This window comes from Schistocerca gregaria, chromosome X (genome assembly GCF_023897955.1).
Source record: "Schistocerca gregaria isolate iqSchGreg1 chromosome X, iqSchGreg1.2, whole genome shotgun sequence".
Taxonomy (NCBI): Eukaryota; Metazoa; Arthropoda; class Insecta; order Orthoptera; family Acrididae; genus Schistocerca; species Schistocerca gregaria.
Window position 1 is genome coordinate 797,350,115 of NC_064931.1, and position 288,358 is coordinate 797,638,472.

Sequence of the window (288,358 nt, forward strand, 5' to 3'; positions counted from 1 at the left end):
CACAGTACATCGATGTTGTCGCCAGTGGTCGGCGGAAGGTGCACGTGCCCGTCGACCTGGGACCGGACCGCAGCGAAGCACGGATGCAGGCCAAGACCGCAGGATCCTACGCAGTGCCGTAGGGGACCGCACCGCCACTTCCCAGCAAATTAGGGACACTGTTGCTCCTGGGGTATCGGCGAGGACCATTCGCAACCGTCTCCATGAAGCTGGGCAACGGTCCCGCACACCGTTAGGCCGTCTTCCGCTCACGCCCCAACATCGTGCAGCCCGTCTCCAGTGGTGTCGCGACAGGAGTGAATGGAGGGACGAATGGAGACGTGTCGTGTTCAGCGATGAGAGTCGCTTCTGCCTTGGTGCCAATGATGGTCGTATGCATGTTTGGCGCCGTGCAGGTGAGCGCCACAATCAGGACTGCATACGACCGAGGCACACAGGGCCAACACCCGGCATCATGGTGTGGGGAGCGATCTCCTACACTGGCCGTACACCTCTGGTGATCGTCGAGGGGACACTGAATAGTGCACCTTACATCCAAACCGTCATCGAACCCATCGTTCTACCATTCCTAGAGCGGCAAGGGAACTTGCTGTTCCAACAGGACAATGCACGTCCGCATGTATCCCGTGCCACCCAACGTGCTGTAGAAGGTGTGAGTCAACTACCCTGGCCAGCAAGATCTCCGGATCTGTCCCCCATTGAGCATGTTTGGGACTGGATGAAGCGTCGTCTCACGCGGTCTGCACGTCCAGCACGAACGCTGGTCCAACTAAGGCACCAGGTGGAAATGGCATGGCAAGCCGTTCCACAGGACTACATCCAGCATCTCTACGATCGTCTCCATGGGAGAATAGCAGCCTGCATTGCTGCGAAAGGTGGATATACACTGTACTAGTTCCGACATTGTGCATGCTCTGTTGCCTGTGTTTATGTGCCTGTGGTTCTGTCAGTGTGATCACGTGATGTATCTGACCCCAGGAATGTGTCAATAAAGTTTCCCCTTCCTGGGACAATGAATTCCCGGTGTTCTTATTTCAATTCCAGGAGTGTATATACTGTGAAAAGCAATGGTCCCATAACACTCCCCTGTGGCACGCCAGAGGTTACTTCAACGTCTGTAGACGTCTCTCCATCGATAACAACATGCTGTGTTCTGTTTGCTAAAAACTCTTTAACCCAGCCAAGCAGCTGGTCTGATATTCCGTAGGCTCTTACTTTGTTTATCAGGCGACAGTGCGGAACTGTATCGAACGCCTTCCGGAAGTCAACAAAAATAAAATCTACCTGGGAACCTGTATCTAATATTTTATGGGTCTCATGAACAAGTAAAGTGAGTTGGGTCTCACACGATCGCTGTTTCCGGAATCCATGTTGATTCCTACAGAGTATATTCTGCGTTTCCAAAAACGACATGATACTCGAGCAAAAAACATGTTCTAAAATTCTACAACAGATCGACGTCAGAGATATAGGTCTATAGTTTTTGCACATCTGCCCGACGACCCTTCTTTAAGACTGGGACTACCTGTGCTCTTTTCCAATCCTTTGGAACCTTCCGTTCCTCTAGAGGCTTGCGGTACACGGCATACTCTGTGTAGAATCGAATTGGTATTCCGTCAGGTCCAGTGGACTTTCCTCTTTTGAGTGATTCCAGTTGCTTTTCTAATCCTTGGACACTTATTTCGATGTCAGCCATTTTTTCGTTTGTGCGAGGATCCAGAGAAGGAACTGCAGTGCGGTCTTCCTCTGCGAAACAGCTTTGGAAAAAGGTGTTTAGTGTTTCAGCTTTACGCTTCTCATCCTCTGTTTCAATGCGATCATCATCCCGGAGTGTCTGGATATGCTGTTTTGAGCCACTTACTGATTTAACATAAGACCAGAACTTCCTAGGATTTTCTGTCAAGTCGGTACATAGAACTTTACTTTCGAATTCACTGAACGCTTCACGCATAGTCCTCCTTACGCTAACTTTGACATCGTTTAGGTTCTGTTTGAGAGGTTTTGGCTGCGTTTAAACTTGGAGTGAAGCTCTCTTTGCTTTGGCAGTAGTTTTCTAACTTGGTTGTTGAACCACGGTGTGTTTTTGCCGTCCCTCACAGTTTTACTCGGCACGTACCTGTCTAAAATGCATTTTACAATTGCCTTGTACTTTTTCCATAAACACTCAACATTGTCAGTGCCGGAACAGAAATTTTCGTTTTGATCTGTTAGGTAGTCTGAAATCTGCCTTCTATTACTCTTGCTAAACAGATAAACTTTCCTCCCTTTTTTATATTCCTATTAACTTTCATAATCAGGGATGCTGCAACGGCCTTATGATCACTGATTCCCTGTTCTGTACTTACAGAATCGAAAAGTTCGGGTCTGTTTGTTATCAGTAGGTCCAAGATGTTATCTCCACAAGTAGGTTCTCTGTTTAATTGCTCAAGGTAATTTTCGGATAGTGCACTCAGCATAATGTCACTCGATGCTCTGTCCCTACCACCTGTCCTAAACATCTGAGTGTCCCAGTCTATACCTGGTAAATTGAAATCTCCACCTAAGACTATAATATGCTGAGAAAATTTATGTGAAATGTATTCCAAATTTTCTCTCAGTTGTTCTGCCACTAATGCTGCTCAGTCGGGAGGTCGGTAAAAGGAGTCAATTATCAATCTAGCTCGGTTGTTGAGTTAACCTCCACCCATAATATTTCACAGGAACTATCCACTTCTACTTCACTACAGGATAAACTACTACTAACAGCGTCAAACACGCCACCACCGGTTGCATGCAATCTATCCTTTCTAAACACCGTCTGTGCCTTTGTAAAAATTTCGGCTGAATTTATCTCTGGCTTCAGCCAGCTTTCTGTTCCCATAACGATTTCAGCTTCGGTGCTTTTTATCAGCTCTTGAAGTTCCAGTACTTTACCAATGCAGCTTCGACAGTTTACAATTACAATACCGATTGCTGCTTGGTCCCCGCGTTTACTGACTTTGTCCCGCACCCTTTGAGGCTGTTGCCCTTCCTGTACTTGCCCGAGGCCATCTAACCTAAAAAACCGCCCAGCCAACCTCACACAACCCCTGCTACCCATGTAGCCGCTTTCTGCGTGTAGTGGACTCCTTACCTATCCAACGGAACCCGAAACCCCACCACACTATGGCCCAAGTCGAGGAATCTGCAGCCCACACGGTCGCAGAACCGTCTCAGCCTCTGATTCAGACCCTCCACTTGGCTCTGTACCAAAGGTCCGCAGTCAGTCCTGTCGACGATGCTGCAGATCGTGAGCTCTGTTTTCATCCCGCTAGCGAGACTGGCAGTCTTCACCAAATCAGATAGCCGCCGGAAGCCAGAGAGGATTTCCTCCGATCCATAGCGACACACATCATTGGTGCCGACATGAGCGGCCACCTGCAGATGGGTGCACCCTGTACCCTTCATGGCATTGGGAAGGACCCTTTCCACATCTGGAATGACTCCCCCAGGTATGCACACGGAGTGCACATTGGTTTTCTTCCCCTCTCTTGCTGCCATATCCCTAAGGGGCCCCATTACGCGCCGGACGTTAGAGCTCCCAACTACCAGTAAGCCCAACCTCTGCGACTGCCCGGATCTTGCAGACTGAAGGGCAACCTCTGGAACAGGACAAGCAGCCATCTCTGGCTGAAGATCAGTATCAGCCGGAGACAGAGCCTGAAACAGGTTCGTCAGACAAACTGGAGAGGCCTTCCGTTCAGCCCTCCGGAATGTCTTTCGCGTCCTGCCACACCTAGAGACAACCTCCCACTCTACCACAGGTGACGGATCAGCCTCAATGTGGGCATTATCCAGGGCAGCCACAGTCGTAGTGGACGTCGTTATCAGGAGAAAGAAAAGTGGCGTTCTACGGATCGGAGCGTGGAATGTCAGATCCCTTAATCGGGCAGGTAAGTTATAAAATTTAAAAACGGAAATGGATAGGTTAAAGATAGATAGAGTGGGAATTAGTGAAGTTCGGTGGCAGGAGGAACAAGACTTCTGGTTAGGTGACTACAGGGTTATAAATACAAAATCAAATAGGGGTAATGCAGGAGTACGTTTAATAATGAATAGGAAAATAGGAATGCAGGTAAGCTACTACAAACAGCATAGTGAACGCATTACTGTGGCCAAGACAGATACGAAGCCCACACCTACTACAGTAGTACAAGTCTATACGCCAACTAGCTGTGCAGTAGACGAAGAAATTGAAGAAATGTATGATGAAATAAAAGAAATTATTCAGATAGCGGAGGGAGACGAAAATTTTATAGTCACGGGTGACTGGAATTCGAGTGTAGGAAAAGGGAGAGGAGGAAACGGAGTAGGTGAATATGGATTGGGGCTAAGAAATGAAAGAGGAAGCCGCCTGGTAGAATTTTGCACAGAGCACAACTTAATCATAGCTAACACTTGGTTTAAGAATCATGAAAGAGGGTTGTATACATGGAAGAACCCTGGATATACTAAAAGGTATCAGATAGATTATATAATGGTAAGACAGAGATTTAGGAACCAGGTTTTAAATTGTAAGGCATTTTCAGGGGCAGATGTGGACTCTGACCACAATCTATTGGTTATGACCTGTAGATTAAAACTGAAGAAACTGCAAAAAGGTGGGAATTTAAGGAGATGGGACCTGGATAAACTGAGTAAACCAGAGGTTGTACAGAGTTTCTGGGAGAGCATAAGGGAAGAATTGACAGGAATGGGGAAAGAAACACAGTAGAAGAAGAATGGGTAGCTTTGAGGGATGAAATAGTGAAGGCAGCAGAGGATCAAGTAGGTAAAAAGACGAGGGCTAGTAGACCTTGGGTAACAGAATAAATATTGAATTTAATTGATGAAAGGAGAAAATATAAAAATGCAGTAAATGAAGCACGCAAAAAGGAATACAAACGTCTCAAAAATGAGATCGACAGGAAGTGCAAAATGGCTAAGCAGGGATGGCTAGAGGACAAATGTAAGGATGTACAGGCTTATCTCACTAGGGGTAAGACAGATACTGCCTACAGGAGAATTAAAGAGACCTTTGGAGACAAGAGAACCACTTGTATGAACATCAAGAGCTCAGATGGAAAACCAGTTGTAAGCAAAGAAGGGATGGCGGAAAGGTGGAAGGAGTATATAGAAAGTTTGAACGGAATGGACAGTGTCTTGAAAGGAGGATATAAGATGAACATCAACAAAAGCAAAACGAGGATAATGGAATGTAGTCGAATTAAGTCAGGTGATGCTGAGGGAATTAGATTAGGAAATGAGACACTTAAAGTAGTAAAGGAGTTTTGCTATTTGGGGAGAAAAATAACTGATGATGGTCGAAGTAGAGAGGGCATCAAATGTAGACTGGCAACGGCACGAAAAGCGTTTCTGAAGAAGAGGAATTTGTTAATATCGAGTACAGATTGAAGTGTCAGGAAGTCGTTTCTGAAAATATTTGTCTGGAGTGTAGCCATGTATGGAAGTGAAACATGGACGATAAATAGTTTGGACAAGAAGAGAATAGAAGCTTTCGAAATGTGGTACTACAGGAGAATGCTGAAGATTAGATAGGTAGATCAGATAACTAATGAAGTATTGAATAGGATTGGGGAGAAGAGAAGTTTGTGGCACAACTTAACCAGAAGAATGGATCGGTTGGTAGGACATGTTCTGAGGCATCAAGGGATCACCAATTAAGTATTGGAGGGCAGCGTGGAGGGTAAAAATCGTAGAGGGAGACCAAGAGATGAATACACTAAGCAGATTCAGAAGGATGTAGGTTACAGTAGGTACTGGGAGATGAAGAAGCTTGCACAGGATAGAGAAGTATGGAGAGCTGCATCAAACCAGTCTCAGGACTGAAGACCACAACAAACAACAGACACTTCTTGTAGAAAACAATGAAAATATCACAACCTGTCTCTGACTGTATTCAAAACAAACACGAAATCTGTGGAACACTATTACTAAGCACTCGACAACTAAAGCTTCCTAAAAGCAAAAACACACGGAAGAAGAAGTGACAAGTAAGAAAAATACAGTTAACACTTAAATTAACGTAGCTCGCTGCACAGCAGACGTGATGCAAACGGCAGTTACGACGATTCCAGATACATGTCTGATGTCGGTACGGAACTATCAATAAACATTATATGGTTATCGTGGTGCGGCGAACATTATGTTGTTATTCTGTCTGAATGCATATGTCAACGGCTTAAGATCAGTGAAGACAGTGGATTCTCTCACTTCCAGTTGAGGTTGAAAATATTTTATTGCCTCGTATATCGCGAGGAGTTTACCATCGCATGCACTCCATAACGTTGGGATTCTGACAGCTTGTCTGAGTAAAATGTCAAAGGTTGCCGCTTGCCTTGGTGGAACTGTTGTAGCGCAGCTCCGATTGCTTTCTGGCTCGCGTTCACTACTAATGCAAGCGGAGCGTGTAATGCAAGCTGAGCGAGAAGCGCTGCGTCTGCTATGTTGCGCTTCGCCACTGCAAAGGCGGAAATCATAAGGTCGGTCATTTGGTTCTTGAACTTCGGACCAGCCACTGCTGCAGTGAATGGTTCTTGTTCTGCAACAGAGTCTGGCAGATGTTCGCACTAGGAATTGAACATACCAATAAATTGACATAGCTCACGATGTGTGCCCGAGCGTGCGATCTCCTAATATACTTTCCACTTCTTCTGGTAGGGGAAGTGAGCCTTTAGAAGAGATTCTCTATCCTAAAAATCGATTTGCGACTGCCCAAACACACATTTGCCAGTATTAATACTACGGCGTATTTGTTGAGCTGCTCTAAAACTTGTAACAGATGTTGTCCGTGTTGTTCTCTGGTCGCTGAAGAAATTAAAACGTCATCTAGATACGCGAAACAGCATGACAGTCCTTGCAGTACTGAGTCAATAAAACGTTGCCAAGTTTACTCGGCGCTCCTCAAGCGAATTTCATGTACTTGATTTCAAATAAGCCAAAAGGGGAGACGACTGTTGTTTTCGAAATGTCATCCTGTGGAACTGGTATCTGTGTATATGCCTTAGCGCAATCCAATACAGTAAAAATCGTTGCGCCTTTTAGCGCACCATTGTAGTCGCGTAGTAGAGGCACGGGGTATCGATCTGGTACTTTCAGGGCCCCAGGCGCCTCTTTTCTTAGACACGAAGTGTAGGGGACCAAGGACTACTAGATGATTGTATGATCCCTTCTTTCAGTACAACATCGAATTCTACTTTCACAATAGCTAAATGGTCGGTCACTTGACGGCAGGGATGTAAGAGAATGATGGGCCGTCTGTGGTAGTGATACAACGTAAGTTGTGACATACCAGTTTGCGTGCTCTCGGGGGACCAGGTCACGGCCCAAAACTGTTTGAGTACGCTGCTTGTATGACTTGGGCAGAGAGCTCGTCTGCGTAGCGGCGAAACCCAGAAGTCAATAGACCGCTGACGCCATCAACCAATGGCGCGCTCCTTCCGTCGGGTGGTAAATTGTAGTGCGCCAACAGATCGGTGCCGATGATAGGCTCGGTAATGTCTGTGGCGGTAAAGTCTCACATGAATGCTCGGAATATTCCCAGGTCCAGTTCCATGCACAGGGTGCCATAGGTTTTGACGGACAGATTGTTGACAGCAGACAGATGGAACAATGTTTGGGTCTGCAACAGCGTAGTAGTCTCCGGCGAAGAATACATAAATCTATTTGATTGTCGCTGGCGAAGAGGCACTAGGATGACAATTCACAATCAGAGACAACATCTGACATGTGACGTCCGTTGGCGTTGGTGTATGTAGAAGGAGATGTACACTTTTGTGTCTGGTTTCCGCATTTCTTAGGGTACCAACAGATGAGAGTTGTTACTGTCCTGTGGTGGAAGAGGTAGTTGAGGAACGGCTTCTGGACCTCCTGCAGTAGCGGTGTACTTCGCTACTGTCGTCTTGTCGAGAGAGTAACTCCTCAGTTTGTTTGCCAGATTATCATGATACACACACGTGGCTATTGCCGGTGGTAGGCTCAGAATGTCACAGCCAGTGTATTGGTCGGAGCTGTAGATAGCATGGCTTATGTTAGGCTGTTCGACACCACCGACGCATGCTGTTACAGACGTACTACAGCAGCCTGGCCTGTAGCATCCACTTTAAGGTCGGCCAAGACGGTCACTGCATCCAAGGGCCTGTCAGCTTGGGATGCTATGATGGCTTGCATGTGTGGCGGCAAACGGCGACTCCACAATCTATGCAGCAGGCTATCAGGCACAGTACAAATGTCTACCATGCCGTGCAAATGCCGTAAAAACTTCAATGGTTTGTGGTATCCCATGTCTTCTTGAGGTAACACCTGTCGTATACGCTCCTCTACCGATGTGGAAACTCGTCGTATCACCTCTGCCTTCAATCTCTCATATGTGTTGACTGCCAGCTGTATGGTGACTATATCTTACATTTCTGCGGCGTAACGATGTTCTAATTGACTGGCGATCAGCGCAAAATTTGAGGAATCCATAGTAATACCGCTGCAGAGGAAGCTGGATTGAACTTGCGCAAAGCAAAGTGCCGGATTGTGTAGCCAGAAGGAGAGTAAATGCACAGCGAGTCTCGCGACTATCGGAATTATTTCTTCAGACGTTTCTATCATGTTTTATCCAGTGTAATTGCTCCTCTTGGCGTTTTTCAGGGTTCGATCAAGTTGCGGTCACCACTTTGGACGTTACTGATGCATCGATAATGACCGATTTCTTCATAGACTGAGGGCACAAGAAATTATCATTGTGGACTTGCAGAACTGAACTTTATTTGCGTCCGGGAAGGAATGTGGAAGCACACAAGAATTACCGAATACAGATTGGATAAATTCACAGTCTTACATACTCTGAGAAGAATGTTGCTGTTTGCTAGGCGTAACTACAAGAGAATAATAATTGACTAGAAATAACAGCAGAAATATTGTATCTCAAAACATTACGTACACTCCATGGAGGCTGTGGTGTATTCAGTGCCAATTGCAGCACTCCTGGTGGCTGGTACGGAAAACCAAATGACAGCTGAAATGTAAATAATACCACACTTGCACACAATACACTTCACTTCACTGACGGAAAGTAGATTTCGTTGCTACAACGGCATCCTATGCCCTTTAATAGTGTACACTTTCTGTGCAGGAACCTTCCTCTACCAAACTTTACTTTGTTGCCACTAACATTCCTTATAACAACTTAGCATCTGTAAGGTGACAAATAAACAACTCACCTTACACTGAATCCATAAAACAATGCCGGTTAAATCGATATGTCACACGACATGGTTCCATGAAATTGTACGAATTTTATTGATATGCAGATCAAATAACCAATCCAGCATTTTGTGAATATAAACCACTAACACTCACACTAGTAATTGCGTGAAAGTAATTTCCCAGACGCGAGCTACGAGACTCAGTTCTGCGGAAAGTAGAATTTTATGACGGAACGCCTATACTGCATTCCGCCTAAAAACTTCACAGCGGGACATGAGATACCGGAGCCACTGCGTAAGCCAATGGCAAAAGCGACCCTTGTCCTAGATTTTAACGACTACCCCGCAGAAAACCTTCCTGCGGGATCACGGGGGGAAATGGCAGATAAATGTTCAGAAAAACCCATCTCAAAATATTGGTGACTCATAGTAGCCACCTGTGTTCAAACCCACATGACAGAGAAATCTGTTATCTCCGTATTACGTAGCAGAAGTTAAAATCTGCCCTACAAAGGAAAGATGCCTGTGATAGGCTACAAAAATTTTAGTGGGTAGAGCTATAACAAGTATGAAAGCTCTGGTTGGCCAGAAAGAAAACGCATGGCCACCAGCTTTGACACACACAAATGTAGAGACAAGAATTCGCTCTTTCTCTTGAAGCAAATCGTTGAGTATTTGAGCAAGGTCACTCATGCTATGCTGAGACGATTGCGAGAGCCATTATGTGAACACTTGTTCACAGTGTCATCTTAACTCGTAAACAGTTAAACTGCAAAGTCCCCTTATACAGAGAATCACACCAAGCACGGACAGGCACCGCCTGCAGGCGATTTGAGGGCAACGGCTTACGCACAGTTCCAACCAAATCGCGTGTACCATGCCAAATAACTTAGCCAGGGAAAAACTAGGAGCCTCAGCTTCACCAAAAGACGTAAGAAATGTATCAGACTGGGGTTTAACAGACGAGAGAGAGATTTAGAATAAATTCTCAAGTTCACAGCTCGCACCGACGGCCACCACTGCCGCCGCTGACGAAAGGTAAACATGTACGCTCACGCTACGCCAGCAAGTGATATTCAATTGACATTCAGAATTGCAGTCGTCTCCATCTCTCCCATTTTTCTGTACATTGAACCATGCCTGTCTTGCTTAATTGAAGCAGAAACGTGAAATATCCGATTTAAAGAAAAGAATCGATCAGCATCTATAGAGTTCCTTATACTCTTAAGTCATGGTATTATGTTTTTGTGTACTTTTTACTGAGTGCTCTTTACCCATCCCCACCATTTAATTGGTTATTTTAATTGTCAATTTTTAACTTAATTGATATCTCTGGTCCCAATTTTATTTAATGTGTTTGTGTTTTATCGACCTCCAGAAATGATCATCAACCATTTTACCAATAGGAAATTTAGAATAGTTAGGTATTGTGAACACCCCATATCAATATTTTACCATCCTGTATGTATTAAAATATCTCATGAAGTCATACTTAGAGTAAAAATAAACCTTAACAATGAAAATCTAAAATTTTCATTTTTGCTAACATATACTTACACCTGAACCTCTACACTTATTTCAGTTAGTGATAACGTTTCTGTAGAGTGAGTGTAGTGGAACCAACACTGAGATCATTGTCTGATTACATCACTGTCCATACTACTGCACTCTTCTGAACTCTGCATGCATGAGATGTTATCTTCCTACCTTGCAGGCTGTAGGCTCAACACCAAATCCCTGAAACACTCACACAGCGTCCTTGCACAACTGTGGTAGGAAGATAGATCAGAACCAATCTCACACATATTTGACATTCTCGAAGCAAAATTGATCCACGCTGACAAGTATCACCCTGCCTCCGTCCTTTTCCTGAATGTGTACAATAGTTTGTCTTAGTAAACAACAAGCTACATCTAATACATCACTACCCTACAGTGGCTCTGCCATACAAAACATAACAATTGGTAAGTCAGGCTCCCCAGTCACTCACAGCGACTTCCCGGTACCACTCGACATACAATCATGTGATTTAATCCTTAACGCAATTGCTCACAGTTTAACTACATTGCTTTGTACAACAGACGCTCTTCACGAAAGATCAACATTGACGATAACTTCGTCTAGCCAAAATATGTTACCACTAAGCTGCACTGCACGTCGTCGAATATCATTTATGACATGATACTGATGCCGAAAGTCCTACCCTAGGATTATGCTGTAACTCTTGAATACATTAGACTCCACTTCTACACACTGTGGCCATATTCCATTATCTCCTACCCCATACAAATCATACACTACTGGCCATTAAAATTGCCACACCAAGAAGAAATGCAGATGATAAACGGGTATTCATTGGACAAACATATTATGCTACAACTGTCATGACATTGCATTTTCACGCAACTTGGGTGCATAGATCCTTAGAAATCACTACCCAGAACAACCACCTCTGGCCGTAATAAGGGCCTTGATACGCCTGGATATTGAGTCAAACAGAGCTTGGATGGCGTGTACAGGTACAGCTGCCCATGCAGCTTCAACACGATACTGCAGTTCATCAAGACTAGTGACTGGCGTATTGTGACGAGCCAGTTGCTCGGCCGCCATTGACCAGACGTTTTCATTTGGTGAGAGATCTGGAGAATGTGCTGGCCAGGGCAGCAGTCGAACATTTTCTGTATCCACAAAGGCCCGTACAGGACCTGCAACATGCGGTCGTGCATTATCCTGCTGAAATGTAGGGTTTCGAAGGGATCAAATGAAGGATAGAGCGTCCGTAGCTCGTGGTCGTGCGGTAGCGTTCTCGCTTCCCACTTCCGGCTTCCCGGGATCGATTCCCGGCGGGGTCAAGGATTTTCTCTGCCTCGTGATAACTGGGTGTTGTGTGCTGTCCTTAGGTTAGTTACGTTTAAGTAGTTCTACGTTCTAGGGGACTGATGACCATAGATGTTGAGTACCATAGTGCTCAGAGCCATTTGAACCATTTTGAAGGATAGAGCCACGGGTCGTAACACATATGAAACGTGACGTCCACTGTTCAATGTGCCGTCAATGCGAACTAGAGGTGACCGAGGCAATGGCACTCCATACCATTACGACGGGTGATACGCCAGTATGGCGATGATGAATACATGCTTCCAATGTGCGTTCTCCGCGATGTCGCCAACCACGGATGCGACTATCATGATGCTGTAAACATAACCTGGATTAAGCCGAAAAAAATGACGTTTTACCTTTTGTACATCCAGGTTCGTCGTTGAGTACACCATCGCAGGCGCTCATGTCTGTGATGCAGCGTCAAGGGTAACTGCAGCCATAGTCTCCGAGCTGATAGTCCATGCTGCTGCAAACTTCGTCGAACTGTTCGTGCAGATGGTTGTTGCCTTGCAAACGTCCCCATCTGCTGACTCAGGGATCGAGACGTGGCTGCACGATCCGTTACAGCCATGCGGACAAGATTCCTGTCATCTCGACTGTTAGTGACGCAAGGCCGTTGGGATCCAGCACGGCGTTCCGCATTACCCTCCTGAACCCACCGATTCCATATTCTGCTAACAGTCATTGGATCTCGACCAACGCGAGCAGCAACGTCGCGATACGATAAACCGATGTCGCAATAGGCTACAATCCGTCCTTTATCATAGTCGGAAACGTGATTGTACGCATTTCTCCTCCTTACACGAGCCGTCACAACAACGTTTCACCAGGCAACGCCGGTCAAGTGCAGCTTGTGTATGAGAAATCAGTTGGAAACTTTCCTCATGTCAGCACGTTGTAGGTGTCGCCACCGGTGCCAGTCTTGTGTGAATGCTCTGAAAAGCTAATCATTTGCATATGACAGCATCATCTTCCTGTCGGTTAAATTTCGCGTCGGTAGCAAAAAAGTTCAAATGTGTGTGAAATCCCATGAGACTCAACTGCTAAGGTCATCAGTCCCTAAGCTTACACACTACTTAACCTAAATTATCCTAAGGACAAACACATACGCCCATGCCCGAGGGTGGACTCGAACCTCCGCCGGGAGCAGCCACACTGTCCATTACTGCAGCTCCGAAGACTGTTCGGCTAATACCGCACGGCGTCTGTAGCACCTCATCTTCGTGGTGTAGCAATTTTAATGGCCAGTAGTGTAATTTGATGGGTCCAGTGGCATCTTGTCCAGTAAACCGCTCAAAGCCACAGACACAAGAACCCCCGTGTCCAACAAAAAAATTATACTTCTTACAAACTATTACACCCAGTAAGTACTTTCCGCCTCTACATTCGTATTTACTGCATTTGATTTTACTGAGAGCGCCTTTCGGTAGTTCAGGCGTTTCCTTTCGATTTTAATGGGTGTTTATCACCATCTAAACAACCCTTTCCATAATTCCCATAACACTACTGCCGGTTATTTCACCCCTATTGTTACTCCAACGAAGCTCCTTGTAGTTCATACCACCCGTATTACTCCCTGGCTGGCGGCAGTGACTCTGCCCATGCCCGCTAAGCCCACAATTAAAGCAAGTTATATTTGCTGCAAACACATTTCGCCGGTCTCTTATCCCTGTCGAAATATTAGTCTAATTAAATTCCACTGGTAGCCTAAGGGAAGGGTAGATTACTAGATTACAAACACGCTACATCACGTGAAGATATGTGTGTCTGCTTAACTGAAGGATTAGCTTGTGCATTTTGGTTATTCTGTTCATAGACGGCCCAGCTGTCATCTGGAGGACATCCGTAATTGTAATACTGAATATCTTAGAAGAAAAAAAAAAGTAACTCCCATCGACGTAACGATTTGCTGAAGAGTATTCTAATTTAAAAATAGAGGTAAGGTGCCGTCACAGATTCAGTAACGGAAAGCAGACTATGTGAAAACATTGGTGACGTTATGAGTACGATAACAGAGAGTTCCATGTTGTCTTGTATTGTCAGCCATGTGTTATGATTGTGTGTGTTTCAGAATAGTCATCCGGTAGATAAAATGACCGGTGTTCTTTTTTTTCAGATTCCAGAAGTGTAAGGAGAGGAAAGTATTCGTGGGAGCGAGAAAAACCCATCCTCAAAATAAGGATCTACAAGTGCGCTTACTGCTAGAGCGGTAATTAGCTGTAGCTTGCACCGATTATTAGAGTAATGTCCATCATCTACAATGAGGAGGGGATTCCGAGAAGCATCGGAGGATACCTCAGAAACTAAAAACATTTGAATGTGATGAACATAACTGCTTGGTCACTAACTACTAACGAGATACTTAATTACAATTTGTCATTATATAATTAAAGTAAATATCGTTATGTAATTAAAGTAATGATAAGCCCGATCATATCAAAATCGTATATTTCTATCGATCGTTTATAAACACATTGTTGTTTACACACTGAAGAGCCAAAGAAACTGTTATACCCGCCTAATATCGCGTAGGGCCCCCACGAGCACGCAAAAGCGCCACGCCACAACACAACGTGGCACGGACTCGACTAATGTTTAAAGTAGTGTTGGAGGGAATTGACACCATGAATCCTGCGGGGCTGACCGTAAATCTGAGAACGACGGGCTGAAGATCTCTTCTGAACAGCACCTTGCAAGGCATCCCAGATATGCTCAAGATTGTTCATGCCTGGGGAGTCTGGTAGCAATCAGAAGTGTTTAAACTCAGAATAGCTTTTCTGGAGTCACTCTGTAGCAATTTTGAACTTGCGGGGTGTCGCATTGTCCTGGTGGAATTGCTCAAGTCTGTCGGAATGCACAATGGACACGAATGGATGCAGGTGATCAGATAGGATGCTTACTACATGACACCAGTCAGAGGTGTAACTAGACGTATCGGCTGTCCCATATCACTCGAACTACACACGTCCCACACCATTACAAAGCCTCCTGCAGTTTCATCTGTCCCCTACCTACATGCAGGGTCCATGGATCCATGAAGTTTTCTCCATGCCTGTACACGTACGTCCACTCGATGCAATTTGAAACGAGACTCGTCTAACCAGGCAACATGTTTCCAGCCATCAGCAGTTGAAAGTTGGTGTTGACGAGCCCAGGCGAGGCGTAAGACTCTGTGTCGTGCAGTCATCAAGAGTACACGAGCAGGCCTTCGGCAATGATCTTTCGTTGAATGGTTCGCACGCTGACACTTGCTGATGGCCCAACATTGAAATCTGCAGCAATTTGAGGAAGGGTTGGTCTTTTGTCACGTTGAAAGATTCTCTTCAGTCGTCATTTGTCCCGTTCTTGCAAGATATTTTTCCGTCTGCAGAGAGTCTGAGATTTGATGTTCTACTCACTTAAATCTCAATAACGTGGAATTGTAGCAGCAGTCATCGATGTAACAACTCCAAACACTTGTGTCTTATATAGGCACTGCCGACCACAGCAGCGTATTCTGCCTGTTTACATATCTCTGTATTTGAATATGCATGCCTATACCAGTTCTTTGGCGCTTCAGTGTATATATACATACACTATATGATAAAACTATCCGGACACCCCCAAAAACATACGTTTCTCATATTAGGTTCCTTGTGGCATCTACTGCCAGGGACTCTATATCAGCGACCTCAGTAGTCATTAGACATCGTGAGAGAGCAGAATGGGGCACTCTGCGGAACTCACGGACTTCGAACGTGGTCAGGTGATTGGATATCACTTGCGTCACACATCTGCACGCAAGGTTTACACACTCCTAAATATCCGAGATCTACTATTTCCGATGTGATAGTGAAGTGGAAACGTGAAGGGACACGTACAGCACAAAATCGTACAGGTCGACCTCGTTTGTTGACTGGCAGAGACCGCTGACGGTAGAAGAGGGTCGTAATGTGTAATACGCAGAGATCTATCCAGACCATCACATAGGAATTCCAAACTGCATGAGAATCCACTGCAAGTACTATGACAGTTAGACGGGAGGTGAGAAAACTTGCCAGGAATCTTCGTTCTGGACGCGCCGGAACGGTAAACACAAACTGCGGCGACACTCAGACATCTCGCAGGTCGTTTCGCCCTGCATACAATAGGCGAAACTCGACCGACGTCAGTCGTTCCGTCAGGCGCTTAAGCCTACTGTACGAAACCCTCAGAATTCAGGGGGGGTGTGGCACCCAGCCGGAAATGCCGTGTGCCACGTCCTCCGATGCTTGCCTCAGACAGGCTACCCAGGGAAGCAACCCAACATGTATAGGCATCAAGTGAAAAGTACTTTTTGAGCTCTCAGTACATATATTCATTACAATAACCTTATTCGGTCTGTTAATACCAGGCAATGACATAGAACATTGATAAAATTGATGAAAATGAGGAGACATGCAAAATAGAGCATGGAACCTATCATTAGCCCCCAGTCACTTTAGATTCTTTTCTATAGTGGTTGACTCACCTGACAAAGGTAGTGTGTCAATCACTCAAAAAGAATCGGTCTAAACAGTTTCCAAAATGTCACAACTAATTGGCAGATTATACTGGAAATTGATGATAAAATAAAGAGTGGAATTTTTCTAATGAGTTTGCCAACATCTTACGTTGACGATTAAGTCACACGGAACACAGATTCACCCTCAGGGAGCCCACAGTCATTCATGGACATACTCGCACAGTCATACAAATGTTGAACACATGTTAGAAGGCCAAGTTCGAAACTGCAATAAAATGTTGACCTTTTGGATCTACAAGCTTCTCATTAAGGTACATTTAAGAATTAGCTACTGGTGCCCAACTTAAACACATACATACTTCTGCATGAAGGCAAATAGACAAACAAATCTATGCTACATGGTTGAAACACTTAACCACACTCACGCCGTTTCCCTGAACAGAAAGGATGATAATCTTTCACAGTGATTGACTGACTAATGGTCCATTCATCACTAACCAGAATTCTAACTGCAGACATACCACTCACATAAAAAAACAAAAATACTCTCGTGGGACTGTAGCACATTATTGTGTATAACATTTTGTAACTATTGACATACAAACAAGAAATTTGTACACATTGTGACAATTGACGGCCATCAACATAAAAGAGAGAGAGATATAGTGTACTCAACAAAGACAGAAATTTTGTGAATATACATGTGTGATCGAAGATCATGTAACACACAGTGCATTACAAAGAAAAAAAAAAGGTTCCAAACTGACATGATGATAAAGAACCAGGATATCTTGAACATGTACATATAAAAAAGAAGATTGAAATGTATAAAGCAAAACAATATACTTGTAGTTGATATTGTATTTCCAGTTTCTAGTGTCTGAAATAAGGTTTGGATGGCAAAAGAAAGAATGTTTTCACAAAAGGCACGAATTTCACTGTGTTCACTCAGTTGTCTGAGCAAAAGAAGAAAAAGGCAGTTGACCACAACATCCTTCACATGCTAACATCACACAACGAATCACTCAACACACGAACATTACTGCACTCGTCTGTGGAGCGGGATGGTGGTTCCTGGCGTAGAGGAAGGGGGCGCCAGCTGGGAGGAGTGAGACTGGTGGTGTGGGCCACCAATCTAATGTTTCTTGGAACCAGGCGCGGCATCCGGAAGTAGCTCCAGTCATCTTTCACTCTCTGTAGTAGCGTTGTCCATCGACCAGAAGCTCTTGTGGTACGACAACCTATTGTTGATGTGCAGTACAGTACGGTACGATGGCAAGCACATGTACAGGCTCTGATTGTATGGAGGACCGCAAGTTTCGGGACAGAGCCATAGGACAAGTAGTTGGCTGTCAGAAGACAGTGACTCTTGGTCTTATCTAGACCAAAAAATTGCAATACAGGATACTACTTTTAGAATGACTCCAAGACTAGTGGAGTCATCTGATGCAGGTTGAAACAAGGATAGCAGATCGATCAACGTGGCCGATTGCTCGGCACTGCTCGCTGTAGGAGATGAGATAATCACTACAGACTGCAGTACAGCAATATCCAGCACACAACTGCTTTAAGCGTTCAGTCCAGCCTATTGTAGTGAGTTATGCGAACTCGTGCAGGAACTGTAAACGGCGTCCGTCATAAGTACTCAAGAGATCACTCCGACGCTTCGTGCCGCCATTGTTAGAGTACGCCCTCGTCGTCCGGCACCTCTTCTGCAGTGGAATGCCCATTTCGGCTTCACTACTGAGCGGCGCCGTGCTGTCTCCTAGGCCAGCTGCCAACGGGGTCGCCTGTCCCTGTGGGAATCCGGGGTTGTGTCCGCCCTCAGCTGACCCAGAGCCGTCCGCCACATGAGCCGCCGCCTTACTTTCAGTGCGCTGAGCAGGTAGGCGGCACGCGCCTCTGAGCGGTTGGGGAGAAATGGGATGTGTCGTGACTGACAGCCGCCTCCCTCAAGCGTTTCCCTGCGGCTCGACCCTCATTTGCTCCACCTTAACCACCTTGTAGCGTCAATTCTCGTCCAGCAGTCAGTCGTTGTTCCCAGTACCTGCACAATACTTAAGTCCTTTTGTAAAGTGTGCTATTTACAAAAACAGCATTCAGAGTTTGTAAAGATCGTATTTTGTAGATTCAATAAAATTTTTATAGAAATGAATATTTACATGAATACAACTGTTACACTAATACATTACAAAATCCTTATACTCTGCTGAGAGACTTTATAACTAAAGTGCGTGTCATTTAAGGCGGCCAAGTTTAGGTTCGTTCTGCGCATCTGACGTCACGAAACACAGTCAGCCAATGAACAGAGAACAACGTTGCCAGAGCTTGACTGCAGTGCAGAGCATGGACGAGTGTCTTCAGTTTTAGAAACGTTCGGTCATAAATAAAGTAACTGAACAAAAACAATGTCTTGATAGCAGACTTTCTTTTATAGAAAGTTTGGAAAAAGCATTCTTTATACCAATTGCTTCATATTCTATTAATTAATTAAACCAAACAAGCAATAAACATAACTCAGGAGATAACAAGGAAAGGTGTTTGTATCATTCTCACTAACCACTTTTTCGCAATAAAGAACAGCGGCAATTGTTTACTTCCTATTGTACTTCGACGAAACGTGAGTAATTCATAATCATACCAACAGTGTTTGTCGGTATTTTGGGTGACATTTTAAAGTCCTCCGGGAAATAAATACAACGACGAGCTGTGTTAGCGTAATGGTTAAAGTGTACGGCTCCTAAGCAAGAGTTTCTGAGTTCAATCCTTGATCGGTGCTTAATATCTTTATTTTAGGACAATATCCAAGTGTCTTACTTGACAAATTTTATTCGTTTCAATGTCATCTTTTGAAATGTTTAGTGGCAACTAAAATCCACCACACGGAAAGTATACGCTATGAACTTTTACCTCTGCAAACTCTTCAAAATTTTGTGCAATGACTTACTACATCTAATGCTGCACAATAACTGCGTTGAACATAGAAACAAAATTAAGTCATCTATGGGGGGATGGTATCAGTCAAGAAGATGTGTAAAAATCAAATTTTTGAGCGAAATAGTTTTTGTAAAATTGAATGATAAAGTGTGTCAAAGCATTCGAAACCCCATGTGTCTGCACAGGCGAGCAGTGCAATGATGACAAAATCGCGCACAGCGCGGAATGCGGGGAGCACGTCTCTGTAGCCGTGCGTCTCTGCGGCCGTGGTGGCTTTTCTTCGTAAACTGCGCGCTCCCCCATAAACGTAAGTTTAGGAACTATACTATGGCGCTGCGTCTCTTGGCGCGTACAACTGGCAACGCAGCAATCTCCCGCGTCTGGGCGGGCATCCGCGAACCGCCAAGATAAAAGAATTGAATTATAATACTTATTGTAAAGAATAGCGACTTCACCTATGGGCCGATTGTTAATACCAGGGTATGTGTAATTATTGATTTAATCAGACAAAGAAAAGCTGAAGTACGCTACCCATAACCCCAAACTACCATATGTAATCCCAACTATAGCGTACGTGTCACTGGAGCATGCTCACAACTACGGATGACAATTTAAATTTGTTAACTACATTATCTACAGGTGCCACTGCACTACCCTCGCCGTCTCTGATCCCAGAGGCCTCGATGGATCCCTGAAACTGCTCAGATACACAATGAACACATATGAGACGAGATAAAATTAGCTGCAATGGCCTTAGTAATGGAAATTAACAAAAATACTATATGTAACTTATCGACTGCACTCGTTTACCATACATACACCCCCCCTCCTCCGCTGAGGCAACTCAATTGATGTTGCTGTCTCTGGCGTGGCCGATACTCTGAGTTGGTCGCTACGCATCCGAGATGGAACTGGATGTACTGAAACTTACGGTGGAGCATTTACACAAAAAACATGGCAGAATTCGCAAGTTACAATGCAAAGACTCCGCCTCTGTAAACAAGTTCTTACAAATATACATTTAGACTTCTCTTGTGTGCTAGGTCTCACACCAAGACACCAATTACCGGACTTCTTGAGGAATTCTATACCTTCTGCAGTACACCGCTCATACGATAAATCCCGACGACCGCACACGTTCAGAGACGTGACATACCATCGTGCGAGAAACTCGCCACACTCCAGGAAGGTTGCGAGCAGCAGCAGTGGCATGGGTGGGCACAATGGCCACCTTTGTATATCCGCCTCCAAATCCTGAGAGTATGGTGCAACGCGCTGTGGCGTACCCAACAAGCCACCGGAAAAATAGGTGCAACACTGCAAATGTGTGCCCATGACACCAGTGACAAATACTGCGAAAATAAACAGATGGTTCAACGCTGTAAGGCGTGCCCAGAACACTGTCGATATGCATCCAGTTGCTCTTCCTCAACAAAGACACAATAACAGGTATGGTGTAAAGACAAAACACACATGAAGATCGAGTCTGTGTTACCAATGACTCGGAAGAGTGGTGGATCCTCCATGTAACGGAAAGTCTGGAAAAGTGAGTTAGACCGACACTTTGGTTTCTTAGTTAACCAATATCACGCAAGGTCATATGTCTCTTCGTTGCCCCTCCAGGTTATACATATACATGTTAAAGAAAATAAAATAAAAGTAATTATCATAATTCATCTCTAATAGGTACACAACAGAAAGATGTTTTCTAATCCAGTCTATTTTACAGATGTTTCCCTTTGTTTCACACACAGGCAACACTTTTTTTTTTATATACGAAAACTACGTTCTCGCGCTCCTTTCATTTCAACATATATAAACGGCTCCTTTCAAGTATTTGTGAGGGTTTTCCACGAGCCGAATCGGCATGGTCCTGGCTTCAATCTAGCCCTCCATTTCTGCTTCGGTGATTGGATCTCGGGTTAGGACCAGGTATTTCGATTGACTCATACCGTTGTTCTTGTGAATCTATGCACCTCCAGCTAGAGTCGTACTGGCGGGTATCGTTTTGTCTCTGCAAGTTACTCTGCCGTCCTGCATTTTGCCTCCCATAGTCCTGCCACCCGAATGTTCCATCACCCCCATTCCTCCCGTCATTGTGGTTGTTACTGCGCGGTGCTTCACCAAAGTCGCCCCTGTGATGGTTATATTGCCCTTTCCTTCGACAATGTGCTGTTTCTTTTTCAAAAACTAGCGCCAACTCACGCAGAAGGGATATTAATGTTTCAATTTTACGTACTTCACGTCTCAACACAAAAGTTTTGTCTCAAGTACAGATAGTGTTGTGGATCAGTGGACAAAGTTCAGAACCATCGTACAATATGCATTAGATGAGTATGTTCCTAGCAAGATTGCAAGAGTTGGAAAAGAGCCACCGTGGTACAACAACAGAGTTACATAAATACAGCAAAAGCCTTGCAGACAAACAAAAATTACGCGAAACGAAATGTAGTGTGAGCAGGGCTATGCAGGAGGAGTTCAATGAATTCGAAAGTTAAGTTCTGTGTACTGACTTGGCAGAAAATCCTAAGAAATTTTGGTCCGATGTCAAAGCGGTAGGTGGATCAAAACAAACTGCCCAGACACTCTGTGACCACAATGGTACTGAAACAGAGGATGACAGGCTAAAGGCCGAAATACTAAATGTCTTTTCCATAGTTGTTTCACAGAAGAACACTGCACTGTAGTTCCTTCTCTAGATTGTCGCACGGATGACAGAATAGTAGATATCGAATTAGACGACAGAGGGATAGAGAAACAATTAAAATCGCTCTAAAGAGGAAAGGCCGCGGGACCTTATAGGATACCAGTTCGATTTTACACAGAGTAAGCGAAGGAACTTGCCCCCTTCTTGCAGCGGTGTACCGTAGGTATCAAGAAAAGCGTAGCGTTCCAAAGGATTAGGAAGGGGCACAGGTCATCCCCGCTTTCAAGAAGGGACGTCGAACAGATGTGCAGAACTATAGACGTCTATCTCTACCGTCGATTAGTTGCAGAATTTTGGAACACGTATTATGTTCTAGTATAATGACTTTTCTAGAGACTAGAAATCTACTCTGTAGGAATCAGCATGGGTTTCGAAACAGACGATCGTGTGAAACCAAGCTCGCGCTATTCGTCCAGGAGACTCAGAGGGCCATAGACACGTAGGTAGATGCCGTGCTTCTTGACTTCCGTAAGGCGTTCGATACAGTTCCCCACAAAGTAAGAACATATGGACTACAAGACCAATTGTGTGACTGGATTGAAGAGCTCCTAGATAACAGAACGCAGCATGTCATTCTCAATGGAGATAAGTCTTCCGAAGTAAGAGTGATATCAGGTTTGCCGCAGGGGAGTGTCGTAGGACCGTTGCTATTCACAATATACATAAATGACCTTGTGGATGACGTCGGAAGTCCACTGATGCTTTTTGCGGATGATGCTGTGGTATATCGAGAGGTTGTAACGATGGAAAATTGTACTGAAATGCAGGTGAATCTGCAGCGAATTGACGCATGGTGCAGGGAATGGCCATTGAATCTCAATGTAGACAAGAGTAATGTGCTGCGAATACACAGAAAGGAAGATCCCTTATCATTTAGCTACAATATAGCAGGTCAGCAACTGGAAGCGGTTAATTCCATAAATTATCTGGGAGTAGGCATTAGGAGTGATTTAAAATGGAATGCTCATATAAAGTTAATCGTCGTTAAATTAGATACCAGACAGATTCATTGGAAGAATCCTAAGGAAATGCAGTCCGCAAACAAAGGAAGTAGGTTACAGTACAGTTTTTCGCCCACTGCTTGAATGCTGCTCACCAGTGTGGGATCCGTACCAGGTAGGGTTGATAGAAGAGATAGGGAAGATCCAACGGAGAGCAGCGCGCTTCGTTACAAGATCATTTAGTAGTCTCGACAGAGTCGTTACAGAGATGACAAACTGCAGAGGAAGAGTGGAAGACTCTGCCGGAGAGACGCTCAGTAGCTTGGTACGGGCTTTTGTTAAAGTTTCGAGAACATACCTTCACCGAAGAGTGAAGGAGTATTTTGCTCCCTCCTACGTATATCTCGCGAAGAGACCATGAGGATAAAATCAGAGAGATTAGAGCCCACACAGGGGCATACCGACAATCTTTCTTTCCACGATCAATACGAGACTGGAATAGAAGGTGGAACCGATAGAGGTACTCAAGGTACCCTCCGCCACACACCGTCAGGTGGCTTGCGGAATATAGATGTAGAAACAAAGGGGAAACATTTCCGTACTTTCCTACAAGCGCTTGCTGGTAGCTGCTTGGCAGTTTCGCGAAACAGAACTTAATTATTTCGCCATCACTGTGTGACACATCAAGAAACATCCTTTTTAATTAGAACCTCAAAGAGCTTGGTGGGGCTCTTTTATCCTGGCCCCTCCAGATCTGGACACAAAATTATTTCCTGTTTTATACGGTCTTGCATTTCGCGGGACCAATGCGTACCGAGAAACGCGTCGGTGAATTCTTGGTACGTTCGGCATGTACCCGCAACGCTGCGCATTTTCTCAGCTCCCGTGCCCTCGATGTGCCCGCAGATAAACTAATTTTGCTGTCAGTGGCCAAGATATTGGTAGCGTTTTAGAAAATTGTGACAGCCAAATTTTTTGGGTGAAGTGAGCCTCCATTTTCCCGGAAGTTTTGGAATTTGAGGACCGATAAGAAGTGTTTGTAATTAAACTGTGGTCCGTCTTGCACATTTATATTGGTTTAGTATCAAACTCGCCCATCTGTCTGACGCGAGCTGACATCTCCTGGTGCGTGCTTTGACCACATAGTTCTGCCCCATAATGATACTGGAACTGAGCGTTAGTTGTTGTGGTCGGGCTGTAATTTTTCATCCATGCGCTCTGTGGGGTGCTGTGCGCTCTTGGAAGTACAGTACCTTGAGCCGAGCCGGTGCGCGGTGGGCCGCCGTGCCACACTTCCATGTTCGCCGGTCGTTGCCTCTGGATGCAATTTACCAATTTGTAAATTAACATTCCAGGCGTGCTACACATTCTTCTAAGGTTTTACACCTTTGGGTGGGACCCGCAACGCGTTCTTCAACGCTTTCCATTCCTTACGTTGTGCTCTCAAGTGCTTCGTCCCCCTGGGCTTTTATTGCATGAATTCCTACCGCACTGACGTGTCCAGTCGCCTAGCGATTCTTGCACGGTTATTTGCGACTTCTGCCATTTTTTTGGCGCCATCTGCTTCAACCCTTGCTAGCTCTGCTTTCTTCTTGGTTTCATCGGAACTTTTCTTCGCCTTGACACTCGTCTTACCGACCTCCGCTATTTCACTCTTCACTTCGTTCACAACCGCAAGTAGCTTATTCTCTACTTCATCCATTCTCTTTACTAGGCTCAGCTTTGTGCCCTTTACCATCCCCAAAATCTTTAATAATGAATCCTTCTGCTGACTAGTCCCCTCTCCACCAATTGGTGTTATTACTCTAGCGAAAAAACCGATGTAACACTTGACACAAAGATTGCACTAATCGACACCTACTCGAAAAAAGAAAAAAAAATAACCATTAAGTACAGATGTCGATAAAACAACCCCTCCAAAATAATTTCAACGCTGAAGCTACGCTGTCAATTTGAAAGTAATGTGGTGTGGTACAGAACCCGCACCTACTAACCAACACACACAAAATAAAACAACATGAAATGAAATGTCGTGTGACGAGGGCCTCCCGTCGGGTAGACTGCTCGTCTGGTGCAAGTCTTTCGATTTGACGCCACGTCGGCGACTTGTGCGTCGATGGGGATGAAATGATAATGATTAGGACAACAGAACAACCAGTGCCTGAGCGGAGAAAATCTGCGACCCAGCTGAGAATCGAACCCGGGCTCTCAGGATTGACAGTCTGTCGCGCTGACCACTCAGCTACCGGGGGCGGACATAGAACAACATGAAATTAGTAAATAAATGATCAAAATCAATGGGTATTATATGCGCGCCGCAAAATATTTCTATCGCGAAATCTAATTACTACAAAGAAAATTAATTATGGTGTTTTCCTTTAATCGGGAAATGTCATCGATCAAGTCCTGATAGCGTCTCAGCAGTCACTGGAAAGAACCGAGGCAAGGGTCGCCATATCATGCGAGGAGGAGAAAAGTTTGTACCTCTAATTCAGACGAATTTTGCATGAGAACGAGACATGCACTCGATCCCCTCCTTATCTACCACCTAATTAAATATGGGCACAACGGTAAAGGAAGGAAATGATGGTCGACCCTGCTGGTTTCTAAAATATGGAGTGCACACTCACAATATTTTAATAAAAATCGTAATCTACGCAGAACAAAAGAGAACTTTATCATAATAAACAACAGGAAATGGAATTCTGCATATATCTACGAAATGATATGCGGATTAAATATTACAATGAGATTTACTATACATCAGAACATAAATGCACACCTTTATCGACCAGTTGACCAAGTCACTAGACTGACTCAGAAGAAGATCAGATCCCGAATTCAACTCTCCGTCCGTGCAACGCAAGAGCGAAGCCAGAGTTGCTCAACTCCCTACTCTCCTCGAAAACCTCGAATCAGCATTCAGTTGCGATTCCAAAATTCCCCCACACTGTCTCAGAACATCATTCGCGCCAATAACCACCGTTCCCGCCAATGTCGAGCAGGGCTCTATGACGTCAACTAGTCTTAGTTTAAATTGACCAATCATGCCTCTGCTGTTCAGCTGAGGGCACTGAACTTGCCGTTGGACCGGCTATGAAAACAACTTGCCTAGACCACCTGCCATCCGGCGCCAGACAGTCACACCCAGCAGGGCAAGGGCCTCAAGTATTCTCAGAATGAAGAGGACAATGCGGCCAGTCAGAGCCAGTTTCCCAATCAAAAGGTTCCTACTGCATACGCTGCAGTTCCAGGAGAGAGCCTCTTCTGTTCTCCCAACATACTCCCCACTGCTTCCCCCCACCCTCCAGTGAAAATATTTCCTACAAGAATGGCAACAAACCCCTCTACTCACTACCCTATAACAGCTCCCACATTTCTCACTCATTCTGTTTCGAAAGAATAGTTAAGTTTAAAGAATGTTTTAAATACGTCAAAGACGCAAGATTGACTATGCATAAACAAAACACGACACAAAAGTCTTACGTGCGCTTGTTGTTTTTGTACTGATCTATAGACACAATGAGATACGAATGAAGTAGTAATTACTTTGCTTTTAGAGAATTTACATATCAATTGTCTTTGGTGAGGTTTTTACATGTTTATAACTTGGAAAATTTAGGCCTAGATCGCATCTATCTAACAAGTAAACAATACGAAATGTGTTACTTAAATACGGTTTAGAAACGTTTAATTACACTTTTATTGCGACAATAGACACTGATGAAACTAGTAGCAGTCTTTTTTTTTAACGAATTTTCCGCTATCAAGAAAACTTGGATAGTTTCCTTTGCACAATTTTAATAAACATTTTCGGAACAGAGATAAGATTTTTTTAATTTTTTTGTTTTTAAAATTCAGTCTTAATCACACCACGTATGTTACAAGAACACAGCTGATCGGTTTCAGTCATATCACATGTCCATCATCAGAGCTGTCATTTAATTTAGAAAGTCATAGAAACCTTACTACATTTACAATACAACAACATGCGTATAACGATAAAATAGAATAAAACGTGTTAAACCCATGGCATCCTTCGAAGATGGTAGGTGAAGCACTCCTCTCAGCTGCTGTGATGTCAACTGATGCCAGCAAGTGGCGAGCATACGCTTAAGTACGAAAATGCCCCGCCTACCTCTTCTCCCTCCACCTTACATCAACCAATCAGTATAAAACTGGGTTCACATAATCGTCAAAAGGTAAAAAAAAGTATGATAATACTATATAAATAGTTATGAAATTTTCATAAAAGACAGATAGACTGAATCCAGCATAGATGTATACTTGCAGTCGAGTCACAACTCAAATATCGATATTATGCCGCATTGCCTAAAACCTCCACAAATATCGGTGACTTTGAAACCATTGTGGTAGTACCACCTTAGCCCATAGAGGGCACGCTGACTATACATCGTCTGTATAACTATTTTAAAGCTTTTAATTGGTATTATATACAAAATTTAAGTAATTCCATGATTGTGATAGAGATATTATACATAAATATTTTTATGTTATTATTGTACTTCGTTTTTTTACGTTTTTACGACTATGTGAACCCAGTTTTATACTGATTTGTTGATGTGAGGTGGAGGGAGAAGAGATAGGCGGAGCATCTTCGTACTTAAGCGTATGCTCGTCACTTGAAGGCACCAGCTGACATCACAGCAGCTGAGAAGAGTGCTCCACCTACCATCTTCGAAGGATGCCATGGGTATAACACGTCTTATTGTGTTGTACCCTCATAAGCATTTTGTCTTATTTTATTGTAAAGCTAGTAAGGACTCTATTACCTTTTTAAATTAAATTACAGGTCTGATGATGGTCATGTGATATGACCGAAACCGGTCACCTATGTTCTTGTAACATACGTGGTGTGATTAAGACAGAATTTTAAAAACAAAAAAAAATTTAAGATTTTTTGTGTTTACGTCACGCAAAATTTCTGGTTATGTCGCGATGATCGGAACTTCAGACAACACGAAGGTTCTTCAAGAACGAGCTCTGCTGGGACGCTAATACCCAGTTGTGCGTCAAGAACGGACACTACAGCAAATATATGAAACAAAGAAAATTTGAATTTGACACTATTTCCTCTGAAATTAACTCTTTTAGCAGACGAAGAAAATACCTGTGATCTCACTCGGCGGATGAATGTGTGAAGGGCCGGATTGTTTTCTGAATATTTCGTCCTGCATAGTTATCCTCCTGCCCGTTACTTAAAAATAAGCAGTATATATAGCAAAATTGAATCTGCCATGTTGTAGTTTGGTTTTATTCGAAAACTTACGAGCTGTAACGTGAACCAGGCTGACATTATAATAAATGTAAGAAAATAAAACATAGAATTATCATATAGCTCTAGAAAAGGAATTTCCTCAAAAATAGGTAAAATTTAAGACAATGCAAAAAGAAAACGTATCAGACATCGTTTCAATACTTCGCCGAGCTTAAATAAAATGTTTTTCTGTTATTGCTAAACAACTACCACTCGTCAGTTGTAACAGGAAACTCTTAAGAAACTATTAACTTTCGTCATTATGAAGAACGCTCTATTAAGTACAAAATAAAAATTATTATATAGAATTTATTTGATTGCGAATGTAAACTTAGCTGTATCCTCATGATGAAGAACTTTCTCTTGAATGCGAAATCACAACAATTATTACATAGATTTATTGTGATTGTGCACGTGAACTGTATATGCAATAAAAGTAACTATTATGGTTACACAAAAGGGCAGAAATTAGGCGAGCAGCTACTTTTTGTTTATAAAATACAATTTATATTTTGTAAGGATATAAAATACACAATGGACTAACACTGAATGTGTGCGGTTCTCATTATGTGAAAAACAAAGAAGCAAAGAAACAAACAAATAAAATCAAAGAGAAGTCCTCAGCTCCCAGTTCCTCTCTCACACATTCATTTACGTTTATTTCCCTGTCAGTGCTACTGGTACTATTAGTAATCCTACAATTTACTACGTCATTTGTATTCTATACCAAAGCTTTCGAAGCGTAGTTTTTGTAGAGCACAGCTCTAGTCCGAAGTAGTCTAAAGTTTCCGAATCCGGGCCGGAATCCGACAAAAACCGTGAAAATAGCTAGTAAAGCTGCTTGACAACTTGCTCCAAAAGCCAAATCGCTCTGCAGAGAGATTATAACACTCATTCTAAAAACAGGTTGAGTATTACCTCTCATTCCAATATTTGCTGTAATATCAGCACTTGGGGGATTAGCTGGTGGAGTGGCCGGTATTGTTACGGTAGATAATGATGCAAAGGCTACTCGCAAACCATAGACTGAGATGCAAAGACATAATCATACCACGGAAACCACAGTACGTAGTAAACGGCATGGCTTGCACTCAGAACCAAGTTCGAAAAGTTTCCTTGGTTTATATTTCATCAAAAAAAAGTCTTCGAAAAAGAGCGCTTACTAATACTGAGAGAATACTGTGCTGAAAACTGGAAATAAAGCATTTTCGATGCGTGTTTATGAGACATTCTTTACCAAAAACCTCTGAAACGTGTGAGCATGCGATTGTTAACTTCCAGATGCAAAGTGAAACAGCACATTGGGTCTCTTACATGAAGAATGGTAATGTTGCGTACTATTTTGATAGCTTCGGTAATTTATCAACTACTACAGAACAAAAGGTATTTCAAAAAATATACAATAAATTATAACTAAAATTCCTTTCAATCACCTAAAAGTCTGAGCTGTGGTTAACTTTGTTTAAAGTTTCTGAACTGTACATATATTAAAAAGTCTCTTAGCACATGCTGACAGTATCACAGTAGACGTCATCGGTCATGGTCTAACGCTTTGCCTGTCTGGTAAAAACTTGATTATAACTGGCGGTTTTAACCCTGCACTACATTTATTTCAACATGGATACAACATTGCGTTTCTCAACTCATTTACGTACAATTCCATACCAGACGTTACATCGAGAAACAATTACATGAATTCTCATATTCAGAGAGGCAGTGTGGAAATTCTGTGCAGAATTACTTTAAAACATGGAACTTACGAACTCGACGACATTGTTTTTCCGCCCTTTTGAGACACACAGTTATACAGTATCAAGAATGAGCGAAAAGATGATGAGAAGACAAAGAAAAAAAATCAGTGTGAAACTGAACATTAGTTACAATAAAACTCACAAATGATGCGAGATGTTGAGTAATGTACATTGTTGATTTTAAGCTGGATGGTAGTTTAGACTCAGGCTTAGATTTTGAGAGAAACGTATTTGAAAAAGAAACCTTAAAGACAACATAATATCCAGTACATATTCGGAACATTAACGTCCTCTACATTGACTGTAACATTTCTGGGGCTTCATTCCACAATGCAGATCCCACACACGTTTCATCAGTTCTGGCCTGCAGTACCGCCTGGATATAATATTGTGGACTCATCAGATCCAATTATTTGCTTACCAGTCATAGTCACATACGTTTCGGATTTTAGTATCTCAGTTAGAGATCAGTACGAATATCTCGGTTCGATTACACATTAGGAAATGTTACGGACATCGCATTCAGGCAACGTGTCGTGTCTGAGAAGAAAGAAATAGTTACGAAGAAGGGGAAGACGACGACGAAGGAGATACAGAAAGTGGAATATATCCTGACTTCTGGTCGACAGATATTGCCAGCACTACACAGTACTATAAATACGATTATCATCCTCTGCGAGTCCTCATTCGATATTATGCTGGGTGAGAGAGAAGGCGAAGATAAAGAAGCATAAGAAGATGAGTTACATACCATATACACTCCTGGAAATTGAAATAAGAACACCGTGAATTCATTGTCCCAGGAAGGGGAAACTTTATTGACACATTCCTGGGGTCAGATACATCAACTGATCACACTGACAGAACCACAGGCACATAGACACAGGCAACAGAGCATGCACAATGTCGGCACTAGTACAGTGCATATCCACCTTTCACAGCAATGCAGGCTGCTATTCTCCCATGGAGACGATCGTAGAGATGCTGGATGTAGTCCTGTGGAACGGCTTGCCATGCCATTTCCACCTGGCGTCTCAGTTGGACCAGCGTTCGTGCTGGACGTGCAGACCGCGTGAGACGACACTTCGTCCAGTCCCAAACATGCTCAATGGGGGACAGATTCGGAGATCTTGCTGGCCAGGGTAGTTGACTTACACCTTCTAGAGCACGTTGGGTGGTACGGAATGCATGCGGACGTGCATTGTCCTGTTGGAACAGCAAGTTCCCTTGCCGGTCTGGGAATGGTAGAACGATGGTTTCGATGACGGTTGGGATGTACCGTGCACTATTCAGTGTCCCCTCGACGATCACCAGAGGTGTACGGCCAGTGTAGGAGATCGCTCCCCACACCAGGATGCCGGGTGTTGGTCCTGTGTGCCTCGGTCGTATGCAGTCCTGATTGTGGCGCTCACCTGCACGGCGCCAAACACGTATACGACCATCATTGGCACCAAGGCAGAAGCGACTCTCATCGCTGAAGACGACACGTCTCCATTCGTCCCTCCATTCACGCCTGTCGCGACACCACTGGAGGCGGGCTGCACGATGTTGGGGCGTGAGCGGAAGACGGCCTAACGGTGTGCGGGACCGTAGCCCAGCTTCATGGAGACGGTTGCGAATGGTCCTCGTCGATACCCCAGGAGCAACAGTGTCCCTAATTTGCTGGGAAGTGGCGGTGCGGTCCCCTACGGCACTGCGTAGGATCCTACGGTCTTGGCGTGCATCCGTGCGTCGCTGCGGTCCGGTCCCAGGTCGACGGGCACGTGCACCTTCCGCCGACCACTGGCGACAACATCGATGTACTGTGGAGACCTCACGCCCCACGTGTTGAGCAATTCGGCGGTACGTCCACCCGGCCTCCCGCACGCCCACTATATGCCCTCGCTCAAAGTCCGTCAACTGCACATACGGTTCACGTCCACGCTGTCGCGGCATGCTACCACTGCGATGGAGCTCCGTATGCCACGGCAAACTGGCTGACACTGACGGCGGCGGTGCACAAATGCTGCGCAGCTAGCGCCATTCGACGGCCAACACCGCGGTTCCTGGTGTGTCCGCTGTGCCGTGCGTGTGATCATTGCTTGTACAGCCCTCTCGCAGTGTCCGGAGCAAGTATGGTGGGTCTGACACACCGGTGTCAATGTGTTCTTTTTTCCATTTCCAGGAGTGTATTATGGACTATGACACACTTAAAAAAAAAATTGTCACCAAATTTCAGCTGCATCTTATGCTCGAAATTAATATTAAAATGTCCAGCGTTTGATTTAAAATTCTCACCAGTCGTAAAACTGGCCATATATTCGATGCCGCGGAAACCCATCTCTTTCTGGCAACATTGGATTCAACTGGCAAGCGGCAGTGCAGCGATGCGAAGAACAAGAGCTGCGGGGATTCACAAGCTTGCTAACAGTGTCTCCCTCCCACGCCGCTATCACAAACCCAGAACACTGTCTAGCCTATGATGCGTCATTGGAGTCTATGGTGCCAGTGAATTTGAATCCTAAGTCATTTGCATTATTGGCTGTTGTTGTTGAGGTCTTCAGTCCAGAGACTGGTTTGATGTAGCTTTCCACGCTACTCTACCCTGTGCAAGCTTCTTCATCTCCGAGTAACTACTGCAACCTACATCCTTCTGAATCTGCTTAGTGTATACATTTCTTTGTCTCCCTCTACAATTTTTACCCTCCACGCTTCCCTCCATAATTAAATTGGTCATCCCTTGATGCCGCGGAACGTGTCCTACTACCGACTCCGTCTTCTAGTCAAGTTGTGCCACAAATCCCTCTTCTCCCTGATTCTATTTTGTACCTCCTCATTAGTTACGTGACCTACGCATCTAATCTTCAGCATTCTTCTGTAGCACCACATTTCGAAAGCTTCTATTCTCTTCTTGTCTAAACCATTTATCGTCCATGTTTCACATCCATACATGGCTACACTCGATACAAATACTTTTAGAAAAGACTACCTGACACTTAAATCTATACTAGATGTTAACAAATTTCTCTTCTTCAGAAACTCTTTCCCTGTCATTGCCAGTCTACATTTTATATCCCTTCTACTTCGACCATCATCAGTTATTTTGCTCCCCAAATAGCAAAACTGATTTACTACTTTAAGTGTCTCATTTCCTAATCTAATTCCCGCAGCATCGCCCGACTTAATTCGACTACATTCCGTTATCCTCGTTTTGCTTTTGTTGATGTTCATCTTATACCCTCCTTTCAAGACACTGTCCATTCTGTTCAACTGCTCTTCCGAGTTCTTTGCTGTCTCTGACAGAATTACAATGTCATCGCCGAACCTCAAAGATTTTAAATCCTACTCCAATTTTTTTCTTTTGTTTCCTTTACTGCTTGCTCAGTATATAAATTGAATAACATCGAGGATAGGCTACAACCCTGTCTCACTCCCTTCCCAGTCGCTTATTCCCTTTCTTGTCCCTCGATTCTTATATCTGGCATCTGGTTCTTGTGCATATTGTAAATAGCTTTTCGCTTCATGTATTTTACCCCTCTCACCTTCAGAATTTGAAAGAGGGTATTCCAGTCAACGTTGTTAAAAGCTTTCTCTAAATCTACAAATGCTAGAAATGTAGGTTTACCTTTCCGTAACCTACCTTCTATGGTTAGTCGTAGGGTCAGTATTGCCTCACGTGTTCCAACATTTCTACGGAATCCGAACTGATCTTCCCCAAGGTCGGCTTTTACCAGTTTTTTCCATTCGTCCGTAAAGAATTTGTGTAAGTATTTTGAAGCCGTGACTTAATTAAACTAAGAGTTCGATAATTTTCACACCTGTCGACATCTGCTTTCTTGGGGATTGGAATTAGTATATTCTTTTTGAAGTCTCAGGGTATTTCACCTGTCTCATACATCTTGCTCATCAGATGGTGGAGTTTTGTCATAGCAGTTTCTCCCAAGGCTATCAGTAGTTCTAGCGGAATGTTGTCTATTCCCTGGGCCTTGTTTCGGCTTAGGGTATTCAGTGCTCTGTCAAATTCTTCACGCAGTCTCACATCTCCCATTTCACTTTCACGTACGTCCTCTTCCATTTCCATAACGTTGCCCTCAAGTACATCGCCCTTGTAGAGACCCTCTATATACTCCTTCCATTTTTCTGCTCTCCCTTCTTTGCTTAGAACTGGTTTTCCATCTTAGCTCTTGATATTCATACAAGTGGTTCTCTTTTCTCCGAATGACTCTTTAATTTTCCTATAGGCAGTATCGATCTTACCCCTAGCGATATATGATTCTACATCTTTACATTTGTTCTCTTGCCATCCCTGCTTAGCCATTTTGAACTTCCCATCGATCTCCTTTCATCATTTAAATTCAGTATCTCTTCTGTTACCCAAGGATTTCTACTAGCCATCGGCTTTTTACCAACTCGATCCTCTGCTGCCTTTACTATTTCATCTCTCAAAGCTACCCACTCTTCTTCCACCGTATTTCTTTCCCCTGTTCCTGTCAATCGTTCCCTAATGCTCTCTTTGAAACTCTCTACAGCCTCTGGTTCTTTCAGTTTACCCAGGTCCCATCTCCTTAAATTCCCACCTTTTTCAGTTTTAACCTATAGTTCATAATCAGTAAATTGTGGTCAGAGTCCACATCTGCCCCTCGTAATGTCTTACAATTTAAAACCTGGTTCCTAAATCTCTGTCTTACCATTATATAATTTATCTGAAACCTTCCAGAGTTTCCAGGCCTCTTTCATGTATACAACCTTCTTTCATGATTCGTAAACCAAGGGTTAGGTATGACCAAGTTATGCTCTGTGCAAAATTCTACCAGGCGCCTTCCTCTTTCATTCCTTATCCCCATTCCATATTAACCTACTACTTTTCCTTCTCTTCCTTTCCCTACTATCGCATTCCATGGTTTCACTACCTAAATAATTTCTTTTATCTCATCATACATTTCTTTAGTCTCTTCATCACATGCGGAGCTAGTTGGCATATAAACATGTACTTCTGTGGTAAATGTGGCTTTCGCGTCTATCTCGGCTACAATAATGCGTTCACTATGCTGTTCGTAATAGCTGACACTTGCTCCTATTTTTTATTCATTATTAAACCTACTCCTGCATTACTCTTATTTGATTTTGTATTTATAGCCCTGTATTCACCTGACCAGGAGCCTCGCTCCTCCTTCCACAGAACTTCACTAATTCCCACTGTATCAACTTTAACGTATCCATTTTCCTTTTTAAATTTTCTAACCAACCTTCCCGATTAAGAGCTCTGACATTTCACGCTCCGATCCGTAGAACGCCAGCCTCCTTTCTCCTGATAGCATCTTCCTGAGTAGTCTTCGCCCGGAGATCCGACGGGAGGACGACGGTTCAATCCAGTCTCCAGCCATCCTGATTTAGGTTTTCCGTGATTTCCCTAAATCGCTTCAGGCAAATGCCGGGATGGTTCCTTTGATAGGGCACGGCCGATTTCCTTCCCCATCCTTCCCTCACCCGAGCTTGCGCTCCGTCTCTAATGACCTCGTTGTCGACGGGATGTTAAACACTAATCTCCTCCTCCTCCGGAGATCCGAAAGGGGGGACTATTTTACCTCCGGAATATTTTACCCAAGAGGACGCCATCATCATTTAACCATACAGTAAAACTGCATGCCCTCGAGAAAAATTACGGCTACAGTTTCTCCTTGCTTTTAGCTGTTCGCAGTAACAGCACAGCAAGGGCGTTTTGGTTAATGTTACAAGGCCAGGTCAGGCAATCATCAAGACTGTTGCCCCTGCAACTACTTATTTATTTATTTATTGCTCCGTGGGACCAAATTAAGGGGAAGTCTCCACGGTCATGGAACGAGTCATTACATGAAATTATAACACGATATTAGAAACAGATAAAGTGTAATATACGAAACGTATTCAGGCGACAATTCGTAAGTTTAAATAAAGAAAATCAACAATGTAACATTGGAATTTAATTTTTCAGTCCTTCCAATAGCTCCTCGACAGAGTGGAAGGAGTGAGCCATGAGGAAATTCTTCAGTTTAGACTTAAAAGTGTTTTTGGGCTACTGCTAACATTTTTGAGTTATTGTGGTAGCTTATTGAAAATGGATGCAGCAGAATACTGCACTCCTTTCTCCACAAGAGTCAAGGAAGTGCATTCCACATGCAGATTTGATTTCTGCCTAGTATTAACTGAGTGAAAGCTGCTAATTCTTGGGAATAAGCTAACGTTGCTAACAACAAACGACATTAAAGAAAATATATACTGCGAGGACAATGTCAAAATTCCCAAACTATTGAATACGGGTCGACAAGAGGTTCTTCAGCTTACACCACATATAGATCGAACAGCCCGTTTTTGAGCCAAAAATACCCTTTTTGAATTATAAGAATTACCCCAAAAAATAATACCAAGTGACATAAGCGTATGAAAACATGCGAAGTAGACTAGGTTTCGTGTTGAACTGTCACTTATTTCAGATACTGTTCTGATGGTAAATAAACCAGCATTTAGTTTCTGAACAAGATCCTGAACATGGGCTTTCCACAACAGCTTAATATATATCCGAATACCTAGACCCTTGAACTGTTCTGTCTCGCTTATAATATGCCCATTCTGTCTGATCAAAATATCGGTTCTTGTTGAACTGTGAGTTAGAAACTGTAAAAACTGAGTCTTACTGTGATTTAGAATCAAATTATTTTCCACAAGCCACGAACTTATTTCATGAACTACATTATTTGATAATGTTTGAATATTACACACAAGATACTTCACTACCAAGCTGGTGTCCTCAGCAAACAGAAATATTTTTTAATCACCTGTAATACTAGAAGGCATGTCATTTATATAAATAAGAAACAACAGTGGCCCCAGTACCGATCCTTGGGGAACGCCCCAATTAATATTGTCCCATTGCAACTGAACATCACTATCACTCTCAATATTTCGGAGAATTACCTCCTGCTTTCTTTTCTTAAAGTAAGAGACTAACCAATTGTAAGCTACTCCCCTTACTCCATAATGGTCCAATTTCTTTGATTGAACGAAGGCTTTTGACTGTGTTGACCAACACAGTCAAAAGCCTTCGTTAAATCAAGGAAAACGCCTAGGGATCGCAACATTTTATTTAATCCGTCCAAAACCTCACAGAGAAAAGAGAATATAGCATTTTCAGTTGTTAAACCATTTCTAAAACCAAATTGTACATTTGACAGCAAACTATGTGAATTTAAATGCTCCAGTAACCTTGTATATACAGCCTTCGCGATACCTTTAGCAGACACCGATGGTATAGAAATAGGTCTATAATTGTCAACATTATCCCTGTCTCCCTTTTTATAAAGTGGCTTCACTACCGAGTACTTTACTCGGTCAGGAAACTGACTACTTCGAAAGGAAAAGTTACAGATATGGCTAAGTACTGGGCTAACATACATAGAACAATACTTCAGTATTCTGCTAGATACCCCGTCATATCCATGATAGTTCTTGGTCTTTAGTGATTTAATTACTAACTCGATCTCCCTCTTGTCAGTATCTTGGAGGAGCATTTCAGGTAACAGCCTCGGAACACTTTTTTTTACAAGCGCTATATGATTCCCTCTTGGGACTAGGTTTCTATTTAGTTCACCTGCTATATTCAGAAAGTGATTATTAAATACTGTACATAAATGCGACTTATCAGTAACACGGACATTCCCACTACGCACTGATTCTATGTCCTCGACCTGTCTCTGCAGACCAGCCACTTCCTTTACGACTGACCATATGGTTTTAATTTTATCCTGAGACAGCTATTCTATCTGCATACCACATACTTTTTGCCTTCCTAATAACTTTTTTAAGCCCCCTTACAATACTGTCTGTAATGGGCTGCTGCATTTAGATTTTGACTGTTTCTAACGTTTTGATATAATTGCCACTTTGTTCTATGGGATATTCTTATCCCTCTAGTCAGCCACCCAGGCTGCCTGTTTTTGCTAGTACCCTGTTTTGAAAGTTCTAATGGGAAGCAACTTTCAAAGAGCACGAGAAAAGTCTTGAGGAAAGCATTATATTTATCGTCTATTGTATCAGCACTATAAGCATGTTGCCACTCTTGTTCCTTGATAAGGTTTGCAAAGGTCTCTGCAGCAACTGGATCAGTTTTCAAAAAATTGATAACTATATTTAACATGTGTTGCAGCACAGAAATCTTTTAGAATTAAAACTTGTGCATCATGATCTGAAAGGCCATTCACCTTCTTGCTAACAGAATGCCCTTCTAGTAATGAGGAATTAACAAAAATGTTGTCTATGGTTGTTCTACTGTTCCCTTGCACTCTCGTTGAAACGAATACTGTTTGCATAAGATTATATGAATTAATGAGGTCTACCGGCATCCTTTTCCTTGCACAATCACTTATACAATAATACTGAAGTCACCACATTTAACTAACTTTTTGTATTTCCTATAAAGTGAACCAAGAACCTACTCTAGCTTCAGCAAAAATGTTGTGAAATCGGAGTCTGGGGATCTATAACTAACAACTGTTAGAAGATTAACTCCACTAAATTTAACCACACCTGCACAACATTCAAACCCCTACTCAGTGCAGTACTTTGAAACATCAATTGTCTGAAATGGGATACCGTTTTTCACATACATGGCTACTCCCACACACCGCAAAGAGCTCCTAGAAAAACTACCAGCCAACCTGTATCCTGGTAAAGGAAGACTCCGAAATATCTCCTTATTTAAGAAGTGTTCAGATATACCAATAATTTCAGAGTCAACATCTATAGGCAGTTCACTAACTTTATCTCTAATACCTTGTATATTTTGATGAAATATAATAATTCCCTCAGTACTCGGATACCTAAGCTTTGTCGAAAGTGGTTTCTTTGTTAGAGAGACTTCCCTTAAGCAGAATTACCTATCAGCAGACTTCAATCTAAAAAAGGTGCAGCTCTAACACGCACTAGTACAGGAATTTTCCCATGAGTGATCCCACCACCCCACCTACGCTGTCACCTTTATGCTTTGCCAACCTCCCCTTTCCAATTCTGTTGAGGTGGAGGCCATGTCTCCTGAAACCCGTCCTGCTGATAGACTCCACCGACACCACTGAAATGTGACTCATGGCTTCTGTCATCAGCGCACCCCCAAGTCTCATATTATTACGCCTGACTGCTGTATTAAGATGAGGCCTATCGTGACGCTGAAATAGTCCCACGAAATGCAGATTCGTGTTGCCAGTCTGAGTGGCTATCTCTTCCAGGTCACTATGTGTGTCATACTCCCCATCCCTATCAATACTATTACCAGCTCCACCCACAATCACTACCTGATCCTCTTTAGTAAAATCCCTATACAACCCCGGTATGTTAACAGTCACCTGAGCCAATCCTGAATTAGGCTTCACAACGCTGGTGACCTGGTTGCTCACTCCCCACCAGTTCCTGCAACTGCTGGCGTACACCTCTACCATGAGAACTACCTAACAGCAGAACCTTCTTCTTTCTCTTAGACTTTGCAACTGTCCTAGCCACCGTAACTGCTGAGGACTGCTGCATACTTCCTACATCTGCAGCTACTAGAGATTCCTCTCTCCACTAGACTTTGACAGTTGGTCAAATCTATTGCAAACACCAATAGTAAAACTGTCTGAATATCTCCTTCTCCTAGCGGATCTCTTGCCAACAGCCAGCTCCCATTCCCCAACCCCCTTCTCCCTCCTCATCCTATCTATCTCCTCCTGCCATGAAAGGTGCTACAACTGTAACTATAAAAAGAAGTTGACATTAAAAAATGCACTGCACTGCCGTCCTTTGATGTTGTGCTGAAGGTGCTAAACTTAATCCAGTGATCGTTTTCAATTGCAAAACAAAGCCAAAATCTTCTGAAATACCACCATGTGCTGTTGTTCATGTACATGACAAAGGTTGGATGGAAGAGGCTGGTATGAAATTATGGATTAACAGAGTGTGGGAGAGAAGGAAGTTGCTTTATTGAAGAAGTGTTCTCCTCCTGTGGTAGATGAGTTAAGTAGTCATTTGAAAATTCTGTCAAAGAGAAATTGAGACAGAGGAACACAGAGCTTGCTAGTATACCAGGAGGACTTACTTCACAATTTCAACCTTTTGATGTCTCGTTAAATAAACCATTTTAAATGTATACGAGAGATGAATGCAAAAATGGACGATCGATGGGACCCAACATGAATTCACGCCAAATGGGGCTTTAAAACGACCTACAATCAAACAAGTGAGTTGGGGATAGAACAGTCGTGGTCTAGAGTGAGAGAAGACATTACTGTCAAATCTTTCAAGAACTAACGCTCTCGATGGCAGTGCATACCATCCTATATACGTAAAGGACAACGATGACAATGAAGAGGAGAAAGAAGACTAAGAAGAAGAAGAAGAAGAAGAAGAAGAAGAATGCTCAGACGAAGATTTCAGGGATATTTAAAGTTATTCCGGTTTTATAAACAAAGAAACTTTTTTAGTCTGTCTTTGCAGTCTATTAATAAAAATGTTAAAAATGTTATTTTTTTTAATTTTAAAAATTAACTTGAGTTATAGTCCACAGATCTTATAGTTCGAAAAATACGGTATTGCATGTGAGAAAAAAAATTCTTTGTCTACTCCACTACTCACTCGAATATCATCAGAGTCAACCGGTTTTTGGTCACAGCGACTCCATATCGTTTATGATATAAAATGAAAACACTTTCTCAATACCATCCGAGAGTCGTCTTCGTATTGAAGGATGACTAGTTGATGAGTCATTACTGCAGAAAGCTAGCGACATCGACTTAAATAAAATTGCGTCCTTCACTTCTCGGAAATACAGCAACCTTTGAATAACCAAATCAACGTGTGCTATCCGGGAACTGCAACGCTAATGAAAGGATATGCATGTTTTACTTCAAATAACACAATAACATTGCAGAATGCGAAATGATCTAAAGAAATTTATTGCTGATGATAAAATTTTGGTATCTGTATCCTCTCAGTGTGGTAGTTGGGTTCGCACGGGGTTACAGGAAGATTACTTTAAATGTTCGCCATTAATTTGCCATGACACGCAGCAGACACTAAACGTATTATCACAGATAAAAAAGACACCAAGTAGAAAATTGTGATCGAAAAAGTTTACTGGGAATAACTGGAAATGCGGGTGACTGAGAATTAGCAAATACAATTACGGAAAATCTTAAAACATGGTCTAAGCCCGAATGTTGCAGTCCAGCATTGGGATTGAATTGCATATCTTGCACCAGAAGCTATTACATGGTCGTAGTGAGTTAAACAGCTCTAAACAGAAAAATATGAATTTCATCTTTTCAGACGAACGAGAATTCGATTTCCAGTGATTGTGGAATATTCGATGCGACAGACATAACCGATTTGAAGGTATTTCTGAATTCATCTAAATATGCCGAAGAGATCTATTCTGCCGATTTTAGCACAAAGATTATACTGCGCGAGCGTGTGAAATGAACTGCAGTTTTCAGTCGCTGTATTATGTGCAGGGAGGACTAAGGGGAAATCCCTTCACGAGTCGTACAGAGTTCTAGAAGTGCCTTATACATTCCATCTATTGTTCGCAACAAGGAAAAACAACAGGAATCGTCAGTCGCTGATATGAGAACTGAAATGGAAACAAAAACGCCTTTCCCAAAAAATACGATACCATATTGCCTGGTTATTCACGAATATGTTATAGATACGACACCTCCAACCAGCTGGTTAACAATGTGTACCTATATATCAGAGACTCAATGATGTACATGTGATAGAAGTCCAGTAATTATTTGAACACAAGTGACGGCGTGGTCACGAGATCAGAAGTGCTGCCATTGTGGATCATTAGAATATATAAGGAGTCTTTACAGTCAAAATTGATGAATAATCTGTTGAGCATCGCAGTGTGCAGACATCTCACTCATGGATTGGGAGGAAGGAGGGTCTTGGGAGGGTGGGGGAGCGGGGGGGGGGGGGGGGGGGGGGAGATCGCAGAGCGAATTTCTTTCATGCTTAAGAAGAGAGTTTGTATTACATGATATTGCTCACTGTTATTATTCATCTGTTACACGTTTTCTTTTTTGTCAACACATTGCGGAACTGTTCCGGACGCCTTACGGAAGTCCAGAAACAGGACACCTACCTGGACTCCGGTGTGTACTACTTTCTAGATCTCGTGGAAGAACGAAGCGAGCTCGGTTTCACACGATCAATGTTTTCGGAACCCATGTTGATTCCTATAGAGTGGATTTTGTGTCTCCATTAATGTTATAATACGATAGCATAGAACATTTACAAAATTCTACAACAGAGATACGTGAATATAGTTTTGTGCGTCTGTCCGACGACCCTCCTTGAGGAGAGGAAGGGACTGTGCGCTTCTCCAATCACCAGTAACACTTGCGTTGTCCAGAGACCTACGGTACACTACTGCTGGAAGAGGGCAAGTTCTTTCGTGTTGTTGATGTAGAATCGCATTGGTATCCCGTCAGCTCTAGTAGTCTCTTCTTTGTTTCAGAAATTTCAGTGGCTTGTCTCATTTGTTTTGATATCAGCCATTTGGCCGTTCGTATAAGGATTTAAAGGAGATACTACAGAGCGACTTGGTCCTGAGAAACAGTTTTGGAAAGGGGCGTTCATTGTTTCAGCCTTTCCTGTATCATCCTCCGTTACAATGCTGTTATGGGCACAGAGTGTCTGGACAGATTATTTTCAATACTTTACTGATTTTACATAAGACAAAATCTTCTTAAGATTTTCTGTCAAGACAGAAGACAGAATTTTATTTTTGAATCCGTTAAACACTTCACGCATGACTTCTTAAGATTTTTGTTTGTTTGTGTGGCTTTGGTTACGTTTAAATTTTCAGTGGAACTCTCTTTTCGTCGGTAGTAGCTTTCTGACATGGCTGTTGAACTGCGGCGTGTCTTTTCAGTTCTTCACAATTTTGGTCGGTTCATACCCATCTAAAGCGTAAATCACAATGCTCTCGAACATCATCCAGTGATACTCAGCATTGTTAGTGCTGACCGCTGAGGTAATCTGAAATCTCTTTCTTGTTTTTCTTGCTAAGCACAAAAGTTTTCCTACCCTTTCCTGGATTCCTATTTGCAGCCGCACTCAGTGATTCTGAAACAGTCTTATGGTCACTTACTTCCATTCTAAGGTACCTGAGTCGAAAAGTTCAGGTCTGTTTGTCAACAACAGGTGTAAAATGTTACCGTTACAAATCGGTTCTCTGATTAACAACGTAACGTAACTTTCGAATAGGTCATATACATTGAAGCGCCATGCATGCGTATTTAAATATAGAGATATGTGAACAGGCAGAATACGGCGCTGCGGTCGGCAACGCGTATATAAGATAACAAATGTCTGGTGCAGTTGTTAGATAGGTTACTGCTGCTACAGTGGCAGGTTATCAAGATTTAAGTGATTATAACCGTGGTGTTAAAGTCGGCGCACGAACGATGGGACACAGCATCTCTGAGGCTAGATGAAGTGGAGATTTTCCCTCACGAGCATTTCACGAGTGTACCATGAATATCAGGAGTCCGGTAAAACATCTTATCTTCGACACTGCTGCGGTCGGAAAAAATCGTGCAAGAACGTCACAAAGCGACGACTGAAGAGAATCGTTCAACGTGACAGAAGTGCAACCATTCCTCACATTGCTGCAAATTTCAGTGCTGAGTATCAGCAAGTGTCCCCGTCCGAACCATTCAACGAAACATCATTGATATGCGCTTTCCGAGCCTAAGGCCCATTCGTGTACCTTTCATGAGTGCACAACACAAGGCTTTACCCCTCGCCTGTGTTCGTCAGCACCGAAATTGGACTGCTGATGACTGGAAACATGTTTCCTGATCGATTGAGTCTCGTTTCAATGGACGTGTAAGGGTATGGAGACAGCCTCATGGATCCATGGACGTTTCATGTCAGCAGGGGACTGGTGAAACTGGTGGAGGCTTTGTTATGGTGTGGGGCGTGTGTAGTTGGAGTGATATGGGATACCGATACATCTAGATACGACTCAAACAGGTGAAACGTACGTAAGCATCCTGTCTGATCATCTGCATCCATTCATGTTCATGGTGCATTCCGATGGACTTGAGCAATTCTAGCAGGACAATTCGACGCCGTGCACGTACAGAATTGCTAAAGAGCGGCTCCAGAGAAGCTATACTGAATTTAAACACTTTCGCTGGTCACGAGACTCCCCAGACATGAACATTATTGAGCATATGTGGGATGCCTTGCAAGGTGCCGTTCAGAAGAGATCTCCACCCCCTCGTACTCTTACCCGATTTATGGACAGCCCTGCAGGATTCATGGCGTCAGTTCCCTTCAGCACTACTTCAGACGTTAGTCAAGTCCATACCACGTCGTGTTGCGGCACTTCTGCGTGCTCACGGGGGTCCTACACGACATTAGGCAGGTATAGCAGTTTTTTTTGGCTCTTCGGTATGGAACAATTTCACAGAATTCCTGTCTGTAATACCCGCCTTAATCACTTGAGTCTCCGATTCTATTGCTGGTAATTTAAAATGAATACCTAATATTATTACATGAAAAGAGAATTTACGCGAAATATTCTCCAAGTTTCCCCCTCACCTATTCTGCCACTATTTCTCCCGATGCATGGTGTCTGAATCTGTTCTACTCTCATTAGAGATACTTTCAGTAGTAGGAAATACCTCAAACCTGTTTTTAATACGTAAAGAGATAGCCGTGTAGCTTCTACGCACTTTTGCCTTCCGCTCCGAGGTTCACGACCCCGTCACTGTTAGTCATCTTCAGTAAGTGCCGACCACCCTATGCGTCAACGATTCCAAGCGATACTATAGACTACTGATGTGCCAAACATTCGTCTCAGGTGTCCTAAAGCCACCGCAAACCAGGGGAGCAGCCGGACTCCTGTCGACCGTGGCCAACGTATTTTCCAGCGATTTACGGACAGGAACCACACGCTGCATTAGTACACATCAGATGTGTGTGTGTGTGTGTGTGTGTGTGTGTGTGTGTGTGTGTGTGAGCGAGCTTACGTGATTTGTTGACGAAATAATTTTGAATATGAAGTTAAATGAGTCTTCCATCGCTTTTTGGTAGAACAACATAATAATGAATGAAAAGCACAATTTTATGTATATCTTCTAGTAAACCTCCCGGGATGTAAGGTCGTGGTCCATGAAACTCTGCAGCTCCTAACGTTTCGTCCAGAGCTGTTCTGCAGGATCCATTTATTGATGCAACCAGTTTTGGCCTACAAGGTCATAATCATTCTCTAACAGTCTATTGTCGTCGAAGAAGTTACAATATTCGTAAACAACAATGGAGAAAACGTTACTCATCTAGGCTGAGGCAGATGAGTGTCATCTTTCCCAATGTTATTTACAATTATTGTAACTTCTTCGACGGCAATAGTCAGTTAAAGTGCCAGAAAATCAGTTAACTAAATAAATTAATCGTGTAGAACAGGTCTGGCAAAGCGTGACTCGCGAGCCAGTCACATCAAGCAAGTGATTCTCCTCTAACTCTACTGATCTGGTGACGTGACGGGCCCACCACAACCAAGCCTGCCAATAGCATGCATGTCTATCAGTAATAATGGATAAAGTGGATGTCATAAGACATAAACTATTAAAACTTCGATTTTTATGAAGTTATTTGCCTGAAGCTGCTGTATTTACACTACGAGGTAATTCAACTGTCGAATTTACAAAAAATCACTTTTATTGGCTTAAAAGATACTCTGAACCTTGTAAAATATGAGGCAAGAAGTCTAATTTTTCGAGTGAGAATGAGTGTTAAGAATGTGTACCCTGGCAGAAAAGATACGAAAACATCATATCCAACGCGGCTTCGAAGGAATATGTCATGAAAGCATCCAAAGAATAAATATGAGGCTGAGAGCATTGCGGAAGGAGTCAGTGCCTCTGCTAAGAAACTGAAAGATCGGTCCACGATTGTTATGTGAATTACGGATTGAGCTATAGGATCAGAAATTTTCTTGTCGTTTTCTCTGTCATTTCTCAACACGTGAAATGTAAAACGTGCAGCGCAGACATCAAACTGCAAGAACGAAGTCCTTGATGCTTGGACTTCACAATAACTATTGTTTGTCCAAACTGCCCAGAAGTTGTTATACCAAGTAGTAAGTTTATACTGAACGCATATGAAGTCAATCGTTCAATCTTCCTAACGATACGTCTGCTTGTAGAAGGACTAAACGAAATTATAAAGTTCTGTGCGCTCATGGAAGTGCAACAGCCGATATTTCAATCGTTAAATGGTAAATAGTGGATATGATTTCGATAGCAACGGCAATAATACTACAGGCCAGTCCTGGGATAACAGATTGATATTAACAGGTTTCTAAAACTAGAATTTTTTCATTTCTTCTCGTCTATGACACATTACAAAACTTCAAACGCGTTTTTCACCTAACATGGTTTTTCAAAACGGCACGCACCGTAACTCCAACAGTTTTCAATCTTCTTATTTGAAAAATTACCATGAACTTTGAAATAGCATTTCAAAGTGAATCACGTAAGGAATTTACGAATAGTTAATTTAAACTATATTTATTCATAATTTATTAATAATAAATTAATTTTAAGTATTGTATTTGTCTCTTGATAACTGTTATGACAGTGGATCAGCAACAATGCATGTTTACATAGTTACTATTATAAATAAGTGATGTGTGGAAATTCGCTTCTTTATTCTTTTTATAGGTTTGGTTCTAATTATGTTTCGGCCTGGAATTTGTTTTAGTTTTATGTGATTATTAAATAAAACTAAAACAAATTCCAGACAAAAACATAATTACAACCAAACCTTTAAAAATAATAAAAAACAACCAAATTTCCACACATCACTTATTTATAGTGGTAATTATGTAAACATGTAATATCGCTGATCCACTGTCATACGAGCTCTCAAAAGAAAAAAAGCATACATAAAGACCGACTAAAGTTAGATGTATGTCTCCAGCATACATTTAAGGGGAAACTAATAATTCTACGAAATGACAGGACATGGCAGCAACGATATTACATGTAAGGTAAAAGCACCAAACGAATATATTATAACTTTCCTGATCATAGTTACAAATCATTATAGTAAGACCATCACTTAGAAAGCACATGATGATGGTAATACGCCGAAATGGGCCCATCGTGAATGATTTATAAGATAAAAACCATTTGAAGAGCAGTGTAGCTGGCTGACATTAATAATAAAAAAGGAAAGTGCTGAACATTTCCTTACAGTCAGCCAACGACTTTGAGAGTGAAGAAGTATGTCTCCATATTACGTGTCAACTTCTCCTAGAATTGTTTAAATTTTTACTGAGATAGTGATCGATTTTCTCTGCGTGTTATACTCGTAATTTTCGTGATAGTTTTCATTGTGGACAGCATTCAGACAATTTACCCACATAATGGTTCTTGATGAATGATGCAATGAAAATTTGAATAATTTATTCTGTTTTCCCTTAACTGCCCAACGAAATCATTTTCGGTAGCGACCATGGCTGGTTCATCATTGTTACAAATTGCACAATATTATTTAAAACTACCAATTTTGTCAAAGCACATTTTATGTGCATGTAGGCTCTCCCGACGTACACTGCTGATGAAAGGCTCTGGGGTTTCCATCTGGGCGGCTGCGTTAAAATACCGCGACGTTTCGAACTCCTGATGAAGTGTCGAGATAGTCGTTCGTTCGTGGAATGAGGAGCCATTCCTTCGCTCGTAGTGTTTGCAGTTCAGGCTCATTACCAGCGACTCCTGCTGGTTCTTCCGTTGGTCGGAGTTTGGTGGCTGCTCACTGATGAATTGGTGTGATGTTTACCTGAAACTAGGGGTGGCCATGGCGTGCCAAACTTCACGTGTGCAACGTGTGTGACCTGCAGGCGGGCCGAGGTATAGCCCGTCACACGGCTTCGCTCGACCCTTCTCGGAAGTGCCCGTAGTAAGGCGACATATTTATGAGTATTGCGGTGAGGCATTTTTCGATCGGCAACACTCTTTGAGTTTGGCAGAGCACTGCTGTCTAATGTAGCCGCGTGGTCTACGCGCCTTGTCATGGTCCGAACGGCTATCCCTGTCGGAGGTTCGAGCCCTCCAAGAGGCATCGGTGTGTGTGTTGTCCTTAGCATAAGTTAGTTTAAGTTAGATTAAGTAGTATGTAAGCTTAGGGACCGATGACGTCACCCATTTGGCCCCATAAGACTTTACCACAAATTCCCAAAACTTTTTGCTGTTTAATTTTCCCTCTTTGTTCCTGTTGTGATTGACGTTCATAAGTCCAATGGCTGTTTGCACAAAAAAAGGGCAGTCTAGTGCTCTCTCGTTGCAAGCCTTCAAAATGATTTGGAATGACAGAAGAGATGGACGAGACTTCTCAATTCGCATAACGACAGGTAGTGCGTATTTGCTATGAAACAACAACCGACAGACGGAACTCATTGTTCTGTACAGAAAAAAAGCGCTTTGTGCTTAATTTCCATGCCTGGGACACGTGAAGAAATTGGTCGTACGAAGAGTAAAATTTCTGGTGTAGCATGCATTATTGCCTTGTGAGTTGCCACCTTTCTCAATGGAACTGAACGAAGAGCATGGAGACTTCATACAGTACTGCAAAGTACAATCGTAAGGTCAAGGTGCATGTCTAGAACGATTTTTGATGTGAAACTCACTGTTGTTGAATTTATGATGGGAAATGGAGTGCAGGAAGGAAAATTAAAACATCCAGAATGTATTTCAGATATCGCATTTTAAGTAGACTTGACTGTAACCTGCCCATAGTAAGACACTGCAGAGTACCTTATTTCTGAATTGATGGGGGTGCATTTAAAAAGAAAACCGCTTTGTGGAACGGATACATCATAACAAAGACAATCCGTTTCTATAAGCTCACTGTCATTCAAGAAACCTAAAGCATTGTGGCCTTGAAAGAATTACAACCATAGTTTTATGAAGAATTTGAGAACAGTGTCAATCTTACTTCTGTTTCTGTGCTGTTCTCGAGACCATTAGCCGTTTCTGTTGAAAGATATCCTGTGCATTTGCCGATATAACTGATTGACCTGCAATGTAATACCAGTTTTAATAAAAAATCTATTTACGGCAAAACTATCCAGTTCGTCCACATTGCTTACCTCATGTAGAGTTTCCAAGTCTCCATAATGAGGCTACAAAAGTGCTACGATGTTTCAATCGACATATTGATGAGTAGAAACGTTTTTCGGTTATGAATATAAATAAGTCACGATTACGTGACAACTTGAGTGTAAAACTTTGTGAAATTTTCTGCTTCTGTCCATCTGCTGACAGTTTGTACCAGATGAAAATTATAGTTTGTCTCCAGTGAGGCAAAAATAGTTAAATAAAACTGTTATGTTTGAGACCTATGTTGTTCAGAAATGCGAGATATAAAACTACGTCGTATGGAGTCCGACTACACTGGCATTTAAATGCGGCGCGTTCACAGTTTTTCCCTCTTCCACGTCCTTGCACTCAGACAGTATGGCATGCCGGTGGGGGAAACATGACGGGTGACTGAGTGTTTACTCACTCGGACCCAGGCACGCCCGCGAACGATAATCTTGGCTGCCCCTGCATGAAAGGAAAATGGCATTCTATTCGACTTAACGGTGGTGATGACTATGTGATGAATGTGATGAGGGATGAGGGTGTCTGTTGTTTATGACTACTGGAGGGAAAATAGTTCTCGCAGTAGATCAGGCCAGCATGTGGTCAGACTACAGCGTCGTTGGTGGACCTGGCGCTGGATGAGCTCATTTCGGAATTGCCCCTACTTGTCGTTGAAAGCAAGTTCCATTTCCCGGAACCTGTCCTGCAAACGCCGGATGCCAGTGTCTTCGTGCAGCAGACGATTTGGGTGCAGCCTTGAGAGGCGCAGAGCGAGTTGGAGAGCTCAGTTCAGCACTCTCTGCAGTGTTCCGATATACGAGTCAGCTGCATATCCCCACACGATGGCCACACACTCTAGCACTGGTCGAACGAGCGTCAGGTATATTGTTATGCCATGTTTTTGGAGCGGTGTTGACTGTGGGTGTTAATTTCCATTTTCATGCGGTTTAGACAGCTGATGTGCCATACACGGAACAGCCGATTTTTATCAGTGATTATCTCCATTATATGAGGCGGGAGTTGGCGGTGTAGCTGCTTCTGCTACCCGAAATATTCTTTGATTGAGGAAGACCAGTGCTGCGTCGGCTTCCACCCCGTCATGACCAAGGGTGCCCTCGAGCAGGTCGAGCACCTCTCCTTGGTAGTGCTCGATGTCCACGTGGTAGTGCTGCTCCTGTGAAATCCATGTCAAAGATCACAGGTACATGATCTAATGACAGAACATATCGTGCCGTGGCGAACGTGTGTTGACTTACTCCCTTCAGAAATGCAAGGTCAAGCACATCCAGCCAGGCTCTCTTATCCGGGGGAAGTGCATGGAGTCGAAGAGCCCCAACATGATAGTTCCGTTTCTAGGAACGGAGGGAGAGAGGCGGCACACACTGGTGCTGGCGAGGCGAGAATTTCACTTTGTGTCAGTTGCTGACGTGCTATTTTGTAGCTAAATGATAAGGGAACCATCATTCTATGTATTCGCAGCACATTACACTTGTCTGCAAGAAGGGGGCAAGTTCCTTCGCGTACTCTGTGGAAAATCGAACTGGTATCCCATAAGGTCCAGCGGCCTTTCCTCTTTTGAGCGATTTTAATTCTTTCTCTATCCCTCTGTCGTCTATTTCGATATCTACCATTTCGTCATCTGTGCGACAATCTAGAGAAGGAACTACAGTGCAGTCTTCCTCTGTGAAAGAGCTTTGGAAAAAGCCATTTAGTATTTCGGCCTTTAGTCTGTCATCCTCTGTTTCAGTACTATTTTGGTCACAGAGTGGCTGAACATTTTGTTTTGATCCACCTACCGCTTTGACATAAGACCAAAATTTTTTAGGATTTTCTACCAACTCATTACATAGACCTTTACTTTCGAATTCATTGAACGCCTCTCGCATAGCCTTCCTCACACCACGTTTCGCTTCGCGGAATTTTTGTTTGTCTGCAAGGCTTTGGCTATGTTTATGTTTGCTGTGAAGTTCCCTTTGCTTCCGCAGCAGTTTCCTAACTCGGTTGTTGTACCACGGTGGCTCTTTTCCATCTCTTACGATCTTGCTTGGCACATACTCATCTATCGCATATTGTACGATGATTTTGAACTTTGTCCACTGATTCTCAACACTATCTGCACTGGAGACAATACTTTTGTATTGAGCCTTCCTTCAGGTACTCTGTAATCTGCTTTTTGTCACTTTTGTTAAACAGAAATATCTTCCTACCTTTTTTAATATTTCTATTTACGGCTGAAATCAGTACTTTTTTTTACATTGTTACAACCGCTCGTTATACTACAGTAAAAGTCTCAGTGAACTCCGAAATTATCCACAGGGTTATTTATGTATATTGTGAATAGCAACGGTCCTACGACACTCCCCTGAGGCACACCTGAAATCACTCTTACATCGGAAGACTTCTCTCCATTGAGAATGACATGCTGCGTTCTATTATCTAGGAACTCTTCAATCCAATCACACAGTTGGCCTGGTAGTCCATAGGCTCTTACTTTGTTCATTAAACGACCGTGGGGAACTATATCAAACGCCTAGCAGTTGTAGTTGGCTGCTCATACATTGAACATGGGTTTAAGCCTCATCTTTGTCATGAGGCACATATCAATTGTGTCGTCCGAGACGAACTGTCAAAATTCACCCTGTAGGGGCCACAGACTCCCAGCATTAAACGTGCATATGGTTAGTCCACATATATTATACGGCTGTTATTCATGATGTGTGTAGTTGCCGATGTCGGCGGCATGGGCACCGTCATGACTGCGTCGATGAGAGCTGAAAGGTGGCGCATAACATCGCTCAGGGACTGCAAAGGCAGTCATAGTTTGACACCTTCCTCTCTGGTAGCATCTCTGGTGCTAGGGGCAGCGGGCTGAATTTGGTCAGGGACTGCTGGGAGCAGGCCATCACGATCAGGTTGGTGCAGCCACGTGGAGAGTTTAGGATGATCTCCATGACTTCTGCGCCTGTCTTGTGGTGTGGTTGGCACTGACTGGTGCTTCATCTGGGGATGGGAGGTAGCTTCCTCTTGGTGACGCGTCTTTGAAAGGCGTTGCAGCCCCTGTAGCTTACTACATGAGGTTCTCTACAATTACACAAAAGAGATGGGTCATCGTTGCTTTTAGAGCAGTCTTTGCTTTGGTGAGACTTTAGACATTTCACACAACAGGCAGGCATGAAGCAGTGGCGAGCGATGTGATCCATGTCCTGGCATGAGTAGCACTAGGCTCTCTTGCATTTTACATTACCTAAATATCCGCGACCTTGTCTATCCAGAAATTTTCCCAGTCTTGGACGTTGTCGACTAGGACAACCAGAAACAGAGGAATGGCTCTGTGTGTCCTGGGTGACTTCATCATTCCTACGGATCGAGGAGCGAAGCTCGTGGCCTCGAGTTCACTTTTTAGATAGTCTGACTCCATCTTCATACGAAGATGGCGGAATACTACCTTCAGCTGCTTCAAAGGCTCGGGATTGTGGGTGAAACAATGGAGCTTGTCAGCTTTCACCAGCTCCATGACCTTCGGATAGTCATCAGACGTCGTCATCTGGACCCATTAGAGATCGAGGTTAGCTGTGTGGATGAATTTAAGACTGACGATCAATGCTACTCATCTTCTCCCGGAGGATTCTGTAGGTCCCCGTTCACTAGATGATGATCAGGAGCGGTGGCTTCTTCGCTGGTGGTGGTGAGATGCTTTCCTCAGTCGGTGGTTCCCATATGCTGCCATATGAGTCTGCAGTCTCGACTGGTTGCAGTGGCACGTGCTTGATCACATTATCTCAGGCACTTAAGACTACGGACGACAAAGTCGTCATCCAGGTGATACTGAGACTACGGCGCTGTCCCCTTACACTGCATCTTCCTCTTCAACTTCCCGAGACAGCATGGGGGGAGGGGGGGGGGGGGTAGGGGGAGGAATTTTTCGTCGTCAGTAGTGGCAGGGCTCCACCGAGATATTTGGATGATCTCTATGCCACGCCATGTTGTGGAGGGTTTGTTCCAGTGCATGCAGGATTTTCCGCCGTATTTACGTGGGATACGGTGGCAGTTGTCATGGCTACTGGAATGGTCTTGTCAGCCTCTTGACCTCTTTGACGGTGTGTTGTAGCCGCACAAAGACAGGGTTTCGTCGCTTGTACGTTTCCAAGTCGCCGCCGCGTCTTCCAACCTGTCAACCGTCACGTCTTGCCACCCGACCGGGGGGCTCGCGCTTTGCCTCGCGATTCGCCTGGCGTGGCGATGCCGGGCACGGCGTCAGCAGCTGACGTGTCAACGATCCTGCCTACAGTGGGGACAACTTTCATAAAAGTCGCAACCACCGCATCGTCGCCATTCTGTCAGAAAAGCTGCCCACCTGAGCAGAGACGATCTACTGCAGCTTAACTCTCGCACTCGACAGGGTGCGATCATGGTGCCGAGCTGCCGAGCTTCTGCAGTCCGACCCATTGAAACACTTGAGGCGTCCGTCGTAGGTAGGGGCGGCAGTGCGGGCGTGGGCAGAAACATTCTTGTCAATCGCCATTCCTCCACGCCCATTGCCTCATAAGATTGACGACAACCGGAGTTCGGTAACCACGACATGGCTTGTTACCCGAACACAAAAATTTTAGTTTCTTAAGAGCTAACACGACACAGATTTTTTTAAAGTGGGATCCTCCAACAACGTTTTACCAGTCCGAAATACGTAGGTGTACGGTGGCTCGAGGTACAGCTGGATTGTCTCCTGCCAGAGAAGAGGAAAAGTAGTCGTCATATGGAAAGAAAGATGCAAAAGACGAGGGCTAAGCGTCTCTGAGCGTGGGTTTTACGACCGTGAATGGGGCGCTAGTTCACAAAATTCCCTACCGGTCCCAAGGGACATGTACCCTAAATTTCGGAGACCGTCAGCGAAGATAGCAGCACTCGCTGGAACAGCTGGATCTGTATGTACGCGGCTAGGCGAGCAGAAGATCTCACTCACTTCCGGGAGCCCGCGTCCAGGTGTCCCCCCTTCCGTGGCACAGGCTGGAATGCGGCATAATGTCGAGATAAGCGGATGCTGTGATATTTATACTAGTGTAGTGTTCCCCTTCTCCTGGTTACGGGCGGCCTCGTAGTATCCGGCCATCAGCTGGTATGGGGTTGAGGCTGCACTGGTGGGAGTAGCGGATGCTCCGTTAGCATGTCTGTGTGGGTACTGTGGACATTTTCACAATAATCTTGTCAACAGAGGCGAAGAGTACTAAGTGCGGCATGGAAACCGGTGTTAACGGCAGTACGACAAGAGCGCCATCAGCACCGTCCAACTCACAAGAGACGGCCAGAATGCTCACGGAGACACTCAAACGGAGCATCCGCTACCCTCGCCAATGCAGCCTCATCCCCCTCCCCGCCAGCCAACCAGACAGTGCACGGCCGCCAGTTCGCAGGTAGAGAAGATCATTCCACTAGCATAAATATCACAGCACCCGCATATCTCAAAACTTCACTAGAAGATGATGAGCATGACACTCATCGAAACATCACCATGTTTTAACACTGCCACCTGGCAGGAAATCCGAGACCATTTCACCACTGCCCTTTTAACTACATTATACAGGGTGTCCAGAAAAGGGCTCCCTGATTTCAAAATTAAATATGTCGAAAACAAAGATCGATAGAGGAATGCAGTAAACGGTATGTTTATTGTGAAAGCTGTAAGAAGTTTATACAGCAGTTTGAAATAATAGTTACAAAAGCTGCTAACAGATGGCGCTGTACGCTGTACAGCTCATATCAGAATACATAAGTGAAATAATCGTATGAAAACAATCTTTGCAAACCATCACATCACAATGTTTCCAAAATGTTAACCATTGGCACTACAGAGGTGGCGCAAACGAAGAATGAAATTCGTCATCACGTTTCGTAGTGTCTCAACCGAAATGGATTCACATGCCACAGAGAACGACGATTCAAGTTCGTCCAGCGTGGTGGGATGCTTCGGATAGACCATGTCTTTCACTGTGCCCCACAAAAAAAGTCACAGGGAGTCAAATCCGACGAATATGGAGGCCAATCCATGCCTGCACCAATAAATTTGGGATACTCCAAAGCAATGACTCAATTCCCGAAGCATTCCTCAAGAAAGCGAAACACTTGTTCGGTCAGATGTGGTCGGGCTCCATCTTGCATAAACCTGGTTGATCCTCTAACGCCTGCTGTGTGACCGTTTCTAGAATGAAAAAAGGGCCAATAATGCCTCTGCTGCATACTGCAGCCCACACAGTAACTTTAGGAGAATACAGGGGTTTCGCTTCACACCAATATGGCTTTTCGGAATCCCAAAATCGCCAGTTCTGCTTATTCACGTATCCATTCAGGTAGAAGTGTGCTTCATCTGTAAATCAGATGCAGCCAACATCAAATCCTTCACTATCAATCATTGTGAGCATCTGATTAGCAAAGGCAGCCCTTTGTTGCACAGCTCGTACGGGTATGGCCTGGTGCGTTTGAATTTTGAATGGAAACATGTGTAGGCTCTTTCTCAGTATTTCCTGCGTGCTGGAACGCTTCAAATCAGTCTCAGATGCAATTCTACGGACGGATGACATTGGATTTCGCTGAATAATTCAAGAAACTGTGGCGATATTTTCAGTCGTAACTGCGGTTTGCTTGCGGCCAAAATGCCCCACTAGATCATCAGTAACGCTGCCTGTTCGTTGAAATTTTGCGAAGAGCTTACGAATAGTTTTCGCATCGGGTCCTTTTGGAACACTGATTCGTGCTTGAAAACTTCGCCTTGTTGCCATAGGACTCTCTTCTAACCTGTGGTACTCTAGCGCCAGAAAAACGCGTTTTTCGATGGAGTACATGGATTTAATCTCTTCCTTCGGTACGCTAACCTCCTTTCACGTTTGAATAGTGGAACTGATCGCTCTGGGCTTCGGATCACTATTTATACTAGGCATTACGTATGGCGATTACCTCGCCATCTGTTAGCAGCTTTTGTAACTATTATTTCAAACTGCTGTATAAACTTCTTACAGCTTTCGCAATAAACATACCGTTTACTGCATTCATCTATCGATCTTTGTTTTCGAGATATTTAATTTTAAAAGCAGGGAGTCCTTTCTGGACACCCTGTATACATTAAGTTCTGTGTAATGAAGCTAAGACGAGTAAGACTTCATTCACTCTGGAGCGCAGAGCAATGTCAAGAAAGATACTACCTTTGTTTTGTCTTGTTTTTCATTATAATTATTTACAGAAAAGCACTTAATCTCCCACTCTTAATAGGGAACGTGTACTTCACTATTCTTTTCTTTTGCGTTTTTAAGAAACAGGATCAAAACCTGAATAGCCATAGAAATAATAAAATTACAACCTGAGCAATAGTGCAATATTTAGGAGAGTAAATGTGAGAAAAAACGAGAATAAGTTGAGCAACGAATACAGTTCTGCCTTTACGAAGTTTGACAGCGAGTGAAGGTGCGACGGCCTATTTATTATTTGAGGACCTAAGACTCTAAGACTCTAATTGTGTGTGTGTGTGTGTGTGTGTGTGTGTGTGTGTGTGTGTGTGTGCGCGCGCGTGCGCAGTGTGCGTGGGTGTGTGCGATGAACGAGGGGTCACGTACGTGCCATTAGTGTCATTGGTTGAGAGAGTGCAATTTTTTAAATTTTGCGACAATTTTCTGATTTCCCTGGAATTTTATAATTTCCCACATTAGCGCTTGATGACGTCATACGTGCGCTTCTGAAAATCAAAATCACTGATCCTGCCCCTGCATGTAGGCAAATGTACTAATGCTTGCCCTTTTCAAGGTGAAGTGGACGCCATCTTGGATTGTGATGGCATTGCTATTGCATACTTCGCTTTCACATTTACGTGTAAAGTGATACAGGTCACTGTAACATAACTATTATTGTCTATAAGGGTACTACTGTCTTAAGACAGTTGGGAAGGGAAATTTAAGAGTCATACCAAATTATAAGTGGTTTCAAGCACCTCTAGATCACCTTTTATGGAAGATTTATTCACGAAATTTACATTAAAATTAACCAAAAATTAATAATCGTTTCTTTCAGTCTGACAGAGAGTTCTAGACTTCATTCAAATTCCTCAAATACCTATTGGAACCTTGTACGGTGAAACAATCACAGATATGTGTCCCAATAGCAACTCATAAACACATGCTTGTATAAAATGACCTACACAGAATTATTTTTATGTATTTGTACTTATATCAGTTTTCTTATGAATGTAGAAACTACACCTTTATACATAATGAATTTACATCTACACGCAACTAACTTACAAGCACTAACATAAAGGTTTTTTATCCTTGTTGTTACATAGTGTTCAGGCAGACTAACGACATCAATTTCTTTGCAGCTACTAATATCTTGTAAACAATTTAACGAACTCATATGCTTTATTTCTTTTCCCAGTAATACTCCGATGAAACAAGTTGATTTCACCCGTTGTGGGTTATAAGATTAACTGGGAGCTTCCGTCAGTTTAGTTTCCATTAGTACAATCTATCTTAATTGGAGCTTATTTCGGTGCCTGAGCTCACTCTAACAACCATAATTGTTCGCTTTTGTGCGTTGTTGGCCTTCCTAATGTTTATGCTATCTTATATATATATATATATATATATATATATATATATATATATATATATATATATATATGTGTGTGTGTGTGTGTGTGTGTGTGTGTGTGTGTGTTTATATGTTCAATTGCCCCTACACCACTTATTGAGGTGTAAGCCATGAGAAGTACGTGTCTGTTGTGTAAGACTTCATACAAAATGGTAAGGATAGAGGTGGCTACAGAGTGGTGGGGCAACTCTCATCGTAGGAAAGCTGGACAGGAGCAGAAATTATTAGTGAACGAGTAACAAAGCAAGCATAAGATTTACTTAACTTGCATTTCTTCAAATGTACGAAGATTCATTACAATAATGCAACTAGAAGCAGAATCGAGCTTGTACAATAGCAAATAGGATTGTATTCACTGTCCTAAGCGTGTTATAGTGGCTCCAAGTGGAAATGGCTTGACTGGCTGTCACTAGCCATCGTATTTTGAGACGGCAGAGGGCTCTCATGGTACTGAATCACTAAGCTCTGTGTAGGGGAAGTGTGGCCAACTTGCCAATGGCCGCCATTTAGACACATGTATCACCAGCGGCTCAGTGGGCCCAAAATGGCGGCCACTGGCAAGTTGGCCGTACTTTCCCTTTACAGAGCTTTACGAGCCACCAGTGGTGTGGCTTAGCGGGTGTGCAGGTATGCATCACTGGGTCTGCCAGATCCCATATGAATGCTATCAGCATCTAACAAAAACTTGCTTCTCTGTTACCAACTGTGTGGCGCCTGGTGGTGGTATCGATATGAGATACTGCATTGTCCATCTTCGTATAGCAATTATTGGGACATCATCAATATGAGATTTTATATCTATCTAAAGAAGCCCTCTCAGGTGCATGTGTACTCGCTTTACACTAGAGTTAACGCAAGGCTGGACTTGGCGCCATGAAATACCCCCCTCCCCCCCCAAAAAAAACTCTTCTGTGCTCAGTAGCTCCTTTGAATTTTCCCAGGTAACCCTAATACTATATCTTTCGTTTTAGCACGGCTATCTCTGGCTCTCCAAACTATCCTAAACTGAAATTGTTTGTTAAAATTATTATACATTTGTCATAAATTTTCTCTTACGTGACTAAGAATAGCACTTGGTTTCATAAAACTAGTGATCTGGTATTCTGCACCAAATTTTTCGTGTAGTTGTTGGTCCACACTCCTCCCATGACTCCTACCCAGCAGCAGAACTGTTCTTTTATTGTTTTCATTTTCACCAGTGGTAGTTCGTGGCTGGAAAGTTACGTGAATAGCTAGCAGGGAAGAAAAATGTGCCTACATTTACACCAACTTATCCTAATCATTGTACGTCCTATTTCTTGTACCCCAAGTCAAACCTTCATTCCTTTAAGGCAGCAAATTTGTTGGTGATGTCTCCAAAAGATGGCTGTGTTTTTACTGATTGCACTAGAAGTTCCTTCTGAATAGAAAAACTCACTAAAACGAAAGTCTCTCTTCTGAAATTGCACTCCTCAGGTACGTTTTTACACGTTTCAGCCAAGAAGAGCTTCGCTCCACAGATGCTGTAGTAGAAGAAATTGGGAGAATAAAGAAGAACAGTTCATAAGTATGTGTAAATATGTTCTTATCCTCATTAAGAATTTCTGACATGCTTGTGGTGGAAATCTTTCTGTACTTCTCATCGGCATACAAAACAGGGATTTAGTATCGTATGCGTTGTGTCTTGGAGCATATAGGCACATAGAAATTTAGAAGTCTTCATGTGCACTATGAGGAAAACATGTGTGGTACCTTCAAATTTTGTGGTATCGGCATGGCAAACAATCTAAATTTTCTTCACAATCGCGAAATCTCTCATGCGTTTCCATCGAAACGTGATCCAGAATTTCATAATACAAGACCCTATACTGCGTAAACATAGTGTTTCTAATTAAAAAAACACACTATATCATATGCGGGATCCATATTTAAAACATACAGCACTAAATTCACTATACAGTGATACCAAAAACTATTCATCTGACCGTAGCGGATAGAATGTAACAAGCACAGTCATAAAAATATAGCTAAGGAGCGAACAATAACTGCTTCCTTTTATCGGTTAATACCTACATGTGGAAATAAATCGTTGTTTAGGTTCCTTTGTTGCTTACTTTGGAATAAATCCATGTTATTTAAAATCATGCAACAGTTGATGTCAAACAAGTATTCGTTTAGTAAACATGGTCCCAAGTATGGTGCCGCAGAATCCCCTCTCCCTTTCCTCATGCAATTATGTTTCATCCACTGCAGTAGATAGTTCGCTCTCTGTTTCCGAAGTAATATGAATGGGAAACGTCTCGAAATTTCAAAGAAACAGAGAGGACTCTGCATTAGTTTGTCTCTAAAAGTAAAATCTTTTCAAGAAAACGGTGAAACCATTGGCAGTCCTACGAGTACAATGAAGACGGTTAACACAGGTTCAATCAGAACAAGAGGTACAATAACCAATCGGGAAGCGGTCGCCCTGCAGTTCTATCTGAGATGAAAAAGCCACACGTTCTTAGAGAAGTCAAGAAAAATCCGAAGCTAAGCGCTCCCATACTTGCTACTGCACTTTATATGCATACACGGAAGTTTGTTTCAGAACAGATTTAAGAAACGTGCTTTATGAAGCTGGGTATGGAGGCGGAACAGCCTGTATAAATCTATACAACAGTAAATTTAACAGAACTTCATTGGCGAGAGAACATAAATCCGACGTTATTGCTTCCTTGAAGAAGTTTGTATCTTCCGACGAAAGTCGATATGAGCCGCCTAAGTCAAATGAGTGAGTAACAATCTGGAGAAAAAGAACTGTGAACTAGGAGACAGAAATACAGCAGTCTCAGTTAAACATGGAGAAAGTTCAGTACTTACATGGGGCTGTATAAGTGCAAATGTTGTGGGTGATTTATGTTTTATTGATGGAATTATTGAGCACAGGGCTTACATAAATAACCTAATGACACATTTATCCAGAAGTGGGACGTCTCAGTTAAACATGGAGAAAGTTCAGTACTTACATGGGGCTGTATAAGTGCAAATGTTGTGGGTGATTTATGTTTTATTGATGGAATTATTGAGCACAGGGCTTACATAAATAACCTAATGACACATTTATCCAGAAGTGGGACTAGTGTGGTTCTGTTGGGGAATTATATTTTCACACACGATACTGATCCAAAATATATAGCCCTAGATGCAAGGCTGTGTCTTTTATATAACACTGCTCGCTGGATACCGACACCATCGCAATTCCCAGACAGTAATACAACAGAGCAGTGTTTTTCAACCTTTCGGTCACGATCCGATACAATAACATGTTTCGTGTTGATCAGCTGCTATGGTAGTAACGTCATAAGGAAGTGGCAATGTTTCTTGAAAGCACATATTAAAGTTACGTTAAGATGTGATACTTATTCGCAGTAACGAATATGAATTTAATTTCAACCTGTTCAACAGTTGAAATACACAGAGACTTGCAGCTGTGAGAAGTGACACGATGCCTACTGAACTCTTCAGACATCTGCGGAAAGAAAATCGGCGGCGACGATCATTAATTCCTGTACGGAATGTATTCACAAGATGCGCTTTGTGGGGTGAGGGGAAGGCCCACATTGTCTTCAGGGTAGAATCGGGGGTGCGGGGGCAGCGTCTTGTGCAGCACTAAGTACTGAGAGCTTTGTTTTAGTGTCGATCGTCTGCTGTGCTAAAATAACACGCGGAACCAGAAAAAATTGTGAAAGCGCATCGTAAAGATGCTCGCGTTGAAATGTGACAGAAAATTGTCACAAAAATACACACACACAACTTAAGTGCAAAACTTAACACCACGGTTACTAAGACTGCATCTCAGAAACCGTGCTTCAAACCAAACAACCGATTGCGAGGGCTGCAGCAGCGAGAGAAGACATGATGAACAGCAATTTCTACTGAATGAATCTAGTACGCTTGAACTCAACACATATTTTAATTGACACGTTGTATGTTGACGTTGTTTCTATTTTAGTAGCTAAGTGATTTGGTCGGGGTTCCCACAAGGCAGTAGTTGCTTGTCGTTAGGTTCATTTCTAATCTCTTTCGTGTTTTTAATTGTGATATCCGTGAAGTGAATCATTGTTATTTTGATGTTGGATTATAAAAGAGTTGAAAAAAGTCTTCTACAAACCTAGTGTCATAATCTGTAATAAAATATACCAAATATTCCGTCACTTAATTAAAAGGAAATGTTGTCTTCTTTTGTAAATGGATGAAAGTATGGTAAATGAAACAACCAGCCCTGAAATGTCTGAATATAGGTTTTCCGTAAGATAAGAACATGGGCCTAAGAAAAGTGACACTATTTTTCATTAAAATCTCATAATTCGTTGATCAACATTAATTCTGAACTGAATTGAGTGTAGACTGTGTTACAATAACTACACTGTGTCAACGATGAATAAACGCCAAGCCTAAAAACTATTTTCTGAAAGTGATCGATATTTGAATGAACCAGATATAAGAAACAGATTGGCTACAGGGTGGGAACTCGCTTAACGAGCACAATTCACTTATGAGTTTTATCCGACTTGCGAAACACTCATTATGCGACATACGTTTTTCTGTAGAATTCAGGTAAAAATAAAATAATGCATTCAATTCCGAAAAAAGATTAAAACAGCATATGTAATGGTAATGTAATGTATGATTGTGAATCCTTCTTTACAAGAAAGTTGTCTAAAGACGTTTGCTTTTACCTACTGTTCAAAATTAATGCTAAACACAGAAGATTTCTAGATGAGAAGAACTTATCTTTATGTTTTTGTTTATGGGCAGTTTTATGAAATTCGTGTTGGTCAACGACGACAAAAATATCGCTCTGAGCACTATGAGACTTAACTTCTGAGGTCATCAGTCCCCTAGAACTTAGAACTACTTAAACCTAACTAACCTAAGGACACCACACACATCCATGCCTGAGGCAGTATTCGAACCTGCGACCGTAGCGGTCGCGCGGTTCCAGACTGAAGCGCCTAGGACCGCTCGGCCACAACGGCCAGCTCAACGACGACAAATCTAAAACCTAATTCATAAATAGGTATTTGAAGACCACGAGTTAACATGAGTCTTCGAAGTTAGGAGAGATTGCAACATCGTTACAGAGATTTTGCAACATCGTCAAAGAAACCAGAACGGAGTGACTGAAGATAACAATTGCAGCGCGAGGAGTGTCGCTAACAGTATAGTTAAATATTGCGCTGTCGGCGGCATTGTCATTTGTCAGAGCTTCTACTGCACAGAGCGAAGGAAAGTCATAGAACAGCGAGTGATTTTTTGCCCAACTGTAGCATCTGAATAGGTCTATGTAGGTCAGAAGGTTGTTTTCGAGATGGTTACTAAAGAATAAAAAAAAGCAGCTGAACACACTCATTATGCGAAACTTTGCTCGTTAAGCGAGTCAACCTATTTCAAAATTACATCGTATATTGGTCGTTATGCGAATCACACGCTATAAAAGGTGCTCGTTAGACGAGTTTTGACTGTTCATCGTAATAATAATACTAATGTAAACAATACACTATTTATTCTCCCGAACTCATTATCATTTATTTACCGCCGAGCATAAACCATACCAGCAAGAGTAAAGTCAGTGACAATAGTGGTACGGTTCAGTGATTGTGCGCAAATGCACATCGCTTTATAGGCACAACTTAAATTTGTCAAGTAATGATTAATGTTTCTCATTTGAACTATTTTAAATCATACATGATACTTGTTTTTAACAGTTTTTATTCACAGGGTGACACCAACGACATCTATCATAGATGTCACATAGATAAAAGTAAGCAAGAGTTACAGGTCCTAAACTAGCATAAAAATACAACACTTTCTGTGAGAAGGCTGTGTCTGTTTATTTATTAATAAGTTGTCAAATCGTGGTTCTAACTGAAGTCTGATTTTTTCGTAGTTTCTATGTTTCCCATCAAAGAGGAAACCAATTCACGTAAGTAGGAAGTGACGAATGATCCTAAGAATTTCATAACTTCCCTTTCCAGCAGTGGATATTCTTCTTTTCTCTTCATCCAGAAGGCGTCAATCTTATGTAAATTAAATTCCGCTTATAGCATGCCGTGGGCAGCTTAATCTATTATTGTTTCTTTCATCCTTATGCTCACATCAGCCAGTTGTACTGAAACACCTAAAAAGGATTTTTGAATACTTTCGCAGAGAGCATACTTTTATTGCCAGTCATAGCTTTAGCACCATCACTTTTAGTGGCGATACACATTGTCCAGGTAATCTCGTAGTTGCAAGAACGTCCCAAATCCATGTCGTAAAAACACTGGCCAGTAGTGTTCGCAGGAAGTGATTTGCAAAATAAACGTATCAGGTGACAGCTTTACAGTTCAGTTATGGAAAGTAACTTAATACATTACTTTTGCTTCAAGATTATGCAAGCTCTGTACGATGTAAAAAATGTGAAAACTTGCTACCACCGACTGGTCGATTGCAACTTCGTCGACGATCTTCTGAACTCAAGAGAAAATTTCAACATTATCTTTTCTAAAGACATTGACCACAAACGAAGTTTTGCGAGAAATGGCTTGGTTTTATTCTTGGCTGTTAAATGTTTTCTTCTTTTCCTTGGAGGCTTTCGTTTGAAACATTTAGGTGGTTAAAAAGATCAGCGACAAATGACAATTTTACTAGCCAAACAAGGTCATAGAAGTAATTCGCAGATTTACAATCTTATAAGAACATTAACAATTCAGCTTTTAGTTCCAGAATTTGTGGCAATACCTTTCCTTTGGAAAGCCACTTGAACTTTTGTGATAAAGGATGGAACGAACCCATGTCTTCAAATGATTCTAAACGGTCGAGTGTGCAACGCTTTACCTTTAATGAAGTTCACAAATTTGATCATCTCTTTACGCACATCATTTAAATCAGAAGGTAAATTCGTGGCTGCCAGAGCTTTAGATTAGCTTAGATTAGATTTTTTTCTCGTTCCACAGACCCCAAAATGACTTGATTCTCGTGGGTGTGGAACATGTCGGAAAGTATAACATAAAAACATGGAACATTTGAATATAATACTCACTTCCCTGATCATTTGTCAGGAGATTGTCAACATGTGTGAATGCATTACAGTAAACTGAAACTGCTACTATTTAACAGAATTAGTACACTGTCAGAATGATACATATCTATGCACTTTTAATAAATTTAACATACACAGAACCTAATGTTGACTGCTGTGATCAAATGCTGTCAAAACTGAAATCCAACAGACGTTTTTACTTAAGCCGGACCAACAAGCCCTGTTAAGATATTCATCTATAGAGTAGGAGGAGTTGCCTACCGAAAAGTCTTCCAAACTCGGTTTAAATTGTGCTTTATTTGAAATCAAGTCTTTAATGGTTGCTGGCAGTTTATTGAAAATGTGTGTTCCTCAATATTAGACCTCTTTTTGGACCAATGTGAGTAATTTTAGATCTTTATGTAAATTGTTCTTATTCGTAGTATTGATACTATGTATTGAGCCATTGGTTGGAAACAGATACATAGTATTTGCAACAAATTGATTTAGGAATAAATATACCGAGAAGCAGTGGCTCACATAGCCAGTTCCTCAGACACGTTTATACATAATGTCCTTGAATTTACGCCACACATGAGTCTTATTACATGCTTTTGCATTCAAAAATTTTGCTCTGTTTGACGAGTTACCCCAAAATATGATCCCATATGACACAACAGAATGAAAGTAAGCAATGTATGCAAGTTTTTTTATACTTAGATCTCCCACATCAGGCATTACTCTCACTGCGAATACAGACTTGTTTAGGTGCTTCATGAGTTCTGTTGTACGCCCTTCTCAACTGAATTTATTATAGAGGTGTAATCGCAGAAATTTAACAAAACGGTTTAAATGACTCTGAGCACTATGGGACTTAACTTCTGAGGTCACAGTCCCCTATAACTTAGAACTACTTAAACTTAACTAACCTAAGGACATCACACACATCCATGCCCGAGGCCGGATTCGAACCTGCGACCGAACCGCTCGGCTACACCGGCCGTCAGAAATTTAACAGTGCTAACTTCTTCTATCTGCATGTCTTCAGATGTTACACACATGCTGGAAGTAAATCTCTTACAGGTTCTGAAGTGCATGAAATGGGTCGTTTGGAAGCTTAATTATACTGAATTAACTTTAAGCCATTTATTAATGTCAGTGAAAATTTGATTAGGAGCCATTTCTAACTGTCTACTTGACTTGCTACTTATTGCTAACTTAACCATCTGGTAATGTAACAGACGGGAGGTTATTAACGTACACAAGAAAAAGAAACGGAACCAAGATGAAATCCTGAAGACTGATTGCTTACTTCACAGGTATTTCGCAACGACACCCTTTGATTCCTGTTAGTTAGGTAAGAGCAGCCAGCGACACCATAGTATTCTAATGTACTTAAAAGAATGCTGTGATTCACACAGTCAAAGGCTTTCGAGAGGTAACATAAAATGCCAGTAGCCTCTAATTTGTTATGTAATGAATTAAGTACAGTCTCACAGTACGTGTAAATAGCCGTTTCTATCTATATCGGAACACTTAAGGAACCCAAACTGCGTCTTGGACAATATATTATTTGCAGTAAGTTGCTTAAGAAGGCGCTTGAAAAAGCCAACAGAAGTGTAATTGGTCGATAGTTTGGCGGTATAGATGAAGAAAGCAGTGTGACCATCAAACATTTGCCGTTCCTGTTTTAATTTCGCAACGACTCCATTTTCCATGGAGGTATGTTTCGTCTATGCAACTAATTGAAGGCAGTTTGTTTATTGCCATACGCGTTTCGCTTTTAGTATTTGTGAAGCATCATGAGTGGCCTGTAATACATGTTTCATTTTATACATATAATAAATGTATTATATAGTTGTTACAATATGTTACAGTTTGCATTTTTTCCTCATGTTTTTCAGGCTAGGATCAACTTTTGTAGCACAAATTTCGTGATGTTAAATTTTCGTTCGGTGTTGCTTACGATTTCCAGCACTGTTAGCCCATGTGTGCGGAGATGTATTCTTTAGTCTCCGTGCTCCATTTGGTCGATTTCCGGCATTCTTTCACACACATTTGTTTCAACACATCGCTTACATTACTTGCACTTTACATTTTGTGTTCAACATGTGTGTCTTTACCGTGCGTAGTGTTGCCAAGTGCCACTGTGTGTTTATCTTTCGTCTTTTATTTGTGGTGTGTGTGTGTGTGTGTGTGTGTGTGTGTGTGTGGTTTGGTATTTTTCATTTGTTTGTTTGTGTGTGTGTGTGTGTGTGTGTGTGTGTGTGTGTGTGTGTGAGAGAGAGAGAGAGAGAGAGAAAGAGAAAGAGATATGTGGGGGAGAGGAATTATTTACTTTGGTTGTTCTTCAGAACTCTGTTATGTTTTTAGTGGCTGACATGATCAGAGAGTTTTGTGGACAGTGATTTGGTCATTAAGTAATATCTTCTTCATTTTAAGGGCTCTTTGCATGTGTAAGTTTTCTTGCAATATCAGGGGCTTTTTGTTGTGATTATTCACTCTAGTAACTGTCATGTCTCTTTCCACTTCTATGATTTATCAGTTGCTCAGCGAAGGTAAAATGGATATTTTCATATTTCGAACTTCTTATATGTTCTTTAAATCTATGTTTAAGGTTTCTACCTGTCATCCCCAGAAATACTGATTCATATTATTGCCTCTCTAACTGGTGTACACCTGCTCCTTGGTATTTATCCGGTTTGTCTGTTGCTTGCAAATGTGACTGGAGTGTGTTTCCTGTTCTGTAAACAATGGGCAATCCCTGTTTCTTCAATATATTTGCTATGTTGTGCCTTGCTCTGTGTTTGTATGTTAAAGTCTCCCATTTTTTCTGTTAGTCGTGTCATGAGAATTACTGTTTCATGTTTCCCTGTGTGCTGTAATGTCTGCAGCGTTCTTTGTTGTTAGCGTTCTCTGCTTGTTTTCATTTTCCTTTACGTGTGGTTTAATTTTTTGGTCGATTTTTTGTACTATATGAGTGTTGTAACCACTGTCTGTGGCTATGAGCTCTATTGTTTTTAATTCTTTTTCGTAGTTTTCTTTACTGAGTGGGATTTATTTAGTCTGTGTATATATAGGATGACAGGTAGGAACTTCAAAACTAGGTATAACGAACAAATAAGAAGTTTGAAATATAAAAATAGTCATTCTACCATCGCCGAGCATCTGGTAAAACATGGACATGAACCATCCAACATAGAACAAGAAATGACAGTTATTAGAGTGAATTATCACAACAAGAAACTTCTGACATTGCAAGAGAATTGTAACATACCAAGAGCTCTTGCAGTAAGAAAGAAGGTACTTAATGATCAAATCCATATAATGAATAACTCTCTGATCATATTAGCCAGTAAAACAATAACAAACAGAGATAAATAATTAATGTATCTCCCTCTCCCCCTTCTGTCTCTCTCTCTCTCTCTCTCTCTCTCTCTCACACACACACACACACACACACACACAGTGTACACACACAAAAATATCAATTGAAAAACATTCATGCTCTCACATAGAACGACACACACACCCAAACACACCCAAACACACACACACACACACACACACACACACACACACACACACACACACACACACACACACATGAAAGAAATTAAAAATATCAAACCACACACATCACATAAACGATAGCACAAAGATAAGCACACATGTTGAACGCAGAATGTAAAGTGAAGAACGTAGAAGAACGACGGAAATCGACCAATTGGAGCATGCAGACTAGTGAACACATCTCCAAGACCGCACGCAGTGGTGGAAGTCGTAAGCAACATCGACCGATAATTTTATAACACGGAATTTGTGCTAGAAAAGTTGATTCTAACCTGAAATCAAGAAAAAAACATGCCAAAACTATAATATATTTTAACTACCATACAGTACCTTTATTATTTGTATAAAAAGAAACATGTAATACAGGCCACTGAAGATGATTCACAAAAAAGGGAGCGAAAAGCGCATGGAAATAAACTGATTTCAATTAGTTGCATAGACGGAACATACCTCCACGAATTTTGAAGCAACTAAGAAAGACGGAAAACAGAAAAATGACGATCTCACTTTTATTACCGCACCGTGCGAGTCATAGCTTTAGCACCATTTCTGTTAGCGGCGATTCATTTTGTCCAAGCAATCTCGTAGTTGTGAGTACTTTCCAAAAAGCACGTTGTACAAACACTGGCCAGCAGTGTTCGCAGGAAGTGATTTGCAAAATAAAATGTCATATATGATACTTTTATCTGCTTCAAAGAGCACAAATACCACAAATCGCACACAATTTGAAACATTAGTACACTCCTGGAAACTGAAATAAGAACACCGTGAATTCATTGTCCCATGAAGGGGAAACTTTATTGACACATTCCTGGGGTCAGATACATCACATGATCACACTGACAGAACCACAGGCACACAGACACAGGCTACAGAACATGCACAATGTCGGCACTAGTACAGTGTATATCCACCTTTCGCAGCAATGCAGGCTGCTATTCTCCCATGGAGACGATCGTAGAGGTGCTGGATGTAGTCCTGTGGAACGGCTTGCCATGCCATTTCCACCTGGCGCCTCAGTTGGACCAGCGTTCGTGCTGGACGTGCATACCGCGTGAGACGACGCTTCATCCAGTCCCAAACATGCTCAATGGGGGACAGATCCGGAGATCTTGCTGGCCAGGGTAGTTGACTTACACCTTCTAGAGCACGTTGGCTGGCACGGGATACATGCGAACGTGCATTGTCCTGTTGGAACAGCAAGTTCCCTTGCCGGTGTAGGAATGGAAGAACGATGGGTTCGATGACGGTTTGGATGTACCGTGCAGTATTCAGTGTCCCCTCGACGATCACCAGATGTGTACGGCCAGTGTAGGAGATCGCTCCCCACACCATGATGCCGGGTGTTGGCCCTGTGTGCCTCGGTCGTATGCAGTCCTGATTGTGGCGCTCACCTCACCTGCACGGCGCCAAACACGCATACGACCATCATTGGCACCAAGGCAGAAGCGACTCTCATCGCTGAAGACGACACGTCTCCATTCGTCTCTCCATTGACGCCTGTCGCGACACCACTGGAGGCGGGCTGCACGATGTTGGGGCGTGAGCGGAAGACGGCCTAACGGTGTGCGGGACCGTAGCCCAGCTTCATGGAGACGGTTGCGAATGGTCCTCGCCGATACCCCAGGAGAAACAGTGTCCCTAATTTGCTGGGAAGTGGCGGTGCGGTCCCCTACGGCACTGCGTAGGATCCTACGGTCTTGGCGTGCATCCGTGCATCGCTGCGGTCCGGTCCCAGATCGACGGGCACGTGCACCTTCCGCCGACCACTGGTGACAACATCGATGTACTGTGGAGACCTCACGCCCCACGTGTTGAGCAATTCGGCGGTACGTCCACCCGGCCTCCCGCATGCCCACTATACGCCCTCGCTCAAAGTCCGTCAACTGCACATACGGTTCACGTCCACGCTGTCGCGGCATGCTACCAGTGTTAAAGACTGCGATGGAGCTCCGTATGCCACGGCAAACTGGCTGACACTGACGGCGGCGGTGCACAAATGCCGCGCAGCTAGCGCCATTCGACGGCCAACACCGCGGTTCGTGGTGTGTCCGCTGTGCCGTGCGTGTGATCATTGCTTGTACAGCCCTCTCGCAGTGTCCGGAGCAAGTATGGTGGGTCTGACACACCGGTGTCAATGTGTTCTTTTTTCCATTTCCAGGAGTGTAGATTCATCAGACTGCGAAGCAACATTTTGATTGTATTCGAATCTCAGTGGCGTTTCGTTCATTCTGCATTCAGTGGTATTATTAGAAAGCGGCATACATTTTGGCTTGTTTGGCTCCTGCTTACATACATAATTTCAACAACTTCCAGCGCTGCTGAAAACATAAGATTTTTGCATCTGCATACGGCTTCCTGACTTAGCAACATGGCAACGGGCTTAACGCTTTCTCGTTGACACTGGATACCTAAACTCAAATGCAAATATTATTCAATCAGAAGAAACGGCATAATATTATTTGTAACCAACAAATAACAATATTATTTTATTACCTGAATCATAGTAGTCTGCTGTTGGTTAAGGATTTTCAGTTACCTATCGAAGAAATCCAACGATATATCAACTTCATCTACATCTACATCTATATGTTTACTCTGCAGTTCACAGTTAAGTGTCTGGCAGAACTTTCATGCAAACGCCTTTAAGCTGCTTCTCTAACGTTCCACTCGCGAACAGAGTGCGGGAAAAATGAACGCTTAAACCTTTCCTTGCGAGCTTTAATTTCTCTTATTCTGTTTTGATAATCATTTCTCCTTGTGTAGGTGGGGCCAGAAAAATATTTTCACACTCTGAGGAGAAAGTTGGTGGCTCAAATTTCATGAGAAGGTATTGCCGCAGCGGAAAACGCCTTCGTCTTTTTGACTGCCACCCCAATTCGCATATTACACCAGTAGCGCTCTTTCCCATAACTCGCGATAATACAAGAAGAACTGAATTTCTTTGGACTTCTTCGATGTCCTCGGTCTATTAGATTTGCAGCGCGTTCCCCACTGTGCGACAATACTCGAGAAGAGGGCGGATAAGCCTTTCCCCCACAACATTATCTCTGTGGTCGCTCCATTTTAAGTTGTTCGTAACTGGAATCCTTAAGTATTTAGTTGAGTTTACTACCTTTAGATTTGTCTGATTTATCGTGTAAGTAAAATTTAGGGAATTACTTTCAGTACTCATGTGAATCACTTTTCACTTCTCATTATTTAGAGTCGATTGCCACTTGCAGATATCTGGTCTAAGTCATTCTACAATTCGTTTTGATCATTTGATGACTTTACAAGGCGGTAAATAACAATCATCACCTGAAAACAATCTACGAGGGCTGCTCAGATTGTCTCCTAAATCGTTTAAGCACATCAGGAACAACAGAGTGCATGCAACGCTTTGTTCGAGAACGCCAGATATTACCTCTGTTATACTCGACGGCTTTCCTTCAGTTATTACGAATTGTGGCCTTTCTGGCAGGAAATCACGAATCCAGTCACACAACTGAGACGATACTACACAGGCATGCAATTTAATTGGAAGTCGCTTGTGAGAAAGGTGTCAAAAGGCCTCTGTAAACGTAAAAACATGGAAATAATTTGACGTCGCCTTTCGATAGCCCCTGTTATTTTGTAAGAGTAAAGAGCTAATTGTGTTTCACAAGAATTAAATTTTCTGAATCCATCTTGGCTGTTTGTCAAAAAGTTGTTCTCTTCGAGGTGACTCTAAATGTTCGAACACAGCGCATTTTCTAAAATACTACAGCAAATCGACGTTAGTGATATGAGTCTGTAATTCAGAGGATTACTTCTGTCTCCTTTTTTGGGTATTGGAGTGACTCGTGCAACTTTCCAGTCTTTGGGTACGGACCCTTCTACGAGCGAGCGGTTGAATGGCTCAGAGGGTTCAAATGCCTCTGAGCACTATGAGACTTAACTTCTGAGGTCATCAGTCCCCTAGAACTTAGAACTACTTAAACCTAACTGGCCTAAGGGCATCACACACGTCCATGCCCGAGGCAGGATTCGAACCTTCGACCATAGCGGTCTCGCGGTTCCAGAGTGTACCGCCTAGAACCGCTCGGCAGGCGGTTGTATGTAATTACTAAGTATGGAGCTATGGTATCAGCATACTGTTAAAGGCACCTCACTGGTATAAAATCTGGGCCGGAGACCTTGCCTTTCTCAAGTGTTTTTCAGCTCCTTCTCTGTATCATGGATATCTTCTTCTTAGTTACTGATGTTGGCAGTTGTTCTTGATTCGAATCTTGGAATATTTACTTGCCTTCTTTCTGAAGGACTTTAGGAAAACTGTGTTTAATAATTCTGCTTTAGTCGCTCCAGTAACATCAACATTGTTTTCGCCCAATGCGTCTTGCCACTGGTGTACTTTACATACAATCAGAATCGCTTAGGGTTTTCCGCCAGATTTAGAGACAGAGTTTCGTTGTGGAAACTGTTAAAAGCATCTCACATTGAAGTTTGAACTAAATTTCCAGATTCTGCAGAACTTAGCTTCCCTTGGGGATTTTGAGTTGTTTTAAATTTTGAATGATTTTTTTCGTTGCTTCTGAACAGTGTTCTGACCTGTTTTGTGTACCACGTAAGATGAGTAACATATTTTTTTGTTTAGTATATTAAGCTTCCTTGGAATTTTTTGCGTAAGAAAATGTTCAAATGTGTGTGAATTCTTAAAGGACCAAACTGCTGAGGCAATCGGTCCCTAGACTTACACACTACTTAAACTAACTTGTGCTAAGAACAACACACACACCCATGCCCGAGAGAGGACTCGAACCTCCGGCGGGAGGAGCCGCGCAGTCAGTGACAAGGCGCCTCAATCCGTGCCGCCACTCCGGGCGGAAAATTTTGCGTTAAGAGGTAACGCGTAAGCTTTGGTGGTTTCCTTCTCTCACGTGACAATACTTAGCAGCAAATTACACATTGACGTTTATTATTCGTGACAGTAAAGACGTTCTTCAAATAATGGACGTAATACAGTATATTTATTATCTTGATTCGCTTTCGCCTCTAACACATCTACCAGACGTGGAGGGCTGCTTAGATCTTTAGAGAAACTTCTCCATTTTATGCTCTCTCGGACCGACTCGCAAAGACACAATAATCACGCCTATACTTGCTACCGTGCTCGGACAATTGATTCAAGCGAGCGAAAACACGCGCATCTGCGACCGCTGACTCGTTTTCTCCGTCGCGGCATAGAATAGATCACCGCCCGCAAGTACGTTGCTTTTGAAATTACTGACATAGTTTTCTTATGGTACTTGGGAGAGGGGGGGGGGAAGTTCGCCAGAATTTTTTTTTTTGCTAGGAAAGCGGTCGCGTATTCAAACAGGATGAAAAACACTGCAATAGAGACTCTGTGGAAGGCACTCGACAAAACCTTAAGGATTCGTTACATATACGATAGATACGATTTAACGAACTCTCTACTAGAGTAATGGATGTTAATTACAATGCAAACGACAGAAACGTAGCAAGGCGCCTCAGTCCGCGCGGCTAGCAGGGAATAAAATCTCCATCTATTTCACCGCATGCCCCCTCAACAGATGAACTAGAGCAGTTGACGTCACGGTTGCTATAGCAACCATACGCTATGCTCGGACGGTGGCTCTGCCCGTGAGTTGGAGCTACGACAAAGGGAAAGTCCTCTTAATTGCGTCTGGTCAGAATAGCGAGCTTCCTGACGCAAGAGAGTTCCACGCAGTATAAAGCAGGGAAATAAATCTTACGTCTGTAGTAAAAAGCAACATATATGGTCAGAAAAGAAAATTTTTTAAAAATGTGGCGAGATAAAAATATTCCATTTCACATGCTACCCCTGAATAACCTCCCCTGATTTTCACCCGACTTATCAGTAATTTCGAATTTCCTAACAAAATTGTCTTTTGTGTTCGCTCATTGCTTCCCACGTTTTACCAGTACTCTTTCCCTTTTCCCCCCTTCAGCTGTCGTAATTCAAATTTCACGTTTCCTGGCACTGACTGAAGGGCACAAGTCTTCGATTCGTGTTGTCTGGCTTTAAAGTATTCCTTGCATTATCTAAATTTCTATGGAAGAGCCGCACCCATCATCCCATTCCTTCCCCCACTGCAATCGTTCCAATGAATTCATAATTTTAAGAAAACAATCCCTGTTTAACTAATTTGCAGTAACATCCACACTTATCAGCTATTACACGTGGCTGATTGATTTTAACTTTATATACAATGAAATAAATGAAAAATAAATGTGTAGTATTCTGTTAGTAAGAATTTCGTGCATAAAATAAGGCCTAAATTTGCGACATTGGATGCAATAAGAAAAATACACCTTTCACTCCTTTTTTATCTTATTTCACACGACACAAACGCTAACACTAGTGTGATTGCACTTATATTAATAATATCAAGAAACTTTTAAAATTAGTTTCCAATCTCACGTTTATATTATTACTTACGGCAGCAGAATTCACAGTTCTGGAGTGACGTCTGAAACAGATTTCACTATAACTGAAAATGTAGCTTTGGAGCTGGAAACAGGCACCACTACTTTACCACAACAGGATATTGCTGCCAAAGCCATTGGATTCCAGTCAAATGGCCGCTAAGTAGACGTTGTTTTTGTAATTGTCTACGCCCCATCTGACAATGAAATGGCACGAAGACCAGTTTATAGCCAAGAACTTTGACAACTGCTGCATCAAAACGACAATACAAGAGATAGCAGTCGAGCGTGGTCCCCTGAACCTAAAGAGCACTGGAATATACCTGCAAACTTACATATCAGCACTTATTATTATTAACAGATTAGAGTTCTACGTCAAGATTATTTGTACATGGCGGATGCTGGCATCGCAGTCCTACAAGAAGTAGTAACGGCGACCGTTAACACGGTGACTCAGAAATATTGTGTAAAGAGGGCATCCCCTGGAAGGGTATAAGTCTTTCGGAAACCTGCAGAGGGATTTGAGTCCAGGTAAATAGTTTGCACCTGAAAAATATACACTCCTGGAAATGGAAAAAAGAACACATTGACACCGGTGTGTCAGACCCACCATACTTGCTCCGGACACTGCGAGAGGGCTGTACAAGCAATGATCACACGCACGGCACAGCGGACACACCACGAACCGCGGTGTTGGCCGTCGAATGGCGCTAGCTGCGCAGCATTTGTGCACCGCCGCCGTCAGTGTCAGCCAGTTTGCCGTGGCATACGGAGCTCCATCGCAGTCTTTAACACTGGTAGCATGCCGCGACAGCGTGGACGTGAACCGTATGTGCAGTTGACGGACTTTGAGCGAGGGCGTATAGTGGGCATGCGGGAGGCCGGGTGGACGTACCGCCGAATTGCTCAACACGTGGGGCGTGAGGTCTCCACAGTACATCGATGTTGTCGCCAGTGGTCGGCGGAAGGTGCACGTGCCCGTCGACCTGGGACCGCAGCGACGTACGGATGCACGCCAAGACCGTAGGATCCTACGCAGTGCCGTAGGGGACCGCACCGCCACTTCCCAGCAAATTAGGGACACTGTTGCTCCTGGGGTATCGGCGAGGACCATTCGCAACCGTCTCCATGAAGCTGGGCTATGGTCCCGCACACCGTTAGGCCGTCTTCCGCTCACGCCCCAACATCGTGCAGCCCGCCTCCAGTGGTGTCGCGAGAGGCGTGAATGGAGGAACGAATGGAGACGTGTCGTCTTCAGCGATGAGAGTCGCTTCTGCCTTGGTGCCAATGATAGTCGTATGCGTGTTTGGCGCCGTGCAGGTGAGCGCCACAATCAGGACTGCATACGACCGAGGCACACAGGGCCAACACCCGGCATCATGGTGTGGGGAGCGATCTCCTACACTGGCCGTACACCTCTGGTGATCGTCGAGGGGACACTGAATAGTGCACGGTACATCCAAACCGTCATCGAACCCATCGTTCTACCATTCCTAGACCGGCAAGGGAACTTGCTGTTCCAACAGGACAATGCACGTCCACATGTATCCCATGCCACCCAACGTGCTCTAGAAGGTGTAAGTCAACTACCTTGGCCAGCAAGATCTCCGGATCTGTCCCCCATTGAGCATGTTTGGGACTGGATGAAGTGTCGTCTCACGCGGTCTGCACGTCCAGCACGAACGATGGTCCAACTGAGGCGCCAGGTGGAAATGGCATGGCAAGCCGTTCCACAGGACTACATCCAGCATCTCTACGATCGTCTCCATGGGAGAATAACAGCCTGCATTGCTGCGAAAGGTGGATATACACTGTACTAGTGCCGACATTGTGCATGCTCTGTTGCCTGTGTCTATGTGCCTGTGGTTCTGTCAGTGTGATCATGTGATGTATCTGACCCCAGGAATGTGTCAATAAAGTTTCCCCTTCCTGGGACAATGAATTCACGGTGTTCTTATTTCAATTTCCAGGAGTGTATATGCAGCAATTGGCTCAACAGGGAAACGGAGTGATTTGCTTAAAGATGCAATTTTGGACATGTTTCTTATTTAGTCTCACATAATAATTGGTGGGCCCTTTAATTGCGTGCAGCGGAAAGAAAATCAAACATTAAATTTCAGTGCATACTTTGAGATGGAAGTTTTAATCGATGAACTGCATGTGGTAGACACTTGGGATTACTTCGAGCGGCAAAGTCATGAGTTATGCACGGTAACAGAGATTCCGCAAGCAGACTAGATCGACAATACATCTCTACATCAGTACAGGGTTCATGTCTTATTTAATGTAATAGCTTGTGAGTTTTGTCCCGTGAATTTCTCGGATCACATCACCTGTAATATAACCTTCAGACATACGAAGCAAACAATCTTTCTCGGAAGCAGCACTTGACAATTAAACACCTCACTATTGCGCAGCTAAGGAATAAAACAGTAGATCAAAGAAACGTGGGCTAAATGTCTCCGATTTCAGCCAAACTACAAGAAAGGTATTAGTTATAGGTTCAGTACTCAACAACTTAGGAAATAAAACAATTCATACTCCAGGAAAAAAGCATATCTGCGGAAACACATGACCTAATAATACTTCTTTTGATTGCGCGATCTGTGGGGCAACCCTTCAGACCTCTCTAATCATATCTTATATATAAAATGCATAAAGTCGAAAATAACTGCTTTGGCTGGGGGCTTCTTAAACAGAAAGCGAATAAATTCACGAAACATACATGACATTTTCGCAGGAACACAATTCCCTATTTAACGAAGGATGGGAACACCAATCAGTCACAACCTCCCTGATTCTTTATTATTACTGATTTATGCTATACTGGCTGAAATTTGGATATGCAAGATAAATAAAAAACCAGTAGGATTGCATTTGATCGCCGTGATAATATCCTTCATTAACTGATCGACAATCGCTGCGCAGATCGCTTCCTTGTGGAATCAAATTTGGTTAATTCCCAAATTCAGACCAGGTAAACAGAAAGTAATTAACTATCTGAAAGACGAAGAGGGGCAACGGCCTTGCAGCAGTGGATACACTGGTTCCCGTGAGATCACCGACATTAAGCGCTGTTGGGCGTGGCCGGCACTTGGATGGGTGACCGTCCAGCCGCCATGTGTTGTTGCCATTTTTCGGGGTTCACTCAGCCTCGTGATGCCAATTCAGGAGCTACTCGACCGAATAATAGCGGCTTCGGTGAAGAATACCATCATAACGACCGGGAGAGCGGTGTAATGACACCACGCCCCTCCTATCCGCATCCTCTCTGAGGATGACACGGCGGTCGTATGGTCCCGGTAGGCCACTCGTGGCCTGAAACGGAGTAAAAGACGAAGAACGCATGGTATATAACGAGCAACCTGCTACCAAACGTTACTCAGGAAAGTACTTCAACGAACAGTATGCGGAACAAAATGTGTACTTGGAGGCCAATGAGGAACTTCTATTGAATAGCCCCAGCATACTAAATCTGACAGAGAATGCAGAACTCTTAGACAACATTCGCCATCATGAAACACAAGTATTGCGAGCTAACATCCCAAAGATGTTCGGACTCACATGCGGTTCCTCTTCGTCGTAATGTGTTGACTCAAACACGTCTAAAGGTTGAACTGCACGTGTCGCATTACACGCCCTAAATTAAATACTTGTGACCTTTTGGTTAAATTGTCTGGCTGATGGAAAGTTTTCGAAATGGTATAACCATACAATGTTAATAGAATATATAACAACAGTAATAATAATAATAATATCGGTGGTCTTGCGGTTCTAGGCGCTCAGTTCGGAACCGCGCGACTGCTACGGTTGCCGGTTCGAATCCTGCCTCGGGCAGTGATGTGTGTGATGTCCTTAGGTTAGTTAGGTTTAATTAGTTCTAAGTTCTAGGGGACTGATGACCACAGATGTTAAGTCGCATAGCACTCAGAGCCATTTGAGCCATATCGGGAGCTAAATTAACGATCCATAAATGGTGTAGGCCACATAGTTGCCAGAATGATGTTTATTCGGAAAGCAAACTAACAGTAAAAGTGGTCTTGTCTAGTATTACTATTGTAATCGAGGGCATATTTCATCGCGAATTACCAGTCCAGAAATTTTCTAAGTTGTTTCACTTCCTAGCTACCTAAAGACGGACAGCCCGCTTTCGCGTCTCCACCAGGTCTGTACCCTTTGGTGTCTAGACCAGAACTGTCTCTTTGCCCGTCTCCAGCCGCGTCTCCCGCGTGCCGAACATCGTCACTCAACTGACTAGGGCAATTCCCTTTCTGGAAGCCGCCCATCTTATTGGCTATAGCTTATTATATATTATTTTACATTTTAACATACTTAAATTGTCAAATTTTGACCACTTTCACGTTCTAAATAAAGTAACGATGATTTCCAGTACATAAAAAACATTACATAAAACCAATACAATTTCCTTCTTAACTTTGAATATCACGGTCAGTAGCCTTGCACCAGTGTACCCTCTGACAAATAAATAAAGAACAAAAGTAACTATTATGCACTAAACTTAACAGCAAATTTTCTTTTACCTAATGGTTCAATAAGGCGTCGTGCTGTCATCATTCAATGTCTTTTCTGTGGAGGAATTGATGATCTGATGGTCAACTGAAAATACTGATAATTTAAATTTCCTATATCTTTTCAACAAATAAAGTTACAGAGTTGATCTTTATAACATTTTATAAAACTACCACGAATTAATAATTACCAAATTTTGTTTAAACTTGCAGTAAATGTTAACCTCTGGGTGGAAGTTCTAAAAGTTTGACCGTGTGTTACTTAACAGACAGAGGGGAGCGAACATGAAATTCGTAATAGTAGCAGTTGGTAGAAACAGAAAGACTAATATTTTGTAAGAAATTACAGTGTTAAATTTCCTGTAAATGAAGTATGCCTAATTAGGCATAATAATGGGGAAACATTATTTGTAATGAATCTATTTTTACTCTTGCAAAAGTGACTTTTATAGATACTTCTTCAGTCTTCAGAAAAGTGCAATGAACGCCTACAATAACCAGACGATCAACACAGTCGGTAGCAGTAGTTATCAGCAACATAGATAAGCAACCACAGAAATGGTAAAGAGACTTCATCCCTGTTAACCCCAATCTTCACTTCTACCTTTCACTAATTTGGCTCACGAAATGTTCACTAGGGCATACACAAGACTAAGTGGCATCTGGTAAGAATTAAAGTTTGACTAACACACAAATACACGTCACAAATGCAATAAGGTAACACTGTACACATACCTTTTATATGCGGGGTGATCAAAAAGTCAGTATAAATTTGAAAACTGAATAAATCACGGAATAATGTAGATAGAGAGGTACACATGCTTGGAATGACATGGGGTTTTATTAGAACCAAAAAAATACAAAAGTTCAAAAAATGTCCGACAGATGTCGCTTCATATGATCATAATTGCAATATTTAGCATAACATAGTAAGACAAAGCAAAGATGATGTTCTTTACAGGAACAAAACCAGAATCACGCATTTCCTCGATGAAAAAAGGCCCGTTAACGGTAGATGTGGTAAATCCAGCCCATACCGTGGCTTCTCATCGTGCAATGGAGTTTCCACGACAGTTCTAGGATTTTCGGTATCCCAAATTCTGCAGTTATGGGCGTTGACTGACCACTGGAGCGTGAAATGAGCTTCGTCGGTCCACAACATGCTACTCAACGAATCGTCATCTTCCGCCATCTTTTGAAACGATGTCGATGGATTTTGTACGGATAGCATCGGTGGGTACGCCTAAGTGCCAACCAAACAGTGGTGTATGGAATGCCGGTGCGACGTGCGACTGCACGTACGCTGACTTCCCCGTGCATAGACGAACCCACTACAGTCTCCATTTTTTCCTGAACTGTCTCAGCACCATTACGCCTTGTGCTCGGTCGTTCACTACGGGGTCTATCGTCTAAACAACCCGTGGCTTCGAACTTCGTAATCATTCTCACCACAGCTGCATTTGTCAACGGACCTTTACCCGTTCGAATCCCATTCCTATGGCAATAGGATCGTAACGCTGAAGTAGCACATTCCCCGCTCTGATAATACAGCTTCACTAAAAGCGCCTTTTCAAGTAACGTCAACATGCTGCGACTGCTGGCGCATCTGATTCTCTCTCTCATAACAGCTCCTTTTATACACGATTGTCATGGGCAGTCACTGACGTTTTGCTGTCCAGCGCCATCTGCCGGACATTTTGTGAACTTCGTTTTTTTCTTGGTTCTAATAAACCCCATGTCATTCCATGCATGTGTGTCAATTTTTACCTCTCTATCTACATTATTCCGTGTTTTTTTTAAGTTTTCTAATTTATACTGACTTTTTGATCACCCGGTATACATATACTCTTTTAAATAATCACTTTTGGTTTCTTTAGCTGGAAAATAACTATTCAGTTTGGTTTTTTCGTGATATAAGAGATCGAAAAAGGGGGGGGGGCACAAACTATCCCTTCTTTTATATATGCAAACAATACATACTTTTCATAAATATTTTGGATTATGATGAAAGCTTCATTACTTCCCCACTTCAGAAGATTTATCTTCTATTATTTTAATACCATTTACACTGACAGTACTCTCTACAGACTTATGAAAAGACTTCAATTAAAAGTTGATTTCAAACAGCATATAAACCAAATGCTTTATAACACCACTTGTGAAGCAATTGATTTTCACTGACAACTTTTATACTGCTGAACATTAAAACACTGATATTTGTAACATAGAAGTGAAGCAAAACACATTGGAGATTTTTATAAATTCATCAGTAAGAGTCTCCCTTGACTTCAATGAAACCATTAATCTGACTATCCACATTTATATATAAATTTGCATTCTGAAATTAGGCTTAATTATATAACACAGATTATTATCAGTTTTCACACACAGTATACCCTGTGTTTAATAATTTTGAGGAGAGGACCCTGTTAGGTACCATGAAAGGAGTACATTCATGGTACACAAAGTTCAGTAATATTTGAATTATTATTGCAAATTAAATCCCACAAACACTATGTTTCATACTTTTATACAGTTATAACATCTTGGATATGATGGCGCCATAGTGGTGGCAAGCACGATGCGGATATCTGGTCTCTCCTTAGAAAGTAATATGCTCTATTTAGTTCTTCTTGGGGACGTGAATATCATTTTTAGAGCCATTTCCAATGCGAGAGCGCCATTCTACAGCCACAATTACACCCGACGCCACTCCATCTCAAATTAGATATTGGATGCCTCGCTCGGCACCTGCGCTGTTGACTGGTCGGCTGCTGGCTGCTAACTCCTACCATGTTCTCTCGCTTTCGCCCAGATTGAGCGCCAATTCCACCTTTCAGCTCACGCCACACCACTTCTGTAGCGGAGGGGAATCAGTACATATTTTATATTATACAACACAAAATGCCTACATATGAACCAGTTTTTGCACTGCAGTTTTTAATACGTAAACAAACATAATTCATAAAATTCCATTATTTAATCACAATATTACGTTAAACAATTTACATATCAGAAAGTATCGCCTCCCTCCAGTGATCCAAAGAACTTAAGTAGTAACGAGTAAACACTCCTTAAATAAAATTGCACTGTACCGTTTGCTGACAGTCGATTGTGGTGCTACAATTTGTCAGATTAATGATGCGCTTCTGTATGAAATGTCGATCATAAAGATCGACCAAAGCGTTCAGATTTTAGCATTCAGGTCTTTGTTACAAAACTTATTAATTTCACTTTAACAGTAAATCCTAAACTATTATAGATATGTTCAATATTCATGTTTTATTGGGATCACAATGAAAATTTACGAAGGGTGGTAGATTAATATTACTGTGGCTTCTTTCCCTGAATTACTACAGAATTAAATAGTTTTCATAAATGTTTACCTTTATGGCCGATCTCAGGTCGGCCATATTTAACACTGCTACATCTCCCTGGCCACAAACAGCTTCTGTGCGGTTTCTTTATGACGTAGGTTCTCGTCTGTCTCACTTGCACGCTACAGCGCTTAGGCCTCATTCAGCTTTATAGACCCCTGTGAATTTCCCCATCGCGCGGTGAATCTGCGTTCTTTGTGGCACACGGTCCTGGACGACAGAATTCGTTTCTCAATTCCTGAAGGCTGATTCTTTTGTCCATATATTTACGTGAGAGCGAAATGCTCGTTAACTCACACAACTCCACTTTATAACATGTTGGCGTGCCATACATGATATGAAGTAGCACCCAAATTTACTATTCAAAAATTCATAATACAATAACATAAACATCCTAAGCGCCAGATCAATAGCGTAATTACTTGTAGTGGGGTTGATCCAGCATGCGTTAAATTTAAAGCAACTTATATCTGACATAAATTATGAATTGCGGCATATTAATTAAATGCCAAATAAAACTATACATTTATCAAAATCGACTGTCTATTGAAACATCAGCGCCACTGTCCTCATTTTCACAGAACGTTTTCGTCACAACGAAGTCTCCAGCGGCGCTCCACAGATTCGGATCCGAGAACCTCGCCAAAATTCTTTATGACTCTGCGTTGCATCGCCATCGTTTTGTGGGAGAAAATCTGTTGAAATTGGGTGTAGATACTAGAAAAAAAGCTTTCCGAAACCACCCAGGATCTGCACTGAACACTTCCCCCAGTGGAATCGATAAAAAATTATCGAAACTACACAGTAAACAACTGATTTACAGCGTTTGCAAGATGCTCATTCTACAATTATTCGTTAGTCATGTCCCACTAGAGACCTGAATATCGTGACAGTTTCCAGTCGACTTCATCGGCAAATTAATATTTACTTTTCATTTAAATAACTCCCCTAGACTCGAAACTAACAACAAATATGAACAAATCTCACTCCTTATTTAATTCCGTGAAATGAAGCTCCGTATACAAACCGATACTCATACAACAAATTATTCCCACAAATATTCTCAGATATTTAGATAAATATACATCTGTTTTCCCAGGTAAGCATTATTAATTTTCTTTTTCAAAATTTCTCTGACCTCCATGCACCCAAATTGGCGTGACCATAACTTATAATTTGGATAGTACAACTGACATAAAACCATCCAAAGACTTAAGTCTAAAACAGGCATACACATCAATAAATCCCTTATGTACAGCCAAAAACCTACTTTATATGCATACTGTGGATTGATTTTTGACTTGACACCGTTCACCAAATAACTGATTTCTCCGAGCCCCTCGCACCGAAATGTGCGTCGGAACTATCTCTTTATAATTGCACAGACCTCGTGCCAAAAAAATCCTTATGCGACGAAACAAAAAAAAAAAATCTACAATAAATACTGAAATAAAACATTGCAAATTACCCCTCCAATTAATCTTATAATCTAAACAGAGATACACTTATTTCTTAACCTACTTTCCCCTTCTCAATGTACCATCTCAATTCTGTCACATTTCTTAATCCAAGAAGTTTTCCTGAAACATGGTATTTGAGTCGGTAGGCGATAGGGTGCGGACATTCTGCCACTGCAAATGGCCCATAGTACAGCTCTAACAACTTTTTTATTTCTCCATCCACTTCGCTGGACTTTACGTACTAGGACTCCTTCTCCTATTTTGTATTTAATTGGTTTGTACCACCCACCATGCCGATTCTTCCTTTCTGCTGCCAACTTCTCCATAAGGGATTTTAGCGCCTGCTCCCTCCCAGTGGCCGACTCAGTTAGGCGCTGCGGAACTCCACAATTTCCGTTAATAGAAATTTCGGTTTGACTCTCGTCATCACTTCCAAGGGCGAATATCTAGTTGCGTTACTTTTCACACTGTTTAGAACGTCATCAAATGAAAGTACGTATTCCACCCGCTTTGAGTGTTTATCACTCGCGCAAGTCCGACACAGTCGTCCAACTTCTCTCATATACCGCTCACAAGAGTTACTAGCCGGATGGTACACGGATATTTTAATGTGTTTTATTTCGTGTTAGCAGAAAAGCCAACCCCGTGTTACGAATGGGGGCCGAAATGCACGCGCTTTAGCTCATGCAGGCTGGCGTGAGGAGAGAAGAATTATACTGCCGTGAGGCCTGGAACATGACAAGGAATGAGAATTCAGAAAGCGGACGTAATTAGTTTGATATTTAACTTTAATCCATTAATGATGAACGTCGTTCTTGACGGTACATGATTCACAATATTATCAGTTCAAAATACACTCCTGGAAATTGAAATAAGAACACCGTGAATTCATTGTCCCAGGAAGGGGAAAATTAAATGACACATTCCTGGGGTCAGATACATCACATGAGCACACTGACAGAACCACGGGCACATAGACACCGGCAACAGAGCATGCACAATGTCGGCACTAGTACAGTGTATATCCACCTTTCGAAGCAATGCAGGCTGATATTCTCCCATGGAGACGATCGTAGAAATGCTGGATGTAGTCCTGTGGAACGGCTTGCCATGCCATTTCCACCTGGTGCCTCAGTTGGACCAGCGTTCGTGCTGGACGTGCAGACCGCGTGAGACGACGCTTCATCCAGTCCCAAACATGCTCAATGGGGGACAGATCCGGAGATCTTGCTGGCCAGGGTAGTTGACTTACACCTTCTAGAGCACCTTGGGTGGCACGGGATACATGCGGACGTGCATTGTCCTGTTGGAACAGCAAGTTCCCTTGCCGGTCTAGGAATGGTAGAACGATGGGTTCGATGACGGTTTGGATGTACCGTGCACTATTCAGTGTCCTCTCGACGATCACCAGAGGTGTACGGCCAGTGTAGGAGATCGCTCCCCACACCATGATGCCGGGTGTTGGCCCTGTGTGCCTCGGTCGTATGCAGTCCTGATTGTGGCGCTCACCTGCATGGCGCCAAAAACGCATACGACCATCATTGGCACTAAGGCAGAAGCGACTCTCATCGCTGAAGACGACACGTCTCCATTCGTCCCTCCATTCACGCCTGTCGCGACACCACTGGAGGCGGGCTGCACGATGTTGGGGCGTGAGCGGAAGACGGCCTAACGGTGTGCGGGACCGTAGCCCAGCTTCATGGAGACGGTTGCGAATGGTCCTCGCCGATACCGCAGGAGCAACAGTGTCCCTGATTTGCTGGGAAGTGGCGGTGCAGTCCCCTACGGCACTGCGTAGGATCCTACGGTCTTGGCGTGCATCCGTGCGTCGCTGCGGTCCGGTCCCATGTCGACGGACACGTGCACCTTCCGCCGACCACTGGCGACAACATCGATGTACTGTGGAGACCTCACGCCCCACGTGTTGAGCAATTCGGCGGTACGTCCACCCGGCCTCCTGCATGCCCACTATACGCCCTCGCTCAAAGTCCGTCAACTGCACATACGGTTCACGTCCACGCTGTCGCGGCATGCTACCAGTGTTAAAGACTGCGATGGAGCTCCGTATGCCACGGCAAACTGGCTGACACTGACGGCGGCGGTGCACAAATGCTGCGCAGCTAGCGCCATTCGACGGTCAACACCGCGGTTCCTGGTGTGTCCGCTGTGCCGTGTGTGTGATCATTGCTTGTACAGCCCTCTCGCAGTGTCCGGAGCAAGTATGATGGGTCTGACACACCGGTGTCAATGTGTTCTTTATTCCATTTCCAGGAGTGTATTTAAATGAGAGCGAAATGCTCGGTAACTCACAGGATGTTGAGCGAGGAAAACAGTATGACGCAGATGGTCTCCCAATAGAATTTTATTCATGTGTGTGAGGCATGGTTGGCAATGAGACGACCTAAATAATAGTGATCTGTTAACAGGTAAGTCTTCCCTCCCACGTTTACTGGACGGATGGCGCTAATTGTCCCAAAAATATCGAAAAGAGATAGGTTACCACCATTTATACGAATAACACTTTTTAATGACCATTCTAAAATATTCACGCTCATAATGAAAGTCAGACAGATAACAGGACCGTATCATACGATCAGTGCTTGATACCTTGTGTGAATTTAGAGATGTTACTAATTTAACATGGGTATGTAAGGACCAACTAGCATTAGTATTGTTGGATTTTAACAAATCGTTTCGCAGAATCAGTTTCGCCATTGTGATGAGAACTGTGTGATAACTTACTCTGATGAGAAGTTGTTACAAACTTTTCAAAGATGCATAAGTGTAACGTTTTCAAGGATAAAGATTAATGCTTAAGTACATGATCTCGTGCAAATAAATCAGCCAGTCCGGCACAAATGTCCTCTTTCAATGACATTGTATGTCTTTCCAATGGAAACGCTACTTTGGAATCTACATTTGGTACTAAAGGGACAACAACCACTTAATGTCATAGCTGTACGTCATACTGATGTAGACGAAGAATCCTTCGTTATAAATACTGATGATAAGATGGACGAACTTAGAAACATTCTGCCAAACTGTGTAAGCTCTTCCGGTGCAAAGATTAATCTTAAAAAATGTAAAATACCGCATCTGGGATCATATGGTATCAAAGCAGACACGACCTGGCTCGACCTGCGGCAGGGAGTTTTTAACTTGGAAAGTACGAGGGGCGTTCAGTAAGTAACGCAACACATGTTTTTTTTCTAGAATCACGTTGGCTTTATTCAGGATTCCAATACTCCATATTATTCCCCACTCTTTTAGCTAAAACCACTATTTTCCAACATAAATTGCGTTCAATGCGGTGGCCTTGCTTGACCTGATTTTTTTTTTTTTTTTGTGGAGAGGGGGGGGGGGGGCGACTGTATTCCCCATGGAACCATTCTACTGGTCGATGCTCGAGCCAATGTTTTGTTGCATCAATAACCTCCCGCTCATCCTCATGGATTCCGGAAACAGCGATCGTATGAGACCCAACTCGCTTTATTTGTTCACGAGACCCAGAAAATATTAGATACAGGCTCCCAGGTAGATACTATTTTCCTTGACTTCCGTAAGGCGTTCGATACAGTTCCTCACTGTCGCCTGATAAACAAAGTAAGAGCCTACGGAATATCAGATCAGCTGTGTGGCTGGATTGAAGAGTTTTTAGCAAACAGAACACAGCATGTTGTTGTCCATGGAGAGGCGTCTAGAGACGTTAAGGTAACATTTGGAGTGCCACAGGGGAGTGTTATGGGTCCATTGCTTTTCACAAAATATATAAATGACCCAGTAGATAGTGTCGGAAGTTCCATGCGGCTTTTCGCGGAGGATGCTGTAGTATACAGAGAAGTTGCAGCATTAGAAAATTGTAGGGAAATGCAGGAAGATCTGCAGTGGATAGGCACTTGGTGCAGGGAGTAGCAACTGACCCTTAACATAGACAAATGTAATGTATTGCGAATACATAGAAAGAAGGATCTTTTATTGTATGATTATATGATAGCGGAACAAACACTGGTAGCAGTTACTTTTGTAAAATATCTGGGAGTATGCGTGCGGAACGATTTGAAGTGGATTGATCATATAAAATTAATTGTTGGTAAGGCGGGTACCAGGTTGAGATTCATTGGGAGAGTTCTTAGAAAATGTAGTCCATCAACAAAGGAGGTGGCTTACAAAACACTCGTTCGACCTATACTTGAGTATTGCTCATCAGTGTGGGATCCGTACCAGATCGGGTTGACGGAGGAGATAGAGAAGATCCAAAGAAGAGCGGCGCGTTTTGCCACAGGGTTATTTGGTAAGAGTGATAGCGTTACGGAGATGTTTAGCAAACTCAAGTGGCAGACTCTGCAAGAGAGGCGCTCTGAATCGCGGTGTAGCTTGCTCGTCAGGTTTCGAGAGGGTGCGTTTCTGGATGAGTTACCGAATATATTGCTTCCCTTACTTATACCTACCGAGGAGATCACGAATGTAAAATTAGAGAGATTCGAGCGCACACGGAGGCTTTCAGACAGTCGCTCTTCCCGCGAACCATACCCGACTGGGACAGAAAAGGGAGGTAATGACAGTAGCACGGAAAGTGCCTTCCGCCACACACCGTTGGGTGGCTTGCGGAGTATAAATGTAGATGTAGATACTGCTTCCCGCATTTTGCATCCTTCATTGGGCCTAACGGATGGAACTCGGAGGGTGCGAGATCCAGACTGTGGAATGGATGAGGAAGAACAGTCCAATCAAATTTTGTGAGCTCCTCTCGGATGTGCAGAGTCGTGTGAGAGCTTCTGTTGTCATGGACAAGGGGAAGTTCGTTTGCACTTTTGTGCAGACGAAAAAGCTCAAGTTGTTTCTTCAATTTCCTTTTAAAAGTTGATCGTTGCACAATGAGGGAGAACGTCAAACAGAGTAAACCCTTCAAAGTCCAAGACGACCGTCGCCATGACTTTACCGACGAAGGGTACAGCTTTGAACATTCCCTTGGGAGGATAGGTGATGTGGCGCCACTCCCTGGATTGCCATTTTATTTTCAGTTTGAGGTGATGAATCCATTTTTCATAGCTGTGACGATGTTCGACAAAAATTGTTACGACCAGCCTAGCAACAAGCAAGCAATTTCGCACAGATGACCTTTCGTTCCACTTTATGGTCGTGCGTTAGGCGGCGGGGAACCCAGCGGGACACATCTTTGAGAACCCCGACCGGAGGATGGGTGTGTTAGCACCACCAACAGAGACGTCCAGTAGATCAGTGAGATTTCTGATTGTGATCCGTTGACCACCTCTAATGAGAATCTCCGCACGTTCCAAGGTTGCTGGAGTCATAGCAGTGTGTGGCCCGTCGGCACACTAAGGACGAGACAGGTATGTGACTCCTTTTGTGATGATGACAGACGCCTCACCAATGTCACACCGTGCTTTTGCTCATTGTAAGGCCTCCGTAGACATTCTGCAAGTGCCTATGAGTATCTGTGATGTACCTGCTTTCCACCGCCGGCCGTGGTGGCCGTGCGGTTCTGGCGCTGCTGTCCGGAACCGGGAGGCTGCTACGGTCGCAGGTTCGAATCCTGCCTCGGGCATGGGTCTGTGTGATGTCCTTAGGTTAGTTACGTTTAAGTAGTTCTAAGTTCTAGGGGACTTATGACCTAAGATGTTGAGTCCCATAGTGCTCAGAGCCATTTGAACCATGATAGCTCTTTGCTTGGAACGCACCTCTGTTACAAACGCCATTTTGAGGGATACGTATAGCGCTATCACCAATCAGAACTTCATGGAACTACAGGGAATGAAGCGGGAATTTTCCACAACGTCCCACAGCAAATTCCACTTTTTTTCAAAGGAAATTGGCTCAGAAAAGAAATTTGTTACATTACTTATTGAACGTCCCTCGCCAAATTCACGTGGAATGGTTACAACTAACCTGTTAAGCAAGCTACACGCCATCCGAGGCATGCTATCTGACATAGTGCACACCGAGCGTGATGGCGCAGTGGTTAGCACAATGCACTCGCATTGGGGAAGACGACGGTTCAGAGCCTTGTCCGGCCATCCCAATGTCGGTTTTCCGTGTTTTCCCTAAATCACTTCAGGTAAATGCCAGGATAATTCCTGCGAAATGGTACGGCTTACTTCTTTCCCCATCCTTCCCTTATCCTATGGGAACCATGACCTTGCTGTTTGGTCCCCTCCCCAGAATCAACTAACCAACCATAGCGTACAAATTGTTGGCGGTCATGTACTGGTACGTGTGGAACGGGAACATTGTCAAAGTTTCCTTCTAAACGCCAAAGCTCGAGACGCTTGGACATCAGGCACGACCAGTCACCCAGTTACGCCATGTTCCTAAATTTGCACTCAAAAAAAATGTCAGCAAACAAGCCGGGGACATCGCAACGCCTGCTTGTAAGACTCAGAGTTGCGGACAACGGCGCGCTTTGCAAAGTCGGTCATATACGTAAACGCGCAGTTAGCCTACGTAGGCAAACATTTTATAGAATTTACTTATACTCATCTCGATGCGACGCAAATCCATACCAAGAAGATCTATGACACACTAACCGCATGAAGTATCCAAGAAAAAAGTAGAAAAATATCTGGAACGATGTGTAACTACTGGATTAAGCGACGATTGGGACGTCGTCGTAAATGAGATCATCGCTACTGCGGAAAGACTCCATAAAATAAAGCTGCTAGCCACCGCTGATTGTCATTTTTGCTGGCTGGCTTAATCTGTAGAGTACTTACGTTTTTGTCGGACATTAAATAAGAACCTGGAATTGGCCCATGAAGAAACTAGCCTCGTGAACACTCCCGCTGCTAGAACTATGGCGCCATTTATCAAGTGTGCAACGTTTATCCAACTGCTACTCTTAGCTAATGGAACCTTTTGTGCACTTCGTCATGTCCACAAGTCAACCAACTCTATGGGAATTTGTATTCTATGCAACTGGACAGCATATCATGCTAAACGGGCACTCCCTGACGAAGAAAAACGAGTCCTCTAAAGGGCATAACATCGCTGAACTCAGCAATAATATGTCAGTGGAAAGAAGATTTTGAATTTATACTGGAAGATAAGTCTGCAATTTGTTTTAAAGATGCAAAAAACTAACATGATGAGAAAGGTATAAAAATATTGTCGTAGCTACGAGACTTTTACTGTGCTTGCAAGTTGATATCTTTTATTTATAAGTTTAATTAAATTGTAGGATATATATTACGTCCACGACTCAGGAAGACAACGGAAACTGCTTTATGCCTGCGGTAGACGAAACGTTGTGTAGTTCACGAGCTTAGCTTTATTTCGTCTTTCATTAATTAAGCATCTACCCTCTTCACTCAAAAAGGTTTATTGCAACTCAGTCTGACGGTTTTGTCGGTGAAGAAGATTTCTTACTGTCGTAGGAAACTTTTCGATATTTTGTTAAGAGAATTTTTTTTATTTTAAATTTCTAGATTGTGGTATTTGACCTTTTGTTTTACGGTTCGAGAGAACAAAATGGTTCAAATGGCTCTGAGCACTATGGGACTTAACTTCTGAGGTCATCAGTCCCCTAGAACTTAGAACTACTTAAACCTAACTAACCTAAGGACATCACTCACATCCATGCCCGAGGCAGGATTCGAACCTGCGACGGTAGCGGTCGCGCGGTTCCAGACTGTAGCGCCTAGAACCGCTCGCCTACCCCGGCCGGCTTCGAGAGAACATTAACGGCATTGCCCAAAAGGCAGAATATTGGAGAGCAGGGAGCGGAAGGTCAGTTGAAAAATATTAAAATAAAAAAATAAAACAGAAAGACTCGCACCAGACGGCCGAGTAGCTCGAGACAGGGTCTTCTGACCACTAATTCAATACGATCCTTTCATTCTTCCAGTGACGGACGCTAAAGAGAGACGTTGGGCATCACGATGAGGTTTCTGCTCAAATTACGAGAACGTGTATTAGAAAAATCGTCGGGCAACGTTTTACTTTATAGCATGTACGTCTGGTGAAGTTATCACGAGAAATTAGAGCTCGTACGGTATCTTACTGTTTCTGAGAATGGAAGAAATGACAAGTACCCTCCATTACAGATCGTAACTTGGCGTGCAGAGCGCATATGTACATGTGGAATGTATAAAGTAAGATGCAGTCGACTCGCACACGACACAAAATGCACTTTGAGAACACAGTTCATGAGTCACATAAGATACATGAGGTTGCGAGTGCATTTGTCCTCTGCAGCCGTTACGCTCATTGTAGTACCGAGGGTTTTCAGCCGCCTGAGTTTGTAGTAAACAGAAAGCGTGCCCTCGCTGGTACTTAGTATGCTGAGCTAAGGAACGCAAAAGGGAGGCTAAGTCGGCAAACAGGGCGCGCGCGGTGCCATATGACCTCATTATTATTCCGGAGTCGTATTTTGCAGGCCGCGCCGCAGCTGTTGCCCGCGCGGAAAGCATTACGAGGGTAATATTTCCCACTCCGCATTTCGCCGTCGGTTCCATTTCGCTCACGCTAGACTCATTCCAGCGCGCTAATGCTGTCCCCGTAAATTGCGGCGCGGGAAACAAAATTTCGATTTGCCGGTGAGCGCTGGCAGATGGACAGGTGCGGGCGGACGTTTTTAGCGGGCCGGTTAGCGGCACATTAGGCCGTGGAAGTGCGAGCGAGTGGCTCGCGTTGCTTCGGGGCTTTTATGTCTGCACAGCACGGCCGGAATTTCATTGTGCGTCATTGGAACAAGATATGCGCACATCCCGCCATTAGTGTTAATTCGCAGAAATCCCGCACGGCACGAGGCAACTATTCAGAGTGTCATTGTAGTGGATAATTACCCAAGTTTTAATTATCATTTATAAGAAATCAAGCTGTGATCATGCAACTTGGTGATGGTGTTGATAGCTTACATATTCACCCTTCAATGCAGAACGGACATAATCTGTTAGCACCACGCCGGCCGGTGTTGCCGAGCGATTCTAGGCGCTTCAGTCTGGAACCGCGCGGCCGGTACGGTCGCAGGTTCGAATCCTGCCTCGGGCATGGATGCATGTGATGTCCTTAGGTTAGTTAGTTCAAGTAGTTCTACGTTCTAGGGGACTGATGACCTTAGATGTCAAGTCGTATAGTGCTCAGAGCCATTTGAACCATTTGTTAGCACCAAACCTCGGCACCCCCAAAATATGCACTGCGTCACCTCCGCTGATACAGTTGAGGCTCTCAATTCTATCGGTGACAAACCCACACATTTCACTGCTTGCTCTTTTCCTTTGTCTAGGGATCATAGTGAGGCATCCAGAACTTGTCCACAGTGATTAAATGGATGCAGAAGTTGTGGTATCGTCCAGAGGTCGTGGAGCCACAACAATGTCGGTAACACACATCGATACCACAGATGTTAGCAAGGTCTGCTTGCAAGCCACAACGACGAATGGGACGCACTCCTGAACACTACAACTGTCATCATCAGTGCCCTCGCACAGGGTCAATATACAGACGAGAACTGAAGTGCTCTGCCCCAGGAGCCCTATTCTGTATTGTTCATACCGATCGGTACAGAAGGTTAGCCTCGGTAGTGTTTTTTCCAAAGTACCTATTCGGTAAGTTTCTGAGACCTGATACCGATCGGTCCTACTGCCGATTTTTCGACAACTCTAACGAGAAGTTTTGAATTTCGGAATGGCTCTCTCTTTCGGTTCGGTGTGGTTTATTTACACCTACAATTTGTTATTTTAAACATATTGAGCGGTTTTAGCTTCGGATTTAGTGATTGTGTTACTGAAGAATCACCATGATGTGTCTGGGTGGAAAGTGAGTTCATAATAGCCTATTTTCCTTTCTCAGAAATACGGTTTGTAATGTTATGAATGATTATAACATAAGGAACAGTTTCGATCAATATCCTCACAAAATACCTGTTATTTTTACGTAATTAAGAGTTCAAAAAATCATTAAATTCCAAAAGGTCGGCTCTGCTTACGTATATCACGTGAGTGTTAGCTGAAATTAATAGTCACTTCGCTTATCCTTTTCCGCAAATGTTTTACTTATCAATTATCGATACGCATTTAAAACTTTTATGTAACAATGCAAAGGAATAGACGAAACCTTCCAAAATTTCATGCATTTACGGCTCACGCCCGCATCATTCGGCAACGAAGCCAGTCTGCATCACTTAAATGTTCAAATGTGTGTGAAATCTTATTGGACTTAACTGCTAAGGTCATCAGTCCCTAAGCTTACACACTACTTAACCTAAATTATCCTAAGGACAAACACACACACACCCATGCCCGAGGGAGGACTCGAACCTCCGCCGGAACCAGCCGCGCAGTCCATGACTGCAGCGCCTGAGACCGCTCGGCTAATCCCGCGCGGCAGTCTGCTTCACTCTCGAGTGGAATTTATAAAATAAAGTGCCGACAACATGCCAATTCCACTGACGGAGTTGTTAAGGCGACGAACTGCCGTGTCAGAGGGCTTAGGTTCATATACTACTTAATGCGGAAACATTGTTTTTTCCTCTTCTGGTTTGCAACACATTCTGAGACTTCGGTAATCGTCAGAGTTAAGCATTTTTCGGAAATATTCATTGTAATTTACACGTAAGAGCGCGCTTTCTCAGTAACGTGTATCTCCGATTTCGTGACTTCCGTATGTTTAAGAAATGAAAGATGAAATTACTGTGCATGAAACAACTGACAGTGACATTTATACTACTTCTTGTCAAATATAATTCACCATTTTATCCGGAATACGTAGCGATTTCCAGGAGTGGGGTCAGACAGGAATCTAAGAGCACAACGTGAATTACTGCGAATAAAACTAGCAGCAATCTTCTTTATACTCTAGCTTTCCACAAGTATTTCTCTGCAATCGAATCCTTAACAGCAGTAGATAGAGATGAATGGTTGCCGCCACAACATTTTCAAACAATAGCACCATATATGAAACATTTTGATTAATCATATGAATATTATAAACTACAACGAACTCGCCACTCGCTCTCAAAAAGGCGATTTTTTAAATCATATAGGAAAGTAGGCTACTTCGTCAATTTGATCTCAAGGAGCGAGTTACAACCACATTCTAGGCATCTTCTTATTCTTTGACACTCTCATAAACAATTTTTTGGGTTCGTATTCCGTCTATGCAACTAATTGAAAGCAGTTTATTCACATACACGTTTCACTTCTTTTGTTTGTGAAGCATCATCACGAATAAAGGAAGCGAAACGCGTATGGCAGTAAACAACCTACCTTCCATTAGTTACATAGATGGAATGTACCTCCATGAATTTTGAAGCAACTAAGGAACGACGGAAAACAGAAAAAAATGACGATTTTTTGGGTGTTTCTACAGAAGCATTTGTACAATGTGGTACTACACTTCATTCCTAATTCATATTCCGAAACGTAAAATCCTAAACAAGATGTCAGTGTGAATGAGAATAAAATGACATAATGTGATATTTACGACAGTTTCCAGAACACACTCAATATTCTATCGTTATCGTGCAAATATGGAAACTCGTGGTCAGCGAAATTTGAACGGTATTATAAACTCTAGCAACATTTTCGGTACTGTGAAGAATGGCATGCCTGTGTCGCCTGCTTGCCGCTGCGAGTTGGTGCTGCTGCGGCGCTGCAGTGCGCATGCGCGGATCTGAGGCAGATCGCTGTGCATTGGTTGGTGCAAGGAGAACTGACAATAGCGTTTCGGTTCGCTAGGACCGTTCGCCATCGCTTTCGAAATGCTTACTGAATAATTAATGTTGGGGTGCTCTTTCGAAAACAAGACTGTTCGATGCGTTCACGTACCGAACCGATCGACAAAATGGCGGAAAGTTACAGAATAGGGCCGCAGGTCGCGACTGCAGCTGAAGCAGTGAACATCATCGAATAGGTCTAAGGAATTATTCAAGTCTCAGAAGGAAACGTACTTTTCTAAATGTTAAACATCGTACTTCAACAGAACAGTTTCGTAGTTAATGAATCAGATGTTGATTTAATAGTCAATGACAGTTGTAATTTATCAAGCACCATGTGCAAATGTTAGTATCTACTTAAGTAAACCTTTTTATCATTAATGTAATAAAGTGAACTATTATTTTATATGTTGCACACTCCTGGAAATGGAAAAAAGAACACATTGACACCGGTGTGTCAGACCCACCATACTTGCTCCGGACACTGCGAGAGGGCTGTACAAGCAATGATCACACGCACGGCACAGCGGACACACCAGGAACCGCGGTGTTGGCAGTCGAATGGCGCTAGCTGCGCAGCATTTGTGCACCGCCGCCGTCAGTCTCAGCCAGTTTGCCGTGGCATACGGAGCTCCATCGCAGTCTTTAACACTGGTAGCATGCCGCGACAGCGTGGACGTGAACCGTATGTGCAGTTGACGGACTTTGAGCGAGGGCGTATAGTGGGCATGCGGGAGGCCGGGTGGACGTACCGCCGAAATGCTCAACACGTGGGGACGTGAGGTCTCCACAGTACATCGATGTTGTCGCCAGTGGTCGGCGGAAGGTGCACGTGCCCGTCGACCTGGGACCGGACCGCAGCGACGCACGGATGCACGCCAAGACCGTAGGATCCTACGCAGTGCTGTAGGGGACAGCACCGCCACTTCCCAGCAAATTAGGGACACTGTTGCTCCTGCGGTATCGGCGAGGACCATTCGCAACCGTCTCCATGAGGCTGGGCTACGGTCCCGCACACCGTTAGGCCGTCTTCCGCTCACGCCCCAACATCGTGCAGCCCGCCTCCAGTGGTGTCGCGACAGGCGTGAATGGAGGGACGAATGGAGACGTGTCGTCTTCAGCGATGAGAGTCGCTTCTGCCTTGGTGCCAATGATGGTCGTATGCGTGTTTGGCGCCGTGCAGGTGAGCGCCACAATCAGGACTGCATACGACCAAGGCACACAGGGCCAACACCCGGCATCATAGTGTGGGGAGCAATCTCCTACACTGGCCGTACACCTCTGGTGATCGTCGAGGGGACATTGAATAGTGCACGGTACATCCAAACCGTCATCGAACACATCGTTCTACCATTCCTAGACCGGCAAGGGAACTTGCTGTTCCAACAGGACAATGCACGTCCGCATGTATCCCGTGCCACCCAACGTGCTCTAGAAGGTGTAAGTCAACTACCTTGGCCAGCAAGATCTCCGGATCTGTCCCCCATTGAGCATGTTTGGGACTGGATGAAGCGTCGTCTCACGCGGTCTGCACGTCCAGCACGAACGCTGGTCCAACTGAGGTGCCAGGTGGAAGTGGCATGGCAAGCCGTTCCACAGGACTACATCCAGCATCTCTACGATCGTCTCCATGGGAGAATAGCAGCCTGCATTGCTGCGAAAGGTGGATATACACTTTACTAGTTCCGACATTGTGCATGCTTTGTTGCCTGTGTCAATGTGCCTGTGGTTCTGTCAGTGTGATCATGTGATGTATCTGACCCCAGGAATGTGTCAATAAAGTTTCCCCTTCCTGGGACAATGAATTCACGGTGTTCTTATTTCAATTTCCAGGAGTGTAGTTCCAGCAAGCCACCTCTCATACCAACTGAAGAACCCACAGCTATGGCTGGACGACTGCAGTTTCGTCTGGTCATAGCGGCTGATCTGAGGCAGCTGCATTCCTTCCATTGGCACCACTGTTGGGCTAGCTTTTCGAACAGATGTGACCTCTTACAGAAATCAGTGGCCGGTGGCCTTCATCGTGGTCGGAATGGGTAAGGTTTGAGAATTGATCCGAGAGAGATTTTTCACTTTTTCTACTGTAACCTCGATTGAGACACGCCTGTTTTCGAGCACTAGAGCCTCCATTTAGCTTGCGATTCCCAACTATTCACAAACAGATGTCCTGTCACTTAGTTCTTCATTATACATATTTGTATAACCACACTGGAACCGCCTGTGACACGTAACCAGCGCGAGATATGTGGTGTATTGTTGTTGTACACTTCCACCAACTCAAGACATGTATTGATGCAGCGTTGCCCCACTTTAAACGCAATAAACGAACTACCGCCCAATACTCCCTCCATCAATGTGCTACACTGTTTTAGTTTGGTTCCTTTAGCAGCTTTCTGTGCTACCATGGTGGAAAGATTACATTGTATAACAGTAACGCAGGCAAGTACTTGTAAACGGAGAAACGAGCCCACTATGTAACTTTATTTTGTCGATGTTGTAATAGCAGAAAGCAAATAGATACAGAAACTTCCTATTTAGTGCCAGGTGCTGGGGTTGCGATGTAAATCGGCGTGATGGCAAATACCGGAGTGGAATACAGCCAGCCAGGCACGGCGGGAGTTTGGAAAAAGATAATAGTCCTTTTCGAAAGGGTAGTGGAATGCGACACGGCGAATTCAGCCAATAATCACGGACCAGTCTAAACCAGCTGACAGCCTGTGCGGCTAGACGCAAAGGTTCGTTCAGCCTTGCGTGCATAAATAATAACGGAGTCGCCAAATAACCAGAGTCAACGAATAACAGCCCGACGTTTAAATTACGTATAGCCTGTTTACTACAGTGTGTCGCACGAATAGTTGACACATTTTAGTAATGAATAAAAGTTGAACTTCTGGTTGTATTTCATTTTAATTTCGCACCGAAATGTTTTGATTCATGGACATGTCGGAAGAGATCGTGCTGCTGCAGTATCACAAGTCCTTTGTTTCACAGTTTGCGTTTCGGCATGTCCGAGCACGGACGCTGAACTGTTCACCAGCGTGTCAGGGCAGTTCTGCTTTATGCTGAATTCTTAAGTGCCACAGCACCGAAAAGAAGATTTAGGACAATATTTCACACGTGCTGAGCTCCATTAAGGAACGCACTTCTCCTATTAACGAGAAAATTTCAAGAAGAAGAAGGCGATTTGCTGGAAGCGAACGACCTCGGGAACTAAGAATCGCCAATCAACGAAGTCCAAACAAGTCATCTCAGGGGTAAGCAAAGGAAATGGGGATACCTCGTCGTTCTGTACAAAGATTTTTACAGAGGATTTCAAGCTCTCTCCTTACCGAATGGCTCTGTTACAGAAGCTGACTAAGTGGAGCAAACATACGCGATTGGAGTATTCATTATGGACAGAAGAAATAAATGAAATAGTCTTCAGCACATGGTTCTCAGGCGGAGATAATTTCTACCCCAATGGAAGAGTAAACAAACGAATTGTCCGATTTTGCGCTAGAGAAAAACCTCAAAGTGTGCAAGTCTCTGTAGATCCATCTTTATACATATTGTTGCGGGACCTCGGCCTTCGACATAAAATTTCGAATCAAAACACCTTGCAGCCGTCTAAATTTCCAGTTATTTTATTTGAGCAAGCAGTTTCGGCTCTATATAAAGCCATCCTCAGGCCCCCGACCGATGTGTAGGAAGATTCCCACCTTTGGTCTAGTCAGAACAGGGCCAGCATTCAGTAACTGGTATCCGTAGATTTTTGACACAGCGACTTTTGTGGCGACAATTGAAAGAGGAACTGTTCCCTTGGAGAGCACAGAATCTTATGGAAATGCGCCCCCGGACAACTCAATTAAGCAACGAGATAAATGAACGCTTCTACCGAAAAGTTGTGATCGAAAGGATCGATATGTCAAAAATCTACGGATACCGATCACTGAATGGATGGGAATCTCCCTTCAGGTCAGTCAAGGGGCCTGAAGATGGCGTTATGTAACGTTGAAACTGGTTGCTCAATAAAATAACAATTGGAAATTTAGATGGCTGATATGTGTTTTGATTCGAAATTCAGAATGTTCCTGTTGATAAAAATACGACGCATGGAGAAAAAGTGACAGTGTGGGTAGCTCTATCCAGTCATGGCGTAATCGGACCACTGTCTTTCAATGAAACTATCATTGGTGGCTGATACAAGATAATGTTGGAAAATGACTTGGTGACGCATATTACTGCCAATCCTCCAATAAATACACAGTGTTTTATGCGAGATGGCGCAACAATTTATGCGCCTAATGCTGTACTTGATTTTCTACAGGAAATATACGGCACCGTATGACGTCCTATGATTACCCGTATCGCCATCGTGGAGTTTTCTTTTTGCCTCCTTCATTTCAGGATTAAAACCAATATAACTTTTTTGTGGCGATATTTGAAAGATAAGCTGTTCCCTCTGACACCACAAAATGTTATGCAAATGCGTGCCAGGATAGCGCAGTTGTGCAATGAGAAAATTCAGACTGGTACCGCTGCAGTGGTGCCCATATTGAACATATGATGAAGTTAAATGCATTTCCATGGACCATTCTACCTGTGTGTAAAATCTGAAAATTTTAATTGCAATACAAAATGTGTCAATTATTCGTGCGGCACCGTGTATAAGAAGTAATTTTTATATTTGAGACATATAGGCAAATAGGTTCCCTCTCTTCCTCCAAGTCATCTGGGAAGATTGTATACTTTTTCAATGTTGAAGTTACTACAAATGAATTACAAGCTGAAGCAGTATGGAGAGAGGTATGGACGTGTGATTGGCTGACAGAAACGTTTGTTGTGCATGCCAGTCAAGAGGAGATAGCGCTCGAAAAAGATAGATTTTCCTGAGGACGCGAGAAGGGCTTCTTCGGAAATGAGCTGGTGGATAGATTTAAATACAGTGTTACACAAATTTGGGCAGATGATATATGGCAATTCATCAATGTTAGTCAGTATCCTCCGTTCCTGCATCACCACAGGAGGGTACATCGTTCGTTTATGAGCTACAATAAATGATCAAAAGTATCCGGACACCTGACTGAAAATGAGTTACAAGTTCGTGGCGCCCTCCAACGATAATTCTGGAATTCAGTATGGTGTTGGCCCAAACTTAGCCTCGATTACACCTTCTACTCTCGCAGGCATCCGTTCAGTCAGGTGCTGGAAGGTTTCTTGAGGAATGGCAGCCCATTCTTCACGGAGTGTGCACTGAGGAGAGGTATCAATGTCGGTCGATGAGGCCTGGCACGAAATCGGTGTTCCGAACCATCCCAAGGTGTTCTATAGGATTCAACTCAGGACTCTGTGCAGGCCAGTCCATTACAGGGAGGTTATTGTCGTGTTACCACTCCACCGCAGGCCGTGCATTATGAACAGGTGCTCGATTGTGTTGAAAAGATGCAATCGTCATCCCCGAATTGCTCTTCAACAGTGGGAAGCAAGAAGGTGCTTAAAACATCCGTGTAGTCGTGTACTGTTATAGTGTCTCGCAAAACAACACGAGGTGTAAGCCCCTTCCATGAAAACCACGACAGCATAACACCACCGCCTTCCGATTTTACTCTTGGCACTACACACGCTGGCAGATGACGTTCACCGGGCATTGGTCATACCCACGCCTGTCATCTGATTGCCACAATGTGTACCGTGATACGTCACTCCACACAACGTTTTTCCACTGTTAAATCGTCTACTGTCTACGCTCTTTACAGCAAGCGAGACACCGTTTGGCATTTACAGGCGTGATGTGTGGCTTTCGTGCAGCCGCTAGACCATGAAATTAAAGTTTTCTCACCTCCCACATAACTGTCATAGTAATTTCAGTGGATCCTGATACAGTTGGGAATTCCTGTGTGATGGTCTGGATACACGTCTGCGTATTACACATTACGACCCACCAACTGTCGGCGGTCTCTGTCAGTCAACAGACGAGGTCGGCCTGTACACACACCCTGAGCGCGTCAAGTTTGGAACGACGTGGCCAGCCCTGGTTTGGCGCTTTATGGGCAGGGCCCTTCAACCATTTAGGGACTAGGACTATGTAACAAACCAATTGGACAGAATTTAGCACAATATCCGTCAGGAGGACATCCAACAACTCTGTGTTGACTTGCTCAATTTATGAAGCATTTTCTCTTGAATAAATCATTCAGTTATTCTGAAATTTTTTTTAAGGGCAGTGCAGCATTTCACACATTTTGTACCACCGTAATTTGCCCCTATTCCCAAGATTTGAGAAGTACACACAGTTACTTCTTTATAGCCTAAGCCAGGTGAGAGCTGTGTCTATGAAGATAGGAAGTGAAGAGGCTGCGGTGTGCAAAGAAGATGACACTGACGGAGATGCAGCCTTAGATGGGACATGACAGAAGCATGGTCACCTATCATTGAATGAAATTGTGGCACAACCTCCCTACAAAATGTAAATGTGCGTTATGAAAATCCTGTAAAATCTAAATTACTTGAGTGTGTTGGACATGTGCAAAAAGAATGGGGAATCACTTATGTAAACTAATAAAGGATAAGAAAGGCAAAAAAAATCTCAATGTTGGCAAACCAGTAGGCGGATGTGGTCATATCACTAAGGGAGAGATGGAGCAGTTGCTGCATTGTTATGGTTTAGCCGTAAGAAAGAATCAAGGTGATTCAGAAACCATGAGAAGAGTGGGTTGGGCTATCTTCCTCCATAAAGCTTTTATGATATGGATACAGGATACCACTTACAATTGGTGACGTGTATGTCCACCATCATTCCTTACCATTTTCTGAGTCAGAAGAAATTAAGCCCATATACAGGGACCTGAGTGACAGTAAATTATTGTCACCGTGTTTACACGGAAAGATGCAAAATGATTATGAATGCTTCAGCCATTTGATACGGGGACACCTTCCGAAAAAGTGTTTGATAGATTCAAAACTATTAGACCAAATGTGTTAGATGAACTAATTTCTTAAATTTTGGGCCAGTTAGCTGGTGTGAATTTCTAGACCCTGGAATTACATTCTGCGTCCAATATGAGACATACACTGGTGGTAATTTATTCCATGAGAGTGGCTGAAGCTGAAAAGTGGGCCTTTGAGGCAACCTTTGGACAAAAGAGAACAACTTGCATGAATATCAAGAGCTCAGATGGAAACCCAGTTCTAAGCAAAGAAGGGAAAGTAGAAAGGTGGAAGGAGTATATAGAGGGTCTATATAAGGGCGATGTTCTTAAGGACAATATTATTGAAATGGAAGACAATGTAGATGAAGATGAAGTAGGAGATATGATACTGCATGAAGAGTTTGACAGAGCACTGAAAGACCTAAGTCGAAACAAGGCCCCAGGAGTAGACAAAATTCCATTAGAACTAGTGACAGCCTTGGGAAAGCCAGGCCTAACCAAACTCTACCATCTAGTGCGCAGATGTATGACACAGGCGAAATACCAACTATCAGGTTAATGAGCCACGGCCTGCAAAATACTAACACGAATTCTTTTCTATAAATTATGATAACTATAATGAAGGTTACAGTCCACTATTACGTTTTAAATAAACAAGTGAACGACTTGTTTACATAAGTGCGACTAAATTAGGGTAGGGCGATTGGCTAGTTTGTTTATACAAGCAGAAAAATGGCATCTTTCTTAGAGAACTAGTACTGTTCAATTACTGACAGTATCCAACCACATGGTCTGTGGTAGACCTCTGGAGCTTGCAGCACTGCTGAAATATCTATGTGTAACACTAAAAACGCTATTAAATGGAAGTAACGCGTAAAATCTTTAATATGTAAGGCAAATGGACGACTTTGACCAGTTGAGAGGGTTCTAACAAGGAGTGTTGCATGTTTAGGGAAACCAGGCTCAGTACAAATGCATGTATCCAGATAGGCGTTTCACGGTTTGTAAAGTGCTGACGTTTTGTTAGCTGCGACTTTTAGCATTGGCGATGCAAATAACAATCGCTGAGAGCAGCCAAAGACCAATACATGGGACAGTATTATTCATCTTGCGGAACTTCCCATTCACTTGATGGATGAGTGAGGAAAACGTATGTGTTGCCACATGGAATGAAAATGATTTATAAACAATTAGTGACAACAGTAGAATGAGTAGTATCAGGTTGAAGAGATAAAAGAGAATAACAGTTTCGCACCAAGGATACTTTTATACACGTTGCAGCTTAAAAATTATAAGCACCAGAAGCTATATTTTAATTAACCACTATAACATTAGCGTATCACCAGAACCCATGTTAAACTAAGTGTCATTCGACAGAGAAGTAAGAGTACTATCGCATAATATAATGATAAATGCAGTAACTACACAAAAATACAAATGTGAGCTGAGAGTACTGCTCATTCCCTAATTATTGTAGTACACTGGACAAAAAATTAATCTTCCGAAGGACACATCACATTAAGACCGTGTATCACAGTCTCTAACCTTGATAATGACCACGATTAGGCAAGGGAGAAAAGCCACAAGTTTTTTTCGGGTATATCATATCCATTGAAGTCACTCTGTGGTGAAGGGATGCCGTAGGGGAATGTTGACTCTTTCGTTTCACTCGCTATTCCAAGTAGGCCGAGGCATTTTCTATGGGATTAAGATCGGGTTATTTAGCTAGCCAGACGACGTGTGATAGGGTACTTGAGTCTTCATCAAATCAGGACCATATGTGTGCAGCATTGTGAACACGGATGACGTCATTCTGGAAGACACGGGGTGCCACAGTACATTCGTCATAAAAAGGTAAAGTAAAGGACGACAGTTGGTAACCTAGAATGCTGAAATAAAGCGTCTTGGGTCATATTGACGATTACCTGAAAGAGTGGCTCCAGGCCATGGAACGAAAAACACCCTCCGCCACACACCGTCAGGTGGCTTGCGGAGTATGGATGTAGATGTAGATAAAAAACGGAAAAATCATGCCTCGTTGGATCCCACTATTCACCTCCAATCACCTACTGTCCAGTTCCTGTGTTGTTTGTTCCATTTGAGAGGCAAAGGTTTACGTACTGTTGCGAGTACTGGCCTTTTACAAGGTACCAGACTTCAATCATCCGTTTCATGCACTTCCTTCGAAATGTTCAGTCAGAAACTCACGTAGAAATACCTTCCTTCCGTGACAGCAGCAAATCCTGTCACATTTGAAACCGATTGCTATTGACATCTAGTTACACTCGCCTCCAGTCCTTGTCGGTTAAGATCTTTTTACGAGCACTGTTCTGATGCTATGATATAGGTACGTGAGTGGTACGCCATTCATTGTAGACAAGTTGGACAGCTAGGAGGTACACACCAATAAATAGAGCAACATCGTGCGTGGTGTGGCCATAGACACAGCCAAACGTGACCACTTCATTTTGCATTTCTGTAACTTCCCCCTGTCTGCTCATCTCACTGCAGTGGTTCCATACAGCCTAATGGTACATAAGTACTATTTCAGTGTTAGGGTTAATTCAGTGGTGTGGTATCATATATCCACTGATATCAGTTATATATTATCTACCAAGATCCTAAGCTACCAGTGTACTCTTCTAACGTATCGACTAATGTTTCTGCTGCTGAGCTTAGTTGCATTAGATTAGAACAAACGTTCATTTCAATTTATAGGTCCGTAGTGAAGAGAACCACAACGACGTTAGATACCGTATTCCCTAATTACTGAAGTACACCGGACAAAAAATTTATCATCCGAAGGACACATCACATTAATACCGTGTACCTCCGTGTACCACCCCCCCCCAACCCCCCCCCCCCCTCACCACCCATGAACCATAGACTTTGCCATTGGTGGGGAGGCTTGCGTGCCTCAGTGATACAGATGGCCGTACCATAGGTGCAACCACAACGTAGGGGTATCTGTTGAGGGGCCAGACAAACTTGTGGTTCCTGAAGAGGGGCAGCAGCCTTTTCAGTAGTTGCAGGGGCAACAGTCTGGATGATTGACTGATCTGGCCTTGAAACAATAACCAAAACGGCCTTGCTGTGCTGGTACTGCTAACGGCTGAAAGCAAGGGAAAACTACAGCCGTAATTTTTCCCGAGGGCATGCAGCTTTACTGTATGGTTAAATGATGATGGCGCCCTCTTGGGTAAAATATTCCGGAGGTAAAATAGTCCCCCATTCGGATCTCCGGGCGGGGACTACTCAAGAGGACGTTGTTATCAGGAGAAAGAAAACTGGTGTTCTACGGATCGGAGCGTGGAATGTCAGATCCCTTAATCGGGCAGGTAGGTTAGAAAATTTAAAAAGGAAAATGGATAGGTTAAAGTTAGACTTAGTAGGAATTAGTGAAGTTTGGTGGCAGGAGGATCAAGACTTTTGGTCAGGCGAATACAGGGTTATAAATAAAAATCAAATAGGGGTAATGCAGGAGTAGGTTTAATAATGAATAAAAAAATAGGAGTGCGGGTAAGCTACTACAAACAGCATAGTGAACACATTATTGTGGCCAAGATAGACACGAAGCCAACGCCTACTACAGTAGTACAACTTTATATGCCAACTAGCTCTGCAGACGATGAAGAAATTGATGAAGTGTATGATGAGGTAAAAGAAATTATTCAGATAGTGAAGGGAGACGAAAATTTTATAGTCATGGGTGACTGGAATTGGAGTGTGGGAAAAGGGAGGGAAGCAAACATAGTAGATGAATATGTATTGGGGGTAAGAAATGAAAGAGGAAGCCGTCTGATAGAATTTTGCACAGAGAATAACTTAATCATAGCTAACACTTGGTTCAAGAAACGTAAAAGAAGGTTGTATACATGGAAGACTCCCGGAGATACTAAAAGGTATCAGATATATTATATAATGGTAAGACAGAGATTTAAGAAACAGGTTTTAAATTGTAGGACATTTCCAGGGGCAGATGTGGACTCTGACCACAATGTATTGGTTATGAACTGCAGATTAAAATTGAAGAAACTACAAAAAGGTGAGAATTTAAGGAGATCGGGCCTGGATAAACTGAAAGAACCAGAGGTTGTAAAAAGTTCCAGGATAGCATAAGGGAAGAATTGACAGCAGTGGGGGAAAGAAGTACAGTAGAAGAAGAATGGTTAGCTCTGAGGTATGAAGTAGTGAAGGCAGCAGAGGATCAAGTTGGTAAAAAGACGAGGGCTAGTAGAAATCCTTGGGTAACAGAAGAAATATTGAATTTAATGGATGAAAGGAGAAAATATAAAAATGCAGTAAATGAAGCAGACAAAAAGGAAAACAGACGTCTCAAAAATGAGATCGACAGGAAGTGCAAAATGGCCAAGCAGGGATGGCAAGAGGACAAATGTAAGGATATAGAGGCTTATATCACAAGGGGTAAGATAGATACCCAGTTATAAGCAAAGAAGGGAAAGCAGAAAGATGGAAGGAGTATATAGAGGGTCTATACAAGGGCGATGTACTTGAGGACAATATTATAGACATGGAAGAGAATGTAGATGATGATGAAATGGGAGGTACGATACTGCGTGAAGAGTTTGAAAGAGCACTGAAAGACCAGAGCCGAAACAAGGCCCCGGGAGTGGACAACATTCCATTAGAACTACTGACGGCCTTGGGAGAGCCAGTCCTGACAAAACTCTACCATCTGGTGAGCAAGGTGTATGAGACAGGCGAAATACCCTCAGACTTCAAGAAGAATATAATAATTCCAATCCCAAAGAAAGCAGTTGTTGACAGATGTGAAAATTACCGAAATGTCAGTTTAATAAGTCACAGCTGCAAAATACTAACACGAATTCTTTACAGACGAATGGAAAAACTGGTAGAAGCCAACATCGGGCAAGATCATTTTGGATTCCGTAGAAATATTGGAACACGTGAGGCAATGCTGACCTTACGACATATCTTAGAAGAAAGATTAAGTAAAGGCAAACCTACCTTTCTAGCATTAGTAGACTTAGAGCAAGCTTTTGCCAATGTTGACTGGAACACTCTCTTTCAAATTCTAAAGGTGGCAGGGATAAAATACAGGGAGCGACAGGCTATTTACAATTTGTACGGAAACCAGATGGCATTTATAAGAGTCGAGGGGCATGAAGGGAAGTAGTGGTTGGGAAGGGAGTGAGACAGGGTTGTAGCGTCTCCCCGATGTTATTCAATCTGTACATTGAGCAAGCAGTAAAGCAGACAAAAGAAAAATTCGGAGTAGGTATTAAAATCCATGGAGAAGAAATAAAAACTTTGAGGTTCGCCGATGACATTGTAATTCTGTCAGAGACAGCAAAGGACTTGGAAGAGCAGTTGAACGGAATGGACAGTGTCTTGAAAGGAGGATATAAGATGAACATCAACAATAGCAAAATGAGGATAGTGGAATGTAGTCGAATTAAGTCGGGTGATGCTGAGGGAATTAGATTAGGAAATGAGACACTTAAAGTAGTAAAGGAGTTTTGCTATTTGGGGAGCAAAATAACTGATGATGATCGAAGTAGAGAAGATATAAAATGTAGACTGGCAATGGCAAGGAAAGCGTTTCTGAAGAAGAGAAATTTGTTAACATCGAGTATAGATTTAAGTGTCAGGAAGTCGTTTCTGAAAGTATTTGTATGGAGTGTAGCCATGTATGGAAGTGAAACATGGACGATAAATAGTTTGGACAGGAAGAGAATAGAAGCTTTCGAAATGTGGTACTACAGAAGAAAGCTGAAGATTAGATGGGTAGAGCACATAACTAATGAGGAGGTATTGAACAGAATTGGGGAGAAGAGGAGTTTGTGGCGCAACTTGACGAGAAGTAGAGACCGGTTGGTAGGACATGTTCTGAGGCATCGAGGGATCACAAATTTAGCATTGGAGGGCAGCGTGGAGGGTAAAAATCGTAGAGGGAGACCAAGAGATGAATACACTAAGCAGATTCAGAAGGATGTAGGTTGCAGTAAGTACTGGGAGATGAAGAAACTTGCACAGGATAGGGTAGCATGGAGAGCTGCATCAAACCAGTCTCAGGACTGAAGACCACAACAGCAACAACCTCCGTCTCTAACCTTGATAATGGCCGCAATTAGGCAGGGAAGAAAGGTCACAAGTTTCTTCAGGTATGTCATATCCATTGCATTCACTCTGTGGTGAAGAGATCCCGTAGAGGAAATGTGGATTGCTACGTTTCACTCGCTATTCCAAGTAGGCCGAGGTCATGGAACGAAAAGCACCCTCAAATGGGAATGGAGTTCAGGGCCGAGGATGTTAGGCGTGTTAGGCCCGTAGAGCCCTTTGCGAAAATACCGTCCAGGGTTGGAAAGAATTCCAGTGTGCACTCAATGTGTCTGCCAGGGGCTTCATCCGTTACGTGGAGTCCCTGCCTGCGGTTGTCGAGGGAGCAGAGTACTGTAGTCTGCACATTGTTGCTGATGTCGTTACCAATGAAGCCGGTCGCTTGGGTTCAAAGGCCATCTTCTGTTTCTACACGTAGCTGGCGGAAGTGATGAAGACTGCTGGCCTCACTCACGGGATGCAAGTACAGTTCACAATTTGAAACATCATACCTAGAGTCTATCAGGGTCCTTTGCTTTGGAGTCTAATAGAGGGTCCCAACCAGACACTCCGTCGATTCTGTGACCTTAATGTCTGCAGGTTTCTAGACCTGCACTATAGGACGCAGAGTTACAGCACTCCCCTTGAGATGTTTGCAGTGCAATACGCAAAGTAAGCAGCTACTTGGGTAGCAGAAGATATGTGGAATGCACATGGTATCTTTTAGGCTATGCAGTAGCTTCAGTTCATCTGTTGAATGGTCACCAGTCGATATGCAAAGTGGAAAACCAAATCGCGTACGAGGTATAGGTTCTTGAGCTGTCGACATTTTAACAGTAAATTGTTTAAGCATTCGTAACGAAGCTCCAGAACTTAATGCCATCCAGAAAAGTTGTCGCACCCAAATTGATAGCAGAACCGGGAACTGACTGAACTTCGAAGCAGAAAGTTCCGGACTATACTCTAAGACAAAGAATAACGATGTACCACGAAGGAATTTCTGAATGAGACGGAAATGTGCAGATGTGATATATACATACAGATAAACAAATGATCATTATTTTTAAAAAAATTGGACAATTTATTCAAGAGAAAGAGCTTCGAAAATTGAGAAGATCAATAACCAGTTATTCGGCTTGGTGTTGTTTGATAGAGTTATTGGATATCCTTCTTCGGTATATCGTGTAAAATTCTTTGCAACTGGCGCGTAGATTGTCAAAATCCAGAGATGCTTTGACGGCCCTGGCCATAGTGCTTCAAACGTTTTCAACTACAGAGACATCCAACGACCTTACTGGCCAAGGTAGGGTTTGGTAAGCACGAAGGCAAGCAACAGAAATACTCGCCGTGCACTGACGAGCATTATCTTGCTGTATGGTTTGCCAGTATGGTTTGCCAAGTTGGGTGTGCTGTAAGGGTGCCGCAGACAACAACCAAAGGGGCCCTACTATGAAAATATAGGGCACCCCAGACTTCTGGTTGCAGGGCTGTATGGCGGGCGACAGTCTGGATGGTACCCGCAGCTGTCCGAGACATATCTAGACGTGTCTTCGCTGGTTGTCGAGACATGGAACGCATGTTGAAAAGACAGATTGGACGCCATGGGATGGGGAGTGCTCAGTGCTATCGAAATTAAATCTGACTGGTGAAGTTATGTCGACACGAGTTTCAGATCTAGTTGAACTCGATTTAAATATCGGATGTTTTTGCCTAACACTTGATTCCGTCGTAACAGATTCAGAATCATTTAAGGAAAATTTACGCTTAGTAACGCGGAAATGCCCAGATCATGTACTATCATTGGAGGCGAATTTAATTTAATGAGTATGGACTCGTACGTCTATGTGTTCACTGCAAGTGATACGAACAGACAGTCGTGCTAAGTACGTTAGGACACAGTTCATGAAAACTGTCCTGAACAAATACACGCAATGGAAATATGTTGGACCTTGTATACAAACATTCCTAACCCTATTGATTCTGTAAGTATACAGACAAGGACTATTGACAATGACAATGCCGAATCGAAACACCTTTCAGCAGTCTAAAATTTCCAATTTTTATTTTATTGAGCAACCAGTTTCGGTGATATATTACGCCATTTGCAGGCACCCTGATAGACGTGTAGGAAGATCACTAACTCGCTGGTCCAGTCACATGGGGCAAGCTTTCAGTGACTGGTATCCGTAGATTTTTGACACAACGATCCCTTATATCTTCACTTGCCGACTGTTGGACAAACATTGAAACCAACACGTCGGTCACGGAGCCTGAAGATGGGGTAATGTATTGCCGAAACCGGTTGCTCCATAAAATAACAACTGGAAATTTTATACGGCTGAAAAGTGTTTGAATTCGACATTCTGTACTGAAATGCCAAGGTCCCGCAAACATCTGTATAAAGATGAACGTACAGAATATTGATCATGATACCTTCAGAGCGACGATGGTGGCGAAAGTTAATATAATAAATCCATTAAAAAGGCTACTAGAGTATTTATGTTAGAATGCAGAAAGAAGCTGTTGGCACCCAGCTTAGACAATGAAAGGACATCATTTAGTTCCGGTATGATGGACGTTGAAGAATTCTCGGCAATGTTTGAACTCATTTGAAATCGCGATCTGGAGACGTATGTGCCAAGTAACTGGTTTAAGGAGGATGATCCTCAGTGAGTCTACAACCAATTTCGAAAATAGCCCAGGGAGTAGAGCTTGTTCTACTCGATCGAAAAAGAAGGTGCTACAGCGACAGGCTGAAGTTAGAGGAAATCCGTGTGTCCTTAAGATCGGTGCGCGAAGTATAGATTTTGCTGCACTTGTGTCAGTCCTAGTCGAGGGAAAGGGAAATTTTATCAAAATTTAGTGAAGGCGCGGTTGGGCGATGAAATGTGGGGCCGCTGGCAGAGAGCGGTTGAAACCTTCCCGTCTCCTCTATATCTCTTTTGTTCTCTTCTACAATAACCTATGAAACCTTCCCTTGGGATTTCTACCTGTTGCTTAATAATAACAAATGAAATCTTCCCTTTGAAATTAATTCTCTTTCTCAATCATCGCATACAATTTGAAATGCTGCTAATTAAAAGTTATTTTCTGATTATTTCGACGAAACATAGAATGTGTCGTCGTCGTGGCCCTCAGTCGTTACCTGCAATAACCCAAAACTATTACTTACCTTTTTTACTGTTACTGGATCGCCATCTGACTGCTACATCGAACTGCGACATGAATATACTTACTCTGTTTTACTATACTATATTAGCTGCTGGTGGACTGTCATAATAAGTGGCTGTATTTATTACCAAAGCTGACGTTATTCTTTAATAGCAAAGATGACGATATTATAATTAATTTGACTGAAGTTACATAATTCATAATTAAACTTTTTCTTGACAACAATAAAATTTTGCAAAGTTTTACGTTAATGGTTATTGAGATGGATTATAATCGGTAATGCAATATTGCTGGCAAAAATTAATTTTATTCTGAATGAAATGATTTTACAAACGTTCAAATGGCACTTCCTTTTTACAATAATCTTACAACTAACAACGCGCAAACATACCTTCAGTAGGCTTGAGTTTCTCAAAAAATTAATTCAATAATATTAGTTCCTCTTATGATAATAGTTAGCTGATGTCTCTGTACATCCGTTTACAACCTCTTGTAAATCATAGCTAGTGGCTGGAAGGCACACCGCTCCTCTCAACCTCTCGCTTCAGACCTGCTACCGACTCGCTTCACTTCTCGCTTACCACTGACTTCCTACGAAAGCTAAAGTGCGGTCTCTCCTGCCAACAATGCTTTCTGATGCAGACAATCCCTGCAACCATTACAAAATGTATCAATGCGCGTTCTTTCTCGCTCTTTTCTTAAAATGTATCCATACGCTGTCTCTCCCGCCCTTTTTTTCAAATTACATCAATGTGCGGTCTCTCTTGCCAACAATCCTTTGGTGCAGACATTCCCTGCGGCCACAGTTATTTCCAACATGACAAATATTAATTATCCCTACTTAATCCTATTGATAAAATATAAACATCTTTCATAAGTAGTGGTTTGACAATAGACAATAGAAATATACACGTCTTACATGGTAACAGTTGACAGCCAGCAGAATATTGCCGGTGCAAATGCATTGCCGAATAGGACTAAGGAACATGTTTCAGACACCAGTGCATTTTTATTACAATTAATGCAACAAATGGGACAAAAGCTTCAAAAGTTAGACACAATGGAACAAAATCAGAGACAAACACAGCAAAAGCTTCAAAAGTTAGACACAATGGAACATAATCTTCAAAAGTTAGACACAATGGAACAAAATCTTCGGAAGTTAGACACAATGGAACAAAATCAGAGACAAACACAGCAACAGTTGGACACAATGGAACATAATCTTCGGAAGTTAGACACCACACTTGAACAAACACGTGAAGATTTAACTACTGAGTTACATAACATTGAATCGAAATGTCAAAAAATCTGTAATGACGTAAAAACACAAATTTGTGAGCATTTTCAACCTATTTTTTCGCGGCATGAAAACTCATTACAGAATCACGAAGCAGCCGTAAAAGAATTGCAAACTGTTGTTCGTGAAAATCACGACACCTTGCAAGCTAAAATTGACTCAGTTGCATCCATCGATTCAGTTACGCAACTTGCAAGAACTCAGGAAAACTTAAAGGACACAGTAAATTCGATTTCAACACAAATAGACACTCTGAAACTTGGTTCAGAAAAACACACTGAGGAAATGTGTTCACTATCGGAGAAAGTAGCCGAACTTTCGGATCAGGTCACTAATTTATCTACGAAGGTAGATGATAATTTGAATGACACAAAACCGGTAGTCTTTAATGATACAGAAGAGTGCGAACAAATTAGGAAATTCAAACAAAGTCTGAATCAAATTAGTACGCAACACCAAAGAGAAATCCGGGAAGTACAAGATCAGCTGACACAGGTAATACAACAATTACGTATTTCAGAGGACACTCGCGCTCCAATACGGGAAGAGGGACATAGAAATACGGAACAGCCACAAAATAATAACACAGGGCACTTCGGAAATTATGAAAGAAATTGGCAAGGTACACCGAATTCTGAGATGGAACCGCCGACACGACGTAACAATGACCGATATGCTACCCGCCGAGACGATGATTTTGACTATAAGCTGTTCATTACTACACGTAAATTCAAAACATTTAAGAATTCTGGCAACGACATTCATCCACAAGCGTGGCTCCATCAATTCTCTCATTGTTTTCCTCCAAACTGGTCACTAGAGCACAGATTAGAATTTATGTGCGGCTACTTAGAGAATGAACCAGCTGTAAGAATGCGATCGGTCATTCACGATTGCCACAGTGAAGGAGAATTTTACCACGCCTTCCTCTCAGCATATTGGTCTCAAGCCACATAAGACCGAGTAAAACATGGCATCATAATGATGAAAAATTTCGAACAATCTGAATTTTCCAGTCTTGTGAAATATTTTGAAGACATGTTGCACAAGAATCAGTACCTATCAAACCCGTACAGCCCCACAGAACTCATCCACATTTGCTTAATGAAATTGCCTGAACATTTACGACATATGATTTTGGCGGGACGTTGCAAAGATGACATTGAAGCTTTTCAGGGATTCTTACAAGAATTAGAAATTGACACAGACCGTAGCCGGATACGAAAACAGGAAAACAATCACTACAGGTCACATCCGTCACAATTCCGTGACGACAGAAACAATAACTGGACACGACAGGTCTATTGCTACAACGCAAACCGTGACCAAAACAGACGCCACCCATATGACAACCACTGGCGGAGTAATAATAATTACAGAGAAAGATCGCATTTCCGTAGTAATGAACATGACAGAGACAATCATAGAAACAGACAATATGGCAACCAGAACTATTATCATCACGGGAGACGGAATAACTTCAGACGCAACGGTCCAGCGCGCAGTTACGATTCAGGGAGAAATTCTCCACCACGTGACCGACAAGAAATTAATTACAGAAATTACCGACATGACGACAGACGATATGATCTTAAACAGACCTGAATTGCATCAGAACTGGCGGGATTCAAACAGAGCAGGGCCCTCTCGACAAGGTGAATTTGTAGAAGTTAGGTCTCCTAATCCCATTAACGACGCGCGCCAACAAAGAAACAGACAGTGACTCGCACCGCAGGCAGCCGCGTGCGCCGGCTGGCTCAGAGAAAAATAACACAAGCTAAACTTGAGCAAAATTCCAGTGTTCCTTACCGACGTAACCACACGATAATTGCTTTTCAGTTGACAGTCTGCGTACTAGGAAGAGTAAAGGTTTACATCACATTTCACATGTAAAACCGTTTATTGAAAGATAATCTGCTTTTTAATTTTGTCTTTGCCATAAAACATTTCACTTCACATTTCTAGTATGCTTTGTCACACTTAGAAACTGTTAACATACAACAATGTTTTGAAGTTCACTATCCAGTCTAGAACCTACGGAACATATTTAGACAGTATTTACGAGTGCATTGTTATAGTGAACAGACATCACTGTGTTATTTCGTGTGTACATTCTTGCTTGTTAGTTGCACGATTACGTAACGACTATAAGGCTCACATACTTAGAACATTTACCAGTATTGCTAATGAGATTTTAATGCAACATTTTGGTTTACTTGAAAACACATTCCTTATTTGAAGTTCATTCGGTGAGATTAAAGATGACTTAGCATTTGGTTTCTATAATAGCTACACGATTATATCACGACGCTACTAATATGTGACACGATTTACATTGTTGCTTTTGCGGTGTATCTGTTTTATATCTGCACAGTTTTTCTGAATTTTTCTGGAAAGTAAAACATGTTTTAGTAGTAACTTTGTGGTATAGCTACAATGAGACAGCCTTTTCTGTAGCACAACAATACGTACAGTACAGTACTTACTTCAGCACGGCAATAAGCGTAATAACTACGATATCTATACGCAAAGCATTTCAATTTCGTTTATCATGAGATAAGTACATTGACTTCTGCAGAACTTAGCTTTCGGAGGACAATAACTACGACACTTCCACAGAGATTGTCTTACAGCAAGACGCACATTTAGCGCTACAGGACACGCATTAAACTATTTATTTTTCAACATATTTGAATTACAAAGAAAGTTTTCCGTGATACATTTCATTCCATTGCTGTAATCTGTAACACCTGAGGATATAATTACATTATTCCTCAGGGGGGTACACGCTTACTTTGTGTACCATGTGTTTGGCAAGCACAAGGAGCCCTAGCTAATATGGTATTTGTTTATACAACTTTACACGTCGGTACCATATTTCTCTAATACAGAATTACACAGCTATCTGATGATTTAACTGAGAGACAAACATTTTTTTACTACATCAGTGACAGATGTTTACGTAATTATACGGTTGGATTACTTCACACTTATGAAATTGTATTTTGTCTGTACTTTGTGAACAGTTCATATTTTTTCGGAACCATTGTGACACTATGAGAGCTTTGAATGATATATTTGGTATGGGATCATGATTTTTAAAGTACGTTTGAGGTAGATGACACTTTTGACATGAGCAGAGAATTTTTTTTAGACTTTGAAATTATTGCAGAAAGCTGCGACATTTTTGAGATTTGAATGAGGTGTTATTATGTTATTATTGCGACGACGATGTGAATTATGCTGCTGAGGTATGTTTAAGCTGATGCTATATGAGTTATTTGGTTATGCTACGTATCTGTTATGATGAAATATTGAAGAAGTGTCGACGAATAAGGTAAGGAATAATAAGTAGTGGTTAGGGACTCTGGTTTGTGAAAAAGGTTGTTGGAAACCAGGAATCGTACTTTAAGAGTTATGAAAACTATGTATATGCGTGAATGTATCACTATGCTGTCGAAAATTTTTGAACACTATTATTTTTAAATGATTTTATTTCTACAGATTTGTAACGCAAATCTGTGAATTTTTTTTATATGAGACTGCCACTGTAGCGGAAACTGGTGTCGTAAATATTTCGATAAGACAGTTAAGTGACCACCTGCACGTAATGCGTCGTGGGCACCCAGCTGCGCGACAACCACCTGACAAAAGAAAGCCATTAGTTTGTGCCTTTCAGAGGCACAGGTAAAAAAAAAGGGAGGCCATTATCCTCGCTATTGACATTCCTTTGCAGAAAGCACCGCAAATACGACACGCTCATTACTGAGAAAGATACTTACATCTGACACCTGATTATAACAAACGTCTTTCTACGAGAGTTGAGAGAATTCTACTAACTTATGAAATGTCACATGACTATTGAATGATATTTTTATGCTTTGTCCATAGTTGCTTATTTCATTTGATATCTGTTTTCCAGCTGTGTTGCATCATTGATTTTATAAAATAAAATTAAATGCGTTTGCTAATGTGAACACTTTCTGCCAACAGATCTATTAAATAATAATTTTATGATCCATATTCTTCGAAAAAGGAGCACTTTGAATAGAAAGAACAATAAGAAGGGATTAATCACAGTAACTGAATACAAAATTTTCTTTTCAAGTGCACGGTAACATTTTTTTACAATAAGTTTTTGTGGTGCACCACTTTAATTGCATAGACGTTAAGATGTGAATAGACATTGTCCTTATCTGCATTGTTGTCTTTAATGTGCTATTTTTTCTGCTTGTGGGTTTGTCATGTTTAGGTATAAGTTATTGCATTTGCTGCCGCTGTTTGCCATTCATAGTGCTACTGAATGTCACTTTGTATTACTAGGTTAAGCCAATTTTATTACTGATTTATTTTTCTTGTTTGCTGCGCATTGCCTTATATTAGTTGTAATATTGCTGCCTTTTTTTGCCAATTTCCATTTTTTTATCATTGCTGTTTGTGTAAATTGTTTTGTGCTGCTGCATTGCCTCGTCCCGTAGTTAAGCATCTGAGCTCAGTAGATTTAAGTTAGCTTAAGAGGGGGTAGCTTATATAAGAGAATGAGTTGCGATGGATTTGAAGAAATGCACTGAGAGGTTATATGAGAAAAGTACAGAAATCAGGTATAGATACGACTTTTTGGAAATAATGCAGAACGAAGGGAGATCTCCGAGAAGTAAAGAAAGTTTTATTTGCAAAATACTGCAGTAAAACAAACCCTGTCCTTTCCTTGTGTTATCCCACTATTTGTTTGTGTACCCTTGTGTATTTATGTTCTTCCTGTCTTTATATGTTTATCTGATAAGACTTACGTTGCAGAATTTTTCTAATACTAAGCTACATTCACTATGATGAGGAATACTGTTATCCTCAAATATAATTTGCATTAATAACATGTTATTTACTTTGTAAAGATGTTTACACATTATTTATTCTGTTTTGTTCTAATGCTCATGTGTGAAGTTGATGTTTCAAAAGTTATTCTGATCTTTTATGTATGTAGTAATAACTTTTGTAACACTGATGTATTTGCTATTTCGATTCTTTTGTAAAGCCTGTCCTACTGCAAATGTTATCTGTATTGTTATGTTCTTTAAAGATGTATTTTGTACCTTTGTTATTGCATTCTTATGTTATAAAATTGTAATTGACACCAGTTCATCAAATTAAGTAACTTGTAAATTACATTTCACTGCACACATTTCTGTTGGTCATAGTATATGGACAATATGTGAGAAGTAGGGACTGATAGTGTTTGCACATGTGTTAATAACTCAGTAAGGGACTGGATAACAGCATTGCTGGTTCTAAGGACATTTCAAAAACAATTTTTCTGAGTGCACAAGTGGTGGTTATGGACTTGTTATATTATCCACAAGACTCTTCAATGGTGATTGTGCCCCTGGACAGTCAAACAGATGGCTACTGGCCATCTCTACAAGGACTACAGTGGGTCTACACCTTTGATGACCCAACAATACCATTATTTCTACAAGGACTGCAGTGGGTCGGCACCTCTGGTGGCCCACCAATACCGTAATCTCTACCAGGACTACAATGGGTCTACTCTGTGACGACCTACCTACCAATTTTCTTTAAAACTTCGACTGACTCTGCTGTGGGTTTGCTCTGTTGTGGCCCATTACCTGTCTGCATGTCAAGAGTCAGCACTGTCTTTCGTTGGAAGGACAACACTACTTCTTCAAGACTGCTTAGAAATCCACTACTTCCAAGTGCAATTTCTTTTATTGCTCAGACTTTGAAAAAAACACTGCAATTTTACTATGATGAACGATCAGGACTGTCTTTATGGACTGTGAGAGAATTTTAGCTTCTGACCAACATTGTATCAATAAGTGTGTGCATTTGATATCTTTGTTATAGTAATTATGAAAAATTTTATCAAATCATTATTGGCCACTGCCCAAAACAATTTGTAAAAATTTTTTGTGGGGAGCATGGGGGCTATGTAAGTAGGCTGTTTAGGTTTTCTTATTGGTAACACCGCTTAGCGCTCGGTATGAAAAATCACTGGCTGTGCTGTGCGCAGTCTGTGTTTAGTTTGCATTGTTGTCTGCCATTGTAGTGTTGAGCAGCGGCAGCTGGATGCTAAGAGCGCGTAGCGTTGCGCAGTTGGAGGTGAGCCGCCAGCAGTGGTGGACGTGGGTAGAGAGATGGCGGAGTTTTGAAATTTGTAAGAATTGGTGTCACGAACTGATTTATATATTATGAATATTAAGGTAAATACATTGTCTGTTCTGTATTAAAATCTTCCATTTGCTAACTATGCCTGTCAGTAGTTAGTGCCTTCAGTAGTTTGAATATTTTATTTAGCTGGCAGTAGTGGTGCTCGCTGTATTGCAGTAGCTTGAGTAACGAAGATTTTTGTGAGGTAAGTGATTTGTGAAACGTATAGGTTAATGTTAGTCAGGGCCATTCTTTCGTAGGGATTTTTGAAAGTCAGATTGCGTTGCGCTAAAAACTATTGTGTGTCAGTTTAAGCACAGTCGTGTACAATTGTTCAAAGAGGACGTTTCACATAGACCAGTCTTGTATAATTTTTCTAAGGGGACGTTTCAACCCAAGGCCGCTGTTGGATCATCTGCTGCACTAGCTGCGCGTTGCCCTCTGTGGTTGCCGTACCCGGTCACCCTACCTTTCCAGCACGTTCATCCGTCACGTTCCCAGTCCGTTGAAATTTTTCAAACAGATCCTTTATTGTATAGCTTTCCGGTCCTTTGGTTACATTAAACCTCTGTTGAAAACTTCGTCTTGTTGCAACAACACTGTGTTCTAGGCGGTGGAATTCCAACACCAGAAAAATCCTCTGTTCTAAGGAATAAACCATGTTGTCCACAGCACACTTGCACGTTGTGAACAGCACACGCTTACAGCAGAAAGACGACGTACAGAATGGCGCACCCACAGATTGCGTTGTCTTCTATATCTTTCACATCACTTGCAGCGCCATCTGTTGTTGAAAATTGTAACTACTGTAATTTCGAAAGTTTGTCCGCCTGAAAATGTACTGTTGTCCCAAGCATATTGCAACAAACGGTGTATTTCTATCGCTGCTCGTTTAGTTTTTATTGCAGTTTCAAATATACCGGTCATTTTTGAAACACCCTGTATCTGCGAGCCATACAACGAAACATTGGCAGGGAATCGCTACGTTTTAATTATAATTGATCACTTTTCATGGTTTCTAGCCATTGTCGGAATACCACCACCAACAGGCAAGTACGGCAGCACAAGCTTTAGTCAATAACTGGTTATTGAAGTTTGGGGTGCCTGATATCATAATTACGGATCAGGGAACGAACTTCATGTCTGAATTAATGTCACAGTTGTGCCGTTTACTGAGAATTTAAAAAAATACGGACCAGTCTATTTCATCCGCTATCGAATGGTAGAATGGAGCGAGCACATAGGACAATTTCGAAAATGCTAAGTAATTGTGTGAATGGAAATCATGATAACTGTGACGTTTATCTTCCATATGTGGTAGCAACGTATAACACTAAAATACATTCGAGGATCGGAAAGTATCCATTCGAGGTGGTCTATGGAAGAAAGATCCCATCGACATTTGACGTTCTATGCCCGAAATCGGGAGCTAAAGGGAACGCTGTGAGGGAATTTGCATAAACAATACGGGAAATCTGGAAGAGGGTACAGAAGACCAATACCAAAGCGTTAGAGAGGCAGGAAGAAGCGAATAGGTGGTTGGGACCTTTACCACAGTATAGGGTATGTCAATGGGTATTAATCACGAATCCATATACATCTAAGATAAGGCGAAAAAATTCTTGACGAAATACCACGGACAATACCAGGTCGTGGAGATGACTTCGCCAGAGAATGTTAAAGTGCAGCCGCCAGCAAAAACATCCATTACTCACGTGAGTAGAGTAAAACATTTGAAAGGAATGGTGGATGAATCACCTTAGTTACAAGGAAGTGACCCGATTGCAGGGGTTAGGCAAAGCAAACGGAAGAAGAATGTCTCGGGGGAAGGACAACAGCGGATGCATAACGTTCCGTATGAGTTACGGTCACAGAGGAAGTAAATTATTGTGTGTGTAATATTGTATGGCATGTTTACATTTTGTGTTTTTGTATCTAGGGTTAATTTGCATTTTGTTTCTGTGTGTATGTGTTTTTCTTTCTGATCTTCTTCTCGCGTTTTGGTGGGTCCGATATTAGTTGCGTTTCTTGTTTGTTGTTTTTGTCATTGTATGGGGGAGGATTTCCGTCTTCCAGCATCACGTATGGGTGAAAGAAACTTTGTCACATGGAACGTTGTTTTGTCCAGAAGGGGTTCTGGAGATATTACCATTGCAGTCGCTGACATATTTGAGCTCCACGTTAAACCCAGAGTTCTTGGAAACGTTTCATTCCTTTATTAAAGCATAGGAGGGATCTATCACGGTTACTAAAATTTTGGAACACATTCGAATGTTACAACAGCATCCAAATAACAGGATAATTACAGTGAGCATTTCAGCCACAGGGTGTGCGGTTTTTCTATTTTTGTTTAGTCTAGCTTTGTGGAAAATGTGGAAACGTGCACCAGTTGAGGAGGTGCCAACACATCGGTTGCCTACTGCATGGGTAGCTAGTGTAAAAAGTGTATAGGTGTAGAGCTAATGTTTCTATTTTCTCTTAGTTTTAGTCTGTAGAATGTAAGTTTGTGAACAATTTATTTTTACGCAGCCAGTGGCCACAACTGTTTAATCTTGATTCGGGATGAGAGGAGGGAGGTGTGTTGTGCTAGTGTCAGTCCTAGTCGAGGAAAAGAGAAATTTTATCAAAATTCAGTGAAGGCACGGTTGGGCGATGAAATCTGGGACCGCTGGCGGAGTGTAGTAACAGTCGATAGCCAGCGGGCCAGACAAGGTAAACATGGCATTCACGGGTGCGGAGCTGCAACGCGGTATTACATGAACGATTTGTTTTGAGTGGAGCAACAACGAGGCAGGAAACTGCAGCGTTACTTTAAGTTATTGTGATGTAGGAGGTCGGGCATTAGGCCAGGGCGAAGAGTGGCGATTTGTAAGTGGTTTACATGTGGGAATTTATCCCTGCCATAGTTTCTGTCTCTCGCTGACACTACGTCAGATGCAAGGGATATACCAATGTAAACAGACCGGCAATTTCAGCTTGGGAAAGGGTGTGCCACCTCAGTTGAGCGTCGGGACGGACCTATGTGGGCCTTTGCTTAAAAATGGTTCAAATGACTCTGAGCACTATGGGACTTAACATCTATGGTCATCAGTCCCCTCTAACGTAGAACTACTTAAACCTAACTAACCTAAGGACAATACACACATCCATGCCCGAGGCAGGATTCGAACCTGCGACCGTAGCAGTCCCGCGGCTCCGGACTGAGCGCCTAGAACCGGGTCTTCGCTTATAGGGGCCAGTCTGGCAACTATGTTATAAGTATTATGCATAAACTTGTATTATGTTTTTTATGTACTTGTTCGGGCTATATTCCGCCTCTGGGGAGACAACACCGGGGCGGGAAGGAACGGAGCCTGGAACTTGGAGGTCGCACGGTCTGCCTGAAAGAGGGCAGTGACAGCAGTCTGCAGCGGGTCCAGGAGGACCTTGGTTCCACTCAAGTCTACGGGCCATGTTCACTGCCCACCTGGCGTACTGGGGTCTGAGCAAGGCGTACGCTGTGGGAGGCTCAGCAGCGCTGCAACAGCACCAGAGATGGCGGCGGGTGTTGCCATCTGGCAAGCATCACTAGCGGCAAGTTGCGGCACAGTATCCAGGTGGCGGGGCGGGGGGGTCCGAGTCCGGTCCTGTCCTGGGAGCAGCGGCGACCCGAGGGCCGCGGGTGACCAGTACACCCACCTTCGTCCCATGGTCGGACAGAGCAGGCCAAACAGGGTGGAGGGCGGCGAGGACCAGGGACTGTAGCAGTCTCCGGAGTCGTGAGCAGCAGCGTGGTGCAAGTCGCAACACATCGGCAAACGGCGACCAGGAGAGCGCGGCCGACTTCCAGCAGGGCGGCCTTGATGACAGCAACAGCGGCGTTCGCATACCGGGAGTCAGCTGAGCCGGCTGGACTCGCGGGACAGTGTGCAGGCGGTGCACTGACCCTACGCTTCACCCATTGATCACTGTAAATTATCGGAATAAACAAATGTTACTGAACACCGCTGTATCACTCTGAAATGCCCCTCGCCGCTCTTGAACTTGCTCAGCCTCCTGACAAATTGCGGTGTGGTGAGTCCCTGCTTCAGCTCGGCGATCTGGAGTCCCGGGTTCGACACACTGATCCCGCAACAATTTTTCACCGTGATACGTTAGCGAAAGATCTTGCCATGAACCCGAGAAAATTCTGATCCTACGTAAAATCACTAAGGGATGGAAAGCTTTTATTCAGTCACTCGTCGACCACACAGGTGTGGCAATAGCAGACAGTTCGTTGTCGCACAGGCTCCTGCATGGAGGACATAGTCATGGGCATCCCTGGCTTACAGGAGCAATTGATAAAGGTAAAAACAAATATGTCACCAGGTCCAGATGGAATTCCAATTCGGTTTTACAGAGAGTAATCTGCAGCACTGGTGCCTTACGTAGCTTGCATTATTCGTGAACCTCTAGCCGAGAGCAATATCGCAAACGACTAAAGAAAACTGCAGGTGACATCGGTAAAAAAAAGAATATGGAGTGCAACATGCAGATTCCATATTCCTAGATTTGCCGAAAGCGTTTGACGTGGAACCGCTCCTAGCAGATGGATTAGGCTCCCAGATATGCGAATGGCTCCATTACTTTTTAAGTGACAAAGCCCAGGGCGTTGTCCTCCACGGCTACTGTTCATCAGAGATAGGAGTTCATCAGGAGTGCCTCAAGAAAGTATGATAGGACCACTCTTATTCTCTGTATACATAATTAATCTGACGGACAGGGTGAGCAGCAGTCTTCGGCTGTATGTTGATGACGCTGTGGTATACTGTAGGAATGGAATGAGAACATCAGATTCGTGGTAGGGAAGTCGAATTTTCGAACGCGTTTTATTCTAAGAAGTTTAAATAAGGTTAGGTTTTCTATAAAAGAGACAGCGCTAGTGAGAACTATTCTTGAGTACTCCTAGAGTGTATGGGATCTTCAGAATGTCGGATTAAATGAACACAGCAAAGCAATTCAGAAGTTTGCTGTTAGATTTGTTACCGGTAGAAAAGTATTTCGGAAATACTTTGTAAACTCAAATGTAAATCCCTGAAGGGAAGGTGATGCTTTTCACGGAAGGCAATATTGTGGCAATTTAGAAAATCGACGTCTGAGGGCGATTGCTGAGCGATTATATTTCCGCCAGGGTACGTTTCCGTAAGGAGCACAATGATAACATAATTAGGTCTCGTGCGGAGTTTTATAGAAAGCAGGTTTCTCCCTCGCTCTGTTAGCGAGTGGAACAGGAAAGGAAACAACTAATAATGGTACACAGTACCCTCCGTCACGCAATGCACGGTACCTTGCAGTGTGTTTATGAACACCGCGTAACAAAATTAATGAATTACTCTTTCGAAACCCAGTGACAGCCTCCAATCGCAACACATAACTTTTAAATTTGACTCAAACGTGCATATATCCTTCCTACGTAATGGCGCAAAATAGTGATTCCCTGTGACGTCACCTTCGGGCTGGACGATCCCTCACACAAGAAGGCGTCGACACATATGACAAGAATGGCCACAGATGAATAGTTCTTCTGACGTGTAAGATGGATTAGTGATGTCACATTGGCATCAAAGCATGTACGCCACCCCTACCCCCTGTTTGGCAAAACCCTCGGGGCCCCATGCCCACCTTTACTGAGATTTTTAAAGTGAACATGTGCAGAGATTATCCGTAAAGTTGTCAGCGGTGCCTACAGGTAGGCAACCCCTTGACACAACTCCGATTCTAGTCGTCTGTCTGCTGGCGGAACGGACTACATTACACGTTAACTGTGTACTTGTTCATTTTTAAAATTCCCAATGATGGTGGGCGGATGCCAACGATGGTGCTGCCAAACTGGGGAGGGGGGGGGGCGAGGGGAGGAGCTTAAGATGGACCCTTCGCTGTTTTATTCACGCATGTGTCAATGTTGCACTCCTCCACAAGGAGGACGCGAAACAGGAGGGATGATAAAGCATAATTATCCTTTGCTGCCTCGTATCAATTTCAAATTTCGTAGGTATGTTATGAACGGTACCTAGTTGTTCCAACCTGTACACGAGAGCAAAAAGTGCGGTTGCGCTGCGCTCCAAAGGTGTGCGATCATGTTAAATGTGGATGCAGCTCCACAGTGTGCTTAGAAATGGGCTGAAACGTCCGCCGGTGTCAGCAATAAGAAAGGTAGTCAAGAACGTCGTCCTGTAGCCCATCGCAATGCAAACTGACGTTTTCGACCGCAAAATAAGTGAGACTCGACACCCAGGGAAGAGAGTGTTACATTGGCGCGCTTAATGGCATCCCCTGAGGCCTTTTCGTGCAGGTTCTTGGCGACGTTGTTTCTGGAATGTTTCCCTTGGGCACTCATAAGAAAACGCTGGGCGTCGCGGCTCAGACCTCCATCACAGAGAAGTCAAAAGAAGGACTGGAATATAGTTAATAGGGCCTGTGACGAACTTCCTAGCGTGTGACATGTCCACGGTGGCGGAATTATGACCTTTGGTGTCAGTGTGACATCATCAACCCACATTACACAACACACGAACTTCTGAGCTGTGGCTTATCTTTTGCATTTGTAGACATTCCTGTTACAAGTCTCGACCAAACTGCGGGTGACGTCATAGCGCCACACTTTTGCACCATTGATGAGAAAAGTTGTGTGGACATTTCGGCCAAATTTCAAAAGTCTTGTGTAGCAATGGGAGGATATCGGAGAGTTTCGAAAAGCTGATCCTTTAATTCTGTTGAGCAGTGTAAATGGAGACGTAGAACCTGTCAGTAAACCAGAATACAGGAAAGAATGAAAGGCTAGAGAACCTTTCACAGATCCTAAATGAAATGGTCCTTGTTGATGTGAACTAAGTCAAAAGAACTTAAACGTATTTTAATTTAAAAGGTAATAACAAACCTGTCAGAAAGAGAGTAAATATACAATACACAGGGTAGCATAGGATAATTTTTAGGCTATTACAGCAGGAGAAGGAAAAAAGAAAAATCATTTTAATACACTTAGCTATACTGGTTCCATTACAGCACTCAAGATGCGCAGAAGTCCGGTTTTATATAGTATATAATTTGATATTCTTATGACATATACTGTACTATACACCAAAATCTGTTGTAGTAAAAAATTCGTCCATGGAGCAGAAGGAGTTAACCACCAATAAATTATTTAAGCTCCTCTTAAACTTAACTGTATTAGTATTTAAACGTTATATCGGGATCTAAATCTACAGACACACCCTGAAAGCAACCGTATGGTGCATCGTAGAGGATACTTTTACTGCTACTAGTCATTTCCTTTCCCATTCCAATCGCAAGTAGAGTGAGTGAAAACAACTATCTATATGCCTTCATACGAGCCATAATTCATCTTATTATTATGGTCCTTACACGAAACGTATCTTGGCGAGAGTAGTCCACTTCAAATTTCAGTTCTCTAAATTGTCTCAATAGTGTTGCGTGGAAAGAGCGTCCCCTTCCTTCCAGGGGTTTGCATTTCAATTCAAGAAGCATCAACGTAATACTTGCGTATTGATCGAACCTAGAAGGAAAAAACTAACGGCTGGAGCCGGCTGGAGTGGCCGAGCGGTTCTAGACCCTTCAGCCTGGAACCACGCAACCGCTACAGTCGCAGGTTCGAATCCTGCCTTGGATATTGATGTGTGTGATGTCCTTAGGTTAGATAGGTTTAAGTAGTTCTTAGTTCTAGGGGACTGATGATCTCAGATGTTAAGTCCCATAGTGCTCAAAGCCACTTTTGAACTAACTGTTGGTCTCAGAAATGCCAAGATGTCTTCCTTTAATCCACTCTAGTGGGGATCCCAAACACTCGAGTAGTACTCAAAGGTGGGTCATACTAATTTTGTATACACGATCCCCTTTACAGGTGAACCACATTCTCCTAAAATTCTCCCAATAAACCGATTACGTCAGGATGGCTGCGCTAGTAGCTGACTCAGCAGCCACTGTCATTGTTTCCGCGCTGCTCCGCCGGGAGACGTAGGCCGGCCCCGCTGCTGCTTCTTTCTCGCTAGCTTACCTGAGAACGCGACGGCAATGACTGCCCGCCATCTGTGGGCTCTCGCCTCAGGAAGTCTCCAGCGTGTGGTTCTGGGAGCCGAGATGACTGCCCGCACTAGCGAGCCGTGGAGTGTCCCGCCATTGGCTGGCTGCAGACTCCGTGTCGGACTCAGAGGGTCGAACCAACGACCCGCCGTGGACTGGGACGCTGGCACCCCATCTGTTGCTGCGTGTAGGCTGGTGGTGTGATACACCCCGCTGTCCAGGAGACCTGCCACACTTGAATCAATCTCGTTAGAAAACGGCACCTATTTATACTCGGCTGTGTTCCTCTGTTTTGCTAACCCACCGCTTTGTGTCACGTAAGCACCACACCCCGATTACGCCAGTGGGGCCCCTTCTGCCTGTAGCTTGCACCATGCGAACCGCTGCGTTTACGCATTTCAGCGGTTCGACTGCCCTGTGGCCTCCATTCTACTTCTGAACCGTTGGTATGCGTAATTCACTGCAATCCTGCCCACACCTGGCTATAACTTGTGCCCTCTGAAATATTGCACCAAATCTAACATTCCTATCTTAAATTGTGGTGCCGCTAAGTTTTAAAATACGTGCTAATTTGTGGACAGAAGCTTTTCTATTTCAAGCATACTTTTTATATTCAGTCTCAGAATTCGTTCAAGAATTCTGCGGAAAACTGATGTTAAGGACATTCGTCTGTAATTTTTCAGGTATGTTCTTTTACCCTTCTTATACACAGGAGTCGCCTGCGCTTTTTTCCTGTCGCCCGGGACTTTGATTTGGGAAAGAGATTCGCGGAAAATGCAAGCTAACTAAGGGTCCAGTGCCACAGTGTACTGTCTATAGAGCCGAACTGAGATTTCATCTTGACCTGGTGAGTTATTTATTTTGGCCTCTTTTAGTTGCTTCTCTACGCCAGGGATACCTGTTATTGAGTCCTCCATACGGCAGTCTTCGATGTTCAAACGTCGGTATGTTTGAACCCTTCTTCTGCGTGAATGAATTCTTAAAAGCAAAATTTAAAACTTCAACTTCCCTTTGGTTCTCTTCTATTGCCACACCAGATTGGTCAACGAGCATCTGGATAGAAGTCTTCTACCCACTTAGATAATTTATGTAGGAACAGAATTTTCTCGGGTTCTCGGTAAGATCTTTTTCTAAGGTATGACGTAGGAAGTCATGTAATTTGGTCATCGATCACTTTATACATGCATTAATTTCTATAAATTTTTACCTGACGCTATTTAGGTGTTCAATTTTGAATCGAGTACAACAGTCTCTACTACCTCAGAAATTTCTGATTTTTTAAAATTACATTGCAGTCTTCTTTTCCGTCCTTAATCCACTTACTCGGCCCACACTTTTGCAGAGAACGGTTTACATTCAGTTTAAACTGTGTCCATGATTCCTCATATTGGAACTAAATGAAAGTCATTCATTGTCTAAGTAACATACTAACAGCTGCGTATCTGCTCTGTCTAGCAAAAATTATCTTGAAGCGTTCTTGATAAATTTATTAACTTTAGTAACCAGCATCACTATGACAGTAACAAGATCAACAATCCATGTCTCTGTACTGACACTATCGACAATATCAGGGTTGTTCGTAGCTACAGTTTCACTGATTCCGATTATGAACTAATCTTGTAAGTAGGCTGTTTAGGTTTTTATGTTGGTAACGCCATGTAGCGCTCTATATGAAAATCACTGATTGTGCTGTGTGCAGTATGTGGCTCGTTTGCATTGTTGGAATTTGCTGTTGTAGTGTTGGGCAGTTGGCTGTTAACAGCGCGTACCGTTGCGCAGTTGGAGGTGAGCCGCCAGCAGTGGTGGATGTGGGGAGAGAAATGGCAAAATTTTGAGAGCGGATGATCTGAACATGTGTCCATCAGAAAGAGTAAATTTGTAATATTGGTTATCATGAACTGATATATATGTATATATATGATGACTTTTGAACACTATTAAGGTAAATACATTGTTTGTTCTCTATCAAAATCTTTTATTTGCTAACTGCCTATCAGTAGTTAGTGCCTTCAGTAGTTAGACTCTCTTATGTAGCTGGCAGTATTGGCGCTCGCTGTATTGCAGTAGTTCGAGTAACGAAGATTTTTGTGAGGTAAGTGATTCATGAAAGCTATAGGTTACTGTTAGTCAGGGCCATTCTTTTGTAGGGATTATTGAAAGTCAGATTGCGTCGCGGTAAAAATATTGTGTGTCAGTTTAGTGTTGATCAGAATAAGTAAAGAGCGAAATGTTTGAGTACGTTCAGTCTTGCTCAGCTGTTTGAAAATCAAATAACGTAAGGGGTTTATGAGCACAGTCATTCATAAATTTTTCTGAGGGGACGTTTCATAATCTTGGTGAAGTTAAGTATCAAAAATCGGTTAACAATCGTAATCGGGTGCTTTTACAGACCGCCTGGGTGAGGAGCTCTTGTGCCAGAGCGCGTCAGACCGAACCTGCAGAATATCGTTAGTAATTTTCCTAATCATGCTATTGCAATAGGGGGTGACTTCATCTTGCCAAGTATAGATTGGGAGTGTCATGCTTTCGAAACGGGAGCCAGAAACAGGGATTTTTTTGACAATGCTCTTGATGTCTTGTCCGAACGTTACTTTGAGCAGATAAAGAGCCAACTCGTGAGGGTGACCTTTTAGACCTCCTGGCAACAAACAGACCTGAACTTATCGAATGAGTTAACGCAGGGGAAGGTATCAACGATCATATGGCTGTGATGGCACCTATGACAACGTGTCTGACAAAGAATGTTAAGAAAGTTAGAAAGATATTTTTGTTCAGCAAGAGCGACACGATACAAATTTCAAAGTATCTGAGCAGTCAGCATCAAATATTTGGTGATGAGGACGAAGATGTGGAAAATGAATGGAACAAATTTAAAGGAACCGTGCAATACGCCCTAGACAAGTAAGTTCTTAAGGGATGGGGAAGACCCACCATGTTTTAATAGCCGTCTTAGAAAACTGCTACATAAACAAAGAGTACTTAATCTCAGATTCAAGATAAATAAAAACCTGCCTGACAAACAAAAGCTGAACGAAGCGAAAATGAGGGTAAAGAGAGCAATGAGAGAAGCGTTCAATGACTTTGAAAGTAACACTCACTCAACCGATCTGAGTAAAAACCCTAAGAGGTTTTGGTAGTATGTAAAAATTAGTAAGTGGGTCAAAATTACCTATTTATTCATTCAGTGGCCATACTGACACCAACACGGAAGACAACAGAAAGGAGGCCGAAATACTAAATCCGGTCTTCCGAAATTGTTTCAGTGCGGAAGATCGTGACATGGTCGCTCCTTTCAATCGTCGTACTAACGTCGGAATGGCAGATAATGAGATAACCGATGGCGGAGTAGAAAAAAATTTACAATCGCTTAGTAGTGAAAGGCGTCAAGACCCAATAACATATCTATATGATTTTACAAAGATTATGCAAAAGAACCTGCTCTTCTTCTAGCAGTAATTTGTCGTAGATCGCTTGAGCAACGAAGGATACCTAGCGATTTGAAAAAATAGCAGGTTCTACCCGTTTTTAAGAAGAGCCTTAGGGCAGATGCACACAGTTATAGACCTATATCGTTGACCTCAATCTGTTGTAGAATTATAGAACATGTTTCACGCTCAAGAACTATGACATTCTTAGAGAAGGAAAATCTTCTCTATAAAAATCAACATGGATTCCGCAAACTGAGATCCTGCGAAACTCAGCTCGCTCTTTTCCTCCATGAGTTCAAAAGTGCCGTAGACAATGGCACCCAGGTTGATGCCGAGTTCCTTGACTTCAAGAAGATTTTGACACCGTCCGCATTGTCGTTTAGTGAAACAAATTCGAGCAAATCGAGTATCGGAGCAGATTTGCGATTGGATTCAATACTTCCTTACACGTAGAACTGAGCATGTCGCTCTTAACACAACAAAATCGTCAGATGTAAAGGTAATTTACGGAGTACCCCAAGGAAGCGTGATACGACCGTTACTGTTTACAATATACGATGTATAAATGATCTAGTAGGAAGCGTCGGATGCTGTTTAAGGCTGTTCGCAGATAATGCGGTTGTCTGTAACAAAGTAGCAACGCCAGAAGATTGCAACGATTTGCAGAATGACCTCTAGAGAACTGATGAATGGTGCAGGCTTTGGCAGTTGACCCTGAACGTAGATAAACGTAACATATTGTGCATGAACAGGAAAATAAAACCACTACTATGTAGCTACACTGTTGATGGAAAACCGCTGGAAACAGTATTTGCCGTAATATATCTAGGAGTAACTATCCAGAGTGGCCTTAAGTGGAATGACCACATAAAACAAATTGTGGGAAAAGCAGATTCCAGACTCAGATTCATAGGAATAATCTTAAGGATATGTAACTCATACTCGTAGGAAGTGGCTTATAAGGCGCTTGTTCGATCGATTCTTGAGTACCGATCATCTATCTGGGATCCCTATCAGACAAAACTGATAGAAGAGACAGAGAAGACCCAGCGAAGAGCATCACGCTTCATCACGAGATCACGAGAGCGTTAGGGAGATGTTTAACAAACTCCATTGGCAGACTTTATAAAACAGGCGTTATGCACCACGAGAGATTTACTGTTGGAATTTCGAGAGAGCACTTTCCTGAAAGAGTCGGACAACATATTACTACTCCCCAGATGCGTCTCACGTGATGGTCATGAGGAGAAAATTCGAGAGATTGGATCCAATACAGGGGCTTACCGAGAATCATCCTTCCCACGCAATATTCGCGAGTGGAACGGGGCTGCAGGTCTCAATCGCACAGAAAGCACCTTCCACCACACACCAATAGGTGGTTAGGTGGCTTTCGGAGTATGATGTAGATGTAGATATAAAATATTTCCATAGCGTGGAGGCTGTGGAACTAGCTGCTCAAGTGAGTTTCCAGAAAATATTTTCAAGATTAATTCACAAGCATGTCTTGTAGTACGACCTGCAATTACTCCATACAGGCCAAAGTCTGTACTCGGTAAGCTAAATAAAGTCGCTTCCAACTAACATTCGTGCTCTGGGTTCTGTCCGCGCTGAAGAGTGTAGCCTTTCTTGGAATGGTTCTAAAACTGCCACGGCGGAATTAGGTGGCGGATGGAAACATTCGAAGTTTAATTTGAGTACAATTAAGCTTCTTACCCGCTTCTAGATAACTTCACAGTTACACTCAGTTTAGATCTGTATAGACACAATAATTTTGTCGGCTGTAGTGAACATAACACCTACTATGGCACCCAATATGTCTTTCTGATATACGTTCCGTGCCTCATCAAATATTTCGGAGATCTCTACTTCCGTTTTCAGCCAGCTCTTGGTTCCGTGAATAATTTTAGCGCGTCAACGTTCCTGGAAACTGTATTACCAGTAGGATTTTTACAGCTTGTTATCTCTGTGCATCGTGTGTTACATTTTCGTCTTCTTTACCCTTTAAGTATATTGTAGATGTAAACTTTGTTTTATGTCGGAATCTGTCCTTTGTTAAGCCCACATAAATTCGTACTGTGATGCGACGTAAACTAATGTATACACTAAATTGTCGAAACAAACTGTATATTTCCAGTGTTGAGATGGCTGAAGGAATTCATTATGAAAGCCAGTAAGTTTAGGAGCTCTGGTAGAAATGCTTCGACAACTTACTGTTAAAATTTTGACAGTCGAAGTGTCTTTACTTTGTACGTCGTCTGGTTTCACCCATTACGTATCGACTGGCGAGAACTGATCAGAGTACCTCAAAGTAGCGTCTAGCCTAAAAAAAGGGATTGCACTCCACAAGTACTCTGTTATCCAGCTGGCCGCTTTCTTTGTGTAGTGCAGCCCTGGCCAGTCAAGGGGAGTCCTACAGTTCTCCAACCCATAACGCAGATTCAGATATCTGCCTACAAGACCGCCACAGAATCGACAGAGCCTTTGGCGGAGACGCTCTACTCGGCTCCAAACCAAAGGTCCCTGATCGACTGTGGGTATGATGTTGCAAACTATGTGCTCTGCTTGCACACCGCGAGTGTGCCACCAGTCTCCACCACTTGCGCCAATTTCCTGTACGAGCTGAGGATGGTCTCAGAATCCATCGAGATAAGCGACTTCGACAAACGGCAGATTACTATTACACACTGCCTGTTAACGAGTATCTCGAAAACGAAGCTGGTCCAGTGTTAACGTGTTACTGTCGTGAGCATCTATGGAAAGAGGTAGAAGGACAGTAAAATTACCACTACATCTACATCTACATGACTACTCTGCAATTCACATTTAAGTGCTTGGCAGAGAGTTCATCGAACCACAATCATACTATCTCTCTACTATTCCACTCCCGAACAGCGAGCGGGAAAAACGAACACCTAAACCTTTCTGTTCGGGCTCTGATGTCTCTTATTTTATTTTGATGATCATTCCTACCTACGTAGGTTGGGCTCAACAAAATATTTTCGCATTCGGAAGAGAAAGTTGGTGACTGAAATTTCGTAAAAAGGTCTCGCCGCGACGAAAAACGTCTATGCTGTAATGACTTCCATCCCAACTCGTGTATCATATCTGCCACACTCTCTCCCCTATAACGTGATAATACAAAACGAGCTGCCCTTTTTTGCACCCTTTCGATGTCCTCCGTCAATCCCACCTGGTAAGGATCCCACACCGCGCAGCAATATTCTAACAGAGGACGAACGAGTGTAGTGTAAGCTGTCTCTTTAGTGGACTTGTTGCATCTTCTAAGTGTCCTGCCAATGAAACGCAACCTTTGGCTCGCCTTCCCGACAATATTATCTATGTGGTCCTTCCAACTGAAGTTGTTCGTAATTTTAACACCCAGGTACTTAGTTCAATTGACAGCCTTGAGAATTGTATTATTTATCGAGTAATCGAATTCCAACGGATTTCTTTTGGAACTCATGTGGATCATCTCACACTTTTCGTTATTTAGCGTCAACTGCCACCTGACACACCATACAGCAATCTTTTCTAAATCGCTTTGCAACTGATACTGGTCTTCGGATGACCTTACTAGACGGTAAATTACAGCATCATCTGCGAACAATCTAAGAGAACTGCTCAGATTGTCACCCAGGTCATTTATATAGATCAGGAACAGCAGAGGTCCCAGGACGCCTCCCTGGGGAACACCTGATATCACTTCCGTTTTACTCGATGATTTGCCGTCTATTACTACGAACTGCGACCTTCCTGACAGGAAATCACGAATCCAGTCGCACAACTGAGACGATACCCCATAGCTCCGCAGCTTGATTAGAAGTCGCTTGTGAGGAACGATGTCAAAAGCTTTCCGGAAATCTAGAAATACGGAATCAACTTGAGATCCCCTGTCGATAGCGGCCATTACTTCGTGCGAATAAAGAGCTAGCTGAGTTGCACAAGAGCGATGTTTTCTGAAGCCATGCTGATTACGTGTCAATAGACACTAGGTACTAAATGGTTGAACGTCTACAACTCTCCACAGAATGTTAGGATCGGAGGCGTCTCTGCATTATAAAGTAGGATAGATGATGCTCTGTGGCACCTCTGCCGAAAGAGAGCAATGCTGGTGTACACACTAGTGTTTCGTAGCACGCTATTCGTCGTACATTGTTGAACACGAAGGTCGGCAGCAGATCATCCCTACGTGTTAACATGTTGACCCAACGACATCGTCAACTAAGACTGCAATGACACGGTATCATCGGAATTCGACGTAGATCAATGGAAACGTATCGGCTGTTCGGGTGAACCACATTTTTGCTATACTAGGCCAACGGTCATCTCCACAAACGCCGTCATCGAGGGGATCGCCGGCTCGAAACATACAGCGCACCATGGACGCCGGCTGCTTTGAACAATATTATGGTGTGGGAGACTTTCTCCTGCACTTGCATGGCCTGCACTGGCAATCGAAGACAGACTGAAAGTTGCGAGCCACTTGCATCCCTTCATGCTTGACCTCTTCCATGAAGGCGATGTTATCTTTCAGTAGTATGACTGTCCGTGTTTCGGAGCCAGAACCGTGCACCAGTGGTTTCAGGAGTATTACAGTGAAATTACATTGATGCCTCGGGGACCGAATTGGCCTGATATAAATCCTAAGGAACCCATTTTGGTCGCTATCGGCTGCCATCACCGCCTAAGCAAATCAGCGGCAGGGTGCTCAGACATCTAATGAGACATACCTGCATAAACCTAACACTTCCGGGCTCCTGACATGCAGAATCTGCAATGCACTTCCATCCAAAGACGAACCAACAAGCTATTAGGCAGGTGGTCATCAAGTTTTGGCTAATCAGTGTATATTGCAGCGTGAAAGAGATGGGATCAGATAACAGAATCTATGAAAAAGCCGCTGATACTTTTCACTTATTCTGTGAAGTTGCAACAAATACTCCCACTCTTGCTCGCACAGGAACCCTGTTTGAAAACAGATGATCGTCTCAGATTAATTTCTCGAGTATTTCGTTGAAATGCTTTCCTATTGTTGTGTATTTACGCAGAAGCTTTGAGCGGGAGGTAAACTCAATCCAGATTCGTTATTATTCGCCTCCTCCCAGTAGAACGCAACTCATATTCATTTCTTGCTAGTAAATACTGAATTGATCCTTTTTTTGGTCGAGTATATTCGTGTCTCTTTCCTTAAGACGGCCTCGCGAAAGAAAAATAATGAGTCTGTAATGTGCAGAGGAATGAGATGAAGTTAAACTATAGGATGAAATATTTCCACAAAGCGAATAACACTAACTGCAACTATTTATTGTGCAGTATTTCTAAATAGTATTAGCAACTGTCATTAGTTGTCGACAAATAATTGCAAGTAATGACTCCTAATATTTGGAGTTCATGAAAGTCTGTAAGCTATGTGTTAAAAATTGTGACACTGAGCAGGCTGCTTCTTAATAATCCAACGAGTAAAGACTGGGGAGGTTTTGGCTTTAGTACGCAGAGCCGTATGAAGCTGATTCTGCGCCCCCGGCAGAACTGCCAAACCAGCGGCCCTTCCCCACCCACTCAACAAATAAAATTTAAAATAACCATTCTGCTATTTTTTTCTACACAGATCTAGCAAATTTTGCGATTTGCTAAATAGTTTCAACAAAAATTAAGTATTGTATATTAGTTACATTAACAACATTAATGAAAAATAATGCACACAACGTATTTAAATGTACCAATATGATAATAAATTTACAAACTGTAGAAATTTTCTAAAAATTGTCGGGAGTAAAATAAAATCAATATCTTATTGTTCATGGCCTCTACTATATACTGATTTTATTGTAAGGTGCAATGAGCAACATGTTTCATTTGCTCCTCGTAAGTTATTGATAGTCGATAAATTATAAATCAGATATAAAGGAAAAGGACATATAGTTTCGAATTCAGAAAATATCCGTTTCATAAGTAGTGTTTTTACTAAAATTTTACTTTGCATTTCCTTGCATTGAAAGAAGATAACCGGTTTATGATGTCACAAAAGTCAAGTTTAACAGCTGTGGCGTATTTTTCACCAAAATCAGCTACAAATCTTTCAAAATAACAAATAGAGCTTTCATTTAGGTGCTTCTTGACAAGTAGTTGCAGTTAGATGAAGTGGTGCGATTTGTGTGAGAACTGTTTTTCAGTTCCCTTTTTATTCTATCAAATACCTTAACCCACTCCGTCTCAAACAGTTTCTCAGCACAGATCAAGTGTGCCCCGATTCAGTCTTCTCTCCCGTCACCCTCTCCTGTATGCTCAACGCCTTAACAGCAGTACTTATTTGAAAAGATATTGAATTCTACATCTACATCTATACTATACGAATCATTGTGAAGTGCATGGCAGAGGGCACCTCTTGCTGTGCCAGTTATTTGGATTTTTTCCCGTTCTATTGACATACGAAAAACAATTGTTCAAATACCTCTGTGCTTTCTGTAATTAGTCTAATCTTACTCTCACGGTCCCTATGGGAGCTCTATGCAGGGGTTTTGATATATTCCTAGAGACATAATTTGAAGCTACTTCTTGAAACATTGTTAGTAAACTTTCTCGGGATAGTTTCCGTCAATCTTCAGGAGTCTGCCAGTTCAGTTCCTTCAACATCTCGGTGACTCTCTCCTGTGGGTCAAACAAACCTGTGACCATTTGTCCTATCCTTCTCTGTATACCTTCAGTATTTGTACTATTACTACTTGTTATGGGTCACATAGAACATTATTCTAGAATGGGTCATGCGAGTGATTTTTAAGCAATCTCCTTTTTATAATGATTGCATTTTCCTAGTATTATACTAATAAACCGAAGTCTGTAACATGCTTTACACACGACTGAGCCTATGTAATCGCTCTCCTTCATGTCCCTATTAAGTGTGTAAGACGTTGTGATCTCCTGACCTTCATTGCTTACATATTTCGCCCTCACAATCATATTCCGCACATCAAGACGCTTCATTTGAACCCAAACTCGATAAGATAAAGTCAATGTTGTATGAACTCATGTAAACGATATGCAAACAACTAACAAATCGCAAGTGTGCACCGTGGTTGAAATACTCGAGGCTGGCGCACACACATACATTTCAGACACGACGGTTACAGGAGTTTTTAGTTCGAGAGGGGCAACCGCACGCCAGGAGGCCAGACACAACCCATTTATGTCAGTCGGTGGCCGCCCGTGGAGCGGACAGCGTTCGCCCAATGGAAAAGGGAACGACCCCAAGTTCGGCTTAAAAGCAAATTCCGCTACATTGTGTGGGAGCGGCCAGCCTACGCATTCTTTACACATAGCACGCAGTTTCAGAGATTTTCACAGGGAGACAGCAAACGTCAAACGCTGATACTACAGATTTCTGGATTGGTCGCCTTAAACGAAATGTCATTCTCCCACTTTAGAAGAGCAATGCTGACTGGCGGACGATATTTCTGACGCCTTAGCTGAAGGAGTAATGGAAGAGACTGAAAGATATACCCCTTCACGTCTGGCATGGAGAGGCGCCGTTCCGTTGTCGCTCTTGGAGCGAGGAACAAGTCTCTCCTCAGTACTTCACTGGGAGAGCACCTCTGTCGAGAGCGAATAGAAGTGCAACTCTCTATATTGAGTCCTTGCGATTAAGTGTTGTTCACTGTGTTGGCTGACACAATTATTGTGTGGTATGAACAGACAGAGTTATAGTTAAACACCTGCGAGCAAATTTTTGAGTGGCATCGCAGTGGACTGGTTATCTGACCGGTGTACCACGCCAATAGTTAGACTAGGGGCGAATAGGAATCCTTGACTTCATCAAGGCATAGGGAGAGTTTGGTTGGAGAAGGTCAATCCACATTGAACGATAGTTATCTTCTTTTCAGCAGCGAGCGGCGCAGACAGCAGTCATGGCAGCTTACAGTATCGTGCGCTACAGCCATTGCGAGCCCCATATTTCCTCCACAACAGTACACGTCACTGCATTTCACGCGCGACAGCCTCAACTGTACCTAGCAACATTCTAAAGGAAAATTATTCAAGTTAAGTAGGCACGCCTCTCAGCCATTCTGCCAAGTCAACAACCATCTTAAACTTTGTATAGAAATTTCATTAGCGAATCCTATCCTTGAGAGGGAACTTCACATTCCGAAAAGAACCAGGATATAACTTGTTCAATTCATAACTAAACGTGCCATAGTGATTTCTGAGACTTTTTTCTAATAAATAATAACTTTCGTTAGTTTAATGTTTTTCTTACACTAACTAGCACTACTCCAGTACCCAAGTATCCCACTAGTTACATAAAAACTTTTGTGAATTTTTTATGTCAAATCCTTACAGCAGACGACTCCAGAAGACATTTATCGCTGAACGTTTTTCTAGAATTTCTCTTTATAACGTTAGGAGCGTCTGTTCGACTTCTGTAGTAGTGTGGGGGTGCAAATTGCATCTTGCAGAAGCCACAGGGTAAAGGGTGCATCTCAGATTAATCCGTTGCGCAGAATAACAGAATCTCAGATCAACCCCACGCTCACAAGTGGTATATCCAAGCATTTGCCCACACTGAAATCTTGTCAAGGTCTTAAAGAATGTTTGTAAAACTTCGTTCAGACTGTAGATAACTGCATCATCTGCGAAAAGCCCGAGGTTGCCATACATCTTGTCCCCAAGATCATTAACAAACAACATGAACAGTAAGCGACCAAAAGCATTTCTGGGGCGTACATCCGATGTTACCTCTTTATCTGTTGATGACTCTCCATCCAAGATAACATGCTGCGTCGTTCCTACCAAGAAATCCTCAGTCCAGTCCCATATTTTGTCTGATATCATATGTGATCGTACTTTTGATAACTTGTGTAGGTGTAGTACTGAGGCAACTGCTTTTCGGAAATCGAGAAATAATGTATCTACCCCACTGACTAGATCCATGGCTTCCAGGATATCACGTGAGGAAAGCTCGAGATGGAGATCACATGATGTACGTTTCCGAAATTAATGCTGGTTGGCATCTCGTTCCGTACGAGATCCCTAATTACGTTTGAGACCAGAATGTGTTCCAATAGTCTACAACAAATGGATGTGAAGGATATTGGACGGTAGTTTTGTAGGCCAAAAATGTTACCCTTCTTGTAGACAGGTGTGGCTTACGCCTGCCTGCAACTACTGGGCACAGCTTTTTGTTCGAGGGATCTACAATAGATTATAATTAACAGAGGGTCTAACTCAGCCGTGAATTGGGCATAGAATCTGATAGTGATTCCATCGGGTACTTGGGATTCGTTCGATTTTAGAGATTTCAGGTGTTTCTCAACACCATTGACAATAATATCTACTTCACTCATCTATTCAGAGGTACGATAATTAATTTGGAGCAATATTCCTGGGTATTACATCGCAAAGGAGGGTTTCAAAACAGAGTTAAGCCTTTCTGCATTTGTTTTGCTACCCTTAATTTCATTTCCAGCCTTTTCCTTGAGTTGCTAGACAGCAACTTTGGAGCCACTATCAGCCTTTACGTATGACTCAGACCTTCTTTCTGTTTCGTGAAAGATCCATTGACAATTTCTGCCTCGGTAGTCACTGACGGCTTCATGCACTGCTCTCTTGACTGCCAATCGCGTTGCATTCAGCATCTCTCTATCTATAGCACTATGCTTTGTTTTATACCTATTATGCAGTACTCTCTGTTTCCTTAGAAGTTTATATACAGTGATTGTATACCACGGATTATCTCTCCCATAATAAACTATCCTACTGGGTATATATCTATCCAGTGGATTGTCAACAATTCTGTTAAAATTGAGACATAGTTCCCATAAATGTTCCTGTCCTGAGGTGAAAGTTTCAAGTTCCTCATTCAAGTGTGACACTGTTGTTTTTCTGTCTAGTTTGCTGAACATATAAATCTTTCTGCTTTTTTTTAGGTTAGTTAGTTGATTTGGGGTCAGGGACAAAACAGCGAGGTCATCGCTCCCACCGGAATAGGGAAGAATGGGAAGGAATGGGGAAGGAAGTTGGCCGTGCCGTTTCAAAGGAACCATCCCGGCATTTGCCTGAAGTGATTTATGGAAATAACGGACAACCTAAATCAGTACCGCTCGACGCACTTTTGAACCGTTGTCCTCCTGATTGGGAGTCCAGCGTGCTAACCACTGTGCTACCTCGCTCGATTGCTTGTTTTAGTTGCCCTATGTTTTTTGGCATACATTGTTGTTATAACTTTCTCATGGTCACTGATACCAGTTTCGGTGTGGACTTCGTCAAAGAGGTCAGGTCTGATTGTTGCCATTAGATCTAATGTATTTCGATGAGTGGGGTTCTGAGATGTCTGTTCTAGGTAGTTTTCAGAAAAGTCATTCAGCAACATTTCTCAGGATGTCTTATCACCATCACCACCTACAAAACTATATTTATCCCAACTAACTGTTGGATGATTAAAGTCTCCTACAACTAATTAAGTATCATTAGGGAACTCGTGCAAGCTAACTGTGGTTTTCTCTAAAGTGTTGCATTACAGCAGGAAAAGAATCTGCTGGTCGATAGAAAGACAGTATTATAATTTTGTGCCATCCCCGATATTGATTCAATCTCACATGTAGCATCAATTTCTGCCTTAGTAGATTTGAGTTTCTATCTACTGCGATAAGTACACCACTTCCATTTCCCGTTTCCTTTCGTTTCGGTACACGCTTAAATTTTTCCCAAGGATTTCAATACTGTCAACATTAGATTTTAATAAACTTTTTGTGCCTTATACAATGTTCAGTGCTTTTCAGGTGCGCTTCAAAGTTTGGCACATTGTTGCCAATGCTGCAGCAATTAACTGTAGGATTTAGACGTTCTCACCTGCGTCAGGTATTTCTTTGTATCTTACAGTAATACTTCCGGGTTTCCCACAGCTATCGTTATCCGGACTGGATTAAGAGTCATCTAATCTAAACAAACCCTTGTGTTCACCCCATACACAGTCAGGTACTTGGGTAACTCCCTCTGATGTCTAGTGTACACTTAATCTATTTAGGAGGACCCTACTTCGCTCAACCATATGGCGCATCTCTAGTGAGTCACAACTTAGCCTGTCACAGAATCCTCAAAGCCTCTGGATCAAGTCTTAAAAACAAAAAAAAGGTTCAAGTGGCTCTGAGCACTATGCGACTTAACTTCTGAGGTCATCAGTCGCCTAGAACTTAGAACTAATTAAACCTAACTAACCTAAGGACATCACACACATCCATTCCCGAGGCAGGATTCCAACCTGCGACCGTAGCGGTCGCTCGGCTCCAGACTGTAGCGCCTAGAACCGCAAGGCCACTCCGGCCGGCCTTCAAGTCTTCCACTCGACTAATAAACAGAGGGCCACGATCTGTTCTGGGAAAAATGCTGCAGATGGTGAGCTTCGTTGACACTCCGAGAGCGAGGATGGTATTGTAAACTTTCTCTGCTAGTCGCTGGAAACATCCAGGAACCGTCTCGGAGCCTGGACGACACACATCGTTTGCTCCAACGTGAGCAACAATCTGTAACTGTTTGCACCTCGTTCCCTCAGTGGATGCTTGAATAGCCTCATAAACATGCTGAAAGCAGCCTCCAGGCATAATGGCTGAGGGTACACGGCGTTACTTCCCATCCCTTGTCACCATATCGCTAAGGAGTTTCATTATTCGCCGTATGTTTGAACTGCCGACGATTAACAAACCCCTACACTTCTGTGTTTGCCTCCTCTTGACACGGGAAAAACAAGTTTCCCCAAAACAGGTGAAGTGAGTCCCACTGACACAGTTTCAGATTCAGTAAAAGACGGCATCTCAAGCAGGTATTTCAGAGTAATAGGTATAACACTCTAAGTGTTGTGGTTCCTGTGTACCCCGCACAGGAGGCCTAGACTCAACATTGACACACCACCCACAGTCACGTGGGCGAGTAATGAAAGGGCTATTTCCTGAAGGAGAGACAGTGTCCACAGAAGAGAATAGTACTTGAGGTATTTCTGCGACCTCTGGTACACTACTCTTGGTAGCCCCCCCCCCCCCCCAACCCCCCCCCCCCCCACCCCAACCCCCCGGCCTTCAACACACCCGTTCGCAGCACCTTCCAATCGCTTGGCAGTAGTCATGAAGACCTACAGCTGCTTACGAATAGCAGACAACTCATCCCCTGAATGAGATTTTAACTCTGCAGCGGAGTGTGCGCTGATATTAAACTTCCTGGTAGATTAAACTTATGTGCCGGACCGAGACTCGAAATCGGGACCTTTGCCTTTCACGGGCATGTACACTACCAACTAAGCTACCCAAGCACGACTCACACTCCGTCCTCACAGCTTTATTTATGCTACTACCTCGTCTCCTACATTCTGGGGCGTGAGTCGTGCTCGGGTAGCTCACTTGGTAGAGCACTTGCACACGAAAGGCAAAAGTCCCGAGTTCGATTATCGGTTCGGCACATAGTTTTAATCTGCCAGGAAGTTTCAACTCATCCCCTGCCTGAGAAATGCAAACGCAGAGGGGCTGCATTATGTCTGGAGCAATATTTTACAGAACAGTAAACGATTTACGCCTGGTGTTGTATTTTACAGAATAGTGAACAAATAACTTTATACTAAGTTTGCTGATTCTCTTTCAATTTATGAACTTGATATGCTACTAATATTATCGGCAGTCTTTCGGAGTTCCAGTAATTTATAGACGAAAATCAGATATCTACTGCAACAGAAAGCTAGGTACAAATTTTACTACTTCTCTGAAGCGTTTTTCAGGTTATGATTAATAACAATGATCTTACTAAAAATGTAGACATTATACAATCCCACTAAAAGAGAAAAATAATATGACACTATACTTACTTATTCACAATAACTGTAAATCACAAACACCGATTTCTTAGGAATAACTTTTACATAACATTCTTAAGCTGCTAAGAACTTGTCGAAGTATACTTTTTACACGAAAATACATAACGGAATTCAGGAATTGTTAGTTGTGAAATAGGATATTGTGGCACAGTTAACTTTGCGACTGACAATATAATGCTACACAATATACACAGAGCTTAGTCATGGGATACCTTCTAATATTGTGTCGAACTTCCTTCTTCCCAGCGTCGTGCAGCAACTTGACGTAGCATGGACTCGTTAGAAGTCCCCTGCAAAAATACTGAGGCATGCTGCCCCAGTATCCATTATTAATTTCTAAAGTGTAGCTTGTGCAGGATTTTGTGCACAGACTGACCTCTCGATTATGTCCCATAAATGTTCGATAAGATTCATGTCGGGCGATCTGGTTGGCCAAATCATTCGCTCCAATGGTCGAGAATGTGCTTCAGACCAATCACAAACAATTGTGGTTCGGTGACATGGCGCATTGTCATCCATAAAAATTCCATCGTTGTTTGGGCACATGAAGTGCATGAATGGCTGCAAAAATGGTCTACAGGTAGCCAAACATAAGCATTTCCAGTCAGTGACCCATTATGATGGACCAGAGGATCTATTACATTCCATGTAAACAGCCCAAACTATTATGAAGCCGCCACCAGCTTCTGCAGTGCCTTGTTGACAACTTCGGTCCATGACTTTGTGGGGTCTGCGTCACATTCGAAACGTACCATCAGATCTTACATACTGATATCGGACTAATGTTACCAGGTGACGGTTTTCCCGTCGTCTAGGGCCCAACGGATGTGGTAACGAGCCCAGGAGGGGCGGCGCAGGCGATGTAGTGTGATGGCAGGCCCATTAACGACAAATTACGCTCCACTATACGTAACGGATACGTTCGTCGTATGTCCCACATTGATTTCTTCTGTTAATTCACAATGTATTGCATTTCTGTTAGCACTGATAACTCTACAGAAACGCCGCTGCTCTCGGTCGTTAAGTGAAGGCCGTCGCCCATTGCGTGGACAGTGGTGAGAGGCAATGCTTGAAATTTGGTATTCTCTGCAAACCCTTGACTCTGTGGATCTCGGAATACTGAATTCCCTAACGATTTCCGAAATGGAATGCCCTATGCACCTAGTCCCAACTATCTTTCCGCATTCAATATCTGTTAAAACTTTTCACGTGAATCGCCTGACTACAAATGACAGCTCCGTCAATGCACTGCCCAATTATACCCTTCGTATGTGACACTACTGGCAGCTGCATTTGTGCATTTCGCTTTTCCCATAACATTTGTCACCTCAACGTAGTCGGCTGGTGTGGGCGAGAGGTTCTAGGTGCTTCAGTCTGGATCCGCGCGACCGTTACGGTCGCAGGTTGGAATCCTGCCTCGGGCATTGATGTATGTGATGTCCTTAAGTTAGTTAGGTTTAAATAGTTCTAAGTTCTAGGGGACTGATGACCTTGTAGAGAAGCAGCCTACTCACGCCGTATAAAATTCACATCAGTCTTTCCAGCTACTCAGCTGTAACTAGCTCTGACGTCATAAATGTTGCACAATACTTTAAAAATCAAGGAAGTAACCTGAAACGTTTCTAGCATGTCAGGAGTAATACTAAATCAGTATGTGTTGAATATCAGTTCGATAACTTTAACCACTTTCTAAATTTGGACATTTTTCTGTAAAAATCATTAGCGCAACAGAAAAGAGCTAGAAACTTAAAAATTTATATTTAGATTCCTTTTTCATAATAGTTTAGTAGAAACAGTATTCTGGAGCTCACAAATTAAAATTTGAGTTGAAATTCATGATTTTCTGGATTTGTCTTAAAAATTAAGGAAGCAAGATAGATTAAGTAAGCGAATAAATAAGGCTAGGATGTTTAAATTTAAGTAGAAGGGAGATCCGCTATAATCATAAAGATCTGAGAAGTTTCAACTGAAAAACTATTAAACTATAGCGATAGCGTATCTCCAAAGGGCAAGTTCAGAGCTCGTCTACTGCGTGTAGTGTAATTAAATTAATTCTCTCGCCCAAAATATTTGACTGAGCCACGTCAGACTTTTATTGTGATTACTTACCTGTGTGCTGATCGCACATTCAAATTGAGAGCTTCATCGGCCATCACCAAAGGAAGCAATAATTTATTCGATAACTTAAAGTGGTGCATTACTAGCCCAGCCCCAGCGGCTAGTCGGCTAGTCGGGAGAGCGGATGTAATCAGGCGTTCCCTTAGCCGTCTGCACCGCGGCTTTATATATAAGAACGCTGCAGAAAGAAAGGTCCCAGTTCTCTACAGACGCTGATTAGTGCACCATCTGTGCCGGGAGTCGCGTCGCGTCGGTATCATTGCTATAAACAGCCTCGGATGCCGTCATAAGTTACTCGGGATACGCGTAACCATGAAATCGTTTTCGAGTGAAGTGTTAATTCTGGGATGAGTTTCATGATCTATCTTCAGTTTGCGTATGTCGTACTTTCACGTGCCGCCGCAGGACAGACATTCTACCATTATTTAGCGTGGTGTTTGATGAACATTATCTTCAAATTTTGGCGAGCATTCACTTAAACATTTAATTTGAACAGTTATAGTTGCATCAGCGCATTATACTCTGAACTGCTCTGGTAGTTGGATTGTGTATATTCTTTTTGGTCTGTGACTTTCATAATATAGCGAACATTTTAGAGTCAATCGTTTTTGATTATGAATCCCAGACAATCTCCTAATTCCTCAGAGCTATAAGCTCTAGCTATAAGTGTATTCCTCAGATGAAGTGGACACTAGGAATTCTAATTACAGGCTTCACGTTTTGCTAATCACTTTCTAGTTGCCAATATTGTAGTTAGTGAGGCAGTGTTGAGAACGGCAAACAACAGAATTAAATAAATCATAGGAACATTTTAATAACAATAATTCCACCCACCGCCCCACATATGTTGCTAATCGCCCAGTAATGCATCTTTTCTACAAAACATTTGTTAACAACAATTAATTTCCACCCGCCGCCCCACAATCTCAGATGATAAGTCCCATAGTGCTCAGAGCCATTTGAACCATTTGAACCTCAATGTGATACGTTTATGTTTACAATTTTGATCTAATACTACACAATACACCTCGACACCCGCAGAAGTTTTGACAAAATAAGCATCAAAAACAGGTTGAAACTTTACGTCAAGTTTATGTACCTAAGTTTTCGAAATGCATTTGTGTCACGCACGTGATTTTATGCTAAAATAGAGGAAAATCCACGAATCGGCTTATATAATTCAGTGTAAGTAAGTAAAAGTGCGACTTTTACGGATTTTGCCACTTTGCTGAATTTGCGTCCTCTTTTACACTGTCGTGTGTCACAAAAAAGATGTGAAATGTCACAGTATAACAGAGGCGCATCCGTGTGGGGAGGCTGTCGATTATTTATACTTTATGGAATCATAGAATTGTTATGGAATTACAAACGTATTTATCCGCACCTTCTCACAATAGATTTTTAAAATTTTTCGCCAATCTGATAAACTTAGTGCTATATCAAGGATAGCACTCTTTCCTTGCAGCGAATTGTTAGAACAGTCCCGGTGCATCGTTTTTTGCTAGAAACTTAGTCGGTTTATGTTTCTCGATCTGTGACTGTCTCGTAAGAAAAATAACTGACAACGATCGCTGATAATATTGAAATCTTTTTGTTTCAAGTATCTTACAAACATTATTAAAATTTCTTTAGTTAATTCTTTCTGGGTCACTTCTGACCGTTTTACAGGCTGGTTAAAGCGCAAAATTTAGAGTGCCAATTGCAACAGTGGTCACATTTATGTGATTCATTTGATTTCTCATGCTCACACTTCACATAAAAACGAGTTACACATAAAATATCCAAAGCTTGAATTGACACTGTGTACCGGAACCTGACAGCACCAAAATTAACAGAAAAAACAAAAAGCATAAAATTTGAGAACGCAGCCATGTTATTTGGGAAAATAATATGGGGTGTAGATATCTTCCAAAGAATTCGTTATATTCATACGTGAAAGCGCGATTACTGTGAGATTTCTGGACGAGCTTATACACTCCTGGAAATTGAAATAAGAACAGCGTGAATTCATTGTCCCAGGAAGGGAAACTTTATTGACACATTCCTGGGGTCAGATAGATCACATGATCACACTGACAGAACCACAGGCACATAGACACAGGCGACAGAGCATGCACAATGTCGGCACTAGTACAGTGTATATCTACCTTTCGCAGCAATGCACGCTGCTATTCTCCCATGGAGACGATCGTAGAGATGCTGGATGTAGTCCTGTGGAACGGCTTGCCATGCCATTTCCACCTGGCGCCTCAGTTGGACCAGCGTTCGTGCTGGACGTGCAGACCGCGTGAGACGACGCTTCATCCAGTCCCAAACATGCTCAATGTGGGACAGATCTGGAGATCTTGCTGGCCAGGGTAGTTGACTTACACCTTCTAGAGCACGTTGGGTGGCACGGGATACATGCGGACGTGCATTGTCCTGTTGGAACAGCAAGTTCCCTTGCCGGTCTAGGAATGGTAGAACGATGGGTTCGATGACGGTTTGGATGTACCATGCACTATTCAGTGTCCCCTCGACGATCACCAGAGGTGTACGGCCAGTGTAGGAGATCGCTCCCCACACCATGATGCCGGGTGTTGGCCCTGGGTGCCTCGGTCGTATGCAGTCCTGATAGTGGCGCTCACCTGCACGGCGCCAAACACGCATACGACTATCATTGGCACCAAGGCAGAAGCGACTCTCATCGCTGAAGACGACACGTCTCCATTCGTCCCTCCATTCACGCCTGTCGCGACACCACTGGAGGCGGGCTGCACGATGTTGGGGCGTGAGCGGAAGACGGCCTAACGGTGTGCGGGACCGTAGCCCAGCTTCATGGAGACGGTTGCGAATGGTCCTCGCCGATACCCCAGGAGCAACAGTGTCCCTAATTTGCTGGGAAGTAGCGGTGCGGTCCCCTACGGCACTGCGTAGGATCCTACGGTCTTGGCGTGCATCCGTGCGTCGCTGCGGTCCGGTCCCAGATCTACGGGCACGTGCACCTTCCGCCGACCACTGGCGACAACATCGATGTACTGTGGAGACGTCACGCCCCACGTGTTGAGCAATTCGGCGGTACGTCCACCCGGCCTCCCGCATGCCCACTATACGCCCTCGCTCAAAGTCCGTCAACTGCACATACGGTTCACGTCCACGCTGTCGCGGCATCCTACCATTGTTAAAGACTGCGATGGAGCTCCGTATGCCACGGCAAACTGGCTGACACTGACGGCGGCGGTGCACAAATGCTGCGCAGCTAGCGCCATTCGACGGCCAACACCGCGGTTGCTGGTGTGTCCGCTGTGCCGTGCGTGTGATCATTGCTTGTACAGCCCTCTCGCAGTGTCCGGAGCAAGTATGGTGGGTCTGACACACCGGTGTCAATGTGTTCTTTTTTCCATTTCCAGGAGTGTATTATACTGATACAGCGTTTAGTGGGAGCAATGCACGACGCTAGCATGGCAACTTATACTGATTGGGTACTAATAGCATGCACAGTAATGTATATTACCCGCCAAACCGAACTTTAGATCTGACCGGGTTCACTGCTGGGTTGTTTGGACATCTGAGAAAGAGAGAAACCGCGATTGTAACATGTCGACTCGAGTGTTTGTACAAGTTGGCGCAGGCGCTGTGACTGAGGCCTGTTGATCAGAGCCGACCGCTGTGGCCGAGCGGTTCTAGGCGCTTCAGTCCAGAATCGTGCAGCTGCTACGGTCACAGGTTCGAATCCTGCCTCGGGCATGGGTGTGTGTGATGTCCTTAGGTTAGTTAGGTTTAAGAAGTTCTAAGTCTAGGGGACTGATGACCTCAGATGTTAAGTCCCATAGTATTTAGAGCCATTTGAACAATTTTGTTGATCAGACCTCTGGCACTATATTGTTTAGTCGCCGCCGCGACAACGAGCGAGATGCGCTGAACGCGGTGGGCAGTTAACTGTAAGAGAGCTAGAGTTACTCAAGCTGAGCGTTGTCCGTTAAATTCGTTGCCGCTGCGATCGTCAACGAAGCCACGCTCCGTACTGTGCTGTCAGTGAAAATTATCTTTCCTTACGTGAATGATAATCCTGTAAAACAATAAGACTCTTGGATTTCTATAAAAATTTTGCTAACTTGCTTGAAACCACGATTATGCCTTTGCTGCAAACCATAAACCTGTGTGTGCTACTTCTTTCGGTAACAGACGAAAGAAAATAGATTTCCTAGACTGCAAATATTTCTTTGCAGTTTTCGTCGTCTTCTCCACTGGTACTTGCTCTCCTATCTGCTTCTCCTCATCCACAATGAATCTGACGGCGTTGGCAGCAAGATGTCATGACTGTTAAGAAAGACTTTCATGCTTGCACAACGAGGTGACAACGCGAAGGCCTTTCAGTGCCCCGTGGAGCGACCACGTGAATTCCTGTTACAACCATGGCCATAGATTGCTTCGTCCAGTAATACTGATCTTCGTAGGTGTGAACGGGACGTTTCGGAACTTTCCATATTCAGGAGAAGACACAATACTGACATTGTCACAGACTATGTCGGAAGATGTATATAAGTATAAAAAGATTTACACATCGGCCAAAAGAAGTGGGCACCTGGAGACAGTACTGTGCTGCGTTGTGCTGTGACGAAAAGGAAAAAGAGCTGGTCGAGAACTCGTCTGAAAATACAGCAATCGGAATGATTCGCCTCCGAGGAGAAGCGTTGTGTTTTGGTACTGCTGAAAACTATTTACTGAGAGGAAATATTAGAATATGTACACAATAATACTAAACATACATTATGTAATCAAAAGTACCCAGCTACCTTACTGAAAATGACTTACAAGTTCGTGGCACCCCCCATCGGTAATTCTGGAAATCAATATGGTGTGGGTCCACGCTTAGCCTTGATGACAGCTTCCACTCTCGCAGGCATACGTTCAATCATGTGCTCTAAGGATTCCTGGGGAATGGCAGCCTATTCTTGACGGTGTGCTGCACTGAGGAGAGGTATCTCGGTGAGACCTGGCACAAATTCGGCGTTCAAAAACATCCCAAAAGTGTTATATACGATGCAGGTCAGTCCGTTACAGGGTTGTTATTGTAGTGTAACCATTCCGCCACTGGACGTGCATTATGAACAGATGCTCGATCGCGTTGAAAGATGCAACGCCATTCCCGAATTGCTCTTTCTTCAGTGGGAAGTAGGAAGGTGCATAAAACGTCAATGTAGGCCTGTGCGGTGATAGTGCCACGAAATACAACAAGGGGGGCAAGCCCCCTCCATGAAAAACACGACCACACCATAACACCATCCCCTCCGAATTTTTTCCACGAACAATGCGAGACTGGAATAGAAGGGAGAGCCGATAGAGATCCTCAAGGTACCCTTCACCACACACTGTCAGGTGGCTTGCGGAGTATGGATGTAGATGTAGATGTACTGTTGACACTACACACGCTGGCAGATGATGTTCACCGAGCATTCGCCATACCCACACTCTGCCACTGGATCACCACATTGTGCATCGTGATTCATCACTACACACAACGTTTTTCCACTGTTCAATCGTACAATGTTTACGCTCCTTACACCAAGCGAAGCGTCGTTTGGCATTTACCGGCGTGATATGTGGCTTATGTGCAGCCGCTCGACAATGAAATCCAAGTTACCTCACCTTCCGCCTATCTGTAATAGAACTTGCAGTGGATCCTGATGCACTTTGGAATTCCTGTTTGATGGTCTGGAGAGATGTCTGGCTATTACAGAGTACGACCCTCTTCGTCGACATACGAGGTCGTCCTGTACGCTTTTGTGCTGTAAGTGTCCCTTCACGTTTCCACTTCACTGTTACATAGGAGACAGTCGACCTAGGGATGTTTCGCAATGTGGAAATCTCGCGTACAGACATCTACATCTACATCTACATGACTACTCTGCAATTCACATTTAAGTGCTTGGCAGAGGGTTCATCGAACCACAATCATACTATCTCTCTACTATTCCACTCCCGAACAGCGAGCGGGAAAAACGAACACCTAAACCTTTCTGTTCGAGCTCTGATTTCTCTTATTTTATTTTGATGATCATTCCTACCTATGTAGGTTGGGCTCAACAAAATATTTTCGCATTCGGAAGAGAAAGTTGGTGACTGAAATTTCGTAAAAAGGTCTCGCCGCGACGAAAAACGTCTATGCTGTAATGACTTCCATCCCAACTCGTGTATCATATCTGCCACACTCTCTCCCCTATAACGTGATAATACAAAACGAGCTGCCCTTTTTCGCACCCTTTCGATGTCCTCCGTCAATCCCACCTGGTAAGGATCCCACACCGCGCAGCAATATTCTAACAGAGGACGAACGAGTGTAGTGTAAGCTGTCTCTTTAGTGGACTTGTTGCATCTTCTAAGTGTCCTGCCAATGAAACGCAACCTTTGGCTCGCCTTCCCGACAATATTATCCATGTGGTCCTTCCAACTGAAGTTGTTCGTAATTTTAACACCCAGGTACTTAGTTGAATTGACAGCCTTGAGAATTGTACTATTTATCGAGTAATCGAATTTACAACTGATACTGGCCTTCGGATGACCTTACTAGACGGTAAATTACAGCATCATCTGCGAACAATCTAAGAGAACTGCTCAGATTGTCACCCAGGTCATTTATATAGATCAGGAACAGCAGAGGTCCCAGGACGCTTCCCTGGGAACACCTGATATCACTTCAGTTTTACTCGATGATTTGCCGTCTATTACTACGAACTGCGACCTTCCTGACAGGAAATCACGAATCCAGTCGCACAACTGAGACGATACCCCATAGGTCCGCAGCTTGACTAGAAGTCGCTTGTGAGGAACGGTGTCAAAAGCTTTCCGGAAATCTAGAAATACGGAATCAACTTGAGATCCCCTGTCGATAGCGGCCATTACTTCGTGCGAATAAAAAACTAGCTGCGTTGCACAAGAGTGATGTTTTCTAAAGCCATGCTGATTACGTGTCAATAGATCGTTCCCTTCGAGGTGATTCATAATGTTTGAATACAGTATATGCTACAAAACCCTACTGCAGACCGACGTCAATGATATAGGTCTGTAGTTAAATGGATTACTCCTTCTTGAACACTGGTGCGACCTGCGCAATTTTCCAATCTGTAGGTACAGATCTATCGGTGAGCGAGCGGTTGTATATGAGTGCTAAGTAGGGAGCTATAGTATCAGCGTAATCTGAAAGGAACCTAATCGGTATTGAATCTCAATGTAGACAAGTGTAATGTGATGCGAATACATAGAAAGATAGGTCCCTTATCAATTAGCTACAAAATAGCAGGTCAGCAACTGGAAGCAGTTAATTCCATAAATTATCTGGGAGTACTCATTAGGAGTGATTTAAAATGGAATGATCATATAAAGTTGATCGTCGGTAAAGCAGATGCCACACTTGAGATTCATTGGAAGAATCCTAAGGAAATGCAATCCGACAACAAAGGAAGTAGGTTACAGTACGCTTGTTCGCCCAATGCTTGAATACTGCTGAGCAGTGTGGGATCCGCACCAGGTAGGGTTGATAGAAGAGATAGAGAAGATCCAACGGAGAGCAGCGCGCTTCGTTACAGGATCATTTAGTAATTGCGAAAGCGTTACGGAGACGATAGATAAACTCCAGTGGAAGACTCTGCAGGAGAGACGCTCAGTAGCTCGGTACGGGCTTTTGTTAAAGTTTCGAGAACATACCTTCACCGAAGAGTCAAGCAGTATATTGCTCCCTCCTACGTATATCTTGCGAAGAGACCATGAGGATAAAATCAGAGAGATTAGAGCCCACACAGAAGCATACCGACAATCCTTCTTTCCACGTACAATACGAGACTGGAATAGAAGGGAGAACCGATAGAGGTACTCAGGGTACCCTCCGCCACACACCGTCAGGTGGCTTGCGGAGTATGGATGTAGGTGCAGGTGTAGATATACAATCTGGACCTGAAGACTTGCCCGTGTCAAGCGATTTGAGTTGCTTCGCAACCCCTAAGGTATCTACTTCTAAGAAACTCATGCTAGCAGATGTTCGTGTTTCAAATTCTGGAATATTCCATTCGTCTTCCCTGGTGAAGGAATTTCGGAAAACTGCGTTCAATAACTCCGCTTTAGCGGAACAGTCATCGATAACATTACCATCGGCACTGCGCAGCGAAGGTATAGACTGCGTCTTGCCGCTTGTGTACTTTACATACGACCAGAATTTCTTTGGATTTTCTACCAAATTTCGAGACAATGTTTCGTTGTGGAACCTATTAAAGGCATCTCGCATCGAAGTACGTGTCAAATTTCGCGCGTCTGTAAGTTTTAGCCCATCTTCGGGATTTCGTGTTCTTCTGAACTTCGCATGCTTTTTCCGTGTCCTCTGCAACAGCGTTCGGACCTTTTTTGTGTACCACGGGGGATCCGTTCCATCTCTTACCAATTTATGAGGTATGAATATCTCAATTGCTGTTGCTACTATATCTTTGAATTTGAGCCACATCTCGTCTACATTCGCATAGTCAGTTCGGAAGGAATGGAAATTGTCTTTTAGGAAGGCTTCTAGTGACACTTTATCCGCTTTTTTAAATAAAATTATTTTGCGTTTGTTTCTGATGGATTTGGAAGAAATGGTATTGAGCCTAGCTACAACGACCTTGTGATCACTAATCCCTGTATGAGTCATGATGCTCTATATCAGCTCTGGATTGTTTGTGGCTAAGAGGTCAAGTGTGTTTTCGCAACCATTTACAATTCGCGTGGGTTCGTGGGCTAACTGCTTGAAATAATTTTCGGAGAAAGCATTTAGGACAATCTCGGAAGACGTTTTCTGCCTACCACCGGTTTTGAACAAGTATTTTTGCCAACATACCGAGGGTAGGTTGAAGTCCCCACCAACTATAACCGTATGAGTGGGGTATTTATTTGTTACGAGACTCAAACTTTCTCTGAACTGTTCCGCAACTGTATCATCGGAGTCTGGGGGTCGGTAGAAGGAGCCAATTATTAACTTAATTCGGCCGTTAAGTATAACCTCCACCCATACCAATTCGCACGGAGTGTCTACTTCGACTTCACTACAAGATAAACCACTACTGACAGACACAAACACTCCACCACCAATTCTGCCTAATCTATCTTTCCTGAACACCGTCTGAGACTTCGTAAAAATTTCTGCAGAACTTATTTCAGGCTTTAGCCAGCTTTCTGTACCTATAACGATATCAGCTTCTGTGCTTTCTATTAGCGCTTGAAGCTCAAGGACTTTTCCAGCGCAACTACAACAATTTACAACTATAATTCCGACTGTTCCTTGATCCAAGCACGTCCTGTAATTGCCATGCACCCATTGACATTGCAGCCCACCCCGTACTTTCCCGAGGCCTTCTAACCTAAAAAACCGCCCAGTCCACGCCACACAGCCTCCGCTACCCGTGTAGCCGCCAGCTGAGTGTAGTGAACTCCTGACCTATACAGCGGAACCCGAAACCCCACCACCATATGGCGCAAGTCAAGGAATCTGCAGCCAACACGGTCGCAAAACCGTCTGAGCCTCTGATTCAGACCCTCCACCCGGCTCTGCACCAAGGGTCCGCAGTCGGTTCTGTCAACGATGCTGCAGATGGTGAGCTCTGCCTTCATCTCGTAAGCAATACCGGCAGCCTTCACCAAATCAGATAGCCGCTGGAATCCAGAGAGAATTTCCTCAGATCCAAAGCGACACACGTCATTAGTGCCGACATGTGCCACCACCTGCAGCTGGCTGCACCCTGTGCTCTTCATGGCATCCGGAAGGACCCTTTCCACATCAGGAATGACTCCTCCCGCAATGCACACGGAGTGCACACTGGATTTCTTCCCCTCCTTAGCCGCTGTATCCCTAAGGGGCCCCACTACGCGCTTAACATTGGAGCTCCCAACTAACAGTAAGCCCACCCTCTGCGATTGCCCGGACCTTGAAGGCTGAGAATGATCCTCTGAAACAGGGCAGGCAGCTGCATCTGGCTCAGCCAGAGACAGTGCCTGAAACCGGTTTGTCAGACGCACCGGGGAGGCTTTCTGATCAGCCTCCGGGGACGCCTTTCGCTGCCTGCCACGCCTTGGAACGACCTCCCAATCAACCACAGGCGAGGGCTCAGCCCCACTGCGGGCAGCAACCGGTGCAACCACAGCGGCAGACCGATCTGGGGACAGACGGGACGAGGTTGACATCCCCGTGATACCCAAGTACGGCTGCCCACAGTGGTGCCCATTGGCAACAGCCTCAAGCTGCGCGACCGAAGTCAGCGCCGATTGCAGCTGTGAGGGAAGGGATGCCAAGTCAGCCCTCATCCGAACATAGCAATCGTAGTCCCTGTCCATTCTAATCGATGTTGAACAACAGTTACTGAAACACGAGTCCGTGCCTAGATAACGCAAGCGAAACACGCAAAGAATGTATCAACTAACCTGTACAAATGCCTAACGACTGCGCTACAATCTGCTGAATTTACGATTACAGTAACTAAAACTTGAAATTGCACCTCCTATACGAAACTCACACGCAATTTAAATAAGAATCTACCAAGTAAACACTAAAGAGCGCTGCTACCACTGTCAAATACTATAATACTCCCGAAATATATGAATTAAACAATGCAAGTACCCAAAAACACGCAAAGAAATGAATTAAACTATCTAACAAATAAGTAAGCTAGGGTTATACGACTTGCTGCTGCAGCTGCTTATCCAACGGCGGCAGGGAGCACAATGGCTGTGACCAACCGACATATGACACAAGTGACACGCAATCACCTCACGTCGTTCGAAGTCCGTGAGTTCCGCGGAGCGCCCCATTGTGCTCTCTCACGATGCCTAATGACTATTGAGGTCGCTGATATGGAGTACCTGGCAGTAGGTGGTAGCACAATGCACCTAATATGAAAAATACGTGTTTTTGGGGGTGTTCGGACACTTTTGATCTCATAGTGTAAGTGATTAGTTCTTGCTTCTCCACGGCAGTGGCCGGCCGATGTGACCGAGCGGTGCTAGGCGCTTCAGTCTGGAACCTCGCGACCAGTACGGTCGCAGGTTCGAATCCTACATCGGGCATGGATGTGTATGATGTCCTTAGGTTAGTTAGGTTTAAGTAGTTCTAAGTTCTAGGGGACTGATGACCTCAGATGTTAAGTCCCATAGTGCTCAGAGCCATTTGAACCATTTTCACGGCGGTGTAACTCAAAGCAATAAAATATTATGCTCAAAATAGTTTCTGCAAAGGAGGACGTGCTCAAACTGTTTATTAACTATGGCACAGCCAATAGAAAATAACACCGAATACATCATTCTTATTGAACACGAAAAAGCTTTCGAGAGCGTAAACGGGGTAAATCAATTTCAACTCTTACAAGGAGAAGGTCTGACATGTTAGTCACCGATCTTGATCAATTTTTACAATGACGTTCTATACTGAAAATAAAAACACAAGTGTTTCCGCTTGTTTCTAGACACTCTAGTTTTCAAAAATCGATGTCAAAGTTGATGACAGAAAATCGTTTTTACAGTGCTATTCATCGAAACATCGTCTAAAAAACATATTTTATTAATGTAATATCGAGTCCAAAGTTAATACTACTCGAACTGTTGACATTTTTGCGTTTTCATGCTGTAATGTGGGTACGTGTCATTGTTTACGTCTATCGGAGCGAGAAGCGCTCGAGTATTCCGACTGACAAACCACTGGACCGAATTTAATTCTTGGACATCTTTTCTTTTTCATTGGACGTTTCTTCGGTGTATTTGATAATAGTCTGATAATCAGATTAGTCCTGTCTGCCTTTTTTATAATAAAACAGCAGGAGCTATGATTAATAATCAAACGAGTATAAATAAAGTATTAAGAGTTCCTTTCAATGTGGAACATGACGCGCTACAATAGGACTTTTGCAGTGACGATGCATAATCGATCTACACCGACAAAAAGAGACCATCGAAATGTACCTCTCTTTATCAACAGTGTGACATTTACTTTATCAGACAGGAAAAGAATTTTATCGCACGACTTCAAAATCACGAGACATCACAGCAGAGGAGATAATTACAACATAGGGCGGATGTTACCCAAATTCATTCGTTGGTCCATAACCAGTGTCCGCTCCTATCTTTCGAAATATGGCTCAAATGGCTCTGAGCACTATGGGACTTAAACGTCTGAGGTCATCAGTCCCCTAGAACTTAGAACTACTTAAACGTAACTAACCTAAGGACATCGCACACATCCATGCCCGAAGGAGGATTCGAACCTGACACCGTAGTGGTCTCGCGGTTCCAGACAGAAGCGCCTAGAACCGCTCGCCCACACTGGCCAGCTCTTTCGAAATGTGCTGTTATAGGATTGGTACACATGCAAACTGATATGAGCTATGGCCGGATTTAGCAACGTGTAATCAGATATGTTTTCCACGAAAAATGTACCGGGAAATATGTCAATGCGGAGATATTTCGTTCGTGTATAGTGCATGGTGCAACATAATTTAAGGTTTTTCCCATTTTCTATGAGAAGTTTCACCCCACAGTTTGTGAGAACGCCCACGAATACACTACCAGTTAGGATTACGCAATAATATACTATAGGTATATTTTTGTACTCTGTACCACGATAATACTAACTGTAATATCTAATTATTTTATTATTAACCCCGTCTTCTGATCTTTACTTCAAAAAAAATGCAAAGGAAAGTATTCCAGTTGTCATAATATTATCAGGTATATCGAAAAAAGTATCGAATGAAAAACAGCGACGAGCAAGAATCGAATACGGATGAGCGGTATGATAGTTTACTGCCCCTTGTCCACATTCCCTTCTTTTGCCACAAGCTTTACTTTTTTTTTTGTTTCTCTTTTTACAAGCTCCGAAGGCTGAGTAATCGAAGCACCGTCGGCGGTGGTCGATACGGAGACAGGCAGGCGTCGCTGTCCATCAGACTTTGATATCTGTGGCGGAGGGAGAGGGGGGACAGTGAAGGGTCGGCAAGGGATGCGGATCACACACGGTCGTTCCCTGACACGACTCCATAAGATGCAGGCCAAAGGCCGAATGATCCGCACCCCCTCAGCATCCACAGAAGCAAGGTAGGCTGCTACGCAATTTGCATCAGCAGGAGAGAGGCTTTACGCACGAGGGGTGACAGGGGTATTTCATATGGGAAACATCAGCATCCTAGGTACGACGTGCCTTACACTGCAGCACCTGAGCATCGGCACGAGGAGCAGACGGCCCAGAATGCGCCTTCAGATTTCACGGGGGAAAATTGCTCTCGAATAAACTCAAATCTGGCTGTGCATTACCACGTGAATTAGCACCAGGTGGAACGAGATCTGTTAACCTCAATTTATGTCGCTGTTCAAGGGAATTTTTGAGAACATTAACCTGCTTTGGACCACTGACATGTTCGTGATCTCTCCCATTAGATGTTGTTGTTGTGGTCTTCAGCCCTCAGACTTGTTTGATGTAGATCTCCATGCTACTCTATCCTGTGAAAGCTTCTTCATCTCCCAGTACCTTCTGCAACCTACATCCTTCTGAATCTGCTTGGTGTATGCATCTCTTGGTCTCCCTCTACCATTTTTACCCTCCACACTGCCCTCCAATACTAAATTGGTGATCCCTTGATGCCTCAGAACATGCCCTACCAACCGATCCCTTCTTCTAGTCAAGTTGTGCCACAAACTTCTCTTTTCCCCAAGCCTATTCAACACCTACTCATTAGTTATGTGATCTACCCAACTAATCTTCAGATTTCTTCTGTAACACCATATTTCGAAACCTTCTATTCTCTTCTTGTCCAAACTATTTATCGTCCATGTTTCACTTTCATGCATGGCTACAGTCCATACAAACACTTTCAGAAAGAACTTCCTGACACTTAAATCTATACTCGATGTCAACAAATTTCGCTTCTTCAGAAACGCTTTCCTTTCCATTGCCAGTCTACATTTTATATCCTCTCTACTTCGACCATCATCAGTTATTTTGCTCCCCAAATAGCAAAACTCCTTTACTACTTTATGTGTCTCATTTCCTAATCTAATACCCTCAGCATCACCCGACTTAATTCGACTACATTCCATTATCCTCGTTTTGCTTTTGATGATGTTCATCTTATACCCTCCTTTCAAGACACTGTCAATTCCGTTCAACTGCTCTTCCAAGTCCTTTGCTGTCTCTGGCAGAATTACAATGTCATCGGCGAACCTCAAAGTTTTTATTTCTTCTCCATGGATTTTAATACCTACTCCGAATTTTTCTTTTGTTTCCTTCAAAGCTTGCTCAATATACAGATTGAATACCATCTGGGAGAGGCTACAACCCTGTATGAGTTCCTTTCCAACCACTGCTTCCCTTTCATGCCCCTCGACTCTTAAAACTGCCATCTGCTTTTGTACAAATTGTAAAGAGCCCTTCGCTCCCTGCATTTTACACCTGCCACCTTCAGAATTTGAAAGAGAGTATTCCAGTCAACATTCCCATTAGATAAGGAGCACGAACCCACTTGACCACTACAAGTAACATGGGCCTAATAACAACCAATCTGAAGATGAGACAGGATGTTCTGTTTAATGTACATCTCACGGAAATTCTACCAGTACAGCACTGAAGACAGTGTCGACTCAACCAGCGTTTCCATCGAATGTCCTTAACATCGCCAAAAATAATCATGACATCTTTAAGATACTGATCATCTACGTCAGCAGCATGTTGAAAACTCACACATTGGTATATTCAACATCAGAGTTAGCAAGGTGGACAACACTAACAGATCCATCCCTATGCAGGGAATTCTGCAGCTCGTGGTCCAGTGGCTAGCGTTGACTCTAGATCACGGGGTCCCAGGTTCGTTTCCCGGCCGTGTTGGGAGTTTCTCCGCCCTGGGACTGGGTGTTTGTGTTCTCCTCATCACTTCATAAACATTCATGAAAGTGGCGGGATTTGACTGAGTTAATATTGGAATTTGTACTGGCTCTGCCGGCCGGGGTGGCAGAGCGGTTCTAGGCGCTACAGTCTCGAACCGCGCGACCGCTACGGTCGCAGGTTCGAATCCTGCCTCGGGTATGGATGTGTGTGATGTCCTTAGGTTAGTTAGGTTTAAGTAGTTCTAAGTTCTAGGGGACTGATAACCTCAGAAGTTAAGTCTCATAGTTCTCAGAGCCATTTGAACCATTTTGTACTGGCGCTGATAACCGCGCAGTTGAGCGCCACATACACCAAACATCATTATCATATGCTGAATGAAACCTGACTGCCGTGTTCAAGTAACAACCAGTCTATTTGGGGCGGGGAGGTCAATGGATTTTTCAAAAAGGCATAATGCGCAGTGTCAAAACATGAGATGGGAACCAGATCGGAAGTATTACCGATCATTTCCATTAATAAATCATGCATTTAGAGGGAACTTGGGTGCATTTTATAGGTGGATTTATCAACCTAAAATCTGACTGTATCTGTACGTCGAATCATCCTGACGCCATAGACTAGTGGACGAATCTGCGATCAAACAGAACACCACTAAAGGAGAGACAAGGACAATTCTTTGATTCAAGTAGACTCACAAATGAACATACATCACATCATGATCTAACTGATACACTCGTAATGTTACATCAGATAAGGGGTGAATACGTCCGACTGCTATCACTGCTCAAGTGGAAATGTCGTTTCGATCGCCGATCACGCTCTGCCAGAAGTGTAGAATGTCGAGAACCCTAGATAAAATATGAAAACACAAAAAGCTAGTAATTCGGGCATTATAAATATTGGACCCCATTTTATATTAATGAAATGTTTGTTATTAGAAGATCTTTCCATGTATTGCATTGAAAATACGATTTTTCGTCAACCTTGTCGATTTTTCAGAAACTAGAGAGTGTCTAGCAAAGAGTCCAAAAATATGTCTCTTTATTTTCAGTACAGAACGTACTTGCAAAGCTTGATTAAAATTGATGAACCACATGTCTCCCAGAACACTGAATAAGAATAATAGAAAATATGTACAACGAAATGGATATCAGAAATGTAGATGAAACGACACTAGCTGATATAGACCAAAGTATTTAACAGGGGTGACCACAGTCATCCACACTGTAGCCGTTTTATATTGATATTATTAATGAATGGCATAAGAAAATGCTTCGACGTTTCGGAATTAACATCACCCTAAATACATTACTCTTTGCGGTTGACCAAGTGATTTCGAGGACCCAGAAGACAATATACAATTAAGGCTACTCACTAAAAGTTTCGAAGCAGTATGGCTAGTCTCTTTTCATTCGACAATGTGTTATTATGCAATTCAGCTACATCTTTGATAAGCAAATTAGAGAGTTTGGTAGAACAGTTAAGTAAATACCAATTAAATCCAATCCTAAAATCAGAGTGACTGCAGAAATGGGTGTTTATTTCCCATTGCAACTCAACAACAGTGATTGCCTCTTCTTTGTCAATCAAGCGCCCTCCGCTAAAAAAAAAAAAAAAAAAAAAAAAAAAAAAAAAAAAAAAAAAAAAAAAAAAAAAAAAAAAAAAAACTTCAAATGGCTCTCAGCACTGTGGGACTTAACATCTATGGTCATATGGTCATCAGTCGCCTAAAAACTTAGATCTACTTAAACCTAACTAACCTAAGGACAGCACACAATACCCAGTCATCACGAGGCAGAGAAAATCCCTGACCCCGCGGGGAATCGAACCCGGGTACCCGGGCGCAGCTAAAAAACGGGAGAAATGTTCTTAACTCTTTGGCTGCTACGTACTGTACGCATTCAGTGCACTACTCGGTTAATGCTACTTCCTGCGCTGAGAGACGGCTGTGAAATACTTATCGTCCTATTTTAAGAAAAAAAATTTAGTGAATTAAACTGATTTGAGCACATCTTACTCTACTATATCTTTGATAGATAAAGGAAAGAATTTGTTTCCGTTATTCATCACAGTTGCTGTCCAGCAGAGAATTAAGTGAGGCACTAAATTAAATTTTAAAGAGTCTGAAGAGGAAAGAAGGATTATGTATACTTTGCATAAGGCTGATTTTCTCTCATACATTGCTGTGTATGAATTGTAGATAAGATATCTAAATTTTATTTAAAACTGAGAGCAGAAAGGTAACTCATTTCGTTTTAAGATTTTCATTTTTAGATCCGGTGAACGGTCACGTGCTGCAGCAGAGTTCCATCCGTGCACAACAGAAATTGTGTGGTCATAACCAACATCATATTTCATAAACGGTTCAAGTTATGGAAACGAGGATTTTTGCAAGTAATAGCATGCAAAAAGCACGAATGTTGTATGATAAATACTCGAAACTCTTTGTTCACTGAGATATAGTTGTAAATCACCCACAGCAGTGAGAGGGTCGGCGGAACAGAATGCGTAAACATGTCAGTAGCACTTACTGAAATCACAGAGGCTGCGTTTAAACACTTCCTCGGTATCTGGGGAGTGTTGGAGCACAACTGGTTATCTCGTCCACAGCACGACTGTTTCTTGAGCCATTCTTAAGAAGGACTTTTCAAGGGATGTAAACATCTTGAAATCTTTCTAAAAGACATGGAAATTACCAGGAAATAATTGCTACACGATTCGGCCACCATCTTGGCGTCTAGACTTACGTTTTTACTTATATTTGTTTTCCCAAGCTAGAAAACAGCGAGTCAATGGAACCAAAAATAAGACTTTCAGATTGTCTGGGGTATTGTGGAGTAAATTTTTTCGCTTAAAGTATTTGCAAATGGGGCATTACTACACTTGACTGGGATGGCATTTTCCCTACGTTGGTGGGAGTACAGTAGCGTCAGCTTAATTTTTTCATTGGCAGGTTACAAAAGGTACCTTTTGTGATTGGCATTTGCTACTTCAGGTGCGGGAAACGTTCGCAGAATAGGCTCTCAACCCTTTAGAACTTTCAGTTTTGCCCTCAGCACCGTCACTTCAGGTTTTACTCTTAGCAGAATCACTTCGGGTTCGGTAGGTGCCATGACGTACTTCTGTCAGGACGCTTCAGGTGCAGACTTCGGTCAGCAGTCTTCTGGGCCAGGCCTTGTGCAAGAACGATGCATCAACTGTACATATAAAGATGTACTTAGTGAGCCGTTGGCACTGACACTGCAGTGATGTTGAGTTTAATAGGCAGCACCGGCAGTATAGGTCACAAGGAATCTCCATAATTTCATGGCTGTGTTCAACTTGGTCTCTGGGACAGGCACAGTGCAAACAACTGCTCTTCTATTCTGAGCATGAAACAGTCACCGTTTTGAGTCGCTGAATTTGGTCAGTTAGTTTTTAATATGTTAGAGAGCCGAACTTATCATTATATACTACCCCGTTCGTCAACTTTGTCAACCATAAGTCGTTTCAATTTGATTTTTCTTCGATTTATTATTACCGCTTGCTACGTCTGAAGCAGTCTTTCACTGAACTATTCGACAATGTTGAAATTAAATCAAATTTTCTTTATAAACTCAAGAATTAATTGAGCCTGTAAATTTCATTCTTTAGTAGTCATCCAGTGCGTAATGAATGCAGATTTGTGGTTACACCTACCCATTGATCCATTGCTGGACCAATAATTAGCGTTTACTAATTCTGTTGCACATAGTTTAATTAGTGTGGTTCCTTGGACATTATCAACAACCTAGCATCCTTCACCTCTTGTCTTTAATAGAGAGGGGCGATTTTGCAACAGATTTATCAAAGTGGTATAGGAACATTGTAAGGTGGCATGGTCTCCTGACCTTCATCTCTTATATATTCCGTCCTCACAATCGTGTTCTGTACATCAAGGCGCTTCATTCGAATCCAAACTCGATAAGGTAGAGTCAGTTTTGTATGAATTCATGTAAGCGATATGTAAATCTAATAAATAAATTGCAAGTGCGTACCGAGGTTGAAAAAGTCGAGGCTGGCGCACACAACATGACGGCCACAGGAATTTTCGTTCTAAAGAGGAAACAAGCCCACTGGTAAGACTGTCCCTACTTCGGCCGAAGCGACCGCCCAGAGAGAAGACGGCTTATGCCGGAGCTAAGGGATAATGACCCCCGTGTTCGGGGCATTTATGTTCCAGACGCACACTTCATTTCATCGAGCTGTAGGAGACTTCAGTAGCCTGCAAAACGTGTCAGTCATTATTAATTCACTTACTGCAAGACTTGCCTTTGAATATACAGCACAAGTGCAGCAATGATAGAGATGAATGTAAAATTAGCAAGAATCAACGATGACATCTGTTCTCTTCAGGAATAAAAATTTTATAAAAACTGTAAATACTTGACAGTCGAATTTTGATCGGAACAGAATGACATTCCCGTTCACTAGCCAAACAGGGAAAATTGAAGCTACAAACCTTTTTCCTTTTATAACTTTGTGGAGGATTTCAGCGATAAAAAGCTTCAGTATGATTTGTAATTATTTATAAAGTTTGTTGGAAATCGCTAAGTGCTTTCATTCTCAAATTATGGGTGAATATAATCTGAGTGATTTATATGTGGTGACTGCGATACCTCAAGACGTATACACAATTTCTATCTGTAATACTTATTTCACTGTGTTAAGGCTTGAACATAAAAGTTTACACGTGTTAATGAGAAGGCGTTTACAGCACTTGAAATTTTTAAATTCGCATCGAAAACCAAATTTCGTTGCCCCTGGAAGACGTAGGATAGGCAACCAGAAACTTGTTTTTGAACCATGAGCCGCATTAGTTGGTTTGTGTTATTCTGAGTAATTATAATTAAAGTGCTGCAATTATCGTATAGCAGCAAAACTTGGTATATATGCAACTGCGCTAATGCGGTATCGATTTACACTGTACAAATATTACTTCCAATTTTGGCCACAAGATACAAATATGGCTATACAAAGGATCTCGTCGACATCTCTGGTGTTAATTTTGAACAAAGTGTTTAAGTTGCGGTTAATAATAAAATCAAAATTACTCCTTTCTTAGCTGTGTGACCTTTCCTGCCCACGTCCTGATAGTAATCCATTATATATATATATATATATATATATATATATATATATATATATATATATATATATATATATATATATATATGGAAACATTTCTATACGTTTTTCACAGTGCCAGATTCGCAGCTGGCAGCCAAAATTAGAACCCTTTTTTTCCAGCGTACATCGCTTCTGCATTAACACATTAGAGAATCTAACATTTTTCGCTGCCATCAGGTAATTAGAGCCCACGGTGGAGTTATGTGAGTAGCTGCACTTTAATTACAACCACCCGGTAGTTGCTACGTGGGCGAAATCCACTGCAGAAATGACACCGCGAGAACGGCGTGCGTTTATAGTACAGGGGCGAGAAAAAGGCTTTTTCTCGTAGGCAGAAGATAGGAAAGGGAGGCTACCACTCTCGATTAAGCCTTAAACCGTATTTCCTTTCTTATTCTTTTATTAGGCCAGTTTTTGCACCCGCTCTGTGCCTGCGCCCTTGCCGGGGACCTCTTTCACCACGCCTACGGTACGGCCCTGTTCGTGCTTACACAGTCACCTGCGCGCTTGTGTGTGTGTATGTGTGTGTGTGCGAGAAAGAGAGAGAGAGAGAGAGAGAGAGAGAGAGGAGTGCTTTTGTTCCAGCCTGCAGTTTTATTTGCGTTTGTTTCGAACGAAGACATCCATTTCATACGCAACCTTGCGAAAGCAAAGTTTCATCCATTCGCTACCCTCATTGACGTAAAATCCCTGTACTACAGACAAGAGAATTTAATTAAAGTACGTTCTGCTTCACTTGCCGTGATATTTACACAAACGGCGTGTTGACTGTTCTAGTGTGCACACAATGAATAGCAGAACGTTGCGGAAATGAGTGCCGATATATCATAAAGAATTACGTCACAGCGTGCAAGAGCCTGCCCTGAAAATACAAATCTTTTACAGTGCAGAGAAGACCGTGCCATAGACGAATCGTTTCGCCTCCACCCCATTATTTCCACCCAACACAGTTCCCCACATCTTTTATATTATGCTTGTTATCTCTCTCTTTCTTCTTGAAGTTTTTTCTAATGTATTGTGTCCACTGTTTTCATGGTTTGGCAAACGTGTTTTATTTTAATTTTAACGCCAGAATCGTCAGTTAACCTAAGAAAGGGAATTCGTGCCTGTCGTCCTTCTGTGAACTGTGTAAACTTTGTTCTATGTGTTATAGTGTTGTATTCGTCTACAGTATTTTCTTATGTGTTTTTCAGCAATTGCTTGAATATTGGTGGGCAAGTGAAGAGAAGCCACACAACTGACGTGCGTTTGTGAACCTACCACGCACATTAAACTTGGGTCTCTTCAAATGGTTCAAATGGCTCTAAGCGCTATGGGACTTAACATCTGAGGTCATCAATACCCTAAAATACCCTAGTCTTAGAACTACTTCAACCTAACTACCCTAAGGACATCACACACATCCATGCCCGAGGCAGGATTCGAATATGCGACCATAATAGCAGCGCGGTTCCGGACTGAAACGCCTAGAACCTCTCGGCCACAGCTGCCGGTCTTGGGTCTGTACTGTTAGCTAGCACGCACTACTTTATCAACACAAAGCGTTCACGATTATGTTCAGTTTATTAGTTTTCGTTTATGACGTTCATGAGCTCCTCATTATATTTTCTTTCCACACTTTTCCTTAGTTTATTTACAGTTTAATGGCATACACAAAAGCTCTCAATGTGCACAGCGTTCATAAATACCGCCATGTAGTAGCAAGAAGATTGGTTCAAATGGCTCTGAGCACTATGGAACGTAACATCTGAGGTGATCAGCCCCCTAGAACTTAGAACTACTTAAACCTAAGTAACCTAAAGACATCACACACATCCAAGCCCGAGGTAGGATGCGAACTTGCGACCGTAGTGGTCGCGCGGTTCCAGACAGAAGAGCCTAGAACCGCTCGGTCACTTCGGCCGGCTAGCAAGAAGAGTCAAGATATAATTCGTACTAGCGTCGTTAATGAAGACAACAATAAATAACGACATTCATACACTGATGCGCTAAAGCAACTGGTATAGGCATGCGTATGCAGATACAGAGATATGTAAATAGGCAGAATACGGCGCTGCGGTCGGCAACGCCTGTAGAAGACAACAAGAGTCTGGCGCACTTGTTAGATCGGTTACTGCTGCTACAGTGGCAGATTATCAACATTGAAGTGAGTGTGAACGAGTGATGAGACACACCATCTCGTAGATAACGACGAAGGGGGGGGGGGGGGGGGGGGGTCCCGTGCGACCATTTCACGGGTGTACCGTGAATATCAGGAATTCGGTAAACATCAAATCTCCGGCATCGCTCTGCCTATCAAATTCCTCGGACATGAACATTATTGATCATACCTGGGATGCCTTGCAACGTGCTGTTCAGAAGAGATCTCCATCCTCTCGTACTCTTACATATTTATGGACAGTACTACAGGATTCATTGTGTCAATGCCCTTCAGCACTACTTCAGACAATAGTTGAGTACATGCCATGTCGTGTTGTGGCCCTTCTGCTTCTAAAGGTGCCCTACACGATATTAGGCAGGTGTACCAGTTTCTTTGGCTCTTCAGTGAATAGATATTAGAATGTCGTGTCAAAATGTGAGGCAAGCCAGTAAAGAAATTTTTAAGAATTTAAAAACATATATGCAAGAATGTATAGCCTACTTCCATCCCAAGTTTAATTGGAGAACTGTGATAAATTTTGATGTAAACAGTCCAGAATTTTCAAAATTTTTGGTGACAAAGCTAAACAGCAACTTGTATTTGTCTTTATATTCACATTCCTAAAACATTAATGTGGTCACCACCTACGTTCGATGTCAGTGTGCAATAACGACTCACAGATGACAGATGGAAACTTTAGCAGTAGGGCTATGGCGGCACCACACCAATTTTGATATCAAATTGATATGCAAATTAATTATCTTACACCAACCCCCGACCCTGGATGATATCAAGTGTTTTCCACTGTCAGCATGTGGGTCCCCACCTTCTCCCCTCCCTGCCCCTCCACTTCCATCTGCTCCACCTGCCGTATTGGCAGGAATTTCGAATTTTGGTGGTAAATTGAAGGAGAAGGTGTGAATTTCAAGAAAGGCAGAAAATTCTCAGAAATACTTCCCCCCCCTCCCCCTCTTTAACAACAATGTAATTCCGGAGAACTCTCCAGAAAGCTTGCTCAAATATCCAGTGCTACCGCTTCTGGATGCAGGTACGTTATCCACCCTGAGCAGTGGGTGTGGCCAGACTTAGCCAGAGGTCCAACCAGTCGGTCAGTGTTATCGGTGTCGGCACACACAATAGGCTGTAGTACCGGCAGGCCATGGAACAAAGCAAGATAAATGATGGATACACCAACCATGAGTTGTTTGTTCCTGACGCAACCGATTTCTCCCGCTGGCGGAAGGCTTTTGCGAGTGAAAACACTTCACTGTGAATGTTATATTTAACGTCAACAAGCCACTTATAAGCGATCATCTATTAAATAAAGCACAATAGTGACAGCACTAAAATCAGTCTTGTTTTCACAAACATAGCCACACTCCATTTTATTTTACTTTTATGAGAAAAACCTATGTAGTTTCAGAGCATTCATTGCATAAAAACTATACATTTTAATGCACAAGAGCATCATAATATTTTCGGAGGATAGCATTATCGATATAGAATGGCATCCGTACATTCATTCCTTTAATTTCGACTGCCGGATACAATTCGCATCTCTCACCATGCCTCAGCAACTCTGCTGATTACAGATGACCAAACTGCAGAGGTCGAAGGTTCATAGCGATACATCTGACAGATGTATTAACTTATCTCATATCTGCTATACATATCCACACTGCGTAAAATAGAAAAAGGAACTTCCACTATTTTTCTGCGAAAAATGCCAATCACTGCAGACTGTCCATGTTATTTTGAAACTTTCATGAGAGTAAAGAAAAACAATAATTTAAACTGTACTGTACGTGGTTTGAGTGTGCTCCTAGCATTCAAATCAGTTTCTGTAAATAAACTGTGAGACAAGTGAGTTTTACAAACATTTCTGACACATGATATAACATTACAGAATACAGTCATTCATGCCATTTGTTCAAATGTCAGATAACAAAATCATCTTACGTTTGGTAACAACAGGCTGAATTGAAGAGGACGTTGTTATTTTGTACACTTTAGCTGGTCACGTTTTAATAATGCAATGCTGTATGGCACTAGCATTTATGAAATGTAAAAAAAAAATAAGAAAGAAACAGTGTAAGAGCAGGTCTTTTAATCTTGTAGTAGATCCTCAGAACGCCCCCTCATAGAGAACCCAATAAGATTTCTCTGATATATCAAAACAAATAGCATCCGATGCTATCTGACATCTTTGCTCCATAACTACCCACTATTGACCGGCTTGTAAAGTTTGTGTTATGGGTATTTCAAGAAGAAGTCCACATATAGCAGATTATCATTTGCGATAGCAGCAGATTCTTGCATTGCAGTTTTGTAAGCAATTTGGTCGTCACAGAACAGCATGTTTCATGCAGTCTACATAATATGTCAGGAAAAACGCTATCATTTCTAGGTTTCACGATGAGCTATAATTCAAGTGAGGCCTACTCTATACGTAGACTTTATGAAATATAAGGTAACAAGGGACTTGCTGTAATACATATTTTTAAACACTCAATCCTGATGATAATAATAAAAACAGCTGCAACTCCATGAGAACAGATAAAGTCGATTTCTTTTAGTATTATGAGCAATATCAGTGTGGTTTGAGAGCATACCACATGTTCAAATTACAAACTGTCATGCATGAAGGCATTATGTTCATTTCAGACAAATAAAATACCGATACCGATCAGCATCGTATAAGTCATTTATTATGACAGAGAGTACTTCTCATCATTATTTTGTAACATCCAGAATAGGTAAAAAACTACAAACTATATGCATCCAAACTTTAACCAGTCATACCACTCCCCGTAATATAACCTCCTAACATTGTCGTATTAGATTTTACCCCTTCTCTCTTCTAATGTATCGAAAAACAAATACCGTCTGCATGTAGACATCAAGAATATTACATATGAACATATTGGTCCATTTGATCAGGTGGCCAGTGTTCGAAGTTGCTTGTGGAAACCTGTGTGAAGGTTTGCCGCCTGTATTGGAGGAAGATCATATCCCACAGATTATGAATCACAAGAGAGGGTTCCTGTGTTGTTCTTTCTTAAGCAGATTGATACATTATTTTTCAACTGTAACACATCCAAGCAGTGTATCACTATAGCTTTGTACATCGAAATATGTTTCATTTTTCTACCATGGCTCTGAGGTCTCTATCGAGTGTTAAACTGACATTAACATGATTCAATCCTTTGGCTCTCACAGAGAGCTGGACATCGCATGGTGTAAACTGTTCTGCTTCCACAACACACAAGATGATAGAAATAAAACACATAGGCGATGTTTCTTATTAACAAAAATGTGGAATACATGGAAATAAATGGAAACTGTCATGTACACGATCACTGTTCCAGTGCTGACCACTGCCGGAAGGTACTGTTCACAACACACATGAGGTGGTAGAAATAAAAATTGGTACTGTTTTGTTATTAGTGAAACAAAATGTGACAGGTATCACAGCATATGGAAATAGGACAAGCTGAAGCATTGAAGAACGTCTCCAAAAGACTATCTGAATGTAATGACCCCTAAATTTAATCCCATGTTTCACAGTGTCAAGTAGCAGATATCTATTGGCTCTCTCCATCTCAAACAAGTGGTGTCAGTCAATCATTATATGGTAATCAACAGCGTACCAGTCTGTGGATGGGATAGGAAAGACATCATCGATAGGGGAGCATGTTCAGTGATAATCTGTGCAGTTAGCAGTGCGATCAATTTAAGTAATTTAGCAGCTGTTCCGTGTTTTTCAATAGCAGCCAATGCCACAACAAACTGATTCCCAATTTCTGAATCATCCTTGAACCACCCCTCCAGTGCTTCGCAAGTACCATGTACTAGATTGCCAATGCAGATAGACTGACTGTGCAGTACAGCCATTCAGTTATATACACCAAAGTGTACCAGACAGCGTCCTAGAACGATGCATTTGGGTTATTTACAAATTTCTAACACATCAATCATAGTGTGGAGTTTACGATTACTAGTGGCCAACTTTCCCTGTATGGATGGAAGTGAAAGTTGGAGATTGTCAGATCCCCCAGCGTTTTCCTTGACCGACCATCCCTGCAACACAGTCGACAATTTAATCTACAACTGAACAGAATTGGAGGGTACTATACCAATTACATTCCACGTCTCATGAAGGGATAGAGTGGTTACGTGTCCAAAACTACTGTTCAGCGAAGACTATTCCGGACCAGTCTTACTCATGGCACCCATCTAAGCACACAAGGTCTCTCCAGATCGGTGCATGTCGAGGAGGTTACCCCCCTTTATCGGTGTATAGTAAATATGAGAGTGTCGTGGTGATATAAGACACAGTTAAGAAGCTATGTGTGGTTTATACATGATGGAGCTCCAGATGGATGGATTTTGAAACATTTCACGTAAATCAACTGTGCTATCAATTCTGTGGTATTATTCCAATGTCTGGAGTCAGTACCAAGAAGGTACGGGCATGATATAAATGATCTTTGAGTATACACACACTCCTTCTATGGCTACACTGTTCTACAGCTAAAAACGCTATACTGTTAAAGGCGCATGGTTTCCGAAGTATTAGTCATGCAGAATGCTACAATATTACTACTCTAATGGAAGACAAATGTGACCAACACCTGACATACAACCACCCTGCAATTTCCTACCACAATCACTATGGCACACAAAGTTATGTGGAAGTAAGTACCACGAGGAGATAGGAGATGTAACAGTCTTATTGCTGTGTGCAGTAGCATCACCACAGCCCTGGTAGCATTCCTCTTGCACACAGAAGTCATGGTATGATGTTATGATGTTAGGTAGTTTTGCTCACGTGTAGGATAATATAGCAATTTCGCCCTAACACCACATCTCTAGAGTATACCCTCTTCACTCCATTAAGGCAGTTTTTTGTGGCATCAGTCCAGCCTCCTACAGAACATGCTAGGGAATGGCTTAAGTCTGATAAACACTTTGATTCTTCTCCTTAATACTAATGGAATAAGTGAGAATTAACCGTAATTTGGTAGTATCTATATTCGAATGCATGTGTGTGAGAACACAGTTTATGGGGAGGGGGGGGGGGGGGGGAGAGAGTTAAAACTGATTGCTGAGAAAGCATAATTTTTGAGCTTTTCTTGGGCTTGAGTGTCGAGGTACCCCCAACCCAAATCATTTCCCCACATTCCATGCATATTGTATTGTATTAACCTGGGGACCTAGAAATGATGAAGAGGCTGTGTCCCCACTGTAGGCCTCAGTGGTACACATCCCCACAACAGGCTACAGCAGTCCATTCAGCCCACTGCTCCCCCACACTGAACCCAGGCTTATTGTGCGGTTCGGACACCAATGGACACACCCGAGAACGTCTCACAGCAGATGAATCTAACCCTAATGTTTGTACACGTACCTCGAGAAAGTGTTTGCGCAGCAATCACTGACATATTGTAACTGAGGCGGAATAAAGGGAACCAGCCCGAATTCGCCGAGGCAGATAGAAAAGCACCTTAAAAAACATCCACAGACTCGCTGGCACACCGGATCTCGACACTAATCCGCCGGACACGCCTTCCCACCCGTAAGCAGTGCGATTTTTAAGGGATTTATTTGAGGTGTATTTTTGTGTCTATTGATTTTTATTGTCTTTCATAGGTGCTCAACACAACATACAGAAACTAAAGGTGCCAATCAACCCATCCAAACGTAAAAACGGCTTCAAACGCATCTAGAGAAAGAATGAAACGGAAACGAGACACTGCAATGGCCTTGTTGGCGTGTATCCAGGTCGGCTTCTCGTTAACTTATAAACTATGTATAGTCCCCTGAATACATCAGGCTTGAACGTTAGTTCCTGAACGTTGAGCTATCTCCTCATTTCACTTCCCATACCCGGAACACCCCAACTAGCCAGAGGGTCTGTGAATAACGATCCCAAGTAATTCGAAAATCATGTTCTATATTTCACGTGTCGCCACAAGATATGATGTTGGTCTTGCAGTACATACTAGAAGTCTATGACGTTCTTGCCATGGGTGCAATACAAATAATACGTCGCCATCTCCTTTGTCCAGTTTACTGTGTTTTTCCTGGCTGTGGGAAAGTATACTTTGTCTGGGAAAAGTAGGTCGTCAGCTCTGATCACCGTGTGCGCCGTATCCAGTAAAAGGGCCAGCATTTTGCTAGTTAGAAGCCAACAGTCGATTGCCGTGCAACAAGCCAAACAGTGCTCGTCGGAATGGGGGCCTATCGGCATGTCGACCAGATGATTAGAGTGCAGTTGTTGACGGTTCGGAAATTTGTTGTTCACCACTACATACCACAATGCGCGTACCTTTGTAGGGAGAGAGGGAAGATGGACCGCTCTCCATATTCTCAACCTCTGTATCGCCGGGTACTTCTGTTTGGCCACATTGCGAGATTGTTGCTGACGGAAGGTTGGATATATTTTTTTCGTTGTGGGCCGTCTGGTCTCTGGCAAACTGTCCTGAACGTAACTGTAAACTACGAAGAAGTCCTGAAGGTGTGCGAGCAGTGCCGTGCCGCCACAAGATATGATGTTGGTCTTGCAGTACATACTAGCCTACATTGACTGGTGAACAGAGTGAATAGGGAGCCACTTCGCTGATCACAGCGCCCATTAAGGTGACGTGCTCGGTTCTCCAATAGCGTTGCATCGTACTAAGATATAGCGCACGCGTCCTGTTCTTCACGTTGGTAGGTAGCCGGGGTTTGTTTACTTTTTGCTTATTCATGAATTGAGAACAACTGTGTGAGGTGAAAAATGGTTCAAATGGCTCTGAGCACTATGGGACTCAACTGCTGTGGTCATTAGTCCCCTAGAACTTAGAACTACTTAAACCTAACTAACCTAAGGACATCACACACATCATGTCCGAGGCAGGATTCGAACCTGCGACCGTAGCAGTCGCGCGGTTCCGGACTGCGCGCCTAGAACCGCGAGACCACCGCGGCCGGCGTGTGAGGTGAAATGACAAGTTTAATGTCGCAATATTTCTCACCAAATTACAGCTTTTCACACAGTTTTCAACTCGCCGACGTAAAAACACCGTCATGGATAACGCATTTGCCAACATCAAAGAGTGAAACATGTTTATACACAACAATGTTAAATATTAACTCTCTGAAATAACATTACTCTTCAGCACAACATTATGGATGTTTCACTTGAAGTTTCTTTACACTAATCCTAAGCACAATAATATGAAAGTTCAATTGGACGTTTCTTTACAAAACTTCTCCTACTCATACGTTATGATGTTGGTCAGTCCTACGAAAATCGTCCAATTCCGATTCAAAGTTCGGTACTGTTTAGGATGACAATCAAGTCTACGGTGGATGGTTAGTCAAGTGACAAATTTGAGTGCAAGGTTACCCAAGGCCGTTCGAGTTTACAGTGGACACAAGCTGGTGAACCAACAAAGTTTACGCCTCTGCACGCGGTATTTACCTTAAGCTGCGACGTGCTGCTGTCTGCAAGGCCGTTCTCTCCCACTGAAATTCCTACAAAACTAATCTGGCCTTTGCTGAACTTTCCAGTAGAGACTTTCCTTATGTTTCTCGTTATGTGAGAAAACATGTACTCAACCCTAGTCTTATTATGTGGCGATAGACACAAGCATGGTTGAAGCAGCGTGCATATTATAGTGCCCTCTCAGTTCTTGCAAGAACAATTAACTAATTTGACTGGTTCGTTTCTCCACAGTTGGAGCTAAACGTTGCTGCAGCTAATTTTATCTGGAGTGCAGCCGCTGTGCATGCAGTGTCCACACCAATTTCCTCTCTGCGCCGTACGGAACTCCGCTCTGCCCTTGACGCCAGTTCAGAGAAGAGTCCACCTCCACAAAATTTCTCTCTTGTCCTACTCACGGCAAAACTGCCTCCCTCCACTTGGGTTCCTTTTTCACGTCACAGCTTTTTCAGAGCAATGGGAGCGTTCCTCTTATTTTGTAGAAACACCCTCTACCAATTGCAATATCCCTTCTATCAAACTGCGTCGAAACTTCAGTAGTTTTCTTCTCCCTAGTGAGTTTCCGCCAATCGGACGTTTTGTGCCTGTTCGATATGCCTAAAGTGCATTGACCTTTCCATGTGTCGCACTCGTTGGACGAAAATGCGTCACTTGCTTTCGTTCGTATCATGCTGCAAGTTTGAAACGCCGTTTTCTAAAGCTTCTTCTCTGCTCTTGTACCGTTGCCCATGTTACAGGCGGCCCTTAAGCTTGAATCACCTGGTCTGGGGTCGCTGTCCTCCTTTCTGCCACCCCTTTAAGTGGTTGCCGGCGAAACTCCCTCTGCGCGGCTTCGCTACACCGTTGTGGAGCTGCCTTTTTAAAACTAAAATCGTTTCGAATCGCGTTCCCTGTTCTACCTTCTGCCCAAAGACATGCACTGTATAGGAATGGTGTGTTAATTATTGTCGATTGACTGTCATCCCTTTTTGCATTACATGTTGATAGTCAAATGTTCCCCAAACTGTCGATTTACGTTAGGTGTCATCTTCACCTTTTCATTGCGATTTGTAAAGGTCTCACGTAAGGTGCGAATCTGACCATTTATTCTGCCACCTTACAATGTTTACGAGTCCATTGTCTTCTCCTCTCAGGGTCAGCGTCAAGGTATCATAGCGGATTTTGAAGAGGAGGTCAGCACTTAAAAATGTCTGAAGGCCGACTGCAGTATTGACCCGATCATGGTGGGCAATGGCAGTATGTGTGCCAAGTGACTTATTTTCAGTGCCAAGTAGACGTTGATATAATTTGAGCTCTGGAACATATCTGTGGCACACAGTGCATGTTGTCACACCAAATCCCGAATCACAGTAGCCGTCGATAAATATCCGCCGCTGTACATCGCACGTTTCCATGGAGTACCACTCGCAAACAGTTGAGTGTGGGGACCTTTGTGAAGGGCATTGCTTTTCCTGGTGGCAGCTCTCTTCCCACTTCCATAAATTGAGTATTTCATCTGTTGATGACATTACCCGCCACCACTCCATACTACTGGAGCCATTCCAGCGCCACCTGGATTTCGTCTCCTGACTTGACCAAAAGAACGACTTCATCGGCGTATGAGCCGCATTGGAAGGATGAGGCCGTAGTTGGACGCCTTCCGTCATTGGAGGCTGTGTAGTGCATGTTCAAGAGCGACTGCAAATAAGATGGCCGAAAGGGGGTAACCTTGCCGCACTGAGTGCTGGATGGTGAAAAGTTAGGAGCTAACACCGTTCACCAAGACTCTCGAGTTCGCACCATTAATCAACCTCGTGATCGTGTCCACAAACTGGAGGGTGATTCTCATCTGTTCCATGACCCCTCGGAGGAACACATGGTCTACTCGGTTGCAAGCGTGACAGAAATCCACTGCCACGAGGGCTCCTAGTAATCGACATGCTGGCATCAATGCTATGACATCCCTGTTTGCCCCTAGCGCAGTGTGTCTATTGCTCTTACCACCTAGACACGTTTGATCTAAATGTGTTTTGTCCTTAATCGCAGCTTGAAGGCGAACACATAGGATACGTGCAAAGATTTTGTAGTCGCCATTCAATAATGTCAAAGGCCGGTAGTCTTGTGGCCTACGACCACCACTTGGTTTTGCAATGGGTATCATGATACTTTCTGTGAACTCGGTAGGGGCACGTAAGGTACGTGTTAAGAGCTCATTGTACGTCTGTACCCACGTCGGTCACATCATAGGAGCAAAGGTGCAGTAGAACTCAAGAGGGAGCCCGTCCGGTCCAGGGGATTTGTTTAACGCACTACACTTTCGGGCAGCGTCCGGATCATCTACTGTGATTTCAGCCATAATGCCTACCTACCACTTCAGTGGGATGCTCATCCTCTGGCATTTCGCGAAACACGTCTGTCAGTCCTGTTCTGTCCAGCTGGTCCTCCGCATAGATACTGCGGTAGCGGTGAGCAAAAGCACGTGCAATATCCTTCTGTAACGCGGCCAGCGATCCGTCGGCCATTTCGACATCCCGTATAAGTGTGCGTCGCCACTGCCTTCTTTCTCTTAGTATATAGTGGAATGACGGCCGTTCGTTACGTAATCCGTCGCGCATCCTGGCACGAACTTTAACTCCTTCCATATTCACTGCCGTAAGACGCAGCAGTTGTGCTTTGATACGTTGGACAGCTTGCTGATGATCGGGAGACGGTGCTTGTTTCGCCAACTCACGTAGGGGTGTGAAATAAAATTTGAAAGTCGCCCGTTGCCAATGTGAATTATCTTGGCCATATCGTGTGAACATTCAGCGTAAAGCTGGTTTGACGCAGCGTTGAAACATACGAACGTTGACACCGTTCACATAGTCACCATGTGACTCCAACCTCCCGTAAACAGTTTTCGTCCTGCAGGTGGGTAACGTTGAGCTTCCATGGGCCCCTACTGAGCCACGTCTTCTGTACTGGCAGAGCGATGGTGCAGATGTACGCCTGGTGGTCTGTAAAGGCCGTAGGCTACACCTCGTCGCCTTGCGTAGCCCACGTGACACATATACCCTACCTAGTCGACTACCTGACTGGCTTGTAAAGTACGTGTATCCGTGCCTGTCGCCGTGCGTCATTTCCCAGGTGTCATGCAGCGCAAGACCCTGGACCAGCTTCTGTAACGCAAGGAACGATGTGTGGTCGTTGGTCCTCGAGCCGCAGAACGCAGTTGATGTCGCCGCCGACAGTATAGTTCTACTGACGTCTTCGAAATAGCGGCGACACTCCCTGTGTGTAAAAAGTTGTGCGTTCGTGGCTCTTGGTCCAGCCAGGCGGTGCGTAAACATTCACCTCAAGTACATCCCCTATAATCAGGGCAAGAGTATGGGTCGATGGTAAGTATTCAACATCTTCCGCCACTATTCCTTCTCGTAACAGTATGGCTGTGCCACCACTACCGTCGCAACCTGTTAAACGACACACGTCATAACCGTAAAACTCAACTGGGGCATCGTTTCGTACCTTCTGAAGAAAAACTATGTCGACGTCCGCTGCCCGCAGCATATCTTGCAGCATTTGTATCTTTACCGAGGTGCTAATACCATTGATGTTAACGGTACCAATACAGTAGACGTGGCCGGCGGCGGTGGCCGAGCGGTTCTAGGAGCTTCAGTCCGTAACCGCGCGAGTGCTACGGTTGCAGGTTCGAATCCTGCCTCGGGCATGGATGTGTGTGATGTCCTTAGGTTAGTTAGGTTTAAGTAGTTCTAAGTTCTAGAGGACTGTTGACCTCAGATGTTAAGTCCCATAGTTCTCAGAGCCATTCGATTTAAACAGTAGACGTGTGACATCTTATCGGTTGTGCACTGCTGGGAATTCACGCATCTGCTGATCGGTCGCCGACGGAGCGTTGTTCCTGGACCGGGACCACACGACACGGCTTCATTGGCAGCCATGAGCAAGGTTCCCTCCCGACTCATTGTCGGTGGGAGCCAATGATTGAACGTCGGCCTCCTGCGTGTCATCAGTTTGTTCCACTTATTGTGCCCAATCTTCTAATGCATTGGTGAGGACTCTCGCTGTTGATGGGCGTTCATCTGCAGGCGGGTCCTCATCCTGTTGCATATTTGTATCCATCGCGTCTCGTTGATGTGGCGGCTCCTCTACGGTTTGTTGCGCCGTCGCTGGGAACGTGACATCGTCCTGGTCTGACGGTGGGGACGAATCTTGATTGTTCCCATTGTCATGTTCGTCACCTCGGTTGTGGTGGTCGTCTTCTGAGGACAGCCGTCTCTTCTCTCGTTTTTTTGACCGCTGGTTTCGTGGTGGAGCTTCCACGTCTGCTGAGGGATGCTGTTCAGTGCGACCCTCTTGCGGATTCGCTTCAAAATCCGAAGATGGGTTCGACTGGAGCGTAGTAAGGCCGTGGCTCCTTAGCTGTTGTGGGGCGTCTGGCTGGTGGTGTGACAAGGCCATTTGCACCGTCAGTAATGTGGGATCGGGGGCGATACTCGCAGATTCTACAGGCAACGACTTGTCATGCGTGTCTCCCGCGTCGTTCCATAGCGATTCCACGTACGTAATAGGCAGCGACGTCATCTGCTGCGGCGGCTGCTGGGTGTCCCGTGCTACACGTCTCTGAAGACAGTCAGTTTGGACATGGCCTCCCTGCCCACAAACAGAGCAGGTTTTCGGTTGACCATCGTATATAACGATGGCTTGGCAGCCACATAAGATGGTATGTGCTTCTGGAGTTCAATTCTTATTTGGTGCACTCCGTTGAGTACGGGATACGTCAAGAAGCTGGTCCATTTCTCCGCAGCATGATTAAGGATCCTGCCGTAAGGGCGAAGTGCTGCGATAACCGTGTCCGCAGTAACTTCGAAGGGAAGTTCGAATACGCGTACCGTTCTCACTCCGAGAACGGCATCATCGACAGAAACCACACCCACGTTCCCGTCGGCGTGACAAAAGCGGTAACCTTCTGTGGACCGAGTTTTACGTGTACGACGCTGGCCACTATTGATAGGTGAATTCCTTTCAGCTCCCTGGAATCTATTTTTACCACTTCGCGCATGAAACGTTCGATTTCGTGTGCTTTTGATATCGTGATCTGTAGTAATTAATACACCGCTATGCGAAGCCTCACGGATTTAAGCAAAGCTCGCGCTAAACGGGGCGTAGCCGGTGCGCTAGGCATGTCCAAGCCGCTACAACGTGTGTTAGACCAAACGGCTACCCAGGCGGGCATTGCATGGGTACTTTTTCTTTAATTTTATGTATTCTCAGTCATTTTAGATAATTTTGCAAGTTTTTCGTGATTTTAGATATTTCGTCGTTTTTTTTTTTTTTTTTTGATAGCTTTCCATATGTATATGATCATATTGCCGGCATACCCATTCGTTATTTGATTTTATACGAGAATATTTGCGTCTCTTATACACCAGCCTACTAACAAAATCCTAAAAATTTCCCTCTTCCTGATGATCTATATGCACGCATTTTGCATAGAACGATCATAAAGAGTGTAATAACACTAGCCTGGTACCTAGACGAGGTTTAACGAATGGTGCAGCTAGGAAACTTTGAAGTCTGAAAACAGTTCCGTGTACTACTACGACACATTAGAGAGCTTGTCTGCATACTCATGTAGCGACGCACTTCATGGAAACTCAACGTCTCGCACAGTTCTACATGTTATTTGTTCCACTCCACCGTGTAAGGATCTGCAACAGGGAGTTGATACGTGTACAAAATTGATTTCTGTTGCTGCTCTGGTATTGCCCTTACAGCTTATCAAATGGCCTTCACTACTTTTGTTTATAACTTCCAACACTGATAAGTTCTCACAGTCATGTCAGGACATCTACAAACCGTAGATTTTCGGTAATTGTTTGTACAAGTAATACGTTTCTCATTAGTTGACGAGGTTTCGACTACAATTAGCGTCCTTCTCCCTACTACAGAACGCGTCTCCCCGGCAGCGTAATTTATGGACGAACAGTTAGCAAGATACACATTCAAACAGCAACCGTCCTCCGCTGACAGCTCTACACACGTACATATGGAGACTATGCGTGTATATTACGAATATAGAAGTCTCTATTTCAAACACTTGTAAGTACAGTCCTGCAAAGAGCGAAAAACTCTTCGCAAAACGTTTCCATAGGGGATGTAAGCACATTTAAATTCCTCCTGATAAACAGCATACCATCTTCCATGCAAGTTACGTTACCGATATTTCGCAGTGATAGTGTCTAGATTCTCCAGTAATAATAGCAAACCAAGACATCCTGCACGTCTTGCAGTAGCCCACTCTCCAAAATGTGATAATTCAGGCTTTTGCCAGATGGCCACATTAATGTAACTGGACAGTGTAGATGAATATATTTCAGTTATCAAAAGATTGGATGGAGAGAAGTTTAAAAAATATTTAATTAAATGTTATGAATGTTAGCGGACATTGCCAACCTATCGTGGAAGAGCGCCCTGTCTAAGTTGGTGGAAAACATTAAGACACTGTATAAGGCAGTCCAGCTATGCTGCCCATGATATGAACACGTATTAGTCACGACTGCTTCATTTTACTTAAGCAAACGATTCTAAATTTATTTTTGGCTTACGAAATGGCAGTTTTAACTGAAGAAACATGGAGATGTGTAAAGTGCATTATTTTGTATATGTGCAGTGTTGGAAGCTGTGGTGTACGTGCCGCCTGCCTGGCAGATCCGCTATCCTCTAACAGCTGTAGTATGTCAGCAGCCTGCTCTGCAAGCGCCTACATCAGTAAACGATAGAGCGTCAGTCACGCACGCTGACTAGGCCAGCAGGCGGCAACGCAACGTGTTTGTGATACTCCCACGGAATGACACTTGTACGGAGAGGTAATGTGTTGGTATTTGCATGGAGCCCAGGACACTGTAGGCAGTGGACAGGGTCTTCCAGAAGTACAAGACACCGGCCTGTCCGCCGCTACCTGCGGCGTATTCTGGAGAAAGTCAAAGCCCATTTCCTGCACAATGTTTCCTTTCCCCGCACCAGTTCGTATTGTGCGTGGCTTTCTCCCAGAGTTCTGTACTGCAGTTGGCCTCCGACTGGCTAGTAGCGTTCCATGTTTTAGTGCTGAGATAACTAAACTCACCGAGACCGCCAAAGGGAAGATTTTACACTTTATGCAACGGGGACTAGTGTTTAGTAGGCTATACAACAAACAATAAGTGATCTACTGGCGTCAGGTAAACTTCAAAAAGAATAAATGCAAAGAAAGACTATCCATCAAAAAATAGCAGTTTATTGGAAGGCAGCAACGTTTTTATTCCAGATGAAACTGCAGATGATATGGGAAAATATTTTGGCAGCACAAAGAATCGGGGAAAAGAAGAAGGCGCTATATTTTCATCAGTCTGTATTGAAGAGGGAGGGCAGCTCTTCAATCGAGGCTCCGACTTAGTAACATTGTTACCGTCACACAGAAGTGCGAAACAATCTTTACATTGCATTAGGTGAATATACATTAAAGAGCCAAAGAACCTGGTACACCTGCCTAATATCGTGTAGGTCTTCGGCGACTATTTCACATCTTCCGCCACTATTTGTTCTCGTAACAAATGGCTCTAAGCACTGTGGGACTTAACAGCTGAGATCATCAGTCCCCTAGACTTAGAACTACTTAAACCTAACTATTCTAACTAATCCATGCCCGAGGCAGGATTCGAACCTGCTACCGTAGCAGCCGTGTGGTTCCGGACTGAAGTGCCTAGAACCGCGCGGCCACTGCGGCCGGCCTTCTCGAAACAGTATGGCTGTGCTACCGCTACCGTCACAACCTGTTAAACGACAGACGCTATAACCGTAAAACTCAACTGGGGCATCGTTTAGTACCTTCTGCAGAAAATCTATGTCGACTTCCGCTGCCCGCAGCATATCTTGCAGCATTTGCATCTTTACTGAGGTGCTAATACCATTGATGTTAACTGTATCAATACGGTAGACGTGTGACATCTTATCGGTTGTGCACTTCTGGGAATTCACGCATCTGGTGATCGGCCGTCGACGGAGCGTTCTTCCTGGACCGGGACCACACGACACGGCCTCATTGGCCGCCATGAGCAAGGTTCTCTCCCGATTCAATGTCGATGGGAGCCAATGATTGAACATCAGACTCCTGCACCTCATCAGTTTGTGCACACAACACGACGTGGCATGGACTAATGTCTTAAGTAGTGCAGGTGGGAATTGACACCGTGAATCCTGCAGCGCTGTCCATAAATCCGCAATAGTACGACGGGGTGGAGATGGCCAAGCACACGCAAACACAACGGTACAGGCGAGCCCGTGTTAATCAGACGCCATTACTAGATATCCAGCTGGAATACATTGCGAATAACTGGCACCACGCAAGGAAGCCGTATCGTACAATGCATGCAGACAAGCTCCACACATCCCCCATACAGTGAGATGATCTACGGCCGATCTCCCACTACTGTATAACGATATTGATTGTTCCAGGAATGTAGCGGCTGCAGCAACTGGGATACATCGCCATCGCTTGCCACGGTAATGATGCGTGATACCCATACTAACAAATCCAACCTTGCATTAACTATCGCAGCTAGTAAGCCACTACTGCTCTTACTACCCATCCCACTGTCGCAGAGGTTTTTGTTCCCACGGCACGAGCCTTGGCACTTTTTTCCCTCTGCTCTTCAAATCGCTACCCTCGCTCGCGTTTCGTCCACTATCTATCACCTGGTGGACCGTGTTAATGCGTAGTCTTACCCAGACGCACGGATAACATCACAGCCCAGCATCCTGTGATCCACTTACTAGATAACTAACGTATTGACGGAGGTGACAGTAGAACTTTTGGTTTGGTCACCACGTTGGTGCGGGCTTGGAGGGGTCCCATCTCTATTTAAAAAAAAAAAAGAGGGGGTGGAGATCTCTTCTGGAGAGCACGTTGCAAAGCATCCCACATATGCTCAATAATATTCGTGTCTGGAGAGTTCGGTGGCCAGCGGAAGTGTTTAAACTGAGGAGAGCGTTCCTGGAGCCATTCTGCAGCAATTCTGGACAGGTTGGGTGTCGCATTGTTCTGCTGAAATCGCCCAGGTGTGTATGAATGTACACTGGACACGATTGGATGCCGGTGATGAGACTGGATGCTTACATACGTGTCACTTTTGAGAGTCTCATATTTAGACGTATCAAGGGTCCCATATCACTCCAATCCCACATGCCACACACCATTACAGAGCCTCCCCCAGCTGGAAGTCCCCTGCTGACATTCAGGGTCCATGGATTTAAAAGGTTGTCCATAGACCCGTAAACATCCATCCGCTCGATAGAACTTGCAACGCGACTCGTCCGACCAGGCAACATATTTCCCGTCATCAACAGTTCAATGTCGATGCTCACGGGCCCAGGCGAGGCGTAAAGCTTTCTGTCGGGCAGTCATGAAAGGTACGCGAGTGGGCCTTTGGCTCCGAAAGCCTGTATCGATGATGTTTCGATGAATGATTCGCACGCTGACACTTGTTGATGGCTCAGCATTGAAATCTGCAGCAATATGCGGAAGGGTTGCACTTCTGTCACACTGAATGATTCTCTTTAGTCGTCATTGGTCCCGTTCATGCAGGATCTTTTTCTGGCCACAGCGATATTAGAGATATGATGTTTACCGGATTCCTGATATTTACGGTACACTCGTAAAATGGTCGTAAGTGAAAATCACCTCTTCATCGCAATCTCGGAGATAGTGTGTCCCATCGCTCGTGCGCCGACTATAACACCAAGTTCAAACTTAGGTATATCTTGATAACCTACCATTGTGGCATCAGTAACCACTCTAAAAACTGCGCCAGAAACTTGTCTTATACAGGCGTTGCCGAGCGCAGCGCGGTATTCTGCCTGTTTACATATCTGTGCATTTGAATACACATCTCTACACCGGATTATATGGCGCTTCAGTTTCTCTGGGAATTACACGAGGTCCCACAGATTCTGGAGGAATATTCTTGCAATTAAATAATTTACTGATGAATGATGATAGCAATATTTTACTGGCAGATGATAGCAGAGGACAGAGTGACAGAATACTGGTGTTTACCAGCGACAAGGAAAAAGCATGTTTATGAAACTGCGAATCGTTCTTTTCGGACGGAACGTTCAAGAGTTGGAGCAAGCAGTTTGGACAGTTGTTTATACCCCTCGCCGACCTTAATAGTTTTTGGAAGGAATCAAACACCATTCCAGTTTTTTTTGTTTGTTTCAGTGTCAAATAAAAAGCCAGAAAGATAGGAACAATTTTTAAAGCTGTTAAAACTAACGAGTCTGGATGAAACTCTGTATCTCTGGTGATGGACATAGAAATTGCCTTTGTCGAAGCAGTGAGCAGTTTGTTTCCTAAAACAGATATTACTGGTTGCAAATATCATTTTAAGCAATGTTTGTGGATATAAGTGCAGTGTTGCGGTATCGTTCCAACCTATAAGGAAAACAAGGAAATACTCTGTCACCTAAGAATGTGTTCTGCTCTAGTACATCTTCCAGTGAAAATGTCGGATGATGGTTGGCTGTGTATTCAGGAGAGTACGTCTGAAAACGAAAAGCTTCAGGACTTTTATGACTATTTTTTGGAGCACTGGCTCGGTAATGAGCATATGCCAAGGGAGATATGAAATTGAGTGGAAGGCGCCGTTGCGCTAATAACGTCTCAGAACGATGGAACCGAAAAATAAATAGATTAATATTAAAAATACACCCGAGTGTTTGCTCATTAGCGGAAAATCTTCGACAGAATCCTGAGTACAAGGGCCACCATTTTCACCAATTTTAAATATTTATTGAGCAACCGCTACGGTCGCAGGTTCGAATCCTGCCTCGGGCATGGATGTGTGTGATGTCCTTAGGTTAGTTAGGTTTCAGTAGTTCTAAGTTCTAGTGGACTGATGACCTCAGAAGTTAAGTTCCAAAGTGCTCAGAGCCATTTGAGCCATTAAACATTTATGGGAATAAAAGTCAGCAATGAAGACTGACGAAACGGTTGTAAAGACTTTAAAGAAACTCCAGACTGATGGAAACTACGCACAGACGTTACAATGTACAAGAAAACGTGAATTTCATTGAGAAATTTGTGCATTTTGAAAAATAGTTTAATGTAATCGTTGGCAGTTTGGTAAATGTTTTAAATAAATTTAATTGGGGGACTGAAAGAAACTACCTCTTCGTGCTGTTCCCTGGAGAGACACAAAGTCGGTTAATGTATAAAATATTTTCTAATGAAGATTAACAAGACTCTCTCACAGGACAAGCCTTTTCTAGGGAATATTTTCAGCATTCGTCGTGAGAGGTTCTTAGAATGAATACCTAAATGGGCGGACACCGAATACAAAATCTTCGTAGCGGAAACGTAGGAAAATGACATGCATTTAAATCCATATTTTCTCCCTCCGTCAGAATATGTGCAAACCAGCATTAAACTGGTAAAGATAAAATTAATTATCATAAGAAAGTGACTGGTCGCAGTTTTGCCCCTTTCAACGTATGTTAAAACTAATTCCTAGTAGCACATGTCGTAGACCACAGCAGGCCTGTTGAGGAGAGCAAGAGCGTCCACGCTCGCTCATCGTCTGGAGCCTACAGTACGATGGGACGATCAGACGTCGCCACGTAGCGTAGCACGGCCGACTAATAGCGCAGCAACATGCTGCCTTCAGTAGAGTGCCCATCAACAGGCTCGGCGTAGCCTTTGATACGACCATAGGCCGGGAACACACCCAGCGTTTTTGTCCATTCGGAATTTTTACCGTCGCCGCTCTGACATTAATGTAGCGTTTACACACTGAGCGGTAAAAATTCAAACGCCACCTCAGTCGATCACTGACCACAGTGCAACAAGTGTCTATTTAATTGTCGTTTTATCATATTATAATTAGTGTTGTGTACAACATGAATAAAGAACAACTTCTTGCATTATTCTTACATCGTCGATTTAAGAGGAAGCGAAAAAAATAGACTTATTTGGGTTCATCGGATTAATGAAAGGAAAGAGGATGTTGGTGCCTTCTGCATTTTGCTTCCTGATTTAAGAAACGATGAAGAAAAGTTTTTCAATTACTTTAGGATGTCAATCTCCCCATTCAGCGAACTGCACAACCTGCTGAAAAATCATATACAACAGAAAAATACTAGACTGAGGAATTGTATTCAACCGTTGGAAATGCTGGCAATAACTTTAAGTTAAGTAAAATTGAGAGTTGGGAATTAATTCACCACACAATTTTTAGATTACAGAACCTTATATTTCTGTACAGCTACAGCATTTTATTACACATTTGGCAATATTTGACCATTACGAATTACAATTCAGCAAAATCACTACTGCTCGTTGGAGATAGTGAAGTTACTGAAGGGCTGTGAGATTGAATATTATCATCCCTCAGCATCTGAGAATAATTTTAGTGATGCTGAGCAGCAGAATTTTTCTGCTGAGGTACGTTTGGAATTGGCTAGAAAGTTGTGATCCGACAGCAGGTCATTTGTTGTAATGAAATTGGAGTACTTGTAAACTGCGATGATTGTATGTTAGCCGTAAATGATTGTTGAGGCATCTGGAAAACATTGAAAGGTTGTGTACACTTAATATTTGATGGTTGATTAAACTGCCGAATGTGGGAAGTAGACTGGTTGCCTACATTATGGGTTTGAGGTATGGAGGGGCATGTGTTTTTAATTTTCGAAATTACCTGAAGAAATTCCATTTGGCACTGAAGCCGTTAAATGTCATCAAACTTGTCTACATGAGGCAACAAAGTTTCGAAGAATGACAGTTTTTTGGTTTTTTTTCTCAGGTTCTCTTTTCTGTAACGTCTGTAAAAGTGATCCATTTTTTTATGTTGCCTTGTAGGTGGTTTTTCTTTTGAAGCAAATGTTTCAGCTGTTCCATCAACTGTAGTCACTGCCGGAGGTACTGGTGGATCACTTAGCTCTTCACTATCGTAGTCTGCATCTCCTTTGTTATAGCTTTCTTCTGTTTCTTTTTTCTCGTACATTTTTCGCAGAAACTGTAGCTCATTGTTGAATATTTACTTTTTTCTTGGAGGCATGTGAACCACTTGCTTTTATTTATTTATTTATTTATTTATTTATTTATTTATGCATTTATTTTACCTGGCAAGATTAGGGCCTTCAGGCCCTCTCTTACACCTAACCAGGCATACTCAGATTGAACGAGTTACAGTTACTAAATAACATTAAGAACATTTAACGTATTATGCAGTATTGATGTCAAACGAAAAAAATTGAGATTATAACAGTAGTACAATGATAGTTTTAACAATAAAAATAATTATAACAATCAACGATAATAATGATAATAATAATGATAATAGTAATAATAATAATAATAATAATAGTGACTAAGTATATGAAAGTAAACATACATTTCTTTTGTGAATGTCAGTTAGTTGGGAATTTTCTCGTTATATTCTTGCAGCTTGTGAGTTATTCTCATCGAGCAGAGACATAAGACGATAGAATGGGGTGAAAGAGATATATAAGAGGTAGATAGGTTTGAGGAAGAGAAAAAGAATGGTAAAATTCGAAGCTGTGATGGAGAGAAGAAAGAAAGAGATGTTAGGGGCACAACAATGGTGGCTATACCGTCCCTAATATGTAAGTTTTGAGTTCCCTCTTGAATGTTGAGTAGTTCTGGATAAGACGCAGATCACAGGGGAGTGCGTTCCATAGTCGTATGGCTGAGATGGAGAATGACACGGAGAAAGATTTTGTGTTATGTAAAGGTACAGCCAAGATGATAGACGTATCCGATCTGGTATTGCGATTGTGGAATGATGATAGATGTTTAATGTGAGAAGATAAGTATTGAGGGCACCAGTGGTCAAGAAATCGATGAAGTAAGTACATCGTGTGGAGATCGCGTGCCTTATGTGGGCGTATCCAACCTAGCTGGGAGTATGAAGGACTGATATGATCATACAACCGAATATTGCACACGTATCTGACGCAAGCATTCATCACTAGCTCGAGGCATCTAGAATTTTCACTATTCGTGCCGTGTTGAACTACATCGCAGTAGTAAAGATTAGGCAAGACTAGTGTTTGGACTAATTTTTGTTTAACATGGGTTGGAAATATTTTTCTAAATTTTTGAATTGCATGTAGGGAGGAGAGCGATTTCCGGCAAGCTGTGACTGTTTGTTCTTCCCAGTTTAGGTGTTCATCCAAGATTATTCCAAGGTCTTTTACTGTTTTTTGGTATGGTAGTTGGGTACCATTGAGGAGTATTTTAGGGACCGTTTCGCGAAAGTACCGGCTGATTAACTTTGGATGAGATATAAGTGTGACCTGGGATTTCTTGGGGTTTAGTTTCAGACCTAGGTTCTGTGCCCATCGAGAAACAGAGCAAAGATCTGCGTTCATACTCGCTACTGCGCCAGCAATGTTTTTGGGGCTTGCACTTATGTACAGTTGGATGTCGTCAGCATATAGATGGTAGCTGCAGGAGTGAATCACTGAAGAAATATCATTAATACACAGTGAGAAGAGTAGTGGACCAAGGACGGAGCCTTGGGGAACTCCAGAGCGCACGCTTTTCCATGATGACTTTTCCGACCCACAAATGACTTGTTGACTTCTGTTTTTGAGGTAGCTGTCGAACCAGTGTATTGCGCTGTTTGAGAAATTCAGCTGTTTCATTTTAATTAGTAATATATCGAAGTCAACTGTGTCAAAAGCGTTGCTAAAGTCAAGCAGTGTTAGGATAGTAGCTTCACGTCTGTCCATAGCATGTTTAATGTCATCAGTTACTTTGATTAATGCAGTTGCTGTACTATGGTGCTTTCGAAAGCCTGACTGATATTCGTCATGGATGTTATGAGTTTTGAGGTAATCCGTCAGCTGTTCATGGACGATGTATTCTAGGGCTTTAGATATTGCAGGTAGTATGCTGATCGGCCTGTAGTCACCTGGCGACTTAGGGTTGTCAGTCTTGGGTATAGGCTGGATTAAACTTTGCTTCCACTCAGTAGGATATATACTACTGACAAGAGACAGGTTGAAGATGTCTGTGATAATTGAAATAATAGTGGCTACGACGTTTTTAATCATGCCAATGCTCACTCCATCATTTCCTACTGCCTCGGAAGAGATTCTCATAATTGCCTTGTGTACTGTGCCGGTAGTGACATGTTTTAGGAAAAACTTGTCTCTCAAGAGATTGATATCTTGGGGCTGGTAATTTGTCGCTGCGTGGCAGATTACAGCTGTTGAGAAGAAATCGTTTAATTCTTCTGCAGACGCTTGATAAACAGCGTCATATCTTCGCTTCCCTATACCGAAACTGCGCAGCTTTTTCCACAGTGCAGCAGGTTTTGATATGCCGCATACGACAGAGCGGGAATGTCTGATTTTGGCATTTCTCACGCTTTGCTTCGTTCTGTTTCGGAGTTTCCTATAAGCTTCGTACGCCTCGGGAGTTGGGTTACGCTTGAAGGCCCTGTGTGCAGCATCACGTTTATTCATTAACTGGCGTAATGCAGTGGTGAGCCACGGAGCAGGAGCTCTCTTTACCTTGACAGTGCGTTGAGGAGCATGTTTATCATACAGTGCAATAATTTTGCTACATAATTGCCGAATTTTTCCGTCTAAAGTCGGTTCATTGCTTATATCATGCCAAGGGATGTCTGAGCAATCCTTTTGAAGAGCGTCATGGTTAACATTTTTTAAGTTTCTGTAGGTTACCAGGTGAGATTTTTCTTTGGTAGTATGCACTGAGTAATTTAAGAATATCACGTCATGAGCAGAGAGTCCCGGAGCGGATGTCTGATTGGCGCGGATTATTTTATCTGGTCGCTTTGTTGCTATTATATCTATGAGTGTGTGGCTGTGTGACGTGTGGTGAGTTGGGTCCAGCGGTGTTAAACTCATATCATTGGAGTGGAACAGTCGCCTTAGTTTTTCGGCAGAGGGAGATTTTAACTGTAAGTCGATGTTTGTGTCGCCCATAATGATTATGTGTTCATACTGTGTCACGAGTGAGGACAGGGCAGACTGAAAGGAGGACATGGCACCGACGTTTGGAGGTTTATAGATTACTCCAATTAGCAGTTTCTGATTTGATGTATTTATTTCGAAAAACAAGAACTCTGCTTCTCCTTCGCCCTTTGCATCCGATGTGCATAGTACAGTAGGTGTCAGATCAGAGCGAACATAGGCACCCACACCACCCGCGCGTCGTGTTTCACGATCTGCCCTTAGGAGAGAGTAACCAGCGATTCGGATAGCGTCGGAAGAAATGTTTGGTTTCAACCAAGTTTCAGAGACGAGGATAATGTGGAACAGCGATTGGCAGAACAGGTCACAGAACTCGTCGAAGTGAGCCGTTAGCGACTGCGCGTTCGCGTGGGCCACAAAGAGCCCGCCGCCGGAACCGGTCCGTCCCATTGTGGCCGCCTGTAGGACCGAGCGCGCTCCCTTTACCTGCTGGCCGGAAGAGGGACAAAAGCTGGGTTTCGCGGGGGAAGACATGTTTACAGGTGTCCAAGGTCGTGACTGTCTCAAGCGTCTGTGAACTAAAGGTGAAAAACACGCTGGAAGTATCGGAGAAGGGAGCGAAAAGAAAGATGGAAAGTGGCAGTAGTGGTTACGAAAAAGATAATAGTAGTAGTAGTGGTAGTGGCGAAGATGAAAATAACAGATATAGAAAGGCGGTTGTAAGCAGATTCCTGTTAATGGAGAATGTTAATTCCCATTTAACTGACAATATGAGTATACATGAGCACTTATGATAGACAAATAAAGAAACTATATTTATGTGAAATAATTGACTGATTTTAAATAGAGTACTTATGCTACTTATAGAAATAACGGAGCTATATTTAAGCTAAAACATGAAAAGAAAGAATAAAAATTAACTTATATTAGACAGATTACAATATGAGACTTTGTGTCTCGCGAGATTTCGCTCAGTCTTTCAGTTCGAACATGTTCGTCACCGTTTTCCTCCCTCCTTCCGTCTTGACTACGATCCTGCCGTCCTGGGTCCATACATTTTGAAGGCCGAACTGTGTGATCGCAGCGTTCAAAACTTTTAGTCTTTCGCGCGTCAGATCTTCCCTCAGGGTAACCCCACTCTTGGCGAGTTTTCTTTTCTGAGCAAACACTTCAGCTCTTTTCCGGTACGACACAAATTTAATTATTATAGGCCTGGGTTTCGTGGCGCCTGGTATCCTGCGCCCAACACGATGGCTTCTGTCAATATCGGCCACGTCGATCTGCACGCCAAGTTTCTCACGCACGAGGCTAATGGCCAGGTCGTCGGTGTTTTCGCGATCGTTTTCAGCTACCCCGAACAAGCGCAAGCTGTTCCTTCGCTGATACTGCTCAATTTCATCGGTGGCAAGAGACAGTTTAGCTTCTAGCTCGGCGGCTTTTTTCTCTTGTGCGGCCAAGGACTTTCTAAGAGACTGGATTTCGGTGCTGTTGCGCCCGACAGACTCTTGCAGTTTGTCCATGACCGCGGCCGTCACAGAGTCCGTGATGGATTGGACGATTACGTCTAGCGTGTCTTTGCTGTGCAGCGCCGCACTCACCTGGGTCCGGACGAGCTCCCCGATGTCGGGAAGCGGGGCCTCACCTGCCGCCGGAGACCGGGCGCCCGCGCTGCCTGCGCCCCTGTAGCCTCGCCTGCTGCCGCTTACTCGTGCTCTTCCCATCTTTCACTCACTTATCACTTATCACTTGTGGTAATCGACGGAGAACAATACACCACGGCAAGTAACACTTGTTTAGTCAGATGCACACGTTGCGGACTGTCGCACTTCTCTGTAACACCTTCAGTGAGCGGAAAAACTCGCGAGCCGAAGAAACGCGCGTCACTCAGTGGCCGCCATGTTTTTTGATTCTTTGTATTTTTTGTGATTTGATAAAAGGATCACGTAAGTGTATCAACCTTTTCATGACTTCTCTATCTGAAAATAAAATATTTGTAAGGCGAAATAAGGAAGAATAACTAAAAAGTACAACTTGTTAACTGTAATATTGAAAACTGAATAAATCACGAAATAATGTAGATAGAGAGGTACAAATTGACACACATGCTTGGAATGACATGGGGTTTTATTAGAACCAAAAAAATACAAACGTTCAAAAAATGTCCGACCGATGGCGCTTCATCTGATCAGAATAGCAATAATTAGCATAACAAAGTAAGACAAAGCAAAAATGATGTTCCTTACAGGAAATGCTCAATATGTCCACCATCATTTCTCAACAATAGCTGTAGTCGAGGAATAATGTTGTGAGGCATTCGCGTCGGATGTTGTCTTTGAGCATCCCTAGAGATGTCGGTCGATCACGATACACTTGCGACTTCAGGTAACTCCAAAGCCAATAATCGCTTGGACTGAGGTCTGGGGACCTGGGAGGCCAAGCATGACGAAAGTGGCGGCTGAGCACACGATCATCACCAAACGATGCCAGCAAGAGATCTTTCACACGTCTAGCGATCAGGCAGAGCCTGTTGCATGGCCTGCCTGTAGAGATTGTTTACACCAAAGTAAAGTACGTAGCTCAAAACGTTAGATGCCTTTAGTCCCCCCAATCACTCGTGGCTCATTCACCTTGGCGTGCCTGTGAACGCATTGGTGAAGTCCCCAGTGGATCCCGCAGTCGAAAAAATCAACAAACCAGCTTTGGTCAACAGTTCGAGGTAGATACATGTCGTTTTTAATATTGTGTTCCATGAAATCCCCAGTGTTGTGTAATGGAAGTCAGGATCCAGAGTATCTGTGTCCAGGCATACACCCCAGAATTTCTAAAAAAACGTCTGTGAGTACGTGCACAACTTTCTCCATGTACAATTTAGCATAATCCTCTAAATCAGAGCTGTTGAACATCGGCCTATATTCCACATATGTTATAGCAGTGCTTGTGGCTTTGCTGGTGAATGCGATTGTACCAAGCAACGTGGTTTCACAGTGTCTCTAAATTTAATCCAGGTATTTGTGTGAAAATATTCCCTACTTCGGTACAGGCTGAAAATTTCAATCGTCGGGAAATGCAGACCAAATGACGTCTGTACCTTCTGATCCATCACCTCAGCAAGTTTTTGAAAAGGTGCCTGCATAAATCTAAGTGAATCTGGGAAACAGAGCGATATGCTCGGCTTCATTCGTTTGGAGAACGAAATGTATTTTTCTGCATTTTAGATATGATGCTGACCTTTACATTCTCCCACCATTCTTATTCTAGAAAACTAGCATGTGTCATGGAAGTCAGTTGTGAAGTGACCACAGAACTTTTCCATTAGCTGACAATGATTTCTGGGTGGAATCTCCGATTTTTCTTTTCAAAGGAAGGTCACAAATATGACGCTTAAGTGCATGCTTGTGAAAGGCATCATTCTTCTGCAAGTTAGTCATTGGGATGTTTCTGCTATAAAGCCCATCAACGTCCCACACAGGTTTATCGAGCTCAGAGAGCAACCATCACGCAGAAGTATCCCAGACGCATGAGTCAAAAAATGGTTCAAATGGCTCTGAGCACCATGGGACTTAAGTGCTGAGGTCATCAGTCCCCTAGAATTTACAACTACTTAAACCTAACTCACCTAAGGACATAACACACACCCATGCCCGAGGTAGGACTGAAATCTGCGACCGTAGCGATCGCGCGGTTCTAGACTGTAGCGCCTAGAACCGCTCGGCCAGTGCGGCCGGCGGTATGAGTCAAATCTGTTGCGATTGGAATTATACAAGTATGTGAACTGATACACTGCTGCATATCGTATGTGTCATTCTCTGAAAGTGGTGTGAGAGGTGTTGGGATCATCTTCACAAAGCGACACAAGAACTCGTAAACACTAGAAGTAATGGTATCCAATAAAGGAGCGTTGTTCCTGGTAGTGGACGTTCTTAAACTTCAAGAACTTTTTATCCACAGTGCTCAGTTCCACATGTATTGGTTAGTAAAAGAATTGAGGCATCTGCGGAAAAACTGCCGATTATGCTGTTTTTTTTACACATTTGGGTGTAAAATAGGCGATCAATGTTTTTTATACAAACCTAGTGTTGCTTCCCCCCTTTGGAGAATAGAAATATATCTATGTACTTAGGACGCTGATCAGCTGCTTTGGAAAAGTAGATGCACCCATCTACCTAATGCTTCACATCTCCTGGCTTGCTTTTCTTTTTATCTACACGTACAATGCTAACATGAACCGAGTAGTTAGGGTTCTGGTTCACAAATATCGGTAGGTCTGAGCTTGTGAAAGGGAATGTGATACCTTCAATGTTACCATGCCTGCAGACGTTAGATGCCTTGTATGTATCTGTAAGATACGCATATTTCGAGTAATTTCTATTGCGAGCCAGAAGCGAACAGTAGAAGCAGTACTCATCCTTCTTATCTAGATTCAGGACTTAAATACAAACCTTTTAGCGGCAATATCGTCTGGGAGATGGATGAAACTAGATCCCCCATAACTGGGCCAAAAACATGTGATTGTGCATCAAGGTGGAGCATTCAGCTCAGTGCTTTACCAGACCTTCTTCCCTTCATATCAAAAAAACACCTTAGTATGATGCTTTCGGTTAAAGTTCGATTCCACTCTGTAATTAATATGTCCTTCGATATCATGTCATCCTTCCCCCACATTTTTACGATTCTTATCTCTGTACGATCACTGCTGCCTTCTTTAGCGGGTTCCAACAGCTCATAGTTGATAACTGCTTTGAACCTGATGGCGAGATACTGCTGAGCATTTATGATATCGGCAAGCGTCCTTTCTCACATTGCTTGGCATGCACAAAGGAGTGTAGCTGGATCTTTATCTCTGAAAGCACAAGGAACCACAGAGAAGTCTAATGTGTCTGCGTGATTTACTTGCTGTTGGTGAACAAGACGAGTTGTAGGTCTGCTATTATTGGACCCAGGGCAGCGTGATGGTGATTATGTCAACGGCACTGTCCTACTACTACTAGGCTGCGGTCAGTAACCTGACCTCCCTGGATGAGTTGACAGCGATGATGTCGAGGCAGTGAGCTGCTACCGCTAGGCGAGGAACGGTAGCCTGGCGGGCCTGGTTGAGGTGACGCAGACGTCAACGACATCATGCTGCTACCGATCGGCCGAATGGCCGCAGGCGTCGATGCCTGCATCAATGAAGGGTCTTGCCGTGGTGTTATAACCACACCAACTTCGGCAACGAAAGAAAAAGCAAAACTTTTAGTATCTAACACATATGCAAGTAATAGACATGTACATCCACAAATAATAATGAAATTCTGATACTTACGTCGAAGTTCATCAACAATAAATGATTTCAGCCACTCATCATCCTCATTATTAACCATAATATTAGGTATGCAATATTCTAATAATTTTTCGGTTTAGTTCTGTTTCCACTTCCCTTGGAATGTCAGAATCAAGTGAATCTAGAAAAGAAGAAAAATATACTCTATACCAACACAAAAAATTATAAATACTATTGGTAGAAGAAGCAGTAATACTAACGCTCAAGAACCTGCCTCTCAACGACTGGTGTCGTCCCCAGTGAGCTCTGACTGGAAAAAAATAGTGTCATTCACAACTTGATCTTGACCCAATGAGCTCCGAGGCAAAAATGACGTCATTGCTGATTGCTGTGAGAGATCAGTATCGATCTATTCACCTATAACAGAAAAACAAGGGAAAACATAAGCATCACATGTAGGCAAGAAAAAAACAAATTAAACAATAAATAGAAAAAAATTCATAGGTTCGCCTTCATGTAAATCGTTCATGAGAAACGCCATTGTCCCATCATACTTGGAACGAATCTGTCATCGTCTGACAAAGGAGCACCCTTACCGACGCCTTCATCATCAGCTTGTGCAGAGCGTTTCATGGCTGATCAAGCTAAAGTGAGAAGGAACTGTTCAGGCAGTACGTGCTCTTGGGCGCAGTCACACATGTACCGAGATAGGCAGATGCCTTCATTCGTGTGGATTTAGTACAGTGCTGCAGTTCATGAATTTTGTGGAAGCGAGACGCACACGTGTAGCCTTGTATACATGTGCGTGCTTTCCGTGAGAGAGTTAGCTCTGTACTTCACATACCTAGGTACGTAAACTCAGACACTAGTGGCAGGTACTGTGTGCATATTCGCGGTACTTGGAATCCAGCACTTCTGCACGTGGCACTTATGAAGTACCGCAATAACGTTCCATTGTAATCTAATTAGGGTTGTGCTGCCAGCTGCTGCCTGTCGACGCTTGCTGTACGATGCGTCTGCTCACAAGGGTTCCTAGATCTCCCTCCTTACAAGGAGTGCAACAGGAAGTGTAAGTTAAATACCTAGCTGAAGCCTACAAGTGAGCAGGTAGAATACAGGAAGTGAATAAATAAACCCAAAGTTTTCTTTCAGAAAAAAGAAACAGTTTATTTGTTAGTAAGCCAACTGAAAAATAGCTGTACTTTTTCTGAGGCATTAATGAACTTATATGCCGGCCGGAGTGGCCGCGTGGTTCTAGGCGCTTCAGTCTGGAACCGAGCAACCGCTACGGTCGCAGATTCGAATCCTACCTCGGGCATGGATGTGTGTGATGTCCTTAGGTTGGTTAGGTTTAATTAGTTCTAAGTTCTAGGCGACTGATGACCTCAGACGTTAAGTCGCATAGTGCTCAGAGCCATTTGAACCATTTGAACCATAAACTTGTGTCGTCCATATCTCTTCTTCAGCTGCTTGAGGGCAGGACATTCTTCTGTTTCTAGATTCTGAATGGACGCACTTTTAAAAATTTCTCAAAAAGAGGAAATCTTATCACAGCCTTTGACATAAACTATGCTGTCCCTATAATCGCACACACAGAGTGACGACAGCATATCTTCATACGCCATCCCCTTATCGTCTCAGCTATTTGCATGGTAAACTCAAGACAGCTACACCGTCTTTTTTCGAATTTTAGCACACTGAACTGGGTGATGCTATAGTTGTTGAATACGTCGATAGCACTTATACGAAACTGAAGGATGCAAGTAACACCACATCTTAAAACAAAACCTTCCGCAATCATCCTAAAATTTTAGTGTGCCTACAGCAATTTTTGCTATTTGAGGCATAATGGTATAATGCGTTATACATAGTTTGATGCCTCTACATTTATACCACTCGTCGTAAAATTCCTATTAGCGACGAGTAGTTTACGATACAGTCATGTAGTATTAATGCATTTACTACAGTGTCCACAGGAAAGTTTTCAGATGATTTGAAATCAATATGTACGTACACAGCTCCAGTCTTCACCGCCTTGTGTTACTTTGAACAATCTATCAGCGCTATGGGTGAATTCTTTAAACTTATACTAGCTAATTGTGCATCCAAAATCATCGTCAATCTCGTAACACGATATGTAAAATCTTGTATACATGTTATTCAATAGTCCATATGCGTCTCTGCTCCAGTAAAACTGGAAATTGTCATGGAGAAAAAACTGTAAGTTTAGACATATTCTTGCTTTGGTTAGATTACGGATGTCAAATATGCTTGAATCGTTTTCAGGACTCCCCGTCCTGCCTGTTTGTAGCGCTTGGCGAGAAAACTGTGGAAGGATCGGATATCCAAACAATTCTCATGAACGTAAAGTTAAGAGCAGTTGCGCTCCTGAATTCAGAAGACATAAAAGTTTCAGATTTTCTTCATCTGATAGCCATGGATGCACAATTGTATGCTGTTCTTCTCTTTTTCCTAGAATATGTGAGTTGTTATTATCTGTAGCGCTTTGAACTAGAATCAGCTCCTACTTTGAATTCATCAAAATACGATTGCTCTCTTCAAAGAAGCCCATTCACATTCTGAGTGGAATTCACACACTAAAGGAGTTATCCGTCCGTCCGTCCGTCTACGAACCACCCTGCGTTCTCTAGAGCATTCAGATTCAATGTTGGTATAGATGTGATCCTCGCGTTTCTAATGTGGTCGATTTCAACTCCAATAAGCTCTTGTCTTATTTCTTGTAACAGAAAGGCGAATGCATTACGTGTAAGGCGTGATGATACTGATTGTGCCGCAGCTTTAAGTGCAAATACCCTCTCAAAATATAGGACGCTCTCGCTTGGAAATGTTAATCCATCTCGATGCTGAATTATAATCCGTCCCTCATTATTATCATCAAAAGTTGCTGAGGCAAACTGTTTGTAGGAATAACATCCCTGGATAATGATTCAGTTGTCATATTGAACTGGAGCTGTTACTTCGGGTTAAGTCATTTAAAGGTTTCAATCCAATGGATTTAAGTTACTCGTAATTCTCGCATGTTATCGTATTCTGCTTCCGCTCAAAAGTGGTCTCCTGATGGTTAGGTAAGACATATTTATACTTAGTTCTTATAAATTGCTTTCGATGAAGATGTTTTTTAATTTCCATATTATGAAAATCGACTGGATTAGCGTTCTGGTCTATGATATTCAGCACGATATGGTCTAATGTCTGAACAGTCACAGGGAAGTGTATCACATTTATGGGAATCTGAACAATTTTACAACTGGAGCCCACTGTAAGAAAGATTGCGTGTATAGTATCGATTAAACTATCGTTAAGGTACAAATTTGTTGCGATATTTCACCACACATACTGACTGGCAGTATGTCCACTGGCTGATTCGAATTGTAAATTTTGTCAGTATTATACTCAATCTCTTGTCCTCACAATAAAGCTAACAGCTATCCAACTGAACCTTTGTTAATAAAGTCCACTGTCTCTTGTTGTTTTTGTCCCGGTTTTAAACGTATTAACATTTACAAATAATTTCATACACTCATTTAAATCGTCAATATCGTAGGAGCTACGAAGTATTACCAGAGCATCCTCAGCCCCCAGATACAATTTAGTATTCACCTCAGTGACATTTGCTATGCTTTTTTATGTTTCCAGACCTAACAATGCTGTACTCCATTTCACCCTGCTCAAAGCTGGTGGAGGAAAGTAGCTTCTTCTATTTTAGACGAATGCTCTTTTAGAGTTCGAATGAATGTCATCACATCTCAAGCTCAAATAATGCAGCGATGTGCATGTACCTTTTATGCAGTTGTCAGGAGAAACATTAGTGAATCATGTCCACAGAGGTATGAATTGAAGTGTTGGTAACGTCGAAAAATGTACACCACCTTGCTCCTGTCGGTGAAGTGAAAACACAATTCTTCAAGCGGGCTTAAACCACCGAATTACTCGCCGGCCAGTGTGGACGAGCAGTTGTAGGCGCTTCAGTCTGGAACCGCACGAGCGCTGCGGTGGCAGGTTCGAAGCTATACGTGTAGGGAAATTGATCACGGGTTCTAAGTTATATGTTGTTAATTACACTTCTAGTGCACTTTTCCTATCAGAATTACTTACAAAGTTTAGATTGAAATCGCCACAGATTAATAACTTCTTCTTTTTGTCTGACAGACAGCATAATAGGGAGTCAAACTTATTTATGAACAGCTCCCAGTCTCCTAATGGGGACCTGTACACTGTTGCTAATATCAATACTGCATTATCTAGCTGAAACAAGTGCTGATCAACACAAAATTTGCTTACTTCTACAGTTTTGCATTTATACCCTTGTTTTATGAAAATGGCAACTCCTCCTTTATCCATCCTAGATCTACAAGTGTAAGATGCTAAATTATAGCCACTTAGCCGGCCGGGGTGGACTAACGGTTCTAGGCGCTAAAGTCTGGGACCGCGCGATCGCTACTGTCGCAAGTTCGAATCCTGCCTTCGGCATGGATGTGTGTGATGTCCTTAGGTAGTTCTAAGTTTAGGGGACTGATGACCTCAGCTGTTAAGTCCCATAGTGCTTAGAGCCATTTGATCCATTTTTTGGACTTTGGCTTTAACCTAAAAACCTGTTAGCCTGGACCCATTAAACACAGGGATCACCCCTTGTGTGACTGTGGGCCGCCTTACAGTTTCTGCTAATAGAGAAGCTAACTTATTTTTCCCTATCCTATTCAGGTGCAGGCCATGTGTAGTGTATCCCAACCTACCATTAGCATTTACTGGAACAACACTTATGTGAGATTTTGTCAGTGTCTGGAGCATCCTGTTCAGCTCAGTGTTAACATACCTTACAGAAGTGTTTACCCAGGGCTGATCACAGAGCTGAAAGACCTCCACAAACCCCACATTTGTGTGTTCAGTGTCCGTTCCTATTTTATCCGGGGCACTCCTAATACTGTATAATGCCTTTCAGCTCCTTTTAATTGTTTATCAGCATTTCGGACAAATCTTCACTGCTTCGAATTACGACAGCGGGTCCCTCAGCTAATGAAGCAATGGATGATAGTCCAGAAAATGCAGGGATTAGAGACGGAATTATTCATCCAGATGTCTTTGGTAATGGCAAGACCCTGGGCGTTGTAACACATCTTTTCCTTCCCGCCTTTCTTCTTCAAGGCACCTTTCGGCGCTGTCTCCACTAATTAGATGCAGTTTTTAAACATCTCGTGGGACTTACTTTCCTTCTTAAGTGTGCATTATTTGCTTGAATGTTATTCCAGCACCTGATTTAAGTTTGGCACGTATTGCCTTATCGACGACGAATGCAGCAATACGTTGTCCTACAAAAGCATCCTTTGTTCAACATATCTGTCTAAACGTATCAGCTAACATTTTGTCTGCAATGCGACGATATTTGTTTGTAGCGTAAGCAATGCTGTGCTCTTTTCATGCATTGTCTACGACAGTAATTCCATTATCACCGCGAGCTAGTTACTGTTTCAATTTCGTTCCAGGTCCCCAAACATTGTATCTAGGGACATGATGTTCGAATGAGAGATACTTCCTCCACCTCGTTGATACTTTTCCTGTTGCTCATATATAATTTATCAAATGGCTCTGAGCACTATGGGACTTAACATCTGAGGTCATCAGTCCCCTAGACTTAGAACTACTTACACCTAACTAACCTAAGGACACCACACACATCGATTCCCGAGGCAGGATTCGAACCTGCGACCGTAGCGGTCACGCGGTTCCAGACTCAAGCGCCTAGAACCGCTCGGCCACACCGGCCGGCGCGCTCATATCAAATTTCCGCGATGCTTGAGGTTTATATTTCCTATTGTATAGAAAATTGTGAGCGTTCTCCCAACTGTTGTTCTTTGATAAGAAGCCGAGTCATTTCACCACTGCCCTCTTCCCTCAATTTCTTATGACCCGCTCTATGAGAAACACATTCAATTCAGAGTTTTCTTTAATTCCCCTGTGTAAAACGTCCTGCAGTTTCTTCACCATCACTGCCTTTTCAGACGTATGTTCTTGTAGCTGTGCGCTGCACTTTGGAAACTGTAAATATCACTGTTCACCAATTTGGTAGGTAAGATTTCTCAAACGTGGTTTTGTATTTAGAAATACTTACCAGATCACATACGTTGAACCTCAGATTGCGTGGATCCACAATCTTAATACGGATGTATACTGTATTTAGAAGTCAATTACCATGGACACCAATAGGTGTCTTCTAAATTGTATGGTGAGTCGTACGATTATATTCGTCAATAATTTGTGATAGAATATAAAGCCGTTTGTCTGTCCCTTGGAAATTAAATTTATTCCACATCTGGTTTTTGATCGACTTTTTCAACCATCCGACAATGTCAGCTTTAAAATGGAACAATGCTGTGTAGTGATTTATCCCATATCGTTCCATGTTGTCTGTTGTAGAATTCACCTCCATGGTCGGTCTGAAGGTTGTTGGGACACTCATTCATTTTAGGCTATAACAGTTGTTCAAAATCTCTGGAAACTGTTTCTCCATCTTTACCTTCACAGGTAGGACGCAAGTGAATTTGGAATATGTATCTATGGCCATTAGAATGTCCTTGAATCTCTTATCTGATCCTGAATAATCGGGCACATCTCCGAGATTAACCTACCATAAATCATCCGGTCCTACTTCTAGCACTGTCGGCGCAGAACTTTTTTGCGTGTAGCTCTGTGAAGATCATGAAGAACTGTCTCCACAATAACTCGACGATGTATTTTTCGAATCTCAGCTATGACTGATTATATTCTGTTTGTGTGACCTGTACTGCGTGCAGCAGCTCATGCTGTAATTAGTTGCAATCGATGTATGATTTCATTTGTGACATCGTAATGTATACAGCGTGGTCCATTGATAGTGACCGGACCAAATATCTCACGAAATAAGCATCAAACGAAAAAACTACACTGAGCGAAACTCGTCTAGCTTGAAGGAGGAAACCAGATGGCGCTATGGTGGCAAAAATGTTCAACTGTGTGTGAAATCTTATGGGACTTAACTGCTAAGGTCATCAGTCCCTGAGCTGACACACTACTTAACTTAAATTATCCTATGGACAAACATACACACCCATGCCCGAGAGAGGACTCTAACCTCCGCCGGGATCAGCCGCACAGTCCATGATTGCAGCGCCTAAGACCGCTCGGCTAATCCCGCGCGTCCTATGGTTGGCCCGCTAGATGGCTCTGCCATAGGTCAAACGAATATCAAATGTGTTTTTTTTTAAATAGGAACCGCCATTTTTTATTACATATTCGTGTTGTACGCAGAGAAATATGAATGTTTTAGTTGGACCACTTTTTTCGCTTTGTGATAGATGGAGCTGTAATATTCACAAACATTTGCTCCCTCGTCTTCTTTTTTTCTGTTTCTCCCTTTTTTCTGCCTCCTTCCATAATGCGCGACTACGACTTCAGATTGTCTGTCACTGGCTTAAACATTTCTGAAAGCTGCTCAGCTCATTGTAATTGACCTAACTTTAGCAATCGAACACCTGTCGAATAGGCTGCTACATCTCGATAACTTATCGTTTTGTCGGCGATATGATACTGTACACTAAGTCGTTTTTGAGATACTTTACAACAGGGCCGGCCAAACGCTGCACAGTATGCAGACGTGCGGAAGTGCTGCACATATGCGCACGTGTGCGACAGCGACATCTGTTATTAGACATATGTCCTAAACGATCGGCGCGGTTCCACTTCCCTGTTTATGTGGTACAAGCAAGAGCGCAACATACCCATTCTCTTTTACCCCTGATGACAGTAACCTTAACAGAGAAGTACTGAGAAATGGCAAGTACTGTGAAAAAGCAAAGGACGGTAGATCTATGTTCCCAGTCGTTTAAAAATGACTGGGAACTGCAATTCTTTTTTGTAGCCGTTGATGAAAACTCACAGTGTTTGCTGTGCCGCTGAATAATAGGCGGCCAGCTTAAGTTTTCAATTGAAAGACACTAAAATACATTTCACAAAGACGAGTGTAGTGTACTCAACAGTGAAGAACTGCAAGCAAAATTAAATGTCCTTAAGAAAATGGAGGAGACACATCAACTCGATTTTACTGTACGTCAAAGTAACCGATACTTCTTGAACTCTTAGTTTCCTGTGTTACATTTATGTCTATTTTACTGTACGCTTTACAATGTACTGTTTTCAATTTTCCAGAATGATAGCCACACTAAATCTTCACTGCGAGCAAGTTTTAAAATCGCATTAAGAATTGCACAATCTAGGAAACCCTTTTCCGAAGGGGAGTTTGTGAAAGGGTGTCTGACTGATGCTGCAGAACTTGTGTCCCACGAACATTAGCACGTTTCAAGAAATCAGTCAAACAGTGACAAGACGTATCAGTGCTATGGCCTGCAATGTGCACAGGCAGCTAATAAATAAGGCTAAAGACTTTGTTGCTTTCTCTGTTGCGCTCGATGAAGCAACAGATCTTATAGATACAGCCCAGGTTGTGATATACATTTGAGGTGTCGATAACGCACATTGTGTAACAGAGGACGTTTTGGACTTAGTACCTTTGTAAGGGACTACTAAAGGTGCGGACTTACTCTAAGCTGTCGAGCAAGCGATTGATGGTGTCGGTATGGACTGGAATCGGTTAGTCTCAGTGACCACAGATGGAGCACCATCAATGCAAGGCCACCAGAGAGGACTCATATCACGGATGCGCAAAAAGGTAGGGCGCACAGACGAGACGTTGTATGGTATTCACTGCAAAATCAGTAACTTTTTTTTTGTCATCAGTCTACTGACTGGTTTGATGCGGCCCGCCACTAATTCCTTTCCTGTGCTAACCTCTTCATCTCAGAGTAGCACTTGCAAACTACGTCCTCAATTATTTGCTTGACGTATTCCAATCTCTGTCTTCCTCTACAGTTTTTGCCCTCTACAGCTCCCTCTAGTACCATGGAAGTCATTCCCTAATGTCTTAACAGATGTCCTATCATCCTGTCCCTTCTCCTTATCAGTGTTTTCCACATATTCCTTTCCTCTCCGATTCTGCGTAGAACCTCCTCATTCCTTACCTTATCAGTCCAACTAATTTTCAACATTCGTCTATAGCACCACATCTCAAATGGTTCGATTCTCTTCTGTTCCGGTTTTCCCACAGTCCATGTCTCACTACCATACAATGCTGTACTCCAGACATACATCCTCAGAAATTTCTTCCTCAAATTAAGGCCGGTATTTGATATTAGTAGACTTCTCTTGGCCAGAAATGCCTTTTTTGCCATAGCGAGTCTGCTTTTGATGTCTTCCTTGCTCCGTCCGTCATTGGTTATTTTACTGCCTAGATAGCAGAATTCCTTAACTTCATTGACTTCGTGACCATCTATCCTGATGTTAAGTTTCTCGCTGTTCTCATTTCTACTACTTCTCATTACCTTCGTCTTTCTCCGATTTACTCTCAAACCATACTGTGTACTCATTAGACTATTCATTCCGTTCAGCAGATCATTTAATTCTTCTTCACTTTCACTCAGGATAGCAACGTCATCAGCGAATCGTATCATTGATATCCTTTCACCTTGTATTTTAATTCCACTCCTGAACCTTTCTTTTATTTCCATCATTGCTTCCTCGATGTACAGGTTGAAGAGTAGGGGCGAAAGGCTACAGCCTTGTCTTACACCCTTCTTAATACGAGCACTTCGTTCTTGATCGTCCACTCTTATTATTCCCTCTTGGTTGTTGTACATATTGTATATGACCCGTCTCTCCCTATAGCTTACCCCTACTTTTTTCAGAATATCGAACAGCTTGCACCATTTTATATTGTCGAACGCTTTTTCCAGGTCGACAAATCCTATGAACGTGTCTTGATTTTTCTTTAGCCCTGCTTCCATTATTAGCCGTAACGTCAGAATTGCCTCTCTCGTGCCTTTGCTTTTCCTAAAGCCAAACTGATCGTCACCTAGCGCATTCTCAATTTTCTTTTCCATTCTTCTGTATATTATTCTTGTAAGCAGCTTCGATGCATGAGCTGTTAAGCTGATTGTGCGATAATTCTCGCACTTGTCAGCTCTTGCCGTCTTCGGAATTGTGTGGATGATACTTTTCCGAAAGTCAGATGGTATGTCGCCAGACGTTATGCAAATTGTTGTGCGTACTGTAAACTATCTGAAGACACATGGGCTTACGCATCGCCAGTTTCGGCGGTTCTTGGATGAATTAGGAGCGGAGTACGCTGGCTCAGTCGAGGTAAAATGCTGAAAATATTTTTTGATTTACGTTTGGTCATAGTAACATTCTTACATGAGAAGGGAAAAAGGGAACCTATGTTGGAAGACCCTTGTTGGATATGAGACGTTGGATTTCTCGTGGACATTACGTCTCACATGAACAGCCTGAACGTCAGTTTGCAGGGTGAAAATAATTTAATTTCTGATATGGTAGAAAAAGTAAATGCCTTTGAAAGGAAGCTTGCGTTTCGGGGGAGCCAGCTATTGACAGAAAACACTGCACATTTCCCGACTGTTGGACTGGTCCATGAAAGTGCTAGATTTCAAGAATACGTGTCAATAATTGTAAAATTTAAGGAACAGTTTCGAGCACGATTTGTAGATGTTACGATTTTGTCTCCTGTCATTCGCCTCTTTGCTCGACCGTTCTCGTCATCAGTTGAAGATGCTCCGAATGGTCTACAGATGGAACTGATCGACCTACAGTGCAATAAAAGACTGAAGGACAAGTTCTTTGCAGTGCGAAGTAAAAAAGAATTCTATGAAAATTTTTCACAACAAGAATTTCCACGCCTGCACCGAGAAGCCGCCGGAGTTATGTCCATGTTCGGGTCGACATATGTTTGTGAAAGATTTTTCTCGGTGATGAAAATGAATAAATCAAGGTTCCGATCAAGCATAAGTGATGAAAATCTTAGCAACTGCTTTCATTTGTCAATGAGCCGTGCTTTTGTGCCCGATATTAACTATATCATTTCTCATAAACAGTGATACTATAGTCTGGAGCCGCGCGACCGCTACGGTCGCAGGTTCGAATCCTGCTTCGGGCATGGATATGTGTGATGTCCTTAGGTTAGTAAGGTTTAAGTAATTCTAAGTTATAGGGGACTGATGACCTCAGAGGTTAAGTCCCATAGTCCTCAGAGCCATTTGAACCATTTGAACAGTGATAAACGTGTTTGGATTTATTCCTTTCATAATTAAAAATTATTGTTTACTAACTGGGCATTATTGCCTCATTCTGCTCCATGTTACATTATTATCAGAAAAATTGGTCATTAAACCGATTGTTCCAATTTATACTTACATTTAGGGTTTTTTTATGTGTGAAGGGCTACGCTCAGCTGAAGTCGATAAAACATAACATTCATCTAATTGTCTGTTATTATGCAGATTTCAGACGGAACTGATGAAAGATATAGCAATAGAGGTATTGAAATAACAGGTGATCATCGAGAGGTCTGCGGTTATCATACTGTTCAGAGGTCAGTGAGACAGAAATTGTGTGTGTGTAACTGAGGGCACCGAGCTATAGTTATAGGAAACCTTGCATTAGTTTAATGTTATTTGAAATCATGAATAAGGTTAGCTGGAAGTTGCTAAGTGCTCTCTTTGTTAAATACTAGATCAAAAACATTACGCGTATTTACGTGCCGTCAGTTAAGCCGACTTAATAAAAACTCACGGGTGTTAACTGTGTTACTTCCCTTACTGGATTAAACTGTTAACATAAAAGTAGACGTCTCAATGAGTGGACTGTGACAGTATTTTAAATATTTAATATGCGAAATACCTTCCCATGGTTGGCTTGCAAGCTTTGGAAAGAGCACTAGAATGCGCCGGTACAGAGTATCCCAGCAAGTGGATAAAGCGACATCTGTGGGTAGAAACATGCACTACATGAACGCTGACGGCTGCGGCGTGCACGCTGTGACTCGGAAGTTGCACATGTGCAGGAGCATCGCACGCGTGAAGAATTTCTGGCCGGCCCTGCTTTACAACTTACATATACTCTGAGACTGCTGGTGATTATGGAATTCAAGTGACTTACTCATTACTTTGATATATCCATGCATACATGTTAGTTTTGTGTTGCCTTATTCAGTGTGGTTCCTGAAGAGGGGCAGCAGTCTTTTCAGTAGTTGCAAGGGCAACATTCTGGATGATTGACTGATCTAGCCTTGTAACAATAACCAAAACGTTCTGGATGTGCTGGTACTGCGAACGGCTGAAAACAAGGGGAAACTACGGCCGTAATTTTTCCCGAGGGCATGCAGCTTTACTGTATGATTAAATGATGATGGCGTCCTCTTGGGTAAAATATTCCGGAGGTAAAATAGTCCCCCATTCGGATCTCCGGTCGGGGACTACTCAAGGGGATGTCGTTATCAGGAGAAAGAAAAATGGTGTTCTACGGATCGGAGCGTGGAATTGGAGAACAGCGTGGAGGGTAAAAATCGTAGAGGGAGACCACGAAATACCATGAGTACACTAAGCAGATTCAGAAGGATGTAGGTTGCAGTAGTTACTGGGACATGAAGAAGCTTGCACAGGATAGAGTAGCATGGAAAGCTGCATCAATTCAGTCTCAGGACTGAAGACCACCACAACAACATTCAGTTTTCTCATTGACATATACACTGAAGAGCCAAAGAAACTGACTGGTACATCCACCTAGTGTCGTGTAGGGCTCCCGCGACCACGCAGAAGCGCAGCAAGACGACATGCTATGGACTCGACTGACGTCTGAAGTAGTGCTGGAGGAAACTGACACAACGAATGTTGCGGGGCTGTCCATAAACCAGTAAAAGTATGAATGGGTCGAGACCTCTTCTGAACAGCACGTTGTAAGGCATCCCACATATGCTCAATAATGTTCATATCTTGTGAGTTTCGTGGTCAGCGGAAATATTTTAAACTCAGAAGAGTGTTCCTGGAGCCATTCTGCCGCAATTCTGGATGTGTGGTGTGTCAATTGTTCTGCTGGAATTGCACAAGTCAGTCGGAAGGCACTATGGACATGAATGGAAGCAGGCGAGCAGACAGGATGCATACGTACGTGTCATCTGTCAGAGTAAAATCTGGACGTATCAGGAGTCTCATATCACTCCAACCGCACACGCCGGTCACCATTACAGAGCCTCCACCAGCTTGAACAGTCCCTTGCTAACATGTATGGTTCATGGATTCATGAGGCTGTCTCTATATCCGTACACGTCCATCCGCTGGGTATAATTTGAAACGAAACTCGTCCTACGTGGCAACATGCTTCCAGTCATCAACAGTCCAATGTCGGTGTTGACGGGTCCAAGCGAGGCGTAAAGCTTCGTGTCGTCCTGTCAGCAAGGGTACACGAGTGGGCCTACGGCTCCGAAAATCCATGCCGATAATGTTTCGTTGAATGGTTCGCACGCTGACAGCGTGCCCAGCGCTGAAATATGCAGCAATTTGCGGAAGGGATGCGCTTCTGTCACGCTGAATATTCTCTTGAGTCCTCTTGGTCCCGTTCTTGCAGGATCTGCAACTTCTCTGTATACTACAGCATCATCCGCGAAAAGCCGCATGGAACTTCCGACACTATCTACTAGGTCATTTATATATATTGTGAAAAGCAATGGTCCCTTAACACTCCCCTGTGGCACACCAGAGGTTACTTTAACGTCTGTAGACGTCTCTCCATTGATGACAACATGCTGTGTTCTGTTTGCTAAAAACTCTTCGATCCAGAAACACAGCTGGTCTGATATTTCGTAGGCTCTTACTTTGTTTATCAGGCGACAGTGCGGAACTGTATTGAACGCCTTCCGGAAGTCAAGGAAAATAGCATCTACCTAGGAGCCTGTATCTAATATTTTCTGGGTCTCATGAACAAATAAAGCGAGTTGGGTCTCACACGATCGCTGTTTCCGGAATCCATGTTGATTCCTACAGAGTAGATTCTGGGTTTCCAAAAACGACATGATACTCGAGCAAAACACATGTTCTAAAATTCTACAACAGAGCGACGTCAGAGATATAGGTCTACAGTTTTGCGCATCTGCTCGACAACCCTTCTTGAAGACTAGGACTAACTCTCCTCTAGAGACTTACGGTACACGGCTGTTAGAAGGAGGGCAAGTTCTTTCGCGTACTCTGTATAGAATCGAATTGGTATCCCATCAGGTCCAGTGTACTTTCCTCTGTTGAGTGTTTCCAGTTGCTTTTCTATTCCTTGGACACTTATTTCGATGTCAGCCAGTGCTAGAAAGAGATTAGTTTTCCCACGGCCTGAAGGCCCAATAACCAAAGCACTGGTAACATCGGGAAATTATGACCCATTCGTCTTATTCTTTTGGTTTCCAGCATCATCACTGTAGGGCCAGTCGCTTACTCAAATCTTCAAATGTGTGTGCATTACTAAGGGACCAAACTGCTTCAGTCATCGGTCCCTAGACTTACACACCACTTAAACTTATGCAAAGAACAATACAGACACTCGTGCTCCGGCAGGAGGAGCCGCGCAATCCGTGACATGACGCCTCAAACGCCGCGGCCACTCCGCGCGGCAGTCACTACAAGACCCTTGTGGTGAGGTTGTTTCGTCCAGTAGGTCATGGTAGTAACTGTACGTTTACATTGCAATCCAAGTTATTTTATAAACTCTAATATGCAGCAGGACTTAAATAAGATTGTAGTTCAGTTCTCTCATTTATTATCGTTAAATCATACTTTTCGATCTCCATCGATGCACAGCATGCATCGTAGGGTTGAGCTATGGTTTCTTCGAATAGGCGGAGAGTTTGGCGAGCTAACTCCAGTGTCACAGAATCGGTAGACATATGATTGCCACCTTTGTCGACACTATAGTTCACACTGTGTTGCATATCTGGCAATCATTAAGCTCTTAAGAGTCTGCCCTTTAGATGTACGCACTCTCTGTCGTTAATACACTCCTGGAAATGGAAAAAAGAACACATTGACACCGGTGTGTCAGACCCACCATACTTGCTCCGGACACTGCGAAAGGGCTGTACAAGCAATGATCACACGCACGGCACAGCGGACACACCAGCAACCGCGGTGTTGGCCGTCGAATGGCGCTAGCTGCGCAGCATTTGTGCACCGCCGCCGTCAGCCAGTTAGCCGTGGCATACGGAGCTCCATCGCAGTCTTTAACACTGGTAGCATGCCGCGACAGCGTGGACGTGAACCGTATGGGCAGTTGACAGACTTTGAGCGAGGGCGTATAGTGGGCATGCGGGAGGCCGGGTGGACGTACCGCCGAATTGCTCAACACGTGGGGCGTGAGGTCTCCCCAGTACATCGATGTTGTCGCCAGTGGTCGGCGGAAGGTGCACGTGCCCGTCGACCTGGGACCGGACCGCAGCGACGCACGGATGCACGCCAAGACCGTAGGATCCTACGCAGTGCCGTAGGGGACCGCACCGCCACTTCCCAGCAAATTAGGGACACTGTTGCTCCTGGGGTATCGGCGAGGACCATTCGCAACCGTCTCCATGAAGCTGGGCTACGGTCCCGCACACCGTTAGGCCGTCTTCCGCTCACGCCCTAACATCGTGCAGCCCGCCTCCAGTGGTGTCGCGACAGGCGTGAATGGAGGGACGAATGGAGACGTGTCGTTTTCAGCGATGAGAGTCGCTTCTGCCTTGGTGCCAATGGTGGTCGTATGCGTGTTTGGCGCCGTGCAGGTGAGCGCCACAATCAGGACTGCATACGACCGAGGCACACAGGGCCAACACCCGGCATCATGGTGTGGGGAGCGATCTCCTACACTGGCCGTACACCTCTGGTGATAGTCGAGGGGACACCGAATAGTGCACGGTACATCCAAACCGTCATCGAACCCATCGTTCTACCATTCCTAGACCAGCAAGGGAACTTGCTGTTCCAACAGGACAATGCACGTCCGCATGTATCCCGTACCACCCAACGTGCTCTAGAACGTGTAAGTCAACTACCCTGGCCAGCAAGATCTCCGGATCTGTCCCCCATTGAGCATGTTTGGGACTGGATGAAGCGTCGTCTCACGCGGTCTGCACGTCCAGCACGAACGCTGGTCCAACTGAGTCGCCAGGTGGAAATAGCATGGCAAGCCGTTCCACAGGACTACGTCCAGCATCTCTGCGATCGTCTCCATGGGAGAATAGCAGCCTGCATTGCTGCGAAAGGTGGATATACACTGTACTAGTGCCGACATTGTGCATGCTCTGTTGCCTGTGTCTATGTGCCTGTGGTTCTGTCAGTGTGATCATGTGATGTATCTGACCCCAGGAATGTGTCAATAAAGTTTCCCCTTCCTGGGACAATGAATTCACGGTGTTCTCATTTCAATTTCCAGGAGTGTATTTTAAAGTACCACGGAAGTCCCTACAGAGATTTATGTTCATCCTCTAGCCTACCATCGAGGGAGAGTAAACGTTCCACTGCAAGAAGACCGGAATCCATATTGCCACACTATATGATTGATAGGACCCGTCTATGGATAGTACTACTTTTATGTCACTAAATCGAGGCTTTTCAAATTTTACCACTTGGTAGAACTCCCTATTTAGTACCATACGGACACTGGCATACTTACACTCATTGGTATGTAAATAGTAGATTTAGGTGAAGAGCATTAGGTTCACGTCCGGTGCCTACTGCTGCAACGCTTCATCTCCCGTGCAAGGATGCTATGCATTATTAGTTACGCTTCTTTTCTTTTATTTCCCCTATTTATCAACATCTGCGTTAAAACTTACAGTGCCACGCAACAAGAAGTATTGTTATATGTTTTGTCATCCTTCTCCTTTGACGTTTCTCTCATAAGTGGCTGACTATTTATCGATCGCTGTAAACATATTTTCCGCGACCTCTACTACTATTATTATTATCTTACGACGTCTTCATTAGTCGTCGTTTTGGTCAAGACGTGGGTACTGCGATGTTTGGATATGTCTGGTTATGATTAACCATTAACACGCGCTCATCTGGAGACAGATTTGATCGAAAGTTGAATGAAGGGTAGCGGTTTGAAAGGCAGAGGAGAAAAAAGTGTCAAGGTAAGAGCGAAGGGAAGAAAACCTCTGCGATAATTGGGTCGGATTGTAAGAGCAGTAGCGGTTTTCTTGCAGCCAGCGACAGGTGATGCAAGGGTATATTTTGTTAGTAGTGGGTATCGTGCAGGCGGATACCTTTGACGTTGTGAAGGGATGTTACTCGGCGGCTGCAGCTCGGTGCCGGTGGGTGGTATTAGCTTCGCGGTCAGCATCACTATACCTGTAACAGTTCGGTTCATCATCGGTTAGTGTCTGATAAGTCGTATATGGTTGTGTTGGCGGTTTGTTTCAGCATTATTGTGAGAGCTTGTCGGCTTTCCTGGTGTAACCTGTTGGTCAGCAGTGTTAACAGCTGGCATATCCAGTCAGTGTTGCTGATGTGCAGGGACTTGTAGGTGGTTATGCCCTAGTTAACAATTTCTTTGGCCGCTTATACTTTCACCTAGAGAGAGCGTGCTGTGCTTTACATTTAAACAGGTATTTACAAACTGCTGAGCAACGAAACGTTACGACGATTATAGGTAGATCAACACCTACACTCTCGGACTGGCATTTTAAAAAATTCCAACACTTCGTACGTAGTACCGATGTAGTACCGTGAAGGTGCTGGAGCACATGGCGCCGGGGTGGTGGGGCTTGTCATGGCTGGATGCTGACGCTGATGCCAGCAAAATACGACACTGCGGTCGAGTCTCGACCACAAATGTAGAACAGTGCGGGGGGGGGGGATAGGGAGATCACTCGGGGTGGGGGGTGTTTCATGCAAGACTGACAGAAATGCACGGCCCTCCCCACCTATTCTCTCCTTGACCTTGCCGTGTGCCAGAATGTTATGATGCCTGGAATGATCTGGAAGATAAGAAAGTGCTGATTCTGACATTAGTTAAATAGAACTCGTGCAGTTGAGTCATTTTGTGATAGCTGAAAGTGTAGTCATTTGAAGGTTCTTCGGTACAATCCCTGCCACACCACTGGCACAATTCCTTAACGATTTTGTATCATCAGGTTACTAACTTACATTCTGTGATCGTTTTCACTTAGCGTATAAGGCCAATTTTACTATACAACTTAACTCTGTTGCACATTACTGAAGTGGAGCTACAGATGAAACTCCTTGAACAGTTAGAAATTTAAGTTCACAAACCAAATTCATTTTAAAAAAACCAACGAACAAAATGAGTCAACAAAGAACTTTTTTCTTTAAAATTTTCCAGATATCCTGGTACTAAAACGCCCGCAAGATAGAGAGTAATAACCTTTATTCATCCTCCTCCATAAATTATAATTATCTTTTTCATGTTTTTTATTATTTTATATTGCCAAGGCTCTCCAGAGACTACCTCTATCACATATGCGAGTAACTCATTCACTATTTAGTTATGTAGTAAGTATTTAATGCTCTTTGTTTATCTTTTGTGTAAGATTTTGATGCATATTACATGTATATTATCAACGTATGTAAACGTCTGTAACGTGCAGTGTTCACTTACATCTTTAATCTATAGTACTAAATACTTACTCCGCAATGCAGTGCATCTCAAGTAAATGATAGCCAAATGGCAAAGTGTTTATTGTGAAACCAAGTGCAACTACGTAAATACAGTGTGTGTGTATAAGTTTGCAATATGTACATTATCAGAATGGCTTTTGACATGGGTAACTCGAGACTGTGCAATGTAATTTTTCACCCCAAGACATAATGATCTTTTCGTTTTATAAATTTTAGTTGGCTAAATTTTCGTTATTTCAGCCAATTCCACGACCCAAATATCTAGCTGCACATGACTCAGATAACATTCCTGTAACACACCCATCTGATGATGAGTCTCCAGTGGCTTGAGCAGTACATAATGGTTCAACATATGTTATCAAAATAGCAACTAGTTGCATATTATACCAACATATGTCGTCCATTTAAACCAGAGTTACAGTTCGCCATCAGTAATAGGTACAGTGAATTTCGTAGCTGATACTTTGCTTTTTGTCCTTCCCGTTCCATTACATAGCTTCCAGTGTCGTTTCTTGGGACACAACTTCGAACGTTATACGTCACTAACAGCTAAAGACAAGGAAATAAAAGACAAGATGGAAAAATGTTCCTTAAGGATACGCCAGTTATCTCTATAAACACTTGAGCATAGCGGTAAAACTGAATAATAGATGTTATTCAGTGCGCAAACACATGTGGTACTCATTGGCAGCCACATGTGTGCGAACGTAATTATCTATCAAGATCTGTGTGCCCAGCCTACATCCTAGTGTATTCTTCTGGAATAAAATAAACTAAACTGAAAAGTGATAAACCATTTATATGATTTTTTAATTAGAACGAATATTGATTATTTGTTCGGTAATTAGCCTATGCTAAGGACAAAGGAAAAAGAATACCACGGGCCACGAGGTAAAGAAGAAATCTACGAACAATACACACGATGCGCAAAAGACGAATGTCATTCTTTGGACATTTTCCAGTAATAGATGATGACAAATTGAGGAAGCAAATCCTTAGTAAAATTATGAAGCTCAAAAAAAATCGGTAAAAATTCGGAAAAAGAAAAAGAAAACAGCCTTACAACATCGCACATCTGTGAAAGCAGAGATCAGAAGCTATGGAACGAGTGTGGGTGAAGAGGAAGAAGAATGGATTCAGCAGGGACTGAAATATTGGTTTAATGTGCTATAATAAATAAATAACTAATAAAAATAATATTGTTCTGATCATTGAAATTGTAATACCCTTAAGGTGGCATGCAATAAATGTGAAACTGGCATGAAGGATAAGCAAATAGCATTGCAGCGTGACGCCAAAGAAGACAGAAGTAACGTCATCTACATTCCGTACGTAAGTGAATATTACGCTGTGGATTACTCATTCAGAGATCACAACTGACTGTTGTTCGTTTGCGAGGTCTTGTTATGCCTTGTGTAAGAAGGGGAAACGTCTGCCAGCACGTGTCGGATATTAACCGCGGCGTAGCAAGGCCGTGGTCTATCGTTCTGCGATATTACTGCTCGTGTCGGTTGGCATCCTTTGACTGTCGTGTGAATACGTCATACTAAACACGATGCGGAATCTGAGCAACCCCTGGCGGGTAGCGCATGAGAGGAATGATATTGTTCGCTTGGCAATATAGGATCCCACAGCCACGAAATATCAGGAAATGAGCCACTTTGCAGCAAGACAAGTTTCTACACGGATGACGTGACGACGTGACGACATCTGCTACACAATGGAGACTACAGATGCTGCTTCTTTTGACGCGGCAACAGAGAGTCACGCTCCGAAAGTGGCGCCCTCAACAACACCACTGGCCACAAAAAGTGACAGAACGTCGTCTGTCCTACAGGATGTTGGTTTTGCATCGAGTATCACATTTGACGTACCTGTGTGTGGAGGCTCTGAGGAACAGGAACGCTGGCACATTTCGTTTGTCGTTGGAATATTGGCTCAAAACATGACATGATGGTAGGGCGTTCTCTTTAGTACGTAACACGACCACCTCTGGTTCGCATAGCCGGTAAGCTGCACAGAAGGCGTTATATTTCTGGCGCATTACAGACAATGTCTGCGCCATGGACGAAATATACAGACCGATCTGTCCTTGGGCGTCAGGTGAAGACTTATACTCTAGTGGGCGCAGGCCACGCTCCTCTGACATCACAATACGTATAGATTTAGGCTCTGCACCCCTCTTGTCAGTGACGTCATCATCATCATGTTACCAGCCAATACGCCACACCCACTCCTCCCTTTCTACCCTGCAACTCCCACCCTGCCCCTATCAATCTCACTAAAGTCTTAAAATGAAGAAGGCAATCAAAGCTTAGTATTTTAGTGATTACTAAAATCAGGCAGCTAACAGAATGTAGCTACATAATTAAGGAAGCTACATTTGAATTGGTGGCAAGTTGAAGAAATGTAGTATTTCTGGAAAAATTGTGAGCTACATGAAGCTAACGAGGAAACTCCTCAGCGTATCCACCTCAGATTCAGATGGAAAGCGGCCCAGTGGACAGCCAGTCGGAAACTCAACCCAGGTCAAGCATAAAACAGGAAAAAGGTGTACTGAACTGTGAAAAAAGAAGCAAAATAACACCAGTGAACGGTCCAGGCTCAAGATGTGCAACATCGAGCGTATCACAAGCGTCAGGTCGTCGTGGGTGGATGGTCACGGTGTTAGACCGCGAATTAGAAGTTCAAATAATGGTTCAAATGGCTCAGAGCACTATGGGACATAACTTCTGAGGTCATCAGTCCCCTAGAACTTAGAACTACTTAAACCTAACCAACCTAAGGACATCACACACATCCATGCCCGAGGCAGGATTCGAACCTGCGACCGTGGCGGTCGCGCGGTTCCAGATTTTAGCGCCTAGAACTGCTCGACCACTCTGGCCGGCGCGAATCAGAAGATTCGTGTTCAAATTTCCATCGGGTCTCATTTTTTTCACAAAATTTTGAACTTTTCGTCCAGTCATTGGGCATCAGTTCTCCTTCTGTAATCTAGGCAACTGTCATACACTGAAGCGCCAAATAAACTGGTTGCATGTGTATTCAAATACAGAGATATGCAAACAGGCAGAATATGGCACTGAGGTCAGCAACCCCTATATAAGATAACAAGTGTCTGGCTCAGTTATTAGATCGGTTACTGCTGCTACAATGGCAGGTTATCAAGGGTTAAGTGAGTTTGACCGCGGTGTTAGAGTCGGCGCACGAGCGATGGTATACAGTATCTCCGAAGTAGCGATGAAGTGGGGATTTCAAGAGTATACCATGAATATCAGGAATCCGGTAAAATATCAAATCTCCGACATCGTTGCTGTCTGAAAAAGATCCTGGAAGAACGGGACCAAGACGACTGAAAAGAATAGTTCAACGTGACAGAAGTACAACCCTTCCGCAAATTAATGCAGATTTTCATACTGCGCCATCAGAAAGTGTCAGCGTGCAAACCATTCATCTAAACATCATAGATATGGGCTTTCGGAGCCGAAGGCCCACTCGTGTGCCCTTGATAACTGCACGACACGAAGCCTTACTCCTCGCTTGGGCCCGTCAACACCGACATTGGACTGTTGATGACTGGAAACATATTGCCTCTTCGGTAGTGTCCCGTTTCAAATTGCATCGAGTGGATGGACGTGTACGGTTATGGAGACAACCTCATGAGTCCATGAAACCTGCATGTCAGCAGAGGGCTGTTCAAGCAGGGGGAGGCTCTGTAATGGTGTGGGGCGCTTCCGGTTGGAGTGATATGGGATTCCTGATACGTCCACATACGACTCTGACAGGTGCCACGTAGTTAAGCATCCTGTCTGATAACCTGCATCCATTCATATCCATTGTGCCTTCCGACGAACTCGGACAATTCCAGCAGGACAGTAGACACCCTACACGTCCAGAATTGCTACAGAATGGCTCCAGAAACACTCGTCAGAGTTTAAACACTTCCGCTGGCCACCCAACTCTCGAGACACGAACATTATTGAGCATATTTGGGATGCCCTGCAAGGTCCACCCCCTCGTACACTTACGGATTTATGAACAGCCCTGCAAGATTCATGGTTTCTGTTCCCTCCAGCACTGCTTCAGACATTAGTCACGTCAATGTCACGTCGTGTTGCGGCAGTTGTATGTACTCGCGGCGGGGCTACACGATATTAGCCAGGCGTACCAGTCTCTTTGGCTCCTCATTGTACTCTACATTGGTTATAGAATGTGAGTCATGTTATACGAATATATTACCATCGCTAGTAACTGCGATGAATACTGAGAGCAGTCTAGATGTCGCATAGACCTCTCACAGAAGCGAAAACAATAAATAAACGTGTATGAACTATACTACAACAGAGGAATTCATGAGTCACTTCCAAAACGGAGCTCAGGAGTCATAACATACTTGTGTAGAGCGAACAGGAGGTACGTACTTCTGGAGGTCCCTTCCTTAAACACCGCTGTTGCAAGCGGACGTTTACACCACGACAAAGACACAACTTTAATACAGCCAACAGACACGTCACTGACCGTACGGTCAGTTCATAATTTCGTGAAAAAAAAGAGGGGCAGAAGGGGTTTGAACACGAAGCTCCCCCTTCGCAGTCCAACCCGGTGACCACGACGCCACTAAGATACAAGTTCGCTCGATGTTGCACACCTTGATCCTGGATCGTTCACTGTTTCAATTTTGTTTCTTATTTCACAGTTTAGTGCACCTTCTTCCTGTTTATACGCTTGATCTGTGTTCAGTTTTTTACGGGCTACCCACTGGACCATCTAACCACTAAATCTGAGAGGGTGCGATGGGGAGTTTCCCTTGTAAGATATGAGGGTTTCTGTGGTTCTGGCTATCTATTTGCACAAACTTTACAACGGTTAGCGAACTAAACACCTTTGGATACTTTGCACGATCACCATACAAAACATACTTGTAGGAATCGTAAAGCGAAGACCTTTTTGGGACTTTTGCCAGGATAATTGAATTAAAAAATATTATTGTACAAAACTTTATTAATATGTTGTTGTTGTTGTTGTTGTGGTCTTCAGTCCTGAGACTGGTTTGATGCAGCTCTCCATGCTACTCTATCCTTCATTTCCCAGTACTTACTGCAACCTACATCCTTCTGAATCTGCTTAGTGTATTCATCTCTTGGTCTCTCTCTACGATTTTTACCCCCCCCCCCCCCCCCCTCCTGCTGCCCTCCAATGCTAAATTTGTGATCCCTTGATGCCTCAAACATGTCCTACCAACCGGTCCCTTCTTTTTGTCAAGTTGTGCCACAAACTCCTCTTCTCCCCAATTCTATTCAATACCTCCTCATTAGTTATGTGATCTACCCATCTAATCTTCAGCATTCTTCTGTAGCACCACATTTCGAAGGCTTCTATTCTCTTCTGGTCCAAACTAGTTATCGTCCATGTTTCACTTCCATACAAGGTTACACTCCACACAAATACTTTCAGAAATGACTTCCTGACACTTAAATCTATACTCGATGTTAACAAATTTCTCTTCTTCAGAAACGATTTCCTTGCCATTGCCAATCTGCATGTACATACACATTTTCACAAAGAATGCAACTCTACCTTTATGTTTCTTCGGTGTAGTTTTAATAACATCCAGCTAATATAAAGGGAATATGTATCTTATGTATCTTTCATCCTGCAAACTATCTCTTTCATAGATTTAACAGATATCTGAACTGCTTCTTACAATTTCTGTAGCCAAGAGCATTTGTGGATTTTCATTTTGCCTTTTATTTCTTTCATTACACTATAGTTAAAGCTTTCCATCTCTTCCAACTCTCCTCCACAACATTCTTGGAGAATTTCCACACAAACCTTTAAGCAACAACTTTAGTAAACGAATGCTCATTAACCCTGCAGCAGTCGCCCTATATTTAAGCTGTTATTTGCCACTGCGGCCTGTCAGCCCGCATCTAGAGAAATGCAGATTTATATGCAACAATCACCAAAGTAATTGTGGAATATCATTCTCTACGTGTACATTTTCATTTACTGAGTACCTACAGTTTATAAAACCAGAAATTCTGTCCAGTTCCACTGACATTTTAAGCTTCTGAATATGTTACACCTGATTCATATCCACAAACAAAAAATGGTTCTGAGCACTATGGGACTTAACTTCTGAGGTCATCAGTCCCCTGGAACGTAGAACTACTTAAACCTAACTAACGTAAGGACATCACACACATCCTTGACCGGGGGAGGATTCGAACTTGCGACCGTAGCGGTCGCGCGGTTCCAGATTGTAGCGCCTAGAACCGCTCGGCCACCTCAGCCGGCTGCAAACAGATATTGTACGATAATATCGCCAAACAGGATGAAATGAACGCATTGGTTATTACAGTGCATCAGTTTACACAACTCATTCACAGTCTTCCCTTTTTAAGCATTTTGGAAAAACAACACTTTCATACTTCAAACACAGATATTTACTACATCTGCAACAGCTGTACATGATAGGTCTGTTCTTTCACCTGTCACCGTATGCACAGAACCCTCTCTGTTTGTTAGGGTGTTCAAATGGCCTTTACTTCCCTAAAAATAGGAACATGTCACAAATCGGTGAAAGAATATTAACTGATAATTTGCTCATGGCAGCTCAGACTCCAACTTACACTGAAACAAGCTTATAATACAAAAGCTGCATGAAAGACCGTCGTCGCGTACAGATATCATGGTTGTTTCAAGCATGAATTACTAAAGAATTGGCACGTCCTACATTCAGAAGGAAATAAGGTATGGCCATAGGCCATCGGCAAGTGTGTCTTGCGCAGTTGTAGACGGAACACAACTTAACACACATGTCTAAGCCTCCTTTCGTCTTGTTGTACAAAACTATCATTTCTGCTTTGTCCTTTCTTCGTCAGTAGTGTCATTATGTTGGAGACTGGATGCAAGTACTACATGTTTTCCTTAATTAGGAATATATGATACAAGAGTTCAAGATTTTTCGAAGAAAAACATATACGAACCCTCTGGACATTTCCGTGTCTTCGTGAAGTCAGGTGTAAATTCCTTCTTGGTTTTTTCGATGGTTAGCGGAAAATGATATTAGAGTGTGTCAGCCAAATGAAGACTGGAAACCCAATTATCAACTATGATATTTCTGTCAATTCCTTTGATGGAAGTACACAGCCTTTGAACTTCAGCAGCTAGAATACGGCTTACAAGATATATACCGGTGTGGGATGCCTTTCCAACCAAGTACCATACAGTGTTTTCTGCCAGTCTGCCAGAACGCGGGTATGCATTATCTGGAGTAGCTTCACTTCACGCAGTCTTCTTGGTAGTTGTTCTCAGATTGTGTTTGCAAACATCTCAATAGTTGGCAATAAATGTCGGTAGCGTCAGGAAAACAATTCGTAGTACACCTCACCAGATGCATAACATTATCTTTTGAGGATGCATACAAGTCATTGTACGGGTAGTTTCCGCTTTAATTTCTTAGACTTTCCCGGGGATTTGATGACATCTCGTGGAAATCGGGTTTTCTGCCGGATATCAGCGTCTTCCAAACACGATATTTCGACGTCATTACATGACGTCTTCATCAGGTGTTCCCTGAGACTGGCTGCTGGCTGGACCGGGTCGTATATTTATGCCTGCCCGGTGCCTGGTGTTCTGTTTCCCGTTCCCAGAGCGGGCGCGGACGGAATAGAGAACACCTAGAGCGGCAGGATAGCGCGACTAGCGGGTGCGGACCGATTAGGGAACGGCAAACAGAACACCAGCCACCGGGCAGGCATAAATATGCGACCCGGTCCAGAGAAGGCAGGGATCAAGACAGATCCGGTCCTTCGAGCACAGGGGTTAAATACCCATCAGACCAGCAGCCAGTCTCAGGGAACACCTGATGAAGACGTCAAGTAATGACGTCGAAATATCGTGTTTGGAAGACGCTGGTATCCGGCAGAAAACCCGATTTCCACGAGATGTCAGTTTCAGCTTTGTTTGGGCTAACCATTCCTTTTTTTTCCTTGTGTTATCATAAAGACACCATTTCTCGACCCAGTAACGATACAGAATACGAATGGTCGGTGTTTTTCACGAGCCAATGGATGACGAACAAGCAGAGATCCACATTTGGATACTGTTAACTTTTGTGATTTTGGCTTGGAGCATGCTGTGCCCATATGGCATATTTTTTAACCTCCCCTAATCCATGCAAATGTCACACGATAATGGAATGATTACAGTTAACCACATTTGCTAGTTCTCGAGCACACAGGCGTGGGTAATCGTACATTAAAGTGTTTAAACGGTCTTCATCAAACACCAAACGTCCTCCTGAACGTGGAGTGTCACTAACGTAAGAACGATTCTCCTTAAGACTAAAAAACCATTTCATTTCTGTGCTGTGTCCCATGGATTCATCCCCATACACAAAGAAAATATTTCTGGCTACCTCCACTACTGTTATCCCTATATTGAACTCAAACAGAAGAATACATTGGAAATGCTGCAATTCCTTCACTCGGCAATACATTTCTAGCGTCCACAGCTCCACTCATTAATCCAAATGACAAAATGCTAACACGCGAATTCATATAGCAAGAGTGAGCTACAAACAAAAAATGACAATCTATAAATAAACCTATAGCAACAAGAACATCAACATGCGAAACAAAAATGCTAACAACTGATACACCAACTTGATAGTAATGCGTGTTTTGTATATATTTTAAGTTAGAAAAAGTTACTTGGTTCGTCGAAAAAGTTTTGCAAATACGGATGATAAGTGAAAGCTGTTTTTCACAATCCAATTTTTTCTCCATTTAACGAAATATCCTTCTAAGTCTATTTATTTTTTAGTATTAATGTATACCAGGAGACAGAAAAAACCAAAAAAATGAAAATATGGTGGCTAATGGCTCTGAGCTCTATGGGACTTAACTTCTAAAGTCATCAGTCCCCTAGAACTTAGAACTACTTAAACCTAACTAACCTAAGGACATCAACACATGCATGCCCGAGGCAGGATTCGAACCGGCGACCGTAGCGGTCTCGCGATTCCAGACTTTAGTGCCTAGAACCGCTCAGCCACTCCGGCCTTCAAATTGAAAATATCTTTTATTTATTTTTCTTATATACATACATATTATACCCTTTATTGCCCAAACACTACATGTTTACATGTCTTGAATTTTTGCTTGTTTTGTATTTAATTCTATCGGGGCAATTATATACATTAGTATCCAGTCAGTGTATTCAGCGTCCACAGAGTTTGCAGTTACAGGTTCAGATTTTGTAGTTGGTGTTCAAGAAATTTTCAAATGTGTGTGAAATCATATGGGACTTGATTGCTAAGGTCATCAGTCTCTAAGCTTACACACTACTTAATCTAAATTATCCTAAGGACAAACATACACACCCATGCCCGAGGGAGGACTCGAACCTCCGCCGGGACCAGCGGCACAGTCCATGCCCGCATCGGCCCTTAGACCGCTCGTCTAATCCCAAGCGGCTCTATTCGTGGGACATGTGAAATGCACATAGTAATACACTGATATAACAGGTCTAATTTCACTTTTGTGGGACGCAAACAGATAATAAAGTCTTGGTATGACGCTCTAACGTATTACCGCAATTGGCACTGTCTAATGCGACCAGTAATTCACAATACCACTCTCCTAAATTCACTACACTTCAATGTTTGATGTATATGGTTACACCGTCGGTTCTCAACTTGAGCATTGCCTCTCCACAGGTGTCTATTACTGCCGTTTTATGTTTTAACACTGCAGCGCTAATTAGCATAAGTGGTGAACTACACGCGTCGCGCATTTTTCTTTCTATGTATTCAGTAATGCCACACAAGTAGCCTAATACTAGCCACGTGTAGCGCACTCTGATACCACTTCTCTGCACATTCTCGACATCGATAACAATTTCAAAGTCCCTGTCTGGCGCTCGACCCACATTTACACGCTTTGAAACGCTTACTGTTAAATTGTATGCACTAGCAAAGAGCAGTGGCATCATTATACTAGTAATAGCAGTCGACAGCTCTATCTGTGCTGCTGCTACAGCTGCAGGCTGGCGTCCATCGAACGCCACAATATCCGGGAGCTAAAATCCTTTTCCAAAAACTGTTGCTGCTGCTGGTGGTGTTGTGAGCAAGTACTTAACATCAAATGCTGTCTTATTATTCTCGCTGGCTGCTCACTGCTGCTGGATGACTTTTATCATAACTAATGTTTGAAGTACTGGATGCCACTTCTACTGCCACTTGTGACGGTACAAACCCCCGCTACTAGATGAATATTTCTAGTATGCAAAGACTGCTTTGTGGAGAGTGAGCGCGCTACATGGTGCACGATTCGCGGAAGCGTGTGGCGCGCCCGCGCGAGGCTTGCAATGGTCGGCGGGCTGCCACGTGGCCTGCAGCTTGGGGCATTGTTTTGTTTTTCTCGCATTACGCGAAAACAATGTAATTTACGGTGAAGAGCGATGTGGCAGCAGATTGTCGTCAGCAATATGCATCTTCTGAAAGATCGATCTTTATTTCAAGTCATGAGACGCAAAAGTTATAGTAACCTCAAAATCGGTTAATATCAGGAATACTGAAAGATTAACAAAAATAGTAAATAACAACTTACAGGGATGAGCGAGCACTCATTAAAAACGTCTCGTCATAGCGGATAGAGTGCCATAGTCATACGTTAAGATTCATAAATAATTAAGCCCGTAAAGAGAAATAAACAAAGTTTGAGGGGAAATTGTTTATAAAATTCAATAGAAAATTCGTGACGTAAAGAACGGCACTATATAATATTTTGGATGGCATCACAAATATTTTAAACTCGTTACGTTATACTATATATGTAACTTGCAATAATTTTCATTGTTTGCAAATTATTATTAACATTTATCGCCCATAATTAATTAATTATTATAGATATGAAGATTTTGAGCAGAGCAATGTGTAGATCGCTATAGATTACGTATAAAAACTGTGCTATATGCAGTTCCATGTTAAAACTTTGCAGCACAGATGTAAACAAACAAATTTGCGCTAACTGGCGAAATTTTGCAAAAACTAAAACTTGATTTACGGCCGATAGAATAATCCTAGAAATTAATTTAAAATAGTAAATAAGATGTACTTTTTAGCGCGGTTCCGATGGTGTACTTATTTCCGTCGAGGGATTTATGTATCAGAATTTGTAAACTTAACTGGGGAGACTGGTACTTAAATAACTAGGGGATTGACGTCCGACCCTATATAAGCGAGAGGCCATCTTGGCCAGGGGTCAGTCGTTTGTCAGTCGTTTTGGAGGGTGGGTGGCGAGCAAGCCCACTTGAGGGTGGCCCATGTGGTCGTTTGAGAATTCTTTTTCGCGCCGATTTATTTCGACAAAGAGTATTGTTTAACAGTGCAAGTGAACAAGCATATATTTAGTGAACTGGAAGTGCTACGGTTATTTTTGGGAGTACGATTTACGAGGTAACATCGTCGTATGTGAACATGGTTCAAATGGCTCTGAGCACTATGCGACTTAACATCTGTGGTTATCAGTCCCCTAGAACTTAGAACTACTTAAACCTAACGAACCTAAGGGCATCACAAACATCCATGCCCGAGGCAGGATTCGAACCTGCGACCGCAGCAGTCGCGCGGTTCCGGACTGAGCGCCTACAACCGCTAGACCACCGCGGCCGGCTGTGAACATGTGGCTAACTGTGATATCGCGCCAAAACTGTTATAACAAAGAGGACAGTGGGACTTGTGGTTCCGTTCGAATTGATTGAGGGATTTTCATTTATAGGAGCCAACATTACTGCTATTGGGGGCTCGGAGTCAAATTATTATTGAAGTAAAACTGTAAACCGTCTCACCAGTGCTAATTTCATTGTGTGAAAGAAAAGGACAACGCAAAAGAATAGCGATTGAACTGTGTCGTGAAAAACTGATTTTGCTATAACAATCGCCTAATTTTTCTTCCCTAGCATAAATTGTACTCATGTCTGAGTGAATAATTAATTCAAAAAATATAACTAATGCGCGGGTGTGAAAATATGTACTAATGCACCAAGTGTGGAATTCACCCCCTTAGACTTACGTGAGAGCTAAATTTGCAATAACATTTTTAATCAACATTCTTATACGCACATTCGCGTGTGAACATTCGCAACTGCACTTTCTTTATTTACCGCCCCGTCGCACACTGCTCACCCAGTTGATACTATGGAATGACACTCCACGCAGAGGCCTAGGCTCAGGAACCTCATTGACCGAAAGATACCGATACACGACGATACTGGACTCCTGGAAATTGAAATAAGAACACCGTGAATTCATTGTCCCAGGAAGGGGAAACTTTATTGACACATTCCTGGGGTCAGATACATCACATGATCACACTGACAGAACCACAGGCACATACACACAGGCAACAGAGCATGCACAATGTCGGCACTTGTACAGTGTATATCATGCCTTTCGCAGCAATGCAGGCTGCTATTCTCCCATGGAGACGATCGTAGAGATGCTGGATGTAGTCCTGTGGAACGGCTTGCCATGCCATTTCCACATGGTGCCTCAGTTGGACCAGCGTTCGTGCTGGACGTGCAGACCGCGTGAGACGACGCTTCATCCAGTCCCAAACATGCTCAATGGGGGACAGATCCGGAGATCTTGCTGGACAGGGTAGTTGACTTACACCTTCTAGAGCACGTTGGGTGGCACGGGATACATGCGAACGTGCATTGTCCTGTTGGAACAGCAAGTTCCCTTGCCGGTCTAGGAATGGTAGAACGATGGGTTCGATGACGGTTTGGATGTACCGTGCACTATTCAGTGTCCCCTCGACGATCACCAGAGGTGTACGGCCAGTGTAGGAGATCGCTCCCCACACCATGATGCCCGATGTTGGCCCTGTGTGCCTCGGTCGTATGCAGTCCTGATTGTGGCGCTCACCTGCACGGCGCCAAACACGCATACGACCATCATTGGCACTAAGGCAGAAGCGACTCTCATCGCTGAAGACGACACGTCTCCATTCGTCCCTCCATTCACGCCTGTCGCGACACCACTGGAGGCGGGCTGCACGATGTTGGGGCGTGAGCGGAAGACGGCCTAACGGTGTGCGGGTCCGTAGCCCAGCTTCATGGAGACGGTTGCGAATGGTCCTCGCCGATACGCCAGGAGCAACAGTGTCCCTGATTTGCTGGGAAGTGGCGGTGCGGCCCCCTACGGGACTGCGTAGGATCCTACGGTCTTGGTGTGCATCCGTGCGTCGCTGCGGTCCGGTCCCAGGTCGACGGGCACGTGCACCTTCCGCCGACCACTGGCGACAACATCGATGCACTGTGGAGACCTCACGCCCCACGTGTTGAGCAATTCGGCGGTACGTCCACCCGGCCTCCCGCATGCCCACTATACGCACTATACGCTGTCGCGGCATGCCTTCAGTGTTAAAGACTGCGATGGAGCTCCGTATGCCACGGCAAACTGGCTAAAACTGACGGCGGCGGTGCACAAATGCTGCGCAGCTAGCGCCATTCGACGGCCAACACCGCGGTTGCTGGTGTGTCCGCTGTGCCGTGCGTGTGATCATTGCTTGTACAGCCCTCTCGCAGTGTCCGGAGCAAGTATGGTGGGTCTGACACACCGGTGTCAATGTGTTCTTTTTTCGATTTCCAGGAGTGTATTTCGTACGCCTGCTCATTTCCTGCTTCCTGGTGTACATTTAATAGATGCCCAAAATACGCCCTCCGTTTACTGGGGTCTGTTATTATTCCCCCTGCATCCCCTCGAAGTGCATTTGTCCTAGCGTTGAACCCCTTCCTATACCCATTTATGTCTAGGTACAGTTCCCTAATGTGTTTTGTTTTACTGTTTGTTTACATTTTTTAATTTGATTGTTCAAGTAATCCCTCTTCTTTGCCCGTAGCCTACGACAACTTCCATTCTCATGTTCAATAACTCCTCTCGTTTTCTGTCTCCCATTCTATTCCAATCTAATCGCGCTTTTCTCCTTTCCTCTACCATTTTTTTGCATTCCTCATCATTCCTCACAGTGATCCACTGTTTATTTACGTCCTCGTTTTGATCTTCGTGTGTCCTGAGAGCATCAAACCTATCTGAAATTTCTATCATGTACCTTCTTCTAAAGTTTTCATCATTTAGCTTGTCTGTGTCGAACCTAACAAGTTCTGCATTGTTACACCTTGATGTTGCTATAGATAGCCGTTGGTGAACTTTGGCAACTACAAGAAAGTGATCAAAATCGCAGTCTGCTCCCCTGACAGTCCTAACATTTTCTATAATAGTGTGCGATCTCAGATCTACAAGAACATGATCAATTTGGTTTCGGGTGTGTCCATCCGGAGGGACCAAAGTTGCTTTATGAATGTCCTTCCTTTTGAAATATGTGCTCTCAACAATCATGTCTTTTGAAACAGCAAAATTAACCACTCTTCTGCCATTATCATTTGAAATGTTATGCAGACTTTCGTTCCCAATTATAGGCTAGAGTGCTTCCTCCTACCCTATCTTCGCATTAAAATCACCTATGGTTAATTTTGTATCGTATGAGGAGAACTCATCCCACCGTTGATCTCGTTCTTCATAAAAGCCGTCTTTAACAACCTCTTCAGTGTCCTCAGTTGGTGCGTGTGCATTAATTATACTAGTCTATTCCACCTACCGGACAACACTATAACTGATAGTCGGTCACTAATGAACCTTATATCTCTGATTGGGTGAAGCACTTTTCTCTGTACTGCGAAACCTGTTCCGAAACTGTGAGCCTCCCCACTTCCATAGAAAAATGTATAGTTACCCCTCTTTATGCTACCCTCCCCTTGCCACCGAGTTTCTTCAATAGCTGTAATGTCCACATCCTATATATCTAATTCATCTAATAATGTCTGGAACGTTCCTGGTCTGTTCAAACTTTTAACGTTCCATGTTTCCAACCTGAAAGTTCCTTTCGAAGTAGGTTCCGCCCGGAGATCCGAATGAGAACCTAGTTTGCCTCCGGAATATTTTACTGCAAAGGGACCCATTCCCATTAATGTTCCTGAGTCTTGATGAATAGATTTGATAGTAAGAGAAGAAGAAACAGGGATGGTTCATCACGCCATAGCCTGCTCCCCACCGGCTGTCCGTGACTGCTTATTTTTTGTATTCGCAGCTACCCTTCATATCTGAAGGCGGTAACCCTATCCGCAACGTGGGGACGCTCTGTGCCGTGGTGGTAGGGGCCCACGAGAGAGGATGTCCCCGATAGTAGAATACTGGAATAGATCCTAAGGTACTCTGATGCTTCACTTCCTCAAGTGTCGTCTCAAAAAGTGTGACTTTTTTTCAAACTGAACTACAGTACTTACATCATGTAAGAAACAGTCAGGGTGTGCAACCCTTCCAATCTCATTTACTTCCAATCCATGACCTTCCTGTTGCTCTTAATGGGTCAGAACTGCACTACTAAGTAAGATGATGTACTACATTCGGTTCATACCGAATGCCGCTCAGATGGCGGCTCCATTGCATCGCTTGCGTCGCAAAAATGTACCTTTTGTGTGAACTAAAGACTATCAAGACGCGTTTCAGAAACTCAAAAATGTTTTGCTTAGTGACAGATATTTAGTCCATTTTGACCCTGCCAAGCGGGTAGTTCTGCAAGTCGACGCTTTTTCCTACGGAATCGGCGCTGTGCTTTCGTACAGAATTGGTACACAAGACATTCCTATTGTTTTTGCCTCAAAATTGTTAAACTCAGAGCAATTATTCTCAAATAGAGAAAGAAGCTCTTGCTATTGTGTAAGATGCGACAAAATTCCATCACTATTTGTGTGGTCGCGAGTTCTATTTAGTGACAGATTACAAGCCTTTGCAGACCAACGGAGAAGCATAACGCTTCGTACGCACTTTTCTAGCAACAGATGGCCAAGCTTCGCACCACCCACACACTGGAACAAGCGCTGCAACTTTTTCACGCCTCCTATCGCTCCCACACACGGGCGGAACTTTAGCATTGCCGCCGCCATCGGATGCTGCTACACTTGCTACACCCATCGCAGCATCTGGTGACGCCAAGGGTCTGCAAGTACCACTTTACGTCGCGAGATCTTGTTCTTTCCAGGGTTTATGGCAACCGTGGGCGCTGGGGAAGAGGCGTAATCCATGAATGCATTGGCTCTTCTATGATTTGCAACGCCGCCACCGGAACCAAAATGCACGCGTGTCATTTGCCCCGTGATTCTGGTGCCTTTCATCCCCCAAATTCATGGCTTCACAGGACCAAGTGGTCTTCGCAGTCGCTCCCTGGTGCCACCAGGGCAATCCGGAAGGAGTTGATCGACGAAGAGCCCTCGCCCCCGTCGTCCCCGATGGCGTGAGCTGGCGCCAGCGCTCAAAGAGATTGCGAGATGATAGAGGCCAACAACAGACTCACATGAAACGCGCCGCCAACGCCTTCTCGGTCGCCAGTATTTATTATCACTGCTGATGACTGCAGGGCGAGTCTGTTTGAGTCTGTCGCAGTCTGTCGTACAGAGTAAGTTCCAGTGTCATCAGTCGCAGCAGCGGGAATCGTAGTAGCTTTTAGGTCTGACGCTAACTCAGAGACAGCCAGCACTTAGCAACCATAAAAGTGCACATACCGGACTTTGTACTTCACCAGCAGTGAACTATCATAGAGATCTTGTACCACAACGACGATCTTGAGCTAAGTAACCTTCCATTGTTATGAAAAAAGAATCCAGTTACTCTATGCATGCAGTTTGTGTTACAGGAAGAAGATACCGCCCACCAAAAAACATCCTCTCCTTCTTTCCCATGGTACAGTTCTACAGAGCCAACGAGACGACATAAAAGAATCGATGAGTTCTAGAACCTCAAACTCATAACCATGCAGGACCTCAACTGCCTCACATGACTCGTAACACAGACATGTTGTTGGCTCAGGCATGTGGGATCATTTCAGTCGCATCACGTACCTTGAGTCAGGCAATAAGCTTGTTTACATGAAGGGAAGTACCCACGCAGACAGTGAGACTATGTCAGCAGGCGATCATTGGCGCGCCTTACCTTGATGCGTCAGCAGAGAGAAGCGCGCCGCCAGTGATGTGCCCAATGGCAAAGCTGATGCATGAGTGTCACCATGTCATCTTCTCTGAAGAGTCATGACTCTGCATACAGATCACAAAGCAAGTATTGTATTTGTCATCGTCATATGGGCTGAACACCTGCTATAATGGTATGATATGCCTTTGGCTGTTGCTCACATAGCCGGCGATTTGGCCACTACACATGCTTACTTGCTATTTGTAGTAAACAGGGTTATTCCATTGCCCCTACCTATTCGTTTTATGCAACCCACAACCTCTTCAAAAACTAAGCGCGAGAGTTTCATATTCTCTGCCTCGCTATGTGCAAACTGTTAATCCTACAGAAAAATGAAAATGACCTTGTTGTAGGAAATATAATGTGGTTACATTTTGTACTGGGATACGTTTTCACTGTAGGCCATGGTTTTCGGGTTATTCAAGGAAAGACGCATTTAAACATCACTTTCGCACGTTTGTCTTAAATAATTCGAAAACTACGGACTATAGCCAAAACGTATTCCAGTGCAATGTTTAACTAGTTAAATTTCCTAAAAAAGCGTTCTCTTCATTTTTTTCTGGTTGATTGATAGTTTTCGTATAGCGAGCGAGGGAATGTGAAAATCTCTCACTTGGTTTTGGAAGTGTTATAGGTTGCATAAAAACCATATAAAGGGGCAGATGAATCAACTTCTTTGAGAGTTCTTACGTTTTCACTTGTTGACTGATGTTGTTTTTTTTTTTTTGCAATAGAGGCGATAGTTTGACAACTACGTAAGTAACAGGCCAGTACAACCAGAACATTTCAGCTACAACTATGACCTGTCACGGTTGGACATTCTGAGGTTTAGAGAAGGATAATCAACTTAGTTTCAGTGCAGTTGTATAACCTGACTCATATATATAGGGTTCTGTCACATTTTAAAATAGTTTTTCCACCACTGTCAGCGGAATTTGAATAGGGCTTATAAGTATCAAACCCAGATCAACAATTGAGCCCCACTGAGCATTCTGGTTGTATCTGGGCTCACTGGCTCTATCTGAAGTGATACATAATTAACCATAGCCTCAGTCGTCAAACAGGACTCATGAAATTGGAGGGTGACTTCACAATATCATTGGGCTAGCTCTTTTCATATTTTTGGGATATGGCTTAAACGTGAGATGCAAGGTGATGACCCCGACGATGTAATTATTTGAAACAAGTTGTAGCAAATTACAATACAATTAAAAGCTCGTATATATGACATTCGAAGCAGATGTAATTCCAGATCCTTAACAGAGACAGACCCACAATTCTGAGAATTAAACTGCGGAAACTTTTCTGTCAACATAAAAACTACTGAATTCTTTTCATGTAACGGAAAGAGCTGTCTGTTTCAAATTTGTTCCTTCCAGCTGTAGCGACTATATATAATGAGTCGCAGACCTTGAAAACCCACGTATCACGCCTACTGGCGTTAGCGTTATTCACACAATGATCAGAACTTCAGTCTCATTAATGGTTACTTCCCCGTCTCATAACTTCTACTGTACTTTTATAGATCTCCTTTTGTTCTGCATTTTCCATTGACTTCCTTAGTACAAATGTACTTGTACATTTACTGCAAATAGCTTCCTCGCTAACCAGGACTGAAAGCTCCCCGTCTCCTGGCACGGCGTCCACCGCGACATTCAAGTTCTAAACTTGTACCACAGCAGTTTCCGCACGTAGAAATCATTTCTGACACCGTAACCGTGTCATATCTCAACTCTTCATAACTGTTGCGTTTTTCTTCTTTAAACAGGAGCTCTATTCATCACGATAGTTCAACATACTTTAGCAGATATCGATAAATACTGCGCTCCTCTAACACGCTCGAACGCTCATCGGCTATAGACTTAGTAGAGGGGTTGGGGTTTGTTTTGGGGAAGGAGACCAGACAGCAAGGTCATCGGTCTCATTTGATTAGGGAAGGACGGGGAAGGAAGTCGGCCGTGCCCTTTCAAAGGAACCATCCCGGCTTTTGCCTGGAACGATTTAGGGAAATCACGGAAAACCTAAATCTGGATCGCCGGACGCGGGATTGAACCGTCGTCCTCCCGAATGCGAGTCCAGTGTCTAACCACTGCGCCACCTCGCTCGGTCTCGACTTAGTAGACCTAAGGCTACAGGTGTTCGTTACTGGGTTGAATGGCTGAATTAACTGTTGCTTGTGATGGTAATAATTCACTGATATTTAATAAACACACATTAACCTATATTTTTTGGTGTTTCGTCCTTTTTTATGTGCGCTCAAGCTATGAACTTTATGTACTTTTGGTTATGTGCTTAATCGACCACAGACTGAATTTCGACGTAACGTCAGGTGGGGAAACGGTAAATTTGTCTGTTGACTATGACTGCGAGCTACGGTTTGAGAACGACTGTGTTTCGCTACTTCACTACGTGCACACAATTACCTAAGCTCCTGAAAAATTAAATATCTCTTAACTGATCAGTGCCTACAGTGCTGACACAAATATGAAAATTGATATGAAGATCTATGAAACAATGTTGGAGGATCACATTAGTTAATGCTGTAATCGTTGTTGTCAACAAATTACACCTTCAAAAGATATATTTCCCCGCCACTTTACAAGGATAGAAGCACTCTAGATTGCTACCACTCTCAGCCCTCAATCTCAACAGACATTACTATTAACGAGCGAATATTAAGTGTACTCGAGAAACAATTACAGACCCGCTAATCTCCTTCAGTATCTCTAAGAACTGGAAGTGTGATATATTTCATAAAACTTCACTGCAGTTTGTTTATGGCTTACATCCGTCTCGTGTACGAGACTACTAATTTGGACTTCAGAGATGGCCTTACACCATGAAAGGGACATCTTCACAAAACATAGCGCTTTTACTCTATTTTTAAGCCTCTAAACGTCACAATTATAATTATTGCTGGTAGATGCGTAAAATGGCGTATAAAGTTATCAAAATATGAGGAAGGAAGGAAGTCACGATTCAACAAGACCACTGGATACAGAAAGTGTCAAGAAATATTAGCAAGTCGCATAGAACATTCGCAGTCAGAAGGACGATTTTTATCTTTTACCGTAGTAATTTACCGTCACGTGTACTGTTATTACAAATGGAACTGTACCTGAGAGAAACACAAACAGAGAAGGAAAGTGATACTTGTTTTATTGAAACCGGAACGCTTGTGTTAGCAACGCGTAAATTCTAAATCATTTGTGAAAGTAAAGAGAAACTGAAATCAAATTCGTCAATTATTTTCACCGCAGTCCCGACTCACGACACCATCTACAGACAGTAAAATACTTAGATAAGTTTCCATATTATATGTCAGACACTCGAGAGGATTCTAAGGCAGAACCATGACTGAACAGTGGCGAGTGTTGGTGCAACTTGCAATGAATGCAATGGAACTAATGTGGAGCCAGCCCCTCGTGATCACTGGCACGTTTGCTGTGCGGCGGACAAGTGCCAGCAGCACTCTCATGAATGGAACGCGGCGGCTGTGAATGGGAGGCGGCAGCCCAGCCTGCGCGGGGGTTGCGGGGGCGGCGGGGGCGGCGGTTGCGGCCGATCAATGGGATTCCCAGCTGCCTCGCCTCCCTCACCCACACCGCCGTCTCGCTGTTGCATGTCATTTACCGAATGATACGCGCCATCTGTGTTCAATGCTGAGGGCCGACAACAAGAGGCTTTACTCTTTCCCTGCAGCAGCCCCAGTAGTAGGAAATTGTGTAGTTCATTTTTACAAGGACTTCTGACATATCGTAGTATTACAACTTAAGATTAAAATACATAATTCGTATATGCACGTATTTACATATTTACAGTTCTAGTCCGACAGGGACTTGAAATGTTGTCGGAAGTCGGTCGTGGCCTTATACATGGTGATTTCGTGATGAAGTTACAAAGTTTCATAGGCGATGGAAAAGGGTACATGTATGTCTGAGGTAAAAGTTCCTGGTCCTGTAACGACCGAGTCGAAAATTAGATATGAACGTCGTTCAGATATCTCCGAGAGTGGACCTCTTCAAATGGTTCAAATGGCTCAGAGCACTATGGGACTTAACAGCTGTGGTCATCAGTCCCCTAGAACTTAGAACTACATAAACCTAACTAACCTAAGGACATCACACACATCCATGCCCGAGGCAGGATTCGAACCTGTGACCGTAACAGTCGCCCGGTTCCGGACTGCGCGCCTAGAACCGCGAGACCACCGCGGCCGGCGTGGACCTCTTCTATTGCGAGCTTTGCACTATACCTATTTTGAGGAGAGTTAATATGGACCGACACAAGAAAAAATTGACCAATAAACATGGGGTCTAAATGCATACCTTAAGAGCTATGAGACCTTGTTCATCTCTCATACCGTGAAACACATCTCTTCTATTGCAAGCACTTTCTTTTTCATATTTTTGGAGGAAGTAGCATGGATCAAAAAGAGAAAACAGTCCAGTAAATATGAGCTCTAAAATGCAACCTGAAGAGCTGTGCACACTTGTTCAGTAGACAAGATGAGTTTCACAGTAGTGAAGATGAACAAATTTTCAGACATCTTAAGGTATGCATTTTAGGACCCATATATACTACACATTTTTGTCCTGTGTGGGTCCATACTACCTCTTCCAAAAATGTGGAAACGAAATAGCTCTCAGCAGAAGAGATGTGTTTCACAGTATCGAAGACGAAAAAGTGCTCATTACTCTTAAGCTATGAATTTTAAGAGTCCATGTTTACAAGGCATTTTTACTTGTTTTAGTTTGTGCTAGCACCTCTGAGAGTTGCCTATCCTAAAACCCTAGCAACAACAGTACCGGAAAATGTACGTCTTTTACACTGTCAGAAGTATCAGAACGCTTTTCGGTTATAACTTTAGACTCAGTCGTTTCCGGACCAGGGACTCTTACCTTATTTAATACATTTACCCTTCTTAATCATCCCTGAGAGCTTGTAATATCAGCACAGAGTCATCCTTTAGTAGCAACCACACCGGCATTAACCACAAATACAGTGTAACCTCGGATAGCGAGTACAATTCGTTCCAGAATCTTACCCGTGGTGCGAAACACTCATCAAGCTAAATCATTTATCCCATATAAATTAATGTATAATACGATAATGCATTCCATGCGGAAAAAACACAAAAAAATTTATCTTATTCATGCCATTTATACAAAGAAAATTATACATACAATATTATGTATTTTGTTATTCACCACACATAGCTAATTCTTTTTTACTGGTAAGCTACGTTTAGCCATTTGTTTCTGCCGAAGACTTGCGAAAATTATAGTCAAATAAATTTGTAGAACGCGTAACCACTGCTTTATTAGGGAGATGATTTTCAGTGTACGTTGCAATCGATTCCCCTGCTTTCAGCATTTCTCTTATTGCGACAGAAAATTGCTGCTTCACTGTTACCTTCTCTGAAGAACTCCTCCCCACGACTTCCTGCTGTGAACACACTGCAACTCCATAAGCTCTTCGGTAGTCATTTTCATCGTTTTCCACGTCTAATGTCATGCTCTTGGCCAAAGACACAATCTCATTGACTACAGTTTCCACAGGTACTGACTCAAATGCTTCAGAGTCACATCTGACAACGTACTCCGGCCAAAACTTCTTCCAGGCAGAAGTGAGAGTTTTTTTGGCAATCCCTTCCCACGCCTTTTTGATCATCTTGATGGTGAAGTGATATTTCCAAAATTCTCTGAGATTGGTAGCTTCGCTTTAATGTAGAGCTTCTTAAAGTTCAAAATAATCTGATGGTCCATAGGCTGGAGTAAAGGAGTGGTGCTGAGAGACAGAAATTGGATCTTTATGAACTGAAATTCTTCAAAGAGGTCTTTTAGCCCTGGAGAGTGGGCAGGAGCGTTGTCCATAACAAGCAAGACGTGGAATCCCAGATTCATCTCAAGCAAATATTTTTTCGCGGCAGGGCCAAACACGTCATTGACCCAGTCACAAAAAAGATCGTCGGCCGGAGTGGCCGAGCGGTTCTAGGCGCTTCAGGCTGGAACCGCGTGACCGCTACGGTCGCAGGTTCGAATCCTGCCTCGGGCATGGATGTGTGTGATGTCCTTAGGTTAGTTAGGTTTAAGTAGTTCTAAGTTCTAGGGGACTGATGATCTCAGCTATCAAGTCCCATAGTGCTCAGAGCCATTTGAACCATTTGAACAAAAAAGATCACGTGTTAACCAAGCCTTGTTGTTGGACCTCCACATCACATCTGCTCTTCTGGACTTTACACTTATTGAAGGCTCGTAGAGTTTCTGAAGGGTAAACAACCAACGGTTTAATTTTCAAGTCTCCTCTTGCATTGACAGGGAATAGTATTGTGAGACGGTCTTTCATTGGCTTGTGACCGGGAAGTGCATTCTCCTCTGCTGTTATACAGGTATGCTTCGGCATCTTTTTCCAGAATAGACCCGTCTCGTCACAATTAAAAACTTGTTGCGGCAGGTAACTCTCAGAATCTACCACCATCTTGAAGTTGCTGATGAAGTTCTGTGCAGCCTTTGTGTCGGAGCTATCTGCTTCGCCGTGCCTCACAACGCTGTGGATGCCGGTTCTTCTCTGAAACTTCTCGAACCACACAAAGCTTCCTTAAACACTTCTTCGGCCGCTGGTGATCCTGGCCTCTTCTTAACGAGGTCGCCGAAAATCATTCTCGCCTTTTCACAAATGATGTTCTTGTTAATAGCGTCGGTTAGCAGTCCATATAAGGAGCAACCTTTCGATATCGTTCAGAATACGAAATCAGTGTTTAGACAACATTGTCACTCGCTTTGAAGCAATTATCTCCTTAAACTTGTGCTTGTTCTTGAGAATAGTGCAGACAGTTGATGTAAACCGATTGCATGTGCGTGCTATATCAGCAACGCTCACACCATGTTCCCGTTTTTCAATGATTTTACGTTTCATTTCTAAGGTGATTTTCTTTCTCCTATGGTCGTCGTCTTGCGGCTTTATCTTTTCTACGAAGTTTATTAAAATTCGCACACAAAAACAACACTGAGTAAACAAAAGTTTACGAAAATGTGTGGTAACAAACTGCACTAATGTACTAGAAGAAAAAGCGCTAAACCCAGACTGCGGTACTTACTGAAGACATTGTCCGTATGCCGCTGCTGACAGTGAAAGCTGTTCATATCGTTGAACGTTTCCCCCACTGCGCGCGAACGGCTGGTGACGTCACACTAAATCCTCATCACTCGTCATCGCTCGTTGAGCGAGTCATTTTTCCACAATTCGCTTTGCTCGTTATGCGAATAGCGAGATTCCACTGTCATTCATGAGACAAGGGAAAACGAAAATCAAGGTGATGGACAAGGAGCACTCTTCCGAACAGAAGGATAGCCTGTTAACTACAGCGCAACCACGGTCAGTTCATCCCTGTGTTCCTTTCTCTCCAGAACTTAAGGACGAGACAGATAAATTAACATAACATATTAATTACTCGGTATAAATGAAAGAAAGTGCTGTAGAATTTTTCCAGGGCTGCCCCAGTCGTGCACAGAAAGGTCGACATCAGATGGCGTGAGGTGAGAGCGACTATAGCGCCAAATAAGACTCACCCCAGAACACGAAGCAGCTGAAGAAACAGAAAAGGACAGAATGTGTCAATCAGCGAGCAGGTATGGTGCATTGCGGTAGTATTCTTCTACATCTACATCTACATCTACATCCGTACTCCGCAAGCCACCTGACGGTGTGTGGCGGAGGGTACCCTGAGTACCTCTATCGGTTCTCCCTTCTATTCCAGTCTCGTATTGTACGTGGAAAGGATTGTCGGTATGCTTCTGTGTGGGCTCTAATCTCTCTGATTTTATCCTCATGGTCTCTTCGCGAGATATACGTAGGAGGGAGCAATATACTGCTTGACTCTTCGGTGAAGGTATTTTCTCGAAACTTTAACAAATGCCCGTACCGAGCTACTGAGCGTCTCTCCTGCAGAGTCTTCCACTGGAGTTTATCTATCATCTCCGTAACGCTTTCGCAATTACTAAATGATCCTGTAACGAAGCGCGCTGCTCTCCGTTGGATCTTCTCTATCTCTTCTATCAACCCTACCTGGTGCGGATCCCACACTGCTGAGCAGTATTCAAGCATTGGGCGAACAAGTGTACTGTAACCTACTTCCTTTGTTGTCGGATTGCATTTCCTTAGGATTCTTCCAATGAATCTCAGTCTGGCATCTGCTTTACCGACGATCAACTTTATATGATCATTCCATTTTAAATCACTCCTAATGCGTACTCCCAGATAATTTATGGAATTAACTGCTTCCAGTTGCTGACCTGCTATTTTGTAGCTAAATGGTAAGGGACCTATCTTTCTATGTATTCGCATCACATTACACTTCGCTACATTGAGATTCAATTGCCATTCCGTTCACCATGCGTCAATTCGCTGCAGATCCTCCAGCATTTCAGTACAATTTTCCATTGTTGCAACCTCTCGATACACCACAGCATCATCTGCAAAAAGCCTCAGTGAACTTCCGATGTCATCCACCAGATCATTTATGTATATTGTGAACAGCAACGGTCCTATGACACTCCCCTGCGGCACACCTGAAATCACTCTTACTTCGGAAGACTTCTCTCCATTGAGAATGACGTGCTGCGTTCTGTTATCTAGGAACTCCTCAATCCAATCACACAATTGATCTGATAGTCCGTATGCTCTTACTTTCTTCATTAAACGACTGTGGGGAACTGTGTCAAACGCCTTGCGGAAGTCAAGAAACACGGCATCCACCTGTGAACCCGTGTCTAAGGCCCTCTGAGTCTCGTGGACGAATAGCGCGAGCTGGGTTTCACACGATCGTCTTTTTCGAAACCCATGCTGATTCCTACAGAGTAGATTTCTAGTCTCCAGAAAAGACATTATACTCGAACATAATACGTGTTCCAAAATTCTACAACTGATCGACGTTAGAGATATAGGTCTATAGTTCTGCACATCTGTTCGACGTCCCTTCTTGAGAACGGGGATGACCTGTGCCCTTTTCCAATCCTTTGGAACGCTTCGCTCTTCTAGAGACCTACGGTACACCGCTACAAGAAGGGGGGCAAGTTCCTTCGCGTACTCTGTGGAAAATCGAACTGGTATCCCATCAGGACCAGCGGCCTTTCCTCTTTTGAGCGATTTTAATTGTTTCTCTATCCCTCTGTCGTCTACTTCGATATCTACCATTTTGTCAACTGTGCGACAATCTAGAGAAGGAAGCACAGTGCAGTCTTCCTCTGTGAAACAGCTTTGGAAGAAGACATTTAGTAATTCGGCCTTTAGTCTGTCATCCTCTGTTTCAGTACCATTTTGGTCACAGAGTGTCTGGACATTTTGTTTTGATCCACCTACCGCTTTGACATAGGACCAAAATTTCTTAGGATTTTCTGCCAAGTCAGTACATAGAACTTTACTTTCGAATTCATTGAAAGCCTCTCGCATAGCCCTCCTCACACTACATTTCGCTTCAACATGGCCCGAAGACAACATTTGGATGACTCTGTATGGGGAACAATTATGGAGAAACAGGAAGAAAGGCACAGGATGACCATTGTAGCCCAGGAGTTTGGTATTGCTCACAGCATTGTCTGGCATGCATGGGGAACGTTCCAACCCACAGTCATGCTCCCTGAATGAGAGGCGGCTAGAGCCGCAAATGAATGCAAGATCGTGTTATAGGCAGGAAGGAAACCGCTTCAAACAGCAGGATCAGTTGCAATCACATTTAACAGGACTGTAAAATCTCACGCTCCAAATTGGCACGGCGACTGCATGAAAGTTGTATCTTTACCTGACGTAAGTTGTGTTCAGTTGACACTTGCGCATCCGTGGCAACTTTTCGATGGTGCCAGGCACATAAGAACTGCACCAACAAAGAGCGGAGTCGCGTGTTCTACTCGGATGAGAAGAGATCAAAGAGCGGAGTCACGTGTTCTTCTCGGATGAGAAGAGATTCTGTCTGAGTAGTAATTCTGGACTTATCCAAAATTATTATCTATAATAATCGGTTTGGTGGTTCAGATTTTTATGTGTTTTGAGGCATAATGATGCAAGTATGTACTGACCTTCGAATCTTTGAACACGATACACTCGCCGATCAAAGCTACGATGGCACTGTGATCCTTAACCATGTGCGTCTTTTCACGGGTGCCTTCAGCTCTCACTTTATTTTTATTAATGACAATACGCTACAGCATAAAACAGCGCTGGTGGAAGAGATCTTGGAACGAGAGGCTATGCAGCGACTGGATTGGCCTGCCCGTTCCCCCACATTAGATCCAATCGAGCACGTGTCGGAGAGATGTACTGCAGCACACTCCCATGCATCAACAACCATACACTAGTTGTCAACCACGCTTGTGGAAGAACTACCACAGTAACTCTTTCCCAACCTTGTGACCAATATGGGAGCACGTTGCAGAGCATGCATCGCCGCTCGTGGTGATCACACACCAATTAAGAACCATTTCCCGTCTTTTCTAATGACCATGGGAGCATTATAAATCGCCTTGACTTGAGCCCAATTATTGTCTTTCAATAGCAGTTCATTTCTGTTCGTTTTGTGGGGTATTTCTATCAGTTATTTTCTGAAGAAGGAAAATGGTTCTGAGCACTATGGGACTTAACTTCTGAGGTCATCACTCCCCTACAACTTAGAACTACTTAAACCTAACTAACCTAAGGACATCACACACATCCATGCCCGAGGCAGAATTCGAACCTGCGACCGTAGCGGTAGAACTTAGAACTACTTAAACCTAACTAACCTGAGGACATCACACACATACATGCCCGAGGCAGGATTCGAACCTGCGAACGTAGCGGTTGCACGGTTCCAGAGTGTAGCACCCAGAACCGCTAGGCCACACCGTCTGGCATAGACGTCATTAGAGGCGGAGGACAAGCTCGAATTTTTTTCAAAGATACGGCCATATACTCTCAAAGGAACCATCCGGCATTTTCATGGAGTGATTTCAGAAAATTTGGACAGTTGGACGCGGATTTGAAGCGTTGTCCCCCGACGCATGTGCTAACCACTGCGGCACGTCGCTCAATAGTTACCTTCTGTGCTAGACTGTAACCGTTCATTCTGTGTATGGTCCAGGATTCATGGAGCCATGTTATTTGACAGTCATGTGATAGCTACTTTTGTCCGTCCGGTTTGCACACCATTATACAATAATGATTCGTCTATACCTTCTTGCAAAGAACTTATTTTCTGAATCTAAAAAAAACTAGTGCTACACTTCATTTTTCACCACCAGTAAATTCGCGGCAAGACTCTATTATCTGACAACAGGACCACGACAAAAATTTTTGATTTACATTTTAGGTTCCCAAACTTCAAGTTTGCTTGCCTGAAAAGCTGGGCCTAAATTCTGCAACTTATAGACCTTTCACAAGTAGTTCTAACACGTGGCCAAGCCACAAAGATTGCATTCTCTAGCACCAGAAAAAAGCGAGAGAGAGTAAGAGAAATTTAATTCGGATAATCTCATTGCAGGTTCACGTTTATAGCGAGATAACGAGCCGAATGTCACCGAGCAGGGACCTCTTAGTCGAGTAATATAAATCTTGTGGAGCGGGCCAAATACTTTTGGGTTTCTCTATTAATTACGTTATAACAATTCAAGATGGCGCATTTCCTTGAGTTATCTAACCGTTATGTTCAGATATGTCCAGCAGGGAAGCAATCGCTCAGGAACACCAATACGGTGTATCAATCATCTAATCATGAGACGTACGAGCCACTACTACAGGACCGTAACCCTTTCTTCCCCTGTTAAGTTGGTAAGATGTACAATGTGTGGATGTGCTCGTATTAACAAAACACCAGGACGACCAGCTCTCGGTCCCAAGTGCACACAATTGTTCGCAGGTACAAGAAGTGCCTCTTCGTAGGTAGCAGTAATGCGCAAGTGACCGCCATATTTGCTCAGACTGTTCTTCCAACACTTGGAAGTAGAGTTGCGCACAGTTCAATTGCTGTTGTGTGATATTAAGACCAACCGGTATATTGCAAAGACTACGAGAATCATGCGAGTACGTGAATTTCCACGTTCGCATCCATTTTCGCGGGTACAACGACAGTAATGAAGTCAGCTATACCTTGCCGCCTCTGCTCGTACTTTACACCCCACCTCTAGTGGTTTCATTCGAATATGATCGGAAGCAATCTCACTCTCTCTCTCTCTCTCTCTCTCTCTAGCGTTCCATTCTCAGTTTCCTTGCAGCTCTGGACTTTATATTTTTTTATGTTTATATCTCCTGACCTGTAGCAAGTAAAATCTATCACCATCTAGGCAACAACACCCCCTGCAAGTGGATGAAGAATCGACAGCTTAAGTGATCATTGGGTGGTACACTACTGGTCATTAAAATTGCTACACCACGAAGATGAAGTGCTACAGACGCAAAATTTAACCGACAGGAAGAAGATGCTGTGATATGCTAATCATTAGCTTTTCAGAGCATTCGCACAAGGTTGGCGCCGGTGGCGACACCTACAACGTGCTGACATGAGGAAAGTTTAACACCGATTTCTCATACACAAACAGCAGTTGACCGGCGCTGCCTGGTGAAACGTTGTTGTGATGCCTCGTGTGAGGAGGAGAAAGGCGTACCATCACGTTTCCGACTTTGATGAAGTTCGGATTGTAGCCTATCGCGATTGCGGTTTGTCGTATCGCGACATTGGTGCTAGCGTTGGTCGAGATCCAATGACTGTTAGCAGAATATGGAATCGGTGGGTTCAGGAGGGTAATACGGAACGCCGTACTGGATCCCATCGGCCTCGTATCACTAGCAGTCGAGATGACAGGCATCTTATCCGCATGGCTGTACCGGATCGTGCAGCGACGTCTCGATCCCTGAGTCAACAGATGGGGACGTTTGCAAGACAACAACCATGTGCACAGACAGTTCGACGACGTTTGCAGCAGCATGGACTATCAGCTCGGAGACCACGGCTGCGGTTACCCTTGACGCTGCATCACGGACAGGAGCGCCTGCGATGGTGTACTCAAGGGCGAACCTGGGTGCACGAATGGTAAAACGTAATTTTTCGGATGAATTCAGATTCTGTTTACAGCATCATGATGGTTGCATCCGTGTTTGGCGACATGGCGGTGAACGCACATTGGAAGCGTGTATCCGTCATCGCCATACTGGCGTATCACTTGGCGTGACGGTATGGGGTGCCATTTGTTACACGTCTCGGTCACCTCTAGTTCGCATTTACGGCACTTTGAACAGTGGACGCTACATTTCAGATGTGTTACGACCCGTGGCTCTACCCTTCATTCGATCCCTGTGAAACCCTACATTTCAGCAGGATAATGCACGACCGCATGTTGCAGGTCCTCTACGGTCCTTTCTGGGTACAGAAAATGTTCGACTGCTGCCCTGGCCAGCACATTCTCCAGATCTCTCACCAATTGAAAACGTCTGGTCAATGGTGGCCGAGCAACTGGCTCATCACAATACACCAGTCACTACTCTTGATGAACTGCGGTATCGTGTTGAAGCTGCATGGGCAGCTGTACCTGTACATGCCATCCAATCTCTGTTTGACTCAATGCCGAGGCGTATCAAGACCGATATTACGGCCAGAGGTGGTTGATCTGGGTACTGATTTCTCAGGATCTATTCCACCAAATTGCGTGAAAATGTAATCACATGTCAGTTCTAGTATAATATATTTGTCCAATGAATACCCGTTTATCATCTGCATTTCTTCTTGGTGTAGCAATTTTAATGGCCAGTAGTGTATATCAGCAGGTGAGTGAATACCTCTCTAACTCTGAGGGAAAGGGTGCGACGTCCTTCGTCAAATTTTGACCCCAGTAGCAGCAGACGCATCGCTCGTGCTAATCAGTGTAACTCTCAGTTTTATTCACGTGATAGGCACAAACTCCAGAGGCTACAGAATATATTAATCACGACAGGTTGGTGCTACAGTTGTCTAGAATTCTTTTGGCTTAAATTGTTTGACAGACCTATAATTTGTTAAATAAATTGTGTTTTTTGTTAGTTGTAAGTGGCCGAGACCTTAGTGGTGACGACGAAAGAACAATCGTTTCCTGCTAACCATTGTAGGAGGCGACCGTTTCTTCATTCAACCGCGAATTACTAGAGATCTTTTATCCTTATTGAATACCTGTGGCAAGTTGTCACTAGAAAGGTTGTGTCACTGGAGAAATCACCTGTTCTTTCTCACAAACTACGAGGGTCGGTCAAAAAGTAATGCCTCCCATTTTTTTCTACTTAAAAAAATTAAGTTAAGTGAAAAATTTGAATTTGGCGCCATTCCTCAAACCTTCTTCTGCAATCCACTGCAGTAGTAACTTTCTGTGTCAACAGGTGGCAGCACAGCAGAAGTTTGTAAGATGGCCGACATCGATGTTCGTTTGAGACAGCGTTGTGTGATTGAATTCTTGAATGCAGAAGGTGAAACGCCCATACGCATTCATGAAAGACTGAAGAAGGTGTATGGTGTTGTGACAGTGGATGTCAGCACTGTTAGACGATGGGTTCGTCGTTGTAAGGAAGCTGAAGGGCAAACACCGTTGACTGACGAAAAGCGGAGCGGCAGGCCGGTGAGTGCAGTGACTCCACACAACATTCAGCAAGTTGATGACATCATTCGTGGTGACCGTCGGGTGATTGCAGATGAAGTGTGTCGCATTATTTCTCTTAGTAAAGGCAGTGTGATCACGATTATTAAACAATTGGGGTACTCAAAAGTTTGTGCACGGTGGGTTCCAAGAATGTTAACTGATCAGAATAAAGAGGCAAGGAAAACAATAGCCTCCCAACACTTGCAGCGCTTCCGTTTGGAGGGAGATGAGTTTCTGAAAAAAATTGTGACCGGGGACGAAACATGGGTGCATTTTTTTTAACCCGAATCAAAGAGGCAGTCAATGGAGTGGCGTCACACAAGCTCGCCGAGGAAGAAAAAATTCAAAACTGTGCGATCGGCAGGGAAAGTTATGGCAACAGTTTTCTGGGATACAGAGGGTGTGATTCTGGTTGATTTTTTGGAGCAGGGATGCACAATAAATTCTGTTCAATACGTCACAACCCTCAAAAAACTTAAAGCACCTCTTCAGCGAGTTCGCCCAACAAAATCAATGGCAGATGTTCTTCTTTTGCATGACAATGCAAGACCACACACCAGTCGTCACACCTCTGACGAGATTGTCAAAATTGGATGGGAAATTTTGCCTCATCCCCCATACAGCCCTGACCTGGCACCATCAGACTTCCATCTGTTCGGGCCACTAAAAGAAGCTCATCGTGGGATTCATTTTGAAGATGAGGAGGCCGTCAAACATCCGTGCGTCAATGGCTTAGGAAGCAGAGCTGTGATTTTTACCGTGCTGGGATACATGCCCTTGTTCAAAGATGGACCAAAACTGTAGAGATGGGCGGAGATTACATTGAAAAATGACAAAATGATCCTCAATGTTGTGGTTTTCAACCTATGTAATTGCATTTAAATTTCCTGACAATTAAACGTAGAAAAAAAATAGGAGGCATTACTTTTTGACTGACCCTCGTACTTACCTGAAAGCCCGCTTGGATAGCCGTCCCAAGCATCGGCATTTATAGAAGCTGATCCTACTGCTGTGGCCGGACCCGTTGTCGGTGTGAGGACAACAATTCGTGCGGCGAGTGGTCGAACCACCCAGAAATATCAGTGGAACTGGGAGCTGTACCGCCTCAATGCACGGCCGTCAGAGCTGACTGCCCCAGCCCGAGCTGCCCATCAATGGCGCCCCCGGCGCTGCCTAGGGTAACGCCGACACCACTGCCCCTGTTGCGGCAACGCCGCCCGCCGCCGCTGCTGCCGCAGCCTCCGCCGCCGCTAACAACGACGTTATCGCCGCCAATGCCATTGCAGCACAGACAAGAACTGCTTTTCAACCGGAAGCTTAAATGACATGTAAGCAATGATTAGTCAGTTACTGCGCGTAGTAGAGTCCAAAATAGATGAACAGAGTAGTAAATTGAGTTTAGAGTTCAATGTTGTGTTCGATCAGCACTCGCAAGCTTTTGTAGCCGTTAAAAGTTATTCGCTGCGGCACTCCCTACCCAGAGCGATGAATTCAGAGGTCACCTAAATGCTCAGACCCAAGACTTTGGGAAGCAGGGAGAAGTTTTGGACCAAGTTCTTATGGACAATAGAGAAGCATGGCAGAATCTAGACTCACAGTTAAAGACCGAAGATGAGACATATATGGGGATAGATAAAAGGGCAGCAGCAGATTCCAATCAAACATATGCTCACGATACAGCAGTAGAGTCGCTGAGCGAAAGCGTGGAGCCGGCCTATGTGGTCGAGCGGTTCTAGGCGCTACAGTCTGGAAACGCACGACCGCTTCGGTCGCTGGTTCGAATCTTGCCTCGGGCATGGATGTGTGTGATGTCCTTATGTTAGTTATGTTTAAGTAGTTCTAAGTTCTAGGGGACTGATGACCTCAGAAGTTAAGTCCCATAGTGCTCAGAGCCATTTGAACCATTTTTTTTTTTTTAAAAGAGTGGAAGGAAGAATTGCCGTCTTGTCTTGTCAGACCGTGTTATTCTCAGCTATGGAGAGAAGAGTGGAGATGACTGAGGGGAAATTAGTTCTGTTCGAGTTAAAGATCAATGAGAAGATTGCGGCTCAGTGTGCAAAGTGGAAATAACCACAGTTAATAAAAGTAGCGCTAAGGTGCAGCGCGAGAAGGCTGGACAACAGAATTCTCTTTCTGGTGTTGGAATGCTTGCACTGACTTGTTCCCAGGTGATTAACACACAACGAGCGGCCACGACTGGTAGCAACTTCACACAGACAGGCAGTGTGCTTGAACGAACGGTACCGTAGCTGGCTTATTTCTGAGACACTGGTAAGGGTATAAACAAACACTGACCCACGCTCGCTGTGAAGCCTGTGAACTGTGCTCCCGTTGCCGAATAGGTACAGGGGCAGAAGAGACAGCATGAGGAAATTCATTCACATCCACAGATAAAGCAACGACGATCCCAGCAGGAATATCCTCACATGGGGACCATAGTGATTGAGATGTTGAGCCCAGTAAGAGGATATGATTTTAGCACTCTCCACAGTAGAACTTTGATGTAACATTTTCCAGAAAAGGCGTTATGGTGCGAAGGTGTGTTGTGAAGTGACAGAGATATTTTATTCACTTGTGTTATATTATTTCACAAACTCGAACTCAGTGATGTCTATGTTTTCCTCCACTGTATAGAATTTATACGTTATCAGGCACTTCCTCGCTGCCCATTTAAATCAGTAAGCTCTTAAATCTCCTTAGGCAGCCCACTGTACAATTTGATTTCCGGATAGACAGCACTGGTATGAGTTACTTTTTTCTATTTTTCTTATTGTTATTTTAAGCACCTTATACAAGGCGGGCTGTCAGCAGCATACTACTCTGCTCTTCAGCCGTGAGTGGTACAATAACATGACATACACGTGGCACAGATAAGACAATAAAAACGGCAGGCAAAAAACTGTAGATACGAAAAACAATAAACATGAAGCCGTTCACGCTGGACGAGAAAAAACACTAACACTTGTTGACACGGCTCTAAATTATTTATTGGTAAATGTTTATATGTATCATCAGTCTGAACCTTCTTCTGTGGCCATGACTGATGGGCTATGTCGTTTTAAACAGTAATTATTGAAGCTTTCTTTTACACCCACAACTTATTGGTAAATGTACAGGGTGATTATAATTAAAACGCTGTAGAAATTACACTACTGCTCAGAATGACGTCAAATTGCAACGTAATATTATCGCAGAAGGGGGAAAACGCATAGCAGAAGAAAAAAATAGTGTGAATATTGACCAATAGATGGTGCTGTGTGTGTCAGAATGCGTAAATGAAAATACATGTAATGCTCACGGCACATTGAAGTTGGTATAAACACGACGGGTACACGGCTTTTCGTCCTTTCTCGTGTGCGACGTTTGTCATGACTGTCTCAATGCAGGATACGCTTGTAAAGCTGTATTGCAAGAATGACTGTGCACACGTCACTCTGCAGACGTTCCGGACACTGGAGGGTATGAAAAAAGGCGTTGGTCGGATGACTGCCGTGGGTCTGGAGAAATTCATTGCGAAATTCGAAAAGACGGGTTCTTTTAGTGTGCAACCTGGTAGAGGGAGGAAACGAATTGATACGACGTCACTGGAAGCAGTGGCCACAGCGATGTACGAGGAGACGAGTGGTGGTGTGCAAACGTGTAGTGCACGGAGAATTGCCCGTACATTGGACATAAACGTGAGCACGATGCGTAAAATCCCACGAAATATCCTTCTTTGCTTTTCATTCAAAATTACCGATGTACATTACTTGTTTGCTGTTGACATGGCAGCACGAGAGACCTTTGCTTTAGAATTTCTTGGTCGCAAGAAAGTGGACAATGTTTAACCGTGGAAGATTTTGTGGGCAGACGAAGCCCACTTCTATCTGACAGGATATGTCAGTACAATGAATTGTCGAATATGGGCAACATAAAATCTACGCGCAAATCAGTCATTACCACTTCAACCTAAAAAGGTCACTGTGTGGTGCAGGTTTACGGCATAATTTATCATAGGGCCACATTGTTTCGAAGAGACGGGTGCTTCCGGTCCTGTTACCTGTTCCGTCACTGGTAAGCGCAACCACGTCATTCCAACTCTCCAACAGCGTGGATGTGTGGATGGGATCATTTTTATACAAGAGTGCACCTCCGCCCATTGCAGATCCAGTTAAGCAGCTACTGATGAGCCGTTTCGGAAATGCTAGAATTATCAGCCGCTATTTCCCTACTGCCTGGCCGTCCAGATCACCTGATCTTAATCTGTGTGACTTCTGGTTGTGAGGCTATCTTAAAGATGTTAAGTTTAGTGTTCCGACTGCAAACTTAGCTGCATTCAAAGCACGCACTGCGCAACACATTCTGAACGTGACCCCGGAAACACTTCGATCAGTTGTGGAACATGCTGTTTCTCGATTTCAACTTGTCACAGAAAACGGTGAACAGCATATTGAACGTGTTTTACTCCAGACACACAGAAATTAATAATCGGATTTGATTTTGATTGATGCTTTTTATTCGGTTTTGCCCTCTGGAAATTAAAAACCGATTTTTTCCCTCTGATGTGACATGACCTTGCCGTGATGGATGGGCTTACGTAACTAACAGTATCACACCTTTACATCCGTGCACACTGAGTAGTACAGTTTGTTTAACATCAAACGTACACCTTAGGCATTGTTGTGTGATTCATTTGTCATTTGTGGACGATCAATCTTAAACTATGACTCTTACTGCGTCATCTATTAGTAAATTTTTTAACTACTTATTTTTCTTCTGCCATACGTTTTCCCCATGCTCCGATAACATTCCGTTGCAATTTGAATTCATTCTGACCAATGGTGTTATTTCTACAGTGGTTTTAAAGTTTAACTTCAATTATGATCACCCTGTAATTCTCCAATATTTTGAACTAAAGTTTTTTGGTCGTTATTGTTATAGCTCTCCTCCATAATTTGAAGACCGTGTTCATATTTGATGCAGTTGTTCCCAATAAAGGGTCCCGTACAATATCTAATTTGGGTATACATACACTGAAGCGCCAAATAAACTGCTATTCCTGCCTAATATCGTGTAAGGTCCCCGCGAGCACGCATAAGTGACGCAACACGACATGGCATATATTCGATTAACGTCTGTAGTAGTGCTGGAGGAAACTGACACCATGAATCCTGCAGGGCTGTCCATAAACCCGTAAAATTACGAAGGGGTTGAGACCTCTTCTGAACAGCACGTTGCAAGGCATCCCGGATACCTCAGTAATGTTCATGCGGAAGTGTTTAAACTCGGAAGAGTGTTCCTGGAGCCACGCTGTAGCAGATCTGGACGTGTGGGGTGTCGCATTATCCTGCTGAATGCACAATGGACATAAATGGATGCCGGTGATCAGACAGGATGCTTACGTACGTGTGTCACCTGTCAGAGGCGTATCTAGACGTATCAGGGGTCCCATATCATGCCAACTGCACACTCCCCACACCATTACTGAGCATCCACCATCTCGAACAGCCCCCTGCTGACATGCAGCGACTAAGGATTCATGAGGTTGTCTCCATACCTGTACACGCTCATCCGCTAGATACAATTTGAAACGAGACTCTAGTCATCAACAGTTCAGTGTCGGTGTTGATGGGCCCAGGCGAGGAGTAAAGTTCTGTGTTGTGCAGTCATCAAGGGTACAAGAGTGGGCCTTAGTCTCCGAAATACCATATCGATGATGTTTCGTTTAATGTTTCAACCTCTCACACTTGTTGATGGTCCAGCATTGAAATCTGCAGCAATATTCGGAAGTGTTGCACTTCCGTCATGTTGAACGATTCTCTTCAGTCGTTATTGGTACCATTCTTCCAGGATCTTTCTTCGGCCGCGGCGATGTGGGAGATCTGATGTTTTACCTGATTCCTGATAATCACAGTACACCCATTAATAGTCGTACGGGAATATCCCAACTTCATCGCTACCGTGGAAATGCTATTTCCCGTCGCTCGTGCGCCGACTATAACACCACGTTGAAACTCACTTAAATCTTGGTAACCTCTCATTGTAGCAGCAGCAAACGATCTAACAACAAGATACTTGTTGTCATATATAAGCATTGCAGACAACAGCTCCGCGTTTTGCATAATTACATATCTTTGTATTTGAATACGCATAACTGTAGCAGTTTCTTCGACGCTTCAGTGTATGAAGAGTATGTAGGCACTGATGACAGGAGTCTAAGAACATAACATGCTGATGACATTCTGTTTGGTGTTATCTTTGTCCGTTCACACCACTTCAACTGACAGTCAATGTTCATTTGTAGAAAGTTTGTATTTGTGATGGGATCTGTATACGTATCTTCCACATCTAATTTAACAGTGTCACGTTCACTCTTTAAACGTAAAGTCGTGGAATTTGTTTCTTTACGTTCAGTATTGCTTTACTGTAGACTGATAGATTGTGCGCTTCCACAGTTTTGTCTGCGGACGGTGACTTCCTCCAAACTGCGTCCAGTATCCTTGCAGAAGATGATGACCGACGTATTTCCGTACTTCTATGCACTGAAATACACACATCAAAAACGTTTTGCATCACCACAGTTCCCAGAACTCCTGAAGATAGACATTGACTGTGGATATTGTATCACAGACACAGACCCCTTGACTGTTCAGAGATGTCACTAAGCCGACCGCAATGGCCGAGCGATTCTAGGCGCTACAGTCTCGAACCGCGTGACCGCTACGGTCGCAGATTCGAATCCTGCCTCGGACATGGATGCGTGTGATGTCCTTAGGTTAGTTAGGTTTAAGTAGTTCTAAGTTCTAAGGGACTGATGACCTCAGCACTTAAGTCCCAGAGTGATCAGAGGCATTTGAACCATTTTTTTGATGTCACTAAACAGCCATGCATGAGCAGCGCATATTACACTGTGAGGGTCCAGCAGCTGATCAGTTCCAGTGATTCCACTAGGAAGGAGGTACACGGTTCGTGTTGCCTGTAGTTCAACCATGCCTAGACGGCCAATACCGCGGTTCGATCACGTCCTCATTGTTACTTTGTGCTAGGATGGGCTCTCAACATGGGAAGTGTCCAGGCGTCTCGGAGTCAAACAAATCTATGTTGTACCGACAGGAGGAGATACAGAAACTGTCGATCACATGTCTCGCTCAGGCCGCCCAAGGGCTACTACTGCAGTGGGTGACCGCTACCTACGGGTTATGGCTCGGAGTTACCCTGGCAGCAACGCTATCATGTTCAATAATGATTTACGTGCGCAACAGGACGTCGTGTTACAACTCAAACTGAGCACAAAAGGCTGCATGATGATCAACTACATTCCTGACTTCATGGCGAGTGCCATCTTTGCTACCACGACACCATGCAGCGTGGGCCCAACAACCTGCCGAATATACCTCTCAGGATTGGCATCACGTTCTCTTCACCGATGAGTGTCGCATATGCCTTCAACCAGACAATCGTCGGAGGCGTGCTTGGAGGCAACCCGATCAGGCTGAACGCCTTAGACACACAGTCCAGAGAATTGAGCAATGTGGAGGTTCCGTGCTGTTTTGGGGTGGCATTACGTGGGGCCGACATACGCCGCTGGTGGTCATGGAAGACGCCGCAACGGCTCTACGATACGTGAATGCCATCCTTCGACCGATAGCGCAACCATATCGGTAGCATATTGGGGAGGGATTCGTCTTCATGGACGACAGTTCGCGCCCCCATCGTGCACATCTTGTGAATGACTTCCTCCAGGATAACAACATCGCTTCACTAGTGGCCAGCATGTTCTTTCGACATGAACCCTATCGAATATTCCTGGGATCGATTGAAAAGGGCTGTTTATGGATGACGTGACCCACCAACCACTCTGAGGGGTCTACGCCGAATCACAGTTGAGGAGTGACACAATCTGGACCAACAGTGCCTTGATGAACTTGTGGACAGTATGCCACATATCATCATCAGTGCAAGAGGACGTGTTACTGGGTATTAAAGGTACCTGTGTGTACAGCACCACCTCTAGAGGTCTCGCTGTGTGGTGGTCAAATATGCAATGTGTGGTTTTCATGAGCAGTAAAAAGGGTGGAAATGATCTTTATGTTGATCTCCATTCCAATTTTCTTTACTGATTCCGGATCTCTCAGAACCGAGGTGATGCAAAACGTTTTTTGATGTGTGTAAATATTTTTATGTTATTATAAAACAATTACAAGTAGCTGAAATGAATAAAATGTTAACGTAGTGAAATACTATGGACTAAATCATGAACATTCTATTTTCGTTTCACACAATAACGAAACACTTCGAAACGGTTACCGATATAGGCTACACTCGCCACCATCAGAAACACAAAATTAAATATGGTATTGTGCTCAACATCTGCCGCTTCAGTTTTACGGTTCTGACGATATCCAGTTCAAACGGTTCAAATGGCTCTGAGCACTATGGGACTTAACATCTGAGGTCATCAGTCCCATAGAGCTTAGAACTACTTAAACCTCACTGCCCAGGATTCGAACCTGGGACCGTAGCGGTCGCGCGGTTCCAGACTGAAGCGCCTAGAACCGCTCGTCAACACAGGCCGGCGTTTCGTTTGAATATTCTATCCGAGTTCTGATAGTAAAACACTTATAAACATGTAAAGACTAAGTGTCTCTCTTGTGCATTTCACTGATTGTTCGCAGAGTGGGCCACTGATGAGTATCCACAACAATACTGACGCATCTTTACCGAAGACGGTTCCATTCGAACAGGCATCATTCCTACAGCTGACTGCGCAGCAATCATTTCGCATTAGTTTACAGTACAATGTGTACATCTAGCACTGTGTTTGTGTATCCGATCATGTTCATACCATATTACATCCTACTAGGTCCGCCTCCTTAGACGAATGGGCAACACGTCTGACCAACATGGAGCGGACCGGGGTTCGTTTCCCAGCCTCGTCGGGGATTTTCTCAAGTCGGGCGCTGCGTGTTGTGTTGTTGTCATCATCGTTTTATCATCATCGACACGCAAATCACCCAGTGTGACGTCAACTGAAAGGACTTCCAACTCGGCAGTCGAACATCCCCAGGTGTGGACTCCTGGCCATCAACGCCATACGATCATTCATTTCGCTTTCTAATGGGGCAGAAACGATAGTTTGGCATTCAGAAACGTGCTGTAATTGTAGCTATACATACGGAAGATCATTCTAGTAAGATAACAGCAATGGAAGTGTCGTAGTCCAGTCCACCGTGGTCTATACATAGCAGCGCTTCAAGCCATCTGGATTACCCTAGTAATATCGCACGGAGAAGATCACTTCATCTGTGTACAGAGTAAACGTCAGAAGACTCATACTGAAACTGAAATTCACGAGGAAGTAAAGAGTATGCGAGCAACTCCAATCTCTGTCTCAAGAGCGCAACGCCGTCTATGTGAACAAAATTTAAAAGGGCTGGATAGCGTTCAAAAAACCTTCATTACATAAACAAAATGAAGCGAATAAAATTGCAATGGACACAGAAATATAAATACTAGTGGGTATAGCAATGGACCTATGTATTATTCGCGGACGAATCTAAATCTGACGTTTTTGGAGGCCATCATGAACGTATGTTCGTCGACTTCTTGAAGAACGCATGAAGATCACTGTGTGATGCGAGCAGTGAAACATGATGGAGGGTTGGTCAGTGTGTGGAGATGTTCTGCAGGTCATAAAGTCAGTGATCTAGTGAGAATCAATGCAACGTTAAAGGTGGAAGGGCAACGGCCTTGCGCAGTAGATACGCCGGTTCCCGTGAGATCACCGAAATCAAGCGCTGTCAGCACTTGGATGGGTGACCATCCAGATCGCCATGCATTGTTGACATTTTTCGGGGTGGACTCAGCCTCGTGATGCCAATTGAGGAGCTACTCGACCGAATAGAAGCGGCTCCGGTCACAGAAAACCATCATAACGACTGTGAGAGCAGTGTGCTGACCACACACCCCTCCTATCCGCAAGCTCAACTGAGGATGACACGGCATTCAGATGGTCCCGATAGGCCACTTGTGACCTGAAGACGGAATGCTTTAAGGGCACCCGGAACCTAAAAATGATGAAATTTTGGGTTTTCAGTTTATTGTCAAATAAAATACTACAGATCTTCCTCTTTAAAATGACATATTAATCTTACCTATAGCTCAACTCTAAGAATTGAAAATATTATTTTCAATAATGTGCTGTAGATGGCATGTCGCGACATTGAATTTCCATGGATACATGTTCATTGAAAACATCGTTTTTCAAAACTTCCGGTCTTTCCAAAGACTTTATATTGTATTGGCAAGATGATTTGATAGGCAATTGTTTTGTCTGAGTGTTGTAGTCTTTGGATACTGTTGTTTACATCGAGCATTTGGTGGTTATTGCACGATTTGTGTTGTATTTCTATTGCGTAACTGGAACTTATCAAATATGCCTCGATTTAGTAACAGAGTTTACAAGAGGAAGAAGCCACCTCCGAGGTACACTAGTGGAACTGTGACAATTTCTCCGACCTGTGAAAATGATTCTGAAAATAGTGAGGTTATTCGTGAATTGAAATCTATTCCTGTCTCTAGCACAAGCAAGAAGTTGCATGGCTCAACTCAAAAATACTGCAGTTTATTTGAGAAGTGTAGTGAGGATAATGTGAACGAAATAATTAACATTTCATTGCTCTCAAAGGTGACTGAGAGTTCAGTACTGTGTAAGGAATGTTGCAAATTGAGTATGTCAGTAAATGCCAAGCGCCACATAGGACTTGCAGCAGAAATCTGTCTCCATTGTACTAGTTGTCATTACAGTGTTTCATTTTGGAACTCAGAATATGTCGAAATAGGCCAAGGTGAAACTGATAGTGAGAAAAGCAAGTACTATGGTGTAAATATTAGATGTGTTTATGCTCTAAGGTCAATCAAATGTTTTGTGGTGTAATGAACCTTCCATCACCACCAACGAAATTCTCAAAATATAAGTCGGTAGTTGGATCCTGTGTTGAAGATATTGCCAAAGAATCCATGAAAGAAGCAGTGGAGGAGGCTGTGGCGGTGAATGAAGAAATTCCAGATGTTCAGAATCCTCGGAACCTGACTGTCACACTAGATGGTACGTGGCAGAAGCGCGGGCACACTTCACATAATGTGGTAATAACGGCAACAAGTGCTGATACTACAAAAGTTATAGATATTGTAATTAAATCCAAGCACTGTAGGTGCCCTAAAAGAGTGAAGGATGAGCATGCAGAAAACTGTCGAAGGAATTATAGTGGGTCTAGTGGGGCTATGGAAGTTTCCGGTGTGAAAGACAGTTTCAGTCGCTCTCTTCTGTGGTACAAGGTCAGATACCTACAGTTCCTGGGTGATGGTGATTCGAAGTCTTTTTCTGCTGTATCTGAGCTGACACCTTATGGAAATGATGTTACCATTACTAAACAGGAGTGCATAGGTCATGTTCAGAAACGTATGGGAGTAAGGCTGCGTCGATTGTAGACCACAATCAAAGGTCAAGTACTCAGTGATGGAAAACCTTTGGGTGGAGCTAAAAGATAGACAGACGAGGTAATCAACAGATTGCAGAGAGACTATGGGCTGGCAATAAGACAAAATACTCACAGTGTTGATGCAATGGAAAAGGCTGTAATGGCGCTTTACTAACACACCTTGTCGACTGACGAGGAACCACTGCATGGACTATGCCCACAGGGACCCAATTCCTGGTGCAAGTAAAACAAATATCAGGGATCTGAACGTGTATACAAGCATCATCACAGTCTACCATAAACTGTCGTGAAGGCTATAAAACCAATTATCAGAGATCTTTCTGCAACTGGAATTTTGAAGAAATGTCTCCATGGACGTACACAAAATCAAAATGAGAGTGTGAATAACGTAATTTGGACCAGAATCCCAAAAAATGTGTTTGTGGAAATTCATACTCTTCATTTTGGAGTATATGATGCCATTGCTACGTACAACAAAGGTAAAATTATAAAGTGCAATGTCCTGCAGAATTTGGATGTGATGCCCGGAAAGTACATGGTGAGTGCAATGATGTCGATAGACAATGAGAGGAAACGGGATGCTGAAAGGAAAGAAAAGGAGTGTGAGAGGCAAGCCAGACAAAGGAAGAAAGGTCTGAAACGAAGGCCATATGGGGAGATGTCTAGTGACAGTGAAAACCCCTCTTATGGTGCTGGACTCCACTAAAATGTTAGTGAAACTTTGAAACTGGGTTTCCGCAAGTTCCCTTTTTTGACATATAAGGAACATTTTCTGCTAAACTATTAGAGATAAAGACTTAAAAGTTTCAAGGAATGTAAACAGAGCCAATATACACCTTTTTGTGAAACGTAATTAATAACATATTTCATTTCAAAGATACAATGCAAAAAAATGCGTCAATGATTTTCAATAACAAAATAATTAATATCTCCCCAAAAGAAGCCAATAAATTAAAATTCATATGGTACATGGTATTAAATATATGTAATATTACACTGTAAAAGTTTCATCATTCTGGTGTTAATAGTTCATAAGAAAATGTTCCTTACATTTAACATTGGAGGTATAGGACGTTCCAAATCCCCTTAAAGGTGGAAGGATTTCACAGGATACTGATCAAAAATGCTCTCCCATCTGGAAAAAGACATATTCGTCGTAGGTTTTTAATGCAGCAGGACAATAATTACAAACATGCTTCTAAATTGTCCAGAGGGAATGTCAATAGAAAAGAGAAATATGGGGAAGTGAAGAATATTATTTGGCTTACTGAGCAACGTAACTTAAACCCCAGTGAACTCTTACGAGATGAACATAACATCGAGGTGAGATAACTGAGGTCCTCTAATGTTGAAGATCTGTGGAATAATTTACATACGTGCTGGACCGTAATATCCGAAAAAACACTAAAAAGACTTATCTACAGAATGCCAAGAGTTTCTGCAGATGCTTTAAGGGCAAAAGTTGGATACTCTGAAGACGCCAAAATCAAAATTTTGTTTCATTGGATTTGTTCAAATGTGTATGACTTCCTAAGGGATCAAACTGGTGAGGTCACACACATATTGCCGAGGGAGGACTCGAATCTCCGGCGGGAGGGACCGTGCAAGCCGTGTATGGTGCCTCAAACAGCGAGGTCACTCCGCACGGCTACTGTATTTAATGACTGAGAGGGAAAATGTTTATTTTGTTGATCTATTTAGTTTGTATGATGTGTTTTTGTACTGAAATGATGTATATGGTTTTTATCACTATAAATTGAAAACTTTTGACCGGTAGCAGAGTTAAGGGAACCGAAAATTTAATTTTTAACAGAGACAGGAATTCGATAGTAGGAAAAAGACGAGAAAGAAAAATAGTAGGAAGACATGGACTGGGAGAAAAGACTGAAGGGGGGAGCTGCTTAGTAGAATTTTGGGCACAGAATAGCTTAATCGATGCTAACACTTGCTTTAAGATCCATGAAAAACGGTTGTATACGTTGATGAGACTTGGAGAGTCGGGAAGTTTTCACAAAAATTGTATAGCGGAAAGATACAGATTTCACAACCATATTCTAAACTGCATAAGGTCATGGAACCTGGGTGAACTGAAAGAATCAGAGGCTGCTGAGAGTTTCAGTGATGGCACTAGGCAACGTTTGGTAGGAAATGGCGAAAGGAATGCAATACCAGATGTAACAAAAAGGCATGGCCGCAGTTTAAGGAAAAACTTCTCACACACAAGAGAATAAAATGTGTTATGTGGACGTGGGTCCTGAGACGCTTGATTGCTCACTTCTTATTTCCCTTCATAATCACATTAATGATGGGTAATCCACAGAAACAGAATGTAGCAGCATTACATGAAACATTTTCTCAGATGAAATGTTCAAAATACCCACTTGGTAGCGATTGATTACAGTGTACAGTGAGATGTGTTTCTCAGATTCACCACCAGTGTTTGTTATTCCAATTGAATGAAGGTAATGTTGACATATAGCTCACGCTATTGCTACTTCTGACACGCGACAATTTTCATTGCTGTACTACCCTCAAGCATGTAACAGCACTTGTCTGTGCAAGCACGCAGTATGAACTGTTCAGTATTCGTCACTGAGTTGGCTTCCTGGACACAAAAATGGAAGTGCAGTCAAATATGGAGTTTGACAGATACCAATTTGTTGTGCGGATTAGTAGATGGTAAAGGCCATGGCGGTCAACGTTTGGATCGAGAGAGTACGCCAAAAGGAGGACGTTTGAAACAATTCATTATGTTGCGGAGCATGGGACGTTTAAGTCTCTACTGGCGACTGGGGATGGGACGGGGGTACTGGAGCCGACACGTTTCCATTGATCGACGGTCGAGTCCCGATGGTTGGTTCAAATGGCTCTGAGCACTATGGGACTTAACATCTGAAGTCATCAGTCCCCTAGACCTCAGAACTGCTTAAACTTAACTAACCTAAGTACATCACACACATTCATGCCCGAGGCAGGATTCGAACCTGTGACAGTAGCGGTTGCGCGGTTCCAGACTGAAGCGTGTAGAACCGCTCGGTCAGACCGGCCGGCAGTCCCGATGGTCTCATGCCCACTGCAGTTGTAATTGACGATGTCGCTGGTTCAACTTGTGAGCATGTAGGGGTGGTCTACTGCCGAGCTCCATGTTCAACAATGTACGATTCGTGGACGTCCAATCAATTAGCGCCTAGTGGTAGTTTCCCAGTCCTTGTACCTGTTTATGCAGATGCTCACGACAGTAGTACGTGAACATTGGATAAACTTCACCGTTTTAGGGATACTCGTTTTCAGGCTCTAAGTAATAATAATCTGCCCTTTGTCAAAGTCGCTTATCTCAATGGATTTCCTCATTTGCAGTCAATATCTTCGCTATGGTGATGCCTGTCCGTCACTGCTTCGCTTACATACTTTTGTTACTGCGCCATGTGCCCACAACGCCACGAGTTGGCATCCAACGTCCTGGTTGCAATGGTCATAATGTTTTGGTTTATCATTGTGCGTCTTAGTGCCTTTACGTGGAATACACTAAGCACCTGTTTTACGGAGCCTCAAGTGATCTTTCACTGTGCCTAATAGGGCACCTATTTTCGGAGGTAAAAAGAAATACATTTAATGTTAGATCGAGCCAGGATTCTGCCGATTCTGGCTCGACGTAACATTAAACATGTTTTCCATCCATCTCCGAAAATGCGTGCGCTATTAGGCTTGGAGAAAGATTACTTGGGGCTCCATAAACTGGGTGTTTACTGTATTCCATGTAAATACAGTAAGGCGGACATCGGGGAAGCTGCATGCACAATCAAAGAAAGATTCAAGGAACACAGAAGACACAATGAATTCAAGCCCAACGAAATCAGAGGTTACAGAACACTACATGTCTACAGGGGACTCCATGAGGTATAAAACAAGTGCTACGACAGACCTCATCACTTTGGCACTGTTTTCTGAAGGAGGCTATTGAGATATGATTGGCTTAAGGGCTGATCATCAGAGTGCTGGGTCCATTCTCGGCAAAGCTTGGGACCGAGCATTCAGCCAACCAAAATCACACTATGGGCCAAGAGCGACTTCCGTTCCTGACGCTGGCCATAGGAGTATTGAGGGGTCGGAGTTTGCGCCCAGCGTCTGGTGGTGCATTCTCCCCCACCACACCACCAGTCGCAGTGTGCGACTGGCAGTGGGAAAAGGGGGGGGGGGGGGGAGCGAATAGAGTGCAAAGGACAGGGGATGTATCAAAGTCGCTCATTCTACACGTATCATCTGAAGACGACAGCAAGGTGCACTGTCGAAATATTGTGTTATAAACACGACTGCACTCGGGTGGAATCCCGACAACTGTGCTAACAGTTGATTTGCCAGGGAAACCTAAAATCACATACCTTGTAACTTCGGAATTTCGTTATCCATTTCCCATATATCACAATCCATCCTTAAGGTCCACTGACGACCAATGTTACTACATCCAGCTGTTGTGTGATAAATAAATCACTACTTACAGAACGCACTTTGTGAATTTCTGCCACCCCACAGCAGCACAGAAAGCTTACTATGATGAGGCTTCCTGAATACTTTTCCCCCCTGATAATGAGCTCGATAATTTACTCTAGAATTGCTACCTCTCACCTGGTTGGAACAGGACAATTTACTAAAGGAAAATTAAATTCTCTTGTTAGTTCATCATTCCCACTCACTGTCGAAGTCTGCAGTGGAATGACTGTTGAAGCACCCTGTTTCTCTTGCCTGGTCCTATCGTTCTATCCATTTTTACCACACAAGCCCGCTTCTGGGAAAAGAGGCAGCCTCTCTGGAGATCCTGTAAATGAGCGAAAACAGTTTTTGTGTACTACCATGGCACACGTTTGGAATTGTAATTTAACATTAACAGGAGACATCATTTCTATTACTTGATAGGGTCCTTGATAACAAACGTTTTGGTCTTCCTCTTCAGCACACAGGGGTTGATTAGTATTACCCATTTTCTGACGTGGTACTTTGGTAAAGTTGCTTTCTTTATATGGGTACCCTCTCATTGCTCCCAGGCCTGCAGTGTTTTTATTTTTAACCTGGCACCAAACACTTTTTAAACTACTCGAAAAATTTTGGGCTAGTGAGATATATGTTCCTGGAGTGGGTTTATGTATCTCAAAATAAGATGGCATATTTTGCGTGCGAAACAGCCACCTATGGAGATAAGTTAGTATTTTGTGGATTTCTTAGTTATATACCTCTATTACATAAGGGAGTAAGACCTCCCAGTCATTGTGGTAATGGTTAATGTACAGTAGTAACCCAAGATTTTTCCCAGTTGCTGTGGGACCCTTTGCTTTAGTTCACTTGCCTGTGGGTGTGAAGCGCTATCCCATAGTTTTTTAATAGTAATAATCTACACAACTACTTCCCAGTTCAGACATAAAGTTCATTCTTCATCACTGTCCACGATCTTCCACACTTTAGTATCCATTATCAATGTGTGCTTGAGCCTCTGTTTCTGACTGCTGCTGACGTGTGGCCACAACTGAAACTAAACATGAGAAATGATCAACTACACTCCTGGAAATGGAAAAAAGAACACATTGACACCGGTGTGTCAGACCCACCATACTTACTCCGGACACTGCGAGAGGGCTGTACAAGCAATGACCACATGCACGTCACAGCGGACACACCAGGAACCGCGGTGTTGGCCGTCGAATGGCGCTACTGCGCAGCATTTGTGCACCGCCGCCGTCAGTGTCAGCCAGTTTGCCGTGGCATACGGAGCTCCATCGCAGTCTTTAACACTGGTAGCATGCCGCGACAGCGTGGACGTGAACCGTATGCGCAGTTGATGGACTTTGAGCGAGGGCGTATAGTGGGCATGCGGGAGGCCGGGTGGACGTACCGCCGAATTGCTCAACACGTGGGGCGTGAGGTCTCCACAGTACATCGATGTTGTCGCCAGTCGTCGGCGGAAGGTGCACGTGCCCGTCGACCTGGGACCGGACCGCAGCGACGCATGGATGCACGCCAAGACTGTAGGATCCTACGCAGTGCCGTAGGGGACCGCACCGCCACATCCCAGCAAATTAGGGACACTGTTGCTCCTGGGGTATCGGCGAGGACCATTCGCAACCGTCTCCATGAAGCTGGGCTACGGTCCCGCACACCGTTAGGCCGTCTTCCGCTCACGCCCCAACATCGTGCAGCCCGCCTTCAGTGGTGTCGTGACAGGCGTGAATGGAGGGACGAATGGAGACGTGTCGTCTTCAGCGATGAGAGTCGCTTCTGACTTGGTGCCAATGATGGTCGTATGCGTGTTTGACGCCGTGCAGGTGAGCGCCACAATCAGGACTGCATACGACTGAGACACACAGGGCCAACACCCGGCATCATGGTGTGGGGAGCGATCTCCTACACTGGCCGTACACCTCTGGTGATCGTCGAGGGGACACTGAATAGTGCACGGTACATCCAAACCGTCATCGAACCCATCGTTCTACCATTCCTAGACCGGCAAGGGAACTTGCTGTTCCAACAGGACAATACACGTCCTCATGTATCCCGTGCCACCCAACGTGCTTTAGAAGGTGTAAGTCAACTACCCTGGCCAGCAAGATCTCTGGATCTGTCCCCCATTGAGCATGTTTGGGACTGGATGAAGCGTCGTCTCACGCGGTCTGCACGTCCAGCACGAATGCTGGTCCAACTGAGGCGCCAGGTGGAAATGGCATTGCAAGCTGTTCCACAGGACTACATCCAGCATCTCTACGATCGTCTCCATGGGAGAATAGCAGCCTGCATTGCTGCGAAAGGTGGATACACACTGTACTAGTGCCGACATTGTGCATGCTCTGTTGGCTGTGTCTATGTGCCTGTGGTTTTGTCAGTGTGATCATGTGATGTATCTGACCCCAGGAATGTGTCAATAAAGTTTCCCCTTCCTGGGACAATGAATTCAATTTCCAGGAGTGTAGATACAAAGCCCACATCTACCGCAGTAGTACAAGTTTATATGCCAGCTAGCTCCGCACATAACTGTATAATGAAAATTGTACATCAATTCTTTAGATTGATCAAGTATACTTAATCCAACATAAATAAATTTATTAAATATTATTTTAGTTTTATTCATATGAATAGCAGGAAGATTTTCACTAAATATAGTTCTATGTTTAAAGTTTGATTTAGCTTCAAGTTAATCACTTATTCTACTATTTGAAACTAATTTTATATCTTGTCTATTCCTTATATTTTCCATTGGTTTGCCACATGCAGAATTATTCATTAATTTATAGAAAGCTTTTTTCAAAATCATTTGTAGTTTTAGTTCTTAACTGTGTGTTTGGATCTATATATTTCATTAAACAATTAGTTTGTTTAAATTTTAAAACTTTATTCATAATTGTAGGTTGCATTCCTAAAGATAAATATTTTGTAAGATTTATATAATGTACTACATAATTACACTTTTTATCTAAAGTCGTTATTAATTTACTTTCATTTGAACCTGGAACAAATTTTGATTCAGGAGCTAGTGGTAAATCTTTGTGTAAATCATGTAATTCTTTTGGACATTATAGGTCTACTTCTAATATATAACCATTTTTACAATTGTGTGGCATTTCATTTAATTTTGTAAAATTAAAGTTTTTTCAACTTCCCATTTAAATGCTCCATAAGGTAAATATTGGTTCATAGCATAACCATATAAATTATTTGCATCTAGATACATTATCTAATTTCATATTTCTTTATTATTATAATTATTTAAATATTTATTGTTTTTTTACATATTTTTACAACATTGTGAAATTCCACCTCTTATCCCTTTTTCAACCATTAGAAGCATATCATAATCATATAATAATTCAAGTTTTAGATCAGTAATTTTTAACATTGCATCCCAAGATGAACCTGGTGCTGTAAAATACCAAGAAGGGTCTAGATTATGTTTTTGTACACGACTTTTTCTACAAAATATAACTTAAAAATAATACATCAGTTCTAAGATATAAATCATGATATTGACTAAGATTTTTAATATTGAATTTTTCAAAAACTCATTTTGCATGTTCATAGTCATCATCACTTATGTCACAATCAATTGATTCACTATAAAATGTATGTTTTGTTGATAAATGTGATTCTTCAATATTTTTCAAGAATCCATGTAATCATATGGATAAACACCTTTACTAATTACTAGATTAAATAATACTGGACAAAAAGCCTTTTCAATATATTAAAATTTTTCTTTAAATTTGACAAGTGAAGAAGCCAGAAATCTAATTGTATCAAGAAATCTCATTTTTAATTTTTTGTATATTTACTAAAAAAAAGGTATTTATTTTCATTACTTGGTATTAATTCAATTTCATTATTATCATAACCGAGTTCTTTTACAATAACATGTGAGACATAAACAGATAAATTATGTAAATAAATAAGTAAAAAATCAGGATGCTGTAGCATGAAATTACAAATATTACATAATGGAGCAATATATTTTCCAATTAAATGAGCATGATGACGAACTTTTTTATTCGTTTTTGAATAATGACATATACACAGTGCACAAACTGTACATTTATTATACATTCCGTATTCATCAATTGTGAGTGGTTTCATTTTCTGAATTTCAGAATATATTCTTCCAGTTTCTTTAACTTCTTTTTTCATACATTCTAGAAATATTTTATGACAATTCTCTCCTCTATAAACACTCACATCTTGATAACTTCCATATATATATAAATTAAATGTAATAACAAAATCCACTTGGTTCATGTCTTTGATATTTGATTGTATATGGTGTTTCTAGGTTTGGTTCGCAATTATCTTTATTAAAAAGTAAACTTTAAAATGAGCATCAATAACAAATGGAAACTTTTGTGTGAATTAATAATTTTTAAGATAAACAGATTCTCTTCACCTGGTATTTCAATTTTTAATTGTTTAATAGTTAAACACTTAGTTTTATAATTAGCTATTTTTAGTTACTATTAAAATGTAATAAAGCATAAAACACAAATAAATATTACTTCAGTATCTTCAGTCTAGATAAATTTGTTATACAACAATAATGTCAGTTATTATATTCTGTGAAATAAAGTAAATTTACATTTTTTCTTATTTAGATTTTTGTTACTTTTAATGAATATAGTTGATAGTTTTCTTCATCATCATCAAATGACAAAACTTTAATAGATACATTATATATATTTTCTAATTTTGGATTGTGAGCTACTAATAGAGGATAATCAACATTTTCAAGATTTTTAACAAGTTCAAGGCCAAAATTTTTTTAATTTTTTTATTGTTTCTGAATGCTCACCTACAGGAAACAAAGCCGCTTTTATAGACCATAGAAAACATTTTTGATCTTCTTTTTTCACATTAACACATGCATTTTCATTTTCAATATTATTTAGCAAATAAATATAAGATGATCCTCTTCATGGAACACATTTGTTAATTGCTAGTTGTAAAGCAATATTTGTATATAATGACAATCCTTATCCGTGTGCTTGAAAATTATAATTATTTTCTAAAATATGTCTTTTACAATATTTGAATTTTTAATACAATCTTCGTCTGTTAAAATAGTATATTTTGTTGTTTAATGTCCGAGTTCTTGAACTTTTTCATCTTTTTGGTATATATTCCCAATGTAAATTAAAATTTATCTTCACAACATGATGTACTTTAAAATTGTTTTTTACAATTTTAAAAAGTTTTGCTTTTACTCCATTTATGAAATGTTTAGGATCAAGTATATCTCGACTGTTTTCAAAATTAATAGTTTGTAATTGTTTTCAAATGGTTATTCAAGTAAGTAACCCTTAATTTTTTATCTGTGTCTTGTTTCTACAAATATATTAGTAAATAATGGAAATGTTCCTTTTAATGCTTTATCTTATTTAGTTAGAAAAACATTATAAATATCATAAATGGTAGATTTTTCAAAGATTTTCACTACAATCAGGTTTATAATTTTAATTGCAATTCTATCTCTTGGATTTACAGATATATTTGTAGAAAATGGAAATTTTACTTTTAATGGTTTATCTTCTTTAACTAGAAAAACATCATAAATATCATAAAGTGCTATTTTTTCCAAAGATTGACACTATTTTCATTTTTGACGAAATTTGTATTATATTGCTCATTATTTTAACAATGTTTGTATTATTGTAGAAAACTATTTTCACCAATATTTGAACGATTACTAATAATAATTGAACGATTATTTGTAATATATCTAATTAAATCAGCTTTTGGAAAATTTAAATATCCACATAAATTGTTTATTTTACAAAATTCACAAAGTCTTGTAACAGTTAAATTCTGTAGATTAGTTGCAAATTGTTTTAGTTGAGCAGCAATGATACTTTCCATTTTGCTATTCTATTTATTCCAAAAAACTTATTACATTTGTAAAAAATATTTAGTTAATAAAATTATAATTATTTAATAGATGGATAAGGATTACCATTTAATTAAAAATTAATCAAAAAGAAATTAGTTTAGTTAATAGTAAACAATCAATTAGTTTACTATTTATTTAACAATCAATTACATTATTATATAGTTTTAAACAGTTACCTTTTTAATAATTAGTTTTTAAAAGAATTAGTATACTATTTAGTATAACAATCAATTGGATAGATCTTCTATTTATTACAAAAAAACATTATATTTCAAATATTATTTTTATTAGTATGTGGATACATAATTGATCATAAAGGATTATTATTTAAAGTTAAAGTTTTCTTATTCTTATTATAGTCTAAAGTACATTTAATACATTTATTATTATGTATATCTTTATGTGAATGGTTTATATAAAAGCATCTAAAATATTTAATTTCTCAACAAATTTTACTTTTCTTATTTTATTCAGTTATAACTTCTTCATTATTCATTGTAGATTCATTTTACATTTTTGTATGTTCTTGAATTTCGTCTTACATGATCCTTGACATAATATTTAGCAACACTTTTTTCAACTACACAGGGAATTTGATTTTGATTGTAATTTTCTACTAGATATTTATTTAAGCATGGCCTACATATAGATCTATAACCATTTTTTTTATAAAGTAAAATTATCTATTGATTTTTCTATATTACAATATTTACAAAATTATGCTTTCACAGAACAATCTTGTTGAATTTGCTCCATTTATACAGAAAAAATTTTTATAATTGTAAAAAGGAAATTAATAATCATTATAATCACCACAATATCCTGCTTCATCTAAGGCATCAAACATAAAATTAATATCAATTATTGGAATTTTTTCTGGTACTTTATTCTTAACAACAGTTCTACAAAGTGGTCAGTTTCTTTCTTTTAACCATTCATCAATACATTCTTTATGAAAAATATGATTGCAGCTTTTTTGACAAACTGATTATTATTGCTGGCTGTGGTGGTCTAGCGGTTCAGGCGCTCAGCCCAGAACCGCACGACTGCAACGGTTGCAGGTTTGAATCCTGCCTCGAGCATGGATGTGTGTGATGTCCTTAGGTTAGTTAGTTTTCATTAGGTCTAAGTTCTAGGGGACTGTTGTCCACAGATGTTAAATCCCATAGTGCTCGGAGCCATTTGATTGTTATTGTCATCACTTAAACAAAAAGGACAATTAATATCTCTTTCACATACCTCGGTTAGTTCATAAATATTTTGAATTTCCTTTTGTTCTTTATTTATAAGATACGTTTTTTATTAGATTATGAATAAGTTAATTCTCTAATTTTAGTATTATATCTCTACTATTTATTTTTGTTTAATACTAATAAAAATAATTTCTCTTAAATGGTATCGCTTGTAGATGTCATCAACAAAAAGCTTACTTACAACATTAAATAACTTTTTCTGATTATTGATGACGAAAACAATCTATGGTTTAAAGCGAAATATGTTGCTAAGATTTTAAATCAAGGTCAAACACATAATACTTTAACACATTTTGCTGCCGATGGTAAGACATTATCATAAAATTTAAACTCGCCCAATTTAGGCACCTTGAAAGGCAATAAAAAATCTTTGATATTTATTAATGAATCTGGATTATATACTTCAATTATAAAATCACAAAAGAAAATAATTAAAAAGATAGGTTACTCATGAAGTTTTACCTTCAATTACAAAACATGGAGAATAAAAGATTAGAAAAGAAGTAAAAATGTTTTATAAAGATCAATTTCAACCTACAAATTATTGCATTGAACAACTAGAAAAAATAAATACAAAGTCTCCATCAAACAAAACATGTATAAAATTACTTTCTCTTTATTCACCCGACTGTTGTATGAATTATCAAAACCTAGCCATTTAACATAGACCTTATAATCCTTAACTTCTTAAAACATTTTCAACTACAGATACATCTGGACATTTACATTTTTGTAGTTACTGGTCATAAAAAATTCCTTTTATATCTTTTAATTTATATGTAATTGTATTAGAATGAATAACATCTTCAAATTCAAATATTTCTGTTGTCCAATTATCTGCACAACATTTTTCAAAAACACCTTTACGTTTACTAATTCTAACTTTATCTCTTTTGTTAAATTAAGCTTGCTCATTAGATATAATGTTAATTATTTTTAATTTTTTTTCATTTATTTCTGTTGGTTTCATTTTTATTGTAGTCTGTTCTGTATTATTATATTCATCAATTAGATCTATAACTAACTTTAACCATTTCTAATTTCCTTGTAAAGCAAAATTATTCCACATATTTTCTTTAACTGTTCTTTAAAATCTTTGAACAACAGTTGTCTTTAATTCTGAAAAAGTTGAATAATGATTAATGTTATATTTCTTCATTAATTATTTAAAATCTTTACCATTATCTGTTTGCAATCTATTTGGATTTTTACCTGTTAAACGTTTTTGAAAAGTGTCAACTATATTTTTTGCTGTTTTATCTCTAATAGGAACAGAAAATGCATATTTAGAAAAAAACATCAATTACAGTCAATAAATAAATTCTTTTTAAATTACCAAAATCTAGCTCTACAAAATCAGCTTCCCATAAATTATCTATATTATAGCATTAACATTAATTCTTTTAAAATTTTTCTAATTGGTTAGAGTAGTTTGTTAATTATATTTTCACATATTTTTTATTATTTAGACCTTTACCATTAACAATTTTTTAGCAACTTTACTCGTTTTACTTTTACATCTTATACAAAGACCTTCAATTTTTTGTCTTCCAATTTTAGTTTTTATTCTATGTGTTTTATGTGTATCAGTAAACATTTTAAACTTCAAACAATACATGTGATAGTCATATTAAGTATGATTTTCCATTTATATAAATATAATTAAGTTTACATCAACTGGAAAAGTTTTAACAGGATCTTCAACAGAATCTTTTAATTCTACAAATAAAGTGCTTGATGTGTGTAGCAGTATTTATAAATTATTATTATTTACTTCATATATATCAAAATTATTTAAGTTTAAATCTCCATTTGTATGTTTACCAAGGACAATAATCCTTTTAATATGAAAATATAATCAGAATTGAACATATTTAGTTCATCAGTGTTTGGAATATTAAATTCAATTATTTATTTTCATACACTGTTTCTTAAAGATTACTTAACTGTTCTAAGTATGGAGTTATATCTACTTTGAAAAATAATACGAAAAAGCTTTATCTACTTTTTGGTAAAATAATTATTGAACTGTGGTAAAATGTCTATGTATTCAGATTTTTAATATATCCTTGTTTGTTAACTGCTTCTTATTCATCAGTTGGCTCATTTAAATTAACAAGTCTTCAATTTTCAAAACCAACATATCCTTTAGTTATTTTAAAAATAAGATTAAATTCTTTTTGTAATTGTTTAATTCCATTAGTTATCTTTGGATCTATTGCGGATTGCAGTTGTTTAGGAATACATTCAATTTTTATCAATTTTTTTAAATTTTTCTAAATTTAATGTAGTTGTATTAACTACATTCAATTTTGTTTAAATTAATTTATCTTATTTCCAAAAGTGTCCATTTATTAAATCTAAAATGTAATTAAAATTATATTTTTCACATAGCAATTTTAAAACAAATAAACATAAATGACCCCAAGTTACTTAATCAAAATAATGTATTCTTTCTGTATTGTAATATAATTCATCTTTTCATAAGTAAATAAAAAATTATTTTAGTATATTAGCACCAAACAAACCCAAGACAAATTTTTATTTTTATTTTTTTAATAACAAACACAAAGTGTACCAGGATTATCGGAATATCTAAATTAACTATACGACGATCAGTTTTTAATGCTTTTTCGACAATTCAACAATCATGTGTACACCAAGAAAGTTTTTAATTTTTAATTCTTTAGTACCTTTTCCTATATCGAAATTATGTAATGCATTAGGATATTTATTAATTATTTTTTGAATTTTGTTTTTGTTTTCTTTAGTCTAGCTCCTGCTTTTTTCCATCTCTAAGTTGTTCCTTTTTTGTTCTTCTAATTCTCTATCAGCTTTCTTCTTGTTTGTAACTGCATTTCCAATTACTGAAGATCCTGCAGCTTAAGAACCAATCGTTGCTAAATAAGGTAGTGCAGCTAATAAAAATGGTAAAAATCCGTCTTCATGTTGTGTTAATCCTTTACCATCAGTTTTTGGTTAAATGCTCAATAACTTTCTAACAACAGGAGTAGCTACTGTTACAAGTAAATTACCACCAACTTTCTGTTCTTTCTTCTTTTTTCGAACACCTGTTAAAAGTAGTTCAATTGCATTCAGTTGTTCATTATTTAACTTTAATTGAATTGACTTGGTTTTGTTTTGCCACTAGTTAGCAAAGTATAATCAACTGCAAAGTTATTCATTCACACAAATAAAAATTAATATAAGAGCTTTTATATAGTTTAAAGGTTTTTATAATCCCCAACCATTTTCATCAACATCAATTACCATTCCTAATTTACTTTTTCGATACATTGTTCCTGCAACAGCTTTTGCTGCTACTTTTTCACCAAATGAAGTATCACGTGCATACATTGTTTCTTTTGCAGGTAACTGAATTTCTTTATCAACCATATGTCTTTCTTCTAATCTTTATTATGACTATAAGCAATATCATGTTTTTTACGAACTTCATATAATGGATTTATACTTTGATCTCCTCTAACTAATCTTTCTTCAAGTTAAGTAAACGTTACACAGTAAATATATCCTGGTAGATGCATCTAAGGCATTAGAACATTATTTAAAACCCAATTGACTAATCCTTTATGATGTATATCACTTTTCCAAAATGTATGTGGAGGATTATTTCAAAATCTATTTAAATATGGAATTCCTTTTGGATTATCAATTTTAAAATGGCTAAATTTATTTGTTAACGTTTGTACAATATCAACTTCTTCATTATGATAATTTTTATTTCCTGCTAAATCTTCATCATGAAATACTGCTAATCAATCAATTAATTGTCTAACATCATTCATCCAATTATATTCAATTGCTTTATCTGTATATTTTGTAACTAGTCTTTCACCTATATTTTCAGGAGAACTAATATCTGAAGAATCTATAGTTAATTTTTTTGGTAAGTATGGTAAATAATCTTCAAGAATTGCTTTTATTAAATATAAATATTTACCATCTTTACTTTACTTTAACTTATTTTTTGGATTATTATCAGTATACAATGCTCCTGAATTTAATAACACATCAGTATAATTTGATAAATCTACACTATCAAACTCTTTATTTGTAAGTTATTTTTTAGGTAAGAGTCTCATTAATCCAGCTGTACCTTCATATGTTTTTCCATCAATTGTTACTTTATCATCATTAAATTCAACAGGTAAACTATCAACATATTTAAACTTACCAAACGGTTTTAAGTCTTCACTACAATTTATATACTTTAACATTCTTTTACTAACATTTATCTTTTTAGTTTGATTTATCTGTTTATTTCCATTTTGACAACTAGCTGATTCTTTTTCATCTTGGTATTTATTAAATATGTCTTTAATTTTTATTCACGTAATCTATAGATATATTATCCAGGAATATCATTGGACCAATCTGTTATTTTTTTAATTTCAGCCGTAAATAGAAATATTAAAAAAAGTTGGAAGCTTTTTCTGTTTAACAAAAGTGACGAAAAGCAGATTTCAGAGTACTTGATGGCTCAAATCACAGCTTTGTCTCAAGTACAGATAGTGTTGAGGATCAGTGGACAAAGTTCAAAGCCATCGTACAATATGCGTTAGATGAGCATGTGCCAAGCAAGATCATAAGAGATGGAAAAGAGCCTCCGTGGTACAACAACCAAGTTAGAAAAGTACTGCGGAAGCAAAGGGAACTTCACAGCAAACGTAAACATAGCCAAAGCCTTGCAGACAAACAAAAATTACGCGAAGCGAAATGTAGTGTGAGGAGGGCTATGCGAGAGGCGTTCAATAAATTCGAAAGTAAAGTCGTAAGAAATTTTGGTCCTATGTCAAAACGATAAGTGGATCAAAACAAAAAGGTCCAGACACTCCGTGACCAAAGTGGTACTGAAACAGAGCAAGACAGACTAAAGTCCGAAATACTAAATATCTTTTTCCAAAGCTGTTTCACAGAGGAAGACTGCACTGTAGTTCCTTCTCTAGATTGTCGCACGGATGACAAAATGGTAGATATCGAAATCGATGACAGAGGGATAGAGAAACAATTAAAATCGCTCAAAAGGGGAAAGGCCGCTGGGCCTGATGGAATACCAGTTCGATTTTACACCGAGTACGCGAAGGAGCGTGCTCCCCTTCTTGCAGGGGTGTACCGTAGGAGCGAAGCATTCCAAAGGATTGGAAAAGGGCACAGGTCATCCCTGTTTTCAAGAAGGGACGTCAACATATGTGCAGTACTATAGACTTATATCTCTAACGTCGATCAGTTGTAGACTTCTAGAACACGTATTATGTTCGAGTATAATGACTTTTCTGGAGAGCAGCGCGCTTCGTTACAGGATCATTTAGTAATCGCGAAAGCATTGCGGAGATGATAGATAAACTCCAGTGGAAGACTCTGCAGGAGAGACGCTCAGTAGCTCGGTACAGGCTTTTGTTGGAGTTTCGAGATCATACCTTCACCGAGGAGTCAAGCAGTATATTGCTACCTCCTACATATATCTCGTGAAGAGACCATGTGGATAAAATCAGAGAGATTAGAGCCCACACAGAAACATACCGACAATCCTTCTTCCTACGAACAATACGAGACTGGAATAGAAGGGAGAACTGATAGAGGTACTCAGGGTACCCTCCGCCACACACCGTCAGGTGGCTTGCGGAGTATGGATGTATATGTAGATGTAGAATTGGTGGTAAATCTTATATATGATATGCAAAAGAATCATTTGTCTTGTGAAACATTATCACCTAAACATTCAATGCCTTGTTTTACTTTTTCAATTCTGTGTTTGGTTGTTTTTCCCAAAGCTGTATTTGTTCTTTTAATTCTTCAGCTTTCTTTCTATTTTGTATACCTTTTTATCAACCTCTTCATCATATTTTGCAAATATTTATTAACGAAAAAAACATTAATTAAGCTTATGTATATGTCTATTGTTAATGTTTAACATTTATGTTTAAAGTTTACGTTTAAGGTTTACATTTACGTTTACATCTATATTTATGTTTCAAGTTTATGTTTATATTACTTATATATCTGTCATAAAATAACAAACAAAATTGTTGGCTCCACATTTAGCACCATCGCCAGACCATGAACAATTTGTAGAATGTTGTCCATGAATTAATTTTACTTTTTCTGATTTTTCATAATTTTTTAAATAATCAAGTCTTTCTTTATACTCATATATTTGTACAGATAAAACACCATCATCATAGTTTAGTCGATATCTAATATCATTTTTAAAGCGTCCATTTATTAGAGACAAAAACAATGAAAGATTTATAAAATGTTGTATTTTATTTCTGAACTTACCTTCATTTGGTATTCTAGTCCTGTCTATTGTGAAAAATCCAAACTTATCATTTCAACATTTGCTACACATTTCTTTAAAAATATCAAAATTTTAAATCTCCACCAAGAAATTAATGACAAATATACTTTAAATTTGTATCATCTTGTTTAAATATATTTAAAAAATTTTAGTGGTCTCCAACTGTTTTTTGTATTTTTCAATACGTTTTTGCTAAATAAAAACAATCTATACCTTTGTGTCAGCCTCTAGTAAAATAATCTCTAGCAATATCTTGATTTTCTAAAATAAGACACCAAATACCACAACTGAATTATCTTCACATTCATGTCCAGGAATAATTTCTTCATTAATTTCAAAAAAAATTACAATATTTTCATTAATTTTGCCTTCAATGTTTTAAAATTGTTTTATGAATTTTTGATATTTTGCTTGATCTAAACTTCTGAATAAACATACAAATGTTAAATTTTATTCCAGTTCAACCATTATAGACCTAAAATATAATTGTCAGTCATTAATGTCGTTTTTCATAACAACTTGATCCAAATATTTCACATCATATAAAATATGGTAAAAATTTACATTGTTTGTATTTTAACTTATTTTTTGGTATTCTTACTTTATGTTCGCAATCTGTTTTGTTCATTTATTTAATAACTTTTTTCCAGTAGTAAATGAGTAGATTATTTCAACTTAGTGATAAATCTTCAAACTTTAGAAAAAGATTTACTGTTCCAATATGAGATATTTATACTAATGTTTCACTAGTTGGTTTTTATTTAGCTTTTTAAACACGAAATATTGCAACAAAAAGTAATAAACTTTATTGTTATGGAGAAACGATAGAAATTCCTGAAGGTCAATATAGTAAATTCATCTGAAAAATCCAACATACACAATACAGCAGATGAAATTTTAACAGAATAACTATTGAAAATGATGTAAAATACTATATGGATATAGAAGATAGTATTGGAAGTTCACTTGGTTTTAAAAATCAAGTTGTCTTTTCTAATGATAAAGCTGTAACTAAAGATGTCCCTAAAATAATTCCTTTTGAATTCGTCTATATAAATTTTAATCTTGCTGGTGGAATGTATGTATAACATATATACCTTTTTCATAAAGAAATTAATATTATTTTTCATTTAAACATAATGCAGAGTTCTTATTTTTAATACAATTCAAGATTTAGAAGTTACTATAACCGCTGAAAATGGTAATTTAATTGAATCAGGTTACTGTAACAGTTGTTTTAAAAACATCTTAATTAATACTTATCATAATAAATAATTAATTGCTGAAACAATCATGAATAAAATTGAACTTACCAGTATTACTCATTCCCTGTGAATGGGAAAATTAAAAATAATTTAAATGTCCTTACAAAGATACAGAAATTGAAATAAATATTGGTGATAGTCGGTTTCATCCAAATCATGCACAATTGTACATTAATTTTAGTATTATTGGAAATGATGGCACAGATTATCCCACTTATGATGGAAAATCAAATAAAAAATTAATTGAAAATTATGTAGCTAAATGGTTTGACTTTGTAACAATATAGAAAGGAATTATAATTTTATCTATAATTGAGCATCCTTTTTTTATCAACAGATTTATTACATTTAACTTCTTCTGTTGCTGACAAAATAAGTTTAGAGGGACATATAATTAATACAGGAAAAATTAATAATAAAAGAAATGAAATACTTTATTCATTATCATTGCCTGGTGGATTTTTTAAAGATAATAAAGAAATAATGTGGGAAGGAGATTTAAATGTAATTTTTACGCGTTGTTCATCTTCTGGAGACATAATTCTTCGTTGGGCTGATAAAAATGATGCTATAATTAAAACAAAAGATACTCTTTCTAAGAAGGTAAAAATTGTTATACAATCTATGGAAATTCGTGTACCTGTTGTTAAACATGAACCAAATTACGAACTTGAAGAACATGAAATTATTCTTAAAAATCTGAAAACACCTATTTCTTTTTATGAACTTCAAACAGAAGTATCTCGTAAAAACAGGTTTGAGCTAGATATCACAAATTACTATAACTCGCCAGAATTGGATAGTAGGATGACTTTGTATGTTCTGGGACAGTAGGGCAATTTTCGTGAAAAATAAAAAATTCGAGTGTTAATGACCAATTTTTTATTTTCACGAAGTTGTCCTAGTGTTCCAGAGCATACAAAATCATAATACTTAAATAAATTGTGACTTTGAAATAAAATAAAATAAAATGTCATGTGGCTAGGGCCTCCAAGCAGGTAGACCATTTGCCGGGTGCAGGTCTTTCGAGTTGGCGCCATTTTGGTGACCTGTGCGTCGATGGGGATGATGATGGTTAGGACAACACAACACCTAGTCACAGAGTGGAGAAAATCTTTGACCCAGCAGGTAATCGAACACGGGCACTTAGGATTGACATTCTGTCACTCTCACCAATCAGCTACAGGGGGCAGACACTTTTATGTAACTGATGTGTGTGAATCGGTATTTATAACCACATTTCACGACCTTTCCAACACTGTTCAATATTTTCTGATACAGTCTTTAGATGTGGCTACAGTGACTGCACAGTCTTCGGTAACAAAGTATAGTGGAGGATAAATTGAGAGGACATTATCAAAAGTAAAGCAGTGACTGTGAAATAACCAGAGACTGGTATGAACAATATGTCCAATAATGCTCACTGTCAATCAGAGGAGCAATTTCGTGGCTGGAATGAAGTGTAGTCTCCAAATGGCGAGCTGAATAGATGGAATGCTTTCATATGATTTGAAGCATACAAGAAACTTCAAGAATATCGTGGAGCAGCCTTCAACATTGCAGATTATTCGACAGCAAGAGTTCAAGATGATGAAAGTAAATTTATAAGATACAGAACGATAGATTATTTGCCAAGAAGTGTTGAGGGAACTATTGGTTGAAGCAGTGGTACTCTGGATACTGGAATAGGTTGTGACAAAGAGTGAACTACGCTGAAGCTCCAAAGAAACTGGTATAGGCATGCATAGTCAAATACATAGATAAGTAAACAGGTAGAGTACGGCTCTGAGGGCGGCAACGCTTATATAAGACAACTAGTGTCTCGCAGTTGTTAGATCGGTTACTGTTGCTACAATGGTAGGTTATCAACGTTTAAGTGAGTTGGAACATGGTGTTCCAGTCGGCGCACAAGTTATGGGACTCAGCATTTCCGAGGTCAATATGAAGTGGGTTTTTTAGTACGACCATTTCTATAGTGTGCTGAATATCATGAATCCAGTACAATATCATATATCTGACATCACTGTGGTTGGAAAAATATCCTGTAAGAATGGGGCCAACGAGGACTGATGAGAATCGTTGAACGTGAAGCACAACCCTTTTGAAAATTGCTGCAGACTTCAATGTTGGCCATTAGTAAGTCAGCGTGTGAACCATTCAACGAAACATCATCGATATGGGCTTTTGGAGCCAAAGGCCCACTCATGCACTCTTGATGGCTGCACAACACCAAACTTTACGCCTTGCCTGGATCCATCAACACCGACATTGGGCTGTTGATGACTGGTACATGTTACCTGGTCGGACGAGTCTCGTTTCAAATTTTATCTAGCGGGTATGGAGACAACATCATGATCCATGCACCCTGCGTCTCAGCGGGACTGTTCAAGCTGTTCAAGCTGTTCAAGCTGGTGGAGACTTTGTAATCGTATGGGGTGTGTGCATTTGCAGTGATGTGGGAACTCTGACAGGTCTAGATATGACTCTGACTGCTGACACATATGTAAGCATTCCGTCTGATCACCTGCATCCATTATTGCCCATTGTGCATTCCGATGGACTTGGGCAATTCTAGAAGGCAAGACACCCCATACCTTCAGAATTGTTACAAAATGGCTCCAGAGACACTCTTCTGAGTTTAAGGACTTTTGCTGGCCACCAAACTCTGCAGACACGAACATTAATGAGCATGTTTTGGATGCCTTGCAATGTGTTGTTCAGAAGAGATCTCCACCACCTCATACTCTTACGGATTTATGGACAGCCCCGCAGGGCCATGGTGTAATTACCCTCTAGCACTATTTCAGACATTAGTCGAATCCATGCCATGTCATGTTATGACACTCCTGAGTTCTTACAGGGGCACTATGCGATATTAGGCAGGTGTACCAGTTTCTTTGTCTCTTCACTGTATATTAGCACTGTACATTACGTGTTTGACCAAAATGTGAAAACTGATCTATTACTAAATTATTCATCATGGATGAAAGTGAAGATAATGTTAAACGCAGTCACATCTCTTGCTCAGCGTTGCATGCTGGTCAAAGAAAGGAAAGGACAAGTATTAGTGATTCTGGGCTACTAAAGATGTTAGAGGTATTACTAGAAGACATGAGAGGTTCTATGGTTGCACAGAAGGAAGAACATGGGGAATAAATGAGCACAATGCAGGAACAATACAAAGAACAATCAACAAAAATGGAGGAAGAACATGTGGAGCAAATGACAAAATGCAGGAAGCACAAGAGGAAAACGTGGGAAAACAAGAGGAAAAAATGTACAATAGTGGGAAACATTTAAAATGTGTGAGCAAATTTTACATGAGCCAGAAAAAGAAAAAGCTAGATTTGAGAATTAAGAAACTGAAAATCAAGTACGACCTTCCAAACTGGACACATAGTTACAAAAACAAATGGGCAGTTCAAAATATGAATGAAAAAACCTGTATGACTACGGATTTAGAACAGGATGATTGTGCAAAAGGAAAATTTGATATAGAAGTATAACCAAAGTAGTGGAATACATTTTTGCCATGGATACTTTATTAATAATTTATGTGTGCATGGAATACTAGGAGCAGACAAGACAACAGAACATAAAGTAGAGGTTAATTGTAGCGTAATGCTGTGATGACAGGGAACAGTGAAAGAGAGCAAATGGTTATAGGGAAAGAGCAGAAGAGTGTAGAGGATACTGAGGCTTTTAGAAAGACATATTGCACTGCTGTAAAAAAGAGAACCATGGGACGAGGGAACGAAATATAGATCATATGAGATGTAGCAATTTGAAACAGCATCTAATAGAGAAGAAAGACCCATTGAAGAAGAGTAAATTGCCAAGAAAATCAAAGAAAATGATTCCAAAACCGATAAAACAAGACCAAAATACCAGAAAAGGAAAGTCAACTGTGAAAATGCATTGTCAAAAAAGGAAAAAGGGTGTGTAAACATGATTGGAAAGCTAAACCAGGCAGAAGACTCAAACTATTTCAGAAACGCCACACATGTTCCATGGAAGAAGAAGTGGAAGTTATTTGGTGGTTTGAGAAAGAATGGAAGAAAATCTTGTTGTACTGTAGTGATAACCACCACATATTTTTACGTGTGTAAACCTTTACAAGTGTAAATTACTTTGTCAATGTTCAAAATTGACACTCAGTTATTATTTATTTTCCTTCTGGCTTACAACACAAGGAGTGTTAACAGGAACAGTGAGTCCAGACAACCACACTGCAGAGGAATGCAGTGAGCCCAAATGCAGCACTTTGGGTTACCAACAAGACTGCATGTGCAAACTCCGAGACATGTGATGTGCGACCCGCTTATCCATGATGAACCACTAGTGCCATACGTCACACACACAAATGATGTTGTTTATGTGTGAAAGAATGCATTTCATTTAAATTTTTTGTTTCTTGCCAGTTCACCTTCTGTTTTCTTTTAATTGATGATAATGATAGATGACGCAGAATAGAGCAAGGAAAAGAAACACAGAATAATGGCCTACACTAAAGTGAATATAGAGTGACTGATAATGTAAATGGTAATGATAAATTATGAATGAGAATATAAATGTTGTACAATTGAATTTCTAATGAGATAATTTCTAATCTCTAGCTGTTTTTCTTAATGATTACTCCTGTTTTATACTCTGTTTATTTGGTATGTTAAAACTGCTGGAGGACATTGAATCATATAAGGGGAGTTTATTTGTGATATGTGTGCATATCTATCTGCGTCAGAGTTTGTGTCTGTAATATGTGATTAATAAGTTGTCCATAACCTTGCTATCATTTGGAATGCATGAGGGCTAAGTTAGTATATTGTAATTGTATATGTGTTTTTACTTCATTATTTGAGCGCTTTTGTCTGTTTTTGTGGTTGATGTTTCCCAGATTTTCCGACCAAATCTGAAAAAGAAGTCGGTGGGAGGTGTGAGGTATCTTCGCCTTACAGTTATCTTAGGGGTAATCGTCGAGTGACAGCCAGAGTGCAGAGTGGTTCTCAAGACTGTGTGTCTAGTAAAGGTATAAATTTATGGCAAAGATAACAATAGGTTGCATGCTGAATATATTGAATATTCATCAGAATAGCATAAAAATAAGTGTAAGTGGGCATGATACTGTATTCAGAGTACTTGGCGCATGATTGTCGGGACTAGTGCTCGTATAACATGGTATTGCCATCTAATGTTTAGTTGAAAATTGGTACTCTGTGTGTAGTAGGAAGGAGAGTACATACTCTGTGTACTTATTCTGTGGCAAGGAATAAGTTTCAGTATAACAAGTAGTGTTCTTTTATATGCATGTGAATACATACTTATTTATTTCTAACGATTGACATGTTGTATGACTTTGTTCGTGAACAATCATTTTTTACTACTCCGCCTCACAAACATAGCCTTACAGGGTGCTTTTAATTCTGTTTTGAGTTCTCAAACTGTTTACATGATGGGCATTGCTCCCTACAGTTATGCTTAATATGATCTGGAAGACCAAATTTAAAACTTTTCTCCCATAGTTTGGTGACTGCATCAATTTTAGTGTTGTCACAGTGTCCACTGCTACATTCAAAGTCTTTGGGAATTCTATGAGAACCCTAACTGACATTTCGGGTGGCAAAGCCTATAAATGTGCATTAAGAGCTCTCTGTTTGGCCCCTAGTAATCTGGCCTTACTATCATTACAATCAACCCTGACCGCTGATATGTGTTAATATTAATTTTCCAAATGCGGCCGACAACCCTCTACACTGATCGACCATGTTTACGAAATATCCTGTTAAGCTGCTAAAAGCAGTATATCGACGTAGTTTTTCTCCTATGTACTTCTTCTAACTCTTCTCTCAAATCATCAAACGACTTTGTAACACTCAATTTCTAAAAGCACAGTGCATATACCCTAGCGTTCCCCACTAATTTCAGCCTGGCTGCACTTAGTGATACCTCGTTAATAGAATTTTGCAACCTAGCATCAGCATCCAAATTATCAGACACACAAAGACAAAGACATAACACAAAGTCATTAGGGCCTACCAACGAAGTTATGTTAGTATTAAGGACAGGTATACTAGGATATAACATTTCCATCCTTTCCTCCATTAGTTTTCCTAGTTCCCTCTGTAACAGAGTTACCTGATCCAGCAGATGCTGAGTCGCATCCTGTGCCAAAATCTGCTAAGACATATTGCTTATTTACAACCATCACAAGTACACAGAATACGCAAAACAATAAGGAAGGACAAAGAATAGGAAAAGCAACCACATGGGAGAAAAAAACCCCCAAAAATCAGCAATTCATCACATCGCTGCATTGGATGTCCTTGCTGCAAATGAACCATGGAACTGACTGCTGTCTTCCGATTGTCATCCATCTTCATCTTCAATAGTTCTTCTGATTCCAAATATAATTAGGTGTATAGGATGGCTTTGAGTGGGCCATAATTTTCTACTGGAGATCGAGGTGGGAACATCATTGTCATCCATCTTCATCCAAATATTCAAATATAAGATGCTGTCTAGGATGGCTTGGAGTGGCTATGATTCTCTGCTGGAGATAGAGAGAGGTGCGCGCAGCAGAAGAAGGCAGTTCATAGATACGAGAAACTCTTTTTTGCTGTTTATTTACATTTACCTTCATCTACTTCTACATACATACTCCGTAAGCCGCCAGTTGGTGGATCGCTGAGGGTTCCGCTACCAGTCGTTTCTTTTCTTGTTCCATTCGCAAATAGAACAACCGAGAAACGAATGTCTGTACTCCTCTGCATGAGGCAAAATTTCGCTTATCTTAATATCGTAGTCCTTACGCAAAATGTACGTTGACTGCTGTATTATCGTTCTTAAACCAGCTGAAAATGCCTTTTCTCTCAAACTCTGTTGCTGGTGGGCGCTTTTCCTGTGTTTAGTCTACAGCGTGATCATGCGTGCCCGGGTCACTAGCTCCGGAAGCTGTTAACCACTTTGGATGTCACGGCAGACACTGGGTGTTGGCTTTACGAGGCTGGAATCACAGGAATTGACGCCACAACCACGGCTGTGGTCAGCACATATTAGGTGGATACCGCCTGCCAGACACACACCAAAGCTAACTGCATGTTATTTCGACACTTCAGTCATTGTATTTTCTGAACAATAACTATCTCGCCTTTTAATACAGTTTACCCACGCCCAAGGTAGTCCGACAGAAATCCACTCACCAAGCTGTCATCCACCTATGCCCACGGAGGTGGCCAGACTGCCTCGTGTATCGATACACTCTAGAACACTACAAAACGTAACGTCCGACCCCACGTGCGTACCAGTATACAAACAGATAAAATAACTATTACGTACGTCTATAAACAATGCCCTTAATTCTAAAACGTTTTTTCCTGCGTAGCAGTATTATTTGTAATTCAGAGACCTTTATTTTTAACGCAGGATTTGGTTGTACAAGGTTTAGATCTTTGTGTACTGTTCTCTGTATGATTGAAGTCCTAGTGTGTTTGTTTTGAATACGGTCAGGGAGAGTCCCTTTAGTCAGCCACAGTGCCAGTAGTGTCAGTGCCGTCGTAACTGCGGCCTGCTTCACGTCTGCTGTGCAGCGAGCTACCTTAATTTAAGTATTAACTGCATTTTTCTTACTTGTCACTTCTTCTTCCGTGTGTTTTTGCTTTGAGGAAGCTTTATTTGTCGAATGATAGTAACAGTGTTCCATAGATTTCGTGTCTGTTTTGAATACAGTCAGAGAGAGTCCCTTTAGTCAATCATATTGCCAGTACTGCAAGTATTTGTTTTCAATACAGTCCAGAGACATGTAGTGTTATTTTCATTGTTTTCTACAAGGAGTGGCTAGCAACCACAGTTTAGTCAACTATCAGCCGCCTTTAGTGAATTAGCAGTCTAGTTAAAAGTTGATTAACTCTCTACAGTAAATTGACTTCTTAGGATGGATAGGAAGTGTGACTGCTGTGTACGGACGCAGGAGGAGCTGGCCACTGTTCGCGAACAGCTGAAGGTGTTGATGGCCGCAGTCAGCCGTCTTCAGGCTACTGCCTCGGAGTGTAGCGGCAGTGGAGAGTCTGGTGTTACATGCTTCACCCACTGCCCCTGCTGTCGAGACATCTTCGCGGGGAGTGGCGGGTTCAGCGGCGTTCGCGGCGCACGAGGCGGAGGGTCAATGTGGAGGCTGGCCGTGTGGCGTCGCCCGCTCTGCCTGTGAGTGGACATGTGGCCACTCCTTCAGCTAGGTCCGAGCAGGCACATGGGGGGAGGGGTTTATTAGTTACTGCGAGCTCCAACGTTAGGCGGGTGATGGAGCCTCTCAGGGAAATAGCGGAAAGTTCGGGGAAGAAGGCCAGTGTTCACTCTGTCTGCTTGCCGGGGGATTTCATCCGAGATGTGGAGGAGACCCTGCTGGCGACGATAGAGAGCACTGGGTGCACCCGACTGCAAATTGTTGCTCATGTCGGCACCAATGACGCCTGCCGTCTGGGTTCAGAGGTCATCCTCAGTTCGCACAGGCGTTTGCGGAATTGGGGAAGGCAGAAAGCCTCGCTCGCGGGGTGGAATCTGAACTAACTATTTTTAGTATCGTTCCCAGAACCGATCGCGGTCCTCTGGTTTGGAGCCGAGTTGAAGGCTTAAACCAGAGGCTAAGACGATTCTGCGGAGATCTGGGGTACAAATTTCTCGACCTCCGCTGTCGGTTGGTGAAATGTAGGGTCTCCCTGAATAGGTCAGGAGTGCACTAAGCGCAAGAAGCGGCTACAAGGGTAGCGGAGTACATGTGGAGTGCACATGTGGGATTTTTAGGTTAAAGAATTCCCTCCCTAGGCCCGACAAAGACGCCTCCTGAGACGCGGCAAGGTAGGAGTAGGCAAAATGCAACAGGGAATAACAATATTTATGTGGTAATAGTAAACTGCAGGAGCGTCTATAGAAAGGTCCCAGAACTCCTCTCATTAATAAACGGTCACAACGCCCATATACTACTAGGGACAGAAAGTTGGCTGAAACCAGACGTAAACAGTAATGAAATCCTAAACTCAGATTGGAATGTATACCGCAGAGACAGGCTGGAAAGTGAAGGGGGAGGCGTGTTTAGAGCGATAAGCGGTGCAACAGTATCGAAGGAAATTGACAGAGATCCGAAATGTGAAATAATTTGGGTGAAGGTCACGGTTAAAGCAGACTCAGACATGGTAATTGGATGTCTCTATAGGCCCCGTGCCTCAGCAGCTGTTGTGGCTGAGCACGTGAAGGATAATTTGGAAAATATTTCGAGTAGATTTCCCCACCATGTTATAGTTCTGGGTGGAGATTTTAATTTGCCGGATATAGACTGTGAGACTCAAACTTTTATAACGGGTGGCAGGGACAAGGAATCCAGTGAAATTTTTTTTAAAGTGCTCTATCAGAAAACTACATTGAGAAGTTAAACAGAGAACTGACTCGTAGCGATAACATATTAGACCTTCTGGTGACAAAACTATTTGAAACAGTTAACGCAGAACAGGGAATCAGCGATCATAAAGCGGTCACTGCATTGATGATTTCAGCTGTAAATAGAAATGTTAAAAAAGGTAGGAAGATTTTTCTGTTTAGCAAAAGTGACAAAAAGCAGATTACAGAGTACCTGACGGCTCAACACAACAGTTTTCTCTCAAGTACAGATAGTGTTGAGGATCAGTGGACAAAGTTCAAAACCATCGTACAATACGCGTTAGATGAGTATGTGTCAAGCTAGATCGTAAGAGATGGAAAAGAGCCACTGTGGTACAACAACAGAGTTAGAAAACTGCTGCGGAAGCAAAGGGGACTTCACAGCAATCATAAACATAGCCAAAGCCTTGCAGACAAACAAAAATTACGCGGAGCGAAATGTCGTGTGAGGAGAGCTATGCGACAGGCGTTCAGTGAATTCGAAAGTAAAGTTCTATGTACTGACTTGGCAGAAGATCCTAAGAACTTTTGGTCTTATGTCAAAACGGTAGATGGATCGAAACAAAATATCCAGATACTCTGTGACCAAAATGGTATTGAAACGGAGGATGACAGACTAAAGCCGAAATACTAAATGTCTTTTTACAAAGCTGTTTCACAGAGGAAGACTGCACTGTAGTTCCCTCTCTAGATTGTCGCACAGTTGACAAAATGGTAGATATCGAAATAGACGACAGAGGGATAGAGAAACAATTAAAATCGCTCAAAAGAGGAAAGGCCGCTGGACCTGATGGGATACCAGTTCGATTTTACACAGAGTTCGCGAAGGAACTTGCCCCCCTTCTTGTAGCGGTGTACCGTAGGTCTCTAGAAGAGCGTAGCGTTCCAAAGGATTGGAAAAGGGCACAGGTCATCCCTGTTTTCAAGAAGGGACGTCGAACATATGTACTATATATAGACTTATATCTCT